The sequence below is a fragment of the Apteryx mantelli genome, chromosome 1 (genome assembly GCF_036417845.1).
Source record: "Apteryx mantelli isolate bAptMan1 chromosome 1, bAptMan1.hap1, whole genome shotgun sequence".
NCBI classification, from domain to species: domain Eukaryota; kingdom Metazoa; phylum Chordata; class Aves; order Apterygiformes; family Apterygidae; genus Apteryx; species Apteryx mantelli.
The window spans coordinates 181,719,828-181,970,081 of NC_089978.1; the positions used below are offsets into that span (position 1 = coordinate 181,719,828).

The 250,254-nt window shown below is 38.4% G+C and overlaps 2 protein-coding genes and 2 long non-coding RNA genes across 7 annotated transcripts; 3 read left to right on the top strand and 1 right to left on the bottom strand.

Moving 5' to 3' along the window:
• Positions 1–10,931: 10,931 nt before the first annotated feature.
• On the top strand, positions 10,932–53,448 carry ZFC3H1 (zinc finger C3H1-type containing). Of its 4 annotated transcripts, none has more exons than XR_010886627.1 (35): positions 10,932–11,574; positions 15,268–15,687; positions 19,187–19,251; positions 19,530–19,725; positions 19,937–20,163; positions 21,784–21,907; positions 23,584–23,681; positions 24,652–24,855; positions 25,584–25,748; positions 27,793–27,930; positions 28,352–28,470; positions 28,802–28,948; positions 30,009–30,183; positions 30,386–30,517; positions 31,223–31,771; positions 31,849–31,958; positions 33,257–33,388; positions 34,495–34,616; positions 35,136–35,237; positions 35,608–35,724; positions 36,554–36,737; positions 38,552–38,738; positions 39,255–39,446; positions 41,450–41,687; positions 42,807–42,912; positions 42,990–43,188; positions 43,681–43,775; positions 44,711–44,821; positions 47,122–47,226; positions 47,317–47,482; positions 48,247–48,347; positions 49,482–49,583; positions 49,911–49,998; positions 50,165–50,204; positions 52,409–52,428. XR_010886627.1 is itself a non-coding variant. In XM_067313304.1 (35 exons), exons 1-35 carry the CDS (start codon positions 10,962–10,964, stop codon positions 52,732–52,734), a joined length of 5,982 nt encoding a protein of 1,993 aa, XP_067169405.1. In that variant the 5' UTR covers positions 10,932–10,961; the 3' UTR covers positions 52,735–53,448. The 4 variants fall into 4 exon arrangements, 1 of the variants encoding a protein (XP_067169405.1); XM_067313304.1 differs by lacking the exon at positions 49,911–49,998 and adding an exon at positions 52,597–53,448 and having other exon boundaries at positions 52,409–52,471; XR_010886626.1 differs by having other exon boundaries at positions 49,911–50,204; positions 52,409–52,459.
• A 2,117-nt stretch (positions 53,449–55,565) lies between these two features.
• LOC136994625 (uncharacterized) lies at positions 55,566–81,395 on the top strand. Its single transcript, XR_010886631.1, has 3 exons — positions 55,566–55,809; positions 80,438–80,508; positions 81,310–81,395. It is a non-coding gene; the product is annotated as an uncharacterized lncRNA (long non-coding RNA).
• A 2,027-nt stretch (positions 81,396–83,422) lies between these two features.
• On the bottom strand, positions 83,423–174,481 carry LGR5 (leucine rich repeat containing G protein-coupled receptor 5). The gene is made up of 18 exons (XM_067313326.1): positions 174,184–174,481; positions 138,706–138,777; positions 125,189–125,260; positions 123,466–123,537; positions 111,999–112,214; positions 109,070–109,141; positions 106,408–106,476; positions 103,339–103,410; positions 102,460–102,531; positions 102,287–102,355; positions 102,051–102,122; positions 98,979–99,044; positions 98,694–98,765; positions 97,729–97,800; positions 95,639–95,764; positions 91,091–91,236; positions 90,027–90,110; positions 83,423–84,513 (listed from the first exon to the last, which is right to left on the bottom strand). The coding sequence occupies exons 1-18, from the start codon at positions 174,396–174,398 to the stop codon at positions 83,423–83,425; spliced, it is 2,730 nt and encodes a 909-aa protein (XP_067169427.1). The 5' UTR covers positions 174,399–174,481.
• Positions 174,482–174,868: 387 nt separating this feature from the next.
• LOC106488987 (uncharacterized) lies at positions 174,869–212,264 on the top strand. Its single transcript, XR_001293326.2, has 3 exons — positions 174,869–175,389; positions 176,648–176,845; positions 211,240–212,264. It is a non-coding gene; the product is annotated as an uncharacterized lncRNA (long non-coding RNA).
• Positions 212,265–250,254: the final 37,990 nt, after the last annotated feature.

A 250,254-nucleotide genomic window follows, 5' to 3' on the forward strand; every position in this document is an offset into this window, starting at 1 on the left:
TCAAAAAAAAAATCATTTGCATTCACTTCCAAATGATTTAATAGCTTGGAAGTCATTGAGAATGTGTAAGACCAAGGTTTACTGGTCTTCACTAGTCTTTATGAGCCTGGGCAGAACGAGGATTGAAATTGGATTTGCTATTTTTAACTGAGTACTCCAGCCATCAGACTACTGGCTGTCCTAAGGGATGATCTAAGGTACATCTAAGGGATGTTCTGTTGTATGAGTTTTGTCCACATTCCATCCTGATTTTAGGAGCTTCCCAACAAAAAATTAATCAAAACCAGTATGTTCTGACTTTAGCACATCAACACTTTCCAATGGGGGAAAAAAACAGTTGTAAAATTCCTAAACATTTTTTTCCTAGTAGAGAAACATAGACTGTCAAGTCCAACTATTTGTTATATTTATGTTTCACTCTGGAGGGTCAAAAAGTAGACAAGTCTGCAAGCCACTGGAAGATGAAGAGCAATAGGGAAATACATAACTCACATTTCAGAAATAATCTCCTTAATAGGAGGGTAAACTAAACCTTCCTTAAACAGTGGCTAAAGTACCAAAATGCAGTGCCTAAATGAATAGCTTTTAACTAGGACTTTTCAAGCAGTTGCTTGTCGTCTCTTTATCTGCATCTGAAATAAAACAGCACTGAACTTACACGATGGATTGCCAGTATAATCAACAGGTGGTAGAGTTTCACTTGCCAGGGGTCCAGGGAGAACATGACTGCATATCTCCTTCTACTCCTTTTTTTTCAACATTATTGCAGTTGCTCTAAGCTATAGTGAATGTAGTCCTCTAATCACCTTTTCCACATCAAGGAGGCTGGGATGCTTTTGTAACAAAACAGAGACACACATAAACTCTGGGATGAATGACTGCTGATAAACAAAAGGGGGAAAACCCTTTGTGGCTGTACATTGATGTAATACCACTCAAGTCAGTGAAGATGTGTATTAAACAGTGTGCAGATCTGACCCAAAAACTCAAGGCAGATGCTGTTAGCACCATCAAAGTGATGTGTTTTCTCACTAATTATTACTTTATAAGCAGGCTTGCGGTCAGAATTGGTGTTTTATTAAAGGAGAGATTGACTCCCAAACCCTACATAAATTATTTTCCTGTCTCTACTTTTTTGCTGTTTGTTCCGTATTAAATTTCCATTTGACAATTTTTTTGAATTGCCCTTGAGAAAGAAACAAGAGAAGTGGTATTTTTATGTGGTAAAGCACAAAATGACTGGGGTATGGGTTATCTCCACCCTGTAGAGATATCTCCTTTAAACCAGGGGAAGAATTATGCTCAAATACTCACTAGTCAGAACAACTATGGGCTACAAAGTCAGCCTTTATCATATTGGTAAACAGGGAAGACAGATGTGAGAGAAGAACAGATGACTAAGGCACTGTCCCTGCTAGTATATATTACTTCGGTTGCATAAGTCATTCAAGTTTGGACTGATTTTAGATGAAAGTGATACAATTCACATTTTCAGTGATAAGTACATTCATTTCAGTTGAATCATATGAGGAATACTGATGTGTTCCTGGTAGTTCTGATAGAAGAAAGTAGTCATTGCTTCACTTCATTCATTATTTAATGTGGTCTTCATTTGTACTTGTTACAGTTGATTGAGCTAAGATTAGAGGCAAAATAGAAGTTACTGCATATGTACTAAATTCAGGGCTAACAAGTGAAGTACAGGAAAAGAGCTTTCAAAACTCTTTTCTGAAGTTATATATTTTTAGTTTAAATTTATAATCCATCATTTAAAATCTAGTAAAGCATGTAAAATTGCTCTTAAATCAACTTCAAAGCAACTTTATTCCACTTTTTTAGGTTACCTAAAGCTGGCATAAGCAAAAAATGGAGTATCAAAAGCAATCTGAATTTCTCTTTGAACACATAGTTTGCATTTCTATAGGACTTTCATCATAAGAGGTTAAAAAACTTCACAAACATTACATTTTGGCAAGCTTGAGGGAGGGAAATAATATTGGTAAACGTCTTGTTCAGGGCCACATGGGAAATGGAATAAAGAAAACATAAAACTGGATGATCTGCCAGTTCTTTCACACACAAACTTTATTAAATGTTTCTCAAACATGCAATGAGCCCTAACCAGAGTCTCTGGATTCTGTAATAGAATAAATGATAAAATCGTGCTTCAATGCTTTATAACTACAAATGAAACTGTAAGGTAAAGTTCTTGAGGGAATTATCTAGCTGAAGAGCATACCTGAATTCAGATTTGCAGCACTGTGGAACCTTCCATACATTTCATAAATTCTAGAAGCCTTGGATTAACTTGGTCTCAGGACACAGAAGATCCTACACATTAATAGTAGCCTATTAACAACCTAGTACAGGCAGCAATGGTGTCTGATCTTTTTAAAGAATATTATTTTTCTTATATATACTGCAGCATTATTATAAAGATAGAAAGTTTATAATGTAAGTTCAAAACCACATAATTCTTAGATATGCAGTAGGTTCTAAGTAAGTATTTGTAAGGCTGTATGTGAAAAATTGTATGTTGCATTGTTGTGTGGAGTTGTTTAGAGTTCACTGTTAAACCACATAAATATTATTTATTTGGAGAGAAATATTAGAGTATAACTCACTTGTTAAATGCACTAGAGATTTAACAACATTTTGCATATATATGAAAGCAGCAAACTCTCTGTGGCCAACAAGCTGGATTTCCAGATATGCTTTTAATAAAGCACAATTTGTATCACTGAATACTTTACTTATTCAAATACAATACTTCTGGTTTTGTTAATACAGCATTTTAGGCCTGTTTTTTTCTGGGACAAACAGCTGCACATCTAACTTTAAACACTGTCAAGGAGTTGAAGACTTCTTCACTTCAGAAATTGGATGATTATGTGAGAAATGTGAAGACTTCCTGGAAAATCAAAACTACAGAGTAAGGAAGGCACATTTACTTAGAAGAGGTGGCTATGATCATGTGCACTCAAAAGTTAGGCAGAAACGCTTCTTACCTTCTTTCAAGACTTCCGTTCAGTCCAGATTCAGTAGACCTGGTGCAGAAAAAGTAATTCAAAAGCAGGATGAGCATAAGTCCTATGACAAAGAATTGCAGATTCCCAACGTTTTCAACAGCTGTAGTATCTGATCAGAAGGAGTATTTGTGTATTCTGCTTCTTTGCCTTGATAAATTAATTTATTTGCATTCTTTCAGTCACAAACAGTAAAATGCCACAGCAAGTCATCCTGTCCTGAGGCAGATCAAGAGTGGAGAAATCAAGAAGCTGACAAACAGGGTGGAGCCCAGTCCGCTGTTCTCCTGCCAAGACGGTGTCAATTCAAAGATTTCTTCTCTTGTTCTTATGACTTCAGAGATCCACCCAGTGTCATAAATTGGTACTGAAGTTGCAGAGTGCCTTATACAAAACACTCTAAGGTACCATAGGTTTTATCTCAATAAAGACTCTATTTTTCACTAGCTCTGCAAAAAATTAGATGCATTCTTAATCTGTGAAAGGAGGTTGTATTTATTCCCTAGCATCGTCATAACAAAAATAAATGAAACTTGGTGTTCTGCTTTTCCACATAGATCTGACCTACTTCAGTTTTGGGAAGTCTAGGACATCACCATAACAACAGGATTCTAGGAGGTTATCTTATGGCTGCCAAGTCTTGACACATTAGATGTTTTTTCTCGATGACATAAACATTGGATAACATGAAACGGAAAGGAAGAAGACTTGAATTCAAACAAAATACTCTGAGGAGAAATCTTAAGACATAAATAAGAAGTGAATACTTTTAACATCCTTGATTATTTCGGTAGAGTGAATCATGATTGTTTTCTACATGTTGTGCATTTTTCTGTCTTGAGACTTCAGCCCAGCAGTCTTGAGACTGTTTTTACGTTAATTACTTGAGCCTCCCACCTGTGAGTCTGATCAACTAGCGGAAACTAATTTTAAGTGTTTAATTTTTCTTATGTCAGCTACTGATTTAGTTGTAAGGCCTGGGCAAACTAAAATCATTTCAGTCTTTCTGAGCAAAGTATCTGCAGCAAAACTCCTTTTCAGCCTAGAAAGTCAAACCCCAATCTTTTGTCAAAGACTTTCGATTTCTCCCTTGCAACTGAGGAACCCCCAAACAATACTATCACACAGAACAGCTTTTGAGTTTTTTTTCCTGAAAACTGATCTTAGATCCACTAATTCCGCTACATAATGTTCAGATCTAAGCTCCTAAGGATAACTAGTAATGAAAAGCTCTCTAACATATGAGCCACTAGTAGTAGCTGGCTGGTTCAATCCACTAAAATTTTTGTGGAAATGGCTAATTTTATGATGTTCACTGATTTGTGGTCTCAGAACACTTGTGTTGTATTCACAAAAGTTAAGGTTAGTCTATGGAAGCGACTCTCCTCCTATTAATTAACAAAAGGAGATTTTTGCTGTATGTCACCCCTCTGATGTCAGTTAACATTAGGTGAACTGAAACATCGGGTGGAGAAAATTTTCTTTCTCCTAACCAAGAGAGAAGACCTCGATGATAAATTTATACTGCTAAATAAATAAATAGGATCTGGGAGCAGGCTCAAGCACTGAACTCTCTGTGGTCCACACTGCTTCACTGTAAGATTACTCTCCTGCTTTATTCGGACTGCTCCAACTAGATCTTTCCAGGAGGTCCTCCAGAGACTGGGCTAGCCTTAAGCATCAATTGGTCCTGATGTCAGGGATTGGACCCAGGCCCACCTATATAGCAGCGCAGATAAAATCCAAGAGCCTTCTGTGCTTTGATTTAGTGCCTTTACAAATATCATTCCCTCCTGCTTCTCTTTTCTTGCATTGCTAGTGATATATCATGCCAAGTGAAGGTTCCTGAACTCTCTCAAAGACAGTGTGAAGACAAAGTGTTTTGAACTGGACAAAGCACTTCAAACTCTTCAATTTTGCTATATAATCATAGTTCAGACTAGACTGAAGAAAAATAAGTGTTGCAAAAAAAAGCTGAAGAAAATCATCCTGGCAATGAGGGTCATGTTACACCTCTTTACATATAGATTTAATTTTCCAGGACTACAATCCTGACATTTTTTTCAACTACCAACTGAAAAGTAACATACATACTCCTTTTTTTTTAATATCCTTTTTATAACCTGTTTATTTTTGAAAGTTTGTCTCTATTGTTCATATGTGAAATAGTATAAATACTCATGTATTAAAAAACACTTGAAAGGTAGCCAGATGTATATAGATACAACTTTCCTTCATCAACCTATGTGATTCTGGAACAAGATTCACTAGTAAATGCAATTGCAAATGCAAAGTGCATCTTCTTATATGTGCAAATGAATCTTTATAAATATAATGATCATTAAATATTTTTTCCAGAAGAAAACAATTAAACATGCCAGTGAAACAGTGATTTATTTGAAAAGCATTTTGTCAAAATATACAAGAGGTAGGGTCATATATTCTGCAGTATTTGCATTGAGAAATTGCTATTTATATAATAACTTGAATTTTAAGTAAGGTTGATAGACTGCTAATGTACATTCTATTCAAATTAAGTAATTAAAGAAAAAGTTCAACGTGACCAGTTTCAAAATGCTTAATGCACTGTCATTAAATCACCTGCTTCCAAGCCTGTCAACATATTACTTGAGGGGAAGATCAAAATTTTCCTTGGTAAAATGTGGTTGGAAAAGGGAAAAACAGAGAGACCTGTAATAAAAAGTAATGAGTAAAGTATTAAAAAGATGATTATATCTAGGTTCAAAGTAGTTGCACATACTTTGCATTAGTTAGGAAGCAATCTTAACAAAATGAATAAATTCAACAAAATTAAACAATGAATAATAGAAATAGAAATTAAGTACAAAGCCCAAGGATAGTGAAAGCAACACAACTTAAGTTCTAGATAAAAACCTTTTTTCCATTTGAAAATACACTTTTCATGGACAGATGCTCAGTGTTTCTTGTGATATAATGCTGCTTTGCAGTATAACAAAGAATAATTTTACTGTATATTGAAAAAAATTCTGTCAACGTTTTTTTCAGGAAGTCCTTGTTGGGCTTCTCAAAGAAGAGAGACAGATCTAGGCATCTGCAAATCTTTGCAGTTTTATGCAAATCAGATTAATTCACTGATTCAAGAATGCATCTTTCCTGTTTTCTTCAAAGCTTTGACAAAGTCTACAGAATTTCAGTTTTGTGGAAAAAACAAGTAAAAATGTGTCATAGCTCTGGCTTTCTGTATGTGAAAATCTGTGTACCTCCAGCATGAATTGTCCAAGGATATCATTTAGATATGAAGAATTATAATAAACTTTTGAAACAAAATTAAACCCACACATGATAGAGTATGACTCCTAATTGTTTTCCGCAGTGTTTTAACAATAAGAAAGTTACTGTTTATCTTGATAAAGACAGATGAAGACGCTATAGCAGTTTCACCCATCCATCAGAAAAAAGTTTCATGGGCAGTTCACGTGAGCTTTGTATTTTTCACTTTTTTTTCCCTTCCAGCCTTCTGTGTGCAATCCAAGGTAGTGCCTACACTTAAGACAGAGAAGGTACAATTGACTATATTATTTGTAGTGGGTAAACAGCAAAAGATTGGCGAGGAGACAGGAGCATGTTGACTGATCAATCATGCCAGCTGTCAAAACACTTAGTGTGCACAAGCCATAAGGAATGGCAGGTTGCGACCCTTAGACTGGCACCACATAGGTGTCAATCTGGACTTGTGTACTCCTAAAGAATTACTGCTTCCCTTGTTATGTGCATACCTAAAGGATTATTGCTTCCTTTCTTATCTGTAGCGCATGTGCGCTACCCCATATTGTAACCTATTAATTCTCCTTAAACCCCCCCCACCCGAAACCTCGCCATGGGCTGATGCTCTGCAGTGCCTGGGACAGCCCGGTTGCTTCCCTGGAAGGATCCTGGGGTTCCCCTTGTGGTTCGGGGATTTCAAGGTAATAAACATCCAATAACTTTACTCCAGAGTGGTGTCTTCTACCTCTGCTTATTCCAAGTATCAGTTACCACCATTAATATTATCTCAAAACAAGCTATTTTGAGCCTTTATAACTTACATGAAGTATTTTAAAAGTATTTAGGAAGAAGGTGAAAAATCCTAATATGATGGAAATTGTTGTACTTAATCATTTATATGTGTATTTGTATACCTATCAAAGTGCAAAAAATGACCCCAATCATTTGGTCTGTCAAGTATTTCTAACATGACATTTGCTGTAGCACCCATGTACCACAGAAAAAAATAATCTTTTAATCTTTTATCTGAAGAGAAACTCAACTCCAACATATTTTTAACAAAAATGCATGTATAAATTGAGAAATTAAATGAAAACACCACAGGATTTTTCTAGTTCTTTATTTTGATCAACCATGATTATATCTGTACATAATTTGAAGACTTAACTAACACCAGTCAGCCCATCACAGGCAAAAAATGCATTACACACTCACCACAGTCCTTGGTGTTAACTTTGGGCTGCATTTATTACCTCCAAGTGCAATAGAAAACCCAACAGAAAAACCCTACAGTCATCTTTGCATTAAAGAGGGCATGGGGTATATGAGTCAGCTCCTTATCTTGCTTGCTCACTTCTCACCAGGTCATCTCCACAAGCCTTCAAAGAGAGGCCTGTGTAGAGTCAGTTTGGAGTTCCTCAGTTGTACATCTCAGGGGACAAAACAACTGAGACTGAAGTTCCCTAAAGGAAACTGCAGCTCTTTTTAAGCAACATATAACAGAAATAAACTAAATGCTACTTGAATAGTAGCGTAATAGAAGAGCGTTCTATCTGAGCTATCTGCAGTGATGAGTATATCTTCCTAAAAAATAAAGCCTCATCCAAAGAAAAAGCCTCCTGTATGCACTTAGTGAAAGACTGTGAACTCACAGAACGAGCTCTTCCACAAGACATTATTATTATCTGATGTGAAAACCTAAAATCACATTTTAAAATCTCCCAGATTTTAAAGAAGTTTTCATTAGGTATTCAATTCAGGCCTCTCTTTGAAGGCTTGTGGAGATGACCTGGTGAGGAGGTATTCAATTTAATGCAGAATGAATTAATTTTACATTTGGTTAGATTAAGTTTTATTTGTGTTGGTATTAGACAATTGTAATTAACATTTACAAAGCAGCAAGAGAATGAAAATAGTCCATAATTGGCCTCAGTTAAATGTTATAGTACCAAAACATAGCATCTTTTATATTCCAAAATGTGGCCCAGTACTTACAACTGAGATTATGTTTCTGAAAATCAAGATTCGACTTTGCTTGTAATTGTTTAATTTATGTGGTAAACAGCAGTAAGCAGTATCAAATGACTGAAATAAAAGAAGGTCCGGATGATAGCATATGACACCCAAAACCACTCAAAGAGAAAGATTCTCAGGAATTGTACTTTTTTAGATGGTTAAGTACTTCTGAGCTACAAATTTATAATATAGATGACATAGCATCACATAACTTCAGGCCACTTGTTGGATGAACTCTGGCCATGCCCTAACAGTCAATTGAATATAAAGGCATACCTAGACCAGGTGAACTTCCCATAATGCTGCTGGTTCTCTGCCAACACCTTACAGTTTTATAAGCTTTCCTTCTCACTTTGAAAGCTGCTGCTATTAATTTCCTACCAGTGTGCAAAAACGCTTAGAAATTAACATAACGATACAAAGGAAACTGAAATTATATATATGCAAAGCTCTGAATGCCCAAGTAAACAAATGTCTTTTGGGAGGGAAATTTTTGCAGTTCAGGCGTAGTGATCTTGGGGCTTATTTATAACTACAGCTGATCAGATTTCAGACACAGGCGCTGGGATAGCTACCTAAACAAAGACTGTTTTAGACACCCTGCCTGACCTCCAGCTTCTGCTTCAGAAATTTTTCAGGTGCTGTGTCATATCTGCCAGCCCTTTGTGCATGTCTTTAATAATGTGAGGTGTCTAAAATGGCATGAGCCACCTATTAAGAATGACTTCTAAAGGTAATATCCATCTAAACAGAAAAGCTGACACGATAGGACACTGAAGTGACATGATGGATGATTATCGAAAAAAAAGCACACATTTCATTTGCTTCATTCTTCCATGTACATTTTTAATAGAATTGGCATTTTCTGCTTTAAATAGAAGAAATACAGAAGAATTTCATACATAATGTACACATTCCATTATCCTACCCTGAGGTCTATATGGAGTCAAAAGTCATTGGAACTGCATCTATTCTAAGTTGTCTAGTTTGCTCAGTTAAGTCATAAGAAGGGGATGCAAAGTGTTTGAGCAAAGAAATGCTTGTTTGGCATAAAATTTTTGCACTTTGCAAAGCATATCTATTCTTTTCTTATTTGATCTAAAGGACACCTATGAGAAAAAGGAAAAGAAGAAAAATAAAAACTTGAAATAATAGCATATGATACTGAATTTTATTTTTAATCGTGCAAGTGCTTCCATAAAGAAGTATGATGGTTCTAAGACAAGGAAAATGAATCAAACAACTCATGTTGAGAATTCTAACTGGTGTGAAATAAAGTGAAAGCAGCACATTAACCACTGAATAAATCCTTCACCATTTACCCTACAAAAAGCACAAAAAGGCAGCAGTCTTCTCCAAGGTTTAGAAACTTGGCAAGTCCACAAAGACTTTTAGCACACGTGCTCATTGCAAAGAAATTCTCAGAAACGGAGCTAGAACTTTGAAAAGTCAAAATTTGTGACTTTTTCATGAGACACCAGTTTGCTTTACAAAAGCTAAAGAGCTTATTTAAAACAAGGTTTCTTCTTCTGCCAAAGAATGCCATCACTCCTTGCCTGACAACACCGTGGCAGGAGGTGAGCTCGTGAAATGCACAGACAGCCGGCATCAGGGTACTCAAACATAGAGAAATCAAATAAAAATAAACGGTGTCGTTCTAAGGGAGTTTCCCTCATTGCTTTACCCTCTCAGATGCTTGCTTTGTGTTCCCATCAGAGAAGCCATTAGGGCTGATCTGAGCTTCAGCACAGTAACAGGCCAGGCACGCTCCACAGAAACCTCCCTCTACAACAGCAGCACTTCGGCCACTGGGAAGGAGCCGGCGACTTAACGGTGCCTGCCTGGCAGCTGGGGACAGACATGACACCAGCTGCTTTTCCTTCTTTAGAAGTCTGTGTGCAGTCTGGGCGGAGGCGGGACACGGGTCTCGCCACAGCAGAAAGGGCCGTGGACGCCCTTCCCCGCCCCCCGCGCTTTAGTGAGCCCCAGCGCCCCGGGAGGGGCCCCCGCCCCGTGCCCCGGATGGTACCGGGGGCGGGGGGGGGGGAAGCTGCCACTGACGCTCCTGCTGCAGGCAGCGGCACAACCCGCCGCCGCCACGCAGCCCATCGGCATCGCTTTGCTCCCCGCTCCGTCCCTCACACAGCTCGCTTCCCTTCCACAAGATGGCGGCCTTCCCACTCGCCTCCTTCACCAACATGGCAGGTCGGACTCCCATTGGCGTGGGTCACCCACCGCCGCGCCGCTATAGGCTGAGCCACCGGCTTTACCCGCCCCCCTCCCTCACAGGCGGAGAAGGCCTCCCTTCTTCCCCCGCTGAGAGCTGGGAACTACATTACCCAGGGAACCTAGAGCTCGGGGAGCCTCCCCCCCCCCCGCGGGCCAAGGCCCTTTTTTCAGTTGCGTAACCTGCCCCCCTCCTTCCCTTTCGGGTAGCGGAGCCAGGGCGAGGCCTCGCGAGAGCAGCGGGGGTCGGGCCCGAGCGGGGCGGGCGGGCTGGCGGCGGCGCGCGGGGGAGGGAGGGAGGGAGAGCAGGGCGGGGCGGTGCAGTGCAGGGGGCGCGGCGCGGCGCGGCGAGGCGAGGCGCAGGGCCGCCCTGCGCAGGAATCGAAACCGCCTGTGCGACTCGGGCGGGCCGCGCTCTGCCTCGCCGGGACCGTTGGCCTGGGCCCCATGGCGGCGGCAGCCGCGGAGGCGGCGGCCGCCCCTGCGGAGGCGGCGCTGGATCCTAGCGGGCTCTCTCCGAAGGAAGAAGGGGAGCTGGAAGACGGCGAAATCAGCGACGATGACAACAACGGCTCCTGGCCCTGCGGGGGCGGCGGCGGCGGCGGCGGGGCCGAGCCCGGCGGCGGCCTCGTCAGCAGCAGGCCCTACTCGCGGCGCAGGCCGCCTCCCGGCCTCCGCGGCGGCATCTCCCTCTCCTCCTCCGCTCGGCGCTTCCCCCGCTCGCGGCACCAGCCGCCGCCGGAGATGGGGCACCTGCACGGCCACGGCGGCTATCGGCCCAAGGACTCGTTCCGCTCCCACCCGCCGCCCTTGCCGGCGCCGCGGATGCCGTCGGGCTCGCACGCCGAGAGCGGCCCGCGGCTCTCCTTCTGGGAGCGCAGCCACAACGCCCTGGACCGGTTCCGCTTCCGCGGCCGGCCCTACCGGGGCGGCGGGCGCTGGGGAAGGAGCCGGGGCGGCGGCGACCGGGGAGGCAACCCGCCGGGCAGGCCGCCCGGAGGGGGAGGCGGCGCCGGGTTCAGCGGCAGCCAGGGCTGGAGGGAGCCCTCGCCTCGCAAACGTATCCTTCAGGCGTGAGACGGAGCGGGGGCGGGAGGAGGCCGCGCCGCCGGGCTGGGCCCGGCGGTGTCAGCGCGGCCTTACGTGGCCGACGGCGCTGCGGAGGGACCTTCCTCTCTCTCGCCCCGGCTGCGGCGCTGGGACTCCGTAGGGGCAGCGGCGAGGGCAGCACCCGGGCGCGCTGCCCTCCCGGGGGCCCTGCTTCTCCGGGAGACGCTGGTGGGAAGCGGTACATTCCTGTGAACTGGCTTGCTGCCTGGCCGATCGGTCCCATTTAGGGAAAAGGGAAAAGCGTAGCCTGGAACAAAGCCGTAGTCGATTGGATCCCAGGTGGTTACTTTTCTAGCCTGAAGTGCAAATTATTGTGGAGCGGGGTCAGTCTTTGGTGAGGCAGTTTTAATGTGTATAATTAGTGTCCTAGCTGTAAAAGTAAAACCCTGAGCTTGTTAATTTCCCGTATTGGGCAATGAGGGATCCACTGTTTTTTCATTTTCACTTGCAGCCCTTCAGAGGGTGTTACACATAGCTAAGTCAAGCTCAAAGCTGCTTTTTAAACCGAACTTGAACTGGGACTGTATGCACGGAGTATATTTTATGTGGGGGTTTGGGTAATATGGGAAAGCCCTATTTCTATATAAAGGCATACATAGCATTGCTTGTGGGATTTTTCCTACTTGTGCCAGGACTTAAAGCTTTGAAAGCCACTCGTTGGATCCTTCTGTTATTTTAGATAGAAGATCACTTATCCATGTCATTAACTGTTTTTTTATGGCATGTGAAGAGAATATGTAAACTAGTGGTAAAGACATGTTCTTATTTAATTTCACCTGGTAATATTAGAACCTTACTGAAGTCTTTATAAGAACTCTTCGTTCAAGAATATTTTCTTGAGAGGCAGCAAGTGAAGATGTGATTTGCCCAAGGTCACACAGTAAGACAATTCTAGTATTGAAAATAGATTTTAAGTCTCTTAATTTGCAGTGTTGCTCTGAGTACCAGAAAATGGTGACTTTCTGTGTAACAAGTAGTTTGTGGGGCAAATGTTGATCACCCTTAACAGACCTTGCAGTGCTTATTAATACTAATATAAAATCTTTGTCCCTCTTAATTAAAAGAGCATTCAGAAACTGATAGCTCCATTTTCAAAGCAAAAAAAGCAAGTGAGGAAATCTTTTTTTTTTTTAAAGCCTGATACTTAGATACAATCTTCTGTTTAAACGTTATAGAGAAGGATCTAATGCTATTGCTCCTTAATAAATTACATTCGATTGTTTATGGGCCATATAGTGAAGGAAGGATCATGAATTTCTCTGCAAAATATCACTTGCAATTTTTTCCTGTGTTTCATACCCCTTCCACCTAAAAGAGTAGGTATTACACTAGCCCCGAATGTTAAGGTACCTCCATGTTGCTGATATTAGTGTAGTAGGGGCAGGTGACTTCAGAAGAGGCCCTCGCACTAGTTGTTATGAGGAGGCTTGTGACCTGGAGTGGTGTTTGGATTCCCTCATGGAAAGTGAAATACTTAAGAGATCTATTAAGAGAGATACCTGCATTTTTTTTTCTTTATCTTTGGTCTCCTTCTTGGAACCAGTACTTTGCACATGCTGTGTAGGAGTATGTGAATAAGAATGGGAGTGTATCAGTGTCAGGATGGGACGTTTATCTTCTAGGATTCTTTTCTTTGGGTATTAGCTTTTAATAGGCCTTCCCCCCCCCCCCAGTTCCTAGCAAGTTTAAGATGAAGGTGTCTGGATGAGTGTTCTGCAGAAATTCTTACTTAGAATTGTGGAATTTTGAGTCTGAAACATGGGACAAAATGTGACTTTCTGATTGCCATTGAATTCTTTTCTCAGTGTACTTTTTTTTTTTATACTTGTGACTCCCAGTTTCATCAGTTGGTCTCTCTTTTTAATTGTATGATGAAGGTTCTTCTGAGTTGATTGAGGAATAACTGTATTTTTAATACATTCCTATCTGTGTCTCCTAATCCTCCATACAGTCTTGAATTCTATTTTTAGAATCGGGTATTAAAAAGTTCTATGTATATGAAACATAAGAATTTGTGATGAATGCAGTCATGGAGGTGCTAGCCATTTCATTATCATAAGCTGAAAAGACATCTCAAAACTTTCTCTCTTGTTCTCCAGCTCTAGATAACCATAGAAGCTATTGAAATATTTTTATATGAAATAACTGTTAGACATATTAATAAGTGATGTTAAATCACTTAACTAACTATGGAATTTTCTGTGAATGCTCACAAAATCACTAATGCAATTATGTTTTTTCTGAAGTAGAGATAAGTTGAAAGTGAATTTGGCAAATATGCCTGTTATAATTTGGTGTTGTGCTGTGCACAGCTCTTAATGTTTTGATGTATTTTTCAACATTTATAGAACTCTTTCAGATTATAATAGCTAGTGTTTGACTGCCTTCCAGATTTTTTTTTTCTGTAGTTTATCTTGACTAATATCTGTTTTTTGTGCTGGAGCTTTTGTATAGCAAAAAAATTCCTAGTATTACAGAAGTTGTTTTTGTAGGATACATATCAAGATTCTTCAAATTTGTGTTAGAAGTTAACATAGTGAAACATCCAAGTTGTTGATACCTGTTGTAAGCAGAAGACTAATACAAAGTTATCTTCCTCTTCGTTCAGTATCCCTGCATTCAAAGAATAGCTATTTTAGCTTTAAGTTCTATGCCATTTATTGTTTTATGAGATGACATTAGTGAAAAAGCCTTCCAAGTTACATAGAGAGTGAGTCAGCTGTTATCACAGGGGGTTGACACTGAAAGCTGAATTATTCAAACCTGACTCATTAGTGGCCTAAAATATTTTTTTCCCCAGGATAATTTTTTACTGGATGGTTTAGCTTTTTAAGTCTCAGGTTAAGGTAAAAGAAACTGAATTGCTAGGGAGAACTTTTCTTGTAGGATTTTCTGGATGCAGTTGGCTAAGATGTGTGTTTCTATTGCCTGCCTTGGACAGCTTGTCGAAACAGGCATCTAGACAATCTGTATCTGTTAGGCATGCATAATGAACCAGTTCTGGGTAGTTAATAATTCCAAATCCTCTTTTAACATTTATTTGAATGTTTTGTGGCAAGTGTCCCCCTGCCCCGCACCCTGTTTGATTATTCTATGCCTCACCCCATTTATTAGGCTACAATTACTGCAGCTTTTAACTGTGCTGCAGCTAGATCTTATTAGTATTTTATAAAAGGATAAAATGAGTGAGAATGAATTTAGCCTGTCTTTTTCAAAATGCCAAATATGGAGTCAGTAGTAGAGATCCTAACTCTAGAAGTCTGACTTATTTTTTCAGGTGAGCTGTAGTATGGAACCTTCTCAGTATTAGAGCTGCTGTTCCCAAGAAGGTGATGTGAGCAAGAGAGAGAAGACTCCTAAGCAGTTTATGAAACTGTATTTATTAAAATATTTTGAATTGTTAGTTTGATTAAAATATTTATTTAAATTGTCAATATATAGTGGTGGATGTATCTTTCTACATGCTGCTCTTATTGATTTATAACTGACAGTTTTTCAAGCTAGGCTTAAGGTGAAATTAAAATACAATGTCTGAGAATGGGTTTTAAGTTCTGTTTGTCATAATTTTGTCTTTATTGGTAATAGATCTACTGTTTTAAGGTTATAAATATTTTAATCTTAATTTTCTTAACCAATAATTCAGCCAAAACTTTTGGAAGGTCCCCATCAAGAAAACAGAACTACTCTTCTAAAAATGAAAACTCTGTGGAAGAAAGTTTTGAGGATCTGCTCTTGAAGTATAAGCAGATACAGCTTGAGCTTGAGTATATTAATAAAGATGAAAGACTGGCTCTGAGCAGCAGGGAAGAAACTGAGCAGCAAGATGATGATAAAACTGTGGACACTGAGGACCAAATAACTGTAGAAAATGACAGTATTACAACAGATGCTATAAAAGAAGTATCTCCTGAGGAGAAAAATCAAGTTATAGCCTTTCAGGCATTTGAACTGAAACCTCTCAGACAAAAACTCTCTACTCCAGCTGAGAGGAGCAGATTAAAAAAAGTTAAAGAAGGAACAAAGCAGTCATCACAGAAATCTGAAGTCACGGAATCCAGCCAAGGTAAATATTTGTAAAGTTATTTTAGCTTGCCATTTAAGCATCTCTTTATTTTATTTATTATGCTTTTGGGGATAGTCTGCTTTTTGAATTAAAATGCTGGATTTGTTGTATTTTTAAAGGAATTAACTCTTTTGTCAGAAATTCAGAAATGGATGCTTATATCACTAAATAAATATTCTGATGCACATTTTGTTTAAAAAGATTAATGGAAAGAGCTTGCTTCTTGGGAAGTGTGAAGATGAATGAAGAAACATACATCTATATCTTTTTATTTTCTCATAGTTATAAACTTAGTTGCTCACCACAACTGAGATTAAAAAGATATTTCATGTAAGAAGATAAATTCTCTGTTTCTGCCTCTGGTTGCATGATCCCTCTCTTCTGTCAGCATTGGTGTTAGGTCTCCTCAGTGGCAGAAAATTTCGGCAGAAGCAGCTCTAAAGCTGAATATGACGTATTGTTGAACTATAGTCCCAAAAAGAGAAATTAGCCAATTTTTAATTAGTCATGATTCCCACTCATGCTTCTTCCAAAGAAAGAAAGAGAAATGGCCAGTAGTGTTTTAATAACCCATACAACACTCAAGTTTCTTTTCCTAAAGTAACTTAGAGTTAAAACAGTAACAATGTTTTACTGTTGTAAAGGTCAAATGTAGCTTTATATCGAATGATGCCTTACAGTAGATCCTAATTATTATTTTTCACTATGAAGTGGTGGAGGAGAACCTTTTAAAACTTTCAGTCAGATTTTGACAAACTTAAAAATGTTACTCAAGATTTTAAGTGATGGATGTATTTCCTTCCTATGTTAATTAATTCCTTGAAATTGCTTGCAAGTGCAATTAGATTTTTTTAAAACTCATGTCCTTTGTTACACTAACGGATAATTTGGCAGAAAGGGGAGGATGAGACTTGAAAGTTATAGTTGCTGTTCACAGCAAAATCATTTCACTTAAGAGTTTTCCTTCTGTTTTGCCTAGTCACTTGTCTTCTGCTGATGCAAAAATACTTAATTCTTATTTTAAACTGAAAAGGAAGATAATATTTAGAGACATCTTTGTCTGTATTTGATCTTTTTATTATGTATTTTCTCTAGTGTAACAAGTGTTTATGAGACTTTCTCACCAGAATTATTTTGGTTATAATTGATATTCACAAATAGTGGAGAAATCATGTGGGCCAGGAATAGAAAGGATTCATAGAAGAAATATACCTGGAGGCTAGAAATAAGCATGTTGAGTAGAAGTGAGGTAGTTCTAGGCTGTAGGTGAAGAGGATGATGTTTCAGACATGTGAACCAGTTAGTGAGAAACAAGTTGCCATGTTCTGCTGACCTGTGATTTAAGTCCTTGAGCTTCCTTTTAAATCTGCAGCAAACTAAAGTAGTTAGCTTAAACTGCCTATTCTTAGGCTTCACCTAGTTCCAATAAATCATGTTTGCTATGGCTGGGGATGTGCTGATGCATATCATGTGTCATGTTAGCTAATTTGTCAATGTGCCTAAACCCTCAATTTGAGTGGGAAGAGACAAAGTAGTAAATGGAGGGATTAAGAAAGAGTACAGGTGAGTAATTAGTAAGATGAAGTAAGGAAAGACTAGAACATTGAAAGTCAGAATGATTCATATCTTGAGCATGAGTGTGTAGGAGACAAAGCCTGTAAAGGAACTGAAAGAAAAGAACGATCACTAGTATTAAACCACCTAATTCTGGGTATTTTTCCTTCGTATCTTTCCAATCCATAAAAAAATTGCCTCTGGTGTTCTTTCAGGGGTGATGTAGCTTTTTTGTAGGAGACATGAAGAAAAACAACGGATCTTGATAGCAGAAGAAAAAGCAGTAGCCTGTAGAAAGAGAACAAGGCAGAACTTCTCTAAGGCAAAAGTAAAAGAGCTATTTTAAAAGCAATACCAGTCTAAAAAAATTCAACTTCAAAACTTAAAAGCACTGAAGTTGAGAATACAGATAATATTATAGTAGAAAAAGATGCTGTAGTATGCATATTAAGAGCATCTTAAGTTTTGCACACCACTCAATGCGATGTATTGCATAAAAATAATTTGAAAGCAGACAGATTAAGCCACATGAATAACACTTTGTAACAATATAATATGGGTTTCCAGAGTAGGAATAGCTAGCTGATTTTAGTTACTGCAGATTCATGGGTATCAATGAGTGTATATTACATAATTCTGCATATATTAAGCATTCACTTTCCCATGATACTTATTTCAAGTAGTATCCTGGATGTCTCTCCAGACTGTTGGAGTTGAAGGTCTTGTCTTAATTCTAAAAAGAGGTACAAGCTTCCCTGCATTTTAATTCTCTACAACTCAAGCTCTTCTTGTAGAAGCTTTACAGAATTCCCTGCTGTCTTTCCCTTGCTGCCCATTAGTCTGTTCTACCTATATGCCCCTATTCTGACTTGAAAGGGTGTTTAGGTTGTATACTAAGTCCCTATCTACATCATAGAAACTACTGTTGTCGCAGTTAGTACCATATGCATCTCTTTACTTTCATCCTGTGGATTGAATGGTGAGGGTCTTTGTTGTGTGTAATGTTCAGAATATTTTTTTAAGTATGGATGAGTATTAGATATTTCTTTCTTTTGTATGTGTGCATTTAAAAAATGCATGTGTGTATAAGCAGGAAAGCCTTCAGCATTTGCTGTATATCATTTTTGTTTCAGTATAAGGTTTTGGTATATTTTAGACTATACATCTTATGTGCATCTTTCTGAATGTGACTTCATAGACCTTCAGGAAGACTAAAAGTTGTACTGAGTGCAAATTTATTTTCTACCAGTTTGTAATGTGGGAAAGAATCTTCCTCTGAAGAAGGACTAATAAAGGAAAAGATCTCCAAGCTGCTCTCTAAATGTTTTTTTCCTCCTCTTCTCATTTCATGGATATATGGCTTTTGGGTAGTTGAACGTATTAACTGTGTAATGTTTAGAATGAAGGCATTACTACTTACTATCCATATTCAAAGGACGACTCCTTTAAGTTTTCTTTGGAATGGAATGGTGCAAGTGCATTCTTATTCCAGCTGTGGGACATTGTATTTAGTTCTGTAGAATACTGATCACTACTTGAAATAGCTGCCAGTGGAATCTGAAATGCTCAGGACAGCAATTAATATGAGGTGATAGAATAAAACAGATGGAAAGAAGCCTTCTTTTCCCCTTGTCTCCTAAATCTTTTTTTTCCTCTCTCTCTTTGCTTGCTTCTAGAGGAAGTTCATGTCAACCTTAGGATTATGAAAAAAAATGACAGGCTTATGGCATTTTGATGATGGAGATTTTATCAGATGCATTAAGTTTATATTAATGTTTCTTAATGTGCTCATATACATAAACAGTGCTATTCTGTTGTACACTATGAACCAATAATATTGATAAAGTATCTTCATATGGAATCAATTCTCAATGTACTTTCAGTGTAGTTCTGTTTTGAGTATCATGACAGCTTATTCAAAAACATGGTATTTTTCTTTTGAAAGGTGCAGAAGACAAAGAACAAACATTAGTGCGAAAGCTTAGCACTTCAGATGTTACATCTGAAAAGGTAAGAAAGTATTCCTCTGTAGCTGAGACTTACTGTATTATGACATTCTGACGGCTCTTTCTGGACTGCCATCAAGAAACATTTCAGGAATAAACTGTTTCTGTTTTTAAGGAACAACTCTGACCAGTACAGTAGGATCTTTAAGCTTTGCCTTGGTTAAAAAATTTTGAGACAGACTTTTAAAGACTTTTTGAAAAATATTTAGTGTACTCATTAAATGACATCTTTTGACTTTTTGTTATCTCTTTTTTTTCTCCCCTCCCCCCCCCCCTTTTAAGTTGTTTGATGATGAGGAGGAGATGTCTGAATTGCAGCTTAGGCTCCTTGCCCTCCAGTCTGCTAGTAAAAAATGGCAGCAGAAAGAACAACAGGTGATGAAGGAAAGCAAGGAAAAATTAACAAAAACAAAAACTGTAACGCAGAAAGTCAAAGCCAGTACAAAAGCACACTCAACAAAGAAAACTAGTGCTACAGGTAATATATTTAATGTTGAAATGACTATCAACAGTATGTCTTCTGAAAAAAAAAAAAATACAATACATTGTGTGCAATGGTGGGGAATGAGCCTTTGATTTTTCCTACAGAACCCCCATCATCCGCAGAATACTTTAGGCTCCTGAAGAATGTAAGATTTGGAGAATCATTTAGATAAGGTGGAGTTAATCACATATCTTTTTATTTAAAGCCAAGCAAGCTTTGAGGAAACAACAGACAAAGACATCGAAGAAGATGCAGCAGCAAAAGGAACAGGACAGGCGTCAGAAAGAGGAAGACCAGAGGAAACAAGAAGAAGAGGAGGAGAGAAGAAAAAGAGAAGAAGAGATCAGAAAAATTAGGGACCTCTCAAATCAAGAAGAGCAGTACAATCGGTTCATGAAGCTAGTTGGAGGAAAGAGAAGATCAAGAAGCAGGGTAATTAATTTGTAATGTGGTATTCAAGTCTTATATAGTCATGAATGGTTTCTGCTTTTACACACCTCTGCTATTCCTATTCCCCCACCCATCCACAAAAAGTATTTCAGTAGATAGTGTTTTAATCCCATGCTAAATAGGCGTTCCCTTTGGTTTCAGTAAGATAGATTTTGCATGAGCTGTACGCTTGCAAATCAGTGACAGATAAGTATTCTCCCCATAAAGGTATTTTGGGACGTTGGGTATTTGGGACAAAACATGAGGACCAAAGAGCAGTCTGTAATTTAATACAAATCAGTTAACCAAATGTTCTAGGCTTTCATCTCTATTAGATTGTTGTTTCTCTTCATGTTTTCAAAATTATTCTGTCTTTACAGCTTCAGTGGCTTGCTTCCTTCAAAATGTGATCTCTTTATGGTTTGGTTCTGTAGTGTTTTTCTAAGCTGTCAAGGTACAAAACTTGCTCAGACACAAAACCTAACTGATTACTTTACTCATCCTATAATGAGGCTAGTGTCAAATTCCTAACATAATAGTTACTGCAGTGGTGGTCATGCTGCACCTGTAGGCTGTCTTCATTCTCTCATCATGAGACTGGCAAAAGGCGCTTGAATCGGTCATGTTCTGTCTTTAAACATTGGTACTTTACGAAAAAAAACCAAACCACTATTTCTTTAGCATCAGTCCTTTCAGTATACTCTTAATGGGAGCAGTACAGCTGCTGCTGCTAGATACATGAAGTGGCTAGAGTTGCTGATACTGTAATGAGAAATGGACAGTTTAGGTGAGTTGGGGCTCCCTATTTGAGGTTGTGTTGTGCAAGAGTCCCCTAAAATCATTGGGAAACTGAGGCTTGAAATATGTGATTGTAAGTGCTAAAAACCTAAAAGCAATCAAAATGTCTACTGTAAACCTCTGAAAGACACAAATTGATTGTATGAGAAATAATACTTCCCCCTTTTGCATGTTTTTATGCTCACTGAACATTCATTGTCATCTGTATAGTGCTATCTGTCTTTTAAACAATGTTTTATTAGTTGATGGTCTCTTGGCATGTTTCAGTGTGGTATGTGACTCACTCCGGGACAACAAAAGGATTTTCCAGCTGAGACAACAGCTTTAGAACAATTAGAACACGTTTCTTCTAAACCCTCAACTTTTGTCTTAGTAAAGATACTCCTTGTGCACTTCTGCCTTATTTCTGACAAGGGTTGCTCAGGTGTTGTTGGTAACTACCATGGCAGATTCACAGAAACAAAAAAGAATTCAGTTTTCTTTCAGTATTACAGGAAGGCATAATCACTGCAATTTGCCAAATGTGTAATGACCCGCTAGATGTTTAAACATTGCTTTTATATGTCATGGCCTTTTTTCCCCTCTGCTCTGAAAAGCTCCAGTTTTAAAACTGGCCTTTAATTTGTTGAGTTGCAACCTGCCACGGATTTGATTAAAAGTTAATTTTCAGCTTGCTCTTTTTGTATACACTGAGTAGAATTGTATTTGTAAAGCAATTATAAGACAAAATTTGATCGTCTGCCTTCTAAAATTCACTTTTAATTAGTTTGATTTAAAAGAATAATGGAAGACAGCTAAATTAAATACTCTTTTTTGTGTATTTAGTCTTCAGATACAGACCTGAGGTGGTCTTTAGATAAGCAATCTACGGATAGCGCGGGAGGGATATATCAGTATGATAATTATGACGAAGTTGCTATGGATACAGATAGCGAAACTAACTCTCCAGGTAAGTCTTATTTTCAGTTTTCCTATATGATGGTTGACTTAAAAATGGTTAAAAAGTATGAAATGAGCTATTGCTTTAGGAGGAAACTCGTTCTTTTGAGATGACATGCACTCATATGGCTATAGAACTATAATATTTTAAGATGAGCTAATTCTACCCTGTTTTTACGCAGACTGTTTTCTGGTATCTCTGCTGTTGTGATCTTTTGAAGGTCTTCAGGCGTATACTTTTGTAATTGCAATAATGTGAAGTATGTTCTTTTACATTCCAAAGCAGTTGTATAGAAAGCAGAGTCCTCTGAGTACTGACTGGGTAGAAAGCAGTTTTGTGGAAAGGTGGGCCTGGAGGACCACAAGCTGAACATGAGTCAGCAGCATGCCTTTGGCTGATAAAGGCGAACTGCAGCCTGTGCTGTAGTACTGAGACTATTACTGGGGGGGGGAGGGAGGGGCCTGTTAAGGAAAGTGCTTATTCCCCTCTCATAAACATTTATGAGGACTGCATCAGTTTTTCGTTTCCTAGTACGAGGAAGATACTGACTTACTGGAAGAAGTCTAGTGGAGGGCAGTGGAGTTCACTGGGCACTGGAGCATGTGATGTATGAGAAGAGGCTGGGAGAGCTGGGTTTGTCTTGAGAAGAGAAAGCTAAGAAAGGCTCTTACTGCTCTCTTCAACTATGTAATGGGCAGTTATAGAGAAGGCACAGGCAAGCTCTTCAGAAGAGTGTGCCACAAAAAGGCAACATGCACAAATTGTAATCAAAGAAATTCCAGTTAGATATAAGGAAAAACATTTTCCCAAAGAGGATGGTCAAACACTGGAGCAGGTTGCCCGGAAGTGTTGTGCAGTCTGCATCCTTGAAGATATTAAGCTTGAATGGATAAGGCCTTGAGCAACCTGATCTGACTTTGGGGCCAGTCCTGCTTTGAGCACCTGAGTTGGGCCAGATGACTTCCAGAGGTCTCTTTCAACCTAAATTATTTTATGACTCTGAGTTTGAGGTGTATTTAAACTATTTATGCTTCCTTGTTCCATCTGAAAGTGTAAAAACGTAGAGTGTTGCTAAAGCTTCACTAAGCATACTTCTGCTGGCCGTTGTTATTCTCTTGCTGTTCATTTCTTTATTTTCATTTTGTTTTTCCTCCATCTTGTCAGCCTTCCTTATTCATTAGTTTTCTAACATACTGTACCTGCTGTTTTAGTATGTAAGCAATGTGAATCTTTTCTTGATGGAGCATCTGAGGCTCTAGTTTTGTGCTTTGGAATACAGCAGTGCATTTGGTCTGCTTCTGTCCCAGTTTGTATTGCATCTCAGGTAGCCAGTAGCCAGGAGTAGTAGGAATCACTGTATTGAGATTTACAGCTAAAGAAGGCATTATGAATTAAATCAAATGTGAGGGCTGAGTTATTCCCTCAGTAAAACTGTTGGGGAGTACTTGTGTTTCATATGCAAGATAGAAACAGGGGAGGTAACAGTACTCTGATTTTCTTTGAATATATGTAAAAGAAACTATACACCATGCTTAGTCTGGTGTTGCCTTTTAAAGCTGTGTGTATTAAAAATGTTTGTCTGCCTCTTCTGCTGCAGTAAATCAATTTAATTATAAACATAAGTTGCTGTTCAATAATTACCTGCCTGCTTTCTTACATTTAATAAATTTTGTTTTTAATTTCAGCTTCTTCTCCAGTGCAGCCTCCTTTCTTTGAGTGTCCAGTAGGATATTTTCCACCTCCAGTACCACCAATTTCATTGCCACTGCCACCTCCAATTCCAGTAAGTAATCTTGGAAGGAAACTGTTTTTGAAATGTTAATAATTCTCATTTAGTGTCTTATTTCTAATCCTAAAGTTAAGCTTAAACTTAAATGTTGTTTGATACAGTTCTGAACTTCTTGATGATTCCCTTGAAATACCTGCTAGACTTATAGTTGCTTTTTAAACTCTTGATTTCGGCTACTTTTGGCTGATCCAGTTCCTAGTTCAATGGAGGCCTCTCTCTATTGAGCTAAAAATTTCTCTTCGTTGTTATTAAAACTATGTCATTTCATAACAGCAAGCAAAACTTGCCTAAAGCACATTGGAAAAATAATGGATTGGGATTTTAAGCATAAAGGAACTTTGCATCTTATCTCTAGGACATGTATGTAGGTATGCTTACTCTCTAGCTTGTTACCTGGGGTGGGGAACAAGTTGTAGCTCATCACAATCCTGCTTTCAAACCTTGTGCATTTTGACTGTATGCTATCTGTCTTCTCACCCAAGAGTCCATGTGACAATGGAATTAGGCTCTTCTTTAGCACCACTGTTTTCACTGAGTGTATATTATCCTCCTTAGGAAAGCCATAGAAAGTTTCTGTCCCCTGAGATGACAGACTCCGAATTTTTGACTAAAAGAAACTGTCATTTTTTTGGCTAAGACGAATTCATAAAACCATTTCAAGACTTTTTTAATGCAGAGTAAGCTAATGCATTGGTGCTAACCTACTGGGTCAGTCACTTTCCTTTGGCTAGACTACCTCTAGTTCTGAATTTTGTTTATAGTAAGTTTGGATATCCTTACTGCTCCCACTATTTTGGTAACTAGTAAGGATTTAGTACCACTTTTGACATTAGTCTAAATCCACTGCAGTTTTAATTAGTTCTAAACCATGAAATAATTTGTGTAGCTTCACCTCTGATAAATAATCCTAAAAAAAACAGTAAGTCTCAAAACTTTCAAACACTTGTTTTCCTTTTTATCTCAGCCTGTACCATCTTTAAGTCAACTTTATGTGGAAGGCATTTCTTGTGTTTCTCTTGAGCCACCTCCACCTCTCCCACCTCTTCCACCTGAAGAGCCTGAGCAGCCACCAAAACCTCCATTTGCAGATGAGGAAGAAGAGGAGGAGATGCTCTTAAGAGAAGAGTTACTCAAGTCCCTAGCCAACAAACGAGCTTTCAGATCTGAGGTACTTCATTGGTTTTTGAATGTAAACCTCTAGATGGCAATCTTGAACGAACCTTAAAGGTGACCTGCTAAGTGAGGAATATAAGCTCCTTTTATGCTGCCTTTCTGCTGCCTAAATTTAAATTCCCTGAATTTCTATCACTCCCTTCTTCCCAAAAGAAACAAAAATGAAAAACAACAGAAGATGTCCTCTGAGTTGTAAATTGCAGCTTTTTTTGTTCCTGAAGGAATTATGAAACTTCGGGGTACTGAAATTTGAACATTTGAGGAGAACAGAGATTTTATTTTCTGCTAAATTGTTTATTATTTAACAGTTAGGAAACAAAACACTTGAACTTTGTTTCAACCTTTTAGCAAATGGAATTGGAAGAAACATGCCAGTGCTAATGGTTAAGGTTTTGTGGGAAAAAGAAAAAGGAAAAAAAAAAAAGCGAAGTTTGTGTTTTTTTAAAATTTAGAGGGTTTTTTGGCGACATTAAAAGGTCACAGGTCCTTTGTGTAGTTGACCTGTGAATTACTTATGTATTCTTGCATGCATTTTTGGCATAATCACAGATTTACAAGATTTGTGCCTAATGTTCAGATAGCCTGTTTCATTTGTGCCTTGGAACTCAGAATTGTGATTTAGGGAGCGTCTTTTGTTATTTATGCTGGGTTTTTGTTTTTTTTGTTTTTAATAGCTGTATATAGGTTTTTTTTTTTATATGACTGTATTTCTTATTTTGTTAGGAAACTTCAAGTAACAGTGGTCCACCTTCACCTCCTGTTCCAGATAACTTGCAATCTGTGCCGAGAAGCAATCTGTCTGCAGTCAGTATTAATACCGTGTCTCAGCCACGGGTACAAAATACAAAGTTTGTCAGAGTACCAAGGCCTCCCCGAGCAGTGATCGCAGTAAGCAAATATTGGCGCTTTCTCTTAATAAGACAACAAATTGAAGTTGTCCCCAGTTCAAGTGAACAAGCAAATAGACATAAGTTTTTCTAGTGATACAGTGCAGAGCAGTGGAGCATCAATTAAACACATGAACTGCTAGTTAATTTGTATGCTCTTATCTTCTTGAAGGAATTTGACCCTGAATAGTTAAGAATTTAACATCTTAGGACAGCATCAAAACAAGTGTCTTAGTTCAGATGAGTGTGGGTTTTTTCTTCTTTAGCATGCAAGTGACATTCCTTTCTGTTAAACTTAACTAATATGTTCTGAGAGTGTACCTAATGCATTCCAGTTGCAAATGCATATTCAGTTCATGGAACCAGGCTAGTGTTGGTTTGGAGTAAAATCCCTGAAATACATAGCGATCATCAGGTCCTCAGCACCCATTGACCTCAGATCTGTGCCTGTTGTGTCATCTTACTTGCTAGTGTAGATATAGGTGATAACTGCTAGAGCTGAGTAGTTTGTGCTAGTTAAAAGTACTAATTTGTTTAAAATCCACACATTTTATATACAAATATTCTCTATCCCAAGCTATTTCAAAGAAGTTATGGTCGAACTAATATTTGCAGGAGACTAGTCAAAAGGGTTTTCTCTGTAAAAACAATTCAATGTGAAAACAATATCAATGACTCCTATCAGTTTAAGCATTACTGAAACCATTTGTGTTGCTTATGGTTTTATTAACTCTCATAGTATTTGGTATTTCTTGCTAGAGCCGAAAAAAAGTGAATTCATGAGAACTTATTTTTTGAATGAGAAATTGATAGTTTTGCTATGTGACCATTACTAGATATACACAGGAGTTCAAAAATAAGAAGTCTGTTGAAATACAAATTCTCCAGACTTCTGAAATCTAATTTCATAGTTTTGGGGGTTTGATGGCTTTTGCCTGTTTGAGTATGCAGTACAATATTTCAGAACAGGTTTTGAGTTACAGACCTTGGCATTTTTCCTGCGGAGCTGAAAACCTCTGCCTAGTGAAATAGCCTACTGACATTGGTTTGCTTATTCAATTACCTCTTGCAAACCTTTTTCAACATAGTCGTGGACATTCGGGAATCTGTTCACCACAGACTGAAACTGTGTGCTAGAACAACATGAAGAGACCCTGCATTACAGCTGCAGATATTTCCCAGTTTAAAAACAGAATTTATTTTGTGCTTTAAAAGACACTTGAAACTATGGAGACACCCCATTCTGAGTTGGAGGTTAAACATGTATAACTGTATTTAATTGTCCAGATCTACTTTAGGAAGAGAAGACCTGAAATGTGACTTGAAATTGACTCTTCGAACTGCAGCTACATGACATCTTAGGCTAATCTAAATTGTCTGCCTGCTTTTCCATCTTTGTTTGTGCTGGAGTTGGCAGTAATCTGATCTTCAGTGAGCGGGTTCAGTTTGCAATGTTGGCAAAAAGTGATTAATCTTGTTACATATGTTCTTATGTGCAGTTGGTATTCTGTCAGTTTAACTGCCTGAGCAGCTTACTGCCAGGTCAGCTAAGTATAACTGTTGGACAAGAGGCATCAGAAGTGTGTGGCAGAGGTGAGGGAGTTCTTGTACATCTGCCACAGTATTTCTAGTGCAAAATTGATTGTTACTTCTCAGTTGCTTACAAAAATTTGCTTGCAAATGGCAGATGGTAATTTTATCACTGAAATAATTTAGGAAGTGTAAGTTTAGGAAAGTCAGAATTTTTGACAGTGGGGCCATAAAAATGCTACAAATAGCTGGGAATAGGTTGAAAATGTTGGAGTAACAGTCATGTTACAGTATCAAGACTGGATACTAGTGGGATTCCACAACTTAGCTGTTTTTGCTGCAGCCTGGAATTGGTGTGTCATGCTGTGCCATGCACTAACAAAGGAGTTTAACCTTCTTATATCCTTGTCTTTTAGTAAATACGTACTCAGTTGTATCTGCTTTCATATTTTTTTGTTCTTGCTATAAAATGTTCTTCTTTTCTCCCCCTCCCTCTTTGCCCTCCTCCCTGACAGCTTCCAAAGCACAAGTCTGTTGTGGTTACATTAAATGATTCAGATGATAGTGAGTCTGATGGAGAGCCCTCTAACTCAACTAATAGTGTATTTGGAGGACTAGAATCTATGATAAAAGAAGCAAGGAGAAATGTTGAGGTAAACAATATCAATATTTAAGTTTTTATTTTGTAATGATTTTGCTAGTTATTCAGGGTATAAAGTTTAGAACTGGGTCAAGAAATATTGGACTACATCAGAAATGGGCAAGAAGGAGTACGCTACACTTCTCTGGACCATACCTTGTAATTTGTATTCCACAAGCTAGTTGAAATGTTTTTTGGTTATGAAGGGTGTTCTGTAGATACAATCGGTTATATATTTTGGTTTCGTTTTTTTTCAGTTAAAACTGAATTTATCTTTAATTGCTGGTGGAAAAGAAGAAAACCCACTGACTTGAAAGATCTTACTTGCCTTGAACAGCCTTAAGTTTGTGCTGAAATGCCTCTTAGAAATAGCAGTCAAATAGCTGTATTTTAAGCTTGTGTGAGCAGTATTGATTTGGACCTCTTTATAACAGGCCTCAAAAATCAAAGCCGCTCCAAAATCAGAAAAAGAAAATGATCCAATGAGAACTCCGGAGGCTTTACCAGAAGATAAGAAGATAGAATACAGACTCTTAAAAGAAGAGATTGCCAGGTATAACTGAGTTTTATTGTTGCTAAAGTAAAATATATATTCTTTGTAGTGCTTTACTGATCTATTTTTGTAATTGGAAGAGAAAATCTGAGTCTGAAAAACCTTATCGTTACCTTCATTTTTTTTTTCCCCCCTAGATTTTTAGTAAGACCAAAGAAAGTCTTTGGGTTTGAACTGACTGACAGTAGTTGAATGTAGTTCCGGAAAGCTTTCTTTAACTTGAAATGCTGCTCTGTTAGTTTTTCAAAGATGTTAAAGCAACTGGAATACACGACAAAGTGAATGTTGCTGAAGTTACTGAACATCTTTGCTTTTACCATCTTTGTTTTAGTCGTGAGAAGCAACGTTTAATTAAAACTGATCCACTGAGGAACAATACATCCCCTGCAAATTCCGATGGTGAAGTTGATGGAATTGGTAGAATAGCAGTAGTGACAAAACAAGTTACAGAAGCAGAAGCAAAGCTTAAGAAAAACAAGTAAGTCTTTCACTGTCATAAATCATTCCTTTGCTTAGAAGGATTAAAGCTGTACATAATTTTTTTCAATGAGTAGTTTTTAAAATATAGCTAGGCTTGGTTTTCTGTTTTCTTGAACTATTCAGCCTGTGCTGTCGTCTTTTTTTTTTTTTTTGATGGTAACCTGTAAATACGACTTTTCACACTGACTTGTTTTCAGCTGTATTTTCATTCAGTGACTAGAACTTCATCTCCACTATTCAATAACTATGAAATATGAAAACACAAGCATGCTTTTCACTTCTTAGTATGCTTTCTTTGAGGGTAGAATGCCTCACTGTTTCTGAGATACGCCCGATGGGAGTTTAAATGGATTAATATTTTCTTCATAATAGGTATGCTGTTTGAAACTCTTCCTTTCTCCTTAAGTATGCCCTTTTTCATGTTTCTCGCCCTTCCTCCAAGTTACTGTGGAAAAGGTCCGAAGTGCTTTGTGAATTCCTTTTCTGCTTTTGTTGTCACTTGCTTATTACTGCATAGAGTTTTGAACAAACTGGTTTGTGTTGGACACAAATTGAAGCACAAATTTTCCCTGCTTTCATCCACCCACTTCCTCTGAGTCTTTGTCTTGCTCCTTTTGATGCATAGTTTTCTATCTTTAAATGCTGCTACTGTGGCTTTGTAGTATGGCTTGTAATCTGCTGATGAGCGTGTGCCCTAGAAAAGGATCATGTTGTTACTTAAAGTAAAACAGGTAGGTTTTTGGATGTCTTAAAACTAAAAACGACATTAAAGATATGTCACCTGCTTATCCTCCACTTGCCCTCGTAGTTAAAATGTTTTCATCTGATTTATACTGAGTTGCTGAAGTTGGCTGCTGAAATTACATGTACTGTCAATATTTACTGTCACACGGATCAGTCTGTTCTCAAGACTTTCTTGAGAAACTTAGTTTTGTTTGCTGGTAGGTGAAAAAGAGCTTTTTTTTCTTAGATAACAAGGATTTCAGATAAGCAGTGATAGCTGTGATGATAAACTTTGCTCAGAAAAAGTTTTTATTTTACGGCTTTTCTATTTTTAGACTTCTCCTGATGAAGGATGAATCTGTCTTGAAACATTTGTTGCAACAAGAGGCGAAGAAGAGAGAGAGTGTTCGAATTGCTGAAAATAAGATTAACAAGCTGGCTGAACAGCTACAAGCAACAGAGAAGATCCTGAATGCTAATAAGATGTTTCTCAAGAAGCTTCAGGAACAAGTAATTTTAATTTTGGAATGTTTCTGTGTTCTGTAGCTAGAAATGTTGGAATGGAAATCTTGATGATTTTTGGTGGTGGGGGGGCACTAGGCTTTCTTTGGATTAATCATTAATTCATTCCCATGCCTTTTTTTAATTACATTTTATTATGTGATGATATCTGAAAGTTGCATCTTGCTATTGTATATCTTCTTTTTTTCAGATTCATAAAGTTCAGCAACGACTTACAGTAAAAAAAGCTCTGGCATTAAAATATGGGGAAGAACTTGCTCGAGCAAAAGCAGTAGCAAGTAAAGAAATTGGGAAACGAAAACTGGAGCAGGATCATCTTGGAGTAAGTCTGCTGCATGCTCTTAAACCATGCTGTGCTTGAAAAGCAGTAGCAGTTTTGGTTAGGAAATGTAGTGCAAATGGTATCTCAGGCAAATGGGAAGACTTTCCAAAAGCACTGTAAGAATCTTCTTAATCTTTGTTCCATATTTTTTAATAATTCAACAGAAAAAGCATTAAGTGTTTAAGAAAACTGTTCAAAGCCTGCATTTCCTTGCTAGAGGTATGCCATAAATAGATTGATAGTAAGAGAAGTTATATTCCTGTGAAGAAGGGAAAAACTTTGCTGTCTGTAGCCATCAAGCACATTGTTAAAAATGTCTAGTAATAAAGACACTAAAGTGGACTCTGATTTTGTTCTTCTGAAAATCAAAATATAGAAAAACAAGGCTTAAATGTTTTTGTCAGTTTTTCCTTGTTTTTCTCATGTGTATTTGTTTTGTAACTCACCTTTTAAATGTGATCAGAATTTTTGTTGAAGACTTCTACATGATGTAGACCAATTTTTATTGAAAAATCTGCAAACATGCCAGTGGAATTGTGGCAAACTGTTCTGTGGTTTTCCTGCTGTTTATTGAAATCTTCTGGCAAGAGTTTAAAATATATTCTTATAAACTCTGAGTTAAATATGTTGCCCATGTTTAATTTGCCTCCTGTCAATAGATCAGTAAATATGAAGATGAAATTAAGGGAACTTTTTTTTTTCCAGCCAAGCAAAATGTTGAAATTGGAGAATTCCCCTGCATCAAGTCCAAAAAAGCATTCAGCGGAATTGATTGCACTAGAGAAAAAACGACTGCAGCAACTAGAATACGAATACGCTCTGAAGATTCAGAAGTTGAAAGAGGCCCGTGCACTTCAAACCAAGGAGCAATCAAATATTGCCCCTCATGCAGAAGAGGAATCTGAATTTGCATTACCTCAGCCATCACTTCATGATCTTACGCAGGATAAATTGTCTTTGGACAGTGAAGAAAATTACTTTGATGATGAAGTTTTGTCTAATTCAAACAGAGAACGAAGGAGATCTTTCAGAGAATCTAATTCTTTTACTAAACCAAATCTTAAACATATGGACACCCCGAAACAAGAAACTATGAACAAACTTTCTAAAAAGGCAACAGAGGAGCCTGAGCTTTTCCTTGGGCTGAATATTGAGGAATTGAGAAAACTTTATGCTAAAGCTGACAGCTTGAAAGAGCTGCTAATGAAAAGTACTGCCTTTGTAACACCTAAGGAAGACCTGTTGTGTGGTCAGGTAAATGCTTTAAAACTTAAAATTTTTTTTATTAGGTGGTATTGCAATTGCTATTTATCTTTTCATCTGTTTCCTAGGAAATTTCAGTGGATATGGATTTTGTTACATCGCAAAATAAACAAACTGAAGTGAAACCATTTCCATTTGGACCATATCATAGTCCCCTTCTAGTATTTAAATCCTACAGGTATGAGGATTATAACAGCTGTTTTGACTTCTGTGTATATGTGAAACTTTAAGTCTTCACTGCTCTTCCTTTGTACAAGTCTTTATGCTAAAGACAAGTTTTAATGAAAAACTGGACTATCCTGAAACAAATTCTTAGAGAACCTTGTGATTTTAGTTACTTTTTACCTGTTATGCAGGGTCCCTTACTTCTGTACAGTATGCTGGTTTTATATTGTGTTGCATTTTGTTCCCTATAACTGGATTGCTGTCTGGTAAAACTAAATTCAACAACAGTGGTTAAACATTTGAAAACAAGATTTTTATATTCAATCTGAAGCAATCTGAAATCCAGTGAATACTTCACAGTACAGTATTTTGATTATGCCGTCTTTAAACTTGGGTAGGATTTATATTGTCCAAGTTGAGACTGAGCCACTTGCCCATTTATGAGTTCTTGGTCAGTAGAAAGAGGCATGACCAGTGATTCATCTTGACTTAAAGTAGGCACCTACAATTGTACTTCATTCCATTGCTCTGACATGTCTGTCTGTCTCTGACCGAAGAGAGCCTTGTTCGTCCTCTTTAACTTATAAGGAAAAAAAAAAATCTGAAATTGGAGCAGTTGTATCCTATCATGTGCTTAAAAGTTCTTTATTTCACAGCTGTTAAGTGGCAGAAGGCAGAGCAGGAAATGGTGATGGTGAATACTACAGGAGTAATTCTCATATCCTGTTAGTTTAATGTAGATTATAAAAGGCTTGCTTCCTGAAGGAGCTAGAAGTCTTGAACTTGGCAGTGTCAAACCTAAGCTACGGATTTAAAACAAGTATATGTCTCCTCAGTTCAGACTGGTTTTTGCTTGTTTACTAGTTTCAGAGTGTGTGTTTCATTGTGTTTTCTTAGGTTAATCTTTAGCAGTCCTCTTTATACTTCTGTTTGTCATTGATCTTATGCTTTCTAGAGCATGAGTACAATTGCTAGGATTACACTGGAATTCAATTTCAGTAGTTTCCTTTACCTAATGGATGATTACTACAGTTTCAGTTTTTTTTACATGAATGAAGTTTTTACATACCGGAGAACAAGATACTAGAGCAGAATCTGTGTAAATTGAAAAATACTGTTTCCTCCCTCTCCCACTGTTTTCCATCTCCCTATCTCATAGGTCAGCAATCTTTTTGATTGTAGTACAGTTTTGGAAATAATGAGACTTAATACTGAAAACGACATTTTTTCTTCTTTTTTTAATCTTTTGTTTAATAAAACTGATGCCTTAGTTTGTATGCTTTGTCATAATAATTCATTGTTTCATTTTAGGTTTAGTCCATATTTTCGAACCAAGGAAAAGCTATACCTCAGTTCTGTAACTCATAGCAATATGATTGAGCCAAAACAGTGTTTCTGCCGTTTTGATTTAACAGGCACATGTAATGATGATGACTGTCAATGGTGAGTTCTTTTTAATCTTGTTCATCTGATGTAAATGTCTGTTCTAGATGTCTGGCTCCAAGACCAGTAGACATGTTTTTCATTTCTTTGAAAGGTCTGGATTTATGATCCTGTGGACAAATTCTAGAAAAGAAAGCTATTTTTAAATACCCTACTGCAGATACTTGGTTGGGAGGGAAAAAAGCTTGCACCTAAGCTGTGAAGAAAGAAGGCTCTTTATATCTAAACTTAAAGAAACAGTATAGACTGATAACAAATGTTTTACTCTTTGGGTGCCTTGTAATTCAGAGTGGGCTCCTCTTGCCTTATAACTTCCGTTACGGTCTGAAGTTACACTGAACTTCAGGTAATGATCGATACTGCGAAGCACAGTAGAAATGCATCATATGCTACTAAGCAAAATAAACAGTGTAGTAAATATTATGTGATTATGTAAGAAAATCACCTTGTAATACTGGAATTCAGGCTTTCTAGGAAAATATTGGCTAAGGTTGCTTCTTTGAAGCCTGATGTTAAATCAGATTTTAAAATATTTCGCTAAACTGCATTACCTAATTTATTAAAAAAAAAGGTTGGTACAAGGACAAATAGATATGAATTGGTCAATAATAAACTTAATTTGGAAACTTCTAACTACTGGAAAAATTCAATAGGAACAGACTTCAGCTCTTTTTTGCCCTTTGTGTCAGAGAGCTTTTGAATCAGCTCTAGCTGTATCAAATCAAACTTTGAATCCTTTAAACAGAGCGATATCTATTTTTTTTTTTTTTTTTTTATTTAGACTTTTCTGGTTCAAATAAGCGTAGTTATACTGTGTTGCATCAGTGCAAAACCAGACCTCTACCAAGGTAGAGGTTTATTCCAAAGAACAGGGCTGTACTGAAATAATGAGGACGAGGATTAAGTTAGTGATGCAGGCTTGAGTTTAGAGAAGGCCTAGAAATCTTTAACAGAAATTTCAGAGCAGACTATGTTGCTTTCCATGAGTATCATTTTCTTTTTCATACACGCTAGTAGGAGGCTTAAGCAACTTTCTAATTACAGGCCTTGTTAAATTGTTATTGTGATTAAAATACTTTAATTTCTTATTTACTTATTTATTTCAGGCAGCACATGAAAGATTGCACTCTTAGCCGAAAGCAGCTGTTTCAGGATATTCTGTCTTACAATTTAGAACTGATTGGGTGTTCAGAAAAAAGCACTGATGATGAAATCAGCACTGCAACAGGTTTTTAAGAATATTTTGCTCACTTTTGGTTTCAAAGATTCATTTCTGAAGGGAATGGCTTTCATAAAAGGTCTGGGATCAAGAATTTTAGTGACTGATATAATGCAATGTGTAAGATACTGCTAAATGAAAAGATGCATCTCTCCAGTCATCCAGTTCAGTCTCCTCAGGACTCTTAACAGCAGGAAAAATTCTTGGTTTTGGAACATTTCCCTCAAAAATGAGGGATTGGGGTGTGTGTGAGGGAACAGGGATGGGATCTTTCCTTCTCCTCTTGCTCTCTTCTTTATGTAAATACGGGATGGGTAAAGTTGGAATTATGTAATAATGCTGTTGGGATATAGGCAAATTGCCTAATGTGGTTTGTTCAGTTTTTAATTTCTGTATTCTAGGATGTTAAATTACCATGCCTCTTAAAACAGTCAGAATTCACTAGTTCAGCATGGGTGGTGTTAAACTGCTGTTGAGTTACCTGTTTCATTTATGTGTTTATCTAAGATACAAATGTTCTTATTTCAGAAAAATATGTTGAAAAGCTTTTTGGTATAAACAGAGATCGAATGTCAGTGGATCAGATGGCTGTTCTTCTGGCTAGCAATGTCAATGAGAGTAAAGGTCATAGTAAGTAACTTTCTTGATAGATTAAATACAATATAGGCTTGGGTTTTTAATTATATAGATACTTTAATGACTTTATAACCCAAGAATGTTCCTTTTTTGCCTCTTAGTTTGTCTCAGTATACTAAATTATGCTTATGGTAGACTCAAGACAGCAGAGTTTTGTTATAAGGCAATAATGTAATAATTTCAGAGTCCAATGTGAAAAAATTACTTATGCACTTAAGATCAACAGATTTAAGTTGTATTGAAACTTGTGCCCTTCTGGTGCACTCACAGAATGTTTTTGTCTAAAATTATTATCAGCAAAAAATGTCTTAATCTTGAATACAGAAAAGTAAAAGATAATTTCTACTACTTTGCTTGTTTACAGCACCTCCGTTCACAACATGGAAAGATAAGAGGAAATGGAGACCAAAGTACTGGAGAAAACCTCCATTAGATAGTAGCAGCAGTGAGGAGGAACAGTTCCTTGGACCTATTAAATATGGTAATCCAGAAGTGTAGCATACTGGGGAAAAATAACCACCAACCTCTCCTCAACCCCTAATTTTTAAAGCTGTCCTTCAGTAAAAACACTTTTTTCTCTTGCTTTTTTGGCTTCTTCATACTCCCTGCATGCAAACTTTCTTTTGCCTTTGTTTTTGAGTGCGGTTTGACCCTAATTCATTCTAAACAAATGCTGTATGTTCTAATATGCATTAATAGAATACGTGATTGAAAGTTTAGATGGAATTTCTATTTACATGTTCTTTAAAGGAACATAGGGAACCATTCCCTAGAATGTTCCAGCTTTGTCTGTAGACCTAGTCGATGTTTCAGGACCGTAATAAGTAGTGAAGTTTCATGTGTTCAGTCAATTTAAATTTGAATAGAGTTAGTATTTGGTGTTGAGGTCAGGAGAAAAAAGTTGTTTTAGCATTTAAAATTTTGAAGCTTGCTTGAGCATCAGGGATTTTCTCATGTGACTCATGCAGGTGAGAGCTTTAGGTTCTGCTTGCAAATCATGTAAGAAGGATTTTGAGAGACAGAATTGAGGCAAATCTTTTTGTCAAACTTGCCTACTTCTTAATGATGCCCAGTGAACTGCCTCAGTGAGTGTGGTTTGACAAAAGTAGCCTTTTACTGCTGGTTTTCTTGCCCTCATGTTTGAAGTATAACTAGTTTTCTGTGCAGTATAGAGTTTTAGAGGATGCAGAAATAATCATATTTCACTGTGTTTGATGGCCGCACTTGAAATCTTTAAAAAAAAAAAAATTCAGTGTATCTATTAGTTCTAACATGACAGGTCATTTGCATTTTGAAAATTTTATTTGCAGCTCACCCCACAGAACATAAAGCAAAGGTTCCAGCTCTTGATGCTGTGGTGACTCCAGATGATGTCCGATATTTTACAAGCGAGACTGATGACATTTCCAACTTGGAGGCAAGTGTTCAAGAAAACCCCTGTGATGTACAACTGTGGATTAAACTTGCATACAAATACTTGAATCAAAATGAAGGGTAAGTCTTCGGCGTTTTTAGATTTGAGTTTTGTTCTTTACTCATGCTGCTATAATAAAGTTTCCTTTCTAATGTAAAAGAACTTTCTTTGACAAAGCCACAACTAATTTATCACTTAAAAGCAGGTTAAAATAGATTAGATTTCTTACTGTATGCAGTGTGGTACTTGAATAATAAATTACCCTAGCAGTTTATCTTTAGGTAGGTTCTGATTCAGAACGGAAGTTGATGGAAAGTAGCATGGTTCTTTGTGTTTGAAAAGTGTACAATCTAATGTATTCCCAAGATTACAGTGGAATGTTGTACTTCCAGTGATAAAGCAGTGAACCAATAAACTTAAATTTGTCTCCTCTACAGTGTGAATGGTTGGAATAATGTTTAAAACAACTTGCATCTGTAAGATTTGTTGCAAGAACAGGTCTGCCATATGGCTCTATCCATGTAGAAATTGTCCAGCTGAGCACTCGGTTTCTTATTTTATAGTTTTTCTTACTTTTAGATTTCTAGTTGTCTCTAGTTTGTTCCTCTGATTTATTCTGCAGAGTACCCTGTTTTTATTGACAAATAACTTCAGTAGGAGCTCTGTCATGGTGGTTTCATTGCAGTGATTCACTTGGATTCAGTAGTAAAGTACTAACATAAGGCAGAGAAAGATTGTGGGGAAAGTGCTGCAGCAGGGAGGAAAGGTGGTGGGGGGGAGCCCCTTTTTTTTTTTTTTTAAGAGCATTGTGTCAACAGTGGGAAATCTTGTAGAAGATCAATTTAGCTATATCGATAACTGAACATCCTAAAGGAGAGGAGGGTACGTTCGAAGTTGTTCGAGTTACTATGTAATAGTAATAAATACTAGCTGAAACATGTAGGCTAGAACTGGAAAGGCCAATGCAGGAAGTAGAGTACCTCCAGCAAGTGGCAGGGTGAGGAGAGCTCAGTTTTCTAAATATGAGCGTAGCTGGAAAAAGAGTGAGGAAAGAAGGGAGGAAAAAGTAATGGAAGGCAACACATCCTTCAACAAAAAAAAACCCCACCAAACCTCAAACAAAAAAACCCTCAGTATTACTCTTAGGAAATTGGGTGGTTTAGTTGACTGCAGTAGATTTAGGTTTTTTCTGGATGTGCAGTGCTCAGAGAAGAGAGAACAAAGGTTTGAGTCTTGCATATTATTAATTGTTTTGGTCTTATTTTGAAATGTGCGTTTTTACCTCCTAATGTCTATGGGCAAAGTAATTTCTAAGGATATTTTTAGAATAAATGTGGCCTTAAAAGTTTTCTGTGGTTTTATGGAAGCTTGATATTTATAAACTAAGGCTTAGCCATGTGGTTTGCAGTATATTTAGCTGTTTGAGCTGATCTTGTATGGCTTTACTGGTATCATCTCATGATAGTAATCTCAAAAAGTAACACCTAGAAACAAAAAAACTGTATGACATGCATGGAAACTTGGAATAAAGGTTTATATATGGTGAATATGGAAAGTAAATATATAACCAAAACAATCTTCTAACTTATTTTACCCATTTTAATTGAATTGGCACCTTATTTGAATCAGCCTTTTTTTTCTTAAAAAAAACCCCAAACTTTTATCTTTACATGCACTGTAATAATTCATATTTTTAAAGGGTGAAAATTCACTAAAACTTTAGTTTTATAGTAAAGGATAGCACGTGTTAACTTGATGACTGTCACTTTCATTCTAGTTACAAGCATCCATTTTTGTATTTCATTTTGTATGAGTCCTATTGACAAAACTACTGATGTAATGGGGCAATTCAGTGGGTGTGGGTTTTTTTATTTTATTTTATTTATTTTCACAGCTCATCATCTGAATGCTTAGATTCTGCTTTAAATGTTTTGGCTCGAGCCCTTGAGAACAACAAAGAAAATCCTGAGATTTGGTGTCATTACCTCAGACTCTTTTCAAAAAGAGGAACCAAGGAAGAGATGCAGGAAATGTGTGAAACAGCAGTGGAATATGCTCCTTCTTATCAAATCTGGTGGACAGTAAGTAATAATAGGCGTGTGAAATGTTTGTGTAAGTGTGCATTAAGTGCTGTAGAAACCCTGGAATTTCTGCATGCATGACAGGAGAAGTGTGGAAGGGAAGGGTTGATTTAACTAAGTTAACATTATAGCCTTTTGAAAACTGCAGGTGTTGCTCAGAAAATGAGGCAATTCAAAGTTATGTTTGAAGGGTGTTTGTAGAAATCACCACTCTTCCTCAGGTAATCGAAATCAAGATGTTGCATTTCTTAAGTAAAAGTTGGGGGTTTTTTTAAGTTTGAAAAATTATCTTATTTTACCTTAATTTTCTATGGCTCTGAATATTTGATCTTTAAGGATATTTTACCTGACATTTGAGGTTTAATGGGAAAATTTGGTGTGGGGAAGGAAGTATGGTTCGTAGGGTGGTAGAAGACATTTTCATACAAACTTGATGCAATCCATTTGCTTTTTAAACTTTAACTTGGAAACTTTACTGCTATTCTGACTCTTTTAATATGAAATATTTCTCTCTAGTTTTTGAATTTGGAGAATTCCTTTGACGGAAAAGACTATGTATGTGGGAGGATGCTACAGTTCCTAACGGAAGGGACAGGGGGAGAAGAAAATCCCGATCTTCTGTCCTTTGAGCTCCTAGAGACTCTTCTGTACAGAGTTCACTTAAGCCTCTTTACAGGGAGACATCAGAACGCTCTTGCTCTGCTGCAGGTAACCTCCAAGTTACCACCCCAGGAGTTGTCTTCATGTGTTTGTCCCTCTGATGCCTGTGACTCCAGTGGTTGCAGCTTTGGAAGAGCTGTCTCGTTAGCTGTTCAGTTGCTGAAGGAATTCTCTCGGAGACTTCTGTTGTGAAATATGGTGCCATTGTAAACTTTGTCTGCACCTTCTTCTTTGTTCCCTATTTTTTCTTTCCTTGTGTAGCAAATAACTAGAGCACTATTTCCCACAATACTTCCAGGGAATTGCTTTCATTTTGATTTCTGGTGAACAGTAGAGCACCTTTCTCCAATAACAGCCTGTGAGTAATGTATTGCCTTGGATACTCAGATGTTTCTTGTTGCTGCAAAAATTACAAACCAGTAGCTCTTAGAAGAAAGAGCAACATGCTCTAGGTGACCCTGCTTGAGCAGGGGGGTTGGACTAGATGATCTCAGAGGTCCCTTCCAACCTCAAACATTTTGTGATTCTGTGAAGATGGCATGATACTACTTAGCAGTATTACCTGTGATACAAAAATTGGAGACTGTTACATTAGAGGATTTAGTGATCTCATGAGCTCCAAAGTCTCACTTACCACAAGCTTTTATTACGATTGTAAAAGGCATTTTAGGTCGCTGTTATTGCTCTCTAGTTTCTAGATGAAGGTGAGAAAGAGGGTGATGACATCAGCCCCTAATAAAAAGGAGCTGCTGTAGTTTCAATAGCAAGTTCTTCCATTCCTACCAGCAGGTGGAGCCTGTTTGCTGCACCTTAGAATATTTTGCTAAATTGCGTGGTTCAGGGCTGCAATGCTTTTTACACTTTTCTGTTTAAACTGGAGCTAGGAATATGCTGCGTTGATTTGCTTCAAAAACTATTCTAAACACAGCAGTACTAAGAAATTTTTCTCTGAGTGTTTGGCTGAACAAACAAAAAGAATGGAGAGGAAAAAATTCAGTTTGCATCAAACTGAAATGGAAGTCCAGAGTACATTGGGGAAGAACTTGAGTCGCTTCCCCTCCCCTTTCCTCCCAAAACATCATTGCAAAAAACAGGGTTTTTTTATATTAATCTGAAAACCGTAGTTGGAAAGAATATCTTGGGGAAACTTATTTAACCATACTTAACAGGTAATTTCTAAGTAAAAATGCTACTTCAAAGTTGTAATGCTTCTCTTTAAAAACTTGAACACTTTCTAAAGTAAATGCTTTAGAAAGTTCAGTTTTCACCTCTTGCTGGATAAGTGTCTCTCTGAATTCCACCCCAATCTGCAAGCACTCTGATTCCCTTGAAAAAAGTGCATAGTTTGATTATCGAGAGAAAAGTTGGCACAACTCTAAGCCATGAGGTTCTGTTCTGTTTTAGGAGCAACTGTGTTTAGACTTTGTCTAATTGGTTGCTGTAATGATTTTATTTGGGATCTGCCAGTTTGATTGGGTATTCCAGTTTTGCATGTCATTGGTAGGAAAACTTAAAGCAGTGTTCTGGTTCTCAGTAACACTTCCAACATAGTGCAGCCCTGGTGCTTTCAGTAGATGTGGATAGCTGTAACTTAGCAGCTGTACAACTGGATCTTAAAAAAATAAACAAACCCCCAAACCCTAATAGGATATAGCGAGCATAATCCAATTCATGGGTGAATTGTCTCTGGAGCTAATACATTATTTGTATGTAACTGGAAGTAATTGTCACAGAAGTAAGCAGAAAAATTGAACTCATGTTGGGAGATGCATGGATTAAAAGTCCATCTCTGTTTACTTTCCAAGGCAAGAACTTTTGCAGGTTTTCTAAACCTGTTACTGTAAGTTATTTAGCTATGTATGATTTGAATAGTCCCACATAAGGGGAACTTAATCACGACTGACGTCAAGAATTATTAATTGCTTATTAATTTCCTGTCCTTAAATATTAAATACCCAGAATATTAAAACTTCTTATTGTTCCCTTTTCTCATTCTTAGATCTTAAAGAATTTATGGTTGAAATGTAATGCATTCCTTTTAACTTTTACAGAATGCTTTAAAATCGGCAAATGAAAAGATAGTATCAGAACGCCTTACTGTAAGTGACCGTTGCTTGGCTTGGTTGGCTTACATACATCTGATTGAATTCGGCATTCTCCCAGTCAAGTTCTATGACCCAGCTAATGCCAGCCCTTCAAGGATAATGAACAAAGAGCCATTTTTAATACCATGGCAAACAATTCAAGATGTGAAGACTGATCCTGATATGCTGTTGGCTATGTTTGAAGGTAAGCTTAGGGAAGTAAACTAGTCAGTATGTTACTTGTATGTTATAAATAAGGAAATATTACCCACCTTCTGTGATTTCAAGGCAGTGCAGCATTGCTGCTGAATACTCAGGCAATTATGATCAATCCAGTGAATACTTCATGATTTGAACATGAAAATGAGGAAAGCCTATGTTTTGGGGTACTTGGAAAACTCGGTATGTGTTATCTGTGGCTCAGTCTTAGCTTTTCTGCTGAAATAAGATTTTCTGTCAAGCTAGAGATCAGTTGCTTGTGACAACATGGGTTTGCTTGTTTTCTTGGGCTTTAAGAAAGCACAAAGCCAAGCTTCTGTTGCCGTTCCCTTTCTTTTCCCTGTCCCCTCCATCCCCATGCGTTTCCAAATATGTCTGTTTAAAAGTTACTTCCCTGGAAGGTTAGTGTGCTTGCTCAGGAGAGGCTGGCCAAAGCTTGTGCTTGTCTTCATTTAAAGTTTAAGTAAACAGAATAATTTTTTAAAGTAGTAAAATGAAAATATTGGAAGAAAAACTGTCGGCTGCTGCTGCTGCCTGATGGAGTCTTTCATACTGGCATCTGAAGATTAGTACTTGCTGTGTGTTAGCCAGCAGCAGCACTGGATTGCCACTGAGAATGTATCTATGCTGCAGATGGTAATGCAGTGCGAAAATACCTGAGGGAAGGTGTGGTGTTCAGTACTGGGTAATTTTATTTTGCTTCTCAGCATAATAAAATAGCCCATATTAGCTTTTGTCTCAGTAAAACTGCTTTCAGCACCTATGCTGGAAATACTGGAGTATACTTTTAAATAGAATGTGTTATACTCCTATCTGTAATGTAGCTTTAACACTACATTGGTAGGATGGGTTTCCTGGTTTTTAAACACATGAGGGATGACACTTCTGAAAGACTTTTCTCTTTGTATTCACTGTGGTGATAAATGTGACCTTTTCCAAAGGTTGTCATCTTCCTTTTTTCATAATTTACAAGAAGAGCATTCACAAAAATAACTTAGGTGCTTATGTATTGTAGATTCTTGATGTTAAAGCTTCAAATAAGTTTGAAGGTACTTGAGATTTAAGGGCTTGACTTTTTCTTTTTTTTTCTCCCCCTCTTTTTAAGATGCAGTCAAAACATGTACTGATGAAAGCCTTGACGCTGACAAAAGAATAGCTATGTGTTTTCCTCTCTACAGAAATATGATAGCTTTGTTGAAGCTTCTTGAAAGGTAATTTGTTTTTAAATATATTTTTCACTTAAGAATATTCAACTCTTTTTTTAATCTTACCTTTACTTTTATTTGAGGTGGGAGTCTGCTATAGAACTTTGTAGATCATTGTTGGAGCTCTGCCCTAACAACTGTCAGCTGTTGGAGAGCTTGGCCTCCTTGTATTTGCAAATAGAGCAGAGTGATAGTGCCTACAAAGTGTGGATTGCAGCGTTTGAGAAGAATCCTCAGAATGCAGAAATTTTTTATCAGATGTGTAAATTCCTCATCTCACAGGTAATACCTCACCCCAGAACCCTTTGCATTAGTCTTCTGGCTTTATGTAGCTTGTGTTTTGCTTGTGGCTTCAAAGCACTTATCAAATGGATTCATCTTCACAATATGTTTTAATGCCTAGCACTCCTTTTTATAGATGTGAAAAATAGAATTGGCAAATTTTATGATACCCTTACAGGTGGTGAAAGGTATTATATAAAATCATAAATTTAGAACCAAGATTGTTGGTTCTAATCCAGTGTTAACAGTATCCTTATGCAAGAATAGTAGAATATCCTAACAGTTGAAACTCTAATATATTTTCAGCTATCTTCTGCAGTCTGCCAACTGACCCTGTAAAATCTCCTTCTTGAGAGAAGGAGGGCAATGGAGCATTGCAGAGATAGGGACATCACTTGTTATTTGTTGTGCTTAAATTGTTCTTGTCATCTTTAGGTTGATATCTTACATGATGTCTGTTTTAAATTTTCTTTAATTAAAAAAAAATAACAGGGAAAGTCAGACAGTATTCTTTCACTGTTGCAAGATTTTGTGGCAGCTTTCTTTGAGAATGCATGTCAAGAGCACAGTCCCATGGATCTTTTAAGGTATGTTTAGAACGTTTTTTTCTTTCTTTTGGGGAAGACTAGTGTGTGGTGGGTTTTTTTTTTTCCCAAAACTACGCAGTTTTAGAACTCTTGAAACTCTGTTTTTAACTTGGCATGTTTTGGTAAAACTTTAGTGAATTATGGTTTGGTGTTTTAAGTTTTATGCTTCTTGTTTGTGCACATACACAAAATTGTAAAACACAAGAACTTGGAGATGAAATAACCAGCAAGTTTAATGTCTGGATTTGGGGAATGTGTTGTTTTTCCCCCCAAAGCTGAGTGCCTAAAATTGCATGCCCGAAACTCTATATCTAGGCACTTGCAAAAGACCTCAGTCCAGAAAATATGTGCACGCTATTAATTAGGGGACTATTATTGCTGAAATACACAGGTTGGTCTTCAGTCTGCTGAATTTCCACCTGAATCTTAGGCACCTAATTGAGAGACTCCTTGAAGTTCTAAAATACATTTCATATAGTCAAAGAAAAGTAGATGCCTATGAAGGCCTTCAAAGAAAGACCATCTGTACTTAAGCTTATGCCAAGTTAGGTGTTAGATTTTTATTCTACTTAAGTTCATTTATATTAATTTTAGTACTGACAATGCAGTTCAGCTGACTTTTGGTAGATAATTGTATCTTAGGAGTTGATGCATTTTATGTGGAAAAAGCAAATGTCTGAGATTTAAAGAGAGATTTAACCTTGTATATAATGAAGAAAGAAAGGAGTAAATGCTTTAAGATAATATGTCTGGATAGAGTTAAGTTATAATCTAAGAAAAGTAGGTGAATCTCCTCCTCTTTTATTTTTTTAATACATCTCATGAATTGGATTTCAGAGCTAAATCTTATGTCCACATAAATTTTGTTTTGTTTTGTTTTTTTTGTTGTCCCTTCCATGTAGCAGAATATTCACATGCTACTTTTCCTCTTGTAGGTATCTCTTGAATTTTCCAATGCCAATTGAATTTACATCACCCCTCTACAAAGAACATCTTACAGATGACGTTGTAAATCAGCAAATCCCCTATCTCTGGCAAATCTACTGGTGAGACTTTCTGAAGTATTTGAGGGACAACTATTGGATCTAAGTAAATTGAGTTTTCAACTGTGAAACAATCATCATTTGTCAAAGTATGTCACTTTGAGTTTTTTAATAACCGGTCTGCCAGTCCTTAGAGAAGCTACCTGGCTGCTGCAGAACAGAGACAGTTCTATGAAACTGTGAATTGCACATCACCACAAATCCTACACTTGGGAAATCTTTCAGAAATTCTTCCCTATTTGGGACAGTGGCAGATGTGTTCATTTCAAAAAATGATCAGTTGTTTAGACTTCTGTTTTAAGTCACTTCTAGTAGCTTCCTTTCATTTCTTCCAGCTTTCAGTTGCCTCCTTTTATTCTTCCATAGTTCCCTACTTCCACCCTATTAACTTTTTGTTTAGTCCTGGTCTCCCCGTCTGTTTTGACCCACTGTTTCAGCTGTTAATGGATTTAGTAACAACAGGCTGTGAGAGCTGGAACTTTTCGCAGATGGCCCTCCATATCAAAGGAATATGGCAAAGTGACCTTATGATCATTGTCATGTAAACATGAGCTTTGATTTTTTTTTTTTTAATTTATTTTTTTTGTTTTCCTTTTTTGGTTTCTCCCACCATTCCTTTTGATAACAAGAATATCCAGGATTGGCCAGCAGGCGGTATAAGCTATCATGATGGCAGTTAAAGAAAACTTACTAGTTTCTAATGTGGTTACTGGGATGTCGACTTATGCTACTGCTTAAGTTTACCTCCCCATGGTCTGGGTTTGCCATCTTCAGAAGTAGCTATTTGGCCTTTCAGACAAGTAAAGGGGCAAAGATAATAATCCTTCAGATATTGACTTGAGAACTCCTTAGAACTCCTTCAACTCTGTTACTGATAATTTTTAATTGATGGACAACTTCTTAAGAGATAAACCGTGTTTTCAAGAAAATCTTCATATAAAGTTTAGATAAAATTATCTTAATGCTTTCTTTTGGTGTTGTCCATGAATTCCAATTTAAATGAGTTGGTTTTAGTTGTCTTTTCTTTGCAAGTTCACTTTTTTTAGAAGGTTCATACTTGCAAATTATAAACATTGTTAGAAGGACGCTTGAGGTTGCTGTCTAGTCATTAGAGACCTTACTTAAGCTCAGATGCATCTGTTTTTAGGCACTTGGTCCTAAGATATAAATCAGTGCTCCTGAAATAAATTCCTAAATTACTTATAAAGCTGATGGACAGTTGAGTGCTTCTGTGCTTGAGTTTGGTCACAGTTAAGTGCCTACAGATTTGGGCCTATGTATCTGTCTTTCCTTTTTCAGGTGCAGAAGACAAATGACATCAAAGTTCACTTTTACCAGGTGGAAATAGTCTGAGTGAAATTATCAGAGCCTGAAAAGATTAAGGAACAATGTTTTATTGTGAAAGATCATTTTATTCTATCTATATGTATGCATACATATATATATATATATATATAATAATTTTTTAACAAGATTAGCACCCTGGTGACTTAGTTTCTGTTCTTGCTTTCCTCAAGAACTATGATCAGGAATTCTGATGATCACTGTGTGGCCCTAGTCAGGATGCTTCTACAGGCTGTAGCAAGGTAGCCAAATAGCCCTTTCCTATTTTGAAATTCTGTAGTCTTCCTCATGATTTTTTTCCACTTACAACTTAATGAAAGCCTTCCCCTTTATTCATTATACCTTGAAATAAGGATTATTGACTGAATCTTGAACACAAAATGTCTGTCTGCTTCTGTCTTTGGAAAGGCCCTGTATGTTGGTCTGAGCTGTGGAACAAAAGTGTTTTGACTGCTTTTGTCAATTTTTTTTCTATCAGCATATTTTTACCCCAACTCCCCAGTAGTATTTGTTTCAGAACACTGATTTTTGTTGCCATTGTCTGATACAGTTTCTCAAGTGTGGTTTCTTTTAGTATAACTTTGGAATTTACTGTCCTGGAGCTTTCCATAGGGAAGCTCAAGACTTGTCTCCGTTCTGTAGCAGTCAGAACATCCTTACTATAAGGATTACTAAAAAGGTACTTTACAAGAGTAGAAGACAGTGGGTAAGTTTTCATTTCTATTTAAGTTAAAAATTGCATTTAAACTGTATAGTTTCTATATTCTGTATTACCTGTGGTGTGATACTTGCCCATTTTAATAAGCTGACTGACAAAATAAGCCTGTAATGCTGCTAAACTGAAAAGGTTGTTTTTTCTTGCATCTTGAGATGTGAAGTTCTTTGTTTCTTACTCTTAATATTTTTAAGCAAGCATTGTGTTATAACTTTTTTTTTTTTTTAACTTTTACTATAAACAGTTTGTGCCAGTCTCTTCATGCAACTGTTGGCGAAGCACTGGATGCTTTTGAAGCAGCTCTGGGAGCAGTGATGCAGCAGGAAACTGTTCAGAACATTTGGCTGGAGTAAGTTCATAAGGAAGGAAAATAACTTAATCTTGCAATTAAGTGAAAGTCACCAGAAACATCTTTTATTTTTTGTTTTCTCCCTTCTAGTTACCTTGTTTTTATCAATAGCAAAGTTGTTGGATCCAACAACAAAGTTCAAGAATTCAAGCTTTTTACTGACCTAGTGAACAGATGCTTGGTTACAGTCCCCACACGATACCCAATTCCTTTTAGTACTGCTGATTATTGGACCAATTATGAGTTTCATAATGAGGTAAGAATGTTTCTCTGGACATTTTTCTTTAAAGAAAAGGACTGATGGCCTTTCGGCAGGTTTGTGTAGTTTTATTTGTGGAAATAGAGCACCACTAGCATATGTACACTGACAGCTAGGAATTAGTAGAAAAAGAAACAAAAGATCTGAGGAGAGTAGTGCTCTGATTCAGTAGCAGAGGAACACCTAGCGCCGATATTTTGAATAAAGGGTGGTTAAGGCAAAGTGAAAGAAAAATTACAGCGTGTTTTGATACTGTGTGGATAAAGCTGTTAATGACAAACTATCCTTTCTTAGAGAAAAAAGAAACTGTGTGTAAGGGAAGGAAGAGAGGGTGGAATGAGAGGTGTGCAGAGTTGTAACACTGGGAGATGGAATTTTAAGTTGTCGGTTGTGATCCTAGACATTATAGTGGTTGAGAAATAAAAGAAATGAAGTAGGAGAATCAGAAGAAGACTGAGTTGAGCACTTCTGAAGTTTATTTTGTTTGTATAAATCCTAGGTCCCATTTTATTAACATCCAATATATTTTTTCACCTATTAAATAAAGGCTGGAAGGACTGTAATTTGTGGTGTTAGTGACTTGGCATTAATTATTGGCATGAGTTGATTTTTTTGTTACCCTTGAGGGATAAGTTTTGTATTTGAAATTATTTCTGTGGTGGTAACTCAGTTTAGTCACAATACTTAGCTTCTAATTCTGTTACTTTATCACAATTAGACAGCTATAAAATGTACTAATGTTTATAATTCCAATTTTACAGGTAATTTTTTTTTATTTGAGCTGCATTCCAAAGTCTCAACATTCCAAAACCTTGGAACGGTTTTGTTCTACCATGCCTACTAATCCTGGACTTGCATTGAGGTATGTGAAAATATTTGTAATTAAGACAAACATCTGGCTAATATAGCCAGACTTGCTTGATGTGTTTTGTACTACAAAAATGGAACTCTTCCGCTGTTTCTACAAGTTGCTTGAGGCTATTTGTGCCTTCTGAGATCTTCTCAGTCTCTTTGTCTTTGATAGGGTTCTGTTTTATATGTAGAAAGATTATAATTACATACAAGAATTATTAATAACTTTCAGTACTGTACATGAATGCAAATAGTCAATTTCAAGTGTGTAGAAAAATGTCAGATTTATTAAAACCTTGTTATTCCTTAATGCTCTATTAAAAACAATTCCAATATACAGCAAAGAAAAATGAATATGCTGGTATGTAATAGTGCTACCTTAAGATTTAACTTGGCATTTGTTTAGCAAAGAGAAACTGTCCTTAATTTTGAAAAATCTTACAAAAGGAAAACAAAAACAGTTAATGTAAAAATTGCACTGATTCTTACTTAAACAGTGTTTCAAAATGCACTCTTTTAGGATTAAAGAATCCATATTTTATCACATACAGCTTCCCTGAACTCATCAATATTTTATTGAACAGGTTGGTAAAGTCCCCAGATGCTTGCTGTTATTCATCAACAGTGATTTCAAATATTTGAAAGCCAGACTTGAAACAACAGGGGGTGGAGGGGAGGTTTGAATTGTGGCACACAAAGTTAAATGGCTGCATTTTTAAACCAAGTTGTGATTCTGTCTAGGTGGAACGTACAGCTTCCGTAAACAATGTTGACACTATATAAAATGAGTGAAGAGTTCTGACTGTGCAGTATATCCTAGCTTCATGACTTTGCAAAACTAATTAGCCTTCCTTCAGATATATAGTTACCTTACACATGCTAAAAATGGATTTTGCCATGTACCAAGGTCATGTTTTCTTTGATTTCTTCGTAGTTATTCTTCAAAAGTGTTTCTTAACTTTTTTGTTTCCAGAACATGTTCAGTCAATGTTATGTGTTGTGATTTTGGCTCTTTTTTCCCCACTTGCAACTCTTGGCTGCAATTAGGTATAATATATTTTGTGTAATATGTTTGTATCTTTGGATTGCTTTTCTGTTCCCAGTGATTAGAGCAATGCTTCTTTCTCATGAATGCTTTTTACAGACTGCTTCTGCGATACTGGGAGGAGAGCAATGTTCAAATTCTGAAACTGCAAGCCAAGATGTTTACATATAATATCCCAACATGCCTGGCCATCTGGAAAATGTAATGCAACAGTCATACATCTGTTTTCATAGATATTGCTTTTGTTTATAAGGTTTACATCACAAAGGTAAATCTGAAATGTCCTTTAAATTGGGCTTGTACTAGAAGTCTCTTTCATTATTTTATTATTTAAACAGTAACTGTTCATTACAACCAAAAGAGGTACTGTTGCTTCTTTAAATGAGAATTTGAATTTCCCTCTTGGGAAAACATATAAATGGGTATTATGCAGATAAATATGAATAATGTATTTACAAGTTGCCTTTATAATTCAATTATTGACTTCTGTCTCCTCCTCTCTACCCTCCCCTTTATATATCACAATAGCAGTAATCTCCATTATCCAGTGATGCTGAACTGATCTTTTTCTTCAGTGTTTGTTCATAATGGGGAACCACTGAAATGTCTTGCTCATGTAAGGTTGTTTTCAAAAAATGGCTATTTTTTTCTTTTCACTGTAGATCATTGGAAGTTATTTTCTTCTCAAGGAATTTGTAATTCCATTACACAGTCAGTATTCTGCCAATAATGGCATTTAAAATCATTCAAGAATAAATATTTTATATATTTCTTTTTCTCAGAGCCATTGCTGCCGAATGCTTTCTAATGGGACAAAGAGAAGTAAGTCAACACAGCTTGCTAAAATGAGTAATTATTAAATTCTATAGAACTTTTCATGCTTTGGCTTTGTTCAAAGCAATGGTCATCTCTTAAACTCAGGATTTCTGGATAGCTGAAATATTCTGTGTATAGACCCTGTAGCAAATGCTAAAAGTGTAAAATGTCTTCGGTAATTGAGTTAGAATGAAATATATTATTAGTACTTGTGCATATTGTTCGTGTGCGTATCTTTCCCTTACTGGGGACCTGTGGTGTTCTCCCACTTTTATTTTTACCTGAAGGAGATGGCTAGACCTAAAATACAGTAGAGGGAAGGAAGTATTGTTGTGCTGGAAGATGCTAATGACTGCAGTTGAAAGGATGGGTCTGCCAAGCAAATGTATGTAGGGAGTTTCTGATGAGATTTCTCCCCCCTGCCCCCAAACCCTCAATTTTTTTCTCCCAAAACACAACAGCTTTACTCATTGGTATTTCAAGGGGAAAATACTTTTATCACCTTATATACAATTACAAGAGTTTCAGCACAGCAACTCTGAATCGCTTTTCAGTTCAAACAGATTGGATCTTTCTGGTGTTGTTGCTGTCCCCATCAAAATACTCTTTTGCCTGTGGAAAGATATTCTGTATTGGGGGGTCATGAAGCACTGTTTGCGACTCACCATTTGTTTGTGGTGTTTGAGCTACTTCTCTGCCATTATATGTAACCCAGTATTTTGATACATGTCATTCTTGTAGTAGCTGATTCTTGGCATGCTTCTCTTCTGCCAGCGTTTCTTTTGAAGCAGTACTAGAGCTCTAATGGATTCATAATGGGCTGTATGGCTATTGTTAGATTCACAAGTGAAATCTTTATTCCTTTTTTCCTAGTGTGTTTAAAAAAAAAAAAAAAAAAAAACACCCCCAGCTAGCCAGTTATTTAGTTTATAAAATCAAATAGTTCAAAGTCAAGAGATACCAAAGGTATAGTTGCTATTCAACCTTAATTCTGTCTCTGTGTGGATGGTTTGGTGTAATCTGTAATTAGTCACAGATCCCTGCTTCAGTCATTGTATTAGATGGACAACATTTAAGGCATTGAGTATAATGAGGCTGTTGACTTATAAGATCCCTGCTTTATTTGCTTTCAAAACTGGAAGAATTTATTTCAAAAATGAATATAAAAGAAGGTCTGCATAGAAAATAAGCCAATTAGAATTAAGGCGTATGTAAAATACTGTAGTTGGATTACACCCAGAAGAAATCTTGTGGATTTCTTCTGCAACCTTCTGACCCCCTATACAGTATGGGGGGAAAAAATACTTAATTAGGCACACAGACACTGCAGTGTGTTTTGGTTTTTTGTTTTGCTTTTTTTTTTTTTGGCGAGTGGGGGGACATGTGTGCTCAGTTTGGGATGTGGTGAGCATTTACAGCTGTCTGTGGAATCAAAAAGAGCTGTAAATAACTGGGATTTATAGTAATCAAGATATTTTTGCAAGAGTGAATTATGATTCAAATTCTGTATTTCCTATTCCTGGAGACCCTGTTATTGATTCCCTTCAGCGGCTCATTTAAAGAATTGCTAAAAGAATATACAAATAGGTATAAGAATGTAAAACAATAAAACCTGCCCACCACTCACTCCCATCACTCTCTGATTAGACTTGATACTTCAAATATCAGAAGTTGAAGGAGGCTTGAGTAATTATTTATGTTAAACTCCTTGGTCCTACATTTCCAGCCATAAATTTTTTTTTAAAAGAAAATTGTCTTGCTAGGAAGTTGCAGACAAATAGTGATCGTTAAAGCACAGATAGAGAGATGCTGTAGGAAAAAGCCTATGAAACAGTTATTTTCATTACAGGGTTGGGATGGTATGCAGTAAGCAAGACCTTGGGACTACATATTGAGTGGTGAAAGAAATATTGAGTAAGCTGCTTCATTCCATGAACATGATCCATCCTGTGCAATGAATGAGGCAAGAGTCTTGTGAAGAAAAATAGAATGTCCTCATGTAATCAATCACGTGCATACAAGGGTCAGAATTAAGGCCAGACGTAAATTAGCCTTTGCTTGTAATAACAATTTAGTGCTTGACTTTGCAACCTTTGTTTTTTAACAGCAAATAAAAAAAATTATTGCAACAGATTTTTGTGCTTCAAATCGCTCGTTATGTTTTGAGTACACAAAGTTGTGCTGACTTAATATTTGTTTTTATTTTACAGGTCCATCATTTATATCAGAGAGCCCTTCAGAAGTTACCTCTATGTGCAACACTGTGGAAAGATGTAATGTTTTCTCCTTATGTTTCAGTTTGAGGTTTCATATAAATTTTCTGCATATCCCATGTCCATAGATGTGGTGATGCTTAAGCTCTGGCTAAATCTTATATCTGCTTCCCCATCTCTTACAGCAACTCTTGTTTGAAGCATCAGGAGGAGGTAAAACTGATAACCTGAGAAAACTAGTTTCCAAGTGCCAAGAGGTTGGAGTCAGCCTAGATGAGCTTTTAAATTTAAACACTTACAGAACAGAAAGCAAGAATCACTGAACACTGAGTATGGTCAGCCCTAAGTCCTATTAAATGCCAAAATCAATTGAATGATTCTTCAGGCTGATCCATGCCTAAGATCTGTGTAAGGCAGATGAGTATTGCTGAGCATATCAAGTCTCCAATCTGCTTTCCTTGAACCTGGAAACAATTAACATGACCCTCCTCTCTGGATAAATGAACTCCCTGTCTGGCCTTGCTTCTGGGCCCTGCCAGATTCTCATAACATCATGTACGTAAGTATAGTTATCAAAATGACAGACTTTTTTTTTTGTTTTCCTTTTATTTTCTGTTTTCTTTGTTTTGCTGTTCCTGATTCACTTGACACTCTCGCTGATGCCTGAGAGATCTGTGTTTGGGATTAATTTACTGGGCTGTGTTTACAGTAAAAAAGCAAGTAGTCCACTTTGGGTTTTTCCTTTTTTTTTAAACCTTTTTTGAGACTTTTTCATTACAGGATTTAAAACAAAAGCAGCCGCTCTTTAAGGAAAGTGTAACTGCCGTGGCCACAAGTATGCTTCTTGCACTTGAAGGCTCTAAGAGGGTTGCTTACTGCCCTTTTCTGCATTGGACTCACGGCAGAGACTATTAAACTTGAAGATTAAAGAAACTATTGCAAATGCCAGTGCATCAGAACCTAAGAGTGGTCAATTATGTGCAATTTTTTTGTAAAGAAATTTTAATTTATAATAAAGTTTAACAGTTTAAAGAACAGTTAATATTGATCTGTTTTGTATTGATACTACTTTGTAGTATTACAGTCATTTATACAAAGATATTTTCAATATAAGCTGACCTTTCTAAAAAACTTTTGTCTTTCTTATTTTGATCAAAAAGTAAGAGAATATGGTTGAGCTTCCCACTGTTAATTGTAGAATAACTACCTCTCCAAAAATGTTTTCTTCCTCTTGCCTTGGGTGTACACAGATGTATCTGCCCTGCAGCGACAATTCCTGTCACTAGTACCACTTCAGTAATGGAAAGTATATGATATTGTCATTTTCCCTTTAATGAAATGAGGCCCATTTTTCAAAATCCCTAAATGTACATTACAGAAGAGGTATTCTGTCAGCCTGTTGAACCAATAATAGGTTGTGCACATGGGTTTGGCGCTCTATCATGTTTTTTGTCTGTGCCAAATCATATTAAAAGATGACTGTACTACTTTCCACATAACTAACTTTATGCAGATGCCATGAAGAACATGAACAAGTGGTTTTCATGTTTAAGAATGAGGCAAAGTGACATATAACTGCTAGCACTTTTCAAAATTTTAACTTCTCTGAAGTTACACGTGGTATGCCTCTGTTAAATGGGAGAAAAGTGGGAAATACTGGTTTTAATGTAGGGTAATGGAGAGTGAGTCTGTACCTTAAGTCTTTATGGCAACTTTCATGTTTGAGACTGAATTATAAAACAAAACTTCAAATATTTACCAAATTTAATGGCCTGGTTTTCCTGCAGACTGCAAAACCAATATCAGAAAGGCTGACTCAAATCCATTCTTCATTGTAGTAGGGTAGTAACCAGTTTCTTTGAACTTAAGTGGTACAGCTCAGAATGAAAAAGATTTAGGACATAAATGCACTATTTAATTTTCTCACTAAAAACACTCTCAAGTGTGATTAATGTTGGCTTGTATATGTGTTGCCCCCAATATTTTTTCAAAATTTATCTTTAAAACTTTGATAAACATTTCACATTTGTCTACAGCAACGCCTAGACACATGAAGTATTTTACTGTGTGATGCCATTAAACTCATTCAGTTATTAAAAATAGTAAAGCTTAATACTCTCAAGGACTATAGCATTAAAAATGCTATGTACACATTCTACATCTTAGGCTTGTCTCATGGCTGGTATTTCTGTTACTGTTCTTGTCTTGCTATACAGTGACTTTGTAACAAAATGCCTAGTTTCTCTTTCTTTGGAGACCTTAAGCCTTAAATTTTCATCAAAAATTAATTATAGATGCTCTTCCTTAATGGTTTCTTGCATACTTGGAGATAAAGAGGGAAACCCCCACAATGTTCTTTCTCCACTAGCCCTTAGTCCATATTGTTTTAATTAAAATACTCCTGTTTTATTCATGACCTTTTGACCCAATTTGGCTTAGCTTGACCGTACATGGAAATGACTAATTATAATGGGAATTGTTCATCCAGGAGCTGGGGTGAAGAAGTATGAGGAAGTAGTATATTCCTTAGAGCAGCACAAGCTCGTATGACTTTTTACTGAGCAAGAAACAAAATGCATTGGGTAATGTGGAACTGCCAGGAAGAATATAGTGTTAACAGTAGGTTTGCAGTTAGCGTTGAAACCTTTCCATGCTTTTGTATTCTGTTAGTTGCAAAGAGGGCATTCAGTTCAAGAGAAGAACTAGGCATTTCATCTGTCATTTTGCAAAACTTCATTAATTCTTCATTGGGAAGAATGAAATATGCAGATACCCTTGGTTGTACTAGTCTTTTAAATTGGTGGTCTCTCCTGAGGACTTCATTTCTACAAGAAAGATTTTGCAAATTATGAGTAATTGTGCTGAATAATGGGGGAGGAGAAGATAATTTGAGCCATTTAAGCAAAATACTAGCTGTGTAAGAGGAAAATTAACTTCAGCAGGAAAGCACAGTAATCCTTAACACAAGTATGTGTTGCTACTACTTCTGTGCTTAAAATGGCAACTTCATGAATAGTGATCGGATTATTTAGATTTTAGTTTAAGGTGTTCTGGAAACAAATTTTCACTCTTTAATAGCGGTACACCAAACTATCACTGCTGCAGTATTTTTCATTTCCTGGCTATTGCAAAGACACAACAGTATAAACGAGACCTTCAGCTGGCTTAATTTAGAGGAAAAACAAATGCAGAAACATTTTTCTCTTTTCAGTGGAGACCTACGTAATAATTTTTCAGTACTGAAGTTGTGTTAGTGCTGAGCAAGAAAATGATCAATTTACAGGAGTGGCATGCTGTTTACTTCTCCTAATGAAGTCTGATACATGAAAGTTAATTTTTAACCCAGCTTTGACACACAAAATGTTCTCCACAACTACAAGGTGAAGATGCATTAGAAGGTAAGTGCAGAGGGACAAGCAATAGTAGGAGAGAAGTAGAGAAGTTTTTCAAGAATCCTTTAGATAAACCTTCCTAGCTAAATTTCTGAAATAGTCTTAATGTCCTTTTGGGGGGGAATTTTTGTCCTTTTGAGGATATTTTTTTCCATATACTTTTTTTAAAATGCTTTGGAATACCAAGTAGTAGTTGTCTGCAAGACAGCTCCTCTTTTCATCGGGTTCAAAGATAACCTGTTCATTCCTCTAGACCCATCTTGGTTAGTTGCATTTTATATAGGAATATTATTGGGAATCTAGCAGCTGTTAGAAGCAGGCTTAGATTCCTTTCATGTTCTAAAGGTCCTGCTTTAATTCAAAGTCTTGGGGACTTGTAGTGCATGCTTTGTGTTTATATATATATATAAGCTTAAAAGCTATCTAGGCATTTCCAGTGTCACAGGAATGTTCTTGATAGCAGGGACAATTTTTAAGAGTGCCTCCAAGGAAGCAATATCAAGGAAGAGGCTGGCAAACAAACGGAAGCAAGCCAGGTGTAGAGGCAGCAGAGATCAAGAAGAGGCAAAACGGTGAAGAGGAGCAGGGAAGAATCCCAAACTTGAACCAAGATTCAAATTACATAGATACTCGGAAGTGAGCATGGAAAGCTTGACTGTAGTACTGAGAAAAATTGTATGAACTTGTGTGTTGATGGGACTGAAAAAGACTTTCTATTAAATAATAGCAGGAGATGAGTAAGTTTAAACAGTGCTGTAGTATGTAGTATGCAGTCAGCATACTATAGACATCAGTTGCACACCTCTTGTTCCACTGCTGAACTTTTGGATGTGCCTCAGAATAGCCCTGTAGTCTGCTTGCTATTATTAGCTTTAGGTTTCTGCTCTTCTGCCTCTTGTAAGTCTTAGTGCTCTCCTCATCAGAATGGGGAGCTAGTGCTCTTATGCTCTTAAAATGAGAGGTAGCTGACTTGAGGCCTGTTTGACCATCTGTAAATGAGATGAAATGGAGGTCTTAAGCTTTGACTTACTAACTGTTTTGCTTTTCTGTCTGTGATTCTAGAAATAACTTGTTTTCATTGAATTATTACATTAATTTCACTTTTGTCATGCTGCTTGTGCCTGGCAGCCCTTGTGTCTGCTATAATCCGAGATGTTTCTACACCTTGAGAAAATGAGAAAAATCTCAAACTGTTCTTAGTGCCTGGGATGGCGTTATGTCCATTTTACTTTAAGGGATTCTCTAGATATTCTGTAAGTTTCTAAGAAACTCCTGAGGGGGAGAGGAGAAAGAGGACAGTAAATAAACCAAATTATTTTTCTTCCTGTTTTTTTTTCATTTTCATGATGGGAGTTGCCTTTTCATAACAAATACACCTAACTTTAGGCTTTGTTTATACCAGCCATTTTTTCCCCACTTTTTTTTTTAACTGTGCATATTCTAAAGTTCTTTGTAACTTCAGTTTGCTGCTCAGATTATCTTGGAGGGGAGCATTGTTAGATGTTGAATTACACCTACCTCCTTCCTGTTCCACTTTGAGGTCCCTCTGAACCAATGGTGTTGCCCTGAACTTGAGGGTGCTTGCAAACCCTTACTTTTCTCTTAAATGTAAAAAAGTAAATTTTTTTGCAAAATCTCAACTGGTCAGAGTCTCAAGACTTAAGCAGCCTTCAAATAAAAGCAGACCCACCAACAGATAGTCCGTTACCCTCAGTAATGCTTATACAAGTCCTGTTATGAAACACTGGGCTAGTGTTGAGTAATGCAGAACTGGCTACACTAGTTTTGAACCCAGTAGTACTGGTAACTGTAGCATGGGCTTATCAGCTCTGAAATACTTGGCATTGACATCTGTGGGTGGGGTGAGGGGATAGGCTCTGATCTGATGCAAATTCCTAGTTAACTGTAGACCCTGTCAGAGCAGCATTCCCAGCAATGAAGATTGTAGTAGCCCATTAGCAAACAAATGTGGTTACCTTGGTGAACTGTATGTGAACAGCTGGTTTGGGAATGGATCTGCAAGAGGAATGTTTAACTCTATAGTTGTGAGCTTGACAGTCTTGTTGCCCAGCCTATATATGCATGCTATCTCCTCATTTCCCTTCCACCATGGTCCATTCAGTCCAATTCCTTCAAAGACTGCGAGATGAATTGCCTCAGTACTCTTTTAGCAAATTTCTAACACAGTCGGGACAACCTACTGCAAGTCTTATGCCAACTCAAATGTTCCATAGTGTGAGGGAAGCAAAGACTTAATAGTGATGATTTCTGCTCAGCAAACTTTGAACCATTTCCTAGTCCAAGTGAAATAATTAACCTTGTGCCCAGAACATGCTAGGACCACTTTACTATTTTAGAAGTCAGATTTCAGATACTTGGGTGACCTGTGTGAAGTCTTGCAATAAAATGTTGGGAGGGGGGAGGGAAGGTCTTTTTTTTTTCTTTTTTTTTTTCTTTTCCTCCTTTTCCTCCCTGAACATGAAGGATCAAGGTACTTAAGCCCTACTGCACATCAGAGGTCAGCCATAAGAAACGTGAGCCATCCTCAGGCTCATTAGCTCAGAGCCCTTAATGTTAGGGGTTAAAACTGTGGCTCTTAATGTCTAGCAAATTGTTTCGCACAGAATCCAGGCTTCAGATAGCTGTCATTGATCATACTGTTGTACCTTGTTGGTTATTTATCATTTCTGTTCATAATACTGAGTTATTGCTATTTCTGTATGAATTGTGTTCTGTGCTTTGGTAGGTTCTTGAGCCACTGTATCTTACCTTGCTTTTCACACTTCATAGGATGTACTGTGAAGATAGTGATATGCTTTTTTGTCTTTTCTATTCAGATTTTAAGCCTTGAGTGAGGAGTGGAGGGAGGGAAAACAAAATCTTGGGTTAACTAATTAATTTACTGACAGTTTTTCCTGATTGGGTTATATCAAACTGCAGATACTAAAAAGGGACTCCCATAAGGAATAGCCATTTTTACCTAAGCACTAATTTATACTGAGACTGTAATTATAGCAATGCACCAGAAGCTGACCTCTACTGGTAAGTGTAAAAGTATGCTGATATTTGGTATTAAAGATTTCATAGCAAACTTCTGTCAAACCTGACAACCCGCTTAGTCATTGTTGTGCTTTCATTGTCATATGAATTTAGGTGTTTGTGTGGAAGCTAGAATGACAGGAATACGTAAGGGAAGAAGCAGATCTCTTCTATGGGAGACAGTCTGCACAGCATTCCTGTGAAATCCATGTGCTTTTACCACCACTGCTAATGAGCTACACCTGGCCTCTCATTGCCCACATGCTCCTTTTGCCAAGGGCAAAAAGCATGGAGCCAGGCCAGCAGCCTTGGTTCTTCCATCACTGGCTGAGACAGAACTGTGAGCACTTTATCTTTTGTGCCAGGCTAACCTTGTTTGTAAATATGTCTTATCTTAGTGTACATAATAGCTTAAGAACTATTTAGGGACCTTGTAGAGTTTCTTTAGTGCTTTCATTGAGGTGTTCTCCTACTCCACACCCTCCTTTTGTATAGTCAGGACTTTGGGGACTGCAGTTACTGATCAAATATTTTTGCCTCACTCTTCCTCCTGGAGTTAACCCTGTTCTTCAATGAAGGATGGATTTTATTTTTTGTTTAGGTGATTGGCAGAAAAAAAGCTGAAATTCAAAAGACTGAGGAAGCTTGTTTATCTTGAATAGCAGACAGTTGAGACACTTCATCAGAGCTGTGTGGTTCAGGTATAAAATTGGCCTCCTCAAAATCTGCAGGCATGTTCCTTGTGCTATTTCTGCCCTCAGGGCTCATTGACTACATCTCAGAAAGTAAGATAACTTTTCAAACTGACAATATCCCACCAAACATTAGAAGTTTGTATCATCTTTGGAGGAGCTGAGTCAAAAGAGGAGGGGGAAGTTTCCACCTTCTCAAAATTTCCCAAAGACTCAAAATCTCAGTCATTGCTCTATGATACTCTCCTGTATCTATACTGTGTCTGTTTCAAACAGCTTGGTTATATTAGCTGAATGCTTGGAACCAGTTTTACCATACTAAAGAGTGAGATTATGTTGATGATGAAAGCTAGGGTGCATCTCTGTCTATTCAAAAGGTCTTAGCTCCTTTTTCTTTTCCAGGCTTTTGACTGTAACTGTTTATATATTAAAAAAAAAAAAAAAGTTTCCCAGTCTTGAAGATCCTCTGCAATTATCACCTGGGGCCTACGGTTACAATCCTTTGAAGGATTAATCATTGTTTTCTAATCCTGAGGCTCTGAAAAACAAAGGTGTTGGCAAGGAACAAATACAATGAGAAACAGCAGAGGTCGTCTGGCTGTCATTTCTTCATCATTCTGCTATTTCTTCATCTCCTGATGATAACCTTTTTCCTCCAGGATGTGATAAGTATAATGACTAAATTTCTAAGTAGCTATCAGAATAGACTGAAACTTCCGTCTGTTTTTCAGAGCTTAATGCTGGAAAGACTCTCCATACCACCTGTTGCAGATGGTGTAATCTGTATTTACCTGAGAAGATTGATAAACTTAGTGTCCTAGTTTTCTTGAAAGACTTATCCTTATTACTTACTAACTGTAGCAAATTGAGCACATCCCCTCCCCCTAAACTGTGGATGTATTAGCAAGTGCCAAAGCAAGCTGCCCTGAAACAGGCGCAAGTGGCTGGATGTGGAACATACTTTAGGCTCTTCAGCTGGACACTTCAGAATTGCAAGCCATGATGACTGTTACAGAAGTGAAATTACCCCAATAGTTAATGACCCTGAGAATGTTTCCCCTAGCAATGTATGGATGAAATCTCCTTGATCCAGGAAAATCCACTTGTAGCATGCTTGAGGAAGCAATTGATGATTCTGATGTGGCCTGAAGATATATAACCTCTTCAGTGTCACTGCAGTTGCTATCAGGATTGTACTCTTGGAAATCTGAGGAAACTTCAGATCTCTAAGAAATTCTCCCTTCTGAGATATTCATTTATACAATGGTTAAAATGGAGGACCCCTTCACTCGGAGATGAGTATGAGAGACTCTGCCCTCTAGGGAGCATGAGAGTTGGGGAACAGATGCACCCTAAACAGGGAGCAATAGTCTCTTGAAAGCAGGTAGATCATTGGTGAAGGAAGAAAAGCATCACAGACCAAAAATCTCTTCCTTGCAGAAGGTAGTTTCTCTATATTCCTGAGAACCATTTCGGCTTTCTTCTGTTCTTTTGCTCTTTTCTAGCAATTTTGGACATTGGCCATTGTTGGTTTTCCATTGGTTCATAAAGAAGACTGCTTTAAGAATCTGGAAATCCTCAAGAGAGATTATATGTGTTAAGTAGAATATTTAATCAGGTAGACTTAAATAAATGAATTTTTTGATAGAAGAAAAAACCTGATTCTGGACTTGCCTGTCACTAAATCCATGGGATTGGTTCATGTCCCTGAGTTTTCAGATGCTTGTGTCAGTCAGCCTCTAGCTAAGCAGCTTCCTCTTACCTGGTTCATCTGTTTCATGAACTGTCACTCAGAGTTACAGGAAGACAATGTTTCTTGTTTTATATGAATAAATGAGAAGTCCAGTCATCCAATTTATGCCATAGAACAATTGAGCTGAGGGATTAGTGCACAAGTCATCTGATCAGTATTTTTGGATTATGAGCAGACTACTTCCCTGTGACCATGGAAACACACTCCGGTCAATAATATTGTGACCAGCAGGCACATGATCATTTCTCCCCACTAGTAATATTTCTTGGGGTTTCAAATAAATGATGGACAGCCAGTCAAATCAGTTGCAACCCTATTTTCCTTTGTGGGTTTTAGATTGGTTGGCTGTGGTCACATCTGTGCTAGATAACTTTGTGAGGTTCTTGTTGTTTGTTCTTTTTTTTTTCCTGATAGCAGTTAGCTTCCTGAACTGTTGTGCAACAAACTGAGCTTTTCTCATCCTCTTGGTTTCAAGGACATGTGAAGAAAGGAATACCTTCCAATCATTTGTGTATCCACAGAAAATCAGAGGCTTTTTCATTGAGAGTGATTTTGGGTGGATGGGGACAACACATACTATTTACATCATTTTAGGAATACAGATTTTTAAAACTGCATATTTTCAGAGCCAGGTATGTTCATGGAGCTTCCTTGTCACTTCTCCAAGACCTTGCCTACCTTTCAGTGTCTGGCTAATAGTCATTTATTTCCTTGGTGCTGGGAATCTCAAAAGGAAGTAATTTGAATAATTTTGCTAGACTGTGTGTCAAATCCTTGCATCTGATAGATCTCAAAGATAGATTTGAAGTGAAGTGAATTGAATGTAAGCAGGTATATCCTGGTGTTATTTGGTTACAAGGTAATAAATCTGTGGGTTATGTACCTTTAATGAAAAGACTGTTAGTTGAATTTCTCTATCTACTGTATCTAATACATAAGATATACTAGCTATATCTCTGTCTTGCAATGAGAGTATAATTGTAGATGCGGAGATTCTCCTAGGTAGTTTGGATGGACAAAAGAAATGGAGATGTAGCAGCATAGATGTCAACGTTTTTCACCAACTTTCAAATTTGTAAGAAATTTTAAGTAGGTACTGACATAGTTTGACTGCATAGAAGGAGATGCAGCTGCATCTTATCCGAGAATCTAGACTAAAACCAGCAGCTGTCCTTACGTGTCCTGTCATTTCACCTGAGATGAGGGGATCATCTTACCTGACCACTTCATAAATCAATTGGTATTAGATGATATCAGAAAAGGGCTGTTTTCCGGTGTCTCAGTATTTCATGCTAGGACACTTCTGTTGTTCCAAAGAATAGAGCAAGAGTATTAGCTTATCCTTATCTGTAAGGTAACTTATGTTTGCAAGGAACCCAAGATCAAAATTTGGCCTGGAAAAGAATATAGACGTTAACTGCTCTCCTTTTTTTTTTTTTTTTTTTATCGCATAATAAAAGTTGTTGTCCTACCTGAGCAGCAGATAATAAAGAAGAGTATGGCCTGTAACTGAAACTTAACCTTGTAAAAATTGTTGGCAATGAATTATCTGAGAGACTGTTTGCTCTCTGTTAATGGGAGCATAAAATCTAATCATAAAGTTTACAGTGCTGCACCTGGGAGTCTGGCAGAAGTCACTGTATCATGGCTCACTACCATGTTGACAAAGAATAAATGGAAGTAGGCCTTACACTGCAGGTAGCAGGGCCTAGTCTAGCAGAAAATGGGATAGAAAATGCAATTATGCTGTTGTGTAAGTGACTTACTTCAAGGAGGCTAAGCTGAAGGAAATACTGCATTTTTGGAAAAGAGAATGATTTCTAACTTATTTCTCACTGCTATGACATCATGTGATAGCTGCAGGTGACCAGTAAGGAACCTTTGCTCTTTGAGATGATAATCATTGATTTCCATATCTGTTTTTTTATTTCCTTGAAAACTGTGGCGCGCTCTCTCATTCATGTCCACTCTCCCAGGTTAGTCCCTTTACCAGTTAGGCTGAGAAAGCTGGGTGCCTGAGGAAAGGTGGTTGGGGCACTTCTAAGTGCAGGTTGCAAGAGCAACAGTGTTTTCTCTTGTGTTGACCAGAGTTAACAGAGTGTGAGCAGGAAGGCAGAAGAACTGCTCTTCCAAGTCTGGATGACAGTTTTAGTGATGTGTGGATGTGATCTGTTTAGCAATGTTATATGGGGATAGCCCATGTTTTGCTCCCTCTCAGCTCTTGCCCCCTGTAATGATATCTGCCTTTCCCATAAGCTTTTACCTTTCCATGCTAAGGCTTCCTTCTCCCTCTGAAGTCTTCTGTGAACTTCTTTCTTCTGCTAAAAGAGACATTAATGTACCTTTTCCTGCCAGGAGTGGATAGGCTGTGGTAGGAATTCCACTGCCAGAAGGTCACCGTCAGGACCTGTGCAGTTCAGATCTCTGCAAAGTCATCCTAGGAAGCCAAGCTTTGTCTAACCTCCTCTTGCTGGGACAGCAGGGAAGAGCAGTGGTGCATTCCTTATTACTCTGGATAGTCCAACAAGACTGAAGCATGCCTTTACAAGGTCAATAGCACTAAACTGTGCTATTACAAATATGATACCATGGTTCCTGTAAAATTGTTGAGGGAAGATCAACTTAGAAACCTGTCTGCATAGAGGACAAACTCAGTGGTTAAAAAATTGTTTTTCACAAAAGCTATCTTAAGGTGGCAGAGGCTATGCCTAAAGGCACAATCCTGGGCATGCTGAAGGTGTGATGATGGATGCAGATGACTCTGCGTTGGATGCATATTCCTCTACTGCACATGCAGCACAGATTCCTCTTTGCCTCATAAGCCAAAGTAGCCAGTAGAATCTAATACATATTTTGTTGGATAATAGCGTGTAATACAATCTAGGAAATTGGGCGCTCAGAGTCACTCTTTAAAGAATCTGAGTTAGGCTACTTGAATTATTTTATAGAGGCTATATTACTATAGAAGGAGCTTAGAGAAGTTAGTATCCATGCCCCAAACTAGCTATTGGTGTTATCAGTCTTTGTTATCTTTGATGGACTATGCTATCTTTGGGAGGAGCTCCCTGTATGGAGTCGGAAAGCTATGACAAAGTTCAGAGTATATAGACTAGAGCTTTCAGACCCAGACTGCACTGGGAACAGTCGTCCATAATGGCATTCAGCGTTTCCTGTCCTCTAGGCTATTTACAGAAAGTAAACTGCTTTTTATTATTGGGATGATTTTGTTGGTCTTTGCATTGATTCCCTTTTAATCTGAAACCAAAGATTTTCATGTTCTGTTGTTGTCCTATACACCACAAATATATGATGAAAGCCCTGTTAACTATACAAGGTACTAATTGGGAGAATATTGTGTAATCATGCCTTTTCTTTAAGTAGAAGTTGGACAACATTATAAAATTAAGCATGTCTTGGTGACAGTAATTCTCTCTGAGAAAAGGGTTAGATTTTTTTTTTTTCCTTTTTTTGGATACAAGCCCTTGCTAGAAGAAGACGCAGGCCTCTCTTGTCCCTAAGACATTTTTCAGCTGGAATATCTTCTGCTAAAATGTCAGAAGCTAAATGCGGCAGACTTGGATAAAGCCAAACATTGAATTATGGGCACCAAGTTTGTTTAGACTTGTGAAGAACCTCTGTTCCCTATTTTATGGTAGGTCTGTTTGTTCCAGCTGAGCAATGTCCAGGGAGACTGGCATGTGGTCCTTGTGCACCAGTTGTCAGAGTTGAGTAGTTCTGGCTTGGAGAGTAGAAAGTCATGTTTCAATGTGTTTTCTGGTTGTAAAACCCCAGTATAATATGATGAAATGTCCAGAGAACAGTGTGGAGAGGCAAAGAGATTGCACCATGACTAATGTAAGTAGTTTTATAATTGCCTGACAGGACATAAGAAAATGAACAGTGGAATTCATCCAGAAGGTTAAAAGTCAATATTTTTTGCCTGAAATCTGCATATGAGTGGGTCAATGACTGTAAAGTTTGAATGAACCACAAAGCCCAAGTTTATATCACTTGTTCAGTGGAATCCTTCCGAAGTGTGATGTTGAGTAGTTTTTGAAGGCCCTGTGCCAGGGCTTTATCAGATCAACCTAGATCAAAGGTCAGGCTTGATTATTATATTTGTATATCTTCCTGTCTTTTTTCTGTCCAATTCTATTAAGTTGTCCAGAGGCTGTAAGTTATAAAAGGCTTTTATTAAAATGAATCAATAAAAGCATTACTTTCAGCTTGACCTGCTCTCATTCCATGTGTAGATGGGTGGAGAACATGGAGGTACGACACCAGGGCCTGAGCTGCTCCCTGTATTGTACACCCTCTGATTTCTGACATGGTGGAAGTCCTGAATCAGTCCTAAATTTTGTGCAACAGGCTGTGCAGAGAATCGTGCTAAGAAGCTTGGAGTCAGGAAGGTTGGAGTCTGTTCACAAGGCTCCTGTTGAAGGGCTAGGAAACCTTATGCAAAATTATTTTTTGTTTGTTATTTTGCAGGAGAATTAGACAATGGAGCAGGCTGGAAACTCTCTAAGTCAAGTCAGAAATTCACCTAGTTGCCTAGAACATAGTGTTTCCAGGTCTGCAGACACACTGATAGGATGCTAATTTTTAACTCTGGACCCTATCTATCTGGACAATCTGATTTATGCCAAAAACTCTGGTTATGTTTGCATTAATAAGATTAGGCAGGATATGGGCGCAAGCACAAGCTAACAATTTAACATGCTGTTAGTGGGCTCCCTGGCATGGTTTTGGCCCATGCATTGTCTGTCCCACGTGTTGTTTGGTTAATCACAGGGGCCAGACACTGTTTCCAATATGTTTTATGGACAAGGCCACTCTGTTTTGGGGAAAGTGAGATTAGAGAGAGTGTAAGCATATGGACCTGGATTATGCCCTGGAGTATTTTATTCACAAAACAGCTTTAGCCACTGTGTCCACAGGCACAAGTGCACTGTGGTCTAGAGCCACAAAGAGCTTGGAAAGCCAGGTACATGACTGGAGCCTCCCAGCTTTTTGCTGGATGGAGCTGGGATCCTGAAAGTCCTGAGTGCCCAGACTCTGCCAAAGACTGCATCCTGGCTCCTTTTCCTAGAGTCAGCATGACCAAGACCAAGTCAATAAGCTAGCCCGAGTGCTCTTCCAGCTGAGCCTTTTCAGGGCAGCTCTCATCTCTTTTTCTTCAGGTCCCCTGAGCCAGCATGAAATGTCAACTGTGCCAGGACTGTAGTGATTGAACAAGTACATAAATGGTAATGCAGGGTGAAAAGGATACTTACCTAGTAAAGTGATTATTTTTCTATATGGCTTATAGAAATTTTGGTTATGATGGTAATTAAGATCTCAGTTTGACTAAGCAGTCAAGTGTGTGCAGATGGAAGTGTTTTCTAGGACTTTTTCACTTTAGAAGAGTATTAAGTCTCTTGTCATATATCTCAGATATTCCCCAACCTGGACACTTGCTAGGCTGCAGTATTTTAGCCCCTGCACATGGGCTAATATCAATGTGTGTCAAAGCGGACTGCAGTACTGACTGCTTTCTTGGCTTCTCCAACATGCTTTATAGTGTCCCACCTGCCTTAAGATTTTGGAAGCAGGAACTGTACCTCTTCAGCAGTTTAAGCACACCCCTGCCCTGCTCTCCAGCCTGCCAAATACTCTGAGTTTAAAGTTAGCCTTTTCAGATAGCTGAACCAAACAGGCACACATTTCTTTTTATAGAACAATAAATGTATAGATCTGAACAAAAGTAAGTCCCAGTGCACTTTTTCTCAGTTTTCTGACCACTACAGACCATAGAGTCCTCTGTGAATGATTTGTCTTTATGCCCCTGCAATAATCCGTTTTCCAACATCTGCTTGGCTGGACTCTGTTTTCTCTGCCCTCGGTTTTCCTGCCCTAGTTTTGCTCAGTATGGCTGATGAGATTCTATTCCCTCATAACTCGAGGCCCCTTTGATCAGTTTTATCAGCTGATCTCTTCCTTGATTCTGTCCTTTCTGCAGTTCAGACTGTTTTGCCATGCTTGGCAACCATCTTGCTGATCAAGGATGCTGTGTTTTGGGTGGAAAACCAGCAAAATCTGAGGGATCCCATTGCTAGCCTTGTGCCAGCGGCACTTCCCACCTCTTTGCCATGTGACGTTGTGGGGAGGAAACAATAGCAGAAACGAGGAGACTCCTCCACCATTGACGTGGGGAGAGCCTGGGAGTGTCCCCTCCATCAAAAACCCTAAACTGTACTTAGAGAGATTCCTCAAATTGTCCTTATGAGCTTTCCAGTATAGGGATGATTCACTGAGGTAGAACCTGAAAAGGGAAATGATGAATGTTTCATAACCTTTATTCATTAAGGCACATGGGGGCACTAGGTGCCTGGCTAAACGGGACCAACTTTCTTCAGCCAGCCCTGACTGGCTGTGGCCTCGGATCTACATCTCTGATGAAAGAGCTGAAAGCCTGAGTTAGTGAGGCAAGGTAAGAAATCTAGGTTTCTAATAGGATGTCTGGGAATACTCTCTTACAAGTGTCCTCCTCTGCCTGTCATCTGTCGTACAAATTCTGCTTCTGGTCATATCACACCCTGAAACCCCTTGGGGCAAACTCTTCCTGTAATGCTTTCTCGTGCCTCCCTTGCAAATAAACTTGGGGCACATTCCTTCTGCCTCATTAAAAGATCTGTGACATGGTTATCTAAAATCTTGTTCATGTTAAAAAAAAATTAAGTTTTTAAAAGATGATGGCTTAATTTTTAGTCTGGATCCTTCTTCAGAATCCTTTAATGGCTGGTTAATATCACACTGGCAGGCCTAAACTTCCGAGTCATAAATGTGAAACTTTTTAATTTTTTCCTTATGACAGAGGTATTTGGGATAGAAAATCTGAATGACATGAACGGAGAAATTTGCCAGGGAGCTCTAAGAGGGGAAATAGAGCTGAACAATCTTTTTCTAATTATCCTAATAGAGTGCCATTATCAGGAATTCTCTGTGTTCCATTGGGAAAGAAAGTTATGTTAATAGAAAACAAAGATATTTGATCCTCCATAGATCAAAGCACTTTTATGATGCTGCTCTCATTATGAAAGGCTCTTGGTATAAGAATGGTACTTTGTGGACAATGGCTCTATTGTTTGTCACTTATTTACCTTTAAAAAAAAAATCAGACTTAGTGTATCATTTATGAGGTCCTAGATTTGATGAGAAATGCTTCACTCTACCATAAACCAAAAGCTTTTAAGGGTGTAATGTTGTTTACTGCCCTCAAACACCAGAAGTTCTATTGTGCAAAAAGGAATCTTTGACATGGAAATAAAAACTTGCTGAAATTCCCTGAAGTACAGAGTCCCTGCAAAGCCTCCACATTCCATGTGTGAAGAGGCTGTGGGCTTTCTTACCCATTTTTTCCCTGTTTATGCCTACCTGTGTTCAGATTTTACCCCAAGAGCTTTCAAGCAGCCTTTTTCCTTCTGCTTCTAGACAGCGCTTAGAACAGTGGGATCCTTGTTCATGGTTAAGTGCTCTCCTAATACATATAATAATAAAAATAAATAGAGACTGGTACAGAGAACAGTTCACTCCTGGCTGACGAAATAGAGTTCCTACTGCTGTAAAACCCTGAGAGCAGGCAACAAGTGCTTAAAGACCTGGAAAACCCTATGTACACCAGCCGTGTTATATAAAGAATAATGTCCTGTCAAAAGCAGGGTGGAAAGGAGAGAGAATGTTTTTTAAGGTTATGTCTGCTAATTCTTTTAGATGGAAAAGCAGCATTTAGGGATAGAACTAAATAATTAATACTGGTAACTGACTTTGCTCCTATTTCAGTTCCATATAAGCTAATATATCGATTCCTATGTAAGCTAAATGAATAGAAGAAAAAGTGTTTGAATTTTGAATAGCTTTTCAAACCACCAAACTTCACGCCCGATAATGTTTTATTGTTTTGTTTGCTTTCTACTGCCCCTTGTATGAAGGTGATATTTTTCATATATTTTTCATGAAAATACTTTGTTTTTGCATGAACATCTTCATTCTTTGACTGACGCTCCACAAGGATGCTCATGCTGTGCACATACATGCCTCTCCTTAGTTAAGACTGCAGAGCTTTCCTCACTCTTTTGCAATACCAGTAAATGGTATTGCCTTTTGCTCAGTGTATAGGTGCATATGTGGTTTGCCCAGTGCCATTTTGGTTTCTGTTCACAGCTTTTTGGAATGAAGCACTTTTTTGTTATTAGATTTGCAAAAATGTTTTTGTTTCAACTTCTTCAAAGGTTATCTTTTCTTGTGTTTCTTCCAAGAGTTGAATTGAATTCCCCCATCCAACCTTTATACACCTCTATGTCTTTGCTGCCTTGGGGATGGGCAAATTTCTGTTAAGTGCTCTACTTGCTGTTCTTTTAAATCTAAAGCAAGAAGAGACCAGGAGTTTCAATTGTAAAACTACTTGTTCAAGAAGCCACGAAGGCTGCATCTGGTCCAGGAGACGGCATTGCCTGGGGCAGATGTTTTGGCACCACTCACTGCGTGGACAAAAGCCTCCAACACTAAGGTTGGGGTTGGAGATCCAGGGGACGTCCTCTGTACAAGTCTACTCCAAAAGAATATTTCTCTGACCTGTGTTCTCCATTTTCCTAGGGTACTTGCAAGACTTTTCTGTCCCACAGTGATATGGCAGAGTTTCTAGTCTGTTCTAACTTTACCTCCTTGCCAGCTATTACAGTGAAACAATATTTTGCTCTCTCAGATCACGTTGACTCTTTTGTCCTGATGACATTGAACACATGCCAAACTCTGCTGCAGGTGTTTCTAGATACGCTTCCAGGCTGTGCACTTTTTTGCCTTACGTCCATTCAGTGATTGTTCCTCAGATTATGAGGAACTCCCTCTTAATGTGTCAGTTAGTTAGACGTTTGTAGCTCCACATATCCTCCAGTATAGGATGCGTCCCTTCGGATGGAGGAGCCCACTTAGGTGGCCAGGCTGAGCAGGACTGGGTCTCCAGGAGAGCAGAAGCTTCATGGAAATGTTAGACTTCCAGACTGTTCAAAATACAAAGCTGACCAGTCTCACAACTAAGGCTTACATGTCCAGGTGATGACAAGCAGCTCAACTACCATGCACTACACCAAAAAAAAAAGGTATACTAGCAGAGCCATTCTTTTCTTTTGGGAGATGATAGTCTTGTAGGATTGATACAGATGTAGAAAACAAGATTGTGTATTTTATCACTTAAGTCTACCAATTTTCTGGCAGATAAACCACATACTTCTGTATCATACTTGAGAGATCTGTTCCAGCATTCTCACAAGGCTCTTTCAGGAGTAGGATCAACTTAACAAAGACCTATTTGCTTCCCTTACCAACAGGAAGCCTATTGCTTTTTTGGTGTAGCTAGCACTGCTGAGATTTCCTCCCAGATGTTCTCCAGATACCTTGCCTGAACAGCCTGATGTTTACTTTTCCCTCAATGTCTTTGTTGATATTTCCATCTGAACATAAGAAACAATCTCTTAACTGAGAGGGTGGCTGAAAACTAGAATAGGTTGCCCAGAGAGCTTGTGGAGTCTCCATCTTTGAAGATATTCAAAATCCCACTGGACATGGTCCTGAGCAACCTGCTGTAGCCAACCCTTGAGCAGAGGGGTTGGACTAGATGATCTCCAGAGGTCCCTTCTGACCCCAACTATTCTGCGATTCTGTTCTGGTTAAAGTAAGCAAGAGAAGGGCCTGGTCTTTGCACACAGCTGAGGAAGTTTGGATTTTGGTGTCAGATCTTCGCTGCCTGGTAAAGTCTTCAAGAGCTCTGTTGTTGTTTCTAGATCTGCTATTGAGAATTGAGTCATCTGACTCCTCTTGACTTTGAAATGCTCAGTTTCCTCATATAGGCATTGGATGGCTCTTTTTTGTTAGAGTACTCTTTCTCTAATAAGAGAGTAATAGAATAACTCCTCACAAATAATAGCATATATTAGTTGTTGCTACCCTGCTTAGCCTCCGACTCTGATATCCTATTTCCCCTTCAAAGTAATCAGTTTCAAATACTGGAGTTATCTTCCCAATAATATTTTTATCCAGCCATTTAGGATCAGTTTACAGCTGTTTTGCTCCATGACCCCACCTATAGATCAATTCTTTGTTTTCTCTCATCCTGTGTTTTCCAGTTGTTTCAAGACTGGGATGTTTACCTCTATAGGGGTTCCCATGTTCCTGTCAGATTTAAACCTTGTGCAATGCATCCTTGTGGATTTGTTTGACTTGATCTCTAATTGGTCATTTCGCTTCCCTATTGAGATAGTTTTCTCAGTTGCAATTACCTGTGCTGGAAGAATGAGAACATTTAAGACCTTATGACTGACCTTCTTTATGCATTATTCTTCAAAAACAGGGTGTCACTTTATATACTTCCAACTTTTTCTCCTCATTTGTGTCCAAATTTCACCTTTCTCACAACAGAGAAATTAATTCTCCCATTTTTCTGTCTAAACTTCAAGCCTCCAAGGCAAGTTACTTCACCTTCTCTGTTGGGAAGAAGCTCTCATTTTATGTTCACACAGTGATGATGTAAATAACTGTATCAGAGTATGTTATGGTGGAGCCTTCTCATGGGACCAGGGCTTGCTCTACTGTATCTAGACAACCTTGCCAGCATCACCGATAAGTATCTTCATCCCTCGAGATCCCTGGACACTGGCTCACCATCCATCCTCTTACTAAGCATCACCTTACCTCTGCAGCCTCAGGGGATGGCTGTATCCAGGAGACTGCTTTTAATGTCACTCTTCTATGAAGGACTCCCTGAGAGAAAATCAGTTGTAAGGAGATGGCTGCTTGGATGCAAAAGTATGTGTGGATTATTGCTTGAAGAAAGAAAGAATTTTTGCTGATAAACAGAAGTCTTCAAAATATATATCCACACTATATGTTTTCTATCTGTTTTTCCCACTAATCTATGGTCGTTGGTGTTTTCATCTGTGGAGACCTGAGGTGGTGCTGGGCTTACTGTGCTCACTGAGCTCACCGGAGCTGGTGCCGTAGAGTACTGCAGAAGAGAAGAAGAAAAAGCCCAGTCTTCAGGGCTATGTTGTACATGGTCAATTCAGCTTTAGACTACAGCCTTGAAGTATCTGGTTTACTGGTGAGCAACTGTTCTATCACACAAAGTGCATGTCCTCTGCTCAGAGTTGTCATCCAGTCAGCGAGTAGCACCAGCAAATGATTTATGGGGGTATTCCCCCTTCCCCCCTTCCCCCCCCTTCCCCCCTTGTGAGTGAAATACGCACTGCACTTCCTTTTGAGTGAACATTTCTAATTCTTTTTTTTAACTTGATAATCTGTTGCTAGGATTTTTCATTCTAAATGTATTTAATATTTGAGTTGTTTTTTTTCCAGCACCAGGAACCTTTGTATTGCTTTTGCGTTTCTGGTATTCTCAGTGTTGTCCTACACAGCATCACTTGCAAATTTCAACAAAATCTTTTTTACCCCTGCCTTTAAATAATTAGTGGATGTTTTACATAAATAAATCAGTCTCTTCACAGTCTTCCTAAACTGCAAAAGTTTGGTTTTGTCGGTGCATTAGCTGAAAACTGGCTAGAGCTGCGTGATGGCTCCTAACCAATTCAGTCACACTGTGGGAATATTACTTTCAATATTATTTATTGTTAAAGACCTGTATCAACCACCTATTTGGAGACAAAGTTCCTATTTGCGCTAAGTAATAGACAAGCACTGTGTAAATATGATCTTAGGCAAAGAACTTTCCATTTCTGGTAACAAGATTCTGAAGCAACTATTTGTTTGACTCCAGATATACAAAAGTTACATTTCTTTCAACTTTGTAATTCTATTTAAAAAGTAAGAAAAGAGGTGAGTTTCTTTAGTAAGATCTTTTCTCTAAATTCCAGAAAATATCTGTTGTTCTAGAGTATGAGCAATTTTGCACTGATCTATAGCTTCTTCCATAATTTTGCAATTACTAAAGTTAGATTTTTGGGAAAATGTTGTTTAGGACAGTAACTGTTTTCTTATTCATGAATGATGGTGTGTTATTTAGTTTTCAAATTTTGTATGAGTCTGTGCTCTCTGAAAGACCAAATTATCTGCTAAAACATTTGGTCCATGCCTGACTGTATTTAGTAATCAATAGAAATCTGAATCCTTAAAGGTGGATTATGTGTCCTATCTTTTGAGTATGACAAGAAAATACATCAGAAGTAGTTCTTATTCACCCCCTTTCCAGTTTGGTGATCAGCAGTAAGTCCATGCTGCCGGTTTTATTGCCTACTATTATCTATTGCTCTTAATCAAAAGATGTATGAATTCTTTATGATATTGTTCATAGTTGAATTCAGTCATGGATTTAGAAGAAGATGGAGAAGAGAAGAAGGAAGCCAGAGAGGTTTTTAGCTGCCTCTGTTAGCTCCAGCCAGTATGGTTACACGTGTGGCTGCACAGTCCTCCGTCAGAAAAGGCTTGATCCACCAATAGTTTGTTTTTCTCGAGGGATTCATTTTTCATCTGATGTTTACTTCTTTGCAAACTATGAGATTTTTGCAAAACATTTGTGCCTTCAACCTCGTGTCAAGAGGTTACTCACAGCAGCCGGACGTCCTCCCAGGTGCCTGGTCCACATGTACCTTCCAGCTGCACCTGAGTCCCTGGGCAAGAGGCCTCTGCCTGGGGCAGGACTCAGGTGGGAGTCTAGCCATTGCCCCTGCGGCCCTGTGGGTGCACTTACAGGTAGAAATGGGCTTGTGCCTCGTGTTCCTCGCAGCTGTCGGAGCCTGAGCAAGTACCATGAATGTTTTCTGTAAATTACTTATTTTTGTCTTTTGGGGTTCTTTTATCTTCTCCCTTTTCTTTCTTTTTCCTTGAGTGCTTCAGTGAGATCTTCCACGTCCTTTTCTGGGAGACGTGTTCTCCCCCGGTGCTGCGTGCGGGGTTGAACCAGGGCTTTTCTGCCCAGGAAACTCCTTGTCATCCTCTGTCTCCCCAAACCACCTTCACTTCCCATCTGAGGTGGCAGCACCATAGCCAGCACAGTTTGGCCGGTCCTGGTGGCGTGGGTGGCTTTGTGTGGGAGCTCAGGCGCTGGCCGCGGGGGGCTGAGCCCACTGTGTCCCCCCTGGACAGCAGTGACTGAGCTGCCCAGCCATGGTATGGGATGATCTGCCCAACTGGGTTTCAGCTGGGAAGAAGGAGCTCTGAGTCCCCCTGCTCCAGGCAATATTTACATACTGTTGCATAAAACAATCAGTGGTTTGAATGCATGAACAACTATTTTCCAGAGAACTATATACAAGAATGAATAATGTCACTAGAAAGTTTTCACTTTATTTTTAAAAAACTTATTACTTACTTTTTGAACTGAAACATTCTGAGAAGAAAAAAAGCAGCTTTTGATTTTGAATAATTTTGGAACACAGTGCTTTGAGGATATATATATTTTTTAATTGAGTGATGTGTGGAAACTGGCCCTTTTCTGCAGAAATTTTTGTTGGACCACACCTACATTTTCAAAACAAAGCAGGAAATTCTTAGCCAGACTGATTCCTTTCCTTAACTTAGAGTTAAACCATTCAAAAGTGAAAGCAAGTGTTCATGATTTTGTTGTGTGAGTGAAGTTCCTTCATATTTTCATATTTTGGGTAAATTATTTGCAATGACTTTGTATAGCTTATTAGAAGATGGTCCTTTTTACAGGAAATCTACTGAGTAAGGGATGTAATATAATTCTGAATGGATCTCTTTTCATGCTGATAAACAGAAAAAAATAGAAGTGTTAGGGAAACTAAGAAGAAAATCTTCCACCTCTGCTCTGAAGGGTTGTTACAGAAAATTGCCAGGGAGACACCTAGTTAAGCAGTTGTCACACTGGGCATTGGCAGAGTTCAAGTTTTTAAAATGAATATTGGAACCAAAAGGTCTTCATCTCCTTGTAGTGCACAGCTACCTGAAATGCTTTTAGACTGGTTTTGCAGATAGCAACACAAACCTACCTACAAATATAAGTGAAAAAAATTTGAATCGACTGGCCTGCAGCCACAGTTGTTTTATATTAGTGGCAATGAATGACAGTGATTGCTCTAACAGCCTCTGCATCAGCAGGTTCTGACTTGATGACAGTAGTGTTTCTGTGGGTGTGGGACACCATGGCTGAGTCATTTACAGCCTCTACCATCAATGGTTGTAATAATTCATATTGTTATTCTGTAGGTTAGGGGAAAACTTCTTCAAGCTGATGGGTAATAGAGTCCCCTTCACCTGGATAAATGTAAACAAAAGTGCCTGCCCCCAAATGAGCAAAGCCAGCCTGAAAACTAAACCAAATGGGCTAGAGGCGCATCTTGGGTATTATTTAGCAGGAAGAGTGGATAAGGGAGTGGGAAAAATAAGCGGTTGGAGATAGCAAAGCAGAAGTACCAGGGTCATCCAGAGAAGTAGCTGCTGTATGAGCTGTAGAGGAAGGCAACAACTTTTGGGTGAGGTTGTGGCTGGAAGGAGGCCTAGAATTGCAAGCAGAGGAATTGTCCCTGGATGTGCTCAAGGAGACAGCATTTCACGTGTGTGTGTTGTAAATGAATGGGATAGTGCCGGGAAAGTATCCTTATTCTCTAACAATGTCCCCTCCTCACTGAGTTTACGCAGTCAGGTTATTTCCCCTTATCAGGGCATTTTAAAATATACACAGGTGTTTCTGCATAGGCACATGGGGATCCTGTTTTCTAAACAGGAAGACCTGATTAACTTTAGTTGTCTCTGGAGTTAGATTGTACTTTAAAGAAGTGCCTAAAACCTGCCTAAGATGGGGAAAATTAGGCTCTGACCTTAAGACATTCATATTTTAGTTGAACTACATTAAATAGACTCTTATGAACATAGTCTTATTTTTGCCATTTTAAACCTTAAGTCAGTAAATTGGGCTAGTATGAAGACTGCGAGATTAAAGATTGTTCCTGAAAGTCGTGAACTGAGATATTTTCTTGCAGGATAGGTCTTACAAAACAATACAACAAATCAAATTTTGCATCTTGGGGTATGACCTAGCATGACTGATTTTAGATCTTGAGGTGTGAACATAAGTGATGACCCTTTTGGCAGCAGGAGCATCTCAGGCATCTCTGTATTCAGCAGTCTGGAGACGGATTTGGGCTGGTGTTGCCTTTTTTTTTTTTTTTTTTTTTTTTACAAAATAAAGTTAAATCTAGTGGAAAAATTAATATTTTATTGTTCTCTTCAAGCTTCCTACACTTTACCAACCAGCTGTAGGTGAAATTTGAGATAAGTATATAAAACTAATTTTGAGGAAATGGCTTTCTGTCTCATGTAGTTCTACAAATGGGCCTTGCACCTTGCTGCCTTGTCATACTGAATTTGACAAGTGTCAAATATACCATGTCATCATTAAACAAGGGAGAAAATATGTTGAGCTGTGGTCACCTTAGTGGTTAGCAATGGCCAGTTTCACTGAGGAATAGTTAGCTCAGAGAAATCTGTGTATAAAATCTGTATGCAGTTACAACTTAGTATTTAGGAATACGCTGAAATCTCATGAACTCTGTGATATTGCCACTAACATTGCCCAAACCTACAACGAAGAATAAGGACAAATGTAACAATATGCAGGATTGACCGTATACTGGGACAAGTACACATCCAATACAGCAAAACTCTTCATACTACTTGTTCACAGTAGAGCATTTACTTAACTCAGGGAACTATTTTTCCTCTGCATGAACTAAGATGAACCAATGATGTCTAGAGAAGACTTGCTATAGGAAAAGGTCTTGAACTGCAGACAACTGGCAGGTCATGGCTGGCTGATGGCTGGCTCTTCACTTGGCTTGTTTGCCATGGTTTAGACACGTTCTCCTCAATCTTTTTTACATACTTCTCTGGAACGATGATCCTGGCTCCTTTTTTTGTTTTCTGACTTATGACTATGCTCAAGGAGAGAAGTACCAAGACACCTGTTAATGTTGCAGACTTCAGACTGACTTCATATCCTTGAATTCATTCCCTGACTGCCCAAGACCTTCTGGAGTCCATTTTCATAGCTAACCAGAAAAGAGGCCTAGGAGGATTTCACCGAAGGCCGTGGTACTTGCTACAGGAGATGAAACCTCTGTTTCTAGTAGAACAATCTCCCTAGTAACTTTTTTTTGTTTGCTTTCTTAGAAGGCCAGGAGAGCTCCTTCCTCAAGCAAAAGGTCAGTTCATAAACTGGAAATGCTGATAACTGCAGGGAAATCTATAGATAGTCTTGAGAAGCTCTTGTTGTGCATGGAACCAAATTAATAATTGCAGACACCTGTCAAAACAATGATTACATATCAAGAATGACTCCAGATGAAAAAGGAGATGTTTGAAACTTCCTTCAAGTATTAATTATTTTGGGGTCCTGAGACTTTCAGAGCCAGTTGGAGAAGATTCTTGGTACATGTACGCATAATACTTAGTGGAAGTCTTTAGTTTCACAGATGAACATTTTTTTCCCTTGTTAATGAAGGCATATTTTTTGCTTGACAAGTGGAAAGTGCTGCCACCTGTGAAAAGATTAAATAGGGATTTTGAGTGGACTCTTTGTCTGTGACTGATTTTTTTAGAAATCCTGGCTGCAAGCCAGCTCTCAAGAGGAATATTCTTAATGTTTGTTTTTTTCCTATGACTGAGATTGGATCCTTAGATAATTTTGACAATGCCACAACAAATTGTTTTATGGAGGGAATGTACTCATATTTCCTATGTCTCCAGAGTCACTGAAGTAGAAATCTGTGATTCTCGTTATGTGAACAAGATGTTCTTAATGCTCATATTGCCTTTTCTCTTTAGCACAGTTGTAAGTGTTAGGTATAAATACATGGAAGTTCTTGTACTTTATTTATTAGCATTGGCAAATTTGCATTCTCCTTTAAAATTTTAAATCTCATAGAGCTGGGCTTCTCTTCTATTAAAAATAGGTAAGAGCTGAATCAATTTCCTAAGCCTAGTTTGGATAATAAACAATAATGCCCAAATTATTTTTTTACAGTAACACTGTTGGAGAATGATAGATTTGCCCCTATAATAATTATAGTTGGTACGTGTTTTTGAAATGGTGATTGCTGTTGGTGGGGATGCTGGTCCACCATTTGTTGCTGGAAGAAGTGTAGCTCTGCTGGAGTGAGAGCTATGTTCTCTTGCAGCAGCTGAGGATCTGCACAATTATTAAGCCTGATGGATCTGGAAAGGCTTTTCTAACGTTGTTGCTGCTGTGATCCTAATTTTGTTCTTTTTTGCTAGCCTTCCCATACTTATGTTCTTACTCTTTTGCCTCCATTTTCTTGACTTTCAGTGCTTTCCTGAAGGAAGATAGTTAATTTTGATGCAAACCTTTTAACTATTTGAGCTTTCCCTTAAGTGGCTGAGTAATGAGGTTTTCAGCAGTGCCTTAACTGATGATAGAGAAATGTATGAGATTATTATTTCAGCATTTCACATAACAATTTGAGGAAATAACCAGTGCCCAATATTGTAAATCAGAAATTCCTATTACAGAGACCATGAATAGGAAACAGTTTGATAATCTATGTGGCAGCAGCTTTCTTGCTGACTTATATCAGGTAGGCCACTAAGTCAGAAGTCTACTTTTTACACTGCCCAGAACGTCGAAGTTCTGAACTTAGGCCCTACCACTATACAGCAAAAAAGTTAATAAAAATCTTTCTCCCATGTACCGAGACATGTAACTGTGATGTCTGTCCTTCCCTTCTGCATTCAGGCTTTCATTAACCAGGCCATTCTTCCTTTTTAGTTACTCTCTCTCCTTTCTGTATGTCCTTCTTCAAATCACACAGCTTCTTTTTTCTTCATTGTTGCCCCCAGCTCTCACACTGTCAAGACGAAGCAGGTGTAGGTGAAAGCCTCTTCATTGCCTGTTTTCTTACCATTTTAATCTCGTTAGCCATCACACTGCTTCTGTCCTTTCGTATCAAATCTGAGCTGTCCCTTACAAAACTCCACTACCATGTTTCAGATACCATAAGACTTTGCTCCTATTTGTCTCCTGTCTCTTGAAGGCCTCACTCTTCCTTGGCTCATGCACTGCCTTATGCTGCCTTTGCTATACCTCCAATTTTTTTTCCTACAAATAATGCCTTTCTCATCCCCATTCACTGCTGATTCAGTCCCACCTAATATGACTATTCTGAGACTTGACCCCAAAACTACTACTTTTCCCCCTGGCCTATCTGGTTGAACTGTCCGGGTCAACTCTAGCTTTGTTTTCCTTTCTCATTTTTGCTTAGGACCTGCACACCCCTGCTAAAATCAATTTACATATGGGATTGTTTTAATTTATTTTTGATCTTTGTAGTTTGTTACTTTCCATGTGGATTGAATTCCTGCCTAAATGATTATTTGCTTTCTCAGAGTTTGTAATTAGTTATTTGTACTTTACTTTTTTTCAGGTACTTCACAGAAATGACCTTAAAATCATGATCTCTGAAAAACAAAGCACGTAAAACTGTTCTGACCTACAGTCCCTCCCCAAAAGAATGGGTCCACTGTCTAGCCTTTCTTTGGTGCCTAGACGATGACTTGATTGCACTAGAAGTTACAGCTTACTTGAATAAAAACAGGCAGTGAAGAACTGTCTGAGCTGCCTGACTCTTGCCAAGTCCCATTCTTCAGGCATCACCTTTCGCTCGCCCGCAGCATCTGTATCCTATGTATTTGATACGCAACGCCGCTGCGTCTCTGCATGTCAGATGAACTTTGCCAGCTGGTCGCTAATTCCCTGACTAGCTTTGTCGGCCCCGTAGGGCACTGGAGAGAAAACAAAGAAGCATCTGGGAGAATTAGCTGTCTCTCATATAGCCATAGCAGCAGCCTAGTGCAGCAGACCCTCATCTCTCATGTGGTTTGGTATAATCTAAGGCCTGCCAGGTAACTTATGAGCATTTATCGTGTGACCGGATGCATGTCCTTGTCACACGGTCTGAGGTGAGAGGGTCTCACATGCCACTTGTGCAGCCCTCAGAGGTTGTCACTGAAATATCTATAGCATGCGTGTGGGAAGCAGAATCTGTTGATAAGGGTCGGTGAGCGAAGTCTTCATAAAAAGACTTAGTCTGTGTTGAAATGAAATGCTTTTCTTCATGTTTTTGCTCCCCAGGACAGCTAATGAGAGCACACAACCCATAATTTAAACTTTGCCAAGAATTTCGAACATCTGGGGAAGTTAGTGTAAGTATCAGAATAACTTGGGAATGATGAATTGAGGATGCATGCACATTTGTGAGGTGTTAGACCCTGATTAAATGTTTTCTACTGTGCAGTCACATTTTATTACAAATTACATATGCTTGAAACACTGATAGAAAAGAAGTATGTCATCTATTTACAATCACTACACATTTACATATATTATTTACAGATAATGAATTTAGTAATATTTATGAGCAGAAAATATAGGAAATATCAATATGAAACTGTACAGGGCTTAATCTCATGTCCTTTACTGTGGCTGCATTTCACTTTAATAATAAATACAGTTCTATATTTACACATTTTACTTTAAAATCTATTAAATGAATTTTAACAATTTCAAGTTTAAAATATCTGATCAAAATATCTCAAACATGCTTATAAAAATAAGACACAAAGCCTTTAGGACTTTCTGCAAGCTAAAAAAGTTCTGATAAAAGAAGCTTTCTTAAACTAGTCTTTAGAAATATAACATTATTTTGCTTCTCAAATCACTTTACAAACTTCTTAAATATAGCGAGCTGAAAGGAATTTCACTGACATTAAGCAGTGTAGCACAGATGGATCCCAGTTAAAATAAAGCTAAGTAAACATGGTAATAGGTATTGCGCAATGGTTGACTGCTCCTCTGTTTAATCCAAAGTGGTTTCAGGCATCATTCTCCAGCTGTATGCTGCACTGCTTCAAAAGCCACAGGAGATAAAGGGTTGAGATAAGTACACAGCTGACTTTATCACACATAATTTCTGCATTTGTTCATTTTTTTTTTTTTTCCTGAAGGATGAACATGTCAGCCAAAGTCAACTGATGCCATCTGTAAATGCAAAACTAAAAATATGCCAGTGTGAGTGGAGAAGAAAATCAAGGCACATCCATTGTTGGCAACAGATTTTTCATTGTGAAAATCCACCCTTTGAGTGCCAGGACATTACATATATAATAACAGATGAACAACAGAGATCATCTTAATTACTGGGCTAGCCTAACCTTGGTGATGTTCAAAAATTGCTTGGGCGCCTGGAGATTGAGTGGCCATTAACTGAGAAACAAGTACTGTGATATTAAATGTTATTGCTCAGAGAACTATTTTTAACAACAAAAAAATCTCTAAATTTGTGCACTTTCATGTCTTGAATGGTCTGAAAATGTGCCAACTTTGAGAAAAGAAGATTGGAATTTCCCCGGGTGGTTTGGTCAAGGTCAAAGACTAATTTAGGGAAGTAAAGGTGGCTCTGTTGTCTGAAATATTTTGACAGTAGGCTGTAATTGGCATACTTCTGACATATGTAAATGTATATGCCTTGATTTGTCAATGTATTAACAGATTTAAAGCCAGAGAGGAACTCTGTATTAATCTAGTCTAATCTTCTCCTAATCTAAGGCCATGAAACTTCCCTGATTTCCAACAGCTCCCCCAATACCTCTTTTTGGGAATATATTGAATTGGAATTTACATATTTTTGGTAAGACAGTTCACCCTAAGCCTTAGTAGTTCCAGTCACTAACTGCCATCACTGTCAACAATTTACGCCTATATTTCTTTGCTGTATATCCCTAATGACAACTTCCAGTAGATCTTATTATATTCTTCTCCTCTTGACTGAATAGACTTCTGCACTCGAACTCAGTACCTTATTAGTAGCTACTACTAAACTGTGATCAAATCACTTCTCTGATAACCTGCTTTTTAAATTTATGATATTTAAATCCTTTTCAATTTTCCAATGTTCTTCACAGCATGTGGATGTGAGCATTGCATGAAATATTTCGGTAGTGCTTGCATCAGTGGTAAGGACACAGATCATACAACCTCTTAACTCCTACTTGATATTCCATGGTCTGTAATTAGAGAGCATTGTATCCTTTTGGATGACTCTTCAATTGACTAGCAACCATGAACTAGAGGCTTTTCAGAATCACTGCTTCACAGGATAGAGATCACACCAATAGTAGGATTACAGTTTTTGATCCTAGACAAATGACTTAAATTTATGTTTCTAAGAGAGTACCTTTGGTGTCATTTATTTGCACTCAGCACACCCATCTTTATGTATTTATGATTTTCCATGTAGTGTTTTCCACTCTGGAATTCTAAGAGTCATCTGCCAATTTTATCAGCAGTAATTCTGGAAATAATTCTAAGTCATGACCAAACTGTGCAGCACATCACTAGAAAAATGCCCACGTGACAGTGGCTTGCCATTTACAATTACATTTTAGTCACTTAGCAGGATTTTGGTTAACTTCTTTCTTGCCATGTTAATTCTGTATTGTTTTAGCTGACAGTTAAAAACGCTTTGTCAAGTCAGATGACTTCTATAAAACAACCCCAAGAGCAACTAAATTTTTAAATTAAGAGCATTATCAGTAAAACATGGAGTTTCATCACTGTCTGTTTTCCAGAAACCTTTAGGACTTCAATAGGATTACTCTTCCACTTAAATACCTTGCTGAATCAGGGCCATACACTGACACTTATAAAAACAATCATGGAACTGAAAAAGTATTAAGATCAAATTATAATAAACAGGAAAAAAAAAAAACCAACCCCAAAACACAAACTCTACCAGGTAATGCTTTGAAGAAAAAGCTTACTCTTTTAACACGGTATTTTTGCTCTTGACCAACAGATGCCTTTTCTGAGTATTGCCACTTTAAAAGAGAACAGTTGATACAACTGCATGAACTGTGGCAACTCTCAGTTTCTCTTTTCATCGCAGCATTTCCTAAATAGGCTGGAATTTCAGCCTGCTGCAAGTTTTGTGATGGTCCATTTTTGTGATTCATATACCAATAGTTCAGAGCCATTCTCTAGCCTGTATACACACACCCATATTTACTTTTGGGATTAAAATTTTTGCAAACATAGATGCTTTCTGCACTGCCACTGAAACTAGCGACATGAAACAAATGCTACAGATGAAAGATTACAGCTTTCTGTCATTTGATAAGATGATGGCATTAGTGAATCGCTGGTAGGCATGTCATATGATATACTAGCACTTGTGAAGGTTACCAGTGCTTGTGTTGAGTCACAAGATTGTTTTTCTATGTCTTCTGAATTCACAGAGATCAGACTAGTGTGTTTTGATCTCCTCCATAACAAAGTTTGCTTTTGTAGACTTCCGAGGTCCTCCTTAAAGTGTGGATTGAAAAGTATATAAAGGAGTGGGTTTAGGCATGCAGGCAGTGGAACAATCACTAGCAGTATTGATTTAATCACTTCTGGGCTGATAAAAGTGAGGTTTAGTAAGGAGGAGAAAGATAAGAAGGCCACAGGGCAATAAAGAATGCAGTTAGTAAAAAGTAGCAAGGCTATGTGTTTGACCATAGAGCAATCCCAAACGTTGTCTAGTTCTCCCTTTTCTAAACTACAATAGAGCTTTGTATAAGCAACAGTCATTACCAGAAAACAAAGGGAGTTCAGCAATACCAGTGCTACCATGTAGCCCATAGCAGTGGGTTCTCCAAATGGTAATGGTAAACAAAGTGGAGAAACCCCATACTCACTTCCATTGAGGAGTGGTATCACTGCAACGATTAGTGCCAACATAAAGCAAAAAAAAATGGCTATTTTTACACTAGTAGTAGAGGATTTTGTTTCAAACTTTGCAGCATGCTTTACAGAGAATGCACGTTCAAGTGTGGCAAGGGTAAGGAGGAAAATAGAAACCTCTGAAGCAAAAATGGACAGAAGGCCAGTTATTTGGCAACCAATTCCACTTTCCCACCATGCTCCATACTGAGCAAAACTACCAAAAGTTGATGCATCCACACTGGCTAATACTCCGCTGGCCAGACCCATCAAGGCATTTACAATGGATATTAAACCAATGAGAAGTCTTATGGAGGAAATATACAGCAGAGATCTGAAGACTGTAGCAGTCACCAGTGTATTGCAAATAAAGGCCAAACCCACTATGGTCCACACTCCAATTCTGATCAGCCAGCTACCAAACAGATGGTCACATGGTTTGAAGGGACCTGAAAAAAAAAAAAAAAGGCAAGGGAAACCCATGTAAGATTAAAAATTAATTTTATGCTGTTTAAGACCCTAACTTTCACGCCTCGTGTTGGTTTCCACCACAGCCAGTGACTTCCAGTCCAAAAGTTCAGGAAGTTTTTTTTTCCTGAGCCAGGCTCCAAAATCAGAAGTGACTAACTTCGGAGTGACCAGAGATCTTGATAATGCACTGCTCATATGCATGTTCCGCTATTGGTGTATATGAGTCTTTGTACCTCAGCCTGAATAGGCTGTTTTCTTTTTTGTCCAGCAGTGCAAGTGTAGTGTGAATGTGACCAGGAATTCCTCAGGGCAGGACAGGATGGCTGTACCTCCCTTTTATCTCAGCTATGGTCTTACAGACGTGCAAAACACCACTGTGGGGAAATGGGAAGGTTATCGGAAAATCCTGAAGATCTCTCTCTTGCAATAGTTACTAGATAAGTATTTTGCTGTTGTTAATTTAATAGCTGGAGACAAAACTTTAGTCTGAGGAGAAGAGCGATCGGAAAGCTTATTTACTGAATGAAATGTCCAGTCTGTAGGTTCAAGAAATGCTGTGATGTTTGTAAATGTGTGAAAAAAGCTGAAAGACATTTCTCACTGAGCTGGGACAGGTTTGATGAGTCCCAGAGAAGTGTGATGTAATGGATATGGGCAGATGCACTTTGGCTACTTTACAACATGCCATTCCACAGTCCAAGACTCATTTGCAGTGTCTTGTCTGAAGACTGCTTTGCTCTTCTGTTTCATCCATCAAGATTTTAGGAGGTGATTCAAATGGTTTTGACCTTTGCAAGCAAACGGTCAGGCCTATTTTTTGACATCTAAGGTGTAGGGAAGAAGATGCTTTAATCCTTAGCTGCATGCAATATTGAGATGAATCTTTAATGAATTAATTCTGAAAGAATTTGGGATGGATTTTGTAATCCTGTCGTAATTCTTTCTGGCAAGAATTTGGAATGTATCCTTATAGACATGTTGCTAAGATAGCATCTGTGTGCCATCATTAAGCTTGCCATCAGATAGACCATCTCCATCTTTCTCACTGAAGTGAAGGCTACTAAATACCCTATGTTGACAGATGAATGCATCATGGATCATAGTGCTACTAGTTTGGATTGAGATCCAATTAGATCTGAGAGGTTTCAGCTTAGATTAGGAAATCGGGGTTCTTGAAGAATGTTAATGATATAGTATCCTGCAAAGATGCAGACACATTGAAAAATTGGAGAGGGTCACCAAGATGATTAGGGTTGGAGAACTTAAATTATGAACTGAAAGGCTGAAGGATTTGGAGTGGAAGAGCATCGGAAGATTAGGAAAAGTGGTGCCAGCAGGTTGAGGGAAGTGATTCTTCCCCTCTACACATCTGGTGCTGTGTCCAGTCCTGCCCTCTCCAGTCCAAGAAAGACATGGACATAATGGCAAAGGGCCACAAAAATAATTAAGGGATTGGAGCTTTTGTCATATAAGGAGAGCCTGAGAGAGCTAGGATTGTTTATCCCGGAGAAGAGAAATCTGAGGAAGCATCTTATCAGTATGTATACATGCCTAATATGAGGTGGTAAAGAAGATAGTGCCAAACTCTTCTCAGTGGTGCCAGTAAAAGGACAAGAGGCAATGGGCACAAACTGGAATACAGCAAATACACTTTAAACATAAGATGGTCAAACACTGGTTGCCCAGAGAACTTGTAGAGTCTCCTTCCTTGGAGATATTCAAAAACTGTCTGGACGTCGCCCTGAGCAACTTGCTTTGGTTGACCCTGTTTTGAGCAGTATGATTGGACTAGACAATCTTCAGAGGTCCCTTCCAACATCATCTGTTCTGTGATTCAGGTTTGTTCAGCCTACAGAAGAGGAGGCATGTGGGGGCATCTGATCACAGACCACTACCCAAAAGGTAGTTATAAAGAAGATGGAGGTACTCTCTTCTGATGGATGCATGGTGACAGAATGAGAGGCCCAAGTTGCTTCAGGGGAAGTTCTGTCTGGATATAAGAAAAGAACTCTTCACTGTGAGAACAAGTAACTACTGGAATAGGTTGCCCAGAGAACTGGTGAAATTTCCCTTGCTGGAAATATTCAAGACTTGGCTTGACAGGGCTCTGGATAATCTAAGGCTTTGCTTTAAGCACAAAGTCGCACCAGATGATTTCCAGAACTCCCTTGCAACCTAGACTTTTCTATTATTCTATGATCTGATACTGTTTGGTTATTCAGAAAGGGATAGCAGGTTAAGAATGCAAATAGATGTTCCCTGATGAAAATTAAGGGTGGGTTGTCCTATCCTTTAATTCTAGAAGGTGACTCAGATTCTGGGTTATCACCATTTCATAGACCATAGAGATGTAGTTGTAAGGGATATCTGGTAGTCATCTACTGTAATTTCCCACCTCACAGCAGGACTATCACGGATACTAGATCAGGTCAGCCAAAGCTCTGCGTAGCTGTGTCTTGAAAACTTCACAGATAGACATTCCACAGCCTCCCTAGGTAAATTGTTCCAGCGTTGCACTACCCTTTCTCAAAATGTAAAATCCTCTATGACATCAGGAAGAGCATAGAATAGAACAGAGTAGACTCTGCTTTGCTAATTTTCCCTATAGACCTTTTCTACTGTTGTTTACAACAGACGGATTGGGTAAAAATTCATCTCTGTGTTGGGTATCCATCCAACTTCTGAAGTGGAAGAATTTCAGATTTTTTTTTGAATGGAAGGTTTTACATGTTTTTAGTTTGGTTGCCAACAGTCCTGTTTGGGACTACCTAGTTTGAGAAAATATCTTTATGGATGGAATATTTAAATCTTTCATTTATGAAATACAGCTTTCTGCTTAAGTTGACTATCAAGCTATACTGTAGGCAAGATAAGTGCACCACAGAGAGTGAAATCTATTGTTTGTTAGACTGTTTGATACAGCAGTTCCACAGTAACTGTTTCCCCAGAATGACTGTTTCCTTGAATGGTAACAGGAAGGTTTGGCTCAGCTTTGTCTGCTAATGCAAAATATGCAACTCTTCATCATTATTAGTACTGACTTGTTTAGAATATGCTTTATGGGAATCTTTGCAACTGCTGCAATGTTAAAGCCCATCTGCATTCTGTTGAGACTACAGTCCCATGCCTGGAATCATCATTCTAGTAATGAAGAACATGACACTGCTGTCTGCATGGTGGGAAAGAAGTGAAAGGAAATCCCTGGAAACTGTTCTATTCTTTTGAGGCTGTAGCAGCTAAAGGGGATAAGAGATGGCTTATTGGTGTGTATGACTTTTTTTCTGTTGGTAGCCATACTTATTTTAAAACAAAATTGTAAAGTGGATGGTTGTTCTGAATGTGCACTTAGCTAGCATTTCAAGCAAGGTAACACAAGTCTTATCAGTAGCAGAAAGATAGTTGGAGAATGCTGAGTTCATTCCTGAATCTGTCTTGCTGTTAGAAAGCTGTGTCTTTTGGGGAATCCAATGAATTTGAGACTGCAAGCTGAGGTAAGGTATGCATTTTGGGAGGTTCCTTTTATAGATGCCAGGGATGGCACCTGAGACTTGATGAGAAAATTCCCTTTACCAGCCACTTGTACAGTTAGATTGCTCTTCAAGTATGCTCCAAGTATTTGGAATAGTTTCTGAGCAAACAAAAGACAGTTGTTTATAACCATATTCTGGATGTGCTCTTGATTCTCTATAAATCCTAGGTACTCCCCGTGGGATAGGCTTGGAATAACACAGTATTTCCTGCTGAAACACACATCATGAAAGTTGAAATGCCAACTATTTCACCCAGTTTAGGAAAAGGATTATGGACGTGAATATAATTTCAGCTGGCAGTTGCATGCTTTGAGTTTTTGGAATCCAGTTGGGCCCTTTGGGCCTTTAGAGATCAGAAAATATTAAGTAAAATCATTTTCTCTGCTGACCGCCCTCATTTCTGAGGAGTTGATGTTGTTGAAGATGTGAAGATAAATTGGGAAGGTAGTTTGAAGACAGGCAGCAAATAAAATTGGATTGTCATTTTTGTACTTTTTTGTGATGGTGTCTGTGAGGTACCTACCATGAGAGGAGAAGATCTGTATAATTGATTGGTTTCATCATCTAGGCAGCCTGAAAAAAACCACTGTTTGTGATCTGAAGGGATCAGAGTTGTGGAAAGTTGAGGCTTTCTTTGCATTTGGAAGTTTTGTCTTTTTGGAGGTGCTTCTGGTGATCTGTGATTGAAGTAAGACTAGAGCTAGTCCTTCTTCTTGTAAAGTCAAGTCATGATTGAAGCCTGCTGTATATTGTCATAGACTTGAGATGTATACACTGTGTAATTGAAGCTGAATACTCCAAAGTCTGAGAAGCATTATTTTTCTCTGTACTAGATAACTCTGCTCTCTCAAAGAAAGTCCTCCACAGTGATCAGTACTTCTCTGTAAAGACACAACCCTTGCAGCTCAGACATACTCCATATGGCTACAGCCATCATCCTCAAGTGGGAAGAAGCATCTATGTGTTAGTTTACAAGGTTTTCTACGACACCATTTGAAAGATCAGCACAGAAGCAAAATTTTCTCTTGTGTTTGGTGATAACTTACTTTGAAGACAGTGATGTGTTTGTGATGTTTAACTCAGTAGTTATATTTAGGCCACAGGAGAATATGAGATGGCCAAATTTATCCAAATTCTTTGGCCTCCTGTCTTTTCTATTGCTGTTTATGTAACTTCTGTTTTATTATTTGCTGTTACAAACAAGAATCTTGGCTTGGAATGAATGCTGAAGCACTAGTTGTCACTTGGGGGTTTTTGTTCATGTTTCACAAGGAAGGGATGGCTAGGGAAAATGTTTGCTGAATCAGGCTAGCAAAGTCCATGACCACCGCTGCTAAAGCAAGGAGAAACATTCCAGGAACATGCTTCTCTCCTTGCTTTAAAGGAAGCTTTCAGTGGAATCGATGGCCTGCAGCTTTGCAGTTTAACTGAAGCATTTCTTTTTCCTTCCTTCCACATTACTAAGCCAGGGATGCACTACTCTATAAAGAAAATGGCAGTGGTGAGAGTCCTTTGTGATAGCCTGTGTAGGGTCCATACAGTAGTGTTTGATATTTATTAGCCATTGAATTAAACTGTGTTTTTCGAGGATCTCAAGTGCAGGATACCTTGATGAAGTTCAGAGGAATTAGTTTAGTTTTACAAGGAATGAGAGAGCAAAGACTCTGTTCTGTATCTTTTTCTTGCTAGAAAAAGATTTTAATAACTTTTGACAAGAGGCCTGGAGTGAGAATCTGCCTGAGGACTGGGTAAAACTTCTAGTATATTCATAGATGAATTCAGTAGCTGAATAGTCTTCTGGACTTCAGTGCAAAATTTATATTATTGTAAAACGTATTTGGTCTCACCAAATTATTTTAAAACATCATGTTACTTCCTAGTACCAGATTCAGAGTTTGTTCTGCATCTCAAATATCTGGTAAAGGTGTATTTGGTTTCCTATCTGCCTGGCAGTTCCATACCTGGAGAAGGTGAACATTGCACTGAATGATGAGCTTTCAAATCCTCTTCAAAGTCAAGAAGAAAATCTTCAAAGTCACGTTCATCTGTGGGGGAGAAAACACCCAAATTTGGTACTGTAATTTTTAGGAAAACCTCTTTTAGTATAAATTGCGAAATATGTCTGTTGTATTTAAGGCTTGCCATTGTCTCTTTGCCTGCCAAACTGTAAGCAGAAGCAGACATAGGCTTACTTGGTTTTGAATCACTGTATTCAGGAATATTTAAAAAGTTGGCACCACCACATCTCTGAAATAATCACCTTCAGAAAAGTAGGTTCTTCATTACCTACTAAGAATTAACCCAGGTTCTTTTGTGTTTGTTTTTTTACGTCATAGCTTCACAATGTGTTCTTGGCTCCACTCTTGCTGCGGCCAGCCGAGATATCTGAAATTTACTGGTTTGCAGGAGTGGAGATAGCATAGAAGGCAGCAAGATAGTTTAACATGTATGTGTGCACTTAAAGTAAGAGGTCGCGTAACAGTCCTTATGCTGAAGGGGAGGAAATACACAGTAATATTCTATCCTGGAGAGCAGATGTACTCTTTGGTACTCATGAAGTGTCAGGAAAAAACACTGGCAGCGATGCCAGGTTAGCCATACTAATGCTGTGACTCATCCTGAAGCAGGTGCACAGCACATGCAAGCCAAGGATGAGCTACTACCTTCAAGCCTCGCAAGAAACGGTGACCTGGATCTTTGCTGGTCTGCTATTGTATAGTGTGTACTGCAGCATGCTTCCCTTCCTCCCAAATAAAGGGAAAATTTTACTTCCCACATTATTATAGTTAGCATTTAGATGGCAAGAAGAGTGACTGAGACTTTTGAAAGACTTATCTGACACAATGAGTTTGCTAAGTATGGTAACACTTGAATAACATATTATTGGGCAAGAGACTGTAAAAGAGTACTGCATTTACTTAACATCACAGGCTGCTCCTGTGAAACTCAGTGTCAGAATTTCTACTCCTTTCTCTGAAAAAATCACAGGCTTTAGGTAGATTTAAAAGCAAAAGATGAGGATTACCTTGAATTTGTAACAATCCGGTATCCTTCCTGTGAAAATCATCAGTGCTGCTATTCTCGTCTTTGTTCCATTGGCTGGAGATCTTGTAGTGGCTCTCACAAGCTCCAAAAGCACAGCACTGATAAGCATAAGGCATTTCCATGACCCTGACAAGGAAGCAGGCCATGATACTGGTTTAGAGTGCCAGAGTTACTAGATTGTATTGCCCCTCTAATGTTAGCACAGAGGAACTTGGTTAAATAACCGTAATTGAAAGTAAAAATATTTATGGGTAAAAATCAGTCATGGTAATACAAAATGGAGGATTCACAGACAGAATTCCATGTCAGAAACGCAAATGATTTCTAGGCTAATTTTATTAAAGGCACAATGACATTTTCCTGTATATTTTCATGATGGACATATTTAGTAATATTTTAAATTATATATTTAATGAAGCAGTTAGAGATATGTGTCTTGCAATTGAGTGTTGCTCTGAGAGTCATATTTGTACTTTATGTTTTTTAATGATTTTATCGTGTAGCTCAACATGTTACTTCCTTAATGTTTTCTTTTTAAAAAGCAGATCCAAAGATCACAACTGCCTCTACCTGCATAACAGGCAAAAACAAAACATCATTCCCCAAATGGAATTTCTCCAATTTTGGGAAGATGAGATCTACTTTTGGATTCAAACGTCATCCATTTCTCTCCACCTCAAGCCTTTTTCACAGTGAAACAGCAGAAGGGAGATTGTCTTTCATGTGCAGACCAAAAAAAGCAATGTTCTGAACTGAACAGTGAACGCATCAGATATACATCATGTGTGAAACAGTGTCACAGAAGAAACGGTTTTACTTTATTAATTGTCATAGGAATGTGCACGGTGATCGCAGGACACTGGATGTTCATTACTAATTCTTTTAAGATCATTGGTATTCCTAACACATAACTGGGTATTGGTCAGTGAGTTTCAATGATTTTGAGGGTTTCTATTGTCAGACAGTTGCTGATTTTCTGTATGTTTGGAATTCCATTACTTTAGGAATGTGCAAATTCTGGGGTAGCATGGAAGAACTACATATATTCAAGTTCTACAGACTATTTCTTCTATTTCTTAAACATACTTTATGCTTTGGAAGTAGAGATACTTAATCTGCACTGTTCTCCAATAATACACAATAAAACCTTAGCCTCCATTTCAAAAGCCTAATCAACCAAAAAAAAGCAACCATAAAAGAGGTGATTAAAAGTTGTTCTGACTTAACTTAAAAGGAATAAAATAGAACTATATCCTACTATCAGATTACTTTTAACAGTTTAATCATGTAAATTAACATAATAAATACTCTAAGCAACCTTTAAAGCCCTGGGAAATCTACAAAGGGATCAGTCTGTGAATAAGGCCCAGTGTCAATGAGACTTAAACTCGTGCACTAGCCAAAGGCTTGGTACAAAGGGGAACAAACTAACCCTAACGGCTAAAGTTATTATTGTTAAATTAGTGCATTTGGGGGCATTTAGTTTCTACTTGCTGATATTTCTGCTGGGAATTAGCAACAATAATCTGTACTGTTGTACATAATGCAAAAATTTTAAAAGGAAATTTTTAAGTACTCCAGTAAAGTTCAAGGTAACCAAGATAAAGCAGGTTTATGCCAGCAGATCTAAATATTTAATTTCTAACTCATTTCTGTGCATATGATTTTTTAAAATAAAGAGATTATCTGATTAAATATTTTTGTAAAAAATTCCCATAAGCTGTCCTTACATAAACTATTATTAAACCCACAGGTTACTAGACTACCCCATAGTTAGTCTTCTTCTAGGCTGAAAAGCAATCACCATGAATTGGTTAAAACTAGAAAAGCCCCTTTTCTGACAAAAATAACCTTATTTAAAAAAACATTGAAAGTTCTGCAAGGTGATGGTTGTGACTAATGGCTCCAGACCTTTTTGGAAGAAGTTTATACTGCTGTGCGAAGGACTAGCTGGTGGATATTTCAGTCTCAAGTGACTCATGCTAATGTATTCTCTGGTTAATCACACAGCTCCATACGCTTAATAATGACAGGTTTCCAGATGCTGTTGGGCTTCTACCAGTCTGATGGCCAGCCCTAGAGTAGAAATCTGGACCTCTTGCGTTACACTGTTCCCCTGTTTCCAACCCCCCCAAACTTTTAGACTATCTTAGTTAAAGAGCAAGAATCCCATTTCCAGCCTATTTGATATGGGTGATTTGGACTTTGTCAAATTAAATTCTTTAAAAAACATTGGCTGAATCTGTTTTTATGTACTGCTTATCTTACTGATGGTATCTGTATCTTTACTTTTTTTTTTCTTTCTGAAGCAAGGAATGCTTTCTTTGGTTTTTGATTAAGCAGCAGAGAACACAATGTCATTTTTCAGCTCACAAAGGTGTGGGGTTGTCAGTGAATGGGAATGCACAGTTATGATGGATGGATCTAGTAACTGAATTCTTTACAGTACTGAATCAAAGCATCAGATAAAGAAGAAAGGAGTGGTTGGCAACCTGGCTTTATTTCCTCATAGCTTGCTATAGCAGGCTGGGCTAAGCTGTGTGCGTTCTTGTGCCGTTGCTGAAGGTGGGGCAGAGGATGCTCAGCTGTTTGATGTGTTTGTGCATTGAACAGCAATGACCCACTTAGATGAGCAAGAAGCTTTTATACAGGAATTTGTCTTTAATGTTATAACAAACGTCTAGTTCCAACAATTATAAAGGGTAAAATTTCATTTTGTTTTAGATCTCTGTTCAAGTTTGGTGCTTTATACACTGCCCATGCAGTGATCCTGTGTGAAGTCCTGACCATTTTAATTCATGGTAAAAGTCCTATGGACTCCAGGTCAAGATTTTACCCCATTCTCCCCTGACTAGATGTCCTTTGCTCTTACAGATATCAATCAGCCCGAGATATGTAATCATATCTCTTACACCTTTTTTAACGACTTCAGCTATTCCCTGACACTTCCTTGTTAAGTACTTACATGGATTAGATTCACTGTAGTTGCATTTTAGCAAGGTACATAATTTTACTGGGGGAAGAATCATATAAAATATAGTTTTAATAAAATAATTAACAAATCCTAGTTGTACATAATTCAGTTGAATAGTGAATTATTCTAGAAGCAATACTTCTTACGCCTGCAGGCCATGTCACATACATATATATTACTGTATACTTGCTAGCTGGGCCTCACTGATTTTCTTTATTTACATTCTTTTCAAGAACCTTCAGATATCTAGAATTGTCATTTGCCTCAACATGCAGGCAAAGTCATAGAAGAAAAACTGTGATAAAAACTCAGCCTCAGCCATACAGGATTTCTTATGGTACTTGATTCTTGACCTCTGAGACCCATCTGAACTTGTGTAAGGCCTCTAGTACCTTGAGTCTTTTCATTATAAAGTAGTTTCATATACTGTGATCAAGTCATCGCCCATTCTTCTCTGTGACAAACTACAGGTATTGGTTTTATTAAGTCTTTTAAGGCATTTGTTCCTAATCCTGGAACCACTTTTTGCAGCTCTTCTCTCTGATTCTATTAATATACCACCACAGAAGTATTCTAGTGTGAATCCCTCCAGTACAGTATACAGAGGTTAAATCAGCTTCCTATTTCTACTCATGACTCTCTTATTTATAACTCCAAACTACCCTAGTCCTTTTTACCGGTGGTATGTCTCCTTGAGCTGTCGGCTTACTATGACTTATGGAACTTTTGCAGTGCAAAAGTTGAATCTAGTGAGGATGTACCTATGCACATGCTATTTGTTTCAAACTTTATGATATCAAACCTCTTACAATAAAATGGGGAAATGGGGAATAAAATTATATTTTGCACTTGGACATGGACTTGGACTTCCAATTAAAATATAAAAAGCAAGGGAACTAGGAGAGTGAGGGGTCACTGCCAAATACCCTAAAGTCAGAGGCAAATCTCCCTTTAAAATGATTTATCTGTGGTCATCCAATGACTAGCAGAGCTGCAAATAATCTCTAGAAAACATTTCCTTCCTGTATCACAGAGCATCCAGCAGAAAACTATCCATCAGCATCAAAATGTTTTAATAATGATGGACGAGTATTATCTGAATCTTAATCAAAAGATTAAAGCTAAAATCTGTTTGTTTCTACTTTAAACAAATATGAACAAATATTTTAAAACTTCAGGACTATATTCTTCCCTTGATATTTACTGAGTTCTCATTAAATTTAATGGAAGTTCTGTAAGAACAGCCAGCAGAAGAAGGGCATATCACTAAGCTGCTAGCAATGTTGTTTTAACAGCTTTTGAACCATATCACCAGGAAGCAGATGTGGCTCATTTTAAGCAAGTACTGGGGTTAATATTTCAAAACCCTTCATAGTTTCTGCAGTTAAAAGTGAGCATAATAAAATAAGTCTATCACATTTTTATCATATTTGCTTTATTTTTAATAGCACAGATCAAAGACTGATAATACAAAGCACCATGCCTTACACACTGACACACCTTCCATTGCACAAGAACCCAAATGTGGCTTATTAGTTTTAATGATATACTCACTTGAGTTCTGGAAAATTTTCAGATGATATCAAACTTTGTAGGGCATGATTTCCTGTTAATTTTAAATGAGTTAAACCATGTAGCCCCGTCACAGGAAAAGAGGACAAAAGGTTGGATGACACGTCCCTGCATAACAGCAAATAAAAATCAGTTTACAAGTTTTCATTTTTTTCTTCAGCACTTGAAGTGTCATGTTGGAAAAACAGGTTATACATTTCTAACTCTATCAAAGATCACTGCATTAAGCAGAGACCCCCCCCAATCAGCAGAGCAAATCTGCAACACCACTCAGGAGAACACATCTGTGTACCTAGCAGAAAGCTAACAGTAATATCCAGCAGTTTGCTAAGAGTAACCTCTGTTGTCAAGTTTTGACTCCAAGCATTCATAGTGCCAGTTTTGAGACTAGCGAATGAAATTAAAATCAGTTCATTGGACTGTTGGTATTAAAGGGAGCCACTACCAGAAGACATTTCTGCAGCTTAAACAGTTCAGTGGGACGCAGGAAGAAATGAGTGCTCTGAATCCTCCACAAGAAGCAGGGCCAGTGGATGAGGAAGAAGCATGTTTCAGAGCAGGACAGGTCTGGGCTGGAGAGAATGAAGGTGACAGTTCTGAGCTGAGGTTTGTCTGAGCAGCTGAGGGAAGACAATGCAGATGAACATGGATATATGGCTTGGAGAAAGTAAAACAGATGAAGGAAAAGTGATTGCGATCAAGGAGAAATATGTAAAGTAATGAAAGAGGAAGAAGTTCAGAGGTATTTTCTCTATTTCTCTCTTTCCCTCTTCCATTTTTTCTATAAGCCTTTTCAGTCCTCTTCACAGTAATCTACACTGCAGTACTTAAGCTGGTCAACACTCAGGAAGGAGTAAGAAGGGGAGTGCTACTGAAATGTTTTCATGCCAAAGGGTGGGCTCTTTTGGACTATCTACTGAAATCTAAGGGGCTAGTCTTAAAATAGGAGGTATGCTGATGCACTGCTCTTTTCTGGTTGTGTGTGTGTGGTATTACTCACAACATGGTTAAATATCAAAGGTGAAATTTTGGTCCCACTGAAATGGAAAAACTACTACTGACTTCAGTCAGACCAGGATTACAGACTAGCACTTCAGATAACACTGGTACACTGGTTTACTGTGTGTGTTAAAGGGCATTTTTCTTTAACGATCTCTGAGTGTTCAGTGCTACAGACCAAAGCTACAGTTTACTGCTGGTAGAACAGTGTTCCCTCATCCATTTCTCATTTACTTTCTTCTGTAGGAAAGCCCTGAGGAGGGTCAAAAAAAAAAAAAAAAAGGTATGCAATAGGCAATGCTCTGTCTATGGACATTTGTCAGAGCACCATCAAGAGAGGAGGTTTGCACAGCAACAGGATACTGATACAACCTACAATAGCTTTCCAAATTTAGGTTTCCCAGCAGCTACTGGATTATCTGTGAGCAGATGCCCAGCATTATGTCTTTGTGTGCAAGATAACTCTGGAGGAATTTTCTCTCAGGTCTTCTCCATACACCCATTGCCTCAGGGAGTCATCTGAAAGAGGTATTCCAATGACAGCGGGAAAAACGAAGAAGTTAATAAAGACTGAGAAGAGCTTGTGAATAAGGCCTGCAAAATTAGGCCTCTGATGTTTTGACCACTAATTACTCTGGCTGAAGTTACTAAAGAAGCAAACCTGTTCTATCAAATGAGAAACAATGAAATAAAGATGCTTACTTGAAAATGGTATTCAATTTTGGATCTGATTTTAGTTCTGATATACAAATAATAACAAATCTGCCCTGGAAACACTGCTACAAGAGACTAAACTATTAACAAACTAACAGAAGAAAAGCAGATACACTGATGTACTTCATGGGCACCAAATCACCATGATTACACAGTGGTATATGCAGCTTTGCCATAATACCTATGGGAGTTGGTGAAGTATGAGAAAGCAGACATACACATAAGAATTCAATAGACCAGAGAATTACAATAGAGAAAACCTTAATTTCTCCTGAATGGGGCACTAAGTTATAAAGTTTTTATATGCTCTTGCAAGAAAAATGTGAAAATTTAAATATAAAAGATATATAAATACTTACAGTTTGATCAGAGATGGTAAAGAAGAGAATGCATTGGGATGAATAATTTTAATTTTGTTCCAAGCTAAATCCCTACAAAAAAAGTGAGCGGAAAATTACATACCCACTGAGTGAATATGGCAGTTTTCATACACTTGATTAGGATGCCTAAATATAAAAAAGGTATTAATTACATGCAAATATTTTCAATAAGCTTCTGCATATCTCATAATGAGATGTCTTTCCCAGTTTTTAAATGATGTTAGTCCGTTAACGTTGTTAGTTACTAAACTGACAACTTTTTCTAAAACTTCTTAATGACTTCTATAATCTAACTCAGTTGTTTGTTTTCAGTCTGCTTCACAATCTCCCAATGCAGCAGAAAGAAGAGTGGATAGATGCACTACTTCTAAGAAATTGTCATGATATAACTAGGAAAAGCAAATCCACTGTCAATAGGCTTAACTTCCTAACCAGAATCTTCACCTCCCTTGAAAAATCAGAATGACTGAAAACACTTCTTAAAAAAAAAAAAAAAATCTACAGGCTAGTTTCTGCAAAGACTTATACCCATGAATAATTTCTCCACAAAATTATCCTATTAGAATACTTGTCTGAGTAAAACCCATAAACCCATGCAGGATTGAAACGTATTTCTTAACATACCATCTTCTATAAAAAGATTTCATGCTCCATAGAGCTGATTATTGCGAACCTGCCAACAGATACTAGCTCTGGCTCAGTATCTCTTTCCACCTCCACCAGAAATATTTAGAAGTAGCAGCTATTATAGCTATATGTTTACATCTTTGAATTCATTGCTGCAGATGCTCAGCTTCACAATGTTTATTCTGCTTTCACAAGTATGACCTAATGGGTGAATGATCCAAGTGAGGAAAAATAGAAACAGGAACATTTGGGGGCAGACAGTATATGCCCCGTGTTTCTGAGACCCCCAGGTGAATTGCTGTTATGGCTGTACTCACAGAGAACGCAGAGCAGCCAGCTGCCGAAAAGTATCTGCTTTAATTTCATCGATTTCATTGTGATGCAAGTCACTGAAACAGCAATAAGAAACTCATTGGTTTCAAAGACATTTGGAGGACGCATTGGGGTATTTTGGACTGAGTTTAGGGATCAACCTCCTTACATTGTAAGGGTATTGTATTTGGGATATGTCAAATTGGCTAGCAGTAACAAAATTAATGATGTCCAAGCAATTTGTATACAGATGCCTCTTTTTAGGCATTTTAGGATAGTCTGAAGCTTACATTTTTTGGAGCTTTTTACATGCAGCAAAACAGGGTAAATCTTCCAGCAGATTATAAGACAGATCCCTGCAATACACAAGACAAGAAAAAAAAGTAAAGATTAACAGCAAGGTAACATTAAAATAAAAAGTTTTCCTTTTGGAAATTGGCTATCTTCATGCTGGATTTAAAAATAACTTGTTTTTATTCACACTCAGAAGGGAATAGAAATGTGCAGTCTCAGTTATTCTCTCTCATCTGTCAGATTTTGACTTCTAACCGAGGAGGAGGCAGGGAGAGGAGAGGAAAAGTTAGGATGTATTGAATCCATATCCTATGCCTGAAAATTCCTTGCATTGTCTGAAGATTTCCTGCCTGAAATGTAGATGTCTGAGTGTTTTAAAGTAATGAAATTTGCAGTATGCTTATATGGAATAGCTTCATATTCATCAAGTTTAATATCTGACAAATACTTACATCATTTAAAATGCTCTATCAAATATATATACTCATATTTTGTCAGAGAAGATCCTATATTTTCTGGCTATAGTCACACTGAACAGTAATCAGCTTTCCAGTCTACACTTCTAATTAAAAAGTGTTGCTCCTGACCCTTAGAACTGTTATATCTTCTAGTTGAGAGCTCTGGTTAAAAATATATTGGAACTAACTTTGAAATCAATCACTACACGGAGGAAAAAAACCTAAAAAGACTTGAGCCAAAGCTCAACAAATTACAGAATAAGTGAAACATCTGGACTGATTTATAGTATAATGTAACTAATCGAAAACAAGCCCTGGCAATTTGCAGAAATTGGAAAGAAAAAATAAAAAGAATCAATCCTCCCACTCCCCACCCCCCCTCGAATAATAGTCTCATCCCGTACATCTTGCTCAGGGAAAACTCACACCAAACCGAATGGGAATTTTGCCTATGCAGAGAGCATTCTAACTATAAACAGGAAAGATGTCCTTTTCCACTGTTATCTAATATTATCCATTTAAAGATTAATATGTTTTCCTGCCTGTTTCAAATTCTTTAAAACTGGTTCAGCTCTATGAAGTTGCTTCCTTGGAAAAAATTTAATTTAATTTTCATTGTTACTGTCCTGACAGGGGCATTTCATATATTCAATACATGATTTGTGGAAATGGTGCAAGCAATGACAGCGTGTGAACTGAATGTATCCCACTTTTGTTACTGTGCACACAGGCTACTATCAATATATATACATTTTTGTTTCAGTAGTGAAGATTACTGACTCTGTTTTTGTGTTGGTCACAGGCAACCTGGGGTCCAAGTCAGGCAAGTTAGAGAACAATTCTAGTGAGCTGGAGGCTTTTAAGCTGAGGTGAAAGATGTTTGGTATGTCTGGTGGATGATGACTATCCTGTCACACAGCTATGTGACTTAGGTCTTCTTAAAAGGATGTTACCAACCTGCATTTTATACATACTGACACTCCCTCTCCACATATCAAAAAAAAAAAAAAAAAAAAAAAAAAATCCCCCTCCCCTCAATTCCGATAGCGCACTAGAAAATATTTCACTTGTTCACTTTTAAGGATTTTTTTTTCACTTTGTTAATACACGAGGGTCTTTGCAGCAGAAGGCAAGTGGTTATGGTTCCCACGATGAGGTGCACACTTAACCATGCTGAGAGCAGTCTTGTGAGGACTGCTGGAACCATGTTCTCAGAAACACCTTTGCTGCAGGTGTGTAGACACCCAGGAAGCCTCTGTGTGCATTAATGCACATGTGGAAGCATTGGAGGCTAGGGAGGACGCCCAAATTGGCTTTCAAAGCAGTGTTTGTGCTTTTAGTATTTGTGTTTCAAAGCAGGGTGTTTTGCTGCGTCTGAGCCAGGAAGTCTTCAAGACTGCTGCCTCCAAATGACTTGTGGGGTTCAGTATCCCAATATATTTCATGGGATAGACAAAACTAACATGCAAACTTAAATGTGGGCTTGGCGGGTTTGTTCCAATCTGATGGGCATGGGTAAAAAGCAACTCTGAGTACATGACACTGCTGTCAAATTCATTCCCCAACCTTTTAAATGTCAGCTCTAGTAATACAGGGTGATACTTGAAAATATAAAATGTGAATTTCCAGTGGAGGGTCCCACTCTACTATGAATTGTACTATGAACTGTATTTATATTACTGTAATGTTTATTTGCCTTCTGTTTAGAGTTTATTAATCCTTTTTGAATAATACAAGACATATTTAAGCTTAAGTCTGTGTGCAAACTTTCTTCTGGCAGCAAACTGTTTTTGTCTTTTATCATTCTGGAAATGATTATAATGAATCCCTCAACTAAAACTTAATTTTTCTAGAAACAGTTCATGACATCCACACTGGTATTCAAATAATGTGTTATAATTAGTGCTATTTCAGTGTTGGCCAAGAGAACTAATACCAAATACATTCCTAGTGATGTAATACATAGAGCAAAGTGCTGTTGGCTCATTCTCAAAGAAGTGGACACAATGATTACTTTCGTTAGTGATATACTCCAAGAATATTTCCAAGCTAAAATAATATTGGATAGTTAGTACAAAAACTATGCCCCAACACGCCAAGGAATAGTCTATTAAAATTTCAGTCAACTACTTATGTCTGGTTGGAAAAGAAAGTAAAAGAGAAGCATAATAAAGACTTGAAACTGCACTCCTTACTCAATTATATTTTCCACTGACTTCACTGAATTATCTGCCTCAATGAGGAAAAAAAAGAGACTAGTGTAGGAGAGAGAGAGAATGAACGCAAACAAGGCCATGCAAATAGTTCTGATGTTTTTTTAAACAAAACTGAGAATCATTTTACTCTTTTCTAAAAATATGCAAAGTAACTATATGTGAAAAGGACTCTTTTTCAACAACACATGGGAAATCCTCACTGATAAGTGGACTGTGAGGTTTTTGAAGCTGGTACTATTGAGCAAGATAGGGGTCCGCTCCCTTATCTGAGTTCCTAAGCAGTAATGTGATATACAGAAATAGCAGAAAGTGGGTAATTTCAAAATCATAATGATTTCATTTGTCCACTAATCTCTTACATTAATGTAATGTTATCAATCTTACTGAAACGTACAGCATTTGGAGATTAGGTAACTGGTCACAAGCTGATTTGGGGAGAGAGGTGATCTGTGCTCCTGTGAGAGTCCTGTTGAAAGTATTTACAAAAAAAAAAATAAATTACTTTTTAAACATTGCAAAGCAAATACTTTTTTAGGTCATTCCTTAAAATAAGTCAGTATCCCAGAAACCAAAACAAAGCAAAAAAAATCATTTATTTTGCATACTATGGAGTACTTCTCTAGCACTTACAAACTCTCCAGACTTGCAGTCCCAGTCAGATCAGGAAACTCTGTTATCTCTGAAGCACCATTTAAAGTCCTAGAATTTAAAAACATAATTTCAATATCATTGTCAGGGAAGTGTGGGACAATTGCAATAGTGTACTATATAAAGACAATTAAAATAAAAAGGTAAACACATACAGAGTTCTGAGTTCTGGTAAGTGTTGAAAAGCAGACTTTCCAACAAGCTGGATAGGGTTATCATAAAAATGTCTGCAAAAATAGGGGAAAAAGACATTTTATGCAAAATATTTAAAAAGATTCAAAATAAATCACACAATTACACTATATGGAAATGAGTAAACTCCGTAGGATAAACCACAGACTTGGTGTACCTCTGGGCTTTTTCTCACCCACTAACCCATTTCCATCAGCCTTATTTTGAATGCTCAAGCAGCCATTGCTTCCTTGGTTTTAAAGCTAGAAGCCAATCAACAAAATACTTCCTCTTTCTCCCAGGTTTGCAAAGATAGAAATACAAAGATGAAGCACTGGTTACTATCTGGTACAAATTTAAATTTAGCAGGTGAAAAAGTCAGAACTTTCTATATTTGTAAGAGGCTGTCTATCCATAGCATTTGAGTCCCATCGCACTTTTGAAGCCATGCTGCTTTTGCTCATAGAATAATATCCCTCAAGATGAGTCACTATTTTTCTTACATTTATTTTATAATTTCTTATTTTGCAGTTTGCCAGTTAAATGCATTCATATGTAAGACAATGGGAACTGAGACTAGAAGCCACCAAGAGTAATTTTTTGCTAGCGTCTTCTGCCAGTGATCCTAAGAGACTCATAAGCAATAGTTTGAACAAAAGGTCAAATGCTGGGGAGCATGACTGTCCCTTTAAATAGGTATGCAAACTGCCCATCTCTCCATGAAGATGGCAAGATATGAGCTCTTGTCTGCTTGTATAATGCTGTGCTACACAGTACAGACAGAAGGGGACTTGATAGCCACAATTATGATATTTAATTCCATCTTTTCTAACAAGAGTTATTGGTAAACTATTATCACTTACATTGTAATAAGTGATGGATTGCCCACAAATGCACGCTCTGGTATTGACTTGATGTTATTGCTATGAAATCCCCTAGAAAAAGAAAAAATAGTTTACACAGTAAGAAAAAAAAGTGAATGCATGATCTGAGATTTTTTTTGTTTTTAATAAGAAAAGTGGCTGTGTTTAAAGGTATGTCCTTGTTTTCTAGAAGTAGACAGCTGAAAAAAGCAAAAGAAAAAAAAGCAAAGAAATAGCTGGAATTCTGCACTCTTCTATTTGGACAATGTCATTTGGATGAAGCAAATTGCAAAATGGCATTCTAAAATTGGGATTGCATAGTAGGAAACAGTGAATAATAGGTGTACATCACATATACATGTAGGTACATTTGTGTGTATATACATATACATAAAGTATATACTATATATAAAATATATACATATACATATTTCCCCCTGTACTTGTTAAACTGCAAGTATTTCTTTCCCTGGGATAATAATGAATTGTGCAAATTTATTATGTAAATGATTTTAAACACTATACTATAACATGTTGAGCCTCCCCAAACCACTTTTTGTTGAACTACTTTAGATGTGGACATGAACAAGCTATCCAATGTAGTTGTGCCTGCTGAACAGAGGACCAAATCTTTGCCTTGTCATTAATTACTGGATTTTATTCATATGAGTAATTCTCCATTGTGAAAAACAAAAAAAACAACTAAGGTTTCAAAAGGAACAATGATGATTTGTGTGGGAAATTCCCATTAGTTCAGACTGGTATGAAAAAAGCTTCCCAGATTAAATTTATGCATTTAGAAAGTCTCAAATTGTTCACTGATGCAAGCACATTTGGTCATTACTTGAACAGGTCCCACAATATTGTTTTCACTCATTTAGTAGTCCTGCTACTGCTGATGAGCTACAGAGCAAGGCTCTAAATTCCTAGTTCTTTTGCATGTAATAAAGACTGTAATCCATGTACATGCAGATTCTAAGCAATCTGAGGAACCATTTCATCTAGAACCAATAAACAGACTGTTTGTGTGGCTGTACTGAATGTGATTCCTTGCATGGCAGAAAAGTTAAGGAAATGGCATGACTACTTCCCAGGGCAATATCTGGCCCTTCATCATCATTCTGACTACAGTTTGAGTGAGGGAGCAGCACTATCCTCAGCCAAGAGCATACTCCAGTGCACCTCTACACAAATGAGCATGGAGCAATACTGAGCTGGTCAGAAGTGATGCAGCTCATGGACAGGGTCCGTTTCCTGTGCCCATTTCCTGTGGCACTGCACCCCAGTGGGTACCTGGTGTCTGAACCGAAGCTGGTTTTGATCTTGTCTGTTCACTTAGTGAACAAAAGTGCTGTCTGCACCCCTGGGTAAAAAGCCTATAGTAAGGCCACACTGGGAAAAATGTTTCTGTAGGTATCTTTGAAATCTGGTCTGGCAAACACTATTATGCATTAACTTTGGGTCATAAGTATATCCACTTACTTTAGCGGGATAACTACTCTTACAGCTGAGACCTTGAAGTAGAGCATCCGGGACAATGGAGCTCCTTAGCATCAAACAGATACAGCACTGACTCCCTGGCCTCTTGCCAGCAGATCCCCAGCTCTGATTGGCTGCCTTGATGTCTGCAAGCCCTTTACAACTGGCCATACTCTGTGCTTTCAAGCCCAGGCACAAATTCTCACAGAGAAACAAGCCCTGTTTGGGAACACCCTCACTAAGATAGCCCTGCAAAGAGTTAAACCTCTATGGTCCAGGGCTCTCACCTAGGCCAGAACTGAAGGGCACGCAGAACCTCACGGGAGAGACCCCGTGCTTTAAGGATCAGCATCCATGGCCTAGACAAAGCACCGAAGCATATGGTCAAATTCTGTGCCTGATTTGGGACTTCAGATTGCAATTTCATACTCCAAAGATTTTTTGCACCTAGGAAATTATCTGAAACAACAGTGTTTGAAGTGAGGTCCTGATTAGAGGTGAGGTCCTAAGGGGACCAGTAATCTCAAGCATATCAGGCAATTTGCTGGGCTGGACAACGTGCACTTACTGCAAACCTGGAGTTATTCATGTTTGGCTACTGGCTCCTGAGGTCAGCAAAAAGGCAATCCTTTGAGGCCTCTGGATTTCATGGCAATCATTTGTAGCCCACAGAGGACACTGTGGCAGCTGAGAATAGTTGGACTGAGAAACTCATAGTCCCTTTCCCTTCTCCAGAGCCGCACTCTTTGCCAGCACTGGAGATGCTGAGCTGGTGTCAGCATTGCCTGGCGATTCCCTGCTTTGGAGAAAATCCCAGGTAATTACTTCAACTGGCTTTAAGATCAGTTTTTGATGCAACAGTCACACAACTGTGTCCAATTACTATAGGATTACCTAGCTTTTTAAAATCTATACTGATGTTACCAGTAACATGGTAAATAAATCAAATGGAAAGAATCTGGAACATATACATTGTTGCTAACTAGCTCATTCATTTTCATCTGTTCTTTTAAAATTCAGCTGCTTTTTACAATAAAATTGGCTAGTTACTTTTCAGTGTTGGTTTTACTTTATGCAAACTATGTTTGTGTATTGAGAAGTGTTTGGTTTACAGCATTGCAAAGGACTATTTATATTTGAAAGAAACTGCTTTAATTTAAAGCTAAAAGTGTGGGGGGGGGGAGGAGGAAAGCAAAAGAAATTTAAACCTGATGGGCTAATAGGAGAGCCATGGCTTTTTCTTAGCTTAGAAGATTGCGGTATTTTGAACATTCTGAAACAAACAACTGCTATGTTTGGTACTCAAAATGAATTATAGTGTTCATTATTTACTGTAGTATATTCCAAGGATGAAATTCCTGAAAAAAATCCACCGCACAATGCATTTCAGTACAAAAGTAAAAGTTGTCAGAAGTTAAATGCTCTAAACTAAATGTTGAAAACTATCTTTATGCATGTTGGCATGTTTATTAGCTATTTCCAGGACATCAGTTTTTACAGATAACTGATAAAATCACCAGCATTAAAAAAAAAAAATCAGTCACACACTAGACAAAACATCCTACTTTCTAATATGAGCTCAGTACTTACAATTCTTTTAGGTTTGTCAGTGTCCTGATAGCAGTGGGGAACTCGTCCAGACTGTTGTAATTTAAATCTCTGTGTAAAAATAGATTATATACAGTCTTTAAGGGATAACATAGAATTGTTGGCATTTGTAACAAAGTATCATCTTCCATGCATTAAATAAATACATAAGCCAAAAGTCAGGAAATCCTCAAAAGCATATGAATGTTTTCTAATAAACTCCATTCAGGGTACATTATGATTCCTATTTTCTGATGTGTCCTATTTTTAATTATACATTAGCTACTTTTTGATGAAGAAAATATAAATGGATTCAGATACTAGTAAGGGATCTGCTTGGTAAATTCTCTATCCTTTTCAATATTTGAAAGCATTAATGGAAGAAAATCTGCCTTATGAATAGAATATTCAACAACTTTGTATGGTGAACTGAATTTTACATGGCTGATATGTCTCATTATAAAGGTTTCATTTCCCTCTGATTCACTGTCTAGTTGTATTAATCCTTCATTTTTTTCTCTGATGTTTCTTTTCATGGTCTGTGAGACCAAGAAATATGAAGTGGGAAAAACATGAGATATTGGAATTGGGAGGGTAAAAATGATTGGGGGATATCTTCCCCTGGCCCAACCAAGTGGCAAAACATCCAGTAAATTTAACATTATCATTAACAGTATTGTTAACTGTGAGTTTTGACAATATTCACATGGAGAAAGTTTCTAACCATACAAATCATAAAAATAGTATTTTAACTAGCCCAGTGACCTCTGCTTTAAGAAATGCTCAAGCTGCAATGCTAATTAGACCTCATTCTGTTAAGTTGAAGAGACTGTAAGCAAACTCCTGTCCTTAGTGTGACATGCATCATTTAGCCATAAGAGGACACCTGAAACTAAGACTGAGATATGCCTGTTTACTGCGATGCTCCTTGGACGCTGCTTTTTGAGGCATACAGTCTGATAAACTTCAGTAAGAGACTTTTCGAATAGGCAAAACGCAAATCACAGTTTACAACAGATTGAAATTGAAACAGTATCAGGCTGAAGTAATGCAGGCAGGAAACTGCTGTCTGAACTCAACAAGGCTTTCCTTCCTGCTTGTAAATCTTTCTTTCTCCTACTCATTGATAAAAAGAGATTACAGGAATGTACAGTTTGGTTTTGCCATCCAGTGATATGCATTTTCCAGACCTATGTGTTGATGCAAACCAATGGCCCTAAAGCTGGTTTCCATCATTTACACTGTGATCTCCTTAGATTATCTTTAAACTACCTAGAAACTGGTCTATACAGCGTGGGTTGCCAGTCAGTGTGCTTGATGCAAATGCTATATTGGCCTATTGCAGTGAAGTGGCTGCACCTCCACTTATGTCCAGGTGCAAGGCTGTCCTCTATGTTTTCATCTCTTTCATACCAGGTGGCTGGGACTGGGCTTGTAATTTCTTATTCCATTGTTCGTTCTTCCCCATTTTTGACCAAATGCCATGTGAATCTCATTTAAAAACACAAAACAAACTATTACATTATCCTTCTCCCTTTCCCGTTCCCCTTTCCGGTGCTACACTGAGGGACTTCCTTTCAATTCACAGCAGGCTAAAAGTCAAAATTGTAACATTGCAATGCAATGCTAAGGGATGAATGCAATCAAAACTAGTGATAAAAAAAAAAGTCCCAAACTTCTTGCTTTCTGATCTTAGTGAAGCATGAAAGTGGGTACTAAGTGCTTCTGTGGATGAGAAAGCAAATCATTAGGTTTAGATTAGCATTACCCTTGTTCGATACTTTATGTATTTGCTCCTCATAATGGGTCAGCACCATTTTAGCCTCTCTCCTGGTTGGGTAAAATCTCTAAGATGCTTAGAGAGCGTTCAACTGGTGGTGATACAGCAGGTGGCAGGGGAAAGGATATGCAAGGTTTTACTGCCCTATAGCATTTTGGGATTCTGGGGTCTACTCTAGTGGGCAACATCTTTATTCATCTAACTGTAGCAAAATCCTTTGCACAATATAGCAGCACTGCTTTCTTGTTTGGCGTTCTTCTGTAGAATTAACTTTTGTTAGAAAACGCAAGAAAATTTGAAGTGATCTGAACAGAATTATGGTGAAAACTTGAGGCAATTTCAATCTTTGCCAGCGTCATTCTTTAATGGAGCCCTTTAAAGACAAAAGCTTGGATACAACTAAAGTATTCCTTTTCCCCCCTTCTAAAACACACCTGGCACATTCGCTTTTTACAGCGATAAAAAACATCAAACCATCTGATTTTATAACCCACCCCTCAGCAAGACAGTTTATTAATGTTAAAGCTTTTCATTCTGACAATTTCCCAATATAGTTATTAGCTTTGCTGATTAAACAAGACAAATAATACTAACCTAGGCAAGCATAACTGTTCATGAATAGCCACTTCTTTTTCAATGCCTGGTACAGTTTTCAAATGTCCTTTAAACCATTTATTAATTGACAATGCTTATTAAAAAGACAAACTAATTTTATGGTCAAAAATAGGATTTGTTATATATGTTCATTGTGAATGATCACTTAGATCTTGTAGCAATCAGGCAACCCAAAAAACAGATTTAGCTTTTAGGCTATTTTTATTCTTTCAGAATATTAATGGAAACACTGGGGAAAAAAAAAGAGAAACAAATAAGAGGTCAACTCACAAAGTCTCTAGGCTGTGGAGCCCATCAAAGCATTTCTTTCCCAGGGAGTAGATTCTATTGTTATGGAGATGTCTGCAGGGGAACATTAAGCACACAGTCAGGAAAGCACGTTGCACACAGTGGACTTAAGCAAAACATTTTGATGGTTAAATCAAAAGAAACTTATTTTCAAGCATGCACTGATTATATGCAAGTCATGCTTTTGCAAGAGCATGTATAGGAGGCACCTTCTCCCTGCCTTTCCTCCTGGTATCTCCCCACTCATGCAGGCTTCGATTTGGTTTCATAGAAGGGATTTTTAAAACCACCTAGATTGTTTAAAAAGTGTATATCCTGGTAGGTTGGGGTTCGCGTATTATGTACTGTGAAACTCTAGATATATTCTCATTGGTGATTAATTAACACGGTTGCCTTAAAAACTGTGTGGTGATGTGAGGTGTGTTTGGAAGATGTATATTCAGAGGATGTTAGAGGGGATGGCACAGAACTGGAGCAGGTGAGGAGACGGATAATAAAGCAGAGAGGAAACAAACATTAGGCTTGCAGAATGAAAGAAGACGATGCAAATCATAGGACAAAAAGCTGTAACTTCAATGAGATGAGTAAACTAATTGATCTTACACATGCTGTAACTTGTATTCCTTTGAAACAATAAAAATCCACAGCTACTTTTTCAAATGTTCAGCAATTGAAAGTAATTTTATGCTCTTACAAGATATGTTATATTTTGATCAAACTTTCCCACATGAAAGTTTGGGACTTTCATGCTGTGGCTCGGAATGCTGCTTATTTCTAAGTTTTTTAGATTGACACACAAAAAAAAAAAACATTCCGTGTGCAGCTCATTAATGTGAGTGGATAGAACTTGGAGCAACTTCGGGGTGTTTTTTTAAAAAGGATGCTTTTTTCCCAGCAGACTTTTCTTTCATTTTATTCTTGACACTCCACCCCCATAGTGGAGGGAAACTATGGGAGTAGCACTTTAAAAGAAAAGAGGGGCTGTGAATAGGGAGCTGCCAGGCACAAATCTTTCAACACTTCATTCTGCTCTGAAAATAATTTTAAAGATCACAAACTCTCTGAATGTCCTGCAGAACCTACAGAAATTGAGTCTACTTGCTTTGGGGCAGTCCATAAAAGTCAGAGATTCTGAAGAAAAATGTGAAAAATGCAAACATTTTTTGTTTTTTTCCTTTCCTAGGAAGAAACCTAATCAAATTCTTCTTCTTTTTCCTCCTCTTCTTTTTTTTAGCTACTACACTGACCTTTCATGCTCTAGTTAGTATAAAGAGTTTGTCTGCAAATTCCAATTATGTTTGGATCTTTAATGACTATAGCTTCAATCCTACTCCTATTGGAGCAGAACCACACATAAAGATTTTGGTGAGCCAGAAATATCAGAAGTTGCAGATAACGAGGAATGATTTAATTATTAATAAATCTATTAATAAATAAAAGACCAGAAGACCAGAAATATGCAGGGTTGATCTAAAAACGGGAGCCTGAGCAGAGACAATTAGGGCATCAAAAGAAGTGATTTTCTCCTGGATTTCTTAACTGCCCTCATATCACTGTATTTCTGGTAGGCATCTACAGAACGACTTTCAAGACTTTGTCCATCTTCAGCATTACTAAGTCTAGAAGCTCAATCAAATGACAAGTCCGTCCCCTTCTTCAAAGACTTTAACCTGTGGGAGATTGCTAATGCTGAAGTTCAGTTTACTTCATATAAACAGAAGGCAAAACTGTGTGGCACTACAAAGCCGTTACCCCCTATTTTTTGTGCCCTATACAACGTTCATATTAAGCACTAGGCACAGATGGTGATTATAACTTTCAGTAAAGAACCCTGAAGTGTGCCAGGTACACTGCTTACACTGGGATCAGATTCTTATGTTGGAGTATGCTAAAATATGCTAAGTCTTTTACACGCTATAGTTTCAGACAGCTTGTAAATCTTGACTATATTATTCTCTCTTTAGTAATGCTACCATTTTCCGAGGTATCCTGAAGTAACTTCTCTCCCTCAGTTCTCCTCCTCAGCTTCTTTAGACAGTCTAGAAACTTTTTCCTCTTGGTACATTCCCAGAAGATAAAAAAATTGAATCCGTGTTCCATAGTATTCCCTCCAGATTCTGGTGTGAGTTTTGCATCTGTTTTCTTTAGCAATATTGGCATGTGAACATATCAAAATACAAAACTACATATACTTTCTATGAGGGGAAATACATACATTTATACTGTTCAAAATTCTTTTCAAGTCACCCAGAAAGCTTTTCAGTTCATTTCCTTTTTCTAATCTTCCCTCATTCACTACATACTGCCTTAGAGTCTTAAAGGACATACAATTCTTCTACTCCTGTTTGTTTTGCCGACCCGATACGGTGATCTTTCAATTCTCTTACGTAGTTCTTTACTGGAGATGGAAACTTTTAAGCTGGATCAAAAGAAGCAATTTGGAAAATACTAGTTTAGCTGTAAGAAGTTGTAAAAAAATCTTTCTCCAAGATCATTGATTTTTTTATTTTTTTTCTACTACATGTAAAACGCTGCAGAAAAACAAATTTGTATTTGAAAAGAACATCTTCTGTAACAATCTCTTTTGTTACAAATCTCTTTCGCTGGTATTTAGCTCTTGGTAAAGGAATATCATTAAACTTAGTGCAAAAATAAAGGGGATGCTTTAGATTTATAGCCCCAAAATATAAATTTAATATTAACATTGTAAGATAAAATGACATTTAACTAATGTGGGTATTCACCCATCATTTGCCAACGGGGGAGGGACTAGGGGAATATTTAATTGTTAAAGGTTGTCTCAAGCAAAGTCTAAATTAAATGTTGCATGTTAAAGTAATTTATCACAAAGAGGCCAAAGCCTTGCAAAGAAGTCAAAGATTGTGGCTAAAATGCAATCAATAAAACTTACAAAACTACCAAACTAGACAGGTTTCCAAAAGCATAGTCTGGTATGTGATGAATTTTATTCAGTGCCAGTGTCATTGCTTGTAGTGCTGGTAAACTTCTAAAAGCTTGGACAGGAATTTCTGTCAAAGAATTATCATCTAGCCACAGGTGTCTGAGGGAGACCAAACCACTGAAGCAGTTGGGGGGCACATAGTTGATGTGGTTGGCATCCAGACGCCTAGGAGAAAAAGAAATAGAAAAAATTGATTCTGAGAAAAGAACAGTGAATTCACACAATGGCTATAAGAAGTTATCATTAAGGACACAACCCCAAAGGAAGGACATGGGCTGCCATGTCCATTTCTCATTTCCTGGAGATTCTGCATTTCAGTCTTGTCTGCAACCTAATCCCTGAGACCTCGTATTGTGTTCATAATTCTTCTGGTCAGCTGGCTCACTGCAGCGAGCTCCCCATTGGAGCCACCAATTCACTGAAAGTACAGGCTGATCATTTTTGAACAGAGCTTCTCTGTGGACTGGGCATGAATTTTTTCCTTCTGCCAATCATGTGAAAGTATGGAATAAAAAAAGGTATAAGAAACACAGTAAGAGATTCTCTTTCAGAATCTGTAAATCACTGAGTCATGGAGTTGAAAGGTGATTTGGCTTTCCATACCCTATGTACTCATTTTAAAAGCCAAAAATATAACTCATTCCTGAGTCTTTTTTACCATCTTATCTCTTGTTAAATACTGGTTATTCCAACGATTCCAATGAGCACTGAAATTAATATTTTTTAGTAGCAGAGAAAAAAGTTTTTTAAATAGAGATCAGTGTTGCAAACATATTTATTTTGAAAAATAAGTTATTAAATACACTTCAGTTGCTGTAGAGCCAACAGAGGGAGCTCAACTGCACACTGTACTGCTCTTCTCGAGATTCTGCAGGTGATGTCTTGCTCTTACACTTGTGTAAATAAAGAGTAAATCTACTGATCCTTTTGCAGATATGAGGTTTTAAACAGGCAGTAAACATATGTCATATTTTCACTGACTTTTACTTTTGCTCTTTTTTTTCCCCATTGTGATGTTTTCAGGGAAACATTTAAAAGTGTGCTTCAGATTTCTGAAACTTCATGAAACATCAAGATAGTGATCTGAACTCTGATATTCTTTTTTTGCTTCTAATGTGTTGCAGTGACTTGTACTTTGTAACATAAAAGCCATTCTCTAGAACTTCTGTTGAAGATGTCTGCAGAGAGGAGTAATTAAGTGAATGGGGAAATAAAAACAAATTTAAATAGAAGTTTGAAAACACTACAGAACAAACAGACACACCCAGGGTACAAAGTAACTCTGTACAACCTAAATTCAGTCTGTTTGAGAGAAATGTAATACACTTTGTGGCGGGCATAATAATCTCTTTATTTAAAGCTGCTTTTTCATTTACAGTCATGTAAAATGTCAGGTCCATTCTATCTCCTGCTCCACGTTGCTTCTACCTACTGCATGAGAACAAATAACGAATGCTAAGGCTCCGTGCCAGACTGGCAAGTAACTGAGACAAGGTCAGTTGGAACAAATTTATAAAGTTCAGTGTCAAAGTCCTTGTACAATTAAATTTTCAATATAATAACTGACATGGCAGGCAGCAGAGACAGAGCTTCCAAAATAACTCAAGGGTCTGTCAACAAATGGGTGAGGCTGGAAATGTTTAGAAATACTCATGCTGTACCTCCTCTATTCCCCAGGCAACAACCATGCTATGCCTGTGTTTTCAAATAAGGTATAATTTGAATGAGTAGATGAGGTTTCTTTGTGTTTGGTTAGAAGTAAATTTCTTCCCTGTGTGACGCTGGTATGTAAACTAAGAAGTTACAGTTGCATTAGTTTGACAGTTACACTGATTAAAGAATGGAGGCTTTATTCAGCCTAAACGTGTTACTATATTACAGTTAACATCTTGTTCCATATGAAGCCTGAGCCTGCAGCTTCGACTTCTCTGTTGACTCCAGATTAGTTACTCACATATTCCTTGGCTGCATAGTGAAGCCAATAGCCAGTTGTCTATGTGTGATCTAAGTGGCTAAAATGGCAATACTTCTATTGTCTTCAGTGCAATCAGGATTTTTACCTTACCCATATTTAGTAGCAAATTAAGGAACCGATTTTGTTTATACCTTAAGTTTCCACCACTGGTTATATAAATAAAATATACAACATAGAAGTAAAAATAGGACTGCAGCAATATAAATGAGATTCTGGGTAGCTGGATTATTGTGTAAATAAACTTTGTAAGAAAACAAGAAACTACAATGATTTGTGCTGTAAGCTCTGTAACTGGATTACATACCCTACAAGTGCTCTTAAGAAGTACTGCCTCAAGTGTTCTTTTGTTATCTAATCTTTTTAAAATTCCCAAGTACCATTTTCCTACTTGCAGATTAAAAATTTCAGTAGTGATTATGTTTCCTATCATATTGTAGGTAATGTACACTGATGTAAAAAACATTGATCAAAATCATCATTTTCAGCCAATTGTTTTACACGTTGATCAAAGTTTTGGCACTTTAAGAACTAAACCCATTAACTAACAAACATGACCCTATTTATAATTTAAAATATATAGATAACATGTGGGGAGTTTGAAAGCTGCTATTATATTCCAGAGAGAGCCAATTTAGAACAGAAATGCTTGATCTCCTCTGATAGGCAGCATATAAGTAAGACAGCCAGTATGAAATTCATCATGAGCTCACTTAAAATGTCCAAACCTTTCAAAGTAAATGCTTGAGCCATGTGGACTGTATCCCACTCTTGCTTCCTGTGACATATTGTGAATGTTATGACCATATGCATTATAAATTATGCAAAGATATTATTCATATAGAATTTTGAAGATGACTAATTTATTGGTACTCTGAAACAGGTGAAGGTAGATGTTTGAAAAAGATTTGATTCATATTTGTTTTGATCAATTCAGTATGAACTGATAGTTTTAAGCCACTGTTTTTCTGTAGGGCCCAACAAAAATGCTTTCCTCCCTGATGTATGAATAATCTGGCTTCTAAGGGAATATATGTTTTTTCCTTTTTCTGAGTCTTCCTATCAAGAGCAAGCCCAGCTACAACCTGGATGTATCTACTGATCACGAAATTCCTTAATGTCTTGTGGGTGCGTCTTGCTCATGCATTCAAGGTTAAATCAAATGCTAGATGCGGGATCAGGAGGCAAATTTCTCTGAAGTCAGCCTGACAGAGATTGTTGGAGCATTCCCCTGAAACACTTGGTACAGTCTATTTGCTAGCATCATCTGTGTTTTAACCTACTGAATCACTTGAAACATTGCAGGGACTGAGTGAAGTGTGATGGCCATTGTCTCTCCTGCTCTTTTCCTGTGGTAGGTTGTTGTTGAAGCTGATAAAACTTTTATTTTGGTTTTCACGTTTGCTGTGGCCTCTGGAAGGTGGCTGTGGCCTGTTGTGTGCAAGAGACAGTCAGAACAGATGATCTCTTGACATCTCTGAACTAGATATCTATTGCATGAGTTGCCTCTTCTTGCAAGGAAGGACCCTGAAAAGATACTACAAAGGGAATGGAATGGAAATAAGCCACAAAGATGCATAAAAAAGTCAAAGATAAAATGTTTCTTCTCACATATAAGTTTAAAATAGGACAGGTAAAACCAAAGGAAAAGGGGCTATCCATAATAGGCAGGGGAGGCAAACAAGCGAGAGCACATGAGGACTGATTTCAAGCACAGCAGAGAAGAGACCTTCCTACCTTCCTCCTTTCCTGACCTGGTTCTGCTATGTGAGGAGCAGTAGACAAGCTGCTTGCTGCAAGGTCTGGGGCAATGACAAAAAGTGGTTGGGGGTGGGACCTCTCTGGGGATGGTATAAGAGAGAGGATGGGGTCATCATGCTCAGCCCCACCGTTTTTGCTAGCTTGTGGTAGTCCCTCCACAGACCAGCTCTCAGCAGCTTGTTTATATGAACTGGGCTAAAGCCCAATTTAAGGAATGGCAACAGTGACATCAAAATTGGCTCTGAAAAGTGGATGTAACAAAAATATAGCTGGCTATTGTGAGTTTGGTTTTCAAGCATGGCCCTTTAGCAGGATATCCCCTTCACTCCACAGGGGAAAATGCTAGGACTATTGTAAAAGCATAATTACAACAGACCAGCACAGCAGTTCCCACATCTCACTTTCAGCTCTGCCCTTGTATGGGCCTGTATAGGATTGATACAAAGAACCCTGTGCAGCATAGTGAGACCAGAAGAAATAAGAAAAAGGTCACAGTTTTGGAGCATCTTTTCCTGTCCCACTATTTAGCTTTACATGACTGGGAGGTCTCTGCAGCTCAGAGTTTCACTCCTTAGTGTTTCTCTTCACATCCAAATGTGCGGTTCAGGTATTCTGATAAACCTGCATTTGAGACAGAGGCCTGGGATATTACCCAAATGACAGTGTCATTGTATAAAGCACAAACAGCCTGTTGCAATGCTATTTTCATACTAAGATCAGCTCTGACACTGGGCACTCTGAATCCCCAAAGATGGGAAAAAGCGGGGCCAGCAGGAGTTGCTGGGTTATCCTGGGACTCTGGCTGAATACCCTACACAGTCTGTGCCTAACCTTGTGCATTATGTGTGCCTAGAGCACTCCCAGGTCCTGTGGCCAGGTGGCTCAGAGTGGCCCACACTGCACTAGTGACCTCTCCTAGCCTCCCTAACAAGGTGGCTGTGTGCAGATGGCTCCCTTGGAAGGGTCCCAGGAGCATGCAAACTGCCAAATGACCCTGGGGAACAGTTCAGGTAAACATCAGTTGGCATGGGGCAAAAGCGTGCCAGGGACCCTGCTGACAGTGCAGCACTACGGACGGTCACGGCCGGTGCCTGGGAGTGCTCCTAAGTACTGTTTGCTTTGCTGGACTGGCTGTAGCAACAGTGTGTCATTTTACAGTGCCTTAGAGGATCTCCTCTGAAACAGAGGGTCAGCCCCCTCCTTGTTTACCGTTCCCAGGGTAGCTGCTCCTCCTCCCGCATGCGGTATACATATCCAGGTGGGGCTCAGCCAGGCAGGAAGATTTTTGCTGTGTGGTTCCAACGTTGAGAAATTTGTCTGTCTCTTGTAGACATGATAAGAATTTTAACTCTTATGAAACTGGTCAGAAGATAGAAAAGTCAGATGCCTCTTAGCTTTTCCTGGATGAAACAGAACATCACTCAGCGGCCTGGAATTGCTGATAGATCAGTCTATTTGCACCCCACTTTGAGAACAATCTGACCCTGCAGCGGGTTCAACGAGGGATTGCACCCAAGTGAAATGGTGGCAGAGAGAGCTTAGGGACCCTTGCACCTTGTCTTCCTCCCAGCTGCCTGTGAAGCTAGAAAAGCAGCTGAAACTGAGAGGGGTGGTCCAACACTGTACTAGTGCTCCATGTTTCAGCCCCTCTTCTGGTGTCTATTGTGCCCCAGGGCTCTAATAGCTCAAAAGGACAAGACATGCAATAAAGTAAGGAGACTGCAATACTGAGTTTTGAGACATCTTTGCATATGTGTACTGATGCAAGCATGGGTACACACAACCTTTATTTAAACTGTGGGAAATTCCTCCTCAGGGAGTTTGTGGGTAACTGTTGAGATACTGGGTTTCCTAAGAATGATATTGCCTTCTGCAGGCTTCATTATCTTAGGGTGTACAGTGGAAAACCACAGCTAAAGCTCTTTTCTTTTAGCTAAAGCTCTTCTCTTCATGAAAAACAATTTTCTTGGGACAACGTGATTTCAAAGTAATTTTGCCTTCACAGGAAAGTGTTGATTTTTAAGTAAAAATCAGGATTATTAGCACAAGCATCAAACTGCAAAAAAAAAAATAGTTTAAAGTTAACATTTCTGACAAAAGCCTTTTTTATTTTAAGACTGGATTGGAAGCATTTTGGAAGTTTGTTCCATGGAAACCTTCAATTCTTTGTTCTGATTCAGAATGGAAACTTCTCTTGAAACGTCAAATATTTGGAGGGATAAAGAGAAGGAGATGAAAATTCCATTTTCTGACCTGTTCCATCCAGGCAATGACTAAGAATGTCCTAGACTATTTCCAGGTAACCTTTTATGTAAAACCCTGTGTCACCTTCACGTGGTCCACATGATACCAAAATATCTTAAAAAGAAAATTTTAGTGTTTTAAAAATTCTGTTAGGCAATTTGAAACAAATTTCATTGGCACTATTTTCATATCTTCTTACCTGTAAAGTCAAATTCATTTGCTATACTAAATCAAATTTTGCAGGTTTCAAGGGAGAAAAGATGGCTTATCAACTCTTTCCAGTTCTTTGGAAGAGGGGCTATCTTGTATTCTACCCTGTTTTCTATTATTAAAGTAAAAGTCCTCTCAAATTTTACAAGAATGAAAGCAGGTGATGTGTATTTCTGTAAATAATGCTTGCTTTTAAATGTCCTCGAGGACTGGTTGGGTATGGACAGTGACATACTACTTGATGTGTTCTTGTTCTTGGTATTTCTGTGTCTGACAAAGCAACAGTAAAAGCTGCTCATTAACAATGATGCCTAAACAAGAAAACAAACCGGGAGTGAAGTTTCATCTGTAGTATTCACTGCAAAGTGTTGTATTACAACAGTGCAATAAAAGAAGGGCAGAAGGTTTGCTTCTCCATCAGCAATGTTAATTACACTTTCCTCCTTTGTTTAGTAACATTCACAAATGGAGATCTGCAAACTTATCAGTTCCTAGTAATAAAAAATTATTGGTGTTAACACTTTCAGGGAACAAACTTTTTAAAAAAATAATTGACATGTCATTGCCTGTTTTGACAAATCCTTCTTGTTCAAAAACAAAATACTTAAATTATAATGACATCATTTATGTACCAGAATTGGCAAAGATGTGACAAGAGAATTACACCACAGGAAAAAAAGGTATCTATTTAAACAAATACATAAATTTAGCGAAAAGAGTTGGCCAGAAAGCAAGCTGTTAATGAATAACTATATTTGAAAAATAAGTTAATACACGCATCTAAAAAGTTACTGGACTATACAGGTCTATTCAAAATCATTAAAAGCCTTCTTGATTTAAACAGCAGTGTGCAAGAATGGAGATACTGGAGCTTGGGAAACCTAAAACCCACAGACCATCTGCTTATAGTCAGTTCTAAAGAAATACATTTGCTGAAGGTGGACGTGATAGGGAAGACAGCATTCAAGTGACACTTCAAACCCTGCTGCCAAGATCGAACTTGCAACACATCAGTGATTATATGTTGGTCACTTTCAGTCATGGTACTTGAGAACATGTTTTCCTCTCTTTGGCTTAACAGAAATAAATATCATTTCCATTGTTAGGGCCAGTAATCCTGATAATTTGTATTTATATTAGATTTCAAAGGAAAACTATAGCCCATATAATATGTTAAAGACATTGGAGATAACCACATCTCAAAAACCAACTTGTTCTGGTTATTTCCTTAAATCCTCCTGCCATAAAGGGAATCCGAGTCGCACACAATCATTGTCCAAGCAGCATGTCACCATTGTTGACTAGTGAACTACAAAGATTTTTATAGAATTGGAGAAGATTTTAATATTGTTTAGTCTTATTTTTGTTTCAGTTACATAAAAACATACAGTCCTTTGTTTGCTTGAAGGCAGCAGGATTCAGGTTTTCCTCACAAATTCCTGCTGCTTAAGATGAAATGAACAAATCCTTGGCTTTTTTTGGTTAGTTTAATTTTTGTGCCCATTTCTCATGTTATAGTACTCATTAAATAATGTCTGCTGCCTGAAGAAAAGTGATCTATTTTTAAAGGTAGTTCAAGTGTTAAGAAAGTCTAAGCCTTAAGAAATTTATGAATATATATCACTCCATTCAGCATGCAAGCAGTATTATACCTTGGATTAGAAAGAGGAAGGAACTTTTGCTCATCTTTGCAATACATTAGTTCTTCTTGCTCTATGTACCACAGGCCATCTAACATCAACTAGTCTGTCTGTCAATATCGATACTTAGACTGTCATCACTGAGCCTGGACCTAAAGGATAAGGAAGGAACATCATCCAGAAGTACCTTTTTGTGCAAAAATTTGTGATGAATTTGTATTATAAGCAATCATGGAAAATCAGTATGTGTGTGTACATACACACACACAATTGTATTTATATAAAAATTATTTGAACACAATCCTCTTCATATTAATTAAGGAACAAGGCAGTTAGTATAACTTGTCTCTCTACATGACTGTCTTTCTTGGGTGAAAAGTACAAAGGGGAGAGTTTTGAGTTCTGTCACCAGTTTTCTTTTCTTCTTTTTTTTTTTTTTTTTGCAACTGTTCTAGCTTGAGGAAAAGGGTTAATGAGACTTCCACAAGTCATGTCAGGCTATATAGTTAAACATAATAAATACAAGAACTTGCTGTCTTATAGAAAATGTGCCTTTGTGAAGGCTTTTAACCTCTTAATTACACTCTTGAAAACACTCCCGTTATTTCAAAGGTTTCAAGAAATAATTCCTATTGTAAATCAGAAACCAATGCAAGAGTCACCTTGTGAACAGAAAATTGCTAGACTGCATGAAACAAGAAATTGAATCTCTGCACACCTTTATCTGACAGGCACAACCTAGTTTAAGCAAACAAAAGAATAATAGTTTTCTTTTCCTCAAAGAGGTCTCTTTTGCCACTGATCGTCTTTCAACTGATAGTAGCTTTTCTGTACAAACCCCTATCATTCTATCTTGGGTCTGCTACACAGCTGTTTAAAGGTTTCTACTGGCCATTACTATTCCCCCTCTGTTTTGATTCTGCCACAGGATATCAGTCCTTTACACAGACTACATAAACTGCGGTTTACTTCTTCAGCTTCTTCCTCACCTCAGGGAAAGATATTTACAACAAAGAATGAGTGAGACCGTCATTTTGTTTAGAAACTGTATTGAAAATTCAACAGTTTCTTTCAGAGCAACAAAGGAACTCTTGTTTGCTTGGCTTATCGTGTTTTGGTCCAGAATGTGTATAGAATGATGTGATCTCAGCAAGATTTTTTTGTTTGTTTAGCAGAAAGAAAATCTAATATAGTCACTAGACCAGCATTTTCTCATGACTTTTTAAAAGATCAAAGGAAAGAACTGTAACCTCAAAAGTATATGGCTCAGATATTTCAGTCTGTGTCTGGTCAATAAAGAAAAAAGGCACTGACCAAATAACAATTATAAGATAATTAATTCTTAGGGCTCTTTTACCTTTAGGAACTTCAACGAACACTTTGTGTATAAAGGAGGTAATTATTGTTCAAGAAGGACATAAAAACCTGGGAGTTAATACTGTATAATATGTGTGTGTGTAGTGATAAGTTACACACAAATGACAATTTTGCTGGAAATCAATTCATTTCATTAATTCTGTTCATAAGATTTTGGCTGAATTGAACATATTTAAAAGAGGTTAACCATCTGGTGGATCTCCTTTATATACAAACAAAGAAGAGAGCATGTTCAACACAGTATGCTTCCCACCAATAGATATATCTCGACTTTGACCAGACTGGATAGTTTGGTATCCATGCTCACTGTATCCTTGTCTTCATCAGACTTTTACCTGTGAGGCTGCTGATTAGTACATACTGTAGGAACATTTTTTTGTGACAGATATTTGAACTTATCTAATGACTTCTACATTAGGATCTTGGAACTTTTTAGGAAAGTAATTGCATTTCAAAATAATTCTTTGGAAGTATAAGGTGGCCAGCTAAAGCACAGAGAAGAGTCAGCTGGCATTTTCCTGCTTCCAAAGAAGTTGCATGCCTGTCTTCCATCATCTAGATATCTTATGCTGCACATTCAAGATTAGCAGATACTTTAGAAAATTTAGCCCTTATTATATCAGGCAACAATGAACATTTGTGGATAAATCAGAAATAGAATCTATATATAGCTTCCTGCATTGAGACAGCAAGAGCAATCTTGTGGATGCAAAGTGTCAACTGCAAGAGCTGCGGAAAGAACTCATGATACTGAATTGACCAAGCAATAACATGGCAGATGGATACCAGTGAAGATAAACGCAAAGCGATGCAGCTGGGGAAAAGGCAATCCCAACCTTATATGAGGAACTCTTGAGTAGCTATTAACATGCCAGAAAGATGTCTTTAGGTTATAATAAATAAGTATGAAAACAACAGCTCAGTGTTCAGCAATGGTTAAAAACAAAACTAAGTTTGTGGAGCTAATAGGAAAGGAAAGAGAACAAAAAAGCATCATTGCACCACATCTATGGCATGCAAACACTTTCAATATTCTGTGCAAGTCTGATCTTCCCCTTGAATTGTCTCAAATACAATATAAGAGAAGTGGGGAAAAAAGTTCAGGGAAGAATGACAAGAATGATCAGAAGAAAGGAATATCTCCCACATATGAAACAATTCAACAGCCCGTAACTGAAAAACATGACTAATGGAGATATAACAAAGGTCTATAAAATCTGGAGTACATCAACAAGGAACAGGTATTCACACACTCTCCTGATACTGCATTTAAGCGTCACCAAACGTGGTGGAAAATTCAGAGTAAATAAAAGGAGGTGCTTTATCACACTGCCCAGTTAGCTGATCAGCAGATATGCTGCCACAAAAAATTATGGATGTTAAATGGACTCAGAAAGCAATTGTTCAAACTCACAGAATAAAATCCTTCAAGAACTAAGAAAACACTATGGGCTCAGTGAGTTGCTGAATGCAAATCTCTGGCAGTTGGGACAGGATAGCAAGGAAGTATTATCATATTCTTTACCTGACCTTTTATTTTTTCTTAGGCATCTGCTGTTCAAGACTGGATAATGGGCTAGGTCAGCTTTTAGCATGACCTGGTACAACCATTCTTACGTTACAGGGCAGAAGCTCATCAAAATAATTTCATTCATACTACTAATCAGCCAATCCTCACTCCTGGTCTAGGAATTTTGGCAGCAGTTCTGTTAAAACTGAAGTTTGTGGACTGAGTCAGCATGGCACAGTCAAGAAATATAAATAGGGAGACCTGCCTGAAGCACAGACTATAATTAAACATCCTCTAGTACGCTTTGTTTCATGAGTTAATAGTGTTTTTGATGTTGCTTATAAAGAAAAAATTACACCAGATGAAATAAAAAAAGGGAGTCATTTGGGATTCTCTTCATGGGAAAGACCAGTGCTCAAGGGATCATACTCTTCTTGAAAGAGAAAATATTGCAGGGCAAGGAGCATTTTCTCAGACCATGAACCATCTTATAACACTGTAAAGCAGCTGTCAATGTCACAAAATTACTGGAATGAAATTAGTCACTTCTGATGTTTAACAGAAAGTACAATTCTGAAGAAAAGCAGCTTAAAGAGAGTTAAAACAAAAAGTTGGTTCAGCACATTAAGGAGGTAATTAATAGGTAATCTTATACATTATTGTTAATACAAGGTTACAAGCTGACATATCAAGTATACTCACAGAGACTGGAGGCTGCGCAAGTTCTGAAGTGCTTCAGCAGGAACCTGGCGTAGTTGGTTATTCTGCAGCATCCTACGTTTAGAGTAACATGAAAACCAGACCCAACACAGTAAAGACAATTATTTTCTATTGCAAATTTTCTTCCAAGCTTACCTCCTTTTTTTCTTTTGCTATACTTTAAGATTACAAACAAAGAAACAATCTACACAAATACTCCAATCCCCTACTTCTTTCAGAATGCTAATTCTCTTCAAAGTAAACAAGTAGCTATAGCATATTAGCTTCATTAACAGCTACACACCAGCTTTGAGCAGAATTTTCACAGCAGCTCAGGAAGTTAATAGAATAATCCTATTCATTTTCAACAGGGCTTGAGCTCCTAATTGCCTCCACTGATTCTGAAATTATTATCCTTATGTAGTGATTTCCTTTCCCTTCTGAAGTCGTTCAGTTTCTCATTCTGATAAAGCTCTGAAGGATCAACTCTTGCAATCCTTAACTCAAGAAAACACTACACATACTTTTAACTGTGTGAGGAGTTTCTGATTTGGTTTGAATGAAATTTTAGCTCTGTAAAGAGTGCTGAATTTTTCCCAATAAAATTAATTTTCTGAAAAGAAAGGTTGCTGGCAATAACCCAACAAGTCTCCTTTCTGAAACTGTTACATGATTTAGCCTGCAAAGATTGAAAATAATTTTTCACTCCAGTAACACCTTTTCTTCCCTTAGAATATGAGGCATCACTTTGCGAGAAGAAAGAGGTGGCTTCCATTCACACTGCCTAATATCCTCGTTTGGGCAAACTCCTACAAAAATAAAAGGATTCTATCTGGGTAAAACTGAAGAAGTACATGCTGTCTTCTAAATGAGGCATACATGATGGGACATTGATAGCAGAATCATTTTTGTCAGGCCGAAAGCTCCTTAGGCCAACAAGAGTTACAGCTGTGCCAATTTAAGAGTAGATGGAGTGGGAAGCTCTTCATACTTCTTTCCCACTTAGGTATCCTTGCAGTAGAGCTCTGTACACTCTTACATTAGGATCTAGATTGGCTTGACACTGACCAAAAGATTGGCATTTTTGGTAGTAAAGCAATTTCTGTTATCTTTTCATAGGCAAAGATCCCCTCAAGTATAAACATAGTGAGATTAGGCCTCCCAAAAATTTTAGTAACAATATGTGCAGTCTTATTACTCTAAATAATACATGTTTTAGTCATATGTTTGATAATTTATCCTGCAGTTATTATATCTGCAAAGAATAAGATATACATATGAAGTAAGAACTGGATTTTAAATTACATAGTATTCCATAATAATTAGTTTTTCCCCAGCTCTCAATAAAGGAAAGGGCAATTTATCTTCAATTTTATGTGATCATGAAAAGTCCACTAAGGTTTTTAGACTTCAACTCAGAACTTATGAGTCAATTAAAGAAACTATTAACTGAATTTTTACCTTTGATATTGTACAGAGACATCTACTTGACGAGTAAGTTGTTTTTAGAATGACATTAATGTTTTCAAACCTTTGTCTATAAGATACTTTCTATATGAAAAAGCAAAGATTTAATGATGCTCATATTCATCTTCACTTCAATTGAATTGTTCAAAATGAACCGATCAAAATATGTAATTTAGTTGATCAAAACTTCACTAGTTAATTAGTTCCCTGGAGCATTTAGGAAATCAGAAATATATCAAACAACACACAGTTTACTTACAGCACTTTAAGACTGAAAAGGCCGGCAAATGCTCCCTTAGGAATGTATGTCAAGCCATTTCCTGCAAGACGTCTGCAGAGTTTGAAAAAGGAAAAAAAACCCAGTAAATACTATTACTCTTCATGTGGAATTAATTTGGTTGTTAAAAAGTGCAACACAGCTATGTTTGAATGACTGATGCCAGTGGCAGTAGTTTAAGAGCCTTCTTTTGTCATTAATACACTTTTAAAAGCAAAAAAAGAGAGAAGCTCTTAATTGTACAGTTGATTTACTGGCAGCTGGACTGCAGAGACAAAATGTAATTTTGCTATAAATCAAGCTTATGGTTTAGAATGCAAGTCTAATTCTTCATATTGGTTTTTTTTAAGGATTAGAGCAATCCCTATAACTAAAATATAGATATAGTGACTACTATTAACATCATCAGACTTACAGGCACACAGTCTTGGAATTGTGCATATATGATTTCTGTGCACATTTAACTCAGTTGTGCACTTAACTCTTTTGCACATATTATCAAAATATGTCCATGTACTAATGACCACAGTTCATTTTACAGTAAGTGCACATAAAACTGCTGTACTGGTGGATTCATAATTTTACCTGTGAACAGATTTATAATAGGTTGGCAAAAAGTGTAGTTGTTAAAATTTGTAGGGTTCTTTTTTCCCACTTCTATTGCATCTTCCTTCCTTCTCAGAAGGCCTGAAAGTATTTACAGATGTGGGTAAGTACAACAAATACCTTTGTAAATATGTTACTTTGCCAAAAAAGAATGCATTCTCTAGGATTTATGCTTAGGAAAGATATTATATATTTAATGTGAAATACTGTCATTTAGATGTCCTCCATCAGTGCAATCCCAGAGCATCTTGCATTTAGCCTCCTTACATTCCAGTCCAGCGGGAATACGCTGTGATACCTGTTTCATAGCAGGAAAACTAACTGATAGGAGTCAGATTCCAGGATTCCAGATTTCAGGAGTCAAGTTACTGTGTTAGTAGAGCCCTAGTGTCTGCTCTTAGCTGGCAACAAATATAGGTTGATATGACTTGACCCTGTTATATTTGCAGACCAAGTTAAGCCAAGTGTAATTACCTGATATTTCCCACCAGCTAAGATACTACACATCAAAATTACAGACAGTTACCACAGACCAGCTGATGTGATGACAGAGTTGACATTTGATTTGGCATCTGATCCCTGAGGAAAGACTAACAGAATAGATCCACAAAATGCCTTAGGTGCTGAGCTGCCAGAGAAAAATCTACAGCACTGAAGTAGGCACCAGGGCTGGTTATACTGTTCACGGAGAAGACCAGGTGCTTGGAACTGCAATACAAAAGACCCAGAACTGACTGGACCTTAAACTTTGTCTTCCTTTGGAGTTTAGTTGTCTCAAGCTACTTTGGGAGAGAGGTCATGGGCACATCTTCTCTTGAGATGTTCCCTTTCATACAGAAAAAAACAAAAACATTTTGGGCCAGAGAGAAAGAAAATTTTATTCTAGATCCCAGCTCCAAAGATTGTTGAGGCATTTTCAATTTGTGGAAAAGGGCCTTCCCTGTACACACACACCTGCCGAGTGATGTAACCTGTTAGTTCTAGAAGGTAGCTCTTCCTCTCTCTGTTCAATGAATATAATTCTGTTCTGCAGAGTGGCTCAGCTTCACACAGAGCTGCTGAGCTTGTCTCTGACTTTGGAGTACTTTGGAGTCTGGTGTGCAGACGTTCATCTGAGAATTGGACATGTGCATTTGAATTCCTGCAGGCAGATGAAAGAATCAAACCTGGCTCAATCTCTCAAAGGTGAGGCACTCAAAGGCTGAGTTTATTTTACATTCAACATGTGAAGGGCTTCTCCAACTTCAGCTTTCATTTTGACCGAAAATGGCAATGACTTTTCGGTTGTGGCTTGATCAAGTATGCGTGTGTTAGGTTAGGCATGCCAGAGTGGGTCACCCAAAGTAAATGCCATCTGTAGACCACAGAATAGCAGCAACTTGGGACCTGCCCAACACTGATCTCAGTTTATGATATGATTTTTTAAAGAGACTAAAGACTGCTTCAACCCCATAGCACCCTTTTGGTCTGTTATTTTTACTGACATGACTGGACATGAGCTGAATCAGCAAGTGGTACATATGCAAAACATTACTGGAAAAAAATGCAGGTACAGGTAGTTAGGTTTTCACTTCCAAATGTAAGTGCCTATTTTGAGTGCTGCATGGAAAGCTTGATAAAGAGCAGGGAACTAAATTCATATCTCCAAAGACTCAAGTTAGTGCTCTTTTAGGCTGCCATTCCTTTTTAATGTTGGCTGACTTAGGAATAGATAAAAGGGATATTACATAACTGCAGTGATTTTCATCATCGTCACAATTCAAACTGCCAAACATACTGCATGTTCATACCTCTTGTTTGAACTGGAATATTCTTTATAGAAAGCGTTTAACTAGGAAAATCAGACCTGTTTAAGACCTCCTGGAGAAGGATTCTGGCAATTCCCAAGCATGCTCCTCCCTATTCCAAATGCAGGACTGTGGTAATTTAACTAGGACACTATGCAGCCTTAAATGTTTTGTTTCAACGTTTTTATTTCAGCTTCAGAGCACCACAATGTCTTTCTGTGGTAAGCTACAGCTTAATATTCAGAATTTTTTGGAAATGGACTATCATAATAATTCTAAAAACATTTTTATGGTTCCTCTAATATATACCTAATATATTTAAAAAGCGATACCTACACACAGGGACACACATATACCTGTATGTGGTATACATCTCACTGATATTCAAGGTAGTTTAATGGGACTGCACTGCACTGGGTTATATTTGAACTGGTTTTTGACAGCTAAAACTTTTCCATGTAACTTTTTTTCCCGTTTTTTTTTTTTTTCTTTTTTTGTGGCCAGGTTTTCTGTCAAATTGTCTTCAGGAGAAGATTTGCCAGAGTAAACTCTTGTCACTCAGACTGTGAGGTCCATTCTGATCATCTGGCCACCCACAACATACACCCTAACAGCCTGACCCCACAGCATGGTGCCAGTCCTAACACCTTTCTGAGGAATAACCAAAGCTGATAGACAGTTGTAAGTGAGGGTTAATAAGTCATGTTCCTAAACTGTTCTAAATCATAGTTACCTGCACTGTTAAACTGAGTCAAAATTTTCTTCCTTTTTTTTTTTTGCTTTGTTTCAGTTTCCAACCCTGGTTTTATATTCTGCTTCTTCTCCTTTTAGATCACAGCTTGTCAGTAATTAAAAATATGTCTTATGCAAACACTTTAAACAGATGAAACCACATGTTAATCTGGTTTTTGGTAGAAAGGGCTTCTGTATTTACTCCTTATAATATGAGTTTTTCAAACCTCAGATCATTCTTGCAGTTCTGCTCTGAATATTTTTCAGTTTGGAAAGAGCTCCATTGATTTTGCAGACAGTGATTAATTATCCTATTTGATTTTCCTCTGCTTATGCACCAGAGGATCATGTTCACCATTGCTGGTATAGACCTACATATTTCAGTAGAGGGCTAAATCAAATGTAGCACAGAAGTCAAAATACATGTATGTCTGTGTACTTCTGTTACTAAGCAAACTGACAATCTCACAAAAGGTAGATTGCTGGCAAAAATTTTTTTCTATATAATGATGTTGTCTGACCTTCGATATGTTACCATTATTAAATTCTTTCCCATGACACCCTTTTCATGATTTTCCTTGGCACCAAAGGCAGGCTAATCACCTATATACTCCTCAGACACTCCATGAGGCTACTTTTGAACAATGGCACAACATTTCCAGTTCTCCAGAATTCCACAATGTCGTGATATTTGGTAAAAATCATCAATAATGAATCATTGGGCTCATTGGCTAATTCTTTCAGTACTCTTGGATGAAAGTTAGCACGCCAGTTCTTTAAGACATCTGCAAAGCCCATTCAATTTGGCTTACTTGTTCCTGACCATTTCTAATGCCTTCCTTGTTTTTTTTTTTTTTTTCCCATGCTATTACTGTACTTCTCAATTTTGGCATGGGGGAAAATCAACCCCTTTTTTGACACTAGAGGTATCTGCCAAGTACCTATCAGGATTTACTCTTCTCCATTTCAGGTATTTTGTTTTCTTTCACATTAAGCTATTTGAGGGAAGCTGCCCAGTACTTTTACTGAACTTTGGATGGACTTTGGGTAGTGATTTCAGTTTGGATGGGTAAATATCTCCTTCCCTGAACAGATGAGGATGGATGTATTATCTGTCTCTACTGTCCAGCATTTAGTTAATGATTTCTGAGAACAGGAATGAACTAGCTTGTTTATAGTGCTTACATAACCAAATGGCAGGCCCCTAATGTTTGGACAAGCTTTGAATTTCAAATTTTAGAAGTTATTTCTTTTACTTCCAGCATTTCCAAGATTTATTAATTTAGAAATATTACATTAGATAAATTCAGGCTCAGATGCATCACATCTCTTTAATGAGAAACTTAAGTATATAGTATTCCTGATTTTTTATTTTTGGAGCTACGTTAATTTAGGACTAGATTTCACCTATATTGCCTCATTAATCTTGCAAATTAAGACCCAAATCAATGGAGGCTGGAAGAGTTTATGGGGATGGGTCACCATACGCTTCCATCAGTACCTGATATTTGCCACTGATGGAGAGAAGATACTGGGCAAAGTTTGGCTTAAGCACAAGCTGTTTTTATACTACTGCGTATTTCTTCCTAAATGATACAAATAAGCAAGCTGACAGAAAAGCATGTTCCCTCTATCCTTTCAAATGGCAGCAGTTTATAAGACACGTTTCAACGCTCTTCAGCTCAGCTGGCAATCTCAATGTTGGAATAGCTGCAGTGCTGCAAGTCAGATTCATGGCTATTGTCAGAGCTAAGAGAAAAGGTTTGTCTGGTGCCTCCTGTGAGTATTCCTCATCTGTCCAGCCCTTTTATCTTTTTGACCTCTCCTGCAGAGTCACAGTTCTGAGAAATGGTGCCTTTCTGAACAGAAACTGAACGAGCAAAAGGCCTGACACAGCAAGAAAGACCTACTAATTGGGACAGTTCTGCTACTATGTGGTACTAACCTTGCTGACTTTGGTGCTAGAACATTAGTATACCATTTAGGAATATTCAATAAAATTTGTATAATTGTGGATTGGTTTTTTTAGGCCTCGGGTAAAGATAAGAAAGAATATATAGATAATTCTGTTTTGTAATTTAAAAATTTTTTCTTGAAAGCCTGATCCTTCCCTCCACCTGCCATAATTGTTCTGAATAACTGATAAAGACATGTTGTGAAATCTTTGTCCCACTGATGTCTGTGCAGAAAATTGTGTTGACATCAGTAGTCAGGACTCATATCTGCATCATATCTCAGTATCTTATCTGCCAATAATTTATTTCTTCTCCTAGTAGTAGTTCCAATAGTGCTAATATCAGTACTGTAACTATCATCTCCATTTCTAATAAAGGAAACTAGTTAGTGGAGAAACAAAGTGGAAATATAACAGGAAAATATACACTTACAATTTTTTTTTCCTAAAATGACTTGTTCTGGATACAAAATTTACCTCTGCACAAGGAAGAATTACTGATCTTGAATCTTTTGCTTCAATTTTGTTTCCTGTTAACCTTTACCACAGATACACACACATGCACATACGCATATATTTAGTCTAACTATATGAATATATAGCCAATATATAATGTGTATATCTATCATCATAATTTTCTTCAGTTTACACATACATCTAGAAATAGGTAACACAAAATGTTCTTGCTTCTTATATTAAAATAATTCTGACAATATGGATACTCAGCAAGCACTTACCTAAAACTCAACTTGAGATAAGTGTTCAATTTGATATTTATTAGTGGTAATTCTTGGGCCTACTTGATAGAAACATATGAATTAATGCATGATTAATTACTGTGTTATTAATTAATTAATTAATGGATGATATCAACATACATCTTTCAAACTGTTTTTGAGGAATTACTTTGTTAGACTAGGAATTGAAATGTTACTCTGGGTTTTAATTATCTTTTTATATTTCAATCTGTCATGTTAATTAAAAGTGTAATCATTATAGAAATATAAAAAGAAATGTGGGTCAGATGATACATTAAAAATTCTGATGATCAGAGAGATCAAAGAAGAAAACATAAAAATATGCTCCTTTAAAAAAAAAGAGGGGAGTGTGCAAGTCATAATTGTGCTATATATTATATTTATTGCTACTTACATTTTAGTTAGAAATTCAAATGTAACACAGTCCGCTCTTGCTTTAGGGCCCAATTGCCTTTTAAAATGCAAGTGCCAAATTCTCAAAAGGTATAAACTGGAATAACTCCAACTGACCTCTAGCAGTTGGAATGAAAGCAGTGTGTATTTGATCTTGAGCTGGCTTTGATAAAACAGATCATAGATTTTTGTCAGTTAAGGATGTGGTCTAAAATGTACTATTTCTATCTCCACTTATAAAAAGGAGAAACTCTCTCTGCACCTGGCATGATAAGAGTATGATCTGACAACTACTAAAGAAAACTGATCTCTCATTTTCTGAAGCTGTCCAAGGCCTAAGAATAAACTGTTTTGCTTTTAGTACTGTAGAAGCCGGGACCTTTCTAGAGGCCTCTAACAGTGGCCTTCTTCTAAACGTGCAGCTGTGTACCTGCCTTCTGACTGAAAGCAAGGTGAATTGCTAGGAGATACTCCAACATTAGGCAGGAAATCCCGTGTTGATTCCCAGGAGTGGATTCCGAAGATTCAACCAGTAAGAGATGCAACTTTATTTCCACATCTGATGAGTGCTGTCACAAATCACTAGTCCCAGAATAATCTTAGATTTGTTAAAATGTCTTAATATGTCTTTAAGCCTTACAGCAAGATGGAACAACAAATGTTAGATCATATTGCTTACATTTCCTAGGCTGGGCCTTCCAAGTGTCATTTACACTTCTGATAATGGTTTTGGATTCATGCTGGTAGTGCCAGTATCATCAGAAAGGGTGAGAGCAAATAATAGTCATCCTTGATAACAGAAGCTGGCTGAAGTGTACTGAAATATGATATACCATGATCAAACTATCAGTAATGAAAAATGAGTCAACTGTTTGCCATTCCTGTGTGATAGGCAAAGGACAAAAATTGTACAGATCCAAGTTTTGAGTTACTACTCTTCCCTGAGTAGTAAAATAGAGCAATACCAAAGAATTACTGGAGAGATTAGTGCTACTCCTGTTTGGAGATTCAAAAAAACAACTTTGAGATAAGAAGTCGTTTTTCTGTGTTTATGAATTAGATATGAATGTGATATTGGATGAATTTGTTATTTCTAATTCTGAGCAAGTGAAAAATGGAGCAGTATAGGTATTAGAAGTGCCCATCTATCACTGCACTGAAATCAAGCATTCTGCAAACAGGCTTAACTTCCATTGACAGAAAAGGAAATCATTTCTGCATAGTTGCTACAGCAGTGCGTGCTGAATTTACAAGACTTAAATCAAAATCCTCCCTCAGGATCTATGGATATATAGCACATTTAATAAAGCATTGTTTCACCTTAGTTTAATTAAGTATAATTTCACTATCTGTATTGATTGCAACACATAAAAAGCTCTTCCTATGACTTTATTTGATATTGTAAACTAGTTCCTAATGAATATTGCTGGATAATAAATTACAAGTTCCAGAAAGCATTTAAAAGCTACAATCTGAAAATATACTTTAACATAAACTCAGTAAGAGTAATGCAGCAGCACTGACAGAATTTTTTGGATATTATCCTAGAATGTTTCTTGTTTTCACTTGCATATCTCACTATTTTCACTTAGCTTTTACCTTTCCTTTCCCCTTATCCTGTCCTCCTCTGCCCACAGGAACACAGCAGTTCCAGTGTCCAGGTTGCTCCCTGCAACTTGCATTAATGTGTCAAGAATAATTGTCTGTCTATGCTACAAGCAATGCAAGCTGCTCTAATTTAGTAAGGCATTTACTCCATTGTTTCTCTTTTTTTTGGTCTTCATCTTGTCATTATTCATAACACAACAAAAAGGGCAGTTTGGAGGTTGCAAATCTGGCTCATCCACATGGAAGAGTTCTTTGTTATTACTCAGGTTAGTGGTGTCAAAATGACAGTAACGAAGGCAGTTACAGTTCCCAAACCATCAGGGCCCTTGTTTGGTGAATGAAAAGGTTACAAATTGTTATCTTGTATAGTAGGAATCTGCTGCAGTTGATTTCGGCTTTTTTCTAGTAAATCAAACTGACTGTGTATGCAAAAATAGAGGAGAAAACTACCATAATTCCTGCCAATTGATTATATGGATAAATATCATCTCACTGTTTTTACTGAAGTATGGTTAACTTCAAAACGACTGGTGCACTTCCCTCACCAAGGATTTTCAGTGCCTCTCTGTCTGTAGAAAAACAAAGTTGCGGAGCCCCAGCCCTGAGTTATCAACCAAGTCTGTTAGGGCGATGGAATTTATGATGTGCCGCTGGCTGTTTGCCTGGCTGGTGACAGATACGTCTCATTGATAAACACAACCCACTAAACACAGTGCTGTATTCCGAACGGTTCACATCTACATGTATGAATGTAGGAAGAGAACAAATTGATTTCACAACTTACGTGAAGAAATCGACTTCACAACTTACGCTCCAGATAGTACGCAGCACTGGAACTACATACGGGACCATAAGTCATTTAACAATAACAGTTCTTGAAACATTAGCTGAGGGAAGTGGCATCAGCCAAGTTCCATCACGAACAGCCCAGTAAAATCTGTTGTGCAAAAACTGTGAAACTGATACTTAAGTGAGATCAGGAGGCCTGTGTACACAGTTTGAGACCACTAGCTGATACTTGCTTCTTTTTTTAATTTTTTTGTGCTTGACAGTTGCAGGGTGTTTTTTTTTTTCTTGTTTGCCTTGGATGCTTCTAAGCCTACGCAGATTAATATTTGGGAAAGATTCTGGTACTTAAGTATCCTGTCCAATGCATGCTTACGTAAATTAAGATTCCCCCACTCTCTCCAGTACGTTTTGGATCATGGCTGCAGCATTTTCATGTTTTCTACTGAGTTATATAATAGTAAAAAATGTAGAATCAGTTTTCAGTGCTAGCCACAATGTGTCTGTATCCACAAAAATTGTACGCAACTCAAGGAGCTAATGCTCTCAGTTTTCAAAGGTGTAAATGATGAGGGAGATCAGTCCCACTCAAAGTCAGCAGGGAAAAGAACACCTAATTCCCATTAACATCTTTGAAAACCTTTTTGTGGAAAGAAAGAGCAAATAGAAAGAGAGGTAAAGGGAAAACAATAAATAAGAACAGATGGTAATGGATGGTGCCTGGTAATTTAGGACTTCATTTTCATGTATGCAGTGGCCTCTTGACCACTTCTGAAGTGTGAAGGGATTTCCATACAAATGATGGTGAGGTTCACATAATATGTCTCTGGTTTGTACTGTATCTGTAACTCTGCACTTCAGGATTGTAATAAAATGCACTTTTAAAGGCATTTCTGCATGAGTAACTGCTGTAATAACACAGTGGGCAATCTGAAAAACTTTGGACATGTATGTAAGCCTTTTCAAGGTTTTTTAAGAAATAGCATGGGCCTCAGTAAACTTTCCTGCACCTGTATGTAGGTTGTAATTAAATTTAGTGTGTATTTGTCATGCATGTGATTTTGTAAAACGGGTGTTAATTGAAAATGTCTTACTCTGTAGGTAAAAAAAAAGTAATAATACAGCCCTTTTTTTGCTGTTTTGCTAAAACACCTGTTTTAAGCTGCTGAAAAATAGCAATGTACTAAAAATCACTTGGAGTTTTGCTCATCTGTGGGGTGTTCTGTGTTTAAAATTAAAATTAAAGCCTTATGGATACATGTGTGTATGGGTATGTGTGCATATGTTTATGCATATGTGTATGCATGTATGTATGTAGATATATCTCGTTGGAGATATCTGTAGTTAGGTCTGATTCAAATAGTTTTAAATAATCATTGGCTTTATTCCTTATTCTTTATAGAGATATTAATTTATAAAATAAAACAGTTTCAGGCAATGCTTTGAAGTGTTATTAATCACAAAATGATATGTCTACGTTCAGATGTGGTTGTCTCCTTAGCTTTTAAGAGTCCTGGTCTAGGTAATTCATTATACTTAAAAAAAAAAAAACTTTTTTAATGCATTACTCTAATGTATTGCTCTATTAATTAAGGGCATTCTAAACATATTGTAGAATAACATACCTCTAGAAAAACTCCACATGAGGTTGAGTCCTGGACCCAGTCATACTGATAAATATCTGCAGAGTTATTTTGAATTTATAATGAAGAATTTGACTTAATGGTATTGTACAAGTCCATGCAGAGCAACTTTCTGATAATCAGGCTCCTGAAGCATTATTTTCTCTTGGCGGGAGTTCCATCATATGCATCTTAGGAGAAAATTAGGCCTGAAAGGCTCATCACTTTCAGAAAGAAAATTTCTTCCTCAAAACTAAACTGGCTAGAAGCTAGAACAGCTCAGTTTTCAAAGCACCACAATGTTTTCCAACACTTCTAGAGGAAGATGCACCTCAAAAATACAGCAGTTTCAAGAAGTCATATTTCAGTGACCAAGTTTTTGGTTAAGGACAAAGCCCGGATGTGATCATCAGGATTGCAAGAATGGTGTTTGCAGAAGTGTCGAACTGTGGCTGGAATAGTGTATCGAATTCAGCCTACAAGGTCTGAATTGGCTGAAACGATCTGGCTTATACATCCTTTCTTTGGATTCAAAACAATTGGTTTAACTCTCTTCATAATAAAGTCTCAGTTCTTTCGGGGTAACGATGTATCAGTACTGCCAAACCACACATCCAGGCCATAACATCTAAACTAAAATTCAGTGGATTGATTTTTTGCCTTTATTAGATTTTGAACCAGGCCTATAGTCAAGTGATTACTAACACTTTTTTCAACTTTTTAAAAAAAAAACTATAAATGCATTTTCAGCTCCTACTGTTGTTCTGTTTCAAAGAGCATATGGACATTTTTAAGGTGAATTTTAATTTCATGGAAACATTGCTTTCAGTCTAAAGATCTCATAAAATCTTATTTTTACAATGTCTGCATTATGGTCCAAGTTACATTTTACAATAGTATCCTTTAACTAAGCCACATAAACAAACATAGAATTTCCAGATAAGCTGGAAATAAAAATCATGTGGTAATACCTGGATGGGCAAAATAATTTTAATACGTACAATCACTGTTCAGAATGAACATAAGAAGAATATGGAAACTACTGTGGCTGTTACTTTCTACTTCAAAACTGAAAAAACAGTTCCCTTTCCATTGTCTATAATTTTTCTAGATAATACTAGACTGAATTGTATTATGCAGCTCTGAACACTGATGAGATTCTCAATACCATGGGTTTGAATTTGCATTAAAAAGAGATAACCAGTTACCTCACATCTCCAAAGGGTTCACTTTTCTATGCTACCCGTTATTTGAAAAATGAATACAAACTGGAATGGTTTCAGGGAATAGCATCAAAAATAATGAGACTGAAATGACTGGCTTATGTGTAAATAGTGGAGGAGTAGATTGTTTATGTGTAAAGCAAAACATAATAACAAAATAAATATTTTTGTGGTAGTACCAGCAATGAAGAATTGGAACTACTTACTTTGGAACAGAGGGTTATAAGGATAATGGTTTAACACCTAAGGAAGAAAAAGCAGGTCCAGTACAGGAATAAAGTAACATTTTCAGAGTTTTTAGACAGAAGAAGACTTCTGAACAGTCTCCCAAGGAGTGACATGTCTCACTATTTGGGTAATCTAAATTTGGACTGTAAATTGAAAGACTGTAGGTAGCTTGATGCATTAGCAGAATTTCATTCCAGAAAAAGCCCAAACTTTTGCTTTTCTTCTCTTCTTGGATGGCTGGAGAAAAATCACTGGGCTAGAAGCTTTTAGGAGTGTTATTAAAGTTGACAGGAGATTGGACAAGCAAACATGAACATGCAAAAATCCTCAAGCAGAGTCTTTTTGGTGTGATCCACTTCATACGCTCTTGATGCTGTTATACTTGGTGTGTAACATCTCTCCTTGTTATGTTCATATCTGTGTTAGCTGAAAGTTGTATCAGTAGCAATACAGATGATGATAACCAAAGCGAGTAAAGAAATAGTACCTTTTAAATGCAAATTCTGCTAGTAATAAAAATATGCCAAAAAGAAAAAAAGAGGTGAAAAGGGAAAAGAAAACAGGAAAGGAAAACCTGCTCGCAAATGGGGTACTGTTCAAAGTCAGTGTCACTATCACCTGCATTTCCGAGATGGTTTTTGTTTGGCTGATTGGTTGGGTTTTTTTGGCTTGTTTTGTTTGTTTTTGTTTTTCATAGATGGAAAGACCAGGTGGCAAAATTCAAACGCATGTTAGTGAAGACACTAAAAACTGGAAGTGCAATACCCACCTAAAGGAGATTAAACTGCAGAGGACTATGTCCATTTCATAGCTTAAAACAGACTGTGCCTTTGCAAGAAGGGCAGCATCATCACTTTGCAGATCTTATGTGGGTTTTAAGGCATGTTAGCAGGTAAGCTTGCCATAAAAAAGGGGGCCTTTACTTTTAAAAGCTTATAAATCACATGTTTTGTAAGAGGCTGCATGACTACCCACTTCTTTTAACCAGCTTTTAGAGGTATGCATGCAAATGCAGATGCCAGCCTTTTCCCACAAGTTCTATGGTGCATCAGTTACAGAGTCTCCATCACTCCTCAGGAACCTAAATTTTCTTTTAGGCCCAGGTCATTACAACTAGGGTCACTGCCAAATCCAGGTCTCATGAAAACACAATACTTTTCACTTTTGGTTAGTCACCATCACTTCAAACTAGCATTTCTCTGTTGATGTTGTGCTTGATTAGCTAGTTTTTGCAACGTAGTTTTTCCTGTCAGTGAATGTACTAGATAGCATAACTAAGCTTTTTGTAGGATTCTGCATTTTATACTTTCCTTCAGAGATGCTAAATTTAAGAGTAGGGAAACAGTAAATAAAAGTGATTAGGACGAGAAGCCTTGATATTATGAAATGTGGACTCAATTGTCCTTGACATAGGCAGAAACAGGCAGCAGGTTTTGGTTTTGATTACAGCTTTACTTGCGATTTTAATAAACATGAGCCAGTATTCAAACTTTTAATATCCTGCTGCTTAACTATTTCCAAAAAGCAATCCAGCTCTTTTAAACAGCCCTTGTTTAAAAATGTTTAATTTGTTTGGCTCTGTCTCTGTTTAGAGAAGTTGTAGCCCCATGGTAACTCTATAAGTTCATTTCCAGAATCACAAGCAATCATTTTTTTCAACTAAGTGTTTCCGCATGTGCCGAAAGTGTCAGGCTCACAGCTTTCCTGCACTGTTTTATCTGGTTCCCACAGTAAGTATGAGAGACAAACACAGGAATGTGCCTAGTGCTGACTATACCCATCAAGAATACAGTGATACTTACAGCTCTTCCAGGAAGCGGAGATTGTGCATGGAGTTTGAGGGCAGCTTAGTGATGTTGTTCATACTGAGATCACTGTAGGGGAAAACAGACAGAGACTTAATATGGCATGCCACAATCCAGCTGTTCATTCCACACATTTTTAAGTACTACGTTAACAAAAATTAGCTCCTCTGCCAGAATTGATGAATCATTATCTAGTTAGCACTTTAAACATTTCTCTTTTGTATGAAAATAGCTTTGTCAAACCAAATACAGGCTGTAGCATGTTCCTTGTTTCCAAAGATTTGGGAATGTTTTATCACGCTCTGTAAGTCAGCTGGCACACTAAACAATTCTTTCAGTCTACATAATTTCAATAAACCGTCGTACTGTATAAAATTTATTTGTAGTAGTAAATGAAAACTACTACAATTTTTTTTGTAATTCTAGCCCTGCAGCACACTGTTGGTTCACTGAAACAGACAAGCAAGAGTGTACAGATATGAACTATCTGCATCATTCTTTACATTTCATGAATATGCAAAAAATTTGCTTTTGCTGTACAACCCACTGCATAGTGCTATTATTTTCCTTGCATTACATTAGGTATTCCAAACCAAATCACTTGTGTCAAAGAAATGACATATTTTCAAATAATAAACATCCCCTTTTTAGAGTGCTCTTTTTTGCAGTTTCTCAAATTGCATTAAATAAGTGAAATGAACCATAAAACAAGGGTGTAATGTGATCCTGTTCTGTAGCACACTTCCTGGTGGGGTTCCACAGTAGTTCCTGGCACAGGAAACAACCAGCCATATCACCTCCGTTAGAGCTCATTCAAGCTATGTTTTAGACTGAATCCCATATAATACCTTTTTACTCTTAAGATGATTTTTCAGTGGTTTCCACTATTATCTCCATACTCCACAGTATCATCAGAACTGACTTGCATTAAGAATAAAACTATAAACAGACTGCATAATAAAATTCTGAATGAAAGATACAACTCTCATACAGCTACATCAAAAGTATTATAGATGCTGTCAAAATAAAAGTATCACGGACCTGCATATTATATGCAAATGTTATGTGGCCAATTAAAAAAACCATTCAAACTTACATATTTTTAGCAGTACTCCTCTTTTCTAGCTACTTTGGGTGGTATTTGGATAATTTTATTTCTTCCAATTGTTAAGAGCTCTCAAGGCAAGTAAGTTATCTGTACTTTGGTGGGTAGATGTCCTATTCTTATTCCATCAAGTTCCTATTACTAACAGTCTAACAGTCTGTTTCACATTACAGAATATATGTTTTTAGTCAGTATTCTTAATTTTGATGTTTGATCTTCTGCTGAAATTTTAAAATGTGTAATTTAAAAACATACTTCATGTAGAGATTTTGAAATAAAGGAAATGTGTTAATACTTTACAACAATTATCAAATCACTGCTGGGTAAACTTTCTCTACATTCACTTCAAAATCAAGGCATAATTTGAGAACTGTGTACTTATTAAATTCATTCTTTACTGTAATATTTTATCGCCTAATTCTTTCATACAGTTAGCAGGTTATTATCCTTTCACTCTGATAAAGGCTCAAAGGATTTATTTTGGCAAAAGAACAAAAACATGGATTTATTTGGCAAATGAAAAACTCACCTATGTAGTGAATCATATACTACTGAATATTAAGATACAAATGATATTTTAACAATATCATTTTAAATATGGGATTTTCTATATATGTCTTAACGGTTTTTTTGTAAGCATACTACATGACATCTTAGATGTAAAAAGCCAGCTGTGGTGTAGGATTGGAGTAATTCATCTTCAAATAGGCACATATTTAAGGCATTCTACAAAAACAGCATTAATCAGTACTCTGGATGACCAGGAAAACCTGAAGCCTAGCGTTATGGCATATTAATTTTTATTAATAGTAGACAGTTCTTGTCTGCTTGTACCAAAGAATCCTATGTCTCCCAACTTCTGAGCCACACCTGGTAACACCTGTCATAAGCAATCCACAGAGCAGCCTCTCTCTAATATCTGAAGAGGATCAGAAGAAGAGAAGGTAGCTTTCGTTATGTGCTTTGATGCGCAATAAGAAAATCAACAATATAGGTGCTTTCGTTAAAAACATCTTTAAACCTCAGAGGTGGATTTACCAGTAGTGAACTCCAGTCTCCTATCCTCCCCCTTGGACTCCACTCATATGGTCAAGTATGTGCTCCATATCACATGAGAGAGGAGAACCTCTCTTCTTTCCCAAACTACACTGCAGTAGCTGCTAGATCGGTTTAAAGATACCAGCTAGATAATTCCATTCTGTTAGATAGGTTCATTTCAGATTATTCTTTTCTTGTTACATGAAGTACAAAGATATTTTTGTGCAATGAGACTACTGTTACCTATGCATATTTTTTATTATTTTAATAGTTTCCTCATAAACACAAATTATCTCCAGATTTGCTCAATAACACCTGTCCAGATGAGTTTTTACCACACTAGTAACTAATGCACAGGCCATTGCAGTTTATGTTGGCAGTGAGTTATTCTTGCAGGTATACTTGATTAAGAATATAATTGAGACTACGGTAGTGAGAGGTAATATCTTTTGATTAGGCTAACTGATACAGCTGAAAAAACTGAGAAGCTTTGAGACAAAACAATCAAAAACCTCAGCTTCTAGTTGGTTTAATACAGAGTATTATTTCTCCCTAGAAACTTTACATTGCTTACACTGGCAAAAGCAGTAGTTCTTCTGCACTTACAGGTTTAGATTCAGAATATTGTTTTGGGTCGGAATCACCATGGATGCATTTCATCCAAATTTGTTCACTGAAGGAACTATGAACTGAGAATAAATGCTATAAAGTTGAGATTAGTTTGTGTCTCATTCAGACTAATCCCTGTACTTGCTGGTACTAAAGCAATATGATTTTTCAACTCTTGCTTATCTTGGTGAGCACTTACTTACGAGAGAAGTTCCATGAAAGAGAGCTACTTCTGGGGTGATGTTCAAAGAAGTGAGACAAACAGAGTTAATGCAATACAGTCAGTCACTGGATCTCACGTGAGCAATACTGCACAAAGTTTGGGCTGCTGAGCAGAAATTCTTCATAGTGCTCTAGAGACAAATAAAGGAGGTTTCAGCAAACTTGCCAGCCTTTGGACCATATTGCCAAGAAGACATAGCCTCTAGGATGAGATTTATGGCTATTAGCTGGATCAAGCACAGCTAATAGCCAGAAAGAGCTAGCTGGTGAACTGTAGGCTTACATATTATTACTGTGAAAAGCAGTAATAACCATGATGGATGTCTTGTGTCCTGCACCTGCAATAGTTTCCTTCTCAAAAGTGCATCAAACAGGTTTTCTGATTTCCCCTTTCAGTGCTAGCCTGTCATAAGCAGTAATTTGCTCTTACTAGAAAAGAGGAGAGGATGAAGGATGGCTTGCACATCAGGAGTAATGTGATGTTGAAACAAATATTAAAATCAAGGTACTAGATCCTTAACTATCCTCAGTGGAACTATTCTGATTTATACCAGGTCCTTTCCCCAGTTTTCTTTGTGTGCCTGTGCTTGTATACTCAGCAGAACCAAAACAGCTGAAACTGCAAACATATCTTGTCAAACTTGGTAGACTCGTACAAACTACAGTGTTAACTACAGTTCTTTTGATAAAAAACTGCAATTAAACTTTCAATTATTAGAATGATGAAAAGCTTTAATAAGTTGGTATAACACACCCACCCCTATATCCCACTATCAAAACACAAGCAAACCCCATTAATGTCAGTAAGAGCTGCATTGGAAGAATACCTTCTCAGTTTATAAATTGTTCCTAATGTAAACAGCCATAGTATCAGATCTACATGTATGAAAATGAAATGCACCATGAACTCAGGTACTGTACTGGAAAGGTGATTTTGAAGAGACAAATGTATCATCTGTTGTCCCATCAACATTCCTGCAGCCTGTTCCAGCTGCTCACTGTAAAAGCAACATACCAGCAAACTAAACTTTTATCTTTTCAAAAGATAAAAAGATTTGCTTGAATGACTGCATTGGCAATGCTGCTAATATAACGATATCTTCATTATACTCTGTGTCTCTAGTGACTTGAGAAAGAAATCCTACATGTGATGAAATCATAAAGCATTTCTATAACAGATTATTTTTTGAAGAACAGTAAATACTGCAAACTGCACCATATCTACACATATCTGTCTGCTTCTTCTTGGTGACTATATGGACAAATCCTGAGCATTTGCAAAACAGAGTCCAGCAAGGTAAGTAACACCACAGTTTCCGCCCTGCCGCCCCAATTTTGTTGTCCGTGCATACACATGCTGAAAAATATCCAGTTACCTTCTTAAAAGTGAGTAGTTCACAATGAATTCCCCAAAGCCAGTAAAACAAGTTAAGTGAACTACTTTTTAACATATAATAGAGGAGTCTGGAGGCCAAGCTACTAACCTGTTATTAGCTGTTATTGGAAGAGATGTTTCAGGGACTATTCATCTTGGAAGATCAGTTTTCCATGGTGTACTTAGACTTTTAAAGGAGAACAAAAATCTGTTCTGGGATATATGCAAGGCTTCTATTGGCTTCCACTAACCCATTCATTTATTATTAAGCTATACTTCAACTATACTGAATGTTACGAACTTTTCTACCCATCATGGGGCTAATATTAGAGGCAATGAATTTTGTAGCCTATCATTTTTTTACAGTTGTGACCTGATTGCTTTTTAGAAAATGATCAAGACTTTACCATTATAATTGTTAATTATGCTTCCTCTAGGCCTTTCTTAGCCCAATAGGATGTATAAATGATTATTTTTATAGAAGTCTTTGAAAGATAAAGCACTCGCATTAAAGTACGGACAACAGACTCAATACGCTGAGTTCTTACCAGTTCCTTAACTTAGACCTTTTCCTTAATCTATTTACTGCAAAATTGGACACTATGTAGCAATATAATATAATGAAAAGGGGCTAGAATAAGTATAGCTGTTTCCTTTCTAAGCCCATCTTTTAACACAGAACTCTTGGCTTTGCTGTTAGAAGAGTACTTTACCAGCTCCACTGTATGATGGAGGAATATGCTAGCTATTAAGTGCACAATGTCCATTAACGTAAATGCTTCACTGTGGAAATTAAGCATAACTTCATCTTCTATGGCTATTTAAAGTAGATAGATCTTACTTGCCAATACTATAGTAGTAGATCCTAATTTTACAACTAAATTCCTATAGCACATTTTCATCGAAGGGCCTTAATACATTGGAAGAATACATGGAAGAATAATTACCATCCTTTTACAGAAGGGAAACTAAGACACCTAATGGTGAAGAGACATGCTCACTGTCAAACAGCAGATTATAGGCCAAGGAGGAACCAAACACCAAAGATGATTTGTCCAGTGCCCTGTTCATTAGACCACACTGACTGTCCATGGCATTTACAATGCAGTCCTCTGAACTGTGATGAATAAGCTGTCAATAGCTTCACAGAAGAGCTACACAAAACTATATTTTCATTCTAATGGTCCTAGATGACATGATTTTCCAAAATCAATATGAAAATTCATAGTGATGTATTTCCATATATTAAAATACACCCATGCAGAGAAGCAGAGGGCAGAGAATGAATATATATAAATAAGCACTGTAAGTATTTCCTTACAATTAAATTATAGCATTTATTCACACAACTAACTTCAAACTGCATTTGTGGTTCTTTGAAGGAGTCCATAAAAAAACCTGTGATTAAGATGTGAACTTCCACTTAATGATTCACCTTTAAAGCAGTCTTGTATGTGGAAAAAAAACTTTGGGGAAAAAGAAGTCATAGATTTGCAGGAAGAAATAGTAAAGAGAGCAAGCTGTAATAGACACTACATGTAAGACGCATTCTCTCTCTGAAGGTATTCACAGTAAATAACAAATAGCAATAGCACGGATATTTCTGCCCTTCTGCACATTAATAATGTGAAATGCCAAAGATAAATATTTAAAAATTCAGCATCACTTGTAATAGTATTTCTAATTGCAAATTATCAGCAACTGATCCCATTCTATGCTTTTTTAAATTGATATGGGAATGATGCAAAGCTAAAATAGAGGGGCTTGTTGCTCATTTTTAACAGAAAATTTTTGTTTCTTGACTTTGAAGTTCATTGTTTCCACAGAGACCCATTACCTGCGTATTAAAACATGCCCTACAGAAAGCAAGTGAGGCTGTGTGGTTACATGAGAACAAATCCTACAGAGAGAGTATGTGTGCCTGCGCACCTCACTACGAGCTAAAATTCTGCCAGTAAGCGCCTGGCACTTCCACAGTCTGCCTCACATATTCCTTCCCTTTCCTCTGCACACCAGTGGCACTAGGTTTCCTGCAGCGCAGTTTGGCTACGGAAGATCTAATCTCTGCAATTGTACATAGATACCTGTGGAGAGGATTTGATGCCTCGAATTTAGGGAAGCCTCAGAGGTGATCCAGCAAGGTCAGGAAGGTTCTGCCTATACCCCTTGCCTGTTGCTGTGTATCAACACATAACCCATCGGGTGAATACTGCATAACAGATCCAGGCAAACTAGGTTGATAGGCTGTGGCTGAATTCAACACAAACTAACCAAATGCTTAGTCGAAATTCTGCACTTCAAAGCACTTATCAGTGGGCTCCTCCAAAGTCAGAGACAGCAAAATTTGGTGTATTACTGAAGAAACTCTGTAATCGTCATTTTAAATAGCATGCATTATTCTTGAACATAGTGGGCAATTCCGTCATATAAACAGCTATCAACGACTTACTTAAATCTAGACTACAGAACATTTGTAAAGCAAACACTATGTGCATGATTAGTCTTTTCAGGAAACAATTTTGCCATTCAGTTTATCCAAGACTCCAGCAGAGGGAGCAGGGCAGAGCAAACAATTAGGGTCAAAAAGAAAGTAAAGATCAAAGATCAGATCAAACACACAGAGTCCTGAATTAATCTGACAAGGACTTGACATTTTATTTTAGGCACAAAGATTTTGGCTCTCTGTTTTTCTTATGTATCAAATGTGTGATGCTCCCTCCATAGAATTATCCATTTGCTTTCAAAGCTGATTCATGGATGTTCACTAGGCACTGAATACTCACTTCGATAAGTAATAATTACTAGGATAAGTTACAAAAACATTCCAACATGTCAATCATTTACTGTACTTAAATCACATATTTTAAAGCTTAAACACAAGAGCAATATTTTATTACACAGAAGCCAGCAGAAGCCATTAAAAGAGGACTGAATGGAATACCTCCTCCTCCCATGCCTACAGACTATATTAGTATTATTTTACTTTATCAGTGATTATTTGTTTCTGCTGCACTAATACAAATAGACTGCACAAGTAGTACATACACTATTTATCTTGTTCATATACTGAAGACAATATACAACAGGAAAAATATCAATTTTTACTGTAATTTATGAAGAAGACTAGAATGTTTGTTCTGTTTTTTATCATTACCTGTTTATTAAGTATTGTTTATCTTATTTTTGATAAAGGTCAGCACAGTTAACTTCAGAAAGGATACATATCAGAAGTGACCAAGTCTGAGAAAAAACCCTTGGTCTCTCTTAGTTTCAGAATATGTTCTGCAACTCTAGGTTTTGCTTATTTTTAACATCTCTTTAACACAAAAATGACAAAAATTTAGGAAAATACATGCTTTTTTCTGAATGAATCTGTGCATTTCTCCATTTTAGAATCTGGGGGTCCAATTTTCTTTTCACTCCAGGTTTATAATTTGATCCCCCTGAATTCAGTGAAGCTGTTCCTAACTTGTGGTTATTCATATGAGAGAAGAGGGTCTACAAAGCACAGAACAGTTTGCTTTGTAGGGTACTACACCTTGACCACTGCAGAAAAGAAATCAAAATGTATCTGAGTATAGACAAGGATTCAAAATACAGGTCTAAAGCTGTAAAGGACAAGTTTCCTAAACTGAGTATTGTGGGCCACACAGCTAATTGGGCTCAATATCCAACTGGAAGTTATGCACAACATGGATTTTTTAAAATACAAGCCACTTTAAATACTCATTTTCATCAAAATCTCCAATATTACTTCACTGAAGCTTCAGAGGGTTGAAATGAAGATGTGATTAGCTGATTTCATTCATAACAAGATATACTATAAATAATTTATTCTGTTTGCCTTGATTTGCCTCAACCCTATTTCACAGCACAAATCTGAAGAACTAAAAAGCAAAGTTTTGACAGCATGTACTACAAAGACATTTGAACACTGATGATGTAAGTCGGAAAATCTGGAAGCTCTGCGCAATACACCTGCATTTAGAGCAGGAAATATAAACGCTACGTTGCACAGCACAGAGATCCCCAAGGTACGGATGAGTGAACTAGGTCCAAAGATGGAAGCTACATTATCATGTCAGGTGCCCTCAGCACAGCTAATTATCCCAGGTACTGCAGGATGCTGCTCTATGACTATTCTAATTTCACAATTCAGGATCTCTGCTCAGTGTTGCTGGGTGTGATGCGATGTTGCAGCTGTTTTATATATAAACTTGGTATTCCTACAGTGGTTCACTGTAATGTATAGGCATACCCTAGACTGGGTGAAATTCTGGCCTCTTAAAGGAAACGGCAAAAACTCCATTCAGCAGAGCCAAGAGTTCACCTCTTTGATCCTAACTAATCTTTTTATCTCAGAGGAGTTTTCAGTAAAATTCTGGTTAGCTTCTTCACTATTGCTATTTCATATATTCCCATTTTCCTATGCATTGGTGCTGTAAGATTGGTTTTTACACAGCCCTGTCACTTCTGCTTTTATTATAGTTCAGTTGTATTTTGTTTCATTGAAGAATAATGTGAGAGTTTCAGCAGAGAAAATGACACTACATTACAAATACAAGAGTTATACTCAGATTTATTCATTTGACCATCTTTGTGTTGTTGCTTAGCTGAAATAATTCTTTACAGACTTTTCTCTTTATTGCATGAACAATCAAACTGAGCCAGAATACTCAGTTTCAGCCAACTCTGCAGCCAAAAGAATTAGTCTTGATCTCCCGCCACCGCAACACTGCCCATTCCTTTGTGGTATAGCAACCTTTTTTAGGATGCTGCTGAACCAGAGTGGGCAACTGATCTGGGTTTAAACCAATCCAGCAAGAAAAAAAAAAAAATTTAATCCAGATCAGTTCCCTGAGCTGGTTCACTGCACTGTTGTTTGTGCCACCACAAGGAAAAGTGTAGAGGAGTAACGAATAAAGGAGGTGAAGCAGAACTGTTTTGAAACTGAACAGAACTGAAAATAAACTATTTTGTTTCACTGGCAGCACTAGCTTATAGTAATGCAGAGTGATCCTAGAAGTAGGATACAAATATTCTAAGTCATCTTCAGATATACAAAGTTGTGGAATTGTTTTTATATGCACATTTTCACTTTGTGTGTGAGGGAGCTTGTTCGCTGAAATACGATAGGGCCTCCAGATCTGCCAGCTTCTGGCTGGCTGACAGCCTCTTATAACACCTCCTACAGAGCTCAGAGGAATGACAGAGCTGTCAGATTTTTCACTGACAGATTCAACACCAAATTTGCTGCAATAAGAAGCATCAGGAGCTATTTATATTTTGATACTCACAAAGATAAATACACTGTAGCTCTACATTTCTCTGTCAGGTAAAAGTTTTTTGCTGAAGTGTTCAAAATTCACTTTCATCATGAGATACCTTCACATTGAAGGGTATAAAATAGTTGGAATATACCTAAAAATCAGATCCTTAATCTTATGCTGACATAATGTATACCTGGTCTACACTCATTTTGCTTGCTTGTAACTGAACAGAGAGTAGCTACCCTTCAGATAGGCATAGTATTTAAATATCCAAGGTAGCTGTAGACAATCCAGCTCTAGGACCAGGGTTCAGTCTGGGCTAATTTGCTGTATCAGGAACAAATCTCCAGGCCTTGTCTGTGTTGGATAGGGTTGGCATATATTTTTCATGGGGTTATACCATCACAGTCTTCAGGGAAAGAGCATATGCTCCTTCTAGCACAAACATGCCTTCTCTTCAGATAAATTATTTCCCTTTCCAATAACTTAAATTACTGGAATCAGAGCTGTATAAGACAATTTCTACTGAGATCAACAGGGCTGTTCAGAAAATACACTAATACTGAGTGGAGGTAGTAGATTCTGATTCAGAATAAATGATCCCTGTTTACTTCCTTTTATTCACAGTATTTACATAATCCACTCTTTGGCACCCTCATTCTGGGGCCAGTGACTCACCACTTCTTGTGATTATTACGATGATCAGCAGAAAATCTCTTCAGGACAGGTAATCAGCTGGTACCGTTCAGTCAAATCTACTGCTATGTCTTAGCTTCAGGTTTCAAATATTAGTATTAGGTCTTCCTGGAGATAATATACAGCAATATTACAAAACATCAGTAGCTAAAACAAATGTTTAACAAGTGTAAACTTTTGCTGCCAAGTCTATTGCACCTGCATGCATATGTCAAATAAGTGTGCTCTCTATACTGCACCTGTCTGGTCTGCTTTTTTTGCACATGAAATGAACTTTCCAATACGTCTCTTCTTTTCTTCAGTTATTCCAAATGCCGTAAAAATGCTGGAAGGAATCAGCCTTCCTATTATTTACATGTCTTACAGCTTATAACACAGCAAGTCAATGTCAGCACTAGGAACAGTGCCTGGGGGTAAACACCTGGCTCCACTGATGTTGGTAGCAAAACTCAGCGACTCCCATGTAAGCAGGACATCATCCCACCCCTCTGAGCATCTACAGTCAGGCTCTGTCTACCCAATAGGCAGTATTTCACAGTTGTGGAATTTGTGCAACAGCAAACCACTTCACTTGGAGTAGTGAATGTGAAGTTGGGTTCACTGGGAATATTTCTACATATTTTTCCAGCCCTTTCATTTTATTATTTCTAAAATCTGGTGAGTTAAAAGAAGAAATGCCATTGGTTTGGATCACAAAGGAGAGGAAGGTGTGATATTTTCTGCTCACAAAATCATCATTATACCTTTTTTTCAAGTGAGAAGGTTCAAAAATGTTAGGAAGCAATTTACTTCAGTTTCTTTTACTTCCACATTGTTCACTGTTAGAGCCTTTATTTTCTTTTCCCTTTGGTTGTCATGCTTGCTCCAATTATTTGGATACTTATCTCTTAATTCCTGGTGTTCTGCTACCAAAGAGGTATGCCAGTTCTGTTTGTTTTTCCCTTTTCTTACCCCTCTCTTTTCCATAGCCTTTGTTCAATCTTTGCTTCATATTAGGTTTCACTTTCTAGTCAGCTCTGTCAGGAAAAGGGAAGGATTACTCAGAATAAACTGCATCGTGGTGGTTTGTTCTGGATGAAGATGAATCAACAGTTTGGAAATAAAGTTTAGACTCTGCGACACTCTGGGAGATCTCTTCAGGGCCTAATTTGTCTGATGATGGACAAGTAGCACAAACGAATACAACGATGCCTACCTCCTCCATGACAGCCATTGCTGATGACCCAGTGGTCCCATCTTGCACAAGACTGCATAGACAGCACCTGCCACATACTGCTGCTGCTCTGCTCCTCCAAATGGTGACAAAATTGATGCTAGCTTGCAAATGGTGCAGGCAGAAAAGAAATACAGGACAGAAGTAAAGTCAAGGCAGTCACTAAGCATAAACATTTCTTTCACAGAGGTGTTATCCTATTTTCCACACTCTACAGAACCCAGTCTGCCTCGTCCGCCTTTCATGATGGGTTTGGAATTAGTGGGAAGCTGAGTCCTGTTGCATTTCACACCACCCGCATAGTGTATAAGAGACTATCTCAGCCCACAGGCTGGCTTCGTTCTCCCGTCCCACATGTGTAGCAGTGTGAGGTTGAGATGGGTGAAGGAGTCCCCTCTCAGTTATGATCTTGGCATTCAACTCAGAATTTGGATCTTGACTTTTTTCACATATTTGCATCAGATTGAAGAGGATGGCACTGCATAGCTCAACATGCATTAATATTGCTGCTATTAAAAGCACCACAAAGGTGCTTTTTTGTGGGGATTAGTTTTGATTGAAAAATACAAACTCTGCAGAAATTTCCTGAATAAAACCCCAGTATATTCTTGTTGGCATGATCAACCCCAAATTTCAGAGGGATTCTTTCTCCAGAGCTGTCTGCAGGGTTCTGCTACTTTTTCATTTGTGTAGTTCTATTAAGCTATTAAGAATTTTCTTCTTAATTCCTACAGATTTAGCAGAACACAGGACAAAAAGGGGGCTTTCTGTCATCCTGACCCTAAATTAAAGCCCCTTTAACAAAAGCATGATGGGATGTTAAGTCCAAAATCTATTTTTCTTAGCCTAACTTAAGTTTCCTAACTTTTTTTAATAGAGGCATGTGGTTTGAAAATGAGACTTTAAATAACCAAAGAAAAAAGAAAAGGCATAGACACAAGTCTTAAAATGTCTGTGGAAAAAAGACAGAGCATTATTTTAAATAATTAAACTCAAAGCTCAGGTGATTTGTCTTGTCACATGTATTATGTATGAAGCTACTTTTCTTTAAAAGCCAATGTTAAAGAAGGAAATGGCAGCATTGCTAACAAATGCTATAGGGCAGAGAGTATTTTCTGGGTAATTTTTCAAGTTCAGTAAAATTTTCAAATGTGTATTTCACGATTTCCAGCTCCCATATTAAAAATCTATTAGCAGAAAGCCTATTGAAAAGCTGACCATGAGCACAAGAGACCTTTTCTGGAAACAGTTCTATTCAGTTCTTATGGCTGAACAAAAGCAGATTGGCACATTCAGTTATATACAAATGTTTTTGAAAGGGGCCTTCCCCCCCCTTTCCCACAGCCACGCGTTTCAGGGCTCTATATGCTGGAGGAAGCCGGTGAAAGATTTGAAGGGGTGGGGAGACCAAGGGCTTCCACTGAGATCCTTCAAAGTCTAGTCTTCTATAGTGGGAGGATTTCCCTCTAAATCCCTTTCAATAGCATATTGATGGCTTTGAAAGCTTAAATGGCATTTGTCAACCATCAGTAAATCTTTAAAACTGTTTCTGCAAATAGCCCAACTCTGAGTCTCAGCTTTTCCCATTAATCTGAACCTAAGGCCACTGAAGACTTTTTTCAGAGCCTAGATAATGCCTAGATTAAAAGGTCCATTCAGAAGGGAAAACTTTAGCATTCACCTTGTGTACATAGCCATTTCACCAGTGGTATTCATGGGTTGTTATTTCAACTGTGCATTTGTCCTGCAAACAAGACATTTTGCCACAAAGGCTTGGTAGAGACATTCTTTAGTGAATTACTGAAACCTAGCCCCTCTATTTGTCATGGCTTGTTATTTTTATCAAGTGTAATCAGTTCAAATAGGAAGCCCAGACTGACAACTTTACAATTATGTTACTATTTTAAGAGTGGAAGGTACGTTTCTTCTAATTCAGCAATGGAACTGATTAAAGTACAACCTGATTGCTTCACCTAATGAAACAATCCAAATTTTCCCTTAATCTGATGCCAGTAGACTCCTTGTTCATTTTCTATTAAAAGTAAAGACAAGAACTTCATAATAATCGTCATTTACCATTTTTACTTTATGGTGTTTTATAAAAACTTTGTACATTTACAAGGCTTAATAATTTATAACATGTTACGTACTGCCTCATGTTCATATGTCAGGGCTATACTATATTAATTTAGTTTTCGCTGAACAAACTAAACGGACAAACTTTAAAACCTCTCAGCCTTTGCCCCTTAGATACACATGTGCATGCGCGCACGCACACACACACTTTTATTTGGGCTGATATTACATCCTGTTAATATTTGTGTTCTCTCCCTTCTCATTTTTTGGTATTTAAACTTGGTATTTCTGACATACCGAGTCCACACCAAATATCGTCCAGAGAAAATCTAAAGGATTTGCAATAGTTTTATTCAAGGAACCACAATCTTCTCTCTTTCCTCAATGTATTCTTCATTACAGACAAACTAAAACACATCTTCAGGCTGCCATCCTATGAGATAAGGAGTACCAACGCCAAGGTTCTGAGCTATTTTGATGCCTTATAGTATCTCAGGTGAACTAGGTATCTATGCTTAAGGAATTGTCTTGAGCTCTGAGGCTGTGATTCAGCTCCTAACACTCCTAAGTCAACTATCCATATGTGAAACAGGCATCCGAGTGGCTAATGTAGTCAGTTAAATCTAGAAAGATTTATCTCATCTTTAGATAAATGACTTTCTTTGGTCAACTGCTCTCCAGTGATCAGCTCTCTACTGACTGTAGGGAGAACAAGACACTTTGCTCCCACTATACATCTGCATTTTAGACAAGCACCTGAATCTGGAGCTGAATACCAGTTCAGCTGATTTCAGGAACAATTGAACTACAAGACAAAACGTTTGCACAATAGTCATATGAGTGCTGGTATAAGCACTTCGACAAAGAATTCCCTCTCTGCTCCAGCACAACTTCAGTTTTATGACATCTGCAGCATACTGTAATGCCTGGTTGTTTACTCAAGCTTTTCCTTCAGTGAAAGAATCCAGTTTCCTTTATACAGGAAAGTGAGAAGTTATCTTTAGTTTTGTCAGTATATATGTTAAGACTTATGACTTGGTTGTTGGGCTTTGTTTTATAAAAATATAAAGGTCTTCCTAGAAATACAAAATACTTATTATGGATAGTTTAATAAAAATTATTAAAACTCCATCAAAAGTGAATGCAAGCTAGGCTGTAATGTCACTTAAGAGCGTTTTGAAATCCCTTTTCTCTGAAACTCAGGATATGTTTTATGAAAAGGAGAGCTTTGGGAGCCTTGTTTCATGTGAGTTTCTATCTTGTAGTTGGATTCTTCTAGGTCCAATGAGATGGAGCAGGTTTCTCTCCCGTGCAGATTCATAGGTGTCTCTAGATAAGAAACATCCTTTTTGGTAAGATTAGTTGTTCAGGCTCAGTGCTTAGTTGATGGTTTCCAGATGGCTCAGGACATGGGGAGAGCTCACACACATCTTCCTAAAAAATACTACATAGATGTGACTTCAAAAGTATGTCAAATCCTTTGGGACTAGAAACTTGACTAACATCACAGAATTGTGAAGTATTCCTTTTAAGGCTCTTTTTCTGCTCCGTTATGAGAGTCATGGATTTCCAGATTGCAATGAGAATATTATTTTAAAAATCCTTTACCTTGTAATGAAGAGAATGCTACAGAAGAAGGACAGCTTTCATAATTACAATCAGTGATTTCCTCCTGTAGGAGTTGCATATCCTCTGATATCGTCATGGTTTTGTTTTTGAAAAACCCTATGGATTTAGAAAACTAGTTTCTGTGCAGTTCTGAAAGGGAGACAACAGCAATCTCCTGTCGCTCCTCAATTTTGTGAATAAACAGCTGTAGGAATCTGCACTCTAGCTCACATCCTATAGAAAAATATAGTGTCTTTTAAAAGTCTGTGGTAGAACTGCTGTCTCTTCTCCTAGCAGTACCAGAGGAGCAACTTCTGCCCACCCATACACAGGAATCGTGTGTGTATGCGTGGGGGATGCTTCTGTGAATTTTCCAGGCAGGAATATCTTTTCTAGCCTAAAGTAATTATGTGCTTGCTGGCTTTTCCTTCCTGTGTTTTTGTACAGTAATGTTCGTTTATTCATTACTTTTCAAGGAACTCTCTAAAGAAAGCGTTAACTATAATTTAGGAGTTGAGGAGCCTGAGGCATGGGAGATGAACTGATTTAGCTGTGGCACTAATAGTGAAACTGGGAAGAGAGTACAGGTCTCCTAAATCTCAGATCAGTGCTCTACCTATCAGGTGGTGCTGCCTCCTTTAGCATAAACAATAAATACTCCCAGGCTAACCACAACTCTCAGTGGTACTTCAGTGAATGCTACTTTTCTTTATAGCTCTTCCATCAGCTTTTATTTTCATGACCATGTTCTCACATTCAGACTAACATCACTTTTGCAGCTGACATCACATGGGTTGGAATATAAATACTGCAGATGTTCACAACCCCAACATATTTTAGGAGGCTGAAACAACTGAAAAATCTGTTATCTACTTCATTTATAAGAGTGATATCATACTGGAACATACTATTTTTTTTTTCTTCCAAATTCTATTCAATGCATCTTGCTGGCAGGGGAAATTAATTTTCCAAATGTGGTCTTTTAAGGATATATTTTTTTTTAATAGGAGTGTCTTTGAGATAGAACATATGCCCTATTTCTCTATCCACACCATAAAGTGGTTTTCCCATTCATCATAAATAGCTGTTTTTTTTTTTCCCTAGGAAAGCTTTTATAGAGCCTACCTTTGTATTTTAACTGTTCCTGACATAGTGAATCCACAATCCTGATTATGGGTATAGACTGTAATACAACCATAACACAAATGGTAACTGGAGTCCTTATCATTATCTGACTTTTTAAATATAACTTTCAAATTATAACAAGGTAGATGGATGAGATTATTCAGCAGGCTGGCTGTAGCTGCTTGCTAAACTTCTAAATTCATACAAAAGGTGGGAGAACCTGGGGGAAGACATACTTCTTAATCTTCATTTAGAACAGCCTAAGATTACATCATTATTTTCCGCATTATTACTGGATAGCACAAAAGTATGTACAAGTGTTTTAGACCCACAGTGCCCTCACCTGAAATATCTTCTATACCCTTGTAAGCCAAATTTGTGAAAGTGATGTTTAAAAGCTGAACAGAGCAGGACAGTAATTTCTTCTAAGTCATGTGTGATGGATAATTTAGAGATCTGTTTGCTTATGATAATAAGCGTGTTACTAGTGACAGTGCACCAGATCATTGGTTAGTGGCAATTAAATATCAGAAATTACAGGAACACATTCTTTGAAAGCCAACAAGTAACAGTTAGGACGGTTAATAGTACAGAAAAAAAAAACTTCATCTTAAAGGCAAGGATTAAAAATGAGGTATCTTGCAACCCATGGACTTCAGTAAGATTATTTGAATGAGAACTGTTTGTCTGGGTGAAGACTGCAGGACTGTGTCCTGGCATTTCATCATGTCTACATATTAATCATTTTATAGCGTAACTTAATCTCTTAAAGCTCTCTTCTAAGGCATCTTGACTTAAATGGAAGAATGGCTGAAGCCAACGAGAAGAGCTCCCAAAAAACTCAGATATACCATAGTGCAAATGTTAGAGCAACAGTCTCAGTTCAGGCCCATAGGACTATACAGCTGTTACATAACTGAACCAGGAGATAGGGATATCCAGCAATGTTTTGGCTATCTGGACTTAGAAACCCTTGTCTTCTTGGTTTATGGTAGCAATAGATCGAGACTTCAATTAACCAGTGAATTATTCTAATGCAATTGTGGAGAAAGACACCAAAATGTCTTAGGAGATCAAACATAGCATCCTCGGTGAACAGCAGATGTGTTTTTTACACGGGATTTGCCTTTTCTGTAAAAGTGAACAGAACCTAAATACACTAAAACTCATGTTAAATTACTCTTCAGAAACTTTTAGCTGCATAGAATTATAGATCATGGTGTACAATGACATCCCAGCCCCTAAAATCACCTTAGTCAGGGCCTCTCTCCTATGGCACCATCCTATTTTCAACTAACAATGCTTTCAGATGAGCCGAAAAGATGTACTTTGCTCCCACCATTACAAATTTCTGCTCTTCTTTTCTTTACCCCTTTCAAAAACATGAAAGCATTGGATTGCTAATTACTTTTATCCAGCCTATAGAAAAATTAGTTTATCTTCTTGATCAAAGCAAATTAGGCAGATCATGGCTGATTAGAATGCAACAGTAAAATCTCCATACTTTCTATTCCACCCCCTTTTCTCTCAGAAACAGGCCTGTGTCAAATATGTAGGTATTTCCCACGGCCAGTCTGGACTCTGTTTCCAACAGGGTCTGGGGCTGGGACAATGGTTCTTACACAGACACTAAAGTTCTTTAGTTCAGTCATTGTGCAAGGAAAGAACTGGTAACCCCTTAGCTAGCATTTGATGAAACATCTAGATTTACATATTTCCCTAATTGCATTTTTTGAATGTGAGTGCGATTTATCTGACCAGAGTTAAATGCCTCCATTATTCTACTACCCAAAATACAACTCTCTGCTCTCCAGGCAGAATTGCATTTGGTTTTGATCCCAGCATTAAAATTTTCATTTTCACTATAGTGAGACAAAACAATGTGTACCTTTACTTCTCAAAGCATGATCTGAAGAACTGCTCAGCTAGTTGCTACCAAGGTAGCTGCTGCATTATAAAAACTGAATACAGCTCCTTTTAAGTAACTTCTTCAAGCAACATTTTCTATCGCTACAGTATTTTACTATTCATTTTTTACCCTTCATAACTCATTTCCCTACAATTTGTGTTCTATGGCTTTAACAGATGAAAGCTAAGCTATACTGCTACTTTATTTATAACCAATTACTATAAATTAACAGTAAATCTCACATTTAGCTCCATTTAAACATCACTATGCAGCTGCCCATTTGAAAAAAAATGGTTGCCTTCTTTCACTTCAGTGGGCACAATACAAAACATCCATTGAGCTTTTCCTTTATTGCAGCTGCCAATGCCCAGCCGACTTTTAACAAACCAACCAAGCGGAATAACAATGCAGCTGCAACATTTTATGGCATTTCTGTTAGTTCTCTTTTGAGACTGAAGGTGTTAATTAGGAATCAAAGAATACAACCCTGCCAGCTTTCTTTCACAAACTATACACTGGCCACTGCAGTTTTCAGAAGAAAAATAAATCTAATAAAGGGACAAAAATGTTGTTTGTCACACCAGTAACGTGTATTTAAGACCCTTTGATCATGAGCTTTTTATGTAGTCTTGTCAGACAGGCTGAAAATATTTTTTCCTCTCTTTTCTCCTTTCTTTAGGCTTTTCTGAAAAATGATTCTAGGGTTGTCTGAAAAGGTGAAAAACCCAATAGCAACTGGAATGCTTTACAGGTGAAAACAGCTTTCCTGAGCAAGCCAGCTTTAAATGAAATAATTATTGTTCACTTTTTTGATTTGCATATAAGGTGTTTTGAAATACAAATTATATACTCCTATTATACCATTTATTAATTTTCTGTATCATTTAATATTTCAAGCATTTATATAGATGCAGGAGTTTTAATATTAACACATCAATCTATTTTGTGGAATCTCATTTTAAATAATCAAAAATAGGAGTTTACTGGATGTTGTAAACATCCCATAAACCACATCCATTAGATACTCAATTACGTACATAAACTACACAATATAATCAATATTTTATTTATCCTCATTAACCATAATCATATTAGAGTATCATATATTCAAAGGTAACAGCATGAAGTCATTACCTTTACTCTTCAGTCAAAGTTAAAACCTTAAAATAGGTTTATGAAGTAGCACCACTGAGAATTAGTCAAGCTTGCTAGCTTACCCAGCAAGAGCTTACACTGTTAGATGCACAAATCATGCCAAAATCCATTAATCCTGCCAGAGAAAGGCAGAAAGAAGCTCTGCTTGTTGATTTAATGATAGTGAATTGAACAGGCTCTTAAGGCTACCTGCAGAGTTTTCTAAACTGTAAAACAAATAAAGTCAGTTTCAAGAAACACTTACTACAGAAGTGTATATAACAAGTTCCTTGCCTTAAACACTATGTAGCAGCAAGTTTTCAAAATACAGCTCTACTCACCTTGTAATACTTTGAAAATAGTTCTTTATCATGTTATATAGAGAATGTGATTATAAAACATAATGGGTCAAGTTGTTATTTGGTAATTAAGAAACACAGAACTGTCTTGAGAATGCTAAAATACAGATCTTTGTAACTAAAGTTCTGACCAATGTTGTCATATGGTACATCTCATGTAAAGTACAGTCTCTGGTTGCTGTAGCAGACACAAACACAGTGAGGTGATCCATTATTATAGAGACATGTTTTCTTCAATGTCCCAAGTGTATCATTTCTTTACATTCTTGAATTTTAGAAAAGTGAAACATAAAATTACAGACAAGTTTAAGTTTTTAAAAACACAAACATGTCTGCCTTATTCATTTTTTTTGTAAAGTGATGTATGAGATGATAACATATTAAAGGTGACCCCCATATTTTTATCTCAGTTTTACTTCTTTAACTGCAACAGAAAACTTCAATCACAGATGCTGCAGATATTTCCTTTGACTTAAGCATTAGTTGGGGATGCATACAAAAGGCAAAACAAGCAATAGCAGCTGGGTGATGATAGAGATTATTCCTTTTCTGCATATGGAATAAAGTAAAAACAGCGAATATATTTGAAATTGGCTGCTGCAATCACTTTTTATAAGGCTTATTTCTGTTATTGTACTATAACACTGCTGCAGTGTCAAAAGAAATGAAACTGTGCTTGTAAAAAGATGTCAAGCATATACACAAGCTGTATCGCTCTTCATAGGGTAACAATCGCTAGTCTTGCAGCTAATGATTTGTTGACTTTCTGCTCCAGATTCTATATTTCATAGCTATTTCAGAGTAATGTGACATTTTCAACTGTAAGCCCATATTTGATGAGTCTTCTTTCACTTTCTTAAACATGTTCTTGTGTGGTCTGCAGCAAAATATATGCATCTTGAGTGAAGTTTGCCATTAAGCAGACAGAATGTTTTACCTGAAGTACATCGATTTGGGTGGAGGGGGATTTTTTCCAGTTTTGGAAAAGATTTTTTTTTAAACACAGTCATAATTCAGAAATTATCTGGTGTATAAACTTCAAATTTATTTGATCCACCACATCAAGAAGAACTGCTCTGTGTGATTGTTTTAATAGGTTTGGGTGAAAATTTTTCTCTCAGTTTACTAAAATTTGAACCACTGAAAACAAATCCCAGTTCTCTGAATATTTTAAACATTGTTCTGTAAGTTTTGCTGAATTCTAGACTCAGCTGGAGTATTATGGAGAATTTACATTGTACCTATTATAAGCAGCTACAATGAAATTTTCACAATGCTATGTTTATTCAACTATACCCTACTAATCAAAGCAAAAGACTTTTGCTAATGAGCACATGAACACAACTAAAAAATGAGAAAATCCCACCCTTACGGTAGGTTCTCTGTAAGTTCATTTCTGCATTGCAAACTGCAGGGGTAGAAGAGTACTTGAAGAAATTTCCATCCCCTTCAGCTGCTCACTGTACCCTCATCAGTTGCCCCTGTCCCTTCAGCTGTGCTGCCTCAGCCATTTTTGTGGCTACATTCTAAACAGATCAGTGAAAAGAGATATGTATTTTTTAAAGACCACAAATGTGTTTCTTTTTAAATTGGATTCTTTCACAGATCTGCTTGGGAGCATAGCCCAACAAACACAGCACAGCTGAAGGAGAAGAAGCCCAGAGAAGGAGGGCGAGAATGACTAGCTCAAGAGAGGAAAAGCCAAAAGGAACATCTTCAAGTGTCTCTGTTGCTGAGGGATTCTTAATACAGAACCACATTTCTTCTGAGTTTCCAACTGCAATGTTCCAGAAAGTTCTGAGCACCATTTTCTTCTAATTCTGCGGATTTAGAAGCTCAGATAGCAAAGACAAGCTGTTCCTACTCAAGGAATTCAGCTGCAGAAAGCAAGTTCCCTTCCCCGTGTCCTGCCCTGCTAATTGAAATCAGCAATTGTGCTTGAGCCAGGAGTGCAGGGAGTCAGCACACACTGTGCTGTGCACACTGTGCACACACCTTGGAAGCACACCTGTGGTGGAGCACTTTTGCTTCTAAATTGTTTTTGCTTGTAGACCTAGCAAGTCCTAAGTTTGATACCTTTCATGGCTTGGAGAAAAGACCATTTTGGTCTCTTATGCTTTTCTGCGAGGAGATTCTGTGCTGATAGGACCAGAAGAGATTGTGGGTAATTAAAACAGATCAGAAAATAAAGCATATAAATCAAGCTTGCCCTGCTCTCTTCTGATCTTTTTCACTAGATCATCAATGTTATTACATTTCATGCCCTACTTTCCAACATAATCCATGGATCAAACCCAACACGTCCCCTCCATCTGCATTCTGTTGTCCTTTCAGGCACAGTAACTATAACAAAGACCAAAACTGGCTCTCAGTCACACCTCTGCAACTCCACTGATTTTGGATTACTGTATTTTTCTAGAAAAATCTTATGAAAAATCTCTTCCTATATCTGGAAGAGTAAGTACTGAAGCCTGAAAAAGCTTTTAGTTTCTGGTGTGAGGCATCTCTTTCCTATGTTAATGGCTTAAAGATGGTAAGGACAGAGGTCATAAAAGCTGCATGGACACTTAAAGATGCAGATAGCAAACACAGGCTTACTAGGGAGGGACCAGGCATTGGGTAGATAATATGGAGGTAATAATCCCCATATTTGGATTGCCTGGTGTTACACCAGTCACACCATGATCTATCTTTCCTTCAAATACAAACCAGTTAGATCTGCACCTGTATTCAAAAGTAGGTAATGCCTAACTCCCGTGAATATAAGGTACCTTTGTATCTGAGGAAGAGTGTAATCCGTAATAGAACTTCAAAAGCCTTTCTACCTTGACATAATGAAAGATTCAGATACTGAGAAAAATTACATTAATTTCTATATCTTAACATATTTTACACTTTGTACTGAGCATAAGAGTTAATGAGTTTCTGTATGGAGCATCTGCACTGAATCAGCTGAAATTATTAGCAGCAGATGCTAGCATTTGCGTTAGTCCGCATTTGTTTTTGTCCCTGGAACACAGATAATATGTATAATAAATCCAATCATTTTACCAGAGACCTTAATTTAGAACTAGCAAAGCTTATAGTTATCTACTCAGATCTCCTGCGTGTTAAAATTCAAGAATAAGATATGTCTATTAAGATCCAAGAAAAGCCAATGACTTCAACTACAGCATATGAAGAAATTAATAGTTCTGTCAGATCTCAATCATTTTTAACAGAACTAGGGAACAGTGCTTCAGTGATTTCTCCCAGCTGAGGATCAACACAAACGTGGCTCACTTGTCTATAAGTAACCATCTCTCTCAGGACCAGAGAGACCACGGCATAAGGACAATATCCTCAGAAACTGATGGAAGATGCTTATATTCTCTGCCTGACAATTCTGAATAGTGGAGCAGTTCCCAGGACTGCTTTTCTAAAAAGCAGCCTTAGGGTTTTTCTGATTTCCTTGTGAGCTATGTTGCTGTCCTAAGTAGCCTAAAATGGAAAATATTTTAAAATGGCAACATGCCTCTACCTGCCTCTTCCAGGCCCAGATTTTAGAAGCAGAATAAAATCTACTCCAATATCCCTTAGAAAATTGCTCTTAATATCTTTCAAAGTGCACCTTGTTAAATACTGAACGAGTACCATGAGGTACGGAATTGATAAAAACAATCTTTTATTCATTTTAGGATATCACTCAGCCTCACCTATATACTTATATGGTGATATCTCAAACTAATTTCTTACAATGGGAAACCTAAGCATTATTTCATTACCCTTTTTGAAAAAATTGCAGGTTCATTCCCTGTCACGTGTTTTAAGATGTTACTCTACAGCCTAACTTGTATTTTCATTTGTCTAGTCAGAATTTTTATCCATCAATATTCAGTATCTAGAATATTATGTTAATGCAACTTTGTGCATCTCTGTGCTTGGAGTGCTCTACAGTAATTTTTAAATTAGTTTATGGTCTCATGCCAGCAACCTGGTCAGAAAGATTATTATGAAAATGAAACAAATCAAAAGATTATTAACAGGAAATAAAAATCCTGATTTCACATGAGCTATATTATCTATTCTGATAGATGATGACCTAGAAGAAAAGACTGAATTAGATATCTGAATGTTTTGGGGGTTTCATTCTCCACACACACATCTTTGTGGGCTGAGATCAATCTCTGTGTACAGTTAAATTATTTTATTATACTTCCCTGACATGTGACAAGCTATTCAAAAACTTTGTGTCTTTTTTAACTTGAAGTGAAAAGCATACATATAACATATAACATAGTTAAAATATTTATTTAAGAATCATATGCTCTGAAACAACGCTGCAGAATCATCTTAGTAGTATGCAACTTCAAAGCCTCTTTCTCATACTCTAAGTACTAAGTACCTCACATTTCATCTTTATCAATAATGGTGCCAAGGTGAATAGAGCAGAACTTTGTTCTGTGTCATCCTGCCTACCTGGTGCAGCCCTGGGGTGTTTCTTTCAGCTCAGCTTACATGGGCTTGAAGCATGCGTTCCCAAAGTGCCCACAAGGTCACTGCCGTAGCAACACGCCTGTTCTAACTGCACCAAGTGGACTGATTCACAAGTTTGCCTGTTACACTGCTTGAAGACTTTTGTTTGTCTAATAAGCCAGGAGATGCTCAGAGAGTTAAACAGTGTACAAATATACTAGCTGCTTTTTCAGACAGCCTTCTTCTAAAGGGTCACATGGGACAGCACTGGTGCAAGGCATTTCATTGTGATGGACTTGCTGGCACAGAGGAACATTTAGATTAACATCTAAACTTGGTAATAAATGTAAGTTTACCAAATATTTTAGCTGCTGGAATCCCTTCTGATAAACATCATCACATTACAGCAAGAGAAGTGATAGAAGGTTTATTCCACGTGTGATTTTGTTTCACTATGCTACAGCTAGAAACGTATTTCGTGTATCTTTAATGTTCATAGTGATATTACTGGCTGAAAGAACAGAGACACAGCGCTTTGCTGGGAAAGAGTATTGTTTCTCTTTATGTCTTTCTGTTATCATTCTCCTGTAGCTAAGACAGTCTGCCATTTACCAAATTCATATTGTTACATTGTGATACATAGCCTTCTGATTGTCATTTGGTCTAATCTTGATCAGTATATGTTTTTCGAACAGCTACTTCAATGCTGCCTTGTAACAGCTATGAACACTTTTAATGCACAAGCTCTCTATGCTGAGATAATCAAAACCACTAATGGATATCATTTACAATTACCATCATCATGTACTTTTAGGCAGTTATTCATTCACCAAATACGAAAAACAAATCCGTTTGTATACTCCACAGATGGTGATATCTGGATAAAGAGCGAATAATTTCCCTTAGATTAGACTCACCACGACCCAACAGAAACCTCTGCAATAAAGCAAATTGTGACATTCCAGGAGCTCAATCCATGTAATCAAAAGGAGTTTCGGTCTTAGCTTCACTGGGAACTGAATTGGTTTATAATCAGTTTTCATAAACCGTTATCAGAATAGATTAAGCTAGCAGCATGTTGAGAGCATGCAGCATTTCCCTATATACTTCTCACACAGAGATACAATACTGTAAATAATATCATCCAGTGATTCTGGATATTGCAAATTCCTTGTGAAATCTGATGCTCTTATAGCAGTCCTCTATAGTCAGACAGGCAGGAACATAGAGCTACATGACTGTAAGATGCTATATCCATGATTGATGATAAATGTAGAAAACAGACCACATCTGGCTTCAGGTCTGCAGGATTCACAGATTGACTGGAGACAGAATTGAAGGCAGAACAGCTGAGGCATTAATATGTGGAGAAATTTGATTTTGATAACTCTATTTGGCGGGATGGCTCTCTCTAAGAAATGTAATGAATGTACCACAGTGCTGTGTAAGCATCCTCCACAAAAATCTGTCACAGTTTTCACTGAATACTATCACCCCCCCCCCACACACACACTTTGAAAAACAGAAGAAAATCCCACCTTCTTCAAACTGCTGGGAAGTCTGTACAGTTGACCACAACTCTGCTATATAACAGAAGTCTTCTGGCACAGTCTACATCCTGACATAAACAACACAATAATGATCACTTGGCTGTACATTTAAAGCCTTTTTTTCTAAAAAGAATTTTGACTTTTATTTGTTTCAGGAAGACAAACACCCTGAACAGCAATAACGTAAAAGAAGCTGTTAGAGTTGGCACATTTGTGAAACGAACTGAAGTAAATGCTTCATTTTAATGATATTATTTAATGCTTTTCTGTAATCTTCAAATTTTTCGAACTAAATTTATTTGAGCAGTACCAATACCGCAGAACCAAGTTAGTTCCCTTAGCAATAAGCAGAACACAGAAACCCCTAAAGTCTCTCTTGGCATAAGTCCATTAAATTACACACACACAGTTACATGCAGAGATGAATCTGGCACTGAGTCTTTTTCCTCCATTCCCTCCAAAAAAATCCCATCCAAATAACCCCCAAAATACTTTTCCTTCAAAATTCTTTCACATATATCTATCTGTTCCTACACATCAGCATTTTCTATCCCAGATGAAAGACTTTTTCCCCTTACCTTTTGAATTTGGTAAGCATTTTATTTTAAAAACTTTCATTCCATGACTTCAAGAACTTGTTTAGCTATGTTCTGCATTGTCTCTGGCCTTCAGGCAGGTAGCATGTTTCAAGAAACTTGTCCTGCCCTTTCTTTTCACATCCTCTGCTTGGACAGAAACAGATAATGGCCTGGCACTCAGCAGTTCACACTACTCTATGTATGTATAGGCAACAGGTAGAGACATGTAGCCTCCATACACTGAGGTACTCAGAGCTTTTCCACAGGCTATCCTCAGGATCATGAGCATCACATTGTCCTTTATTCAGTGCTAGACCTAAATAACACCATGTGAACCCCTTATTTTCCTCCAAATTATTTTTTCACAGAGCCCCATACTTAATTTTTAAAAACACCTAGTGGCAGTACTGCAAAACCATACTCTCCACCCCACCACAACCATACTTAGGTGTTATGCTATCTCTGCTGCGGCCAGTTAGTCACAAACGTGACTGGTAATAGCCATGCCAAGATAACTGTATCCTATACTGCATCCTATACAGTAAGGGTAAAATGTGTACCTGTGAATGTAAACTGTGCTTTGCATTAGTGGCACTTCTCCTGAGGATTTAAAAAGTAGTTGAGCTGCCTGATGAGATCCACATTTCGCTACTCTGCAGGACCAGTACAGATGGATTCCCAAGCTACATGCCATTTCTCTCTTCACAATGCACTTTTTGCTCCTCTCTTAATCTTCCTGTAACTGTGTGTTGCAGATGAAAGTCAATATATTGAGGCTTTATGGGGGGACACTATAGGATTGGAATTTACTCTCTGAGACCCTTGGCAGGTCATAGGGCTGAATGTGCACTTCTCTTGGCCCTTTTCCAAATCCTTGTCTTTGTGCAACTTCAGCATGAGCGCAGGCAATACTTCCGTATTGCACCAAGCATATGGAACCTGTATTTTCTTGTCAGCAGGTCAAATATTGTTTCAGGTGCCTGTGTGGATTTTACTTGTTTCAGTAAGAACCTTACATATCAGAGAGTTCAGCCCATGAAGATAGCTGTGAGCAAAACTGAAAAGCAGACAGAGAAGAAAAGAAAGAAAAAAAGAGAAGAGAAGAGAAGAAAATCCTTTGGGATTTTACTGTATTTTACCATGTCACAGTCATAATTAGCACCTCATTCAGTGTTTTTAATCTACTGATCTCCAGCATTTATCAGCAGCTATCAAATTAGTCAAACTCAGATGTAGACAGCTGTCTCAATCATCATGTAAGTTTATAGAGTAAGAGTACAGAAAAGTTGAGTGACTCACTTAAAGTTGTAAATTACTTCATTACGGTAGCCTGGAGTAGAACCCAAAGGTCTTGCTACCCAGATCCTGGCTATAACTACCTGTCCATACTCCTTCCTCCCAGAAGCAGTTTACATTTCTTCCTTTCCTTCCTTCATCTAAGATGGCAACATCTGTGAATCGAGGCATTTAAAGACCTTTGGGTTCTATGACTACACGCGGATGAATCTCATTCCCCTCAATTTCATTTCTGGACAATGCACAACCTGTTCTGCCCTCTACCACATACACAAACGCAACCTCAGCATGTGTGAGACCAACAGCAGAAGGATTTAATTTCTGAGGCAGCCCTCTAAGCCAAACTGATCAGTGATAAAAGACTCAAAGGCAAGCTACTCATCAAGGTGGTTCAAAACAGGTAATTTTCTGTGATGGCTGAGAGCAAGCTTTGTCTTATCTTACTTGTTTCCTTTGCCAGCTATGACCTACTTCTCCCCTTGGGGCACACAGAGACTCATTTACAAACTCAGTGAATGCCAAATCAGTGCAGTTACACTTTCCTTAATGCTGACATCATCTCACATCTGTTCTCTCATTCACTTAGACCAGCATTTATATTATCACAGAATCCAGAAGACATGGTACTACTGGCATTGTAAGATGCCTACTGCTGCAGAAACAAGGATTAGGGAGATTTTATTTCTGTGCAACACCAGTGCAATAATGTTTTTCCTCAAGCAAAGTAGAATGAAGTATTTTGTAAAGGAACTAAAAAAAAAAAAAAAAAGGAAGAAAATAGAGAAGTAGTAATATCAAATGTCATCTTTACTGCCCCCCACCTTCATAAACAGCAAAATCAAATTATTGCACATTTCTTACTGGAAAAGCTATATGATACAAGCACTAAAAAAACCCATGAAGACTGAAAAGGTTAAATTTATACACAACTGTTATACAAATTAAGTCCCAGTCCAGCAAATACTTTTGCACGTGCTTAAGATTGCTAAAATTAGTAAGCAGAGTTACTCTCAAGAAAAATGGAAGCATCTATTCAAGTGTCTGCAAAAAGGAAAGAAAAGGTTTTGTGTGGTGGGAGCTTTATTTGTTTGGACTACACTGTGCTGATAGGCTTTGGGCAAATAAAAAAATATATATATACATATACATCTCCACATACACAATACTATATCTCCTTTACAAAAAGAAGGCATGTACCTTTTTTTAAGTATTACTATGCAAAATGTTTTGTCAATTTTTAATAACAAACAAGACTTTAAGATTACTTAATTGCAATTAAGTAACTTAATACTGTGGAAAAACAGTGCTTTTCAAATTAAACTAAATAACGTTTTATATCAGATTTCAAAATATTTTGAAATACAGGCTTTCAAATGATTTATGATACACATAATGCTTCACCAAGCTGTGTAATGAGGTAGTGTGGCAGAACATCTTGGTGAAACCATTTCACACAAATGGGTTCATATTTGGGGAAGGGAGTAATCATTTTTAAATTACACAAGACCTTAATCCTACAAACATTTGCACACGTGATTTCAGTGGAACCATTCCTGACACTAAAGTTAAGTATCTGGATAAGTATTTGCAGGACTAGAGCCAAATTATACAACTGGGCCCAAACTAAGAGCCCATTTGTTACCAATAAAATCTTAATTTAGGAGTGGCTGATTATTATAATTATCACTGTTGGATAACACTAGCTTTCAGAATAATTATTTTTTGCGACAGTGTCTAATCATGAAAATGCAACTTTTCCTTTCTGGGATGGAACACGGTGCTGTGGCCGCTGCCCCCAAACCCAGATGCTCATAGCTAAAAAATAATAAAATATAGCAAAAGAGTAAAACTGGAAGCTGATACAGAATGTACTGTCTCAGCAAATGCCTTATGAAGCTGGAGACATATTGTACGAATTCCTGGTGATCTGCACTGCTATGCCATTTCACTCCTGCATGGAGTTCCAGGTATTGCTTGTGCCTACTATACCACTAGCTGGCTTGTGCTCCATCAGCTTGAGTAATCACTCCTCTGAGCAGCAGCTGATGGGTCTTTTTGATCTAAATGGCAAAGATACTCCAGGATGGTATTTCTGTGAGGGTGCTGCTGCTTTAATGCTCATTCCCAAGTCTCTAATTCAAAAAATCCAAGCTGTTGCCTGTAGACTTTTAGAAAAAAGCAGGCTTCTTGAGAATAAAAGTAGGGATACCACAAGTTACTGTCATGTATGGTACAAGCTGTGCATCGCTTGTCTTAGTTTTGTGTTTTTCTTTTACTTCCCTATACCAAAAGAGGCAAGAGGGTAGCATTCCTTCAACAGGTAACAGTAACATCAATTCAGGTCCTATCCCTCTCCGACTGCATTTATTTCTTTTATAATTCTCCAGGCATGAAACTTCTCACACCAGATCAGTAAAACTGCACCGAAGTCACTCAGGCCTTCTCAGCAAGGAGGACCAAGCATGGAGTATAGGGATTTGCCACATGAATTGCTAAATCCCTGAGGAGTAGGCATGCTTTGATCACATCTCATTCTTTTTAAAGAGGTTAGGGTATTTTCCTTTAGCTGAAGTCTAAAGCTGTTTTAGTACGTCAAAAAGACCACATCATGTTCTGCCTTCAGCCAGTTTACTTGGAGCCAAAGGAACCACACCTTATTCACCATGATTTTCACAGAGAAAAGAATCAGATCTGCTGGACACTTCAAGGGAGTAAGTCAGGGAAAATACTAAAAAAAAAAAAAAGACCAATAAAGAATTAAGCAAGCAGTGCATGTGGATGAAATATTATCTTTGGCCAACAAACAGAGAATAGAAGAAAGCAATCCGGACTGCAAAGTTGGTAGCAATTTTCAGTGTTAGAAAGACAAATGACATTGGAGAAAAGATTGGGTTAACAAGGGAGCACTTGAGGAAAGCCTAATCTCTGCCGGCATGCTGACTGCTAAGGTCAGCCCAGTGCATGCGTTCTCAGCTGGAGTTGGGCTCCCTCTGCCCGGCCAATTGTCCTATGCACTTCAGATACCAAACCAAACTGAAGGTGCCTTCACCCTGCCAGCTCCTTATACTCTGCTAGCTTAAAGACAGCTTCCTTTTCCCTGTCAATTTAGGCAGCGTTTTCACAGAGCAAATGCCACAAAGGAGAGAGGTAGTGTGTGTGAGTAGTGTGTTTTTTCCTCCTGAGCAGCACAAGTCTCTTCAGAAAGCAGTGCAAACAGTTATTCTTTAGCATGGTATTGTCAAGTGGAAAGGGTGACATCCCCTTCTTAAATGCAGTTTTAATGCATTAAAAAATATATATATATCATTTTGTGAACACAAATAAAATTTGAGTTGATACACTGTATTTTGAATTTAAGGCAAGTCCTTTGAAAACTGTCAAACATTTGTATTTTAAATAGGCTGTGACTTCTTCAGTTTTCTGCACCTCCTATGCATATGTTTTACTTCTATATACCTCCTATGGCCAAGAGTAGAGAGGAATTTGCTCTGTTTCTTTTCAAGAAGCGGGTTTATCACTAAGAAGTTCTAAATCAGATTTACCTTCATCCTTAACTGGGACAATATTCAGATTATTCACTGAAACCAAATGGCAATCATTTAATTTATTTCAAGTAGAAAGAAGAAAAAATGATTTATAAAGTTTGTAGCTGTGCAAAGAAGTATTTTCTAAGATAAGGCAGGTATTTTACTAGCTACCTAACACCTACACCCTATCAATGGATCTGGAAGTTGTAAGCTTATAAAGCTTGCTCCTACATAAGAGGATACCTTGCTATTTGATCTCTTTGAAAAACCTGCAATCTCTCCCAAAATATCTTAGATGAAGAGATAGGCAAGACTGAGTTTGCATTGAGAGACTGGAACGAATGACTAAAATAATGTATATTTTCCCCAAAGAGTTGATCTTAACGTTTTGAGGTATTCCTCTGACACAGAAACAACCAACTTTTATTTCAGAAATGTTGTTAATTTCTGAAAATGTACTTTTTACCTTCAAAAAGTAAACAAAAAATTCCCAATTGTATCATTTTTTTTCTTTTTATTGCTCTTAAACATTTTCTAATGCTTAAGAACATTAAAATCTGTGAGTATGCTTTACAGGAATAATTATCATCAAATACATTATTATGGAAACAAATGAAGCGGAAGGCCAAAATTCTGAAATTTATTGGAAGAAGAATATGTTAAAAGCCTTGTAATATGTGGTGATTTCATATTCATAGATTTTACTGCAATACAATCACTGTTATCATAGTTTTGGAAAATAATTTCTTCTTAACAAATTATTTCTAGAAAGAATTAAGAGTCATGTGAATCAGATTTTTCCAAATATTACAAATACCTTGCATATTTATGAAGTATTCCAAATCAAACTTTTTAATGCAAGTAGTACTTAACTCAAAATAACTCATTAAGTAAATTATAAAGGAAAAGGTGACCTACCACATGCTGTAATATTTATACATGTATACATACACAAATGACAATTTAAGGTGGTAACATTATGAAAATATTCCACTTAGAGTTCCACGCTAACCTCACCACAAAAATCACTGAAGGTTTGTTCACAAAGAATGCAGCATTTGAGCTGTTAGACAGCACTGGCATTTGTAATTGAATTTACTTTTCTGCACTATCCAGGCATGCAACAAAGACCCTCAAAATCTTTAAGAGCTATCTTTCATTTTGTTGTCACATGAGATATGAAAAGCAGATTTTTTAAATATTTGTCATACTAAATATTCTTAAATAGGAGCTGACTGATTTCACACTATTTTTAATGAGTAATTATTTCAGAGAAGTAGGGTGAGCCTGCGGTTAAAGAATGGAGTTAGGATAGGCATCCTGTCTTTAATTACTGGCTTTGTCATAAACTTACCTCTAACTTTCAACAAGCCATTCTTTGCCTCAGTTTTCCACATCACAGTAGATGGTAATAATACTTTACTAATTCACAGGCGTGGTTTGAGAATTAATGAGGGTCTCATGTGCAAAAGACTTGTAGATTCTGGCTTCTTCCTTCTACTGTGCACTGACAGGGAAGTGACATGGTCTTAATTTGAAACAGAGAGCCAACGCTGCCCTTCATCAGCACATGGAATTCACATTAATGTCAATGGGAACTACATTTATAGAGTATGTTATTTAGATTGGAAGTAAAGGAAGAAAAAGGAATGGAAAGAAACTCCTGGATTCTCTTTTTCTGTTTTTCTTAGAAAGTCTAATAGTTCATGGTGGCATATATGTAAACATAAATAAAAAGATTTTTAATGGGGAAAGAAGAATTGCTTTCTGGGGATTTAAATGGGAGTGCAGAAATGAGTAACAGGTCCATCTGTAGATTTCATTTAGCTCTACTGCAGGAGCACCATCATATAGAACACACAGAATTCAGTGACCATAATATATCATGGTCTACTAACTGTATGCATCTGTCCCAAAATAAAACAAACTTGAACTGACTTTTCACTTAATTTTTTCACATGATTTCCAGTGCACACCAAGAAATCACTTATCTTTCTTTCTTCTATATAAGTGTCGAGATATGATAAGAATGACAGACACTTAGAAAAAAATTTAAAAGCCCAAACTTCACAGAAGGCAGTGCCACAAACTGTTACTGGCCAAAAGAGTATACTATACAAGAAGAGAGTCTACTAGAGAAGCATTTTTTTTGGAAGGGGAGCTAATGTGAGCACATAGTTTTAACCTCCTGCTTTATTCTGAAGTAAGAATTGTCATTGTGGAAAAAGACATTTCTGTTCTGGAAAAAAAGATATCTGGAAAAATATCTATAATCAAGAAGCATCTGGTTGGCCACTATCATGCTCAAGGAGGAAAACACCTCTGTAACAAGCAGGCATGTTTTAAAGTTTGCCATTGCTTAACCATCTTAAAAAAAAAAAAAAAAAAGAGACTTGACAGTTCTTTATGGAAGGAGGGCATGGAGAGCTACAGCTCTGCATAATTAGGCAATAATTAATCAAACCAAAGACAACAGCCTGTTATATTTGGAAAAGGGTAAATGTAGCTGTCTATGTGTACGCACCAGTCTTTCACGCACTTGACTGGAATACTGCACGTATACAGCATTGGTCCTTTAAAAGTCCTCTATCCTGCAGGGGAGCTTTTACACTTCAGGGTGTATGCGACTGAACAGCACGAAATTCTTCACTGGAAAAAGACATTCCCCTGCTGAAGGACAAGAGAATTTAAAAACAAAAACGTGGACCAGGCCACCATCCTACTGCAGGAGCAGGTTGCTGGAGAAGTATAGCTTTTAAGCAGCAGAAGTCCACAGCAGTGGTGTTTTGGCATCATCATGCACATTTATGTTCTCTTTCTTCATAAAACAGTTAAACTGTTGGCCCCCAAAAGTTTTTCCAGTTTTAGCATTCCTCCAAGAAACTACGTATTTGGGGCATCTACTTCTTGACACTGATTAATCACAGAATGGTTGAGTTTGGAAGGGTCCTCTGGAGATCATCTAGTCCAACCCCCCTGCTCAAGCAGGGTCACCTAGAGCACATTGTACAGGATCGTGTCCAGGCAGGTTTTGAATATCTCCAGAGAAGTACTATATTAAGTACAGTTTAAGTCTATGTTTATAACTTTATTACCTATTTTTCTGGTTATGACTCTCTGAAGCACCAGAAAACATCACAAGTGTCTTCCTCACACCCCAAATCCTCACCTGCTACTTCTGAAACCAGTGGCAAATTTCATGTATGTCTTAAAGTCTGTGTCTGTATTGTATATGGCCAAAACTCTGCTCTACTTTAAAATACTTTTATAGTATTTTTAAAAGTTTTTCAGTTGTGTATTGTCTTTCTAAACCAATGCAATTTTCACTAACCTAAGCTCTCTCCTAACACAATAGTTACATTTTACTGGTTGCACTGCATTTCTATCTTGTCTATATTGTCAAGTTCTTCTCTTAGGAAGGCCATTTCTAGTTTAGTTTCATCCACTTTCTTAGATGCAGTGTAAGTTTTCTTATGTCTTTCTTCAAAGTACGGTATTAAGGGAGAACTGAGTTCAGAATTACTGCTCTGGTACCACAAACACACAATCCCTTAAAAGCATCTTTACAGTAACCATAGCAGCAAGTGTGTCAACAGCATGTCAAAACATATGGATGGACCAACACATTCAGAAACCAATACAATATAGGCTGGATATGTAGGATAAGGATTAAATTAACAAGTTATGGGGCATGTAACTACCAAGAAGTGTATTAAATCGGTAAAAAAAGGACGCTTAAAGTTATGATTTCGCACTAACGCTTTCAACGTACAAAATCCAAGAGAGGCTAAAACACAGCCAAAGGAAAGAACAAAATCTCCCAGCAAGCTTTTTCCTTGGCAGAGCGCTTTCTCCCTTCTCGCCGCCCGAGCCACCTGCCGGCGCGGCGGCCCCGCATCGCGCTCGGGGCGCGGGCCGCCTCCTCCTGCGAGCCCGCTTTATTTACTGCCTCTCCTCAACCCGAGGGGAGACCTGTTAAAGATTAAATCATCGGCAGCCGCAGTTCAAAGCTCTGTCCCGGGAAGCAAAGGTGAAGATAACGTCCCTGCAGATCTAATCGAGGCTCTGCTGTTGCAATCGCTCTTAATTGCCCTCTAAACGGCACATCACACGGCGATCCTCCCGGCACCGCACCGGGCACCGAGATAGCAAGACACCCATAAACGCTTTACAACCCGCCCGCTGATTAAAAAGCGATTACAAACTTATTTGAAGTCGGGTGTTTTCTAGGCGGCGCGGCCGCTGTCACGGCCGGGGGGCCGGGCCGGGCCCTCCCGCGGGGCCCGCTCCCTCCCCTCCGTCCCTCCCGCCCGCGGGTGCCCCCACTTACAGGTAGGCGGTGAAGCCGCTGAGGTTGGCGGGCACCGCCGTGAGCCCCCGGTCGGAGCAGTCGGCGCGGAGCAGCATGCCCTCCGGCTCGCAGCGGCACGGCGCCGGGCAGCCCCGCGGGCGCTGCCCGCCGCCCCGCGCCCCGCGCCGCAGCCCCGGCGGGCAGAGCAGCAGGAGGAGGAGGAGGAAGGCTCGGGCAGCGCGGGACGTCTCCATGGGGCGCGGGGGTGCCTAGAGCCGCGGGGCGGCCGCTCGCATGCCCCGCGGCGTGGCGGGGGCGACAGGCGGGCGCCCGGCTCTGCGCGGGGAGCTGCTGCGGCCGCCGCCGCCGCCGCGCCGCTGTCTGTGGTAGCATCTCAGCTTACACGCTGCTTTAAAGCCCTGGAGCCGGCACCGCGCGCCCGCTGACGCCGCCCCAGCCTTGCCCGCCGCAGCGCGCCGGGCCCTGCCCGCGCCGCCGTGCGAGCGGGCGGGGAGGCGGGCGGCGGGAGGCCCCCGCCTCCCTCCCCGCCTCCCGCCCGCCGGGCCGGCGGCGGCGGCGACGCCGCGGGCGCCCCTCGGGCGGTGGACGCTTCTGGAAGGCGGCGGGCCGGGCGGCTCGCTAGCGCGTGCGGCGGCGTGGCGCGGCAGGCAGCCCCCTCCCCCCTCCGTTTGAATTTGGAGCGGTTGGAGCGGCGGTTGGCGCGGGGGGGGGGGGCGATGCGCGGTCCCGGGTGGCCGTTGCGGCGGAGGGAGTCAGTACCCGGGGCGGTCGGAGGTGTCTCCAGCGCCCGGCGCGGGGGAACAAACACTTGGGTGCTCTTTGGCGCTGAGGTGGCCGTATGAGCCGGAGAGTGATGCCGCTTCCTTCCGCGCGTGGGAAGAACGGTGGGAAACGCCGCCGATCAGCAGCCCCTGCTGCAGACTGCGCCGTGAGCAACCACCGACCTACAGTTTTAAGAGATTGCGATCCACTCTTTTGCCTTACTCCCACTCAGTTAAATCACAAGCTTGCCAACAGGCAGCAATTTTCTAAGGAGAATTGCTGCCAAGGGAAGGGAAACTACTAACCTTGCAGCAAAGCTACCATTGGAAGCTCTTTAGCTGCTGTCCCTCACCCAGCTTCTTGCCAGAGGTTTCCTCTTCTCTAGGTTGTGCTAAATATGGAAAGAGGCCTTCGTGCAGCTCTTCTGTAACTGAGGACACCAAAACCATTGGTGAGGGAAAGGTGAGGATGCCAATTTTTAAAACTTTTTTCTCCCCTAAGTCAGTTCCCAGTGCAAACAAACCTTGCACTGACCACAAGCCCCAGACTTGACTCTAGCTACCAGTTTAATAATCAAGCCCCAGCCCAGTTCCTGTTTAAACTGATGACTAAGAGGTCAGGTTACTGGGTATGCACTGGAGAGTATTAGTTAAAGATTTTCTGCTATACTCTCTGTGAATTTACAGTTAAGTCGGAAATGAGAGCCTAATGAAAAGGCTTGTAAAATATATCCTTTTATATACTACCCTCTTTATAATTTCTAGGCTCACTTCTGGTCCATCATTTGGTGCAATCTGAGCCACAGAAGGATCTTGCAGTGGAGTCCAAGTGCTTCATTAATAAAAAAAAGAAATCTGCTGCCTTGCTGGTTAGACAGGCTAAATGTTTTGTAAATCCAGGCCCATGGGGTTGCCAGGAGACGTTCTCCGAGCACCAGCTTATCCTGAGCTAATAAATGCAATGTTTGAAAGCATAGATTGTCAGGAAGAAATGGTTGGGGAGAAAAGTTCTGCAGGACCCAGAGTTTTCTTTATGTACCATGATACCTGTCCAGGAGACTCATTCTGCCGAAACTCTCTGGCTTACTCCTATCTAATATCATTGTGAAGCAGCAATACTTTTGTCACTGAATTACTTGCTTTTTAAGAAGTTGCATGTTGTGCTGAATAGGTACATGCTAATGGTTTGATAAATTGTGATTATTTTACTTTGTTTTAGCACAAAATAGTTTCTTTTAGATATCTGGACTGCATGACATTGGAGTCATTAACATGCTTTGCCAAAAGACACCAGAATAATTTTAGTTAATAAATAAGTAAATATTTTTCATAACTGTAGTGAAATAGTATTTATACAACTTGAGGTCATTACACACGTACACACACATTTTGTTTGCCTTGTTCATTTTCTGTTGAGGATTTAATCAGCATTGCGCAAGATATCTTAAGTTAGACGGACATAGATTAATAAATTGTGAGGGTTTAACTATAAAGATCTTCCTTTGAGCATGTTTATTTTGCATGAATGCATTTGTTCAGCTAGTGACTTTCTTTGAAATATTAAATGTGCCTTTATTTAATTTTACTTAATGCATTTTTTCAAAAAGACAACTAGCTTGAAGATTAAAAGAAGGATGTGATAGGAATGGATATTTGATAATTCCTACCTTTGTATGTTTAAATTAGGCTTTACAGTTATTTTCTTTTCATGTTTCTCGTAGGACTCTGGTTCCCTGTAAAGAGAAAAGGAAAAACATCTGTTAGTCTGGTGATGTCTCTGGGAGGTGCTGTTACTGTTCCAAAAGGCCATCGGGGATGTAAGATTTTCTGCAGGTTCTGACATCTCAACATAATGTCCTGGTCACTGGGAGTGACATCCGTGGCACAGCCTCCAACAGACTTTGGCTTTCATCAAGGAAGTAAGCAAAACCCCTAGTGGTTTCAGCAGACCTCTCTCTTGTGTCTCTTTCTATCTACGGACATGTTAAATGCAATGCTCAGGCACCTTCCTCTGAAGGTGATGTGTAATGTGACGACCTCCGATCTAAGATTTATCAGTATAAAAGAGAAGTTCCTGAAACATTGCATACTGATAAACAAAATGTTTTGTTGGGTTAAGTATTGTTAGCACTCAAAAAGCATACCAATTCTTATGATAAGAACGTACATTATTTATATGTTAAACCTGTATCTTTTAAGCAGATTGGGAATTACAGCATGCCAGATTTTAGACTTTATGTGAAAGCTGATTTTAAAATACAGGACTGTAAATCAGGTATCCAAAATATTTGCCACTATTCCTTTTTTGTAAACTTAAACTGTATTAATTGGTTAAAAAAAGGTGTGGCTAAAACACTTCAGAATGGAAATTTATGTTGCATCCTGAAATGAGCAGTTGCCCCAGCCAAAATGGAGTTTAAAGCAGAAATGGTAACAGATCCTACACTACCAAAGTAATCAGCCATTGCTGCATTAAAGCATGTCCAATACAGTGCCAAAGTAAAAAGCACAGCAGGGAAAGACAAGGTAGTTTACAGCTGAATGTATCTTGTTTCTCCCTTTCCTGTCTATGGATGATAAGAAAGTACCTAGAAGGCAGTGCAACCTTGTGGTTAGGCTGGAGAGAAAATGAAGCTCCTGTGCAGGGTGATAGTTCTTTTTCTGCCCGGTGGGGAAACAAATTCTTCATTGGATATGTCCAAGTCACAGACTGAAAGAGGGCATTAGGTAAGTGTGGAGCTCCACTAGTCCTTAGGCTGGGGTACTGCAGAGCAGTACTGCAGCTGCCCAGTGATCAGTACAGAAGGATCCTTTTTTCTTTGCGGGACATCTGTTTTGTCTGTTTATTCTGGCTAGCCCTGGGGGATTGTGTATGCCTTTTAAGGTTTATCACTAGGTAGGATTTTTGTATATACAGCAGAAGTTTATTTATATACTATGTGTATTTGATGCCTTATTTATCTGTCTGTATATGTATACATCCATTTACATCATGTATCTAGCATGTTTCAGTGAGGATCTTAAAATAATGCATATATTTATAACACTTCATTAAGCCATACAGTGTTCTTAAGACCAAGGCAAATATCACAATTTCTGTTTTATGTTAATAGGTGCTGGTACCAGCAATGTTGAGTGATTAGGGATGAATCACTCCTAGAACCAGAAAGAAATGCAGGAGTCTTAATTACCCTGTCACAATTTACCACATGGCCACAGCCTACCATTCACAGTAATTTTATGAGTTATGTGACATTAATATGTTTTTATTTAGATTTTCATGCTATTTAAGAGCCACTTTTTTAGAAATTGTCTTTTTAAATTGATTCTTTTGTTTGGCACACTGCCACCTAGCTGCAGTCTTCCCTGAACAATCCTGTAGTTAGTGTGATGCTGGGAGCAAGACGAGACATTTGGCGGGTGAGGTTTACTTGGGTTCACCTGAAAAGTTCTTCAGCAATCAAGTTGTTGATGGGAGGAAAAGACAAAATAGAAAAAACAGTATTATTGTTACTATTCATACAGTGACCAGTTCACCCATCATTATAATTTTCAAGCAAGTTATGATGTTCTGACACTAACGTTATTTTCACTCTGAAAATACTTGATAGCGAAGGATGAAACATTAGTGGAAAAGTCAGATTTACCTGGGCTTATTTTAGTAGCTAGGCCCTGGGGAAGGAAACAAGGAAGAAATGGAAGTACCTAGAAGGTGGATTTACTGAATGTTTGTTTGGAGGGAATGTGAAAGCTGATCATTACAGTAATTCGCTGTTTGGGAAATAAAAAACATGTGTTAGAGTGAAGATGTGGAAATAAGTTATATCAAGAAAACCTATTATTTTGAGTTGAGGTGGATGTGACATCATTTAGGGAATTACAGCCAGGCTGCAAAAGCATTAAATGGATATTTCACTAACATAGGAACTACATGCTTTAAACAGTACTTCAAATGATGCTTTTCTGACTCTAACATTTACTGTTCTGTTAACTTATCCCTACATGTCTGTGTATCACACAAAGCCAAAGGCATAAATGGGAAAGCTATGTAAGCTATGTGTAAAGGTACATGAAGAACGCTGAGGCTTTAGGTGGTAGGGAGGAATAATACCTTTTGTCAGAACAACTAGTATTTGAAAACAGACCAACTTTGGCTTTTTGGCTCATCTATCTTTTTTTCTCAAGCTATATATAACTGCACATTCAAAGCTTGTCTCACAGCCCTAAACAATCCTATCTAAAGCAACGATACTGTTTCTAAAGAACTGTGAGAGGGGGGAGTATGGCAGCAAGGCAGGTCAAATCATCTGTATCTATCCTCTAGCCAGGTATTTATATTGTATTCTTAGCTGCGCTGTCCGATTGTCAGTAAATCATTGCAACAGGTCTCTGAAGGAGCTGATCTGTCCTGTTTCTACATGTACAGAGAAACACATAGTAGATTTGAACCCAAATGCCAGGTAGGCTCAAATCTTGCCCAGAAAAGACTGAAAAAGGGTGTGAATTTTAGAAGGATGTGTTGCCATGAATGAATCACTTTGACTGTTTTTTGAATTGTACAGTTTCTGGACTCTTCCTTCTCACCCCACCAAAGGGATCAATAGCCAGTTGTTCCATATAATGGCAGGTGTCTGAGCCAAACATTTAAAAATTTGCACTGCAGCACAGTAGTGAGGCTAGAAAGTGATACATTCTGGGGTGCTTGTCGGTGGAACTGTGGGGAAGATTCCCAAAGTGTTGTTCACTTAATGCAACAAAAGTTCAGTGTGATAGAAAGCCAAGACTTCCACATCTATGAGGAGGTTAACTCCAGTTCACAGAGGCTACTGTCTTGTTTTTCTCCTTAACACTTTTAAAACATAAAACCTTTGAATATGTGTGTGTGTGGAGATGTATGATGTATTTCTGGGTCCTCTGCATGCTGTCATGATTTGCATTCTTATCTGCGTAAAAGACAATATTTGATACATACCATGTGAACGTATAAAGTCATTTCTTCACTTAGTAGCTCATACAGAAATTCTATCCAGTTCTTTTCGTCCTTCCTCCTTTCACTGTGTCTGTGTGGCAAACACCCTTGGGTTTCTGTGGGTTTTGAAGTATATTTGCATGGCACTATGTAATGAGTGATTACATTGTTTTGTAGTTGTTTGAAGGAGGTCACAATAATGGATTTTTTCTTCTTTTTCTTTTTTTGTGGTGATTATAATAGGATTTTGCTTTAGTCATTTTAGGATCAACTGCAATATGAATGGAAAACTGTATCTATGAAAGAAGCACCTGATTGTGACAAATTGTCGGAAGATTTTAGATGTGATGTAATACCTTTTTTCCTGTAAATCCCTCCCTAGAATTGTATTTGATTTCTGAGGTGTAAGCATGGAAAAAACAGATTTCTTTGGACAGAGGAAAGTCAAGAATTTTTTGTTAGTGAGTAAGACCAAAAAATTTTAGACATCTCTAATGTCCTGGGATACTATTACTCAGATAGCAGTGCTTTTCCTATTCTTGACTAGGACTTTGGAACAATCAAACAGGAAATACCCAATGGAATTTTATTTTTAAGAAGTTTTTGAAAACTCTTTGGATATCATTCAGTGCAAAAAGTAATCATTAAAGCTTTTCAGTACTTAATCAGAGTATATCTTGAAGTGTTCATGTTTCTGTGGCTCACCTGTTTTTTTCCTCTCGTTGTACCACTGTGGTAAACTGGCAGGATACATAAACCATTTCTCTGTTGACTCTTTAAGTTGATGCAGTTCCATACTAATGCAAAATGGCACAAAGGGAGGGAAGGCAAAAACTGGAGGTTGGTGACCCTCAACACATGCACAAAGCTTCCACCAGAGCCTGCCAGTGCTCTGGTGTAGAACAGGACATGTAGAACATTTACATGGATGTACAAGAAATCTTGTTTCTTCTGCATGGCTGGCAATCATTCAGAGCCCCTGCTGTAGGTGGAGGAAAGGGACTGACACAGAGTTGAAAGCACAGAAGAGGCACAGAACATCTGGAAGGACCAGAAAGTGGGAATGTGGGCAAAAAGGAAGGTGATGCCTACAACCACTGAGGAGCTGAAGATAGAAGGAGCCTCACAGAGGAGAGTGTGGAGCAAAGGGAGGAGGAGTGATTGAAATGCAGATATTTATACGAAGATGAGAGTAGGTGGCTGGAGGAGCCTTGGTATTTGAAAAAAGAGAATGGCGACACACAGAACTAATAGGAGATTTAGAGTAGGGGAATCACAGGGAGATCTTTAAAGAGAAGAGAAGGGAATGTGGCCCACAAAGAATTTGCAGGAGACAGAGATGCAAGAAGCCTTGGTACCTGCAGTAAACTCATCCAGCTGAAGCTATGAAACACCCAACTCCCAAGTTCCTATGCCCTTTCTACTACAAATGCTGCACTGATAGTGTTAATAGTGTGAATTCCTATGTATTTACATTAAATGCTTTTGAAAGATATAAAGATACACTTCTGGACTGAATGTCAGAATCAGGGCCTTATATAACATTAACGCGTTTGTAACATGTATTGGGTTGCTCTCCTTCCACTCCTTGGCAAGGCTGGTTAGCTGACTTTAGGGCAGGCACAGCTATTTTGGGATGTGTTTGCCTTCAAGGCAAGCAACTTATTTGAGAGTTTTATATTTATAAACCCCACCTTAAAAGGAGTGTCAGCATAGACCCATGTCATGTAACATCTTTTTGACAGAAGCAGGGAGCAGGGTGTTACATCATTTAGCTTCATCTGTCATCATTGAAAAGAAAGAGGTAGCTACAGAAGGCACTTGCTGGCCCTTGCCTCTAAGCTGGGAGAAGCCCATCTTTGCCTGTTGATCACACAGCGAACCTTAGAACCTCTTATATGGCTAATGTAGTTGCCTACACTGGATGGTTTGAATATCCCCAAAGTTGCTGTCATTAGAACTGAAGTATTTCCAAATGTGGTCGATGCTGGACTTGCTTTTTTAAAAGCATATCTGAAAGAAGTTCAGATGTGTAGTTTATAGGCCTGGTTCAGATCTCAGTTAAACTCTTGTAAATCCAGAGTAAGGTTCGTTTTGGTATAGTAGGTAAAAAGGTGAGATTCTCAGCAATACAAAATCAGTACATTTTCATGGAAGCCAGTGGATCTATTTCTGTTAATAACACAAGCCTCTGAGGATTTGGCTACTTTTCTTCAGTAATTAATGAAGGCAGTAGGAAATGAGGAGATTGTGTTCATACCACCCAAATTTAATCTCCCAGGCATCTCTCTGAAGCTGATTAAGAGTAATAGACTCCTTCAGATGGTGGTTCAAAGCACCCAAGTTAGCCTCCTGCTATATTAATTATTTTATGTATATTTTATGTATATGTGGATAGTTAAGGTTGCAAACCAAAAGTATCTTTGCATTGATTATGATTAGAGCTGCTGTTACAGTAGAGCAGAACCCTGGAAAGTTATTTGCAGGAAAGAGGAAACTTCGTCAAACAAAGGCTGATATGAAAATCCCAGGCTTAGTATTATGTTTATGTACATTTTTGGTCTGCATTTGGTTTATTTTGCATATATGAGCCCCTGAGATAGGTGAAACAGAAGGCTGAAAGTAAATCAATACTAATCATTTTGGTCTAACACCACTTGGAATGTGTCAGGAGAAGCAGCAACAGTACAGAAAGCAGCATTTGGTGAAGTTGAATTTTTCTCTAAAATAGTTATGTGAACTATGGTAAAAACAGATGGAGATTGGAATATTCTGAGAGGAAGAAAATGACAAAAAGGAGAAAGCAATGCTTTACTTTTGAAAAATAATTACTTTAAGTTTGACTACTTGGAATGGGTTTCAAAAGCACTAAGTCAAAAGCAATTTATTTGTACCTTTTCACTCTCATAATCATTATTGGTTTTACTTTGCAGGGACCACATCTTCATTTGTAGAACAGATACGCATTTTCAAGTGTAATAATGATTAATGCAGAATTTTAGAAAATGTTGTTATGGAAAGAAGTGTCAGGTCTCTTGGGTGGTGATTCTGGGAACTATTTCTTTGAACTTGGGAACTGAACACAATTGAAATGATTGGTGGAGAGATGAAGACCTTGTAAGGGATGCCGTTTTGCTTGTGGATTGCCGTGAAGAATTCAGCTGTCCTCTTATTTCGGTTCCAATTTGTGTCATCTCAACAACTTGAAGCTCAACTCATTTGTAACAGAGAGTAAAATCTGCCTCTTCCATACAGTTCCAAAGTTTTAGGATAAGTTGTCAGACTATGCCTAGGGATATGTATATGTATGTATACATTAGCATTATATTCAACTTTTTTAGGCCAGGACAGTATTATCCTCAGGTGAATTTGAATCAAATACTACTCTTTAGTAACGCTCATTTTACCCAGAAATCTTCAGAATGGGATATTTCTGTTTATTTGCATTTTCAAGATGTAACTGTTAATTTTGAGGCACAGATACTCTTTACTATCCCAAATTTGGATAATTGAATTACAAATTGAGAATGACTTAAAAGCAATATGAAAAGTTAGACTAAGTAAGCTGTTTTGAAAACTTTATCCTAAGTTCAGAATTACTGCAGTGATCAGAAAAGTTTATTTGTGGTATACTTTACTTCAGAGCTTTAATGTGTAAAATTTACTCCAGTTTTACAGTTGTCCAGCAATATGTCAGCAAAGTTCTTCCCACTGCATTTCTTCAGAGAACCTTTTTCCATGCAGTAAGAATGCTTAGTTTGTATTTCTTGAGAATATGTATCTGAGAGGCAGCATCAAATGCAACATTAAGTTCATTTTATCATTGAATAATTTTGAGGTGTAGAAGTTTGGGCTGATCTGTTGAGAACGTCTAGGTTATTTCAATTCTTAATATCACTGTGAGTTGATAGGTGCCAGCAGATTTATTATCAGGTATGTAGATGTTTCTCAAATATAGCTTATTATTTACTGCAGTCTGTCCAAATAATAGAAGCTTTTGTGGTAGTTCGATTGCATTTAGTGTTCGAGGCTGTTCTTTCCATCTCTACCTCAGTACCTGGCTAAAGTAAGAACAAATTTAGAATTTTGTCCGGGTGAATTGCAACTGTTCAGAGGAATTTCTGTAAAAAACATACCTATAACGCATGGGAAACATGGTGTCTTTTATTAATACTTGCAGACAGAGAGTAACTTGAGTTATGACAGAGCTATTTGAAAAATAATTAGATTATAGAAAGACATTAAAATGACAAACTACTCTTTAAAAAAAGTTACAGATAATCTGTATTATGTAAGTATTGCTCTTATGTTGCTCAGCTTCTTTGGGACTGTTATTGTGAACAAATTAAGTGTACGTACATGTTTGTAAGGCTTGAGCCTAAAGTATTATGTGAAATAAAGAAGATAAAGCAGTAGATGAAGACATTATTTTGACTTCTGAAAATTTAGTGACAGAGGAAAAGGCATGTGAGGCTAAGGGTTAATTAAAAATTCCAGCCATATCTGCAAGTTGATCTGCGAAGAAGTTGAATGGATTCCCATACATTTGCGTGTTCACACCAAATATTTTTTACTGATTATTACTGGAAGGTGTAGATTTTATTTATTGCTTTGGCAAAAGCATGCAGACACAAGAGAGAGATATTTATGCTTGGAATTAAAAAGTAACTTGGCTACTGTCTCTTATCAACACTTGAGTTTATATGTACAGAAACTGTACATTTAATACTGTTTTTTCGCATGGCTCTTTTCATCTTGTTTCTTACTGATTTCGGTAAGACAAGACCAAGATAAAAGCATGGGCTCCCTCTGCTGGCTGCTGGTGTTGCTCTGAGCCCTTGTCCAGGACAGTCAGCAGACACTCCAGACAGTAAAATTGAGAAGACAGAAATTGCAGCTTATTTTAAACAATAAAACTCTGGGGCAAAAATGTAATCAAGTGGCTATTAAAATAGTTTTGATCTAACATTTAAAATATAACTACTGTATAAAACTCACCTTTGAAATGCCTAGAGATTCTGAAGTATTAGTATTATATCAGAAAAGCAGACAGACCTAGAAAGAAAATACTAGGCAGAAACAAGTTTTTATTGTCTGTGATTTCAGATTTCTCTTAGGTTTAATTTGTAGCATGATGTAATTTTGTTACAATAATTTTAGTTATAATAGTGTGTCTGTAACTTTTTTAGCCTTTTGATACCTAAGCGAACATGATAGTAGTAGTGCACAGAGACAGGTCAGTATTTCTTCAGGTTTGTGAACCATCTCTGTCTTCAGTGTTTCAAAAGTCACTGAGACTTTGCCAAGGCAACAGAATGCAGACATAGTTAGAGTTTGTTTGATACATATAGACTTAATAAGCTGGGTATTCTTAGAACTCACTGCGTCTATATGATTACTTCAGAAGTATCCATTATAAATAACATTTATTAGGTAGCTGTGCATAGTTCACTTGCATTCAGCCCATTAAGGTACTATTAGTAGACAGCATTTACCACTTGAAACTTGGAGATGTTTAAAGTCTAGACTGTGTGCAGGCAAACTAATGGAGCAAACAACCTGCTTTGAAAGCATCCACACATTAGGAACTTCTCTCTCCTTTATACCTGGGTTTGGGAGACATCATGGATAATATTTGGGTTTGAGGGGTGAGGTTTCAAGACTTGGCCAGTCTTTAAAGGGGAGGGTGTTGGTTTTTCTGGGACAAAAATTCTTATTGATTGAGCTAGGATGGTAGTTATGAAGGGCACGGGGTCAGTGCACATTGAGCGCAATGTAGATTCAGGAACTTACTTCCTTCCATGGCTATCTTAACTCCATAGTTGTAGAACCCAATCTTTCCGTTCATACTGTTTTGCTCATTTTGCTTGAAGTCAGTGGAAATTTTGACTCACGAGGGATATGCCGTGACACAGAGCAGGGCTGTTTACATATCTCTCTGTATATATACTGATATGCCTTTGCTGGTTTTGAGACAGCAGGTACATCTTTCAGGTCAAATGCAAAGCTGATCTAGCTCAAGTCAGTTATTAGCTGAGTGGCTGCATTAGATAGTACTGCACAGCACAGATACACTTGAAGAATCAAGGCCACTACTAAACAGAAATTGCTTTCGAAACCAAAAAAGGGGTATGGACTTAGGCTCTAAACTTACACATGTCCTTTTATTTCCTTGAACAATTCCAATATACTGGAGAACATATTATGCTGTTAATCGAAATGCCTGGATTTTCAACAAGTGAGTTAAAATATAAATAGGATTTCCCTCTTCTCAGTGCTGTCTGAGCTTTAGCTTATTTGATCCCATCACAAAATAAAAAAAATAAAGTCTTCCATATACTGCCTAAAAAAATCTTGGGAGAGGCATGCACTGTTCATTAAAATACAATGTATAATCTACAAAATCTATTTTTAAACTTCATTTTATATTAAGTGTATCTGCTGTTATACAAGCATAAATTCTTTTTAAATTATTTCTTCTACACATCAGGTTTGTCTGCTGTAATAATACCATGGGAGAAGGTTTGCTGAAATGCACTGTAGCCAAGCCTGTAACCTGGGCCTTTATGGTCATCAAGTAGGTGTTCCAATTTATGAATAATAGGTCTTCTGGAAGTAGACAGATGAACCAACACCACTGGCTTGCCTCAGTAACTTCAAAGGGAGACTTTTTTTCAGAAGAGACAGATCACATTTGGAGGTTGAAAGGGTACATTGTGCCCTTTAGCCAAGACAAGGCAAATCAGCCAGTGTCTGAGAGATCTCCTGGTCAAATTATTTAAATAGGAATACAAAGAAAATGTTCTTTAAGCTCTAAGTAGTATGGATAAAGTTACTTATGGGCAAAGTGGCTTTATTATTGTTTCCAGATGTAAATTTTGAAACACAGAAATGGCAGCTAGCATTTAGGTCCATTAAAAGGAAGATAATTCAGGACTTACTCAGTCTCATATATTCTCACTTGGATGAGAGAGAGAAGACAGGAATGGGAACCTAGTGCAGCTGAAAGCAGTGGACATGGATAAGGCCATTATGTGGAGCTTAGGAAGGCTGTGTTACTTGAAAAGCAGTATCTGGTCACATACACACATCATTACAAATAATTGATGGTTTGGATCCATGGCCCCCCCAAAAAAAGCGGGACAAAAAATTCTCTCCATCTGACTTTTTTTCTTGCATCATCAAAGGTAACATTTAGATAGCCATTTTCAAAGGAGGCAAAGGGAGATACAGCTTCCCATTTCCCACTGAAATTCAGAGGCTACTGCTCACTTTGTAGGCAACTCTGAGGGCAGTTGCTGTCAAAGTGAAAGTGCACACTAAAACAGTATGTTTTGCCTCCTCTTGTCTGCTTCCACTGTGTGCTGAACTTTGCCAGCTCTCTGTGCTGATTCTCTAGGGATGAGTGTAATCTGATGAGGGTAGCTCTGAGGACTCTGAGGACTCGGGGGCTATACAGTTATGGACTCCTTCCTGGTTCATGAAAGCTCTCAAGCACAGGCTAAGGAACCTTGAAGCATAAAAACGAACAGAAAGCAAGCCAGTGCAGGCACAAACCCAAATCGATGCACCACCAGGCAGGCCGTAGCAAGCAGCCTGCAGCCTGTCCTTAAACAGTCGTGTGTGGGCAGCAGGCAGACAGGAGCTGGAACACACGGTGCTTACAGCTCTTTCAAAGGTGGCGTAGCCCTTGCCAATATGTTTTAGTTGCTTTCCTCTTTCTATAGAGCCAGCAAAGTTATTGAGAATGATTTGGATTATCGTCAGTCTTGCACAATAGCATTGCTAATGGAGCTCCAGCTGCATAGGTTCTTATGATGCTGATGAGTATAAACTTGAGAGAACCTATCTTGACCTTTACACTCCAGGCCTAGTTTAGAGGGTTGGCATTTACAAAAAGAATCCCAAACATAATTTACCTTGTAAACTGAGCACCATTGATAAGAAGTCTATGAGGTCACTAGGAAATAAAAATAACGAAAGACCACAATTTTACAGAAGTGTATTTTAGGATATAACTGCACTGTGAGATAGGTTTTATTCTGTGAATTCCCTTGGGATACTGACTGTTTACATCTTTCTCACTAAGGAATATTTAGGACCTGATTCTTCCATCACTGTACACTCAAAACTCCTGTAGGTTTCAGGGGAGTGCCACATGTGGAATTGATGAACTCAAATTACAGGGCCCTTGTAAAAAGATCTCTACTAAAGTGTTCCAGCTTTTAAAGTTTGTCCCTTGTTTTTGCACATAAATTTCTATGAAGGCGGATTTTTGTCTGTAAATGGATGCAGCCAAATGTGTAGGCAATACATATACATTACTTAACCAAAATAAAATTTTCATGAGTAGAATTTATTTTGGCTTTTCTTTATCTTGACAGTGTTACTGTTTTAAAAATATTTAACCAAAAAGCACAAACTGCACTTCACACAGAACCCTCAGGAACTGCAATAATACACCACAGGAGAAGGGAATAAAAATCATCAATTAATTCATAGTATTTCAGTAGCTATAGTAGTATCAGCTACAAAGAGAATACAACAAGCTACTTTACAGAAAGCATAACAAAAAGATTATACCAGCACTGGCTCTGATGAAATCACTCTTCCTTGCGCAATCTTCAGTGTGGGATTTTCACAAAGCAAGCCAGAGGTCAAGACCTACCTGTCTCCTTGCTTCTGCATGTTTGTTTTATGCAACTGTCTACACAAGTCTTTCATTTCTTAATACAAATATGGTTTTACTATTAATATAAATCCCTCTAAAGTTGGTGGAAAGATTCACACTGAATTCAGTAAGTTTTCATTGGTCCCTCAATCACTCAAATATCCCTCTGTTTTCTCAAAACTGTGTTTCAGGACTCAATTGTGGCACTTGCTGGTGAAAAAGGCTCATAAAATATATGGATATCAGACTTCGCCATATGCAAATCTGGCCTACAATGTGTACGGATAGGGAAACTTAAAGGCACTTAATACTTTACTGATTTAAAGATGGCCATGCATAATTCATTTGTGGCTTTACTTCAGTTGACACCCTGCACTTTTGTGCATAAAGTCATCCAAAAGTCACAACTAGAAAGGGCATATTCTAGGGGCCACAATTCTTTTGACGCCTCTTTAAAATTGAATAATAAATATAAATCACAACTGAGAGAATCTGGTAAACCTGTTGAATAAGTATCTAGACTGCTGCACTCTACTAAGTACCTTCAGATGGCAATAGGCATTTCTGGAATTAAATCTTTCTAAGCTAAGCTATTTTACATTACCAACACTTAGCTCCCATCTTCCACCCCAGAAAACTCCAAAGAGTAAGATTCAGATTGCTGAAACCATCCTGAAATGAGGTACATAGTTCCTAAAGAAGAAGCCACAAAAGCTATTTTCGAGGATTACTTACGCCTAGTGCTGCCTAAAATTGCTTGGGCATCACCCTGGCTGTCCTTGAAGTAGCCCCTAGGCTGATGCAGAAGTGCCCCCAGGGTGGGTAAGAATCCCCTTTACTGGGCTGGGTTGCAGGAGTTAGGAACTTCTCCCTGAAACGCCCTCCTCCCAAAGCCAGCCATGCATGGGCAGTTGGAGTATGCCCTGGCCGCTTTCATTCTAAAACAGTACCGGCAGTACTCTACCTTTTGCATAACGCTATTCATCCAGGAAGTGTGAACTAAGGGCTCCAGGCTTTCTGCAGCCCCTGGCTTTCACTTCCCTGGAGAGTGCTGTGGCTCCTACTGCAGTGCATGCTAAGAGAGTCCTCTTGTTAAACCCAGATCACTGTGCTGTTGGGAGTGCAAGAGTCTGCTGTCAAAAGGAAAGCATAAAGTTTGACTTTGTAGCTTACTGAATAAGGCAGATGAGGGCTCCTGGATCAGGAAAGCACACACCTATGCATATTAATGCTACCTACAAATCTGACCTTGGAAAAACTTCCTTATTTGACAGAGGCAGAAAATTATCAAGTTATATGAGAGTCGTGTATCCTTTGTTCAGGAAAGCACAACTATCCTGTAAGCAGAAAGCTTTAGTAAAAGAAATAAGAATACTCCAGTACAGTATATTTTAAAATAGTCAGTTAATTTAAATACTGTTTGGATTTAAGAGAATAAGTAGGCTACAAGGTTATCTTGCCTTCATATAGACAGAATTTCCTTTTAGAGAATTATATTGCATGTAAATAAACTTTGTTGTTTCAGACAGTTTCAAATGATTATTCTTCCTGGGAAAACTTTCAAGATTTTCATGATTCTGTCTCTCCCTTGTCAGGGTCATATGTTGAGATTTCAAAATGGTTGTGAACTTAACTATTAGTTTGACATGAATTTTTTTTTTGGTAGTTTCTAAATACATGATTCTAGTTTCAGTGTGTAATATTTCAGCTGTAACTGCCTTACATTTTGAGGTTACAGCTTTGAAAGTAAGACTGATCAAACAAAAAATGAATTGGAAAATTCTCTAAATAAGTTTTCTCAATACTTTTGAAATGTTTCATTTTTTTTTAATGAGAAGTTCAGTGGAGCTGGTTCATCTCCACCAAACAATTTCAGTTTAAATCATCTTGTATCTTGTGGCAACAGTAGATATCTTAAAATTTTCCATTCAGCAGCATTCCTAATCCTGGAGGGACTCATTATTATTTTGTTTAAAGTGATGATGAATAGGTAGTCTGCTTTTTTTGTGTTTAAAGTGTTACCTGATAGTTAAAAACATAATTGTAATATAATATCCCCACAAATGCCTTAGTATTTTAAGAGTGAAACAAAAAAATATCATAATGGTTTTTCCCAACATTGATACCATGCAATCATGCTGTTATAATTGCATAGGATTTGCACTGGTGATATCTCACAAGTATTTTATCATATTTATCAATGCTAGTTTTGAAAGGGATTGATTTTTGGGTGCCTTTTTAAACATCAGAAGTCTCTTAAATTGACAGTCATCTAATAGAAAATTTAGAAGAATTCACTAGGTGAAAAAAGGCATATAAGGAGATGAAATATGTTCAGTTTTAGGTTTGCAGAGAATGCCTGGAGCATTTTATATTTTACAAACATTGTTAAAATCCCATCTGGTGTTTGTGAAGTATTTTACTATCTCCTGCTGGGCCAGGCAGACATTGGTTTTCATGTCTGTATGTTTCCAAAACATTAGAAAAAAATTCTAATGGACCTGGATCAAGTGCAGCAAAATGATAGAATACCATATTTCCACTCTTCTGCATTTGGGAATGGAGACAAATGTCCTTGGTTCCAGAAAAGATCCATCAGTTCACATAATGGAACTTCTTGTGGAAAATGCAAAGGAGTGAATTTCTCTAAGTAGTTCAGCATTCAACATCTTGCGCATGATAGATTTTTATGAGCAATAAATATATAATTTCTGTTTCAACTATATTCTTCATTTTCAAGGAAATTCATTCAAAAAATATAAAAAGCCAGATGAAAATGTGTTCCATTTTGATATACAGACTTTGCCTTTATACAGTTGACTTTACCTATTAATTGGGTGCAAAAAAATAAATACCAAAAGTGAAATGCAAAGTCCTCCTAATTATATATTCCTAGAGCAGCATCATGTGTATCTATAACCCATTTTCTCTGAAGTCCATGGGAACAGACCCATTTCTGGTCTTACATTGCATCTACAACTGATATAACTTTAATTATTTTAATTCAGTTATTGCACTAATAAGAGAGGTGAAAAGAGAATCAGTTTGAAAGGGGGAAAGGGTAGGTGGGTCTGCATTAGCTGCTGTTCATAGAAGGGAGAGACTTGTCCAAAATGGCATGGCAGTGATAGCATACCTACTGCATACAACTGCATTTTAATGGCTTAAGAAATATATACGATAATATTTCCAATCAAACATGTGTTATAGCAAAGATCCTAGAAAGCCTTTTCTACATTTACTGATAATTCATAGAAAATGTAGATACATTGCCAAAACAAATAAAAAAATCTTACAGGACCAGAAGTTTAAAATTAGCACTGATTGCTTTTTAAGATGTAATACAAGTCCTACTATTTGATATCAGATGGAATTTTCCTTTGACATTTTTATGCCTTTAACCTGATTGGTTGGCATTATATCAGAAAAACCTTTTGTTTGCATGATTTTGATAGTATGTTGTGTTATTTTATCAAAGAACAGACTTCTGATGGGAGTGTTAATTCTTGCTGCATTTTCTTCTCTTTTACCATTGTGCATCCTTCACCCTCCTAGTGTGATTCACACACAGACGGCCCAGCTTTCTGCCTGGGAAGATGAGGAGCAGGTATGCATGGCTTCATATACACTTCATGTGTGAGCAACCAAATGGATTGACTGTGTGTCCAGATAGTTAATAGGCACATCCCCATTTTGATGCAATCTTGGCTCCTGTGAAACACATTATCATCCCTCTCATTCCAAGCCCTCAGTTCTCTCCTTTTGCTGGTAGCATACCCATTCTTAGAGATAAAGAGCAAAGTCAAGAAAGTGAGGTTAACAGATCATCTGATGTATATATAACAGTTATAGAAATTAGGTTGTTCTATGCTCACTTTTACACTGACCAGAGTAGAAAACCAGCTCCTTTGCTATTTAAAATGGTAATTTCAAATATTGATCTAAGTAACATTGTTACGGTAACCTTAAACGGCATGATAATCAGCATTCTGGATAAACGACATTTATTTCTGCTTCAGGCACTTTGTTGAGTCCACATACACAGTGTTTCATAAGGGCTTTATGCATAGCAGCAAATACAGACTGTTAACCCTCTGAGAAACAGGGCAAAGGAGTGGAGGAGGCAGGTGAGCTAATTGCTGGCTCCTTCATAAGGCAGATGTGCAAGACAGGTATTTGTTCCTTGAAGATCTGGATGTCTGATAGACTGGAACTGGACGAGGACTTAGAGAAAAGTATAGCTGAAAGAAGCTGAGCGGGGTAGGAATTGCAAAAGTCTGTAACAGCAAAGAGACAATCACCTCTTCCAGCCCTTTTTTCCTCGTTTAGGGGGATATGATTGTCAGCAGCAGGCTGGTGACCAGCTGTGGAGGTGTGTGCATGGGGAGGGGAGGAGTGATGAGAGAAGGGAGGCAGACTGCAGCTCTCCAGCAGGTGGGAATGATTATGGAAAGAATGACAACCTGTACTGTACAAGTTATTGATGGTAGTTCCCAGAGGAGTTGAGTTAATAAAGCTGCAGCCAAAATAAACCACATCCCTTGCATCTTGTCTTTCTTCCTGCATGTCCGGAACAACACAATGAAAGTCTATTGCCTCCCCTTCCCCCCAGCTCTCCCCCAACACTCTGCAATTTTTTCCTACTCTGTCCTATGCAGCTGTGTCATGGAAGGATTTAACTTTTGTTTTCTGTTAAAAATATGAAAATAGGAACACTCATCAGCAGATTCTGATTCTGCTTTCTTGAAAGGAGCTATATGCTCAAAGTGAGAAAATGAGTGGAAAGCAAATGAGTAGAAATATTACCTCCTTGATGTAACAATTGGTTGGTTTTGCCTTTAGCATCTGTGTCTAGGTCTGTGCTCAGCTGCACTTCTCTACATTGGGCAGAAATTACTGTGTTTTCACTGGAAAATTCAAGAGGGGAGCTAACACCCAGCAATCAGGTGATAGTCTTTTGAAGTGATTGTTCTTTTCAGTAGTATACACTTGTAGAAAAGGGGTTGTTCTTAGTGAAAACAATTGTAGGATGGAACTCATCTATGCGTTGAATTCCTAGAATCCAAATTCCAGCCTTCTCAGTGCTTCCTGTTAATCTAGAACTATTTTAGTGTATGATATCTTTCTGGTAAAAGTGCATATGTTGTCCGTTTTATAGACAGAGCCATGCTCCAAGTATTTTTCACAACAAACAACATTTGGTAACCCTGTTCCTACATCACATTCTTCCATTTTCTCTTATAGTTCCAATCTTTATTTTCATGTTAGTCACTGATGCTAAATGGCATTCTTTGGTACAGCTTGGTTTCCAAGCCCTTTCAGTATGGAAGAACGTTTGAACTAGTGGAGACTGAATGACTGGCTTCAACATGATGTCTACTATTTAATAGTTTTGGCTTGCCGTTTCCTTGAAAATTGGTTTGTCTGCTTCCAAGTCTATCATAGGAGCTGTGTGTGCCAGAATACTGTTTTATGTAGACATCAAACCATGCGGCTGTTGCCCTGGATATGATTCTTCACACAATTATTTGTATGGTCCATCTAGGAACTGGCCCATTTCTGAAGTATTTGAATTCTTCCTGAGTATTTAAAAATAGAAATAGCTATAACAATGTAAGCTTCTCTTTTTTCCTTCTTTTACAGGCTGTAAGAAAAATAGCTTGATTATAGTCTGTCTGAATGGACATTTGTGTATGTGTGTGTGCGAGTGTGAGAGAGCTCTGTGTTTACATGGACAACTCAGAGTGAAAGGTATATCAGCTATGCCGTTTATTTCTGAAAGTGGTGACATTTGTGGTCATTCTTCTGTGAGTCTTATAATCAAGGTTCGTGTTTCCCAGATAAGGGGGCTGCAGCATTCATGAGAAGGTCATGAGCCAGAAGTGGGGTTCTGGGCCTGAAACTAGGTGTGCTGATAGAAAAGCTTGGGAACAGCTTATCTAGGTCAAACTGTTGTTAAATGACATTTGGATTGAGGACAATAAATAAAGACAGGTTTATTAATAAAGAATCTTCTTTAAAAGCCAGATGGCAAAGACTTGAAATTTGAAAATTTAGAATGATAGACATGGGCTGCACACCTGTTTATTAGCATATCAGGCATTTTGGGTGCAGTAGTTCATTGCTGTTTGATATCTGCTGTAATTATTACATCTTCTTGTAACAGTACTTCTCAATCTTTTAGAAGTTGAGCCTGCTTTCAAAATGAAATCAGTCAAACCCATCGCCTTTCCATGCACTTTTAAGCTCAAACACTTTAGGGCTTCTCCCAGTTTATCCTTATTACATACCTTTCTTGACTGCTTACTCTCAGAAACACTGGGATAAGGATTCCTACTAATGTACCTTTTCCTTTATATATGCATCAGTAGTGAAATAGTGAGTAGCATGGGCATTAGCACCTCTTGAAACTAGTGGATTTGATGCATGTCTCAGAGTTACAGTTGCAGGCAGACATTTCTGAACCAGTTGTTTCATTTTCTGCAGGTACCTTTCACAAGTGTAATAGACCTTTAATTTTTAATAATGGAAGCTCAGCCTCTGTTATGAGATTTGCCCACCGAAGTTACTCTGTATTCACCTCCTCATATATCCCAAGGAGTGTTCTACGCTGGGAAATGTTATCCTATAATTAACAGTTCAACAACAGGCAAGTGGAAAACTGTTTTCACACATAGGGCCTAGACCTTTTATAATGATGCAGAAATTTTGCCATCATGGTGATGATTTTGGATTAAATTAAAATGAGGGCATTTGCTTCTATTGATTGAATTCTAGCATTAATTTAGACCTAATCATACTTAGATCTAATCAGCCTGATCTCTGTTTCCTAATGAAGGGTGGAAAATTTCCTTAAAATCCCTTTTGTTACCCTGGATTTCACTTGTTTTGCAAATATGAGAATCTATAATTTTTTTCAGGTGTTCTCTGATGTAAAAGCCTTTAGGGAGTGAATAACTCAACTGTAGGCATTTCATGTACTACTAAGTATGATAATTGTGTTACTAAAGCTTTAGACATCAAGTGTTTTGAATCCATTTCTCACTTACTTTCTAAATTATTTGACTGGCCATGGAATATTTGGAATCTGTGATTTTGGGGATGAAGTGGATGTTTTAAAGCATCTGTTTCGATCATATTGCTGCAATTTAGGAAAAGAAAACATATGTATTTGGCAGTGAGTTTTTAAAGAAAGCCTCCTCATTTGGTACATTTCACTCACCACGTTTGCAGTTGCTTAGACAATTTTTACTGGGATAAAAGCTAATAACACAGATCCTCTTCATGTGTTTGGCTTGCAAATAGCTTGTAATTTCTTAACTTTGTGTTGATAAGAATTTATGCCTTTCTATATACTAAACAAGATATTCTCACGGTTGTTTTCAGCTGTTGTTGAGTTACTATACTCATAGAGGTAGGGGGCTGTCATGTGCATTCCTACACTTCTAGCCCAAAGTCTGTACAAAAACTTGTGCAGAGCTGAAAATAAACCTTGATCTTTTGCATTCCAGTCTCAAACAATTACTCGTTAGAACTTCTGAAAACAGTATTGCCAATCTTGTTGAATTTCTCACCTGGCATGACAGCCAATGGGCCATGGCACAGAAGGCCTACTTTTTTGAAAGGCGTGTTCCCCCCCCCATCCCATCCTCATCTCCATTTTCCCTCAACTTTCTATATGAATTCTTATGCATCTGTGCTAACTTACTGCTTGCAAACTCTGTATCAGTGTGCCCTGCAATCCAAACAGGCTTTCTACATGAAACACTGTGATTGGAGTAAAGGAACAGAATTCATGTCACAAAATGGTTGTGAAGCCCACTGTTGTGAAAAACATTTAAATACTCACCATTTGTTGTTTAGTATGTCTTTGGAACCGATGCTCAAAAACAGTGCAGTAAATTAATGTGGATCTGCACTGTATGCTTGATCACGGGTCCAGTCTTGCCTTCTTTCTGCAGATGATAGTACAAGATCCATCATCAGCAATACACATGCTGACTAAGATGCTTTCTTGGGCCATTAGCGCACACTGTGGGCTGGACTAGCAATCAGAGATCTCCAACACAAGCGTGCACAGAGAAGAACTTGCAGGATTTCTGCAGTGAACTGTCAGCTGCTGAGTGCAGCAGTACGGTTTGGAATGTCTTTGCATTGCTTTTCTTGATATTGCAGAGGTCCACTTGTCTGACAATCAAGTAAAGGGTTAGATTCTGCATCCTACGTACAGCTTGAATTATGTTTAGTAAAAAGGGAATGTATCATGGAAGTCTCCTTCTTCTCCAAATTCTTACCATTCACTGTTTCTTTCTTTAGTCTTGAGATGCAATTTTTCCTAATAGCTACTGCTGCTCAGTATGTAGGAAGTTTGGCTAGTAGATTCAATGCCCAGCGGTAAATAAGTAGGCCAGATATGGCCCAACCTCCAAAATTTTCTTAAGAAAGAATAAGCAAGCACAGTGCAGATGGGTGTTGATGAAGGGTCTGGTGCTGTTTGTGCACAGCAAGATCTGCCCCAGCATTAATAACCACAGTAGAGACCAACATGCATTTCATCAATTGTTTTTAAGCAACTGGGTCAATGATATTTTTGACAACGTGAATGGTGAGCATTTAAATTGCTTTCACAAAAGTAGTTAACACATTGTACCACTAATTATGTGATTACAGGGGAGCTATTTATCAATTTATTTTTATAGGAGCTATTTATTTTGGACTTAGCCTTTGAATTTTGCTGCAGTTTGAGTGTCTCACAGAAGGAAGCTGTTAGTGGTGTCTAGTTTACATGGTTTGGGACCCAACAAAAATACTTCAGAATCGTCCAGGGCCAGGCAAGAGGTTTTATAAAGGCCTCCTAACTCCATACATGAAGCATAAATTAAGCTTTAGTTAGAGAGTTACCACATTTTTCATCCCTAAATATTCATCTTTCTTGGAATTTGGGTTTCAGCTCATGTACATATAGGTGACTGGGAACACATGGAAGAAGACAGACAACTTCTGCCATATGTACCTTAGTTCACTTCCCTCCTCATATAGCAACCCTACTCTTTGGTTTTTAGAACCTATAAGAAACAAAGATAGTCAACTTTGCTCAAGCTCTCTGGCATGTGCTGGCTTTCTGTGGAAAGACTTTGCTAGGAACAAAGCACCAAGTGATCTTTCCTAGAGCTAAGTATAAGGGCTGTATATGGCTCTAGATCTCCTGGAAGGTCTGCCAGTGATGCCATGAAGAATTCTGCATAATAGGTAAAATACTGCTGTTGCACCAAACCTGTGCACGCACATTGCTCAAGCAGAATAAGGATTTGGAGCAATGACACTGAGCATTAGAGGGAACAGTTTGTACAAAACACTTAGCCAGAATTGCAGTATCCACCATAGGCTGGCCTTTTTGCAAGTTAATGTAGGATTATATGGAAGGAACTGTTCTCATACCTTGGAACTTATGCCATGTGCTCCCTTTGGAGGGGTCTGCATACACCGAATAAATGCAGGGCAGTGTGCCCTGGCTTTGCCTGCTGAAGTAAGTTGCGTCAGTTTAATTTAATTTTTAAATAGATTTAAGTTAAACACCCTGTGAGGACATAGTTCCTTTAATTTAAGTATTAGATAGGTTCCTGACTAACTGACCTGAAATAACAATGTTTGCGGTGCTTCTTATACTTGGTTAACAACATTGGTTTAAAATCACATATTTGATTAGACCGGTACAAATTTAAGGTACAGGTGCCACTTCAGAAGCCTCACAAAACACTGGAGACACTACCAAGTTTAAGCCTAAAAAAGAAGAGCACAGAATTTATTCACAGCCTGTTATTTGAGGAGACTGGTTTTGAACATGGCAAGCTGTAAAACTGCTGTGCTTCTGTAACAGAGCTGGGTGATTTGTCCAGTTCAGAGCCTAAGGACTAGACCTACTAAAGAACTTCAGACGTCTAAAAATCAGGTATCATGCCCCTAGACTGGAATCCTACATCCTGTGTTAGATGCTAGTGTTCGGTGTGCTGTGTGTGGGGACAGTAAATGCATCAAAAAAATTTGCAAGTGGCCTGCACAGGGATCTTCCTACAGACAACCAGAAGGACATGCTGGGAATCTCAGTTCTCTGTTCAGATAGTGAATCTGACTCAGGGCTTCAGAAGGTGTGTCTGTTTATTCTGGATCCCTGGACCAGAATCCTCTTCTGGGGAGATTCCTCCAGCAATCTGAAAGCAGAGCTCAGAGCTCAGTGTATTCCTTTTGTTATATGTTTGCTGATAGCGCCACAGCCATCTGTTTCTCTAAATAGAGTAACAGTTTGAGGATTAACAATCTGAGGACTCAGGAGACCTGGAATCAGTGCCATTGGCCTGAGGCGCATATCTGAATGCTGGCAGTGTACTCTGAGGTGAAGATTGCAGTTTTGATTCCTTGACAATCAGGTCATGGACTTGGCCATAGAACACTGAGACTCCATTTTTGTATTGTGCACTTCAGTTTCATTCTCTCAGAGTGCTGGAGCGGCCATTGTGCAGACCTGGGTGTTGTTCCATATTGAGATGTGATGTGAGAAGGGCATTTACTCAGATTCAGGAGTCCCACATAACCAAGGAAAGCAAATGCTCATTTCTTACCTCCCAAGAGATGGCTTTAAATTACACTGCAGCCTTACTGTTGAAGTCGTGACAACGCACAAAAAAGCATTCAAAATTTATTGATTCAGAAAGACCAAGAAGCAGCCTGTTTCCATCCCTCCGTACTTCACAGTGATGATTCTTGATTTCTGTCCCTATTCCAGCCTCAGGAGCAAACAGTACCCAGGATACCCCACCTGGTGGACAAGTGGTCTGTATTGCTATGGTTCAGAAATATACTCTGTCCTGTAAATTGCCATATACCTGTTGATCTTTTCTACATGATAGCCTCCGTATTAGCCAATGGCATCTGAGGTGGGAAGTTGAGTCCTCTCTAAATATGTCATTAAGCTATTGAATTTGCATTTCTCACTTCCTAGGCAAATGCTGTAAGACCTTCTGTAAAAATGGGGTAATCCCACCTCTGGACGTTAAAAAAATAAACTTGATGGCTCACAATTGCTGTTTTTAGAAAATCCAATCCCATGAATGTCTGTTAAGTGTCTCTTTCAATGTCTGTTCCATTCAGTTCTTCAGAGATTTAACTAGTGGAACATGTGTTTTCTGGATCCTGACCAAAACTAAGCTGGTAATGGGCACAGAGGTAATCTGTCCAAGGCAGAACTCTAAGGGCAGAGAAAGCACTGAATCAAGCAGCTATGTATTGGAGGAATTCAAGCACTTTCAAGATTAGGCAAAAGCTGAGGAGTCTTATTTGGTTCCCAGTTCTGGTCTCAGTGCTTCAGTTCTTCAGTCCTGTTTTAAATGCCTGCATCCTTCCTAGATACCAACCAAAGGCTTTAGAGAATGCTAGTGCCTGTGTTCAGGTCTGCTATTGTATGCAGTGCTTGAGGAAAAGGTGGTACTCCTGTCTTCCTTGGACTCTGTATTAAGGCACGTGTTGGCTTTTTTCACTTTTGAACAAACAAAATATTTGAGGTTCATGATAGTCCCTAGAGATCCGAAATGTAACTTTTTTCTGCTCTCCCCACTCTTAGGGTTCACATACCCCATACAAAGGGTGTTGGGGGTTTTGTTTCTTTGATATGATTTTGTGGAGGTCTCATTGCTTTTGAAAGGTAAATGATAAGTTAATAGATTGTAACATGTCTGTTTCTGTGCATATTAATTAGATTTTGCAAAGCTGATTAGTCTCAAACACCACAAAATCCCCACTTCTTAGCACATAAAATGGGAATGCAGTGGAAAGAAAGGGCAGTTGTTAGAAAAATACACAGGGACTTTCTTTTGAAGAATGTTGACCTAGAAGCTGTGTACATGTATTTCTTTTGTTAAAAGAATGGTTCTAAAAGTTTAATACAATAGTTCTATATTTTCCCAGGGGAAATTTCAACTAACAATTACATTACAACTATTCAAAATTATATGGATATATTTTAAAATGGAGAAAAGTGTTACATTCAGCAACTTGAAAATATTATTCTTGTTTTTAAAAAGACTTATAATTCTCTCCTCCTTTCAAAACAGAGAGCCTAGTGTTAGTCTGTCAAGTGCATTAAAGCATTAAACACCGAACAGCTATTACTGACCTTTTTGGTTGCTTTCAGATGCTAAGCACTTCTGAAAACATGGAGGTAGCTAATTTTGAGTTTAGGAGCTTACAGCTCAGATTCATTTTATAAAACTTTTGGCCACAGAAAATAAAAATGTTTATGCTGCCTGTTGGTAAATATTCAATGAACAATTTCACCCTGTAAAACAGAAGTGGTAGGGGAATAGAGATCTGAGGCATAAAAGAGACAATGATAGATAGGTGGCCTATTTTTAGTGACTCGTTCTGAGAGGGACATGTCTGATGTTTAAACTGTTTGCCACCCATTCATCTGTAACCCCAAATTAAAATTTACCTAAGCATAGAGGTCAATCTGTCAAGAGGATTCCTCAGATGGATATCCATAAAACTATGGGCCAGAGAAGCCAGCTCTGCTTGGCAAATCCAAACACATAAATCCTGTGACAGGCAATCCTTTTGCTAGAAAGGCTGCCCAGCTTGCAACACTGATAGTGGAAAAGCTGCTGTAGATGGGTTGTACTGGTCCTTTCAGTCTGGCCATTGGTGTTGATGGCAGCTGAAGGAATTGGATTTCCAGGTCCAAAGTAGCATCATGCACAGCACATTTTGAGGGAGGAAGAGGAAGAATTAATTTTAGTCTAACATGCAAAACTCTTCTCTTCACGTAGTGCATGAAGCATGAACTCAGTGGGAGGTCCATGAAATAGAGTCTGACTCTGCTCCATTAGCATCATTCTCACATTTTAGGACAACATAAGCAGATCTGCAGCTTTTGGAAATCTTGTTTCACTCCCATCTAAAATTGCCCTACAGCTCAGTACTGTGTAGAGAGGGGGTGATGTCTCGTGCCAAGGCTGGGGTATTTCAATTTCCCAGCCACATATTTTCTGTTTAATCATTCTTTCTCCCCCTCCCTACCCTGGTAATTTTGAGAAATCAAAGAGGAAAACTAAAGGCAATGAATGCAATTCAAGACTTAGGTCTACCCAGCCATCTCCTATCCTATGTTCATCTTTCCTGTTTTATTTTTTAAAAGGAAATAATATTACTGGTAATTGGAAAACTGTGATTTTAGTGTCCACTCACGAACAAAGTCATATGAAACTTCACTGGCCTCCCCTTTCCTCCTCTTTGGGGAGGGAAGAGCAGCGGTGCCTGCTATTTCCATCACCACAAGTGCAATCAGGCTGTGGTGTCTTTCCAGCAGCCCCGTCATCTGCTCAGCTATAAGGTGAGTTCTGCATCTGGCGGAGCCAGGGTCTGTAAGCAGGTGAGGGACTTGCTTTGAAGAGACTTATGTGGGAAACTACTTGGCGTCATCAATAGAGATGACCACTACTGCATCTTTTTTTAAACAGTGAATACTCTTCATTGCTTTAGTGATGAGCATTTTGTATTTTTTAGTTTTCGGTTTCTGAGTACTGAAGGAAATATATCACTTTAAATTAACTGATTGATTGACTTAAGAAGGTGCGGTGGTGTTCTTCTGTGGTGATTATAACACGTGAAATAATGCGTATCACAGTGATAGTTTATTTTGTTTAATTCTTTCTGCAGGCCCTGCTTAAACTAAGTTTTCAAGTTCCTTAGATAGTAATTTATTTTTTTCTTTCATGTAAAAAACTATTGATGCAACTGGGTTTGTACTAAGCAGAAAATAAAATATGCAGAATTGTTCTGGGTTTATGCCCTCTAGAACCACAATCATGTGTCTCTAAACTAGAAGTTGATTTTGAAACAATAACAGATTTTAATACTTCTCAAAGTTCTCTTCAGGTTCCCATTCTATGCCGGGAGTAGTATTACTAATTTGCACCTCTTGGTTTAGGGCAGATGTGCCTGCAATGTGGATGAGAAATGGACCTGGCTGAAAAGGCTGACTCTGTATTTTTGTGAAGTTTGGCAGTGTTTGGATCTCTGGATTTGATTTGGGTCAGGCTTGTTCCTTGATATCCTCAGATGAAAGGCAGTGTATAAATGTAAGGGGCAAATTCTTCAGCCTGAGTTACACCAATATTATTGAATTAATGTGAATGCGGTTGCACGCTGTAACAGGGCGAACAATTTGGCCCAGAGTATTTTTTGTAAGTAGCATTATAAAGCAGACAAACATATTGAAGAGGAGAAACACAAAACTGTAAATGGTCAGGCAGCAGGCCTCTTGCTAACTTTACTTGCCAAACTAATGATTTACTCCAACATTAACATTTTATACAACCAAACCAAATTCACTATATAAAACATTTTATTGTAACAACTTTGTCTCCCCTGACCTTTGCCTCTTCCAAAAGATTGAAGGGCACATATAAACTGCTAAATGAACTGAAGTTGTTGAGCTATCTGTGTTCCATATCCCTCCGGACTTATTTACTACATAAAGGGCAAAGAAAAACAGCTAAACATTTTAAGAGGTTGGAAAAGTTTTATTTGTGAAACATCTAGAGGTTTCTTTGTAGACTTATGGGTCTGCACTACACATTTCTAATAGCAAGCAATACAAGTGAAAAATAAAAGGGATTGATGCATTAGTTACGGGTTGGCAATGGACAGATATGTGGTGCTTATTCTCTGGCTGGCATGGCATGGCACCAGAATTGGGTCCCTACTAAAACAAAAAAGCGGAAAGTTAAACAACAGTCATGTCAAATTAAAACTATTTTTGTTTAATTTTTCAAAGTGATTCATTTAGCTGGCTGGCAGAGAGTCAAATTGATAGCTAACAATAGTTCATTTATTTAATGTTGCTTTCAGTACCCTGTAGCCAGCCACTCGACTGTATCAGAACTTATCTTCTGTAATTTGCTTTGAGCTGTGAAGATAGGGCGAGAAAACTGTAGTAGGTCAGGTGTACATGAAGGCACGGCTTGCACGGTGGGGCACTTTGTGCTTCATGAACCATGGAATTGGGAAGGGATTTTCAAGAACAGTTGAGGCTTAGTTTTAATCTGAAAAGTGAATAAAACTGATATCATGAGGTTCCATGTTTGCTGAGTCTCAACAATTCAAAAAATAAAGGAGCTCAGTTTATAGGAAAAAAAAATGTGTTGTGCAAGCTGCCAATGCTGCAAATACCCTGTGAGAGCAAGTAATGAAAATGAGATCTTTCCTGACTACATTTTCTCACCATTTATAAAAGGTTGTGGAGGATAAATTAGGCTATTAATGTTTTCCATGTAATTCTATATTCTTCAATAGAGTTGCAAAAATATGGCTGATTAGAATTAGCAAATGATTCTGCAGTGTTGCATAGTAGGAGTAAACCTAGTCACAACCATTTTTAGTAGTTCTATTGGGATTATAGAAATAAAATTAAGCTTATTTATGTCAATAAAATCAGTAGATACAAGCCTAATAATCAGAAAAGAAGCAAATCAGTTGAGTAAGAAGATGATACTTACAGTAAGTGTGAGCGTTGATAGCAATTTTTTTTCTATTTGTGTGACTGTTGCACAGTGTTTGATCAAAAGCTCTGGCATAGTTGTTCACCCAGTGAAAACAAGTGTAGTGTATGACAGTTCTCCAGCATTTTGAAGTCGTGTATCATGCAGTATAACTGTGTACAAATACTCCACAGTGAGGAGGAAAATAGGAGCTACCCACTTACTGAAGACATCTATGTAAATACCATAGATAATTTTTGTTTGTTTGTTTGTTTGTTATAAAGGACTGGATAATTTTGATCTTCAGTTTTAATATTTACATTTTTCAGCTAAACTTTTCTATATAATCATGCTCAAAAAAGGTGCTAGGGTGCTAGGGAGAGGCCTAAATAAGGGCCAGGCCTAGAGTGCAGCAAACAGAGGCATCAGTTTGTGCAGCTGGGCTCTGCTTAGAACTTCTGAGAACCTTGTTGGAAGTTGTGGGAGCTTTCTGGGGGATCCTCTGAGGGCTAGAGGGTGCTTGCTGCAGACAGGTAAGGAGAGCAAGGTAAGGACAGCCACAGGAGGCCTTAACTTCTCCTGGGGAAGCTCTAGCTAGGTGTAGCTGCTGCTAAGAAGCTCTGCTGGTTGCCCCTGAGAAGAAGGAGTTAGGGTCTTTGTTCCAGCTGATCCTTGATTAGGGTGGGTCAAGCACCCTGTTAGTCAGTGCTAGGGAGAGGCCTGTATAAGGGCCGGGCCTGGAGCACAGAAAACAAATGCAGCAGTTTGTGCAGAAGGGTACAAAGAAGTGGCCCAAGAAAGGGCCCTCCTCTCCAGTCATAGTAATGTATACTTCCTCAATATAGTTATGACATGCTGCAGAGTCAACCCCAAAGCTTTGGCAACTTATTTTGGCTAAATAGGTCAACAGGGTGGAGATAGCCCCTAAAGCTTCAAACTCTTCTTGAAAGTTAAAACATCACCAGCTATTTCTATCAATGTGTAGTTAAAGGTCTGGATCTCATGAAGCATGAGAAAAAACTGGTCTGCCAGTGTCCAGAGAGGTCAGCCACCCTAAGATTGGAGAGAGGCAAAGGGAAAAGCTTTGCCTCTTGCTGCCCCAAAATAAACTTTAAAAGGAGAAACTAGGAATGATAAGGAGAGTGTGCTGGACTGTTGTGTTGGCTGGATGACTAGAGGCAGGGATTCTGAGGCAAAGGCAGAAGAGGTGTGGCTGAGCCCTGTAGACATGTATGATGTGACTCCAATGTTTATGGAAAGAGAACCACAGCCAAATATTTGGAGCTTGGTGAGCACTCTCAGCTGCAAATAGTAGTTATTTCAACAAGCAAATGGGTTTCATACCAGACTTTCTGGACCTTAACTTTCTCTCTAGGCTCCTCTCTGCCTTTTCTTACTTCTTCATTGCTCTGGTACTGTTGCCTTGCTTCCTTGCCTCTCCAAATTGACCATCTCTTCAGTCTGCGCTTTTGGACTCTTCTTCCGCCACTTACACTTTGTAAGACACGTGCCACAAATACTTTCAAATACATGTAAACTAATAAATTTCCCGATGCGAGGGAATAAGAGCACACCAGATAACCTACCTCATCTCCATCTTTGATATGATTCTTACATTGATCCTGGGAGAAAAAATATTTTTCGTGTAAATTATAATTCCAGTATTTATATTCTACATGCTAATGATAATCCAAATCACCATCTAGGTCAGCAAAATAGCAGCTCAGGCATGGCACCTACAAAGAGTGCTGTTAACAGAGGCAACCGACAGATGCAACAGTTTGCACAGTAGTTTCTGGGCTCTGCTTAGATCTACTGAGAAGCTTGTTGGAGACTGTGTGGGATTTCTGTGAAACTTCTGAGGAACTAGAGAATGCTTGCTGCTGAGAGCTAAGGAAAGCAAAGTAAGGACAGCCACAGGAGGCCTTAACTTCTCCTGGGGAAGCTTTAGCAAGGACTAGCTGCTGCTAACAAGCTGTTGGTTGCCCTTCATCAAAGTGTGGGAGCCTGTGTTTCAGCTGATCCTTGATTAGGTCAAGCACCCTATTAGTCAGTGCTAGGGAGAGGTCTGTATAAGAGCCTGCCCAGAGCACAGCTTCCAGAGTGCAGCTAATGGAGGCAGCATTTTGTTCAGTAGTTCATGCAGAAGGGTGCAAAGAAGGGGCCCTCCTCTCCAGTCATAGTAGCATACACTTCCTCAATATAGTTATGACATGCTGCAGAGTGTATTCCCCAGCAGCCATTGCAGTTGCTGCGTCTGCCGTGTCAGGGGCTTCCACCCAGACAGATCTTCTGACAGCGGATGCAGCTCTGCAGGTCTCAGGCTGCAGGGAGTGCCTGGGGCCTCTCCATGAGGCTGGGGCTGACAGTCAACTTTTCTGTAGAAGATGTGCTGCTGTTGACAAGTTGTGTCATGAGGTAAAGGAGTTACAGGAGGAAGTCAGCAGGCTCCACAACATCTGAGAAGATGAGTGAGAGATAGATAGGATATTCTCAGAGACCCTACAGCTTCAAGAGTCTCAACCGCCCACAGCAGTGGAAATGCAGGGGGCTCTGTGCCAAGTGGAACAGTAAGTCTTAACTCTATAGAAGATGAAGGCTGGAAACTGGTCACTTCTCATATGAGGAGAAAGGCTCTTGCTTCTCCTGAAGACTTGCGCCTACTGAACAGGTTCACTGCCCTCAAAGCTGAGGAGAGGCTGGGTGTGCTTTTGAGTGAAGCAAATGGGCCAACGCACCCTGAGCCACATAGGAACACCCCGTGGAAGTGGCAAGTGATAGCAGTGAATGACTCCCTGCCGCAGGGGACAGAGGCACCCATCTGCCCACCTAACCTCTTGTCTAGAGAAGTTTGCTGCCTGCCAGGGGCTCGAATCCAAGATGTCGTGGAAAGATGGCCGACTATTACCCCCTGCTGCTCTTCCACGTGGGTGCCAATGATCCTGCCAAGGGCAACTTGGAAAGTATTAAACATGACTACAGAGCTCTGGAGGTGGTGGTCCGGGATATGGGGGCCCAGGCCATTTTCTCCTTAATCCTGCCACTGAGGGGGAAGGATGTGAGGTGGAGTGGATGGAGTCAACAATTGGCTGTGCATCTGGTGTCGGCAACAGGGTTTTGCCTTCTGTGACCATGGGACCCCATTGGAAGATGGATATCTGCCTGCAAGAGATGGGATCCACCTCACTAAATGGGGCACGTGCCCAGAGAGATGGTTGATATTCAAGGATCACCTCCTCCAAGCTCAAGAACGGTGCATCCCAAAGAGCAAGAAGTTGAGCAGAGGGGGCAGGAGACCTGCATGGATGAACAAGAAGCTCCTGGCAAAACTCAAACAGAAGAAGGACGTGTACAGAAGGCAGAAGCAGGGGCAGGCCACTTGGGAGGAATATAGAGATGTTGTCTGAGAATGCAGGGATGGGGCTAGGAAAGCCAAGGCCCATCTGGAATTTAATCTGGCCAGAGAGGTCAAGGACGACAGGAAGGGCCTCTATCAATACATCAGTAACAAAAGGAAGACTAGGGAAAATGTGGGCCCACTGCTGAATGGGGCAGGGGCCCTGCTGATGAAGACTACAGAGAAGGCAGAGATACTGAATGCCTCCTTTGCTTCGGTCTCTACTGGTAAGACTGGCCCTCAAGGGATCCCAGGGCCAGGAGAGCAGGGAGAAAGTCTGGAGAAAGGGAGACTTTCCCTTGCTGGAGGAGGATTTGGTTAGGGATCACTTAATCAAAACTCATGGGATGCACCCACGAGTACTAAGGGAGCTGGCTGATGTCATTGCAAGGCCACTCTCGATCATCTTGGAAAGGTCATGGTGATCAGGAGAGGTGCCTGAGGACTGGAAGAAAGCAAATGTCACTCCAGTCTCCAAAAAGGGCAAGAAAGAGGTCCCAGTCAGCCTCCCCTCGATCCTTGGAAAGGTGATGGAACAGCTCATCCTGAATGCCATCTCTAAGCATGTGAAGGATAAGGTGATCAGGAGTAGTCAGCATGCATTCACCAAGGGGAAATTGAGCTTAACCAACCTGATGGCCTTCTGTGGTGGGATGACTGGCTGGGTAGACGAGGGGAGAGCAGTGGATGTTATCTGCCTTGACTTCAGCAAGGCTTTTGACACTGTCTCCCATAACATCCTCATAGGCAAGCTCAGGAAGCGTGGGCTAGATGAGTGGACAGTGAGGTGGATTGAGAACTGGCTGAATGGCAGAACTCAGAGGGTTGTGATCAGTGGCGCAAAGTCTAGTTGGAGGCCGGTAACTAGCGGTGTACCACAGGGGTCAATGCTGGGTCCAGTCTTGTTCAACTTATTCAGTGACCTGGATGAAGGGGCAGAGCAAGTGCCTGCCTGCCCTGAGCAAGTTTGCTGATGATATAAAACTGGGAGGAGTAGCTGATACGCCAGAGGGCTGTGCTGCCATTCAGAGGCACCTCGACAGGCTGGAGACATGGGCAGAGACGACTAGGTGATCTTTAAAGTTCCCTTCCAACCTCAGCTGTTCTGTGTTTCTGTGAAGGGTAAATGAGATCCAAGTAATATAGTTTCTTAAAAACTGCAACATTCAGGTATTCAAGTAGCAAATTATTTCAACAAAGCAGACAAACACTTTTGAATTTAAACATTTCTGTTTTAAACTCACTAGCACAGGGAAAAATATAGATCAGCAATGCCTGTCTATAATATATGCACATGTATGTTCAAGAAAACATTAATAGTTAAAAAGAATAATTATGGAAGGATCAGTTTGTTTAAAAATAGTAAATGGCTGGATATTAGTAGGGAGTTTGGGATGCCATGCTGACTATGGAATGAAGAAACCGGCATCCCTGGTGTTGTTATATACTTTCAAGATCATCCAACATAAACATTTTCTTTTTTTTTTATTTTAAAGTCCCTGTTGCTTTTTGGTTAGAATCCTGCTGAGCTCATACAATATCAGACTTACTTTGTTCATCTTGGTTCGTTCATTCATGGTTTCAGTACTGTCACATGCACAGAATTCTGTATTGGCTGCACATGTTTATATAATAGATTTAGATTTTAAACCTAGCAGTAGGAGCTTGCATACCCCTAAATTATGTAAAAAAAATCTCTGCACATAAATAGCTGTCTGAGTACATACATCTAAAGGTCCCAGTGCAACATGAAAAGTGGTTAACCTACCAATATATAGGCATATACCAATTTTGTGTACTGAATACATTTGTACTAAGAGTTAGGTTTTCCACTCTAGCCAATGTATATTTGGAGATGGCGGCAAGAAGGGCTGCATAAAAAGCTGGTTGTAACTCCTTAATCCCAGGGAACTTTGATTTAGGTCTCTTTATTTTACCACTGAATTAAAAGTCTCAGCAGAAACTTCAGTGTTGGCCTGTTCTCTGCACCCCTTCACAGTGATTGTCCACATACAGCAAAATTGCTCTCAGTTACTTCAAGCATAAAAAGGTGACAACACATGAGACACCTCCATGCTGCCACAATCTTTCTGCAAGCATAGAAATCCCTTGCTGCAGGAAAACCTCTGCTGATCACTGGTTATCTGAAATTCACTTTGTACACATTAGCAGAAACAAGGATTTAGCCAACCCCATTCTAGGTAAAGCATTCCATACATCTTAAAAAGGGGCCCTGAACGCATACTTCAATGCAAAGACCATGATTTTCCCTTTTACAGGATTTTCCTTTTATCTAGAAAAAGCTACAATTTTATTGTTTTCTCATATGCATGCTAGTATATTTAGTCTAACATCTCTGTCACAATTCTGTATTTAAAGGCTTTGTCAACACTTCTATTATAAATAATAGTTTTCAGAGGTTTAAAGCTCAGCCAGAAAAGTTCACTGAAGTATGGCATTTGTCTTGCATAACTGTATGTTAGGAGCCTATTTGCCTTTTAATAACTTCCAAGATAATCCATTTGCAAGTAGCAAAACTACTCATATATGATACAGTCAAGAAAGGCTGCATCTTAGAAACAAAATATAGCAGATGATTAATGCAAGTGTGTTCTACAATCACAGGCATTTACTAGGTCATGACTCTTAAAAACATATAGTTGGATATTTGCCTTGCTAACGGCTGAAGGAATATTTTGAAAACCAAAGTGAAAAAAGTCAGGTTAGAAGTTATTAGGAGAGACAGAGCCAGATTCTCAACTGGCATAAGCCGTTCCAAAAGCTACACTCCTTTAAATCACCACAGGATCTGCCATTTGGTCCATTAACTTAATGGACCAAACTTAGTCTAGTCAGGTCTTGCATAATATCCTGTGACCAGATTTAAAACAAAAATGGAATAGAGGGGATGTGCCCCCTGCACTGAATCATATTGAAGGGCAAACAGCCTTGGCATCAGCAAGGATATTTATGGACAATGGACACAGCTCTTGCTTTCATTCACATGCGAGACAGATGGTATGTTGTGTCACTCACCAGGTCACGTGACCTGGTGCAGGGTTTCAAATGGAGTGCCTGTTTTGCCATCTTTCTTTGCAGCACTGGAAAAGAGTTAATTCCCTGAGTGGAGGAGAAGGAAAAACAGTTGCCTTAGTGAAAATGCAAGAGAAAAGAGCATTCAAAAGATTTTCAACCAAACAAAGACTAGGGTCTTTTTCTGGGACCATCCAGGCCAATTTGGCCCTTATAGCAAAGTTTTGCGTTCTAGGGACTGCCATCAAAGTCAGAAATGGCCGTCTTTCAAACTTAAATATGATATTACTGACAGGGTATTTAACATTTTAGGTACTGGCATTAGTACAATCCATAGGCCTGGTTTTCATTTGGTGTCAAACAGGCCACCATAAGAAATGCAGTTTTCTGAGGTCCCTCTCAATAGAAGTTGGACAGACACTGAGCAGATTTGATAAGAGCTCAGATCTGCTTCAGTCTCTGCCACCAGTTTGCTGGGTGACCTTTGAGTACCTGGTTGCTCTTTCTCCAACTAGAAAATATGGACACTGATATTGATCTCCTTTAGAAAGGCCATGAAGCCACTGAAGAGATGTGCATTACAGACAACCAAATACTTATTAATTATCACTTTTATTAGGACACCAAGACATGGATCGATACTATCACAGACTGTTTAACGGTCCTTGGATTACAGGGCCATAAATAATTATAATATTTGTTCTTTTTTATAGGAAGGTACACATAAGGACAAGAAGAGAATTGCCAGGGAGCAGCAGGAGCATGGCTTCGCAAGTGGGGATGACCTAGGAATCAGGATCAGTTGGCTCATCTTTCTCATCTGTCTCTACTGTTTGCAGCTAATGAATCCCTGGCTTATTTCACAAACACTTGTAATTTTTCCTTACAACATATACCCATTTCTATCTAGCATTGGTACTTCTCAAAGTAATCCAATACTTCCCATACAATATTCTGATCCTGATGGGTTTTGTTGATACCTCCCAACTTTATGTCATCACCAAATTTCAGAATCAGAAATTTCAGAAAGTACCACTTTCAATAGTGAAAATACTAAATAAAATCTGTACCAAAATTTACTGGATTGTTCTCTTCTCAGCATAATGCACTCCTGGTGACTGCCTGTCACACCCACAAGTGTCTTACAATTATTAAAAACATTTGCTCTTCAATTTGTGTCAGGGAAATTAATGTCCCCAATACAATGCCTAGTAAAATTATTTCTGCATTAAGATAAAGGATGTTCTCAGTATGCAAATCTGATCTTCAACATCTATTCATGGAATAATGTCTTCTTAATTTCTTCCCCAGATTGGAAACTCATCTAAATCTACTCTTTTCTATGCATGCTCTCCTTTCTCATTGTTTTAGAGCATTCTGCACTTAAAAATGTACAAAGCCTCCCCATTTACCTTTCTCTCTTTTCTGACTAGCACATACCCTTCAACAGGTATTTCTCAGTCCACCTGGCTCCTTTATTATGTCTCACTTTTCCTTATAATACATGAAAGCATGTAATGCATTAGTTGATATATTCCACCATTTGTTGTTGATGTTCTTTACCTTAGTTCTATTTCAGTTGTTTCTCTCTGACTTCATTCAATACCCTAGTTAGATTATGAGCAAACATTTTATTAACTGCATCATCCGCTTGACTGTGACTGTACTCATTACTAATATTCTCTTTATTCTTTTTAGTAGTCTTTTGTTTTACAATAAATTTTTACACTTTATTGTATTTTACTACCCTAATTTCACTATCCTTGTGAATTAAAACTAGACTTGGAGATTACATGAGTGTCTCTCAACCTTCTTTCTGCATCTATTTGTTTAAAACTCTCCCTATGAATTACCAACTCAATTCCATAAGCTGGAAGGCACAAACCTTCCCAGTAGTCCCAGTTCTTTATGTTATCATAACTTTTCTCTCTTTCACTAGAAAAGATAGCAGTTCCACTGAGATCCCCCACTTTGCTTCTCTCAGAATGTTCCCCAGGTGGCCTAGTGGGAACATAGCAGTGCCATTTATTTTTCCCACCATAAAGTCTTCTTGCCAACTTGTCTCTGCTTCCATCAGATGAGGTCTGCATCTCAATGTCTAAAAGACAGCATGCTTTTTTGTCCTCTGGGCCTGTTCTGGTGACAGGCCTGTTGATTCTTCTTAGTGAGGAATGCCAATCACATAATCCTGTCCATGCTCCATGAGGGCATGAAGGGGTTCCTTCTTCTCTCTGAAATGTGTTTCATCTCTATTTCTCTTTCATGTCACATGTGAATTGTCTATTTTCTCCCTTTGGCTCCAATCCCCAGCTATCTTTCATACCCATACGTTCTTTTCTTCTGCCAGCACTGTCTTCCTCTCTTCTTTCTCATTCTGTCTTCTATTTTTCTTTTGTGTAACAGCCCTCTTCTGTGATCCTATTTCTCTGCTAGGTAGTCTTTCTTGTTGTTGGATATTTCTTTGGATCTCCCTCTCAATCTAGCTCTGTTTACCCTGTCTCCTTCATCAGCAGTGATCTGTAATTCATTAGTTATTTGTGTTATCTTCTCCTGTTCCAACATATCCCGACATCCATCCCTGAGGTTGGACTTGACTTATAGCTGCATCTCTAGTCCCTCCAGCTTGTTTTCCGGGTGTGTCAGGTGGCACATTTCAGTCAAAAGTACCTTCTGCTGTAAATGCTCCTGGAGGATAATACTCATCCCATAAATTCTGCAGCCAGTAATTTTTGTCTCCTATCTTCCTTGGGACACTAGCATCTTCCCTTCCCAATCCCTATCATTAACAATGATTAAAAAATCTGGACAAAATGCAAACGCCACCACACAATCCCTTACTGTATTTTTGTCAACACTGTTAAATCCTGATCTATTCCACCATCTAAGAGAGGGAAGACAGAAAATGATCCCTCTGCATAAGTCAAAGTCAATGAACAATGAGGCCAAAGTTTTCAAAAAAAGGAATTAAATTTTAATTCCTGAGGCTGTGATTGGGCAATGGCCTGAATTTTTCAAACCAGGTCTGTCAAAACGAGAACAACATTGCTAGAATAAAATACCGAACTGAGGAAGGTGCCTGCAACTCTGGATCTCATGAGGAGAGGTAATGTTTTAGAAGGAAACCTATAGGAAATTACACACATAAAAGAAATACAGACACCAACTCCAAGACATTACTGGGTGGCTTAGCATTTTTAATGTGTGCTGAGATTCCAGAACAACAGAGGTACTATTGATGGGCAAATTCTGAGCCTGGAGTACAGGTAGAAGCAGCACATCTGCAAGTTAACAATGTGCGAGTCCCAAGTGGTACCATTAGCTTCATCATTAAACTGGTAGTCTTTCACTCTGAGAACATTGCTGCTGTCACATCTTTCAATAGTGCTTTGCTGAATTGAGGATGCTTCTCATTTTAATGCAAATCTAAACTGTAGGTGGTAAGTACTTCCTCAAAATGAAATAAAACACAATGGCCTCTTTTAACAAGAACTGCAAATGAATTAGATATTCAAGCAATAACTGAAGCTGCCCGTTACATCAGAAAAGCAGATACTATACAAACCTCCTCGGAAGGTTTTTCTCCAGGGCAATTTGAGTCTTTTCCTTATGATCCTGCTCTAGTCTTCTCTTGATCAGACAAAGGTAATAATGTTAAATTGAGACAAAAAACATCATACTAACATTATATGGTTATGATGCTAAGAAACAGTGACATTTTCAGGAGTAGGTTAAGCAAAGACTGGAACACCTATCTTCAAGAATGCCCAGAGCATGTACCGCTCTACAGAATGAAACAGAGCAGGACTGTGCCAACATCCTTATAAACCCCATGATGCAACCATGAGATGTGTAAGGCAGAGAGAGAATGCATCCTGCTAGGAAAAGAGGTAGGATGCTCAAAATTAACTTTGCCAGATAGGTACACAGACACTATATTTTTAGCATGTTTGGAATTTCCAAGAGAGCCAGTGGAAATTTGCAGCCTAGAAGAAAGATTCCTAGCTCCTTTTCCCAAAGAAAACTTAAGAATCATTTGATAATGCGTAAAATTTATTAAAATATTGGTTCTTAGTATTATTTTTCCCTTGGTGAAGTAAAAGTTATAGTTACTTGATGAGAAGTCATAGCTGTGAATTGCTACATATTGTTGGCATCACACTCAAGTAACACAACGTTTTTCCCCACCTACTGTGTAGGCAAGTTCCTGGAAGTTAACAATCAGCTAAGAAACACATGAACAAAATTTTGTGAAAGCTGGGACACTCTTCACTGCTAATACTTGGGGATGAGAAGCTATGCAAAACCAAGAGAATTCCAGGGAAGACTATGTAACTATAAGAATCATAATCCTTTCCCTCTTTCCTCATCCCCCACATAGGGGAGTCAGTCATTGACTCCTGCCATCTATTGTGAGCAGCTAAGCTCCAGCCTAAAGCTACTGTTCTAGTAGAATTAAACACAGTCACTTAAAGTCAAATTTCTGTCAAAAAGCAGGGGAGAATATAGCTGGAGTGCCTTTTTGCTTTTGCTTGCCTGCCTTTGTACCTTTTTCTCTTAATGTATTCAGAATCTTTTTTTTTTTTTCAAATGTGAGAGTAGCAAGTACTACTTAACAAGGTATTAACAAATTTTTTTTTCTGGCAGAACCTTGTTCAGGAAGTTGTGCTGATTATAGCACAATATATGAATAAAGAAAAAAATAATTATATTAACCTGTCCACCAGCCTGCTATGTGAACAGAAGAACTGCACTCTCTAATTTACAATACCTTTCACACGAACTGAGCTGGCACAGGAACAGAGCCAACAACCCTCTCTAAAAAGCGAGTGAGAGAAAGAAATTGACCTTTTCCTTAGAAATTTTTGTTATTTACTTGGTTGCACTGAACATTTACACAAAAGCTACTTTACACCGTATTGATCATAGAAAAGGACTTCATTGGAAATGTAAATATGCAGGTCTTATACTCTGTTAAAACTGCTTCAGATTCAGTGTAATGGAGGGCATGTGCAAATCAGAAACTGTTTGTTCACTTACTACTCCCTCTTACACCTGCAAAGCTGTTAATGACTGTATAGGTTATCAGAAAGAGGGGACCCAGACCTAGAATTTAAATACAGAGCCCCAGAATTTAAATACAGAGGAGGTGTTAGGCAAAATCTGAAATGTTTTCATATTTTCTGACACCTAATGAATTCAGATAACTATGGAATTGGGAAACAAACTCCCAGTCTGTTTTGCATCAAGAAGACGACTGCATCAAGAAGACATGCTTGGAGCCCAGTGCTGAGTAATAAACCACCCATACAGTTTCCATTTTTGACTGCTTGCTTTTAGGAGATGTGTGAAATAAGCTGCAGATGATAGTGAATGCACAGACTTTGGTAGCTTCTTTCCAATGAATACATTTTCCTGGACACTTGCTGCTCTGAATTTTTACAGTGTGAAAGTAAAAAGAAACAGTTGTGGAGTTTAACTGAGGTTTCATTTGAAAGAATTGCATGATGGATTCATTACTGAGATGGCAAGTAGCGCTCAATCTAGTCAATATGGAATTTCCTTTTTCCATTCTCTAGATAAAACAGGATACAACAGGCAGTGAAATAGACAGTTAGTCACTGTTTTTTTACAAATCTTTTTAATTCCCTTATTGCCCAATCTTGCAGTTGTTGTGAACTTGCCAAAATTTCTTTTGCCATAATTCCTGCAAGAGCAGGCCCTTAAATGTGAAATATAAAGAAAATGACCTTTTTTCTGTCTTCCACAGATTGCCATCTATAAAACCAGGAATTAAAAAAGTATTAATAAAAATAAAGTGTTTAAAGCCATTATCTAACAGGCTAACTACATGTGTTAACTATGGGCCAGATTCACCACACTGTTACATCATTTTATTCCCCACAAAAGTTACCGCAGCACAGAAACTGCCACTAACAGAATGGGCCTTCCTGTATCCAATACATGCCTTAAGCACTACAGGACCTAAATTTTGAGCACTTTTTGTAATGGTACTAGAATTCAGGTCTAAGCTTCCTACAGAATGTAGAGGGAATGAGATTTGCAGCATGAGGCTTAGCTCTGCATAGAGATACTTAAAACCAAACTGAATTCAGAGCCTTGGAGTTATCTTTTGCAGTGACTGACCATTTACTGTATATAGTCAGGTCCATGTACCTGTCCCCCAGGAATGGGTATTTGTCTCACTTTTTTCTCAGTGTGAGGAGATCCTAGATTTTCTCCCTGGGCTATTTCTATATTTTACTCTATGAGTTTCATGGATGACCAGATTACACCCTCTACCCTTATACCTTCCCCTGCGAGATTCCATGCCCTTATATTCCAGAGTCATGCTTCTTCATTCAAGCCCTCTTTTCAGTGCTAAGACTACTAAGATTTTTGTTTTATAAAATCCTACCTTACGTAAACATATATTTGGATGAATTCCAAGTACTCTTATGCAATAATACACACTGATGATGAATAATAGGATCAAAGAAAAACAGAAACACTTAGGAAAAGGGTGCAAAATCAATATGGAACAACTTTTTATGTGGTCATTTTGCACCTTTTTCTAATGCTGTGGAAACAGGATAGACCAAGGCCAACCATGACAAAAAGGATGTTATTTCTTCCAAGGAAAGCCAGCAGAACTTGACTGCCAACATTCAAAGTCTGAGCAATATCAATGCTTTGTACAAAATAAATCAAGTCTTTATCTTTCACCTACCAAAAAAGCCGAGGCATCTTTTGAAGTCATTGGGAAATAGGACTGTGTGACTTGGTACTGGATCCATAATGAAATACAATTATAAAAACATTAGGTAATACAGATTTTCATTAGTGATGTCAGCAGTGCAAGATGTCTAGATCCTTACTTCCTAATTAAGCTTCCATTCTAATTTCTTCTCCACTGTAGCTTACTAAGCCTTTCCCCTTCGATCATCTGGCTATTTTTTAAAAACCCCACGTCTCCTGCGATGATGAAAAGAATAGGGAAAGAAGCCTTACACAAAAAATCAAGACCTCATCTCTGGTTCTCTCAAATAATTCCCACTTTCATACCTCATTATGTTATACAGTAACTCCTTAGGCACCATCTTTATGTTAGTGCACGTCACAATCAATTAAAATCTGTGCATTAAAATCTGTACAAAATGTGTAAAAACACATTATTTTCATTATTTATTCATTTCACATCAATGATAATGATCAGCAAGCCAGTTTAGTCTAGCCTGCAAAAGTATTGATATACTCTCTATAACAAAGATAGCATTCAATTTTTCACACGTTTTTTAGGGCATTCTTTTTTCTAATGGTAATTTTTTATATGTTTGATTCTAAAGACAGATAATAGATTGGAGCGTTCAGTTATGTCTTGCATACTCCAAATACATTCTGAAAAGCAGTAGTATGATTTTTTTTTTCTTTTCTCCCTTGCTGCAGCCTCCTCTTCCCAATCTCTTGCCTTGGTACATTTTTTATTCATGTTGTAATTTAAATATAAAATGAGTTTACCATTCACCTAGCCTAATCAGATCTGACTACATATGAATGATATTTGGGATTATGCAATGCATTAGGACATACACTGCCTCTCTGAGGACATAATTTTACTGTTGAGGTTTATGATGATGAAGACTAATCAGTCTTGTGATGCATGCTTCTGAATTTCATTATTATGAGATTTTTTTTTTCTCCCAATGTTGAAAGAAACTGAAAATACGACACACGGTTTTATATCCATGTGATGGATAATTTTGAGTACTTGCTTTTCTTCATTCTACTTTAGGGACCAGCACTGTGTTCTAAGCAAAGAAGGATGAAGCATCAAAAAGATTTTATGAAGTTTATAAAGTCTTTTTAAGGACTTTTGTGACACCTATGAGAGGAGAGCACAAGCTCACAGAACCTCACAACGGTAGCTTAGAAAAATACTTCAACAGTTCGTCAAGTGGGACAGTCTCTCGCCTTGCTCCTCTCTCAGGTGTCTGCATCATGGTGACCTACACTGAGACATACTTGAAGAATCAGATTTGTTTCAGGACCCCTGAAGTCAAGAGAGAATTCTCCATGCAGCACTCCCCAGCACTGTTTCTGAAAGGGTAAGCAGTTTGGTTTGTGCCCACGCCCTGGAGGCGCTGGAAATAGGCATGGGAGTTGCACAGTGATTTAGTCTTGACTTATTTTCCTAACAAACTTACATACATTACTCAACATAAATTTTATAGTCATAGGCCCTTTATTATCGTGACTCCAAACATCATCATCTTCTTCCTCCATCTTGCTCAGTGAAAAAAATGCCTACATTGAGACTATTGCATAAGGCCTGGTGGGTAAAGGGCCCGAATTAACAGAACACATAAGCACACTCTTACATCCTGGGATTTTAATGGGTTTTAAGCATAGAAAGACCCTAGGGCAGCAAAGTCCTGAAATTCATGCTAAATTTTAACCAAATGTCTGTTATCACTGCTTAGCACAGTACATAACTATGTGCTGAAATCTCATATTGGACTGGTTCCTAACATGATACGGCTTACGTGCTTGAAGTTGAGTCTCTGCTTACATGCTTTGCTGAATCCCCGCTAATTATCTTGTGGGAAAATAAAATACTATTTCAGTATACCACCTGAAGCATCACTGGCAAAGAAAAATAAGCAATTTAGCATGCATGAAAAGAGCAGTATTTACTGAGGAAAGAAAATGTACAGACAGACTGAAAAAATATTGATTCACTTGCATTAGTTTAGCAAGTAAGAGCCCTCGCCACAGACTGTGACTCTAGAACACAGAGTAGAAAGACAATCTCTGCTCCAAAAAGCTTACTCCTAAAGAATGAGAAATGTGGAAGAGATGACAAATGGATAAAAAATATTGCAGATGGTAACAAGGAGTGAAATGACTCTGTCTGCTAGGCAGTTATTGTTTCAGCACACAAGCGGTCTACCCACTTGTATGTTTTTTTGCAGACATCAGGCAAGAGCAAGTTTCAAGGAGAGATATAAAAGACAGCAAATGGAGTGGATCTGCAAATGTGAAAGGGAGCTCTTCCAAAATGTATGGGGCAGCATCACTTGACAAACTTTGGTTAGAAAGATTAACAACTAAAAAACTACTTTGCAGTGAAATTATGTAGGAAGACTATGGCCTTCCTTCCCTGCTTAACTTTTTAAAATGTTGATAGTTAGGACTACACAAGAATTAAATTAATTCTTTACATTCATCAGAAAGCATCAGAGAGGAAGAAACGATTTATATTATCTACTTACTAGATAACTTTTGCTTTTTTTCTGAATATTTCAATAGTCTCCCTAATGTTTTCATCATTTGATCATTTTTCATTGAGCTTTCTTTGCTCTGTAGGCTCAGATAAAAAAATTTGAAGTTCTACTTCACTGCTAATCAGGTAAGTTATCTAGTATTACTTTTGTTTTCGGTATTGTTGAGTGTAAGTCAACAACATGATTCCAGTATGAAAATGTACAAAAGCTGCCTATACAACTTGTACTCTTGATTATTCAAATAACTGAGCTGAAAAAATTTGCTTGCTACTGGACCTGTTAATGCAGGCTGAATTCAGTGGTAGAAAGCAAACATAGCTAAAGCTGACTTGTTCAAGATTTCAAGTGAAATACTTACAGTAAAAATGAGCAGTCTTTGTTAGTTCCAGGAATAATAAAAAAAAGTTTTCTTTACACACATCTGTGTATTACAAACTGGAATCTTATTTTAAAAGAATGTTAAAAACTGCATGTCAAAGACCACCATCTTTGATTTATCTCTGTGTTTATGTTATTAAACGCCACCTGATGGGTTTTTCTTTGATACTTATGATTTACAGAAAAACACTGCACATCAGCTCCATACTCCTTCTTTTAAAGTGTTTACTTGTTTTACAATTCATACGTATGAAGCTATGCCACTAATAGTGGCTTCTGCCAAAGGACTTAATCCTCCCAGGACTTTGCACAAAAGTGAAATAAAGGCAGAAGGGTGTAATGGTTCTTTTGCCCGCTCTCCCTTACATTTATGTATTTGAAGACATCAAAAAAGCATACGTTCCTCTCTTGAAAAATGTGGTTACAAAAATTTGTTGAAAGAAGCACTGTCCAATCGGTCTCCTATTTTGACCCTCAATCAGATGTACAAAGTTTGTGGTGTCACATCTAGCCGCTCCACTTGACACCCAGTGTGATTCATGTACATACAAACATAAAGTCCTATTATTAGGTCTTATTCTTAAGTGTTCAACTGGGTTTTGCTTCAATAAGAAAGAAAACAAAGAGAAAAATCAAGAATATCCAGAGTTGGTACAAGAAGAACTACATATACAAAACTGCAAGTATAATTCAAAGGCCAGATTCAAACTCTTTTGAATAGCAAAGCAGTCTAATTTGGTCAAATCTTGATCACATAATGGCAACTAACTCAAAATACTCATTCCCTCCTAACGATTACAGTAGAGGAAATGATTTCTGGCCAAGGGATCTTAGAGTGGGTGAGATTTTATCAGCATTACTGCACATGATTCCTCGATAAGAACAACAGAATTTAGCCAAATATAAAGAATCTATCAGTGTGTTTTCTTAGCAAAACGTGGTATTTCTGAAAGAAGAGGGAAAAGGAAGATTTGTCTACCCAGACAGTTTTGGAGATCACTAATCCCCATCCCAAGCTCAACATTCAAAGCACGTGGGAAGATGGAATACAAGGACTGACAGAAAACATGTACAAGCTCAAACAGGAAGGTGAATAAAGCAGTGCAAGAAAAGAAAGGCAATTTCTACTGACAGATGACCATAATCTAACTAGAGCAACAGTACTGTATCCAGTTTCCTCACCTAACAGCCACTGAGCCATAACGACATAAATCATCAAGAGGGTAGGAAAGCAATGCGCAGTGAAAGTTCCATGAAGTGTTCCTGTCACGGCGGGTTTACAGGGATGCTCAGAAATTAATATTTCATGTGTATTTTGCCATAAATACATCCCTCAGGAGGTTTACATTCAAGTCAAGGATGTCTGTCTTGAATGATTTTGACAGTAATAAACTGTTTAATAATTTTATATTTAACATGGAAAATAATTTCCAAAGTACTTTGGACACCAACTCAAAAGTATAGCCAGTTTTTGAATTGTCTGACTAATGTATAACTCTCACAGTGCATAATACCAGTAAACCTGTCATTCTGAAGTTAAGTCTTTGTTGTGTCTGTTTCTCATTTTAATTGTGCAGGAAAGCTGTGTTGTTTTTCCAGAACTGGTTTCTTGGAAAAAGAGACAGCGAGTCTCTCAACCATACATTACATTCCTACAAGTGAGGGCCTAACCCATGTCATGTATTTTAGCTCCATTTTGGTGTCCAAAATAATACGGATTTGTATAACCTTGTCATTGGCATTGATGGTGATTGGAAGGGACACATTTGAAGACAAATATATAGATATTGAACGATAGACACAGGCAATACCGCTGGCATTTGCCTAGCATAAGTTGTTTGGTTAGTTACGCCTCCTTGCCCAGTATGGAACATGAGCCCTTCATTTCTTTCTTCCATTTGACAGTCTTTTTTTTTCCCAGTTCACAGAATTACAGAACAGTTGAAGTTGGAAGGGACCTTTAAAGACCACCTAGTCCAACCCCCCTGCTCAAGCAGCATCACCTAGAACACATTGACCAGGACCCTGTCCAGGCAGCTTTTGAATATCTCCAAGGATGGAGACTACACAACCTCTCTGGGCAACCTGTTCCAGTCACCCTCACAGTGAAGAAGTTTTTCCTCATGTTCAGACAGAACTACCTGTGTTTCAGTTTGTGCCCGTTGCCTCTTGTCCTATTGCTGGGCACCTCTGAAAAGAGTCTGGCTCCATCCTCTTTACACCCTCCCTTCATATACTTATACACATTGATAAGATCCCCCCTCAGTCTTCTCTTCTCCAAGCTGAGCAGTCCCAGCTCTCTCAGCTTTTCCTCATATGAGAGATGTTCTAGTCCCTTAATCATCTTAGTGGCTCTTTGCTGGACTTGCTCCAGGAGCTCCACATCTCTAATACTGGGGAGCCCAGAAAGGACACAACACTCCAGGTGTGGTCTCACCAGGACTAAGTAGAGGGGAAGGATCACCTCCCTCAAGCTGCTGGCAACACTCTTCTTCTAACAGTACATTTCTGGGGTACTCTGCGCAGCACAGCAAGATGTATTCCAAGCTAATACCTGCCTTGTTATGCTGTTAATCACATTTTGGCAGCTGCTTCTTCTCATATTCCATTTCATCTGTCTCCAGAGTCTTTCATTTCTGATTGTTTTTCAGCCACTTGCTTAACAGGGCCTGACTTTGTAGAGCTAACCTACAGCTATTGTTCATGAAGAACTGGAGTTCAGATAGCAACAACTTGGTAAATCTTCACACTGCAGTGCCATATAGTAAAACAGCCTTTACAATGGTGTTAAGTATATAGGGTTTAATTTTGAAGGCAGAATTTCTGTTTCTACATGGCATATGTTTCTTGCTATTCCAACCATAACATCAATTCATAGTAACTTACTATATTTTATCAATTCACATAAAATTCATTTACTGCACTTATTTTTTAAAAATCTATTAAATAATTTTATTATTGAGATTTATCATTCATAGTACTAGGATTTTACTAATAAGCAAGACCTCATTCTCTTAAATTTAATCTTGTTGCTTTATTAAGGGTATGAAGACTTACACACAAGTACTGACTTTTTAATTATGTATATGTAAAATATATAAAGACATATCCATATATGTCCTCCATATGTATATACAAAAGATATTCATAAATATATTTATGCATTGTTATTTGACTCTCAAGAAAACCAATGATTTCATATTTAATTGAAAGATCTGAAAAAAAAATCTCGGTAAACAAGGTTCATCACTTGTAGGGCCATTTTCTAACAAAGCCAGGAACAAATCCACTCAGTATCAAAGGCTGCCTTTTACTGATCACAGATGCTTGCTATAATCTTTTGCTAATTAAGGGAATAAATTGCAGCAGTGGGTTCAGGCCACCTGTACAGACTGATCTTGATTGTTTGGTAAACAACCAAGTTTTTTAATATAACCAAACACAGGGATAGAGATATCTAGGAACAAAAATGATATAGTAAATTCAGAAGAAGGGGGATAGTATTTTAAAACACAGCATCACTGGAAAACTTTTCAAAATCATCGTTATTAACTAACCTCTGTTCCTAGACAAGGAATAGAGGGGTGTGTTTCAGAAAGTGGTAATTACTTAGTAATATGATATTAATGAGATTATTGTTGAAATACTCCGGTGTCTGCACTTCTGAAGGGATTGTGATGAATTGGAAGAGACTCAGAAAAGAGCTAAAATGAATTACTAGTGGTCTGGAAATAATTCTTTTCAAGCAAGAGAGGTAACAGAAGCTCCAGTTAATGAAGAAAGTGACTGGATCATGTTCTACTAGTAGCCACATAGGGAAGAGATTTCTGATAACAAACTGATCTTTAGCCCAGTAGAGAATGGCATAAGATGACCCAAAGGACATCTTTAAAACACTGAATGGAATTTCCTAGCCCTCTAGTATATTTATAGACAGAAATCAGGCCTCTCACAGTCTCTGTTTCCAGGTGATGAGTTCTCAGCTCATAACAAGATTTTTTTCCCCATTATCCCCCCAGCTGCAAAGCTTTGTGGTTCCTACTACTGAATCTCATCTCATTTCTAGTACCACATTCCTCAAGGCCATGCAGCTCTTTTCATAGGATATCCTAAGCCTTTTGTGAATTATCTAAGGTTCACAGTACTGTACTATCAGCAAGTTTCAATTTCACTTCTTTTAAGACCATCAGTGAAAAGACTGGTCCTAATACAGCTTCTCAAGAATCAGCCCTATCTCCCCCAAAGCCTGATGCTTCCTTTTTCAATATTGCCCTAAATCCACTACCTTGCTCAGCTTACAGGACCTCTTTTAAACTCTTTCTCCAAGTAAACTAGCAATTTTCTCAGCAGCAGTATAATGAGTGCACTATAGACACAATACAACCCCTTTTCCTTTTTCTAGAAAACAAAGTGACTATATTCAAAGGAAAAAGAAAAAAAGATTAGGGTCAGGTTAGTTTGGCACAATCCTGCTTTGGTAAACCAATATTCCACTTCCCTTTATCTGTAATTTTAATGATCTTTCCCATTAAAAGTTGTTTTAAAGCTTCATGTAGCACTGAGCCAGACTCACAGGTCTGCAGCTGCCTACATTAATTTCCTCTCCTTACATAAACACACGCTTGTCTTCAGTAATCTAGTACTATCTTAACTCAGTAGGGTTGATTTAAGTCATTAGTGGACCTGCATTTTGGGGCAATTTCCAAAAGAGGGTGACCATTGTTGAGTCTGTTAATCCTTGGTAAAATCACCTTGAATTTTGTTTTTACTTCTGTTGTAGTTATTTCCACTATCTCATTCCCACATACACTTCTTGTTTTTCTCCTGCGGCCAGTATTATTCAGCTAAATGAAAATCAGAGCAAATAATTTTCTTTCATGCCAATAGTTATGCTTTCCTTAACCTCTTTACTAGACAGCTATTTTACTTCCTTTATTTTACTTTATCCACTCTCTTTAGTGGATCAATGGAGTGATGAATTGCTGCAGAGTAATCACGGCCTTAACTTGTAGTTTGCCAACTGCTTTTCTGTGGCATCTATGTGTATCCTGTGGTTAAGTGCAAGGCAGCTAATTATTTTCAATGAAGTTTGAGCTAATGTGTGTTTTCATGATTGAGGTGTGTTTACAGATAATTTCTGTGCCTCAGTGACAGGTGGTCACTTCTTAAGCTGTTGTTATTTATCAAAGTCACATACCTACATGCTTAGTCCATCAAAGACTGACCTTATGAAATCCAAAATCTACTTACTGATCTGTATCTAAGCATCCTTCCATTTAATTCTAAATAAACTTCTGATTGCCTGGTCTAAGGTTATTTTCTACAATATCTTCATTATGTACAGGCTGCATTAACTATTTATCTGCTACTGGCCTTTTAAATGCCTTCCACTTGTGTCAGAAATTGCTGGTGAAGAAATGTGCATGCAATAACAGTACAGAGATTTTTCAGAATAGTATGTTTCCAAAAATACTTCTGCAAAATTAAAGTCTGTCATAATGATGTATTCCCCATCAATATTTCTTTCTCTAGTATGGGAAATGAAACGGATTATTTGAATAAGCAATTGTCTTTTATTTTCTGCAAGTAAAAGAGGAGAAAAAACAATGATTCCTTACACTGTTCTTATTTAAAAATGGGGGAAATAGGAAAAAAAGTAAGTTCATTTGGCTTTTGAAGAGATGGTTGGTTCATTCAGGTATCTAAACTTTTTGACCTCAGCAGAGTCTAAGTATCACATTGCACTGAATAAAAAGATATGCGTGAAATCTATGTTCTAGCCTAGAAGCTGCCTCCTCTCAGCCATTTTCTCTTTTGCCACCTTTGTGTGCTTACAGGTGAAATCTGTGGAGCCCAAATCTCATACATTTTGGACTAAAATTCTTGTCTATAATGTGATCTCTGCCTTTCATTTAAAATAAGTGATTTCAGCCTAACAGCTGATTAAACCTTCTCGGCTTCTGTTTGACTGTGGAAGGTGAAACATTTTTGAGGCCATAACTTAAGTGTAATCTTGATACTGGCTCCTGTTTTTCTCCCAGAACTAAAAGGGCTTTCAAGAAAAAATAATAAAATTTTACTGCTTGCCTCTTAGTTATTGACTAATACTCTCCCTCGGCATGTGTTTGTGGTACTTTGACAGAACTATCTACCTGAGTGAAACCATGGCCTTTTTGACGTCAAAGGGAAAACTCAATTTCACCATTTGATTTTACCCTCTGGTTTATATTTTCAGAGTATACATTTCAGCAGTATAAAATGTCCTGTAAGCCCCATGCCAACATCACCCACCACCACACACGGTAGGACATTTTTGCATTGGCATAAACAATCCTGGCACCTCCCTTCCTGTGGTTTTGCTTTTTCAGTACATGGGCATTTAGATATAAATTCTGGAAGAAAAATGTATTTATATACCAATCTATATAACATCTACATCACTGCTGGTGCAATACAAAACACTTGATAAATAACAACAACTGTTAAGTAAATTTTAATAAATAACAATAAAATAATAATGCTTTTTACATTGCCTTTATGTTAACCTCAACCAATTCTGTATTGACTATACATTTCCTAAATGATTTCCTATTTTAAAGTCCTAAGTAGTGTGGGCCACTATTAAGCAGAGTGCTTCCTGATCCTCTTCCTAATGGGTACCTATATTCTCAAGACCTGTAGTCTTTCTGGTGCTCCCACAGAGTACTCATAATGTATTTAATATAGTGTGGCGAGTACTACACATTCAGAATCTGCTTTTTCCATTATACTTCATATCACTGTAAAAAAGCATCAGAAAACATACAGAATATTTTTTATGGCCATAGTATTGTTTCTATAACTTCTGCTGAAGATAGATTTTTTTTTTTTTTTTTTTTTACCCTGTAGGCTGGAGGGTTCCTTTTGATCAGAATCCACTCTTGATTTGACTGGATGGATACCACACTTAACAAAATTCCCACTGGCCTGACTCACTAGGCTGTTGGGAGACACAATCTTTCCCCAATGCATCAAAAATGCAGTAACACAAAGAATAATCAAAATAGTCTGTTGAATGCAATTCACAGGGAAAAATTGTAAGATTTAACACAGACATCATATAAAGATAGCCCCAGAGAATCAGAGATGCTGGGCCAGCATTCTTTTCCCAGTCCTTTTTGATAGGAGCTTTCTAGTTAGTGACAGATATACAAATTTTATGAAAGTGCTTATTTATGTTTTTATTCTATCAGAATGACTACATGTTCATAAATATAGCTTTGCATCACAGATAACAATACTTCTTTAAGAAAATCAATATTGGGAAATTATTCTAAAATAACCTCCTTTGGTAGAAGACCTGCACAAAATCAGAAGCGAAGCACAAGCACAAGGGCTTCTGGCATAGAGGGGACATGCTAGAGTAACAGAGGGGAAAGGGCTACTGGACTTTTGAGAAAATTTGTCCTCAAATTACCTGCAAACAAATATAAATCTCACTGCAGCGGAATAATAGAGAGGTTTCTTCAATAGCTAATCCATAGTTTTCTTTTACTGCATATCACAGAATCATAGAATGGCTGAGGTTGGAAGGGACCTCTAGAGATCATCTAGAACAGAACACAGTACTCCAGATGCAGGGAGGATTACCTCCCTTGACTGGCTGGCAATGCTCTTCTTAATGCAACCGAGAATACCGCTGGCCTTCTTTGCTACAAGGGCACATTGCTGGCTCACGGTCAACTTGTTGTCAACCAGGATTCCCAGGTCCTTCTCCACAGACCTGCTTTCCAGCAGGTCAGCACCCAGCCTGTAAAGGTGCATGGGGTTATTCCTCCCTAAGTGCAGGACCCTGCACTTCCCTTTATTGAACTTCAGGAGGTTCCTCTCTGCCCATGTCTCCAGCCTGTCGAGGTGCCTCTGAATGGCAGCACAGCCCTCTGGCGTATCAGCTACTCCTCCCAGTTTTATATCATCAGCAAACTTGCTCAGGGCAGGCAGGCACTTGCTCTGCCCCTTCATCCAGGTCACTGAATAAGTTGAACAAGACTGGACCCAGCATTGACCCCTGTGGTACACCGCTAGTTACCGGCCTCCAACTAGACTTTGCGCCACTGATCACAACCCTCTGAGTTCTGCCATTCAGCCAGTTCTCAATCCACCTCACTGTCCACTCATCTAGCCCACGCTTCCTGAGCTTGCCTATGAGGATGTTATGGGAGACAGTGTCAAAAGCCTTGCTGAAGTCAAGGCAGATAACATCCACTGCTCTCCCCTCGTCTACCCAGCCAGTCATCCCACCACAGAAGGCCATCAGGTTGGTTAAGCTCAATTTCCCCTTGGTGAATGCATGCTGACTACTCCTGATCACCTTATCCTTCACATGCTTAGAGATGGCATTCAGGATGAGCTGTTCCATCACCTTTCCAAGGATCGAGGGGAGGCTGACTGGGACCTCCTTCTTGCCCTTTTTGGAGACTGGAGTGACATTTGCTTTCTTCCAGTCCTCAGGCACCTCTCCTGATCACCATGACCTTTCCAAGATGATCGAGAGTGGCCTTGCAATGACATCAGCCAGCTCCCTTAGTACTCGTGGGTGCATCCCATGAGTTTTGATTAAGTGATCCCTAACCAAATCCTCCTCCAGCAAGGGAAAGTCTCCCTTTCTCCAGACTTTCTCCCTGCTCTCCTGGCCCTGGGATCCCTTGAGGGCCAGTCTTACCAGTAGAGACCGAAGCAAAGGAGGCATTCAGTATCTCTGCCTTCTCTGTAGTCTTCATCAGCAGGGCCCCTGCCCCATTCAGCAGTGGGCCCACATTTTCCCTAGTCTTCCTTTTGTTACTGATGTATTGATAGAGGCCCTTCCTGTCGTCCTTGACCTCTCTGGCCAGATTAAATTCCAGATGGGCCTTGGCTTTCCTAGCCCCATCCCTGCATTCTCAGACAACATCTCTATATTCCTCCCAAGTGGCCTGCCCCTGCTTCTGCCTTCTGTACACGTCCTTCTTCTGTTTGAGTTTTGCCAGGAGCTTCTTGTTCATCCATGCAGGTCTCCTGCCCCCTCTGCTCAACTTCTTGCTCTTTGGGATGCACCGTTCTTGAGCTTGGAGGAGGTGATCCTTGAATATCAACCATCTCTCTGGGCACGTGCCCCATTTAGTGAGGTGGATCCCATCTCTTGCAGGCAGATATCCATCTTCCAATGGGGTCCCATGGTCACAGAAGGCAAAACCCTGTTGCCGACACCAGATGCACAGCCAATTGTTGACTCCATCCACTCCACCTCACATCCTTCCCCCTCAGTGGCAGGATTAAGGAGAAAATGGCCTGGGCCCCCATATCCCGGACCACCACCTCCAGAGCTCTGTAGTCATGTTTAATACTTTCCAAGTTGCCCTTGGCAGGATCATTGGCACCCACGTGGAAGAGCAGCAGGGGGTAATAGTCGGCCATCTTTCCACGACATCTTGGATTCGAGCCCCTGGCAGGCAGCAAACTTCTCTAGACAAGAGGTTAGGTGGGCAGATGGGTGCCTCTGTCCCCTGCGGCAGGGAGTCATTCACTGCTATCACTTGCCACTTCCACGGGGTGTTCCTATGTGGCTCAGGGTGCGTTGGCCCATTTGCTTCACTCAAAAGCACACCCAGCCTCTCCTCAGCTTTGAGGGCAGTGAACCTGTTCAGTAGGCGCAAGTCTTCAGGAGAAGCAAGAGCCTTTCTCCTCATATGAGAAGTGACCAGTTTCCAGCCTTCATCTTCTATAGAGTTAAGACTTACTGTTCCACTTGGCACAGAGCCCCCTGCATTTCCACTGCTGTGGGCGGTTGAGACTCTTGAAGCTGTAGGGTCTCTGAGAATATCCTATCTATCTCTCACTCATCTTCTCAGATGTTGTGGAGCCTGCTGACTTCCTCCTGTAACTCCTTTACCTCATGACACAACTTGTCAACAGCAGCACATCTTCTACAGAAAAGTTGACTGTCAGCCCCAGCCTCATGGAGAGGCCCCAGGCACTCCCTGCAGCCTGAGACCTGCAGAGCTGCATCCGCTGTCAGAAGATCTGTCTGGGTGGAAGCCCCTGACACGGCAGACGCAGCAACTGCAATGGCTGCTGGGGAATACACTCTGCAGCATGTCATAACTATATTGAGGAAGTGTATGCTACTATGACTGGAGAGGAGGGCCCCTTCTTTGCACCCTTCTGCATGAACTACTGAACAAAATGCTGCCTCCATTAGCTGCACTCTGGAAGCTGTGCTCTGGGCAGGCTCTTATACAGACCTCTCCCTAGCACTGACTAATAGGGTGCTTGACCTAATCAAGGATCAGCTGAAACACAGGCTCCCACACTTTGATGAAGGGCAACCAACAGCTTGTTAGCAGCAGCTAGTCCTTGCTAAAGCTTCCCCAGGAGAAGTTAAGGCCTCCTGTGGCTGTCCTTACTTTGCTTTCCTTAGCTCTCAGCAGCAAGCATTCTCTAGTTCCTCAGAAGTTTCACAGAAATCCCACACAGTCTCCAACAAGCTTCTCAGTAGATCTAAGCAGAGCCCAGAAACTACTGTGCAAACTGTTGCATCTGTCGGTTGCCTCTGTTAACAGCACTCTTTGTAGGTGCCATGCCTGAGCTGCTATTTTGCTGACCTAGATGGTGATTTGGATTATCATTAGCATGTAGAATATAAATACTGGAATTATAATTTACACGAAAAATATTTTTTCTCCCAGGATCAATGTAAGAATCATATCAAAGATGGAGATGAGGTAGGTTATCTGGTGTGCTCTTATTCCCTCGCATCGGGAAATTTATTAGTTTACATGTATTTGAAAGTATTTGTGGCACGTGTCTTACAAAGTGTAAGTGGCGGAAGAAGAGTCCAAAAGCGCAGACTGAAGAGATGGTCAATTTGGAGAGGCAAGGAAGCAAGGCAACAGTACCAGAGCAATGAAGAAGTAAGAAAAGGCAGAGAGGAGCCTAGAGAGAAAGTTAAGGTCCAGAAAGTCTGGTATGAAACCCATTTGCTTGTTGAAATAACTACTATTTGCAGCTGAGAGTGCTCACCAAGCTCCAAATATTTGGCTGTGGTTCTCTTTCCATAAACATTGGAGTCACATCATACATGTCTACAGGGCTCAGCCACACCTCTTCTGCCTTTGCCTCAGAATCCCTGCCTCTAGTCATCCAGCCAACACAACAGTCCAGCACACTCTCCTTATCATTCCTAGTTTCTCCTTTTAAAGTTTATTTTGGGGCAGCAAGAGGCAAAGCTTTTCCCTTTGCCTCTCTCCAATCTTAGGGTGGCTGACCTCTCTGGACACTGGCAGACCAGTTTTTTCTCATGCTTCATGAGATCCAGACCTTTAACTACACATTGATAGAAATAGCTGGTGATGTTTTAACTTTCAAGAAGAGTTTGAAGCTTTAGGGGCTATCTCCACCCTGTTGACCTATTTAGCCAAAATAAGTTGCCAAAGCTTTGGGGTTGCCAAAGCTTGTGCTAGCTAGTTCCATTTGGGTCTCCCACCCAAACAAAAGGGTGGAGAATTCCAGACTCAGTGTGATTCAGGAAGGCCAAATACTTTCTGTAAGATTCCATGAAAAATATTTGTTTTTCATCTTTTTAAGCCAATCCAGAAGAAGCAGCACATCCTTTTTGCCTTTAACTCAGGCACAAGAGAAATTTGAACTACTACTGCAGGTGGAGAGGCTGTGGACCTGATGTTCTTGTATGTTTTTAAGCAGAACCCTGACAGTTTTAAGTGGAGTGTTTTGGTTAAAAACAGAGATCAGGCTACCACTGGGGATGTTTTTGTTGTTTGTGTTTATACAACTACGTTAAAATATTGTAGAAACAGCTCTTTGCCTATGTATTGACAATGTAGGTGCAAATAATGTTACTTGTAGTTACTGTGCGAAAAGCAAATCATGGGAGGTACCTGCATAAACTGATAGCACGACAGCTTTCTGAGAACTCTGCATTTCATGTGCAATGTACATATAAAGTTCAACTTGTAATTGGTGCTAACTGACTGACTTTGCCACAGTGGACTTGTTCTTATCCTTCCCCTAATAGCTATCTGAGGAATCCTAGGAATCCTTTCATTGTACCATAGATATCCTGACCATCTGCAGCAAAGAACTTTCTCTGGTGGATAGTGCAGATGGTAGCTACAGATTACCTATTGGAGGTTTTCCTTATTCAGATTTGAACTGCCACATTAGCCCATCTGCCTTGCTTCTGAATCCCTGGAAATCATATTACAGAATGTGGTTTGGGTACTCATCATGAATGTGCACCTACAATGTTTAACTGGCCTTGTTTCTGCTCTGCTGTATTACTAACCAGTTTTATTCCACTGGTAGCTGAGAAAAATAATAGATAAAGTGGATGAAATTCATCTGACTAAATATAAACATCTACAATAAAAGTAATTGCTCTTGGCTTGCTTTGCAGTCAATGGAGAGAAACAGACATTTGTAGAGTGTGATTCATCTCATGAGGTAGGTGTCTAAACTAGTTTGGATGAATCATGTCCTAAAAATGCCTAAGTCTTTCCACAATGAGAGCCTCTGGTGACAAACTCAGTTGTACTTGTCTGCACTGTAAACACTGTAGGGAGGATGAGATGAATCTCACCCAGGTAGATCATAAGAATATATAAACTACCACATAAGGCTAGGCCATCTAGCTTGGTATCCATCAATGACTGATGCCTGAGACAACGTGCCTTAAGAATAATGCAAGACCAAGGCAAGTATTGAGTTATCTTTCCTCATTATGCTCTCCCAGCTACTGGCAGTCAGCAGATTAGAGTCTCCCTGAGCCAGAAATTTTGCCTGGATCATTGCTTATTGTAGTTATTGGTCTTCCATGCATTTGTTTAGGTAGTGAATAAATATACCCCACTAGCCCTCACCATCAGGCCCTCCCCTGAAGCTTCAGGATTCTTGTCCAGGATTAATAATTTCCTACTAGTCTTAATCTGCTCATGCATGAAAAATGTTTTAATCTGATCATTCTGATACTTTTCTCTATACTTTATCTAGTTCTGTTATGTCCTCTGGGAAGCAGAACTGCATGTTGTATTTAGCACGTAGGTACCTCATAGATCTATACGATCTGTTTTGTTCTCAATTGCTTTCCTAATATTGCCTCATATTCTAGCTGTCTTTTTAGCACCACTGGACATTATACTATCATTTTTAGGTTGTTATTCACCATCACTCCAGAACTGGTTTCCTGAACAGTGAGAATAAATAAATGAATGAACCGTAAGGTACTTTTTTCTGTGTACATTGCTTTGCACTTGTCAATACTAAATTTCAAATTCCATTTTCTGGCTTTGTCCTATAATACTCTGAAATTCTTCTGCATTTTTTGCATTTATTTTGATTATGGCTACTCTGCTTCTTGTTCATCCAGATCCTGTGTAAATGTGAATGAAAAGAAGAGGTCCCAGCACAGACTAGCATAGGACAAGAGAAATAACCTCCTATAAAATCTGACCTCTTAGCCACATTCTTTGCTTTGTATTTTTCAATCAGTTGTTTATCCTTTAACAGTTAAGTTTCTGTATTTTTCTTTGATAAAATCTCTTAAATTTTATGATATGTGATATGTTGCCAATTAGTGAGTAAAAGGGGTTTACACCACAGAATGAGAAAGTGAGCTATAGCATCATATTGGCAGAGAACTGGGGTACCATATAGTGAAGGAGAGGCACAGAATATCATTTTGTAATAAATAACAAAGATAGAATCTGGGATTCTGTGTCCTGCAAAGAATGGAAAGGAAAGATAATTGCTTTCATCATACAATAAATTAGTTTCAATAGGTTGCGATTCTAGTATTTGGAAAGAGAAAGAATCAAAGGAGGAATCTTCCCTCTCTCCCTATTTCCAGCCTGCTGCTTTAGATTCTGTCTGCTTCTAATGTGAAACTGTAGTGCACCATGCAAAGTATAAATATGGATTCCTTCAAAGGTTTGATGACATTTTGTTGGAAGACACGGACATGTTTCTTGCAGATTTGTGATCTGCAAGAATTCCATGTGCGCCAGTACATTGGGGACCATGCCATAGATCACAGTTCAAAATTGCCAGTTCTTTCTATTTATTTACCTGGGTTAATAGAAACAAAAGAATATTGAACTGCAATTAAACTAACTTGGAAAAGGATTTATGGAACCTTGTCAACTTTGTTATCCAACACAATGCCATTTGTGGGAGAACAAAGATTGCTCATTTAGAATATGTTGAAACCAGAAGTGAAATCACCTTACAAATATTTTTCTCCTTGAACGGATAACATCTGATGGATGGGAAAGCAATGCCTAACCCACTATTAACTATTACCGGGTTACCATTATAGTTAATTAGCAAGGCATTACCCATAATCCTCTGAACACAATTGTTTTCTGGCTGTCACCCAGCCCTGCTGCAGTATAGGCTCACTGACTCCAGAAGACTGGCAGGGTCTTTTTCCTGGAAGGAGAAATATGTTGTAAAAGAACCCTGATGAAGGTGAAATACATGTTGTTCCTTCAGCTTTCGGAGACCAAGTTGATCACATTAGCTGGCAGCTATTGTCATGTGCATTTCATGGTCAGGGCTTTCTGCATCAATTTTCAAAACATAGCTCTACATACTAATTGCTGTTTCTTTTTGGCAGGTACATAACTTTAGCTAGGAACTAATTTGAAACCTGTGCACTTGTTGAGAACTCATCAATAGATCATGGGAAATTAGGCCACAGTTTAAAAAACTGCAATTTTTTTTCAGGGTTATGGAGGGAAGAGGCTGTTACCTGCCTAAAGCATGCACTTGGTGTATAGCAGTATGTGTAAGCTGACTGAGGCGGGTACCTTTTTCATGCATTTACATGAGTGCCTCCGTTATCCCTGATAGCAGCCCCCAAAATGTCCCCACAGAGCAAAGAGTAACTAATTTCTCTTTTAAGCTACTTTTCTTCTCTCCTAATTCCTCACCATTTTCCACTCCCTAGTTCCTACTGCTGTCAGTCTCAGCAGAGTCCTATTTTGCTGCTGACCAGTATATTTCATCTTGTTGGACTTCTCTAAAAGGATGGCCTGACAGCGATGCTGGGCATGGTTATGTGAGCATGGTTATGTGGAGATAGCATTACTGTTATAGCAGCACATTCAGCTGCTGAAATAAATGAAGTGCCTTGCATTAATCCATAATGACATATCCCGATCACTAAAATTCGGAGTTGAGGCCTTCAAAGAGGTAGCTCTCAGGTAGCTCACTGGCACATGGTTGTATGTAGGCATGTCTGTGGACTGTCAGACCTTTATCACACACAGCTTGAGAACAGTTCAGCAAATATCAACTCTGACCCCTCCAAAAACAGGAAAGGAACAAAAAATAGGGATTGATAAGGTTCTGTTCCTAACAGTACTTCTGACTCACAGTGATAAGTTATTTCTGATGCACATCCTGGGATTTAAGCCCCTACATTTTCATGGTGAATTTTCAACGACCTTTCAAAGAGTTCTTGCTTTTCCTCTCCTTTCATACTTTTGATCCATACTTTTCCATAGATATTTTAGTAATATGGTAGGTGTTGATGTCAGAAGAAGTGAAGATCAGAAAGACAGACATATGTCATTACTCAGAAGTCTCATTGCTCAACCAAGGTGCATTCTCCATAGCCTGTATTCAAGGCTTTGCTCACTGTAACAGCAGCGTGCAGATTTCATTGCCCAGAACCCACATTACATTCTAGGACCTGTGTCAGGGGGTATTGGAAAAAAAAAGTCATTTGAAAGTCACTGCATAGGAAGGAGTCTGAGAGCCTATACAAACTAAATGAAATGCTGGAAGAAAACATGGTGATAAAAAAGTGAAGTCACTCTCAGTGGCAATGGCTGCGACAGAGCTGTTTTGTAGCATCCTGCAAGGCTTAGCAATAACAAAAGCAAGTGGTATGGTGGTTGAGCACTCGCATTGGTAATGTGTGGAGGAAAAATTATTAAATAGAGAGTACATACATGGGCTTATTCCCCTTGTTTTCTTCCCATCTGGGTAGTGTCTAGAGGCAATATAAAGAGCAAATTTTCACAGCTGTACTGGTTAAAAGGACCCCTGTGTGGTTTTTGATGTTAGGTTGCTGACAAAAAGCCCCTTGGAACCCAGCATCATTCTGTGGATTGGGGAATGGTGAGGCCCTCAAATCAAGCATGTGGAAGAAAACTGCCCCAGTTAAGCTAATTAGCCTAGGACAGATGTTATGCACAAGCTCAGCTGGGATTCAGAAGGTAGGTATTTCCTCACCAGAGTACACAGAGCAGCTTTATCTGTTAAGCAGGATTTACTCAAAAGGTACTGACAAAGGCATTCCTCACAGAAAGTGTCTGTGGCCACCACTTTTAATATGAAACTAGAGCATAAGAAAACCCTCACCATCCTCCTCTGTATAGCAATCTAAAGGCATGAGCCTCCAGCCTGGAGCTGTGAGAAATCTAGATTCAGGGCTTCCTCATCTTAAGGACATTCAAATTCAGATCTCCCACTAGAATGCCTTAATCCTTGGCTGTGGCAGAGCATGGGGAAATGATCTTCATGCATTTTGGCAAACTAAATGCCAAAAAGGAGCCAAGATTCATTGGGGCAGAGAAAAAGAGGGAGATCTGGGCAATTTCCTGAGAGAGGAGAGTCCTGGACTCTTGATCTCTACCTTCAGAGAATTGTTTCTGTTTATTATATCAAAAAGTCACTGGATAAAATGAACTGAATTTAAAAAAAAAAACCCAAACAAACCTTTCTCAGGGGCCTAAATCCGTTTTGGATTTACCCATAGGTCTTTTCATTGCTAACTTTTATGGTGCTATATTGCTTTGATGACCCTGTTGTGAATTCCCTTAGTTTTACTGTAGCAAGCATGGTGGCCTGTTACTACAGTTTTCCTTCTGAGAACAATGACATGATTGTAATCTGTGCATGTACATTCAGAATGTGTGGCGCACATTTTAACCTCACTTTCTGGAGCAGAGGTATTATTCTTACTTTGGCTCTGTTAGTAAGTTCACAAGGTGGGGGAAGAATAACGTAATTCTGGAGATCTGGCTCATGAGATCCAGCTGTGTGCTGTGAGTGAAGCCCCCTTTGGAGATATCTTTAGAGGCCAATTCCTTTATTTTGTAGTCAGGCAAAACTCCCATTGACGTCAATGGGAATTCTCCTTCCATAAAAAATGGGGACTTAGGTTTGGCCCTGATTTTTTTCAGCTTGGGCCACTTCAAATAGTGCCAGTGTTCTAAACGCCTATTGGTGGGCAGAAAGTTTCTGGATCTTTCAGGTAGTTAAGATGTCCTCAGGTTGGCATAAAAGAGTAAAAAAGAGGAAAAACAACTCATCAGCCAGCCCCTCAGATTCATAAGGGTAGCAGGTATTTTGAATTTAATCTTTCAGAAATGCACTTTAAATCAGACATCTGGTAATAGCTTGTAAATAGAAATATTAATAAAAATGCATCATATTCAGGGATATCCACAATTTGAACCTCTTACTCCACCCCAAGCTTAGGAAAAGTGAATGTTATCCATTTTCACATAATTTTTTTAGCCAAAGTCTTTTAAGCATATAACTTTACAGCTTTCATAAAAAGGGCATAAAAATGAAAAATGTGTTTTGCAATGAATCTGCCACTGATATGAGTGTTCAATTAAATGGACCGTGCAAGAAAAGAGGAAAGATTTGCTACTGGGATATTGCCAATGATATCCTTTGACACTTCTATGGTCTCATGTGTTCCTGATCAAGCAGCACAGAGCACTGGAAAATCCCAGACCAATAAGCCTGAAACCAGAGCAGTCCGCATACATTTGATATGCAGTCAGGAGAGGCTGATTTGAAATGATTGGCACTGAACTATGGCCTTTATATTAATTTACCTTAAACCATTTTTGCCCTTTTGTTGACATAGAACTTCACCAACTCTATTTATACCCTGGAAAACGGAATGTTTCTGCTTAGACAACAGAATCAAACGGTGTTTTTATTAGTGGCAGCCATTTAGAATTCCTTCCTACCACATTGTATTCCATTTCACTTTAAGTCTTCTCTTCTGGACACATACAAGATTCATACTTCTGTAAAATCTAGTTACCAAATTTGGTAATTTATCATTGATCTTATTCTGTGAAATATGTAGTTGATTTTAGTCCAGTTCCTGAGTAGCGTGTGCTTCTTTCACATCACAGAAATTCTCATGCTCCTGATGTGATTCAGTACAGTTCTCAGTGTAAGATCCAGGTTGCCCTGCACGCTGTACTGCAGGTGCAGAGACAAGAGTATCAGCTCTGCTGCCTGTACCTGGGCCTTTCTCTCCAGCTCAGCCCTCCTTTCCTCTGATGCCTTTCCTTATGTGCGTCTTGTTTGAGGATAGATGAGTGTGAAATAGGGCCTGCTAGGTTGTCCATTTTTGCTATTGCTTAAACTCTTAGTAGCTGATAGATGCTGAGATTCTCACTGTTCATAGAGTTGCTTCCCACCTTTGTAATGCAGACTCCGAAGAAGAGTAAGGAAGGGAAGCTGGAGGGAAAAAAAGACAGGATGTCCCCTGGTGGCTGAAAACCTGCATGTAATCTAACCAGGGAATCATCGTTGAGTTCTCGTGGTTTCTCTGCCTGTGATCTTTTGGTTTTGGTGCAACTCCTTGAACCTTGGATACCGGAGAGCCGTTGGTTTGGGGGAAACAGCTCCTTTGTGTTCCATCACTGGGACAGCAACCACACATTCTGACTGAAAAAAGAAAAGAAAACCCTGGGAAAAGTGTGCACAAATGTTTCTATCATCTGCTTTGTCCCACACTTTTACACACACAAAGATCCATTTAGAGAATAGTAAGAACTCTCAATAAAGAAGGTGTGAAAAAAGGAATAATACAAAGACCTGTTTTCCTTGTATACCTGAGAAGTGGTCCCTTCACATCCTTTTGAAAATGCACAATAAAGATATTTGCACTGTTGCCACTGGCTTACCTTACATAAAACTGAGGTCTTCCTTTTCCAGTGCTACAAATCTGGCACCTTTCACTATGATTAAATTCTCTTAAAGTAAAATATAAAAAGAGAAAAAGAAGTATTTTGTTATTGCCAGGGAATGCACAAACTACTGGAAGAAGAATTTCAGAACTGTGTAACACAACATAACAGAGAAATTATGCCAGTCTTCAGGATGAAAAAAATCTCAAGAGGAATTCAGCTTATTATTTGCTGTTTCATGTAATTGCATTCTCATCTGTGCAGATGCTGCTTAGTTCTAAGTATAAAACTAGTATCAGATTTATATTTCATATGCAATAAAACCAAATTCCATCAGTTCAAGAATCATCTGCCATGACTGAATTTGTTTTCTTGTGCATGAGGAAAGATATGTAATTTTTTCATACATTTTTCATCCAGACAAATGACATGTAAAGGGCCTGGTACTATTCTTCTGAACAAGTCCAATTCAGATATATCTTGGTCTTTGTTGATGAAGAATGTAATTGTCCAAGATCTGTCACTCTTCGTGGCAACTCAAGTTTCATCTTTGGCTACACTGACCACTGCATCTCCAGGAGGGACGTCTCCCTCCCTGCCCTACATATGGACAGCTAAACCCTACAGTAGAGAGAACAGGCCAGATTTCAGTCTCTGGGACCAGTGCCATGGCATACCTTGTGACTGCTAAATGTGTTTCCTCCTCCAAACATGATAACCTTGTTCATGCTCCTCCTGGGAATAGTCCCTGCCCTGCGCTATGCTGTAGATCATCCCTTAGCATTGCTGGGGAGAGTATTAGTTGGCTCATACCAAAACTAGGGAACATTCTAACAATAAAATTTAATGGATGATCTGGGGAAATTATTCACACCTATGTCCTGACTGTGACCATTTTACTAGTATAAATGTAGTCTAAAATAGCTAAATTCCACCCCATTCAGCCTAGAAAGCTAAGGCATGAGCTTGAATTAGTTTGCAAGGGAAGTACAGTTTACTGTATTATGAGTTCTCATAGGTCTTCCTGACTTAAATTGAAACCTCGCTGAATATGCCCACTTCTCTGAAGTGGGCACACTTCAGAAAATGAAAAGGATATTGCCATTTAGTGATAATTTGGGAACAGAGAAAAAATGCTAAACATGAGTAAGCACATCATTAAGAAATAAACCCATGTTGAAGAAACAAATGTTGAAGAAACTTACCTATATAACTACTTGAACAAATGGTGGACAGCGCTCTTGACTGCTGAAATAACATAATCTCTCCATTTTTTTCCATAACTTTATTCCCTTGTCTAAACAGGAATAATCTGGTGCAGCTGAAATTCAGGAGCTGAAATGAAAAGCAACTGCGACTAATCCCAGTAAAGTTACTTGCCTCATTCCAGCCAATGACTTCGTTATGATGAGTCACTTTAATTGCATCATGAGTGTCCAAAACACCTTCTGGTCTACTGACCTCACGTAAAAGTGAAGGTTTCTTGTTGGGATAAGTTCTTTTCATTTCTTTCCTTCTTACGCTGTATGAATGTTTTTCTGTGAGACATAGATAGGACTGTAGAAAACTGAATCATCAGACTCCAGACAAAATTAAGAGTGGTGCTCAGAACAAAGCAAGATGACTGGCAAACATGCAACCCTTTATGACACCATTTCAGTCAAAGTGGGGAAATAAACAGAGTTGGCATTAAAAACAAAGAAAAACTAGTTATGTTTTGCATATTTTTATATGAACAACTTTAGAAATGAAAACTTAGCATTCTCTTTCACATTTTTGAAGATAACAAAAACAATACAAATCTGTGTTTACAACTGTATTATTTTTCCTTAATTATTTCAGACTTTTCATCTGTTGTATTACCAGCTTCTTTACAGAGAAAAACAAACAATCCTATAATGTAATTTATGCAATTGCATAGTGCTAATTTCCTTTCTAGTGAAATGGTCAAAAGGAGTTTGTTTACTCTATTTCAGTTACAGAGCATTTTGGCAAAATCTTTTTGGAATGATTTCCTTGACATTTGACTTACCAGTGTAAAGGAAAATGGAGAAGGAGAAGGAGGGATTTTCATTTGGAATCTGTCAGTTTAGTGCTACCACTTACTCTGTGACGATCAGCAGCTATTCAAAATTCAGATTAAAGCAGTGAATGGCATTTGCATGTTCATATGTATTTTATTTTATTTGTTACAAACAATGTGGTTTGTTTTCATGCAAGTAACAGTTTGCAGTGATTTAGGAAATATTGTTTAATGAATAGTCTAAACGTGTTATTTGTTTGTATGAGAATTAGGCACTAGACTTTAGGAACTGAAAAGAACGCCAAAAGGACACCTATTTTGAAGAAGATCATCTTTTCAGGATCAGGGCAAAAGTGTAACTGGAATTTCTTCTCAGCAGAAGATAATGTTTCAGAGCATCATCACTGGGGACAAACCATGCATGGTACATTGATATGCAAAATTCCTGCACAATGTTTCTGCATCCCATTAAATCCCATATTAGCCCTATTTAATTTGTGTAAGGTATAGGCCACTGCACAGTTAAAATGGATTTATAGAGCAGTGTTTTCTTTACTTGTCAGGAGAGTTGTTGAAAAACCTACCCCATTATAGCAGGAAGTGGGAATAAAAAGTGGGAATGTGGTTACTTGTGAGGACAGAAACCCCTAGTAAAAACTGTACTCTGAGACTGAAAGACTATGGATCTGTTGTTAAGCCCATTAAAGTTAACAGGAGGAGTTCTGACCACAAGAAATGAGTGCATTTCACATACAGAACTGGGCTCAGTGAAAAAGTTTGCATAAATGGAACAAACCTGAAACCTTGCAAAAAACTTGAACTGAACCAAGCGTTTTCCTGAGGGTTGGAAAAAATTTGATTAATTATTTAATTTTCACATTCCTCATCTTTTCCATTTTCAGCTGGGAGCAAAAGTGGACAAGAGAGTATTTTGTGGTATTTTTACTGGCCTGAATGAAGCTGAAGAGGTATTAGAGGTAATCTCATGAGAAAGTTTGACCTTGCAAGATTTCCGATTGATTTTCAGAGCCAAGAGATTCGGATACGTTTGCATAGACCTTGAATAAACATCGAGACTTCTGCATGTTTGTCTGAACGGAAGATCCAAATGTCTTGATACTTTCCCCTCCTTCTCCTTGATGAATACACATGTATATTTTGTGCAGATTTGCATGTGTTATTTGTGAATCTTGGGAAAATACATGTACGTTTAGGCTGTTGTCAGAGGATTTTCTGGACTGAAGTGCTAATTCATTACTGGAAATATAAGTTGATATAAAACATAAGTGCAAAGTACTCCAGAAGGTACTTTATGAAAAATAGCTGAGCTATATGCAGTCTTCAGTCTCATTGGGAAGTGAGAAAGAGATCACATGGAAAAAATTAACTTGTCAACATAGCCATATATAATTTTCAAAGAGCACAATGTGAACACAAGATGTTGCACTGACCATTCAAATAAATCAGAAAGCTGTGAATTGTTTTAGAGATTTATTGACTTAATTACCGATCATAACACAATGTGTTTGTTCTAAAGTAATTCTATAAAAAAAGGAAAAACATGATGTATTTATGCAGCTCTTGGACAGAAAAGCACACCCTTTGAAACTGATGACTTATAGACTGTATGTGAATCATGCATTTACTACACAAAGCTTCTAAAAGGTTTCTGTAGAGAATGGCAGCACCAATAGGGCATGTTAAATGTTACAGAAATTCCACTGGAGATCTTTTTGACCTCAGAGTAGCTGAAGATTTCTCTCTGATTTTAGTCATCACTGAAACCTGAAGCAGCAAAGAAGCATACTGACCAGGAAGATGATTTAGCATGGGAAAATCATAGGAGTTTTTCAGCCTCACACACAGACAGCACCTCAAAATAACAACCCTGGAAAACTTGTACTGAGTTCGAGTCCAAAGAAAATTACCTGATACTACTGCCTGAATATTTACCAGCACTTCAATATTTAAACACCCTGATCAGAAAAACTCATTAGAATTAAGCACAAGCTTACATTTCTTGAGGCAATTCACATGCTGAAGATTATGAATGTGTTTAAGTGCTACGCTGGGGGAGAGCTGTGTGTATATGGAACCCAGTATACTGCAACAGTACTGGCAAACAAGAGAAAACAAACAGAAGTATGATTATGTATAAGGAGCAAAAAAGCAAATAGCCGCAACATAGTGGAAGAGAAGTCAGAATGAATACATTTACTGTTATATGATGAGTCCCCTTCTCTAAAGAAGGTCACCTCCTCAGGACATGCTGTTGAAAAGCCCTGACTGGGATGTCCAGAGAATCCACAAGTCACATTAGAGATCCTTATGCACAACACAACATGGATTACCAATATTTATACAATACTTGTCATCCATAAATTTCAAAGGCTTTGTTTTTCAAGGACTTGGTCATCCAGAATGGGACCTGGGAGTAAACCTGTGTGTGTGCAGTGTGAGTGGTCAGGGTACACAGCTTAGTGAAATGGGAAATAAACTACACTGATTGTGTAAATACAAGTGTGTTAGACTGAAAAGTATCACCTCATATAAGGAATGGGACAACTTACCAAAGCCTCAAGGTCAAGGTAGAGTCCTGTCTACTTGACTTTTGGTCCATGTTATACACACAGGGAGATGAAATGAAACATAAATGAATGTGAATACTTTGAGGCAAAATTTAATTTTCCAGACTGTCCACTGGAAAAACTAATCTCTAAACCAAACCTCTGGGATTTAAATCAGGCCTGATTTTTATTCGTCCTCATGGAATAAGAGTTAGTAACATCTAAAATAGTGTAACCTACCTCTCCCTCAGAGCTGGAATAAACAGAAATTTTAATGATCTATAAAGTTTTATGAGTGACTGAACTTTAGTCAGCAGTATTTTAACAAGATTTCTAAAAACATCAAAAGAATAAGAAATCCAAATATAACATCATTCTACTTTGGTGGCTAAGAGTTAATAAAGTTAAAACTTCTTCCATACTCTTTCATTTAACTCCATATCATAACTCTTGTTACAGTAAGGTTTATTGCCAAGAATACTTGCTAGTAGAAGAAGCAAATGAAAAATGGCCAGAAAGACCGCAGTTTTGTTCAGCAAAATAGTTCAGGTACAAAATTTTGGCTGCTGTGAAAGAAGGGGAGGTGGCCAAAACTGCTTGAGTATAACAGCCTCCCCATATTCTGCAATTATATAACAATGAGCCTAGTCATTAATATCCATTAGCTGTCTCAAAGTCCTGAGCAATCCAGTAGTATAACCTCTCCCAGCGTGCACCAAGCCAACAGCCTAAAGAGGTTCCCAAGACCTAAGCAAGCAGAATAATAATGATAGCTGGGAATAAACACCTTTGTTCAGTAAAATTAATCATTGCAATACTAGAGTCTATGACCAGGTCATTACCTTAAAGGCAGATCCTGACTGTGACAGCTGAGCAACCATAGTGGAAAAGCTCATATTCACAGGGCACGAAGCAGTTCCTTTTATAACTTGTAACTAGGCCAAGGGAATGCGAGCTTACAAGTGACAAGCTAAGCTGGAACTGGCCACCACATCGCTAGTGTAAGCAGGAATAATACCATGGCTGTGGGATACTGCCATTATCTAGAGGTGACTTTTGCTGAATGGCAAAAGAAATGGATAACTTGGTGTAAGACAGCGAACTCAGAAGAAGAGTTCTGGCATGACAATCTGAGACTAATACAACACTGTCCCTGAAGCAGATATCTTTGTTGGGAAGAGATGCAAAGTTATATAGAAATACTCCCTCCACAGTTGTGCATGGGTAGTACTAACCACCCACAGCCCCTGCTGCAGCCGTTACTAGGCTTGTGGTCTCAAAGGCACATCTGCAGAGCTATGGGGGGCTCCAGCTTCTATAAGGTATCTAAATTACTATTGACTTCCAAGAGAGGTTAGGCATCTTAACAGGAGTTAGGCACCTAAATACCTTTCATGGACATAGCCCCCAGTCCCTCCAAAAATCAGATGATTTAGGATTCCTTAAGGAAAATTCCAGATAAGGATTCCTAGTGGTTGCTACTGCCATTTCTGCCAGTAGTAAGGGTTCACATGTGAAGTGGAGGTCAGAGACAAACAGAAAAAGATACAGTTTCTCTCCCTGTCAGTCATGGTGCTTGAACTCTGTGGGAGTCAGTTGAAAGGATAAGACAAGAATAAAGTGAACAGGGCTTAGCAGGTATGCTGAAATCACAGCTTTTCATTTGCTTGGCTAGTGCAAGAGAGGAGTTATGGGAATTACTTTTCTGTTATTAGATGAAGGACCTGACAGGGGGGTTGGGAGAGATTAAATTAAGAATTCTTCACAGCAGTTTTCCTTATGCATGGGGGACAGCCAGATGAAACATAGAGGTGTCTGAGGAAGAAACAGACATGATGATCAAGGCTGTCATCTTTGTCAGATCACAGGCAGGAGCTGACAGTGTGATAGGCCAAAATATTTGACAGATAGAGTGAGGCTAAATGTGAAGGGTCTTAAAGGCAAAGGTAAGATGCTTGTGTTTGAAAATGCAAAGCCACTGGAAGGACACAAGGAGTGTGGTGATACAGCCAAAGCAATGAGCCAGGAACGTGGTTCTAATCTCAGTGTTTGGGATGGAAGTGAGGGCAGCAGTAGGGCTGGAACATGGCTGGAGACCAGATTATTAAAGACGAAATGCAAAATGATTGGATCCTGCTATGAGCCTTAGCAGGCTGTTAAGGGAAAGGAAGAATCTGTGAGCTATTATGTAGGAGGAAGCAACAAGACTTGGATCATACAGTGACTGAAAGAGGGAGGAGAATCTAAAATGTTGCCTGATCATGGGCTGGAGGAAGTGAGATTAAGGGCAATGGAAAAATCAGGGAAGATGAACGGAAAATTCAGCTTTAGCCATTACAAATCATCAGTTGTCAGTGATGTGAAAGTCAAGTGATAGAATGAGAATTACATGGGGAAAGAGGTGGTGAGAGAGGTTTAGGAGTCATTTGCAGAGATGAATTTTTAGGAGAAGAGCACCTACAGACAGAGTACAGGTAGAAGACCTTTGAAAAACTCTTTCTGCCTCTCAGTCCCTTGTCTCTGTTCCTTTGCTGTCCAGACAGCTGGAAGAGTCATGGGCATCACCAATAGCAATTCTTCCTTGCTTTGCTTAATTAAAGCACCAGCTTCTTAATTTAGTTATGCTTCTCTCACTTCTACCATGAGTTATGCTGGGGCTGCACAGCCAGTTGATTCTGCTCCACCGGAGGGTCAGGGAGTACTGTCAATACCAGTCACAACAGAGCTTGTGAGTTTTATGAAAAAGGACAGTAGTTTCAGTGTGGTGACAGAAGCCATCTCAAAGTGCTACAATCTATTGGATGCACAGTGGGTCCAATCTTCTGTGGATGTGATATAGAAGTACTCTGGATATATACATTTGGTTGCAAGGCCCTGGGTATTCTTAAAGCAGCTTTATTTGGCTTCTTTAATTTTCACAGTGAGATAATCCCATGCTTTTCCAGCTGGTCAGCAATGAGAATCCTGATGGGAATTACCAGATTGACAGACCAGATAAGCCTCTATGGACATGTCATTCTTTTCAAAGCCACCAGCTTTTCAGCCAGGTTGGATTAAGTCACATCAGCATGCCATGGTTCAGCCTTTCTGCACTTCCCAACCCACCCTCCTGTTGTTCTTGTCAAGGGATATCACACTCTCCCTGCCAGCCTCAAGAAGAGAGGGGCAGGAAGGGCTTCCATGTCCTCTCCTGCACCCCCTTTAATCCCAGAATAGCAGAGAGCCCTTGGTTGTCTCATTCTCTGCTGCTGAACATCAGGATGGGACAGCCTTCAACCTTGCTGCAGGAACCATCCCGTGACAGATTTTAACTCCATCAAAGAGTATCAATAACATTCTTACAGATTTCTGCTGACTAACAGAGGCCAAAAGCCAAGGAAATTATTTGAAGACATATTAGTGATTCTTTTTCCCTACTAAATTTGTAGCCAATGTCTGAAACCAGGGTGATGGCTGAAGTGCTGAGTAATAAACAGAATAGCTTAGAGATCATTTTGGTTTAAGAAAAAAAGAAAAGCAGCAAGTATTTGTATACTTGAAATAATTATTAGCAGTTTTTATGAGAAAGAGACCAAACTTGTTCAGCTCCTTTTACAATTACAGTAAATATGTCTGGTGGGGTGGAGGGAAAATCATACATATATTTTATACAGTCTGGTTGGATAGTTGGCAAGTGCACCTGTAGGGCATATGTGAATGTATAAACCCACACATGTTCACTTAAAAGGACACCGTCAGCTTGCTTCATAGATTTTGTTTGCTCTTTAATCTGCATTATTTTAATATCCTTCTTAGAAGCTTAAAAAACATTATTTATTTCCCTATTGATTTCCTTCTTCTCTTTCCCCTTGTCAAACTCTTTTTGTGTGTGTTTGTTTTGCTTTGTTTTGAATGGAGATAAAATTAACACAGCTGGTTTTATTTAACAGCCCAAACAACTTCAATTTGTACCACACATTATCAGGCCAGTACGAGTGAGAGTGAGGGTGTCAGTGGACAGTGAGCTGAGTAGGCATGTGGTGTGAGTGCCAGTTAGTGGCACTGTGCTTAGACTGCCCTTTGATGGGGCACCACGGCAACACTGTTCTGTTTATAGTCATCTAGGGATGGATGGGAAGATAGACACATTAAAGTGGTTTAGTGCCTGTAAAAATGTGTGTAGCCACTTGCTGCCTCTTCTTGAACATCATGGGAAATTTAAAGAAAGCATGGTGGCCTTTGTCCTCCTCTATGCAGTCAGTTTAACACCTCTCTGATAGTGCAAAAAATGTCCCACATTAGTGAAACTAAGTACGAGGGCCTATATTTTCAGTCCTTACTGCTGTTTTGAGCAGTCTCTCTCTGCTGTCTGTTTGTCTGATGCAAAGCACCATGAAGAGCCCTGGGAGCAGAGACTGCCCATCCTTGTGGTCACCTCTGGGTGCTGCCAGCAGCAGGAGCACAGGGAGAAGCAGCCTGGTGGGAGATGTTTAGTGAAAGCCACCTGCTCCTTGCTGTCCCTGTATGTAGGGGAAGAGGGGTGTAAAGAGGAGTTTGCCAGAAAAGCAGTGATGTTAGAGATCCATTCTGACTGCTGAGCTTTCCAAGCAGATTGAAGTGGGGAGAAAGGAGAGAGTGGAGAAGTGGGGAGGAGTTTCATATTCAATCCACTCTACAGTAGTCCTGCTGTGGGCAATCCAGCTACCTTAGGAGATTTAGCTGTGTTCACTGCTCACTCAGTGACTGCCTTTAGGATATGTTCAAGAACAGTCTAGTTTAGCTGCTGAGTCTTGTTTTTAAAGATTTGACCAGGTGAGGAGGCCAGAGGGACATCTGTTGCTTAATAGATGTTCAAGTATCAAATCATGTGTCTGTCTTCAGCCTTACAGGCTTTGTCAAAACCTAACAACTCCTCTTTGAAGTTCAACATGGTTGAAAACATTTTGTGATTTCACCCAAGTGGCACTCACATGGAAGGATCATCACCTTTAATACAGTGGTTAACTAAATGAAAGCGAGAGTGACTGACACTGGTCACTGCATGGTTGTTTTGTTCTTCCTGATGGAATGGTGTGACCAGCTTGCAAACAAACTGTTACAAGCAGAAAGCCCAGGAAGGTCTCATTAAGGAAAATACCAGGCTAAAACATACAAATTCTGCACAAAAGCCCCAAATCTGGTCTTTCATCTGTTTCTGAGAATTTCTATCCTTTTGGAACATGACTCTTCAAAGGTTACCACAAAATAATAGAATCCAATCTCACCAATATCCATGGCTACAAAAGCAGTACAAAATAATAGGGTGACAAGAGAAATTCACACCCAGTCCATTATTGGATTAAACGTTTCATGTTCTCGGACAGTGTTCAGCTATTCTCCAGTACCTCAGGTGCCTGAGAAACATAATACACCAAGGCAAAGAAAACACTGTAAAACGCCTAGATGAAAAGACACCCTCACCTGGAGGTCAGATGTGGCTACTTCTTCCTTTGTGCAGAGCAGCTCTGGGCCAGGCTTTACTACCTGTGCTGGTGGGGATGCCATTTCAGGGCTTCCTTCTGCCATCTTCTGCCTCTTCGCAGTATTGTGGATGAGGGAACAAACCCTTCTGCCTCCTGCACATTGGTTGGCAGTAGGACCTGGCTTCTGCCCAAAGGCAGAAGATCTGATTACATTCACATACTAGAAAGTAACTGAGAATACTGTTTGTTTACAATAGTATTTAATATTTATTTGGATTACCCTCTAAAGTGCTATATAGGCATGCCTGCCTGAACATCTGTAGTCTGAGCACATGGAGATAAAAGAATAGCTGACAAAAGTAACAGACCATTTTTCCCCTGAGACTTTTCACTCTGATCTTGTATTTCTAGCTACATATCCCCTCCTGAGGCTCTTGACAAGCTTTGTCCATCTGAATGAGGTGAGGCAGGTGAGCTGCCCAGAAGTCCTGCAAGGAAGTCTGCAGTTTGCATCCTTTGAGACAATCAAGAGGGCAGACAAGGAAGGAAGCAAGAAACCATCTACTTCTCAGTGACAGTAGATGGACACACACTCCCACAGGTGCCCAGGTGTTTTGCTACCTCCTAAAAAAATTGCACCCAGCTACTATATGACTGCACCACACAGACGGTCAACTATCTGACAGGCCTGGATTACAGTGATCACTTTAATTTGGTCTGGCTGGTTAACAGTGATATTGAAGACTGTCTTGTGCCTGGGCTTTAGACAGGGTTTGTCTCCTTCGGCTATTATAGCAGAATTATACACAGCAGTAGTTACCACTCCCGATCTCTTGTAATAGGGTAAAGACTGTGAGGAACCCTCCTTTGGCCCCCTTTCTCTAAACTTTTGGAATGAAGGATAACGCTTATTTGATCAGGTGAAAAGCTGTTAGTTGGACACCACCAAAAGAGGATGGAGTTGAGTTCTAGCCCCCTTCTGAAGGGGGTCCCACTATGCCTTTGCTGCTGAAACATTTAATCATAGCCAGGCATGGAAGCTTCTGGATGCCTGC

Coding starts and splice junctions, on each gene's coding strand:
- ZFC3H1 (XM_067313304.1), top strand. CDS start 10,962: ATGGCGGCGGCAGCCGCGGAGGCGGCGGCCGCCCCTGCGGAGGCGGCG. Junction 25,749..27,792: donor CTCCCCGAGCAGTGATCGCA/GTAAGCAAATAT, acceptor CCTCCCTGACAG/CTTCCAAAGCACAAGTCTGT. Junction 52,472..52,596: donor GTGCAACACTGTGGAAAGAT/GTAATGTTTTCT, acceptor CATCTCTTACAG/CAACTCTTGTTTGAAGCATC.
- LGR5 (XM_067313326.1), bottom strand. CDS start 174,398: ATGGAGACGTCCCGCGCTGCCCGAGCCTTCCTCCTCCTCCTCCTGCTG. Junction 91,237..95,638: donor GAAAATTTTCCAGAACTCAA/GTGAGTATATCA, acceptor CTTCCTTGTCAG/GGTCATGGAAATGCCTTATG. Junction 90,111..91,090: donor CGGATTGTTACAAATTCAAG/GTAATCCTCATC, acceptor TCTCCCCCACAG/ATGAACGTGACTTTGAAGAT.